This window comes from Podarcis filfolensis, assembly GCF_964270895.1.
Source record: "Podarcis filfolensis genome assembly, chromosome: 7".
NCBI lineage: Eukaryota > Metazoa > Chordata > Lepidosauria > Squamata > Lacertidae > Podarcis > Podarcis filfolensis.
The window spans coordinates 79,029,623-79,317,980 of record NC_139603.1 but is presented as its reverse complement, the minus strand read 5'-3'; the positions used below and the strand labels follow the sequence as shown (position 1 = coordinate 79,317,980).

At 46.9% G+C, this 288,358-nt stretch overlaps 1 protein-coding gene and 1 long non-coding RNA gene across 6 annotated transcripts; both read right to left on the bottom strand.

Moving 5' to 3' along the window:
- Positions 1-89,613: 89,613 nt before the first annotated feature.
- Positions 89,614-232,798, bottom strand: LOC310766306. Of its 4 annotated transcripts, XR_014550043.1 has the most exons (4): positions 232,469-232,734; positions 193,916-194,288; positions 110,661-111,073; positions 89,614-89,643 (listed from the first exon to the last, which is right to left on the bottom strand). It is a non-coding gene; the product is annotated as an uncharacterized lncRNA (long non-coding RNA). The 4 variants fall into 4 exon arrangements; XR_014550042.1 differs by lacking the exon at positions 89,614-89,643 and having other exon boundaries at positions 108,594-111,073; positions 232,469-232,798; XR_014550044.1 differs by lacking the exons at positions 89,614-89,643; positions 110,661-111,073 and adding an exon at positions 142,584-143,414.
- A 25,339-nt stretch (positions 232,799-258,137) lies between these two features.
- MYC (MYC proto-oncogene, bHLH transcription factor) lies at positions 258,138-265,629 on the bottom strand. Of its 2 annotated transcripts, XM_083622176.1 has the most exons (4): positions 265,565-265,629; positions 264,000-265,428; positions 261,774-262,512; positions 258,138-259,341 (listed from the first exon to the last, which is right to left on the bottom strand). In XM_083622176.1, exons 3-4 carry the CDS (start codon positions 262,492-262,494, stop codon positions 258,782-258,784), a joined length of 1,281 nt encoding a protein of 426 aa, XP_083478302.1. In that variant the 5' UTR covers positions 262,495-262,512; positions 264,000-265,428; positions 265,565-265,629; the 3' UTR covers positions 258,138-258,781. The 2 variants fall into 2 exon arrangements, with proteins under 2 accessions (XP_083478302.1, XP_083478303.1); XM_083622177.1 differs by lacking the exons at positions 264,000-265,428; positions 265,565-265,629 and adding an exon at positions 262,732-263,356.
- Positions 265,630-288,358: the final 22,729 nt, after the last annotated feature.

Genomic DNA, 288,358 nt, shown 5'->3' with positions numbered 1-288,358 from the left:
GCAGGGCTGCTGCTCTGCTTAGGCTAGCAGGGGGGGAGCAAACCTTTTAAATAATGTACAGTGGTACCTTGGGACACGGGTGGCGCTGTGGGTTAAACCACAGAGCCTAGGACTTGCCGGTCAGAAGGTCGGCGGTTCGAATCCCCATGACGGGGTGAGCTCCTATTGCTTGGTCCCTGCTCCTGCCAACCTAGCAGTTCAAAAGCACATCAAAGTGCAAGTAGATCAATAGGTACCGCTCCGGCGGGAAGGTAAACGGCGTTTCCGTGCCCTCCTCTGGTTCGCCAGAAGCAGCTTAGTCATGCTGGCCACATGACCTGGAAGCTGTACGCTGGCTCCCTCGGCCAATAAAGTGAGATGAGCACCACAACCCCAGAGTCGTCTGCGACTGGACCTAATGGTCAGGGGTCCCTTTACCTTTACCTTTACCTTTACAGTGGCACCTTGGTACTCAAACAGCTTGGCTCCTGAACAAATCAGCTCCTGAATGCCGCAAACCCGGAAGTAAGTGTACCGGTTTGCAAATGTTTTTTGGAAACTGGATGTCCAATGCAGCTTCTGCTTGAGTGCAGGAAGCTCTTGCAGCAAATCAGAAGCTGCGCCTTGGTTTTCCAAAGGTTTTGGGAGTCAAACAGACTCCCAGAACAGATGAAGCTCGAGAACCAAGGTATGACTGAACTATGTTGGGTTGCTGGGTTAGGTAACCAAGCTGAACAGGCCTAGGATCCAACCTAATTCCCCACTCTCTGGTCCCACAGCACCCTTGCCATATCCCTTTTGGGGGACTTAGAATCATAGAAACATAGAATAGTAGAGTGGGAGGGACCCCAAGGGTCATCTAGTCCATCCCCCTGCAATGCAGGAATTTCAACTAAAGCATCCATGGTCGATGGCCTTCCAACCTTTGCTTAAAAAGCCTTGAAGGAAGGAGAGCCCACCACCTCTCGTGGGCAGTAGCGTAGCATGGGTGGAGCCCCTGGGGTGGTTGCCCTGGGTGCAAAATTCTTGGTGGCACTCGCCATTCCAGAAGAAGAAGAATCCTGGCCTTGTTGCTAATGCTTTGGGAACAGTACAATGCTACTATAATAGGTTTTTATGTTATTTTATTTTGCATTGATTTCTGTTTTGTACATCGCTTTGCGGTTCTTCTGAATATAAAGCAATTCAGATTTCTTTTGGAATAAAACAAACAAACAGGACGTAATCTAATTTTTTAGCTTTTCATTGCAGGCCACCATCTTCCCCCGCAACTCTCTCTCTCTCTCTCTCTCTCTCTCTCTCTCTCTAAAACAAAAAGTAAGATAACCATAATGTTGTTTGATTCCGCATTGGATATCTGATTCCATATGTCTATGGTGCTCCATAGCTGTGTACAATAACGGTCCACATCTTTTCGATGCTGATGACCAAACTTAGACCACAATCCTAAACCCATTTTGGAGGGGGGGTTATGTTCTGAGTAGATATGTCTAGGATTGGTGGCTGGTTCCAGCTGGGCAGCCAAAACTACTCCCCCCCCCCCCCAGTAACTAAACCAATCCCTCTCCTATCTGTATAGCCACATTGTGGGTTCTGTTTTCTTGATTATGCTGAAGTGTGAAGGAATGTTGGAGGAGTGGCGAAGAATGCCGGGAGAGGCCTTTTCATGTGTATAGCTCACTTTCCTAGCATGACATCATACTTTCCTAAAACTTCTCATTTCTGGATATTAACGGTATTAATCTTTCCCCCTTCATTCCTCCTTGCAGGGCTGTGTGAGTCACTCCTTCTAAAGGGTGGACACTTTCTAATAGCTTGAGTTATCTTTCATTACTCAGCCGTGGTCAAGAAAGTTCGCCTTCTGTTGCTTCACAGAAGCCCATTCTCCTCCCGGGCTTCTCTCTCCACAGAAGCCAGAGATGCAATTTGAAGAGAACTTCCAACAAAGTTTTGCAACTAAGCATAGAGACATCACCTGAGCTTTGGAAACCACACCTTCCTTTCCCACAAAATATGAACGGATATTCATTCTGGCCAACTGCAGGTAGCATTGCTAACTGCTTATCACAGGAAATGGAAGAGGGTTTGTTCTTGTTTAAGTCACTGGCTTGACTGCAGAAATAATACAGTGGAACTGACAGATAATCCTATTTATGACAAGGCAACTTGAGTGGTGTTAGCATTTAAGAAAATAATCATCACAATTGCCATGGTTTAGGAAATGCCTGGTGGTCATGGAGGGAAGGAGGAATAAGGGACAACACTGTTCTGTTGTAATAATATGGAAACTCTAATAAACTACAGATTAAAAAATGAAAACTGACATCACCCATTCATATATCCTAATTAGACTAGCCACCTGGAGCAGTTAAAAAAAGAGATCAGGATCAGGCCAAAACCCTACAGCAGGGTTTCCCAAACTTGGGTTTCCAGGCTGCTTTTGGACTACAGTTCGTATCATCCCTGACCACTGGTCCTGCTAGCTAGGGATGATGGGAGTTGTAGTCCAAAAACTGCTGGAGACCCAAGTTTGGGAAGCCCTGATCTACATGAATTTCAAGGGTGGTAACCAAGTAAAGTGTCCTATCAGCCCATCATTTTGGCTTGTGAAATGGGATTTCCCCGTTCTCCTCCCCAATTCTGCACTGGGGGGTTGGGGAAAACCATTCAATGCATTTAGGGGGTGCATGGGGGGAAGACGGGGGAAGTCCCATTGTACAAGTGGAAACCTTGCAGTAATGGGACTGTAACTTAGGCTGCATTCACATAGCTTATTCCATTTCTATCATGTTTCCCTAACAGTTAATTTCCATATTTTGTTTGAGGTTTCACATGATGTAAAAGCCATTTCTGGAACCGTAGTGGAATATTCCATATTATCTGCAATTTTTCTCTGGAAGCAAATAACTTGGACATAAGCCTTGAAGTTGCCCTATATTCTACACAGATTCCAGAAGCAACTTCTATGTTGCGTGAAAGCTCAAATACTCTGTTGTTCTGGCATCTGTCTGTCTCAAAAGACAACGGAGTGCGCCTCTGGAGGTGACCCTGGGGGTCTCTTCCAACTCTGCAATTCTCTGATTCTTCCCAGCTGTAATGGTACAAAAGAATATGAAAAAATAGTTCTTTTTTCTTTCTATATAAGTAGAAGTATAAGTTACACTTATACTGCGCAATGTTTGCCATCTTGCCAAAGGTTGCAGGCAGCTTTACCTGCAGCAATTGCATGTTGATTGCCCTCTTAAAAGACAAAGTCCAGCAACTGGAGGAACGTGTAGCTACGCTCCAAAGAATTAGAGAGCTGGAGCTCTTCTTGGAAGCAACAGAGCACACCGTCTCCACCAAGGAGGAGACAGGGGACTCCCCTAAGAAGGAGGCTAGTTCACCAACACAGGAGCCAGATATATGGAGAAACGTGACTCAAAGAAGTAGGAGGCCCAGGGTTCGCTCTGATTGTTTAGAAATACGCAATCGCTTTGAGGTCCTTTCCCCTAGCATGGAAGACGAAGAGCAGACTCCATTTGAGGATCTCTCCCTCATTACAGTCGATCAGGTATATGAAGACGAGCAGCAAAGGCAGTCCTCAGGGAATGTGCAGGCGACCTTGGAACGGACAGCTCACGGAAGAACCCCGACCAGACCTAAGAGGAGGTGTGTAGTGGTGATAGGGGATTCCCTACTGAGGGGAACAGAAGCAGTGATCTGTGGGCCTGACAAGATGTCTCGGGAAGTGTGCTGTCTCCCCGGGGCTAAGATCCAAGATGTAACTGAACGACTGCAAGGAATCATAAAACCCACTGACAAATACCCCTTCCTCTTGGTTCATGTGGGAACCAATGACACTGCAAGCAATAGCCTCCAGAAGATCAAAAGAGATTACGAGGCTCTGGGCAGGAAATTGAAGCAATTAAATGCACAAATTGTCATCTCATCTGTCCTCCCAGTTGAACGACGTGGCCCAGGGAGAGAGGGAAAAATAGTGGAAGTGAACAACTGGCTTCGCAAATGGTGTAAACAGGAACGGTTTGGATTCTTAGATCACGGAATGCAGTTTCTTGAAGATGGACTTCTGGCAAGCGATGGGCTGCACCTCACAACGGTTGGGAGGAATGTTTTTGCAAAAAATCTCAGAAACCTCATCAGGAGGGCTTTAAACTGACTAATGTGGGGGAGGGAGACAGTGCTCCTGAAGGTAGGAGTCTATCAATTGATGAAGATGATCATCCAAATGTCATAGACCGAATGGAGCAAACAGCACGCAGACCTAGTGGTGGGAGGAAAAAATCCTTAAATAAGAGACACGGGGGAATGATTAATGGACTTCAATGTCTGTACACTAATGCGCAAAGTATGGGAAATAAACAAGATGAGCTTGAGCTCTTGGTACAGCAAACTAAATATGACATAATAGGAATCACTGAAACCTGGTGGGATAAGTCCCATGATTGGAATGTAATAATGGAGGGATACAATCTATTTCAGAGAAACAGACCAGACAAGAAAGGAGGAGGAGTGGCGTTATATGTCAGGGATGTGTATACCTGTGAAGAGATCCAAGATTTAGAACCTCAAAGCCAAAGTGAGAGCATTTGGGTCAAAATTAAGGGAGAGAAGAATAACAGTGACCTCATTGTGGGAGTTTACTATAGATCCCCAAGCCAAACGGAGGACATAGATGATGCCTTCCTGGAACAGATGGCCAAGCATGCAAAAGGAAGGGAGATAGTAGTAATGGGGGACTTCAATTACCCGGATATTTGTTGGATGTCAAACTCAGCCAAGAGCATAAGGTCAAACAGATTCCTCACTGGCCTTGCAGACAACTTCATTGTCCAGAAAGTGGGAGAAGCAACAAGAGGAACAGCCATTTTAGATCTGGTCCTAACCAATGTTGATGACCTAGTTAGTGGGGTAGAAGTGGAAGGATCATTAGGCGCGAGTGATCATGCTCTTCTGAAGTTTACTATACAGCGGAAAGGAGCAGCCAAGCATACTAGGACTCAATTTCTCGACTTTAAGAAAGCCGACTTCATAAAACTTAGGGAAGTGCTTGGTGAGATCCCATGGACAGTAATACTAAAAGGAAAGGGAGTTCATGATGGCTGGGAGTTTGTTAAGAGGGAGATAGTAAAAGCACAACTTCAGGCAATACCAATGAGACGGAAACATGGAAGGTGCCTAAAGAAGCCAGGGTGGCTATCTAAAGAACTTTTAACTGAGTTAAGATTAAAAAAGGATGTGTACAAAAAATGGAAAAGGGGGGAAACCACCAAAGAGGAATTCAAACAAATAGCCAGCACGTGTAGACACAAAGTCAGAAAAGCTAAAGCACAGAATGAACTCAGGCTTGCTAGAGAGGTTAAAAGCAACAAAAAAGGCTTTTATGGGTATGTTCGTAGCAAAAGGAAGAACAAAGAAACAGTGGGGTCACTCAGAGGAGAAGATGGTGAAATGCAAACAGGGGACACAGAAAGGGCTGAACTCCTCAATGCCTTCTTTGCCTCAGTCTTCTCCGATAAAGAAAACAATGCCCGACCTGAAGAATTTGGAGCAAATGATTCAGCAGAGGAAACACAGCCCAGAATAACTAAGGAGATAGTACAAGAATACTTGGCTAGTCTAGATGTATTCAAGTCTCCAGGGCCAGATGAACTGCATCCAAGAGTATTAAAAGAACTGGCAGATGTGATCTCAGAACCACTGGCAGTCATCTTTGAGAATTCCTGGAGAACAGGCGAAGTCCCGGCAGACTGGAGGAGGGCAAATGTTGTCCCTATTTTCAAAAAGGGGAAAAGAGAGGACCCAAATAATTACCGCCCAGTCAGTCTGACATCAATACCAGGGAAGATTCTGGAGCAGATCATTAAGCAAACAGTCTGTGAGCACCTAGAAAGGAATGCTGTGATCACCAATAGTCAGCATGGATTTCTGAAAAATAAGTCATGTCAGACTAACCTGATCTCGTTTTTTGACAGAATTACAAGCCTGGTAGATGAAGGGAATGCAGTGGATGTAGCCTACCTTGATTTCAGCAAGGCATTTGACAAGGTGCCCCATGATATTCTTGTAAAGAAGCTGGTAAAATGCGGTCTTGACTATGCTACCACTCAGTGGATTTGTAACTGGCTGACTGACCGAACCCAAAGGGTGCTCATCAATGGTTCCTCTTCATCCTGGAGAAGAGTGACTAGTGGGGTGCCACAGGGTTCTGTCTTGGGCCCGGTCTTATTCAACATCTTTATCAACGACTTGGATGATGGACTCAAGGGCATCCTGATCAAATTTGCAGATGACACCAAACTGGGAGGGGTGGCTAACACCCCAGAGGACAGGATCACACTTCAAAACGACCTTGACAGATTAGAGAACTGGGCCAAAACAAACAAGATGAATTTTAACAGGGAGAAATGTAAAGTATTGCACTTGGGCAAAAAAAATGAGAGGCACAAATACAAGATGGGTGACACCTGGCTTGAGAGCACTACATGTGAAAAGGATCTAGGAGTCTTGGTTGACCACAAACTTGACATGAGCCAACAGTGTGACGCGGCAGCTAAAAAAGCCAATGCAATTCTGGGCTGCATCAATAGGAGTATAGCATCTAGATCAAGGGAAGTAATAGTGCCACTGTATTCTGCTCTGGTCAGACCTCACCTGGAGTACTGTGTCCAGTTCTGGGCACCATAGTTCAAGAAGGACATTGACAAACTGGAACGTGTCCAGAGGAGGGCAACCAAAATGGTCAAAGGCCTGGAAACGATGCCTTATGAGGAACGGCTAAGGGAGCTGGGCATGTTTAGCCTGGAGAAGAGGAGGTTAAGGGGTGATATGATAGCCATGTTCAAATATATAAAAGGATGTCACATAGAGGAGGGAGAAAGGTTGTTTTCTGCTGCTCCAGAGAAGCGGACACGGAGCAATGGATCCAAACTACAAGAAAGAAGATTCCACCTAAACATTAGGAAGAACTTCCTGACAGTAAGAGCTGTTCGACAGTGGAATTTGCTGCCAAGGAGTGTGGTGGAGTCTCCTTCTTTGGAGGTCTTTAAGCAGAGGCTTGACAACCATATGTCAGGAGTGCTCTGATGGTGTTTCCTGCTTGGCAGGGGGTTGGACTCGATGGCCCTTGTGGTCTCTTCCAACTCTATGATTCTATGATTCTATGATTCTACAATAATTTAAGAAGATGGATAGAAAATAAGGTTTTTAGCTGTAATGCTATGAGATACGGATTTGCTGGAGGAACAATTTGAACTGGAATACAAGAAGGGGAGGCATGAGGAGGTCAGGGAAATATGTTATTGAAAAATAAGTTATGAAATTTATGTGTTTTTAATATTTTTTCTTTTTAATTTCTTTCTTTCTTTCTTTGTATAAAATGGAAAACCCTAATAAATATCTTTTTTAAAAAAATATTATCTGATTCTTCCCCAGAAGGAGCATGACATGTCCCCCCACCAGAGGTACTACCCTCCAGTTGTAATATTTCTAATCTTGGGGAGCTGTGCTGGTGCGATTTTGTGACTCAGTGCCGAAACAATGCGATCAGCCTTGTGCCCAGGCATGCATGTTGACTTGGGGTGGTGGCGCCATTACATGTTCTGTTTCAGGTAGCAACATGCCTTGGGGCGGCCCAGCCTCTGCTGCGGGTCAGGTACGGGGAATAATCTGGGGACAGCTTTTCTTCCATTTCATGCTACGCAACGCTGGACGACTTCAAAATATCACCTTCCTGCCAGCCAGGAGCGAAAGAGGGATGTGTCTCGGTAACTCTGCAAAGCTCCCTTGGAGATGTAAAGTTTACTTAGCTGTTTGGAAGATGGATTAGCATGCGGAGAATGTAATGAGAGGGCTGGGGAGTGTAACTAGATTGTGCTGTGTAGCTGGAGCCTGTCTTTTTAAGCTTCCACTGTACCAGCCTGCGACTTAATTATATATGAGGCTTCTGCATGCCTGTCTATTTCTTGCTGTGGATTTTTATGGCAGGAGGAGTGGGTTGGCTCGGGGATGCAGGTCTGAAAATAGCAACAGCGGCGCTCCGACTGCCTTCTAGGAACTGAATGAAGGGTTGGTTTAAAATCAGAAGCTGCCTTCTACTCAGTCAGGCCATTGGTCTGTCTGGCTCTGGGTTCCCTGCGCAGGCTGGCAACAGCGCTCTGAGAGTTCGGGACCCGGTCCTTCCCGAAGAGGTGTGATGGGCACTGTGGCATTTGCCCTCCTAGGTGTGTGACATCATACCGGGTTCATAAGGAAAGGGTTAAGTGATTGTAAAATGACTAACCAATGGGAACCCAAGGGGAGGAGTTAACTGTGTATAAGGTTTAAGCACAGAGGGTTTTTTGGAGGAGTTAGGATGGTTGAGAAGACAGTCTGGAGTTAGAAGAGACAGAGAAGATACGTCTGTGGGTTGGGCTAGGCTGGCGTGAGAGAGTGAGAGAATTTGTTAAGAGGAGTCAGTCAAACAGTTGAGATAATCAGTCAGAAGGTATTAGGAAGGTACAGTGGTACCTTGGGTTACATACGCTTCAGGTTACAGACTCCGCTAACCCAGAAATAGTACCTCGGGTTAAGAACTTTACTTCAGGATGAGAACAGAAATCGTGCTCCGGCAGCGTGGCAGCGGGAGGCCCCATTAGCTAAAGTGGTGCTTCAGGTTAAGAACAGTTTCAGGTTAAGTTACGGACCTCTGGAATGAATTAAGTACTTAACCCAAGGTACCACTGTAACTGAAGTTAAGATATTGACAGGAATATTATTTGAGAAACCATAAAACTGTTAATGTTTGTAAAATAAACTTGTGGGTTTTTTGGTTCACTTTTAACAACTGTCTGGACTCAGTGTTTTACCAGAGAGTAGCGGGTTGGTGGCAGCGGGGAAGCGAGCACAGTGGTGGCACAAGGGGCAATAGACCGTTAAACGTCCGGGGACCCTGTGTGATCGCCACAGGCACTAATTTGAATGGCTTTAAAATGGGATGAGCCATATCCATACAGGATGAGACTGGGTTCTCCCTCCAGTGTCTGAGGCAGCGATGCTTCTGAATATCAGTTACTGGGAATAGGAAGCAAGAAGGGTGCTGTTGCACTGAGATCTTGCACTCCGACTTCCTATCTCACTTGGCCACTGTGAGAACAGGAAGATGTACTCAAAGTAGACTGCATTGGCATGGAAGCTCTTTCTGCATTTATATTTGAAGGGCAAGTGAGGCTCATCCACCTGGGAAGGTAGCCCATTTAGGAGAAGGAAACTCTGATCCTAAATCTCTGCAGCCTTGTGTGGCAAGTCCCCCCCCCCCCGTGGAATTAAAGACACATGACAAAATTATTAAGGTTAATGGGCTAAATAAGGCCACAACCTTATTGGTTACAGGTGATGAGCGGTATTGGCTTAGACATTGGTCCTAACAGACTATATCCGACTTCAGCCCGTTTGCTCAAAGTCCAGGAAGGGTTAACCACCAGTAGGGGGAGTCCTGCTGATGCACATCAACTAGGAACTCCCTCGGGGTCACCGCTAGGGGGCGTGCCTTGGGTCCTAACCTCCTTAGGCTTCGGACAGGGCCACGCCCCCCAGAATCCTTTAACGGACTACCCTTCAATATGTGGGGCAAGTGATGACGCTACCTTCCCTCTTCCATTTACAGAGCAATACCAATGCCTAACTGCCAAAACCCAGAAAGTTGTGACGATTTGCTACGAGGTAGGCGAAAACCAACTGGCCGGTGCCAATTTGCCAAGTGGAAAAATTCCTACCAGGCCCCTCAACGGCAACCAACCAAGGTCCATAGCAAGGTCAAAGAACGGAAACCTTAAAGGGCAATAGGGTGGGAAGCAGAAACAGCTGGTAGGCGGGAAAAGAGGGAGATCCCCAGCCATGCCTGTGTTAAACAGGGCAGACCACGGGGGTGACGTGGCCAAGGATTCCCCCAATTGCGTGGGGGCTGGGCTCCAGCTGCTGCGCACATGGTGGGGGCGTGAAACCCGCAACCCCACCTCCTCTGCAGGGCAGAAGTGGCTTTGCGGGGCATCTTCAGGAAAAGAAAAGTCTCAGGAGGAAACCCTACACAAATCTGAAGTGGAGTCCCTAAGACAGTTGGGTGGCACCTTGTACGCCTCCTTCCGGCAACTTCTGCAGCCAAGCTGGTGCCAAACCTATTGCTCTGCTTTCCTTTGGACCACATCAGTGAGGCCGAGAGGGGAGTCTTGTCAGTGGCGTAGCGTGGGTTGTCAGCACCCGGGGCAAGGCAAGTAATTTGCGCCCCCTAACCCGTGGATTTGCGCCCCCTAACCCGTGGATTTGCCCTAACCCCCAGATGTTGCGCCTGGTGCGGCCGGGCCCCCCTGCACCCCCCCACGCTACGCCACTGGGTCTTGTAATCTTGGCAGCCCAGGACCTTCTTACATACTGTCCAGTCTTGTGCCCCAATGAGATCACTTCGGTGCAGCAAAAATAACCTGGTACACAGCAGTTATGAGTTACCGGTCTCTGTAGCCACAGCAGGCGCTGTGATTCTCCAGTGGTTTGACTTCACCCCCGGAGGCGCACTCCATTGTCTCTCGAGGCTGATGGAAGCCAACAGCCACAATGTGTAGGAAGCAGCCTGTTGCCTGAAGGTCACAATTAGATTTGCAGCTCTGCTCATTTTTGCCGCTGGCCTTGTTCACTGTTGACATCCCCCTCCCTGCTTCTGCATCAGTCGAGGGCTCTGCATAGGCACATACCCAAATACCATTGATGGATTGGACCCAGCTTTGTGGAGTTTGACCCCTGGAGGTGCACTCCATTGTCTTTCGAGACAGACAGACGCCAACAGCAACGTTTAGAAAGTGACAACGTGCTGCCCTTTCACGATGCCCAAATCCAACTGCCCGGGCTGCGGAGGTGGTTGGGATTGCACAATAAGGACTAGAACATTGGCCGTACCAAATGGCTTTGTGCCTCATCGTTCTCTCAGCTTGTGCTGGGCTGCCCAGCACGGCAAAAGCATGGTGCCAGCTGCAGAAAGCCAACTTGTCAAGATGGGAAAACGTTAACACTCTTAAAAGCAGTAACATAGCTCATAGGCTGACTCATCCTGTATAGGCGACCCCCTTTGATCCCATGCAGGGAGACCGGCAGAGAAAGGCGAGAGACCCAAAACATGATGTGGAGCTTTCCTTTGCATGCTCTTTCCACAGCAAATCTCTGCAGGGGATGTGACCCTCGCTAATTGGAAATGGCATCCCACAGTGTATTTATTTCTTTGCTGTTATTCAAGCATTTTGTTAATTATTGATAAATGGCACCGATAATGGCACAGCAGGAAGAGCTGGGAGGGTGGAAGATGTGCTGGGTGTCGTTTGGAAGCTCATGCTTGCTCAGAAGTCGTGCCCGGGGGGCTTGAGGGCATCCACCAGGGATGGGCAATCTGTTTCATGAGAGCTCCATATGGCCCTTAGCTTAGCTCCATGTAACTCTAAGCCAAATTTCATGTGGGTGGCAAGGAGGGGGAAAGCCAGGGAGAGGTTGTGGCAGAGATTATAGAGCTGGAAGGGATCCAAGGGTCATCTAGTCCAACCCCCTGCAATGCAGGAATCTTTTGCCCAATGTGGGGCTCGCACAAGACAAGGGAGGTGGCAGAAAGTGAGAGAGACACCCAAATATGTCACAGAATTGTAGAGTTGGAAGGGTCGTCTCTATGGCATAGCATGGGTTGCCAGTGCCCAGGGCCACACGGAGGGGGGTGAGGGACACGGACAGAGTACGCATGCACATTCAACTGCCTAATAGTGTCTGCATCACCCAGGAGATTGCAGTCATAGTCTCTAGTTTGTTAAAGGGTGCCGAGAGGAGACCGACCCTCCCACAGAGCTACAATTCCCAAATAAACTAAATAAACAAATGTGGTTAATGTTGCTGTTTCTTAGAGCTATAGAACTACCCATGGGAGGGTAACATCCGAAACAAAGACAGGCCTCTGCTCCAAAGAGATTAGGTAAAAAGGTGAAGGTGAAGGACCCCTGGACAGTTAAGTCCAGTCAAAGGCAACTATGGGGTTGTGGCGCTCATCTCGCTTTCAGGCCGAGGGAGCCGGTGTTTGTCCACAGACAGCTTTCCGCGTCATGTGGCCAGCAGGACTAAACCGCTTCTGGTGCAATGGGACACTGTGACGGAAGCCAGAGCGCACGGAAACGCCGTTTACCTTCCTGCCACAGTGGTACCTATTTATCTACTTGCACTGGCGTGCTTTTGAACTGCTAGGTTGGCAGAAGCTGGGGCAGAGTAACGGGAGCTCACCCTGTCATGTGGATTCGAACCGCCAACCTTCTGATCGGCAAGCCCAAGAGGCTCAGTGGTTTAGACCACAGCGCTACCCATTCCCATCCCAAAGAGATCACAGAGTAAGCAGCAGCAGAGGAAGAAAGCCAGATCACAGTGGAGAGGTATGAGCAAATACAGGTACACACTTTTTGGTTCAGTTTAGGAGTTATGTCCGGTTTAATTAATGCATGTTTTGCAAAATCTTCAGCACTCTTCCCCCCTCCCCCCCCCCACAGATGCGCCCAAGCCTACACACAGCCTAAGCCATTAGTCAAACAAGGGTCCCGGTTGTCTGCAGCCAATGTTCTTGTATGTAAAACTGGGCCAGTTTTTACAAGGCTTTGTGATAAATTACTTATGAAAGGCACCGGTAGCTAATTTGTCAGGATTGGAATTGGCTTAGCCGAGCTTAGGTGGCTGGCATGAATAATGAATTGAAATAACACTGAACCGCCTCGCAAGACACCTTGGCACAAAGTCTTGCTGGCGGTTCTTGCATTCTGGCGGGGTGGGGGGTGTCTGTGGGTGTTCAGAGACCATATTGGTGCAGCCCTGGACTATTCAAAAAGGTGAGGATGAGGTCATAGATGCCCCATATAATTTAATCACCCTCCCAGTGTCCCTATTTTTCAGAGACAATCCCGGAATTACAAAAGCCACCCCTCCAGATATTGGGGGAGAGTGGGTGGTACCAACCCCTGGGGGGGGGTTACTTAGTGGGGTACTAAGAGGCGGGGGCAGTGGAAGGGGGCTTGGAGTTGCAAATAACTATCAGACTTTGGAAAGCCGGCATTGCTGAATCAAGTGCATCAGTTTTGTTGAATTAAACTGAATAGTTTTAATGGGATTTTTTTTTGGGGGGGTGTTATTGCTTGCTATTTGTTTGACATGTTATTGTGCTATTATTGTATCTGTGGGTCATGCAAACCGCTTTTCAGAATAGGGCAGTGGGAATGAGTTTATGGAACCAAGGAGGTGGTGTTCCAAAAGTGTTTGGGATCCACTGGTCTAAGTGATCTTACAGGTCTACACATGGGCAGGCACTCCTATCTTTAAGTCAGATTCGGACCAGACAGCCTTCAAACTGAGGACCATCCTCTGACAGCAATTCCACATGCTGGCTCCCCAAGCTTCACTAAATAACCAAAGGACAGACACCCAGGCCTGCATTTCTGGAAAAGGTTGATTTTTCTGTTACAGCGATGACAGAACGGGGAAATCGCCCTGGTCATACAATGCAAATGCCAAAGCCTGCAGTCTAGACTGCGCTGAGAATAACTGAACTTTTCAACTGCTCCTTGAGTGGCTTGTCTCATTATGCTTATTCAACCCCACCTAATTCCGCTCTCCACCCCCCGCAAATCCCTGAAGATATCATAACATCTTTCTGAAGAGCCTTTAAGGAGGACGGAGTCAGCTGCCTTCACAATGCTGAATCAACAGGAAAGTTGAGAAGAGACCAGCTGCCTGAGGAAAACACAAAACCTGGACTGGTGATGGTCGTCGTCAAGCTCTAAGGCAGCGGTTCTCAACCTGTGTGTCCCCAGATGTTGTTGGACTACAACTCCCATCATCCCTAGCTAGCAAGGCCAGAGTTCAGGGATGATGGGAGTTGTAGTCCAACAACATCTGGGGACCCACAGGTTGAGAACTGCTACTCTAAGGCAGGCATCCCCAAACTCGGCCCTCCAGATGTTTTGGGACTACAATTCCCATCATCCCTGACCACTGGTCCTGTTAGCTAGGGATGATGGGAGTTGTAGTCCCAAAACATCTAGAGGGCTGAGTTTGGGGATGCCTGCTCTAAGGTCACATCCACACACCATACATTGAAAGACCACTTTAATAATCATGTCTTCCCCAAAGGACCCTGGGAAATGGAGTCTACCTCCTCACAGAGCTGCAATTCCTAGAACCCTTAACAAACTACAACCCCCAAAATTCTTTGGGGGAAACCATGTGCTTCAAACGTACGGTGTGTGTGTGACATTTTGCATGTTCGCAGTTTCCTGGAAGTGTTGAGTAGTTTCTTGGGTGGCAATACCCAAGTCTGATTTCCTTGGGCTGGTTTTCTTTAGCATTGGCTTGACTTGCATCTATGGAACCAGAGCACGTCACATTCTAAATGTTCTTGGACTCCAGGTCCCATAATGCCCCAGCCAGCATGGCCAATGGCCAAGGATGATGGGAGCTGTAGTCCAACACTGCCCAAGCATAAGCAAATAGGATGTGTGCTCCATCAAGGGAGCAGATCCACCAAAACAGAGTAGATTCTCCAAGAGAGGCCCTACTTATCTACTCATTCTGGTATGATTCCAAACTGCTAGGTAGGCAGGAGCTGGGACAGAGCAACGGGAGCTCACCCTGTCGTGGGGATTCGAACCGCCAACCTTACGATCGATAAGCCAAATAGGCTCGGTGGTTTAGACCACAGCGCCACGCAATCTGAGGCCGCATTCATGCCATGCATTTAAATCTCTTTGATACCATTTCTTGCCAATAATAATGAGAGCTGTAGTGCATTAAAGGTGTTGAAAAATGTTAGGAAGCTCCTATTCCCTGCTGAAGGGACGCGGGTGGCGCTGTGGGTTAAACCACAGAGCCCAGGACTTGCCAATCAGAAGGTCGGCGGTTCAAATCCCCACGATGGGGTGAGCTCCCGTTGCTCGGTCCCTGCTCCTGCCAACCTAGCAGTTCGAAAGCACGTCAAAGTGCAAGTAGATAAATAGGCACCGCTCTGGCGGGAAGGTAAACGACGTTTCCGTGCACTGCTCTGGTTCGCCAGAAGCAGCTTATTCCTGCTGGCCACATGACCTGGAGGCTGTATGCCGGCTCCCTCGGCCAGTAAAGCGAGATGAGTGCCACAACCCCAGAGTCGGCCACGACTGGACCTAATGGTCAGGGGTCCCTTTACCTTTTTTATTCCCTGCCAAGAGCTACAGTTTCCAGAGTGATTTAACATCCAGCTCTCTTCCCAAGGAACTCTGGGAGCTGCAGCTGTGTGACATCTCTAGCTAAAGGTCCCAATGCGGTACAGATTCTGGGGATTGACGTATTCTAACCTGGCAATTACATGCTGTCCAACGATCCATTTCGTGAGCCGAGCAGGATGAGTTGGACCTGCAGGGGTATATTGTCCTTCCTTCCTTCCTTCCTTCCTTCCTTCCTTCCTTCCTTCCTTCCTTCCTTGAAAGATTTATGGGAAAGGTAGCTTGACATTTCAATGCAAAGGTTGTCCCTCCCCCATTCCCTTTCTCCTCCCCGCCCTCACATCTTCTAGCACCAAGGGGAAAGTTCCCTGTCTGGGATCAGAGTGATGCCAGGCCAATGGCCACTCTATGCCAAGGGAAGACAAATAACTCAATTCGCTCTCTGTCACAGTGGCAAATACATACCGTATTTTTTGCTCTATAAGACTCGCTTTTTTCCTCCTAAAAAGTAAGGGGAAATGTGTGTGCGTCTTATGGAGCGAATGCAGGCTGCGCAGCTATCCCAGAAGCCAGAACAGCAAGAGGGATCGCTGCTTTCACTGCGCAGCAATCCCTCTTGCTGTTCTGGCTTCTAAGATTCAGAATATTTTTTTTCTTGTTTTCCTCCTCCAAAAACTAGGTGCGTCTTATGGTCTGGTGCGTCTTATAGAGCGAAAAATACGGTAATTTACCAATCATGTGAAATTCACTGTGGCCTGGTGGGATTTTATGAGAAAACATGGAAATCGCACTATGGCTTCTGAGGTATGAATGATCCATAACAATTTGGAACAGGTAGCAACTCTGTTGGTGCAAATGAGGAAAGGGTAGAATTGTGGTTTTGCTTCATTCTATTTTCCGGCAACATGAATGCGCACAGACTTTCCCAGCCACCAGCAGACAATGAGCTTCATAAGGAAGGTGGTCCATGTGGCACGCCCGTGGCGTTGTGGTTGAAGACAGGAGACGACGCTTCCATTGCCTTAAATGTCCATATTGATTTTTAATTGCATTCTTATCGCTCCTTTTATTCCTTATGTACTGCATCTGATTGCATTGCGGTTTGAGTGCTATGGAATTCCAATTGCAATGCAATAAAACGCAATGCACGAGAAATAAAAGAAGCAATAAAAATGCAGTTAAAAATCAAACAGCGTCTTGCAGGGTGTGCCTACAGCAGGCAGAAAAAGATCGTAAGTTGTCCACGAGAACCCATGTTCTGGATTTCCTAGACTCTGAAAAAAGGTCCAGCTCCATCCTTTCGCACTCCTTGTTCCACACACCATCTCCTAATTAGCTGAGCCTTTGAAAAGCTGGCTGCCTACGTATGCATTGTGGCCTGAGGTGTTCCTTGGTCAGGGGTTCTGATTCTGGCTCATGCTCCGAGGCTGCTGGCTGTGACAGGGCTGCTTGGTCTGGCACAACTGGCCCGCTCAGTCACAGCTCTGGTTCCAGTGTCCTTTCAGCCTCAGGTGTCCCCTCTGTATTTACTAATTCTGCCTCCCCTGCCCACCCCTCCTGCATTGCCCCCCCCCCCCGTTAGCACCTTGTACGACATGGGACCAGTCACCCTGATGACTGTGGCAAGTACCCATGCCAGGCCTGCCCCCAAATTATTTGCATACACTGGGTCCTGGGCCATGAAGTTCCAGGGGTTCCTGCCTTTCCCCACCACTACCTCATCCTGAGCTCTGTCAGGGTGAAGGCAGTCCAGTCTAGTTGCAAGGTGCCAGCCCATTAGTAGTTCAGCTGTGCTCTGGTCAGTCGTTGAGCTGGGGGTGCTGTACTGTGCTAGAAGGAATGCAGTGAAGCAGTACTCCCAGTCCCCTTGCGTCGCGCGGCAGAGGGTGTCCTTGGTGGTCCGCACCATGAGCTCTGCTTGGCCATTGGTGGCAGGATGGAATGGTGCCGAGCGGATGTGGCGGATGGCGTTCTGCGCTGTGAAGGTCTGGAATTCTTCTGACGTAAATGCAGTTCTGTTGTCCGAGATGAGGGTGTCAGGGAGCCCATGGGTTGCAAACAGTCTACATAGTACCCAGATGGCGACAGCTGTAGAAGTGGATGGTACATTTGGTGTAGGAGTCCACCACTATGAAGAATGTTATTCCCTAGAAGGGGCCAGCGAAGTCCATGTGCAGGCGTGACCTTGGTGCTCAGGCAGACTCCCAAGACTGGACTGGGGCCCTTGGGGGATCCAGGCAGGATTCTTGGCAGGTCTGGCAGTGTTTGACCCAGGCCTCTATCTCTCCGTTGATCCCCGGCCACCACACATAACTCCTGGCAAGGGCCTTCATTCTCACTATCCCTGGGTGTGTCTCGTGTAGGGCTGTGAGGACCCTTTTGCGGAGGGGCTGGGGAACAACGACCCTGGTTCCCCATAACAGGCACTCCTTGTGGGCCAACAGTTCATGTTTGTGGGTTGTGTAGCCAGCAAATTCTGGCCCGGGGCTGATGCTGGGCCATCCCCTCCACACCCAGTCCAGGACCCGGGAGATGACCCTATCTTTCATGGAATGGTGCGCAACTTCTTGTGCCTGAATGGGGTGGTTGGGAAGCAGCTCCAGGCTCATAACCTCTTGTGCAGGTGCTGGGTCGGGGCCTGTTTCTGGTAGTGGTAGCCTGCTGAGGGCGTCCGCGTGGCCCATCACCTTCCCGGGGTGGAGGATCAGTGCATACTGGTAGCCAGTTACAAAAGTTGGGGGCCTGCAGCAATCTCTGCCAAGCTGTGGCAAGAGCCCATGAGGTCCCAAGCACTCACAGAGTGTCTGTGTTCCTTTCGAAAATTGAACTCCTCTGGGAAAGTCCGTAGAGAAAAGGGTAGTCCCTCAGATATTTGGGGGCAAAGTTGTTCTGTTGGCTCGAGCCCTCCCCCCAAAAAAACTTCTGGGCCTTCCACCTAAGGCTTTGCTCTTTGTATCCCCAGCGGGCCCCTCTGAATCTGGGCAAGGAAAGCGAGACAATGCCTCTCTGTGTGGCATTCCTCCCTCTTGCCTTTTCTTAAAGCGGAGAACATGCGGCGATGTCGCAGGGGTCTGTCGCATGGGAGGGGGGAAGCGGGTTGGTTGGTGGGGAGAAGACTTAGGCCTCTTGAAAGAGAACATGGGAGTGACACTTGGGAAAGCAAGGCTTAATTAAGGATATCTAATATGGTTGCAGGGAAAGGAAAAGCATGGCTCATTAGCTCGCTGGAATCCTTTGAGGATGTAGCTGCCAGAAGAGACAAAGGGGGTGCATTGTGGGCGGCACTCGGGGTGGATTCTGCAAGCCAGAAGTCAAAGCCCGGGAAGCGGGGACGCTGGAGAATTCAACGAGAAACACAAGCTGTGGCAAAGGGCAGCAGGGATATTTCACACAGCAGTGGTTATTTCAAGCTTTCTGCTTCCAGGACACCCTTGTTAGTGGTGAAAGAGGCAAACATTGGGGCTTCTGGGTTTGCATTAAAAGGAACCCACCTGAAAAAATTACTTAATAGATGTCGCACACATCCATTGTTTGCTAAGGAGCCCATTGGGCTGTCCTATCCCCAGGACCACTGTGCATTGTGGATCCCAGAGAATTTTTCAGGGCGCATAGGCAGTTCATATGGAGTGATGGGGAGATTTTTTTATTATTTTTATTATTATTATTATTATTATTATTATTATTTATTATTATTATTATTATTATTATTATTATATTATTATTATTATTATTATTTAATACTACTGCTACTAATTTTGTATACTGTCTTTCACATACATTTCTCCCAACATTTCTCCAAAGAAAATAGGGACGTCCAATTCCATAATGATAATTTTAATATTTATATCCTACTCATCTTTCCCCAGTCACTCTGGGCAGCTTCCAACATGTATAAAAACATAATAAGAACATTAAACATTTGAAAAAACCTTCCCTATAAAGGATTGCCTTCAGATGGCTTGGAAGGTCAGATAATTCCATACCCTCCAACATTTCCCCGATGAAAATACGGACATCCTAAGGAAAAGTGGGACATTCCAGGGTCAAATCAGAAACCGGGATGGCTTCTCTAAGTCTGGGACTGTCCCTGGAAAATAGGGACACTTGGAGGGTCTGCTTTCATCTAAACATCTCATCTCAGGGTGGTTTCACAGCATAAAAATACAAAATAAAAAACACAAAATGTATAACAAAACAGGAATGAAATGCTGGATAGCTCAGTTGGTTAGAGCATGGTCCTGATAATGCCAAGGTTGCAAATTTGATCCCCGTATGGAACAGTGGCATATTCCTGTATTGCAGGGGTTGGACTAGGTCAGGGGTTAAATAATAATAATAATAATAATTTATTATTTGTACCCCGCCCATCTGGCTGGGTTTCCCCAGCCACTCTGGGCGGCTTCCATAGAAAACCAACAATACACTAAAATATCACAGATTAAAAACTTCCCTGAACAGGGCTGCCTTAAGATGTCTTCTGAATGTCAGGTAGTTATTTATCGCTTTGACATCCAATGGGAGGGCGTTCCACAGGGCAGGCGCCACTACCGAGAAGGCCCTCTGCCTGGTTCCCTGTAGCTTTGCTTCTCGCAATGAGGGAACCGCCAGAAGGCCCTCGGCGCTGGACCTCAGCGTCCGGGCAGAACGATGGGGGTGGAGACGCTCCTTCAGGTATACTGGGCTGAGGCCGTTTAGGGCTTTAAAGGTCAACACCAGCACTTTGAATTGTGCTCGGAAACGTACTGGGAGCCAATGTAGGTCTTTCAAGACCGGTGTTATGTGGTCTCGGCGGCCGCCCCCAGTCACCAGTCTAGCTGCCGCATTCTGGATTAGTTGTAGTTTCCGAGTCACCTTCAAAGGTAGCCCCACGTAGAGCGCATTGCAGTAGTCCAAGCGGGAGATAACCAGAGCATGCACCACTCTGGCGAGACAGTCCGCGGGCAGGTAGGGTCTCAGCCTGCGTACCAGGTGGAGTTGGTAGACAGCTGCCCTGGACACAGAATTGACCTGCGCCTCCATGGGCAGCTGTGAGTCCAAAATGACTCCCAGGCTGCGCACCTGGTCCTTCAGGGGCACAGTTACCCTATTCAGGACCAGGGAGTCCTCCACACCAGCCCGCCCCCTGTCCCCCAAAAACAGTACTTCTGTTAAAGCTATGGTTTTCCCAGTAGTGATGTATGGAAGTGACAGCTGCACCATAAAGAAGGCTGATCGCCAAAGAATTGATGCTTTTGAATTATGGTGCTGGAGGAGACTCTTGAGAGTCCCATGGACTGCAAGAAGATCAAACCTATCCATTCTGAAGGAAATCAGCCCTGAGTGCTCACTGGAAGGACAGATCCTGAAGCTGAGGCTCCAATACTTTGGCCACCTCATGAGAAGAGAAGACTCCCTGGAAAAGACCCTGATGTTGGGAAAGATAGAGGGCACAAGGAGAAGGGGATGACAGAGGACAAGATGGTTGGACAGTGTTCTCGAAGCTACAAACATGAGTCTGACCAAACTGCGGAAGGCAGTGGAAGACAGGAGTGCCTGGAGTGCTCTGGTCCATGGGGTCACGAAGAGTTGGACACGACTAAATGACTAAACAACAACAACAACAAGGCAACCTAAGGCCCATGGGCCACAAGCAGCCTACTGGAGTCATTTAACCGGCCCATGAGCCACCCCCGAACTGAGCCACCCACTCAGCAAGTCCCTGTGCACTACACTAAACCAGCACAGCACAGCGCGGGGACCCGCTTCTGCAGTGCCGGAAATCGCATCTGTGCATGCTCAGACGCCGAAAATCACGTCTGCGCAGATGCTGGAAATTGCAGCCCTGCACGCAATCCGGCCCACGGAGGGATCTCCGCTGGAGTGAACCGGCCCAGGCTAGGAAAACCTTGCCGACCCCTGGACTAGGTAATCTCTTCTTGTGTTGCCACCGTTTGGACCTCATATGGATGAGGCACAAGGAGAAGGGCCTCAGAGTATGATCTCAGGGTACAGGCTGGTTCATATGGAAGAAGGCGGTCCTTGAGGTTTTGCGGTCTTGGGCCATTTAAGGCTTTATAGGTCAAAACCAGCACTTTGAATTGGGCCTGGAAGCGAATTGACACTGGCCAGGTGGCCTTGGCCCAGGATACCTGAAGGAGCGTCTCCACCCCCATCGTTCTGCCCAGACGCTGAAATCCAGCTCCGAGGGCCTTCTAGCTGTTCCCTCGCTACGAGAAGCAAAGCTACAGGGAACCGGGCAGAGGGCCTTCTCGGTAGTGGCGCCTGCCCTGTGGAATGCCCTCCGATCAGATGTCAAGGAGATAAACAACTACCTGACTTTTAGAAGACATCTGAAGGCAGCCCTGTTTAGGGAAGTTTTTAATATTTGAAGTTTTATCGGTTTTTAATATTGTGTTGGGAGCCGCCCAGAGTGGCTGGGGAAACCCAACCAGATGGGCAGGGTATAAATAATAAATTATTATTACTATTATGAATAGTAATAAATAATAAATTATTATTACTATTACTATTATTTCCAGCAAGTTCTAGTTCTTTCCTGTTTAATTTTGTTTTTACCAATTTTATCCTCTTCACCCCAGTGGGAGGGTTGTTCTGAACCAGACCCTCCTCCACTTCTGCAGGCTTTCCTCCCACAATCAGTTTAAAAGCTGCTATGCCACCTTCTTGATTCTAAACACTGACAACCTGGTTCCATCCTGGCTCAAGTGGAACGCGTCCCTTTGAGGGCATGTCCCAAAAGGTTCTCTAGTGCCTAGTGAACCCAACACCACCCCCCTGTAACACCATTATGTCATCCACACATTAAGACCGCAAAGCTGTGCCTGTCTAGCTGTGGGTTCCCTGTGTATCAAACTGGTAGCATTTCAGAGAAAGCTACCTTAGAAGTCTTGGCTTTCAACACCTTAGGTAAAGGTAAAGGGACCCCTGATGACTCTGGGGTTGCGGCGCTCATCTTGCTTTACTGGCCGGTATACAGCTTCTGGGTCATGTGGCCAGCATGACTAAGCCACTTCTGGCGAACCAGAGCAGCGCACGGAAACGCCGTTTACCTTCCCGCCGGAGCGGTACCTACTTATCTACTTGCACTTTGATGTGCTTTCGAACTGCTAGGTTGGCAGGAGCAGGGACCGAGCAATGGGAGCTCACCCCGTCATGGGATTCGAACCGCCGACCTTCTGATCGGCAAGCCCTAGGCTCTGTGGTTTAACTCGCAGCTCCACCCGCATCCCTTTCGGCACCTTACCTATTAGCTTAAAGTTTGCTTCCAACAACACACGACTACATTTCTTCATTTCACTGGTGCCAATGTGTACCAGAACCACAGACTTTTCCCCAGCGCTATCTACAGCTGTTTTCAGACTACAATTTTTGCCATCCCTGACTGCTGGGCAGCTAGCTAGGGATGATGGTAGTTGTAGTCCAAGTTTGGGAAGCCCTGATCTAGATGATGGGTGAATTGCCTGCCTGGCACAAAGGCAGAAGTTGCCCACCACAGACCCAGCTTTCTATGTTCCTTAATGGCCAAATCACCCATGATCAGGATCTCTCCACCCACTGGAGAGGTGTCCTCAGCACGAGAGTATAGCTGACTTTGATAGTTCCTTGCAGCCAAATTCCCAAAAGTAAGAATTTACAAAGGGGGATAGAGTCGCATCATCAGGATTAATTCCTTGGGGAAGAGAACTTTCTTCCTTAGAGAGTGTCCTTCCTTCCTTCCTTCCTTCCTTCCTTCCTTCTTTCCTCCCTCCCTCCCTCCCTCCCTCCTTCCCTTTCTTTCCCAAACCTGACAAGTTTGCTGTCTGTGGAAGTTGCAGTGTTTTGGAAATGGACTTGAATGAGCAGGATCTTCTTAGCACAGAGTTTAATTCCTCATATGTGACGTTTGCAGCTACAATTCTTTATGCAAAACAATGGAGACAAAGCAAAATTCATTCATTCATTCATGAAGGAGTGAACTAGGAAAGAGTTAAGGAAAGTAGACAAAGAATTGGTTTTCTAAAAAAAAAAACAACGAGAAAAATACATCCTTCTGTTAAGTTCTGAAAAGATCGGAATTGAAGTATTATAAATGCGATAAATTGCTTTCCTTTATTGTAATGCTGCTTTGATTTCCTACTTTTGTCGTGAATTGCCAGGCTTTAAGGGAAATTATGAATAAATAAAAACCCACAAATGTGGGGAGAAAAAGAAAATCAAAATGTGTTCCAGTAATTTGATGAACCCTGAATATTTGGATGAGAGGAAGATTAAATCATGTGAGGGTTGTTGTTGCTTAAAAAAGAGAGAGAGAGATTATTTTTATATAACTTTGTGAGAATCACAGCCAGTAAATAATAACACTGCTTATAATCAGGGTTCTGGGACGTGAAGCACAGCCCTGCTAGATCAGGCTGAAATTCAGTAGATGCTGTACTGTGTTCTGTTTCCAATGAGGGTCAGCCAGATGTCCAGCAGGACATGAAGGTGATGCCCATCATAGAATTGTAGAGTTGAAAGGGACCCCAAGGGTCATCTAGTCCAACCCCCTGCAATGCAGGAATATGCAGCTGTCCCATGTAGAGATTGAACTTGCGACCTTGGTGTTATCAGCACTATGCTCTAACCAGCTGAGCTATCCAGTAGTGGCGTGATGATAATAATAATAATAATAATAATAATAATAATAATAATAATAATTTATTATTTATACCCCGCCCATCTGGCTGGGCTTCCCAGCCACTCTGGGTAGCTTCCAACAAAATATTAAAATACAGTAATGCATCAAACATTAAAAGCTTCCCTAAACAGGGCTGCCTTCAGATGTCTTCTAAAAGTCTGGTAGTTGTTTTTCTCTTTGACATCTGATGGGAGGGCGTTCCACAGGGTGGGTGCCACTACCGAGAAGGCCCTCTGCCTGGTTCCCTGTAACCTGGCTTCTCGCAGCGAGGGAACCACCAGAAGGCCCTTGGCGCTGGACCTCAATATCTGGGCAGAATGATGGGGATGGAGACGCTCCTTCAGGTATACTGGACCGAGGCCGTTTAGGGCTTTAAAGGTCAGCACCAACACTTTGAATTGTGCTCGGAAACGTACTGGGAGCCAGTGTAGGTCTTTCAAGACTGGTGTTATGTGGTCTCGGCAGCCTCTCCCAGTCACCAGTCTAGCTGCCTCATTCTGGATTAGTTGTAGTTTCCGGGTCACCTTCAAAGGTAGCCCCACATAGAGCACATTGCAGTAGTCCAAGTGAGAGATAACCAGTGCATGCACCACTCTGATGAGACAGTCTGCGGGCAGGTAGGGTCTCAGCCTGTATGCCAGATGGAGCTGGTAAACAGCCGCCCTGGACACAGAATTGACCTGCGCCTCCATGGACAGCTATGAGTCCAAAATGACTCCCAGGCTGTGCACCTGGTCCTTCAGGGGCACAGTTACCCCATTCAGGACCAGGGAGTCCTCCACACCCTCCCGCCTCCTCTCCCCCCAGAACAGTACTTCTGTCTTGTCAGGATTCAGCCTCAATCTGTTAGCTGCCATCCATCCTCCAATTGCCTCCAGACACTCACACAGGACATTCACCGCCTTCACTGGTTCTGATTTGAAAGAGAAGTAGAGCTGGGTATCATCCGCATATTGATGGACACCCAACCCAAACCCCCTGATGATCTCTCCCAGCGGCTGCATGTAGATGTTGAAAAGCATGGGGGAGAGGACAGAACCCTGAGGCACCCACAAGCGAGAGCCCAGAGGTCTGAACACTCATCCCCCACCACCACCACTTTCTGGACACGGCCATAAGGAAAGGTTGCCTGGTGGATCAGGCCCATGGCCCAGTCATTCTAGCATGCTGTTCTCAGAATGGTCAACCAGATGCCTATGGGAAGTATTCAAGGAAGAGAGCACTCTCCCTACTTGTGACTCCCGAGAAATATGTGGCCCCCAAACAGCGGAGGAAGAACATAGGCACCAACAAGGCCATCGATAGCCTTATTATCATCCATTAATTATTTCATCCCACCAGTTGTTGGTTCCTGCAATAGCAGCAGCAGGAGTATTGCATAGCTCTAATATATACAAACATTCTCTTGATTCCTTGATGACTTTGGCATCTGTTGCTTAAATGATTCCTTGTTCGTACAACAACCAACTAATCCTTCCTCTCTCTTTGTAGTTATGTTATTTCTGTTGGCCTTTATTGTTTTTGCTTTCTAATACAGCACAAAGGTTGGGGGGGGGTTTGGGGGGGGAGCCCCATTAGCCAATTTACCTCCAGGCCTGCCAATGCAAAGCAACCTTCCATCCAAATAATATTGGTTGGAAGCAGAGCTTTGCATAAGTGGTTTGGACAATTGCTCCGTTTTCCTAATTACTTTTAGGATTAATAATTAAACAGGAAGGCCATTCTCCCCCGGACAGCAATTTTCTGGAATCGCGTACGGAACGGGCGGTAAATTAATAAATAATATCTCCTTGGCTCGTAGAGCTCCAATCGTGGCTGAGTGCTTGAAAAAGAAAAGGGAAAGAACTGTTGGCATCTGCAAATGACAATTCAATATTTTAATAATAATAAAATGCTATTAGTACGAATGATCCCGCAAAAGTTGTTTTTCCAGGGGAAAACCCCAGCATGGAACCATGAGTCCAATTTAATAGAAAATGTTAATGCTACCGTCATTAATAGAATCCTATGCATATTTAGAAGCAAGCCCCACTGTGTTCAATTATGCTTCCTCCCAACTAAGTGTCTCTCAGATTGCTGCCTCCGGGTGAGGGTGGGGGAAGGGGTTGGCCACATCCATGCCGTACATTTAAAGCACCGTTGTGCTCCTTTAACAGTCACGGCTCCCCCCCCCCAAGAATCATGGGAACTGTAGTTTGCCAAGGGTACTGACCTCACAGACCTAGAGTTCCTGGCACCTTTAACAAACTGCAGTTCCCAGGGGTCTCCCAGGCTGCTGAAAGAGTGCTTTAAGGATTTCAGAGAGGGGGGTGTGCAGAAAGAGAGAGAAAGAGATAGCCCCATTATTTGGGGGATCTGACCCAGCTCGCTGCTAGACTGTATCTTCTGAGAGATTACCCCTAAATGCACACAGCCTTTGATGGAAGAAAAGCTTCTCTGCTCCCACTCGAGAGAGAATGGTGCTACATTCAGAATATATAGCTAGGCCTTTATTTCACTGCAAATTAAATCAGCTCACCTTCCCTCTTTTGTTATTGTACCTCCCAGGGGCATAGTGTGCCCCCCCCCAGGGCTGCATCTCCTGCTGCTGGTGTGTGTGTGTGTGTGTGTGTGTGTGTGTGTGTGTGTGTCTGGGCCCCAGATGCAGAACTGGCCTTGCTGCCGTGTCCCTGGTCCCCTTACTGAATAATAATAATAATAATAATAATAATAATAATAATAATAATATAATTTATTATTTGTACCCTGCCCATCTGGCTGGGTTTCCCCAGCCACTCTCGGCAGCTTCCAACAAAGATTTAAAATGCATTAAAATGTCACGCATTAAAAACTACCCTAAACAGCGCTGCCTTCAGATGTCTTCTAAATGTCAAGTAGTTGTTTGTCTCTTTGACATCTGATGGGAGGGTGTTCCACAGGGTGGGCGCTACTGCCGAGAAGGCCCTCTGCCTGGTTCCCTGTAGCTTGCTTCTTGCTGCGAGGGAACAGCCAGAAGGCCCTCGGAGCTGGATCTCAGCGCCTGGGCAGAACGATGGGGGTGGAGAAGCTCCTTCAGGTATCCTGGGCCGAGGCCACCTGCAACCTCACTTCTCGCAGGTAGATAACCACCAGAATAAGGTTACCAGATGTCCCCGTTTCCCAGGGACAGTCCCCAGATTTACAAATCAGTCCCCACACAAAATCCATTGAAGTTGAAAAGTGTTCCCAAATTCATTGAAAAAAATCTGGTAACCTTACGCCAGAAGGCCCTCGGAGCTGGACCTCAGTGTCCGGGCTGAACGATGGGGGTGGAGATGCTCCTTCAAGTATACTGGGCCGAGGCCGTTACTTTTACCTTTACTTTTCTAATGTTCTTATGTTATATTCTTTAAAATGAAGATATTTGTGAAAATAACATGCAGAAATGCATTGCGCTAGGGGAAATTGCTTGCCCAAAATGTGCGTATTAGGGGAAAATGTGCACTAAAGTGCCGATGAATTTTCATGAGAACTTTTTTACATATTAAAAAAAGCATTGCAAACTGATGCAGGAATATGGGGAACTGAACTTAAGATGAGAAAAAACGAGAAACGTATATTGACAGGTTCCACCATCCCTTGTTCCTGAGACCACAATTAAGCTGCAAAATGCTTTCTGGTGTATTTCCCCGCAAAGTGAGCGGGGACTCTGATGGGCAAACTCAAGCCAAGAGGGTAGCATAACCAGCTACAATTAGCATTTTATTTTCATCTCCTACCAAGCAAACTTTCCTGCACCTTCCCACAAAGCGAGCCACAAAAAGCTAAATCGATCAGAACGAGTAATGGTTTAGCTCACAGGCAGGCCTATAATGAAGTCTAGGAACATTATCCCTTTCCTCTGCATGTTTGCTCAAAGGATGGATCCTATCACTAGGGGACAAGGTTGTGTAAGGGGGGTGGGTATCTCTTTTTCACTCCAAATGGGTGATAAAAGCTTATCACCTCCAAGGGGAATGCTGGCCCAGGCTCTGGTGTGTGTGTTGGGGGGTGAGGATTCTATCTCAGCCTTCCAGATGTTGCTTCCCTTTGCCTTGAAGTAAATGGAATATAAATAAAGCAGCCAACATGTGGATATCACATTATGTAAATGGCAGAGAGGAGGCCCCGAAAAATACATCACCAAGTGAGCTTTCAGCTGAGACCTGAATTAATCAGCTCAGAATCACCACTGCATCAGAGCCCTTGCTGCTTTCTGCTTACAGGGGCTTAGTTATGATAGACGTTTATATATCTATGAAACTGCCTTATACCAAGCGAGATGATCGGTCCGTCTAGCTGAGAACTGTCAAACACGGTTTGGCATCCGTCTGTCTGGGGAGATGAGGGAGGAGGGCGCCTTTGGGGATGATGTCAAACTGTTGGGAGGTTGCAGCGCCTGCTGTGGCTGTAGAAACTGATACAGGAGAGACATGTTTTGTTGCAGCTGGGGCAGATGAAGGTGTCCAGTTGTGGTCTGCAGATGTGCTACCACGTTTCTTCTCTCTGTGCTCCTCCCAGAAGTCATTCCTCCTCTGGTCACTGGCTGTCTGTCTCCAGGCAGTGCAGGGTTGATGTCACCAGCCTTCATGTCATGTCTGCAGAGTTGCTGGCTGAGGCTGATGGGAGTTGGAGTCTGAGAACATCTTGAGGACCACAAATTCCCCACCCCTGCCTTACATGCTAAGCACTGAACAAAGAGCTCGACATCCCCCAGCCACTTCCTTTCTTGCCCAGAGGAACTACGTTTTTTGAACCGGCTACAGTTAAAGATGATTTCCTTTCATGTCAATTGTAAGAATGAAAAATTAGTGGTTAGACTGACTGCTTCCTCTGCAAAAAAAAATAAAAAAATGAGTGCTTTATTCAACAGTATTCTACCACCCCTTTAATGATTATACTTACTTTCCCCCAGCTCAGAGAAGAACTTTCGTTGTTAATGAAAGACCTCAAATGGTCTTAAAGTATCATAACACATCTTAAAAGCTAGAGGGGATTTTAAGGTGCAAAAACACCTGCTTTTCTTCTGAGGGGGAAATGGACAGAACAATATGAGCAATACTCCTTGTATTTTCCAATCACACTATATATATATATATATATATATATATATATATATATATATATATGTATGTATCTATCTACTGTTTTTATTAATGTGACGCAAAGAAGCCTGCCGTGAGTTGCTAAATTAGTATTTTGTCAAACCGAACAAACTTTCGAGTTTTATCACAGCTCTGCAGAACTTGGCAGACAGAACTTCAGCTCCTATAACAACCTGCAATGGTTTCATCGTCTATGGCGTGGCTGAGAGTGTCATCCATGCCATTGAGAAGATGTATAAGCAACACGCAGACCAGTATACTAGATAGCACTGTAATTATTATTGCATAATATACATGATTTGGTACAACAAAAGCAAAATGTGTGCACTTGTAAATTCTCTAAAATATTTGAAATCAATTGAGCACACGTCTGTCAATCTTTGAAGGTCCGAAGAAGTATAATAAGTCTATGGTTGAAATAAAGTAATAGATGCTATCCTGTGGGCTAAGCGGTAAAACTTTTTTAGGCGTTCATGGTGCCAAAGTAGTAAGTGAATAACAACGGACAGTGATGGCGGATAATCTGACTGTTTCGCTTGAATCTTCTTCAGCACAACTACAAAAGAATTCAAGTATGAAACAATGACCTGGCTACAGTGGTACCTCGGGTTACATACGCTTCAGGTTACATACGCTTCAGGTTACAGCCTCCCCTAACCCAGAAATAGTGCTTCAGGTTAAGAACTTTGCTTCAGGATGAGAACAGAAATTGTGCTCCTGCGGTGCGGTAGCAGCAAGAGGCCCCATTAGCTAAAGTGGTGCTTCAGGTTAAGAACAGTTTCAGGTTAAGTACGGACCACCGGAACGAATGAAGTACTTAACCCGAGGTACCACTATACATGAAAACTATATAAACTTTACACATTACAATCCATATGCTACAACTACAATAAGAACAACAAAGGTACATACCCCATAGGTTAGAAAAATGCACAAGGAGCAGTGGTCGTGAGGATATGTGTAAAGTTTATATAGTTTTCATGTACACAGGTCATTGTTTCATACGATCCGGGATCCCTATCTAGTATACCGGTCTGCGTGTTGCTTGTATTGTTTGTTGTGTTAAGTTTGCAACACAGGGGTTTGTTGTTCTGTACTGAGAAGATGTATAGCAAAGCTGGCACAAGCGCATGAGGAACCCTCAGGGAGGACTATAGCTCAATGCTAGGACACATGCTCTGCATGCAGAAGGTCCCAGATTTGGTTCCCAACCTTGATGGCATCCGCCTGTCTCAAAAGGCAAGAGAGTGCACCTCTGGAGGTGAAGTCAAACCGTTGGAGAATCCCAGAGCCTGCTGTGGCTACGGAGACAAGTAACTCGTAACTGCTTGTTCCGTGTTGTTTTTGCTGTGTTAGAAGCACTGAAGTGACCTCCTCTGGGGCGCATAGGAGCCAGCTCCTAGGGGGCGAGGTCCCTTCGGCCTCCCCACTAAAATATTTGAGGGGGCCAGCCCCCCTCCCAAACTGATGGGCCTTGCCACTGAAATGGTGTGGGTGGGTGTGCTTTGTCATAAGATGGATTATATGGAGTGGGGCTTTCCTAGGCTCCCCAATGTTTTATTCAAGTTGGCGCCGCTGCCGGAGAGCAAGCCTGGGCAGTGTGTACAGTTGAACCTCGGGTTAAGTACTTAATTCGTTCCGGAGGTCCATTCTTAACCTGAAACTGTTCTGAACCTGAAGCACCACTTTAGCTAATGGGGCCTCCTGCTGCTGCCGAACCGCCGGAGCACGATTTCTGTTCTCATCCTGAAGCAAAGTTCTTAACCTGAAGCACTATTTCTGGGTTAGCGGAGTCTGTAACCTGAAGCGTCTGTAACCTGAAGCATCTGTAACCCAAGGGACCACTGTATGGAGGTCCTGGGCTGCCCAGAGCAAGATACCACACACACACACACACACACACACACACACACAAACACACACATTGGCCTCACTGGTGTGGTCCAAAGGAAAGCAGAGCAATACGTTTAGCACCAGCTTTGCTGCAGAAGTTTCCAGAAGGAAGGCACCATCCAACTGTCTTAGGGACTCCACACCAGATTTGTGGAGGGTTTACTCCTAAGCATTTTCTTCTCCCAAAGATATCCCACAAGGCAGCAGAGGATTACCACCAAAGTTTTCCTTCTCCTAGCTGTATTACTACAAAGGAATTTCAGAAATAGACTGGAAAGAGAAGCTGCTGAATTGCAACTCATTACCAAACTTAAAACCATGGAGAGACCTGGTCTGAACAAAGACATTGGATTCTTATCTCATTATACATGACAAAGCCATTTTTCACCTTCTCACCCCTTGCTTTTTCCTGTAAGACCTATTGCAGTCGTTAAGAGTCGTCAACAGGCTCATCACAGCTATCTGCCAATCACCCATTCCCACCACCCTTCTGAGTAATACCCCTCCCCACCTTCTCACTATATAGAAGGATCTGGCAACTTCTGTTTCAGTGTATCTGAAGAAGTGTGCATGCACACGAAAGCTCATACCAAGAACTAACTTAGTTGGTCTTTAAGGTGCTACTGGAAGGAAAAAAATTTATTTTTTTGTTTTGACTATGGCAGACCAACACGGCTACCTATCTGTTCCTTCTCCTTGATAGGCTACTTTCCCAGGCGGATGAGCCCCATCTGCCCCTCGCTTCCCTCCGCAACACATGCAGAAATTGCTTTCTTGACCGTTGGACCAATATGGTCTCATCCAGTCAATCCACCATAGTCTGTCTTCACATGGAGGGGAGGCCCCTAACTCACCCAGGGGTTGAGACCCATTGGCTACCCTTACCTGGTTTAGAGAACAAATTGAAGCTGTGTCCGGAGTGTGGCCACTGTCACATGCTCACATCTTCCAAGAGCCACAGGCTTCTAGACTCTGATAATCTGATCAGAGATCAACTCTGATCATCTTTGGCATGGTGGCCATGATAGCTAGGAATTTGAAGGCCCACCCAACATTGAAGGCCACCACATTGACTTCCCTTGGTCTACACTATGAGTGGATCTCCATGATTTCAGGCAGAGGATGCCGGGAATCAAACTAGGGACCTTCTGCATGCTGTAGTAGAGCTGCAATCCTTCATCATGTGTCTTAATTCCTTTGGAGGATGGATGGCGGTTGGAGGATGGATGGCGGCTAACAGATTGAGGTTGAATCCTGACAAGACAGAAGTACTGTTTTTGGGGGACAGGAGGCGGGCAGGTGTGGAGGATTCCCTGGTCCTGAATGGGGTACTGTGCCCCTGAAGGACCAGGTGCGCAGCCTGGGAGTCATTTTGGACTCACAGCTGTCCATGGAGGCACAGGTCAAATCTGTGTCCAGGGCAGTTGTTTACCAGCTCCATCTGGTACGTAGGCTGAGACCCTATCTGCCTGCGGACTGTATCGCCAGAGTGGTGCATGCTCTGGTTATCTCCCGCTTGGACTACTGCAATGCACTCTACGTGGGGCTACCTTTGAAGGTGATTCGGAAACTACAACTAATCCAGAATGCGGCAGCTAGACTGGTGACTGGGGGCGGCCGCCGAGACCATATAACACCGGTCTTGAAAGACCTACATTGGCTCCCAGTACGTTTCCGAGCACAATTCAAAGTGTTGGTGCTGACCTTTGAAGCCCTAAACGGCCTCGGTCCAGTATACCTGAAGGAGCGTCTCCACCCCCATCGTTCTGCCCGGACGCTGAGGTCCAGCGCCGAGGGCCTTCTGGCGGTTCCCTCATTGCGAGAAGCAAAGCTACAGGGAACCAGGCAGAGGGCCTTCTCGGTAGTGGCGCCCGCCCTGTGGAACGCCCTTCCAGCAGATGTCAAAGCGATAAACAACTACCTGACATTCAGAAGACATCTTAAGGCAGCCCTGTTCAGGGAAGTTTTTAACGTGTGATATTTTACTGTATTTTTGGTTTCTATGGAAGCCGCCCAGAGTGGCTGGGGAGGCCCAGCCAGATGGGCGGGGTATAAATAATAAATTATTATTATTATTATTATTATTATTATTATTATTATTATGTATCCACAACTCGCTTTCTTTCAGTCCCTTCTCCTTGGTAGGCTGATCCTCCTCTTTAAGGCCTTTGGCTGACCTCAACTTTATTCTTTTATCCACTAACCTAATCTTTTTCCTGCAAGCTACCGGGTCCCGTGTGTGTTTCCCCTCCTTTCCTCACTTCAAACAGAGGTTCTTTATTACATGTGCATTCCCTCCCCCCTCACTTCCCTTGAACCAGGTCAGCAAGGAGGTTCCCTGTGATGTCATCTTGCCTACATCTAGTTCCTTGCATTTTTCATCCGTTGACAGGGAAACACAGTTCCGCAACTTCCTTTTGTCAGGAGAGATAAGGACCTGAGGGCTAGGCAGCCGTTGCTCTCTGCAAATATTTGACTGCCCTCTCTTTTGGGAAGGGGTGCTGGCTGCATGCCCAGATCAGTTTCGTAAGCCTCACGAAACAAAACAATAAACATGCACTTGCAGAGCTCACAAACAAAGGTGAAAGCTGCTGGTTTTAGGAACGGACTTACCATTCTCGCCATCAATTCACAGGTTAGTCACATTCATTCATTAGCTTTGAGGCCCACTGTGGTTTGGCAAAGATCCAAGCCTTTGGATGAAGGCCAAGCTGGAAGTTAGATAGATAGCTGAGAGATGTCTACAGCCATACTACCCTGAACACGCCCAATCTCGTCTGATCTCGGAAGCTGAGCAAGGTCAGGCCTGGTTTGTACTTTGATGGGAGACAGTCAAGAGATAGTATTTATTTATTTCCTCTCTGAAATGCTTCCTGTGGAACATCCCCAAGCAATTTTGCAATACAGTCGTATCTTGGAAGTCGAACAGAATCTGTTCCAGAAGTGCATTCGACTTCCAAAACATTTGGTAACCAATGCAGGAAGCTCCTGCAGCCACTCATTTTTGGCTTCCAAAAATCGTTCGGAAACCGTAATACTCACTTCCAGGTTTCAATTGTTCAGGAGCCGATTTGTTCGGGAGCCGCGGCGTTTGAGATCCAAGGTACAACTGTACAATAAAGATTGTACCTAAAACAATTGCCTATATTGTATAAGACAGTGCTTGAATCTCTTTGAAGAGAACTGCCCTTCAAGATGGGGTTTCTTTTCTGATCCCCTTCCAGCCAGGGCTTTCCGGTCTTCTTCAACACGCCTCCTCCGAGTTTGCTCAGCGTGCAAGCGGTCATCTCCTCCTCCATCCGCTCAGTTTCTCATTAACCCTGAAGGGAGTTTCATGAATGGGGAGGGGATCACAGTGGAGAGTTAGGGCGGTGCTGCGGAGTGGAGTCAATTGTTAACAGAAGATAAACCGAAAGCCTAAGCCCACTTGCGATGAGATTTTAGTCACTCCAGCAGCATCACCTTTGAACAAGGGTTAACCGCTGGGAAACATGTGGTTTTGGTCATTAGCTTCACACTTTGCACTCTGATTCTATGAATGAATGAATGAAACCTTCCACAGTCATTCTGCCAGCATGACTTATTCAGCCCCAAATGAGTAGAAGAGAGCTTAATCCTTCCTCCCCCCTTTTTTTAACCTCTCATCAGGTGTGTGGCCAGGTGAGGAGCTGAGATGTGGCCATGTTGCACTGAGCCCCAGATCTCTTGCCCCCTCCTCTCTATTTTAATTCGTTTTGTTTATTAGATCTTCAGTCGTGCAATAAAGAGGAGAGCAACCTATCTAGCAGATAAAGGAAATCACACAAATGTAATCCCCCTTTTAAATGTACTTCCATGTTTGCATCCTGCAAAGCACAGTGAGTCAGTCGCTCTCTGCATTTGTCCAGAGTTCTAGCTTTGTGCCTGCATATAAATACGTTTACATGTGCAAATGTTAGGGTATTAGAACTGGAAAATATATAAAATGCAGTGACATAAAGGTTAGTTTTGAAAGCCAAGAGGCAGGAGGGAAGGAAGTTGACAGGCTCTAAGGAGCCAAAGAAGTGGATAATAATGATGTGGTTGTATACGCTTAAATAGAAAATTAATAAAAATAATTTTTAAAAAAACTAAAACAAAATGAGGGGTGGATCGGGCAGTGGTAGAGCTATGGGTCCAGCCAATGGATGGCATTCAAATTAAGTTTCACTGGCAATTGCCCCACTGAAATGAAGGAACATAGAAAAGTTTGGTCCCTTGATTTCGGCAAGCCTTCCCTGTGTGTTTGGGGTGAGTACAGTGGTGCCCCGCAAGACGAATGCCTCGCAAGACGGAAAACTCACTAGATGAAAGGGTTTTCCATTTTATGAGCTGCTTCACAAGACGAATTTCCCTATGGGCTTGCTTCGCAAGACGAAAACGTCTTGCAAGTTTGTTTCCTTTTTCTTAACACCGTTAATACAGTTGCAACTTGACTTCGAGGAGCAACTCATAGAACGCAGTGTACATAGTAGCCTTTTTTGAGGTTTTTAAAGACTTTGGTGATTTTTGAAACTTTTCCAAAACTTCTTTTGCAGCCATTTGGTAAGTTAAGCTTTTAAAACTTTTTTTGGGGGGGTTGGATTTTGGGTTGGGGTGTTTGGAATTCAAGGACTTGGTGTTGGGGAGGGGTTTGCAAGAATCTGGAAGCTTGTGTGTGTGTTTTTCTGCATTTTTATGATTTTCTGTGACCATTGGGGCACTCTGCTGTTTTTTAAAAAAAATTCTGGATTTGAATTTCTGTGTGCTGGGTGACTGGGGGAACAGTTGGGGAGGGGTTTGCAAGAATCTGGAAGCTTGTGGTTTTTTTCTGCATTTTTATGATTTTCTGTGACCATTGGGGCACTCTCCTGTTTTTTAAAAAAAATTCTGGGTTTGAATTTTGAAATGCTCTTTACAGTATGTGTGACTTTAAAGAGCACTTAATAAACTCTTGTTGTACCAAATTTGGCTTTGTTTGGACTTTTTTTTACCATAGGAACCCATTAATCGATTTTCAATGCATTCCTATGGGATTTCGTGCTTCGCAAGACGAAAAATTCGCTAGACGAAAAAATTCACAGAACGAATTAATTTCGTCTTGCGAGGCACCACTGTAGTGTTAGGGGTGGGTAACATAGTTTGGAATACTTGAAGTATACATTTTAACCTTTCAAATTGCTGTAAGGTAAAGGTAAAGGGACCCCTGACCATTAGGTCCAGTCGTGACCGACTCTGGGGTTGCAGCGCTCATCTCGCTTTACTGGCTGAGGGAGCCGGCATACAGCTTCTGGGTCATGTGGCCAGCATGACAAAGCCGCTTCTGGCGAACCAGAGCAGCGCACGGAAACACCGTTTACCTTCCCGCTGGAGCGGTACCTATTTATCTACTTGCACTTGACGTGCTTTCGAACTGCTAGGTTGGCAGGAGCAGGGACCAAGCAACAGGAGCTCACCCCGTCGTGGGGATTCGAACCGCTGACGTTCTGATCAGCAAGTCCTAGGCTCTGTGGTTTAACCCACAGCGCCACCCATGTCCCTTCAAATTGCTGTAGATACAATGTATTCCTTCCTTTTAATGAGGTTGGAGCACATTATGTGTTATTTTACCATTTTTAAGATTATGCAAATGTTTGAAATATACACTGTGGCAAATAAACAATTTCTAAATACAGAAAAAGAAAAGTCTTCCCTGTGTGAAACTTAGCTGAATACCACCCAGAAGCCTTCTTATCTCAAAACAAACGAATTTGTCCCGGGTTCCTGCAGTTTCCATTTCCATTTCCCATTGGAGGCGAGGTGCCTTTTTAATGCCATTATGGGCGAGCTGATCATCTCTGTCAATCTCATTAAATATGTTTGTCATGATCCATAATTAAAAGGAAGTCCATTTCCCTCCCCGACCCCCCAGCCCTGCTTCCCGGCTCAGCTCCTTAAGGGCCCCTCTGCAGCGCTGGATGGAAATTAGAGAGCAAAGCTTTTCCTCCGGGTAACAGCAAGCCACAGAGATTGATGGCTTCCCATTTGCTCTTCCTCTGCGTTTTGCTATTACAAGAGCCTGAAAGTGAAAGGACTTGCTTTCTGTCCCTGGAACCAGATGCGCCCTTGGTGGGTGTGACTGTTTACAAGTCCAAGGAGCAGATGGGATGTCAGATGCCTCTAGGTCTTCTCTCTCTCTCTCTCTCTCTCTCTCTCTCTCTCTCTCTCTCTCTCTCTCTACATTTGCTTTCCCAGCTCCTTCTGCAGCTCCTACTCTTTCTTCCTCGCTCCCTTTCCTACGATCAGATGCTGATTGACCTAAATGTTTGCAGAATTCAAAACTCTCCCTCGAACAGCCCTGGAGGGAGCGCAGAAGGAAAAATCCCGATAGGCTGGTTCAAAAACTGGTTAGGTCACAAGCAGAGGGCCTCTTTGCATGCTGTAAAAATTCCCTGTGCAGAAGAAAAGAAATAGGGACGTGCAAGTGGTGTGTGAACCATTGCACATAGCAAGGGCACATGGCAGGTTTTGAATTCTTCCTACACTTTCTCAAGAGCCGTCACTAGCAAGAAGAAAAATCTCCCCAGGTGTTTAGTAGGTGAGGCAGCCACTGGGGTACCTTCTAGATGCTGTTGGGCTACCTCTCCCATCTTTCTTGACTGTTTATCTTGCTGGCGTGGGTTGATGGCAGTAGGAGTCTGACAGCATCATCATCATCATCATCATAATTTATTTATACCCCACCCTCCCCAGTCAAGATTGGGCTCAGGGCAGCTAACACCAGGTATAAAAACAATTGATTAAAATAAAACAAGATTAAAATACAACATTAAAATGCAGCCTCATTTTAGTAGAAACTCAAATCAAAAACTTTTGGGGGATGAAAATGTCAAATCTTCACCAAGGCCAACTATGCAGACTGGTCCTACATGGGCCAGAAAAAAGCCAGGGAAGTCCCCAAATAGGAGTTCCATCACAGAAAAAGAAAGGAAAAAGGAAAGGGGGGGATCAAGTTGATTCCAAGCCAAAGGCCAGGCGGAACAACTCTGTCTTACAGGCCCTGCGGAAAGAAATCACATCCTGCAGGGCCCTGGTCTCATGAGACAGAGCGTTCCACCAGGCCGGAGCCAGTGTTGAAAAGGCCCTGGCTCTGGTTGAGGCTAATCTGACTTCCTTAGGGCCGGGGGCCCTTGCTATTTATGGACCTTAAGGTCCTCTGCGGGGCATATCGGAAGAGGCGCTCCCATAGGTACGAGGGTCCTAGGCCGTGAAGGGCTTTAAAGGTCAAAACCAGCACCTTAAATCTGACCCTGTACTCCACCGGGAGCCAGTGCAGCTGGTAAAGCACTGGGTGAATATGCACCCATGGCAGAGACCCTGTGAGGAGCCTTGCTGCAGCATTCTGCACCTGCTGGAATTTCTGGGACAGCTCCAAGGGCAGCCCTGTGTAGAGCGAATTACAGTAGTCAAGCCTGGAGGTGAGCATTGCATGGATCACTGTGGCCAGGTTGGAGCGGGAAAGGTAAGGGACCAACTGCTTGATGTGGCGAAGGTGGAAAAATGTCGCCTTGGCTGTTGCTGTAACCTGCGCCTCCATGGAAAGGGAGGTGTCAAGGATTACACCCAAACTCTTAACGGAAGGCAATGGCACTAATCTGGCTACCCTTGGGGTAGAGCATGATCCCAAACTCAGTGGAAATCACAGGCACCATCTTCTCTTTGCCAGACCTACTGGAGATATGTGGGTTTGAACGTGAGACCTTCTGCATGTGACGCACTGAGCTAGGGCAGTTCACCATTATCGTTCCCATGCTATCTGTGCTATCTGTTTGAAAACACAGCTTGCAGGGAGTGATTTGGGGGGCAACCCCAGATTGGGCAGCTTCCTCTCTCCATCTCTGTACGCTTCCTCCACTCAGGCTCACAGCCTGTAGATCTTTGCCTTCTTCTCCCTGTGGGTGAAACAGCATCTTGGGGAGGGTGGTTTTGAGTTCGAAAACAACCAGAGGAGAAAGAGTGATGTGGCTAGTCAGCCTCCCCATGGAATCACAGCTGTATTATCCTACAATGATTTGGTATACAGTGGTACCTCGGGTTAAGTACTTAATTCGTTCTGGAGGTCTGTTCTTAACCTGAAACTGTTCTTAACCTGAAGCACCACTTTAGCTAATGGGGCCTCCTGCTGCTGCTGCACCACCACTGCACAATTTCTGTTCTCATCCTGAAGCAAAGTTCTTAACCCGAGGTACTATTTCTGGGTTAGCGGAGTCTGTAATCTGAAGCGTCTGTAACCTGAAGCGTATGTAACCCGAGGTACCACTGTATAGGCAAATCTGCCCATTTCACTCTGAAAATTTGAGGTTTCTCTACCAGTTCTTCGCAGTTCCGCATCAGTTTGCGATTTTTGTAAATTAAAAAAAGTCCTCACGAAAATGCACCAGTGTTTTAGTGATCATTGATGTATACACGTTTGTGTGCAACCATGCCTGCTGCGGACAATTTTGCAAAGTATTCCCCGCCCCAAAATTAATAGATTTTTATATGATATGCATCTCTGGGCATAATTTACCCCACTATGTACATCATTGTACGCATTATTGGGCTGGAGAACTGTGCTGGAAAATGCAGAAAAGTGCCAGTTTCGAAGTATGGCTCTCCCACCCGTACCCACAAGTGAAAAGGGTTGCAGCTCAGTGGTGGGGCATCTGCTTTGCATACAGAAGGTTCCAGGTTCAAATCCTGGCATCTCCAGGTCAGGCTGGGAGAGACCCATATCTCAAACCTGTAGAGCCATTCCTGGTCAATGTAGACAATACTGAGCTCGATGGACCAACCATCTCACTCAGCAAAAGGTGACATCTTCTTATGTTCCTCTGCTCTGACCCTCAGCCTGAGCAGGCTGCTTTGGGTCATAGAACTCCATATAATGTTCAGCTTGAGCCTCAAACACAGTTAGGGGCAGGAGGAAGAAAGATGAAGCAATGAGCTCTCAACTCAACTGGCAATCACTCAAGGTTTCATCAGCACTTGACACTATAAGTCAGGCCAAGAATAAGAAACTGGAATTGGGGCAGCCTTGAGCCAGCGATTCCTGTAAAATGTTCATTTTGTGTCACAAAAATAAAATGCACTGAACTGACTCCCCTTTTCTTCTTCTGAAAAAATACTTGTGTCCTTTTTACCAGGAATCTACCCGTCTCTCTTGTTTCAAAAGCAACAAGAGATGAAATGAGTTATCTGTACATTTTCAGTATGAATTTCGCCTGACTTGCATGCGTCGCTCAAGGTGGGTGAGAGTTGCAACGGGTGCTGTCCCCTCTTATAGGCTTCCCTGTTATCAGTCAATCTGCCATGCTTTTCATGCAAACCGCCTTGCACATGCAAGCACCAGAGAACATGGATTTATTGCTCATGCCCTTTCTCAACAGGGAGAGGGGAGAGGTTGTGGAGGAGGAGAGAGGCAAAGAAATTTTGGTCAGAACCTTCCCTGTGAAATTAAGCTATGAGCTCTCTTAATTGGGCCAGAGAGACAAAGTGTCAACCAATCTCCCCCTTTCTTTGCGACATGGGGCGGCGACGCTTAGCATTCCCCAGCCTCCAAGCTAAACCCCTAGCACAGCTACTATACGGGGCTCAGATTTGGACTGGTAACCACATTAGCACTTTGGAAGCTGTTCAATCAAAGTTTCTAAGGCAGATTTTTTCTGTACCACCTTGCGTCCCAAGCGCATCATTGAGACTGGAGGCAAGTTCAGTAGAAGTACGGACTTGGCAAAGATCTCTTAACTTCTGGCTCCGCCTAAACTCAAATAACCCCGGTTTACTATCCCTAGTACTTCAAGACTCCCATAAAAGTGCCTGGCTTAAAACCGTCTATCAAAAACTTCACTCTTGTGGCCTATCCCCACAACACCTACTCACTATGGGCCCCACTAAAGCAAACAGTCTAATTGCTCAACGTCTAAAAGATATCGAGCATCAGAACAACCTGGCCACTATAAGGAAATTCTGCCCTTGGTATGTTCAGTTTCCACCTCTCCATTTTGATTCTATGGCCCCATATCTGCACCAACTTAACATCCCAAAATACAGACGTGCTTTTACGCTTGCAAGACTGGATGTTTTCCATCTGCAGTACTTGAGGGTCGATTCCAAAAGATCCCGCCTGAGAAACGTCTTTGCCCCTGTGGAGATGGTAGCACCGAAACAGCGGCACACGTCCTCCTGTCCTGTACTCTCTACAAAGACCTGAGGAATGAGATCATCACCCCACTCGTACTAACCATCCCAGGGCGCTCAACCACTGCCACAATGTCCTTTCTTCTATCAGATCAAAATGAGCAGATAACAGCAAAGGTTGCTAGGTTCATAGCCGGGCAATCAGAATAAGGGCCACTAACTGACTGCAGATTCAGGACTTTAAATTGTGCTCTTATATCAAATTTCCTTTTCTGCGTATAGTGTAATGTTTTACGGTTGCTATGGCCATTGGCTAATGCGAATGAAGTTTATCTATCTTAGCATCCCCCAGCCTTATGATTTGTTGGTTGTCGTTCCTGGGAGCCAATGAGGTTATACTAGCATGTCCGAATATTCTGCTTTCCTCCCAAGAGTTTTAATACCCCTGGATGTGTATCCACAGGGCAGGAGGCAGTTCCCCCTCCCAACGAACCATAATCTCCATATTCCCAGCTTTCATGTTTTTAGAAAAGTTCCCAACATTTGCAGAACCTGAGAAATGAAGCTAAATATACAGTCAGGCATTATTCTCATTTTGGGCTGAGAGAGAAACTAACCAGTTTGACCGTTCAGTGTTTTATTCCCACCCTGGAAAAAAAATACTGTGGACACCCATGCTTATTTTATTTATTTCATAAAAATTATACATTGCTTGATTGTAACCTGGGGGGGGGGGCGGGGAGCCAACTTCAAAGCTCTGTACATAAAAGATATAACAATAACATTTCCAACAGGAACAATTAACAATAATTTTTAAGTCTTTCAGAAGGCTTTTAAAGAATGAACTGAAGACAGGTTAAAACTTGCATCAACTTTCCAAACATCTGCCTTCACTTGCCTAAACAAAAATGTTTTTAGCCGGCACCAAAGAAGAGTACGGTGAAAGCGCCTGGCTGACATCCATCTGCAGTGAGTTCCAATGTGCAAGTTTTTGCAAATTCAGAACAGGTATTATGTGGGAGCTGCAACAGTGCCCGTTCTGATCAAAGCTGTCACGTGGGCATAAATGGGGTTAGGCAATCTTGGGTTTTACACTGTTGGGAAGTCAACACAGTGCCAAGAGGTTTGTTCGATCAGCGCAAGAATATCTGCTTGCCCGGCAGAATGATCTTTCCTCTCTTACACCTACATGATGTCGCAGGGGTTCTCCTGAACCTCTAGACCAGCTTTGAGGGAGGCACAAGAAGGCATAGGGCAAAGTGAGTAGGGGGAAAGTCCCCACTGTGTGAGAGTCTTTCCAGCGGCTTCTGCTTCCCACTTAATTGAATCTGGTGCAAGATATTTTTAGTAGGGCTAAGTGGGCTGCTTCTTCTTTTTCCCGAAAGGGCCTCAAAGTTGCTTAGAGGAATGTACAGCACTGAACCAGGGCCTCATGTGCCGTTCCACACAGTCATCTGGGGCTCTGTAGACTTTTGCTTCTCCAAATCACAACCTCTTCACTGCGTATGATAAACAGCTTTTGAAACTCAGAGGAAATGAAAAAGCAGGTTGTCAAAGAAATAATAGTTTTCAGCTGAGACGATCATGTTTCCAGAGTCCTGTTTAAGGGGAAAACCCCGCCTTCCAGAACAGGTCTCTCTTACTTTAATCTCCTGTGACAGATAAAGTTAAATCCCCATGTAGCTTTATTTGTTTATCTATATACTATAGGTGTGCTGTTTCATAGCCAAACTGTGCCATTCTGATTCAATCCGTTATTTGAATCTGATCTTTCACCTCCTTTGACGATAATGGAGAATCTCAAAATGGCTGTAAGGGTGTGTGTGTTTTCCCCCTTCCCCTTTTCACATAAGTGGATGAAATTTGCAGGCAAAGTTGCTCCTCCAGTGCGGATCAAGCCAGGTCCATCCATTGGTTTTCATGCAGGGAACATTCAACTTTTATAGAATGGAAGAGTGGTTCTGCTCCAAGTAAACCCACTGGAATGAATGAACACGACAAAGTTTCAGTCTACTCTGAACACCATGCTGCCAGGATTGGGGGCAAACTGCAGACACCTAGTCCCTTCTAAGGCGACGGAGCCAGCACCTTTCAAAAATGTAAATGCAGCAATTCTTTGCAAAGGTCGAAGTTTACCATTTTGAGATGGGAAAATAGAAACCGCTTTGCCCCTCTTATTTGTTTTGAACTACAGTGGTACCTTGGGTTATATACGCTTCAGGTTACATACACTTCAGGTTATATACGCTTCAGGTTACAGACTCCGCTAACCCATAAATATTACCTCAGGTTAAGAACTTGGCTTCAGGATGAGAACAGAAATCGTGCAGCAGCGGCGCAGTGGCAGCAGGAGGCCCCATTAGCTAAAGTGGTGCTTCAGGTTAAGAACAGTTTCAGGTTAAGAACAGACCTCCTGAACGAATTAAGTTCTTAACCCGAGGTACTACTGTATCAGTTTGAAGACTGGGACAGTCTGGACAAATAGGTCATTTGTTTTATATGTAAAAACATCAACAGTTGGTGCTTACCAAACTTCTCTCTCTCTCTCTCTCTCTCTCTCTCTCTCTCTCTCTCTCTCTGTGTGTGTGTGTGTGTGTGTGTGTGTGTATGTCTCTATCTATCTGTCTCTATCTATCTGTCTATCTATCATCTATCTATCTATCTATCTATCTATCTATCTATCATCTATCTATCTAAATATATATTTTTAAAGCCTGTGAGATTCTGCTGCTGGCCATCACCACATCTGGGTGGGTTCTACAAAGAAGACCTGGAGGTGTAGCACATGAGTATGCAAACTAAGGCCTGCAGGCCAGATCAAGCCCAATTGCCTTCTGGATCCGGCCCACGGACAGTCCAGGAATTGCCGTATGGATTGCCAGCGCGTTCAATCTTTCCCTCTCCCTCACACGGCGGCAGTGCCTCCTCCCTGCCTCCCTCCTCCTGGCTTCTCCCCGCCCTGCCTAGAGGAGGAAGGCGGCTGGGCTTTGTTGGTGCCAGCAGCAGCAGCGCTTGAGCGGCCGCCATTTTAAGCAGCCCCTCTCCAGAGCCCTTTCACGCACCGCTCATTGTTCCTCCACCTCCGCCACCAACCCCTGCCACTCACATGACACAGGCAAGCAGCCACTGGGGCTCGTGGTACTCTTGCATCTTTCCTTCTTTTTCAAAATATAGTCCAGTCCCCCACAAGGCCTAAGGGACAGTGGACCAGCCCCCTGCTGAAAAAGTTTGCTGCCACTTGGTGTAGCACAATAGTGACAGAGAGTTTTTGAATGTGACAGCCGTGAATTCCAGGACAACAAATCATGCATGTCCACAGGGTTGCCATATTTCAAAAAGTGGAAATAAGTTGTTGAGCTTCAAATGGAAAAATTGAATTTTTTCATTATTATTTTTAAAGATTTTGTCAAAAAACGACACCGGGTTGCCATACATCCAGATTTTCCTGGATGTTTCAGTGATTTCCGCCCGGACACAACTTACGAGGGCCGTTTGCCAGCTATGTCCGGGAAATTCTAGATGTATGGCAACCCTACCCGTGCGTAACTTAAACCCTCTGCTCTTCCAATCCCAGAAAGGTAACACCAAAGAAGACTATTTTTTCAGTGGTTATCTGGGGTCCATGAAGGAAGAGGAGGACAGGGGTCAAGGACTCCGAAATGCACAATCAGAATGCTCCCACACCCCCAGCGATCTGTCTCGGGAAGACTGATGTCTTTGTCAAATGCACTTCATTCCCCAGATAATTGGGGGAATGTTTGTTTGGGGAGTAGGTGTGCTGGATTCATGACCTGTTTGCTGAAGCAACAAAGGCTTTTGGGGGAAAAAAACCCAAATGGAAAGCTTAAGTTAACATTTCTGATGGGCCCAGGCTTTCAGCAAACACCAGTGTTGGAAATTGGCAAATAAAGCAGGTCCCTGGCTTTGAACAGTTTATAGTGTTTGCCTGCAGCTGCCACATTTTAATCGCCCTAGTTTTTATTTCCTAGAGCTCCTTCCTTGGCCAGAGTTAATTTGAAAGGCATGGATTGAAGGGCAATTTCGGTAGGCATCCTATGGCACACACACTGGGTAGATGCTGAAAAGCAAAAAACTTTCTTCGGAGTAGGACAGTCACTTGCCGTGCATCACCAGAAAAGAGGAAATGTGTCTGTTAAGTACTGAGTTGAATAGGATCCAAAATGCAGCAGTCTGATTGGTCCTAGAACAATAGGATTCAGAATGCAGCAGTCTGATTGGTCCTAGAACAATAGGATTCAGAATGCAGCAGTCTGATTGGTCCAAGAACAATAGGACCCAGAATGCAGCAGTCTGATGGGTCCACAGGAGCCACCCAATCCAGCTCCAGGTGGAAGTGAATCCACAACCTGATTGGCCCTGAGGTGAATCCTGGAATTAGCCGATCACGTGGTGCCCACTGTGTAAATAATGTATATAAAGCAGACATTCTGGGGGAACTTCCATTCCTCCTCACTACTCTGAGAGGAATAAAGAGCATGAAATCCACTCTTGACTCCAAGTATATTTCAGTGTCACTGAAAGGAAAGAGGAGGATGCAAATTAGCATGGAATGTGCATGCGCTAACTCGTATGTATAGATTCAAATGCAGAATTAATTGTTGCATGTCGAGACCCCGAAACCACCCCCTCAATGATGAATAAGACACAAGGACATGGATATTAGATTAATGTTATTGGGCAAATTTGGGCCACAAATTTATTGGTTACAGAATGTGAGCTGTATTGGCTTAGGCACTGGAATTGACCCGACTATATCTGACTCCTGCCTGTCACACAGGAAGTCCAGTAAGGGTCAACCACTGATAGGGGGAGCCCCGTTGATGCAAACCAACTCAAGCTCCCCCAGGGTCACCGACATGGTTGTGGCATGGCCCTAGCCCCGCCCCGGGCTTCGGACAAGAGCCACACCCCCGGATTCCTTTAACGCAGCCTTTCTCAACCTGTGGGTCCCCAAATGTTGTTGGACTACAATTCCCATTACCCCTATCTACCAAGGCCAGAGCCCAGGGATGATGGGAGTTGTAGTCCAACAACATCTGGGGACCCACAAGTTGAGAACCGCTGCTTTAATGGAATACCCTTAAGCTTGGAGGGACAGGTGAGGGCCACACCTCACCTCCCCCATCACATGATCAACCAATGCCTAACCACCAAACCTTACAAAAGTTGTGACGATTGCTACGAGGTAGGCGAAAACCAAATGGCCCTTGCCAATTTGCCAAGTGGAAAAATTCCTACCAGGCCCCTCAATGGCGACCGACCAAGGACCATAGCAAGGCCAATATCGAAACCTGCGAATTAGGGAGGATGGGTGAGAGATTGAGGAAGCGAGCTGAGAGGAAGCTCTCCTGCTCACGCCTCAGTTTAAATGGGGCCTGGCCACGCCTCCCCAGCCAGTGCATTGGCTGGTTGGATGATGTGGCCAGAAAACTCCGGGTGATGCAGGACTCCGTTTAGTACTATGGAAATGTAATTAATTGCCTAACTTTCGCTGTTGGTGCTCATTTTACTGCTGCTTTTGATATATTTAAAAAGTCGTTCAGCTGTTATGTTGCAGGGTGGGGGTTATTTCAGATTTATAGTGTGGGTGGGTGAACTACTTTCAACCTTTTATGTAGAAAACTGGGATGAAAACACTTTTAAGAAAGAAATCAGATTAATAAATAAACAAACAAGTGAGGATATTCTAGAGGATTAGTCACCAACTGATTAAGTACTCAAATGAAAATGAATAGGCTTGACATAAAAACCTCAGCTATTAGAGATATTGAAGCGAGGGCAAGGCAGTATATTAAGCAAAAGCTACCACTCTTCATTGGAAGGAAAGCTCACATATTTACTAATCAAGACATGTATAATAATTACTATTATTTCATTTATGAATCACTTCCATTGAGGCATCTCAATGCAAACTCCAGTATAATATATAAAAACAGTTAAAGTTATGAGAACAATTAAAAACAATTCCATATAAATGCATATATGTTTTGAGGGGGAACTATAGATATAAAAACAGTGTAAAACAACAAACATGCATAAAATCTACTGAGATCCAGGACATATTCCAACTGGGATAAAGATTTTTGAAGAACAGAACATGTTTAAGTAGGTGATGAAAAGCAGTTAGAGAAGGGGACTGCCTGATATGTAACTGCAGAGAGTTTGAAAGGGTTTGCTGCCGCTGCAGTAAAAATGTGATTTTCAATATGATTTCAAAATTGTGTGGAATGGATTTCCTGATGGGATTGTATCTACTTCTGAAGAATGCAGTGGGCTGTTGGGTTTGTAGAGAACAAGACAATCTTTTAGGTATGCTGGCCCCAAACCACTCTGTGGTTTTTATATTGTAATTTTATGTTATGAACCACCATGAGATCTACGGGTGAAGAGTGGTATACAAAATAATAATAATAATAATAATAATAATAATAATAATAATAGCACTTGGTTCACCAATACTAGCACCTTAGCCCAGTAAGAGAAACCAAGTAAATGGTTTCCACAGCCACTCTGGGCAGCTTCCGATAAAAGATTTAAAATACATTAAAACATCTGTCATTAAAAACTTCCCCAAACAGGGCTGCCTTCAGATGTCTTCTAAATGTCAGATAGTCGTTTATTTCTTTGACATCTGGTGGGTGGGCGTTCCCCAGGGCGGGTGCCACTACCGAGAAGGCCCTCTGCCTGGTTCCGTGTAACTTCGCTTCAGCACTGAAATAACTTTACCTTCAGCACTGGAATAATGTGACAGTAATATTCTGCCACGGGACGCGGGTGGCACTGTGGGTTAAACCCCAGAGCCTTGGACTTGCCAATGAGAAGGTCAGCTGTTTGAATCCCCACCACGAGATGAGCTCCCGTTGCTCGGTTCCTGCTCCTGCCAACCTAGCAGTTCGGAAGCACATCAAAGTGCAAGTAGATAAATAGGTACCACTACAGCGGGAAGGTAAACGGCATTTCCGTGCACTGCTCTGGTTCGCCAAAAGTGACTTAGTCATGCTGGCCACATGACCCAGAAGCTGTACACTGGCTCCCTCGGCCAATAAAGCGAGATGAGCGCTGCAACCCCAGAGTCGTCCACGACTGGACCTAATGGTCAGGGGTCCCTTTACCTAAGACAGGAGTGCCTGGCGTGCTCTGGTCCATGGGGTCACGAAGAGTCGGACACGACTAAACGACAACAATATTCTGCCACAGTGCGCAGTCGTTCCCATCTTGCACTAGTTCCCAGGTCAGGCTTCACACCGGGTAATCCATACCCAACGTTTCTCTGATGAAAATAGGGATGTCCAATTCCATCATCATCACCATCATCATCTTCATTTTATTATTTATACCACCCACATCTGACCGGGGTGCCCGTCCATCTGCTCCCCAGGCCGTTCCTCTGCCCAGTGGCGTAGCGTGGGTTGTCAGCACCCGGGGCAAGGCAAGTAATTTGCGCCCCCTAACCCGTGGATTTGCGCCCCCTAACCCTAACCCCCAGATGTTGCGCCCGGTGCGGCCGGCCCCCCCTGCACCCCCCCACGCTATGCCACTGCCTCTGCCAAACTCTGAGCCGCCAGGCAAGGTGCAGTGGAGCCTAGGTACACCTCCAGTCCTAACAGCTTCATGTGGATGTTAAATAGCATTGGGAACAGGGTGGTCCCCACAGCACAACTGCCAGGGGGCCGAGAGATAATTGCCCAATGCTCTTCTCGGAAATCAGCTCTGCAGATAAGGCCAGAAGTCCTGCAAAATCAGCACACACACACACACACACACCCATCTCACAGTATATCTTGCTGTTCATTTCGAAAGCATGGGGAGTCTTTGGTTCCAGCGCTGATTAGATCAGGGCCTCTTTGCTTCCCTGAAGGTATATTGGATTAGGGATTCCCAGTCCCAAGCCTGTCGCTGGGCCCACTGAAAACAAGGCGATGGGCCCAGAGCACAGAGCTGAGCCACTGAAGCTGGCGCAGAACCGTTTGCCTCCAGATTTCCGGTGTCACTTTCCATCTTCCCAAAATAATTTCAGGAAAGGAGCTACAGAGCAATGGGAATGAAAGTGACACTTGGGGAGGGGAGCCTGGCAGGGAAACTCTTGTCCGATTTTGGATCCGAGCCCAAATAAACAACCCAGTAGTTTTTACGCCTGGGGATTGTTTGAAGTGATTTCTCCTTCCTTGCACAGTTGATTCTGACTTAATTAGTAAAGATCTTCAAAGGCCACTGTCTGCTCAGACATGCTGTGCAAACAGCCCTACACTTCAGCCAGAGAGCAAATAAGGAATGTGCTGCACATTCAAAGACTATCGGAAACCCCACACTTTCAGGGAGTTTTGGAGTTTCCAGCAATTGAGGAGGACTGGAGAGCATTGCCTCAAACCTGGGATGAAACTGATCCTTTTCACCTTGAAAGCAGCGTATCTCTCACAAGGCGCAATCCCATCAAATAGAAACACTTCGGCCCCATTGATTGCATTCCCAAGAGGTCCTTCAAGGGCTTGTAGGAACGCAAAAAGCTCCAGTGTGGGGTGTTTACAAGGTTCAGAAAAGGGAAAGGGGAATGAGCAACGGGACAGAGCCGCTCCCTTATGGAAGAAAGGTTGCAGTGTTTGGGATGTCTTAATTCAGAGAAAAAGCGAGAGAGAAGAAGGCACGTTAGAAGCTTATGAAATTATGTTTGGCATGGAGAAAGCAGATAAAGAAATGTGTTGTTTACTTCTCCCTCTCTCATAGAACTTAGGCTTCCAGTGACGTGGAATGTTTGGGACAGATAAAAAACGGTGTTTCATGCAGTTAAACTACGGAACTCACTTCTGCAGGAGGCAGCGATGGCCAACAACTTGAACAGCTTTTAAAGAGAATTAGACAAAGTCGGGAGGAGGAGACCATCAATGGTGACTAACACTGGTGGCTATGGTCTACTACCTCCACGGTTGGAGGCAGCAATGCTCCTGAACGCCATTTGCTGGAAAACGCAAGAGAGTTGCTGTTTTTGCTCAGGTCCTGCTTGTGGATTTTCCAAAGACATCTGGTTGGCCACTGTGGATTGTATGTTAATGTAGAAGGGGTTTGTGCATGCAGAGAAAAAGAACGAAGCAAAGGTTAAGTCAGCCCTCCCTGTGGAATACCCTCTTATCAGATGTCAGGTAGAAAAATAACGACTCAACTTTCAGAAGGCATCTGAAGGCAGCCCTGTATCGGGAAGGTTTTAATGTTTGATGCTATATTATGTTTTTATATGTGCTGGAAGCCGCCCAGAGTGGCTGGGGCAACCCAGCCAGATGCGCAAGGTAATAATAATAATAATAGATGATGTTGATGTGTGGTTATTTTGGGGTATGTATGTCTTGTAACTGCAGCTGGTTAAGCATGTGAGAGTGACTCAGCACAATCTGAAGTATAAATACACTTGGGTTTGAAGCAAGTTTGCTGTTTGTTCCTTCCCTTGCCCAGAGCCTAGTCTGTGTTGGAACACTGCTAGGAGACTATACGTTGCTGGAATGACAGTATGCTAGAACCACATGTAACCACTAAGCCGTAGAACTACGTAAGTATTATGCTGTCAGTAAAGGAACTGACCAGTGCCGGATTTACATATAAGCTAAACAAGCTATCGGGATGCAGGTGGTGCTGTGGTCTAAACCACTTAGCGGTCTAAACCACTGAGGCCCATTCTCATCTTGCCACCCTCCGGACCTCTCGTGGAGAAGGCACAGGACTCAGAAGATGTTTTTGGGGTCCTATGGAGAGAGGAGGTCCTTGAGGAATTGCAGTCCTGAGCCGCACTCAGCCAACACTTGGGAAAGTAGAATGGAGTGCATCGTTCACCCCCATCATTCTGCTCAGACACTGAGGTCCAGCTCTGAGGACTTTCTGGAGGTTCCCTCCCTGCGAGAAGTGAGGTTGCAGGGAACCAGGCAGAGGGCCTTCTTGGTGGTGGCGCCTGCCCTGTGGAACGCCCTCCCATCAGATGTCAAGGAAATCAACAACTATCTGACTTTTAGAAGACATCTGAAGGCAGCCCTGTTTAGGGAAGTTTTTAATGTTTGATGTTTTATTGTGTTTTTAATTTTGTTGGGAGCCGCCCAGGGTGGCTGGGGAAACCCAGCCAGCTGGGCGGGGTATAAAAAACAAATTATTATTAGAGGAATCTTTGGAGCTACACCCTGCTCAAGTCAAGAGTGCCCCCCCACCTCTCTCTCTCCGGCCTTTTCTCACAGTTTACAGGCTTCATTTGCCGTGGAGGTAGAGCGAAGGAGTTTCCTGCTGAAACTTTCTCTGCCTTTGAAAGTCAGCACTGAGGTTTTATCAGCTCACCGGCCAGTGAAAAGGAGGAGGGAAGGGCAGAGGATGGGATTTATTCAAAGCTTTTCCCGGAGAGTTAACCCAGGCCACTGGCGCTAATAAACAAACATTGCCAGACATCAAACGGGAGGCAGTCAATCTAGCAACAGTTCCTCCGAACAATGGATGGGCAAACCAAACTGTGTGGGGAGGGGGGCGGGGGGGGGTAGCAGTAGCTGCCCTGCCAGTCACTCTGAGAGGTTAACCCTTTGCAGTGCAAGGAAGGTTTGTGCTTGGGGTTGCAGGCAAGATCCACACAGGTTTGGCAAATCTTTTCATTTTTTAAAAAAAGATCGCTAATCAAAGCAAATTAAATTAAAACAAATTTAACATGACATCCACACAGTTCTGATTTGATTTGATTTAACATTTGTACCCAGTAGTGATGTATGGAAGTGAGAGCTGGACCATCAAGAAGGCTGATCGCTGAAGAATTGATGCTTTTGAATTATGGTGCTGGAGGAGACTCTTGAGAGTCCCATGGACTACAAGAAGATCAAACCTCTCCATTCTGAAGGAAATCAGCCCTGAGTACTCACTGGAAGGGCAGATCCTGAAGCATCAATTCTTCGGCGATCAGCCTTCTTTATGGTCCAGCTCTCATTTCCATACATCACTACTGGGAAAACCATAGCTTTAACTATATGGACCTTTGTTGGCAAGGTGATGTCTCTGCTTTGTAAATACCTTTAAAGCCCTATATGGCCTAGGACCCTCGTACCTACGGGACCGCCTCTCCTGGTATGTCCCCAGGAGGACCTTACGGTCTTCAAACAAAAACATCTTGGAGGTCCCAGGCCACAGGGAGGTTAGGCTGGCCTCAACCAGAGCCAGGGCTTTTTCAGCTGTGGCCCCGATCTGGTGGAACACTCTGTCACAAGAGGCTAGGGCCCTGTGGGACTTGACATCTTTCCGCAGGGCCTGCAAGACGGAGCTGTTCCACCAGGCCTTTGGCCAGGGCACAGTCTGACCCCCTCCTTCTGTAATCCTCATAGAACTCTAGCCCAATGGTTGCCATTAATCTGATCCTGAATTGATTTTAGAATGAATTGATTTTAGAATGTATTTCAATTCATTGATCGTGATTTTATGTAAATTGTGTTATTTTTACTGTTGTTAGCCGCTATGAGCCTGGCTTCGGCTGGGAAGGGTGGGATATAAATAAATTATTATTATTATTATTATTATTATTATTATTATTATTATTACATTCAATTACGACTAAATGCCCACTTGAACCACGGAAAGCATAAAGAGAGCTCGCTGCTGTAAGAACCATGAACCGTGGTTCATCGGCATCCTCTCAGTTGCACAGACGTCATGCTCAGAAATAAACTGACAGCTGTATATGACCCAGATATTTGTTGTTTTGGTCTTCCTTCGTTCTTGGAAGTGAAGAAAAGTCCCCCTCCTTTGCTTCATTCGCGTCTCTCCACATCCCATACACTCCGTTGTCAAGCAAAGGTAGCATGTTGACAGGATGAGGTGGAGTGCCTTTCATCCAAGCTTTGTATCTGCCTGTCACGTCCGATAAAGACTATCCACCTTGAGTGGTTCTCAGGGAAGCCGAGACGAAAAACTCCGTCTCAGACGAGAAGCAACTCATGCAAAAGGAGGAAGACATCTCCAAGTGGCTTTCGTGTGTGTGTGTGTGCGCGCGCGCAAATTTTTTTATTGGTTTTACATAATTTTATACATATATTTTCCCAGTAGTGATGTATGGAAGTGAGAGCTGGACCATAAAGAAGGCTGATCGCCGAAGAATGATGCTTTTGAATTCTGGTGCTGGAGGAGACTCTCGAGAGTCCCATGGACTGCAAGAAGATCAAACCTCTCCATTCTGAAGGAATTCAGCCCTGAGTGCTCACTGGAAGGACAGATCCTGAAGCTGAGGCTCCAATACTTTGGCTGCCTCATGAGAAGAGAAGACTCCCTGGAAAAGACCCTGATGTTGGGAAAGATGGAGGGCACAAGGAGAAGGGGACGACCGAGGATGAGATGGTTGGACAGTGTTCTCGAAGCTACCAGCATGAGTTTGACCAAACTGCGGGAGGCAGTGGAAGACAGGAGTGCCTGGCGTGCTCTGGTCCATGGGGTCACGAAGAGTCGGACACGACTAAATGACTAAACAACAACAATTTAATACATTTTAACTTTAACCATTTCAAACATTAAAATAAAAGGTTCCTTTGAACCCTTGGACCTCCTTACCTCCCTCCATGGTTTCCATATTTAAAATAAAGTTTTCTTCATCTTTTACCATTATCCATCTGTCTCCACCCCCATCATTCTGCCTGGACACTGAGGTCCAGCACCGAGGGTCTTCTGGCAGTTCCCTCGCTGCAAGAAGTGAGGTTACAGGGAACCAGGCAGAGGGCCTTCTCAGTAGTGGCACCTGCCCTGTGGAACGCCCTCACACCAGATGTCAAGGAAATCAACAACTATTTCACTTTTAAAAGACAACTGAAGGCGGCCCTGTTTAGGGAAGCTTTTAATGTCTGACGGTGTATTGTTTTTAATATTTGGTTGGAAGCCACCCAGAGTGGCTGGGGAAACCCAGCCAGACGGGTGGGGTATAAATGATATATTATTATTATTATTATTATTATTAAATATCCAGAGTTACCATAGTTAGTTCCACATTACAAGTGGCATTGCATCCCTGCCAATGATTTTAACTGTTTACAGTGGTCTTTTGAGTATCTCTTCACCTATTATACCTAACAGAAAAGCTTCTGCTTTTTTAACAAATGTATTTTTAAACATTTTATTTAATTCATTATATATCATTTCCCAGAAAGCTTTTACCAGTGTACATGTCCACCACATATGGTGAAAAGTACCCTTACCAAGTGGCTTTCTTAAAATACCATCCAATATTCATTGCTCCTTACCTGGTTTGGAGTGTTGGTGGACACGGCAAAGCCACAGCCGTTTTGGAAAGGGAGGTTCCCCATGAGACATGGCAGCAGGGTCAGCTGCTGGGATGAGTTTCCAAGATTTGGGGAATGTCAAGGAGGAAGCCTGTCTTCTTATTGGCCACATTCTGCAATGCATGCTGGGAGTGGAAGCATAAAAAGGAAGGGATCAGGGCCTAACAGGATGCTGAAGAGGGGGGCTGGAGTCTGAAGCGGGAGAGAGGGGCAGTGATTTGTGGGGAACTGTTCCAGCCAGGAGGCAAGAGTAAGAGGCAGGGGAAGCTTCAGACCTGGAGGAAGAGGCAGGCAAGGCAAGTGAAGGACTGGATGCTTCCCCACCATCTCCTGCACCACTGTCTCCCAGAACCAGGAGAGGGCTGAAAAGGGATGAGCAGAGGCAGCTTTCGCTCAGGCACAGTCTCCAGCTGTGTGTGTATGTGCAGCCCATCAGGGGAAGGTTCATAAACTGGTGGAGAGGTCCCCTCTTGCTGCAACTGTTCCATAGAGGACAGTCCTGGGAACAGCTGCCTAGACTGGTGTGCATAGATATCCAGAGCCGTAGAATTCCTTTGGCTGGGAATCGCCCCTAAAAGAAGGTAGAGAGAAGGAAGGAGCAGTCTTCCCTGTGAAAAAAGGTTGCAACATTTGAGCTTTGTACTTTGGGGGGAGGGAGCGAGTAATGGGAAGAGGGTGGTAGAGTGAAGAAAGTGGGTAGATTTAATTTTTTTCTCCCTCTGTCCTAATGCTGGAACTCGTGGACTTCCAAGGAAGCTGAATGTTGGAAGATCCAGAGCAGCCATCAGAAAGTATTTATTTGCAGAGCACATGGTTAAACTATGGCACTCACTGACACAAGAGGCTGTGACGGCCACCAATTTAGATAGCTTTAAAAGAGGGTGGGAGAAATTCCTGGAGGATAAAAGCTATCAGTGGCCATTCGCCATGATGGTTATGTGCTACCTTGACTGTTGGAGGCCAAATGGCTTGCCGAAATATCGGGAGAAAGGCGCATTAAGATACTGAGCAAATTTTTGCGAGGACTTAAAAATAAATAAATCCACAAACTGATCCAGGAAGGCAGCAAATTGGTCATAAGATGGAAAAAACCACAAAATGAAATGGACGGATATGTCCATCCTTAGTGGCAACTGTGCTTTTGGGACATGCGGCAAGACATGTGAACCCCTCTCTGGGGCAGTCGAATTCACAGCCACTAGGTGCACATCTGCCCCTTTCAAAACCCCACAAGGAAACCCCAGAATATCCATCTTCTAATGTTAAGTACAACCCCCGTGTTTGATGTATCATTTTCTCTGCTTGTGGGGCACAGCAAAATGCAGGGTTTTGGCTGCAAAATGCTGCAGAAAAACCTGCAAAGCCTTGACACAGGTTTGCAGAGAATCCCAAATTTTGGGGTCTGTCGTTAATGGGCCCCATCTCCTGGTTCCTGGCCCCAACAATTGCTGAGGACAGCAGAAACGTATGGCTCATTCCGACAAAGTGGTATTTCTGTATTTGTTACACAGCATGCACAATCTCAACACTGACTCATATATGACTGGTCACTCACTAAAAACCCCTTCCCTATAGTCTTCATATTATCCTATATCCGCCCAACCCCTTCCCATTTCCTCTTCCTCCTCCTCTTCTTCTCCTTCTCCTTCTTCTTTTTTTAAAAATAAATTAAGACAGACTGGTGAGCCTATTTAAAGGCTCTGGAAAATAACCGTTGGCTTTGTAACAAACTTTCATAGAATGTCACAATGATAAAGATGGAAGGAACCGCAATAGCCACATGGGCCAGTCTCCTTCTGAGAGCTGGGTTTTCTGTAAGTTAAGGTGTTCATCTTCCCTTAAAACCCTTCAGGATTTGGATTTGGGCTTTTAAACAGGGACACTCCAAGAAATGGAAACAAGAAGAAATTCTGACCAAATAAGAATGGCAGACGAAATTAATGGACTATGCAGAATTGGACAAAATGACAGGAAAGATTCGAAACCTGCGGGACCAGAGATTTACAGAAGATTGGAAGAAGTATATGAATTATTTGAAGAGCAACTGTAATCAACAAATTACGCTAGTTTTGTAAGGAGAAATATACGAAGTGTTGCAAAGCAGAAAAAGATAGAGCTATTGGTTATGAGTTTGAAATGTAATAGGGAAGATAAGAAATGGGGTCACGAAGAGTCGGATATGACTAAACGACTAAACAACAACAACTATACCCTCCAACATTTCTTAAATATGGACATCCTAAGGAAAAGCGGGACATTCCAGGATCAAATCAGAAACCTTGATGGCTTCTGTAAACCCAGGAGTGTCCCTGGAAAAGAGGGACACTTGCAGTGTCTGCGAAAGTCTTTGAGGTCTTGATCCTGGAGACCTGGTCTTGCTCCCTCTTGCTGAAGGATCTTGTGGCTTCTGCGATACAAAGCCGCCTTCCTGGACCATCCCTTTCTGAGCCCTCGCTTCTCCTTTGCCCTGCGCAGCGTATTTTTCATCACTCCAGGAGAAGCTTGATGGAGACATTTCAGAGAGAGAGAGAGAGAGAGAGAGAGAGAGAGAGAGAGAGAGAGAGAGAGAGGCGCCAATTAAGGGCTGGCTCAGCCTGCCATTTATCATCGGGGGAAGTGTTTACGAATTAGCTTCCACACACAACCGGCTTATTTAGAGATATAAATCCGAGCCTTGCTAAGCGTGAACAGGCCCTTTCATTTCGAGCCATTTGCCCTGCCAGATGGAGCGAAGGCTTGCGGGGAAAGTGGTGATAAAATGTCTCGCACAGACAGCGCACCAAACACTCAGAGGTATGCAGAAGGGGCGGGCAGCGCCGTCGGGAGCTGGGGGTGGGCAGAATGTGCCACTGGACAGCAGCCACTTTTTGCCCAGCCAAATGAGGAATTATAAGACTCTTCCCCCCCCCCCCCACATTCAATAAACCCACACCTAAACATGAAAATGTGTCACAGCACAGAGGAATGAAATAAAAGTCATATTTCGGCAGCAGGGAGCAGTGCATTTCTTTCCATGAGCATTTTCCGACTGGGCCGTGAGCAAGAGATACGTCCCGCTCAAGTCTTACCTTTATGGGTTTGTCATAATAATAATAATAATAATAATTTATTATTTATACCCCGCTCATCTGGCTGGGCTTCCCCAGCCACTCTGGGCGGCTTCCAACAAAATATTAAAATACAGTAATGCATCAAACATTAAAAGCTTCCCTAAACAGGGCTGCCTTCAGATGTATTCTAAAAGTCTGGTAGTTGTTTTTCTCTTTGACATCTGGTGGGAGGGCGTTCCACAGGGCGGGTGCCACCACTGAGAAGGCCCTCTGCCTGGTTCCCTGTAACTTGGCTTCTCGCAGCGAGGGAACCGCCAGAAGGCCCTCGGCGCTGGACCTCAGTGTCTGAGTAGAACGATGGGGTGGAGATGTTCCTTCAGGTATACTGAGCCGAGGCCGTTTAGGGCTTTAAAGGTTAGGGCCAACACTTTGAAATGTGCTCGGAAACGTACTGGGAGCCAATGTAGGTCTTTCAAGGCCGGTGTTATGTGGTCTCAGTGGCCACTTCCAGTCACCAGTCTAGCTGCCGCATTCTGGATTAGTTGTAGTTTCCAGGTCACCTTCAAATGTAGCCCCACGTAGAGCGTGTTGCAGTAGTCCAAGCGGGAGATAACCAGAGCATGCACCACTCTGGCAAGGCATTCCACAGGCAGATAGGGTCTGCAAAGAATAAATGCCACGGTGGCGATTAGGTTTTGCTATCTACCTTCACAACTTAGGGCCAGTTTACCTGCAAGATTGCCTTGCCGCACATATTCCCACTCAACATGCACAACTGGCATTGTTAGAAGGGCCACATAACACCTGTTCCACATTTGTAAGAATTTAGCGTGGCAGTGCCTAACCTTTGGAACTCCCTGCCTGTTGATGTCAGGCAGCTGCCTTCACTGTACTCTTTTTGGCACCTGCTAAAAACATTTTTCGTTTAGACAAGTCTACCTGGATGTTCAAGGGAATTGATGCGAGTTTAAATCTGTTTTTAGACTTCTGTTATTTTAACTTTTTGGAAGTTTTAAATTGTTATTAATTCTTCCTATTGATCATTTTATTTTTTTCATCCACGGCATTGGTTGTGTGTGTGTGTGTTGTGTCTACATCTACTGACATTCATGCATTGAGTGGAAACGTCTGATGGGTGAGAATCTTCATGCATTCAGCTGAATTTGGTTAGAAGTCTTGACATGCATAGGAATCGTATTCCCTATTGGCTCTCCAGCACCTGCTAAAGACATTCCTCTTTCAACAAGCCTTCTGAAATCTTTACCCCAGTTGGCATCTGTCTTGGATCTGAACTAATTTTATGCATGTGTGGTCATTTTAAACCATTTTTAAAAATGTATTTCTAGTTGTTGCTTTTAAAATTGATTCGGTTTCTCTATATATAACTGTTTTATATGTGTCATTATGCTGCAATTCACTTTGAGGTGCTACATGGGAAGCAATTCATGAATTAGATTAAATACTACTGCTGCTAATGATATTAATAATAATAAATAACACATGCCATTTGTATTCAGATCTGTGTCCTCTCTTGCCCTGCTTTTTGGTGGCTTCCTTCCTTTTGGGGGCCAAAGTCTTGGTGGTCACCCCAGTACCTGCCCACCTCTTGCATTGCGGTGGTGTTTTCTCCCTGGCTCAGCGGACTACAAAGAAAGCAAACTTATGGGATGGAGGCAGCAGGCTGCGCATTTGCTGAACTGCAAACTGGAAAGGCACTGTCTCTTATTTTAAACTCATCGCACCATTGCCAAAAAGGCTGGCCACCGCCGAGCTATGGAGAGATGATCCCATCCTGTTTATCCTCGACTGTCAGCAGCCAGAGATTTTGGGGTTGTGGTTTTTTTGTATTTGCATTTCTGGTTTGTTTGTTTTTAATGTTGGTTGCACATTGAAATTAAAATGTATACCTGGAACGGAGCAGGGATCTAGGAAGTTGTCTTATGCCAGGTGAAACTAATTGCCACTCCAGCCTGCATCCTTCCAGAGGACTATTCTCTCACCTGGTCATTTTAACCAGAGAGGAGGGGTCTTCAAGACCACCAACCTCTCTGATAAACTCCTATCTTGGACCTTTCCCTCAAGCCTCAGTCTCTACCAATGCTTCACATTTCGGTCTCCACTTCCCATTGTGAGAGGCAAGGTCTAGATTTTGATCAGAGAGTTTTGCCCTTTGTGGCTTTCCCCATCTGTATCTGCCTTGCGATTGGACCAGCGGTGGTATGTATGGCTGATTTTCACAAGCTGGTTTGGACTTCACAGCCTGGCTGCTGGTTTGTAGCTTTAAGGGCTGTGGAATGGGAAGGGTTGGCTGAGGAGCGGTTCCTCCAGTTTGAAGGGAGGAAAAGCAAAGCGCTCGAAAGTGTCCATTTGTAAGATTCAGGTCATTCCCATCCTCCCAGAGATGGACGTCTCAAAAGTCTTGGTGAACATGCTGCTGAATCGGAAGACAAGAAGGAATGGAGCGCAATGGAAAGCACCAGAGTCTCCAGTTATAAGCAGTGTTATGCAACATGCCACACAATAAAGCAAACCTATGAATCACAGCTGCAAAGAGTCATTCTCCATGTCTGGACGTTTGTGAATCAGTTCATCCACAACAATGATGAATGAAGGGATCACTAGATCATATCCCCTTGGAAATACTGTTAGCAAGAACTTTTATTGCTCAACTGTGGATTAATCCCCACTGTTCAGTGTCTCAAAGTCGTTTCCCAAATCCCTTCTTACTGACCAAGCTGCACACTTCACAGTGAATGCCATGGGTTGGTATGCAGTGTTTTCGATAAATTTTAATTATTACTTAATATTTCATGAAGACTCACTGATGCTCTGGGGGGAAGGCCTGACTTTTGAAGTGCAATTTAGCAATTCTGAAGAAAGGGTGGAGCTCTACTTATCAGCAGTGACTTTTCATGAGAAGTAGTCAAATTCTGGGCGTCCTAAGAGCATAAGAACAGAGTATGAGATCAGTCCAATGGCAGCATCCTGTACCCACAGAAGTCAACCAGATGCCTGTGAGAAACCTCCAGACAGGACCCAAACACAAGAGGACTCTCCCCACCTGAGGGCAGGCTTAAGTTGGTGGTCCAATGCTTCATTAGCCTAATGGACTAACCTCCTCATCAAACTTAGTAGAGGCCAGAGGCTTCCTTGCCTCACCCCCAAAGAGAATGTTTTTGCAGGGGTGGCAGTCCACACATTCTCAAGATTGCTACCCACCCAAAAACAACTCAATGGCAGAGCAATGGAGCATTTGCACGTCAATATTTGTGGGGAGTGCTTTCTGGGGTTAAAATTAAGTTTCCAGTACTCATATCTTTACAAAAGTGCCAGGGACATGAGCAGAAAACTGGTGCCTTGGGCAGCAAAAGAATCAGGTAAAGGTAAAGGGACCCCTGACCTTTAGGTCCAGTCGTGGCCGACTCTGGGGTTGCGGCGCTCATCTCGCTTTATTGGCCAAGGGAGTCGGCGTACAGCTTCCGGGTCATGTGGCCAGCATGACTAAGCCGCTTCTGGCAAACCAGAGCAGCGCACGGAAATGCTGTTTACCTTCCCGCTGGAGTGGTACTATTTATCTACTTGCACTTTGACGTGCTTTTGAACTGCTAGGTTGGCAGGAGCAGGGACAGAACAACGGGAGCTCACCCATCTCGGGGATTCGAACTGTCGACCTTCTGATCGGCAAGTCCTAGGTTCTGTGATCTGCAAATATTTAAATGCTACCTTACTAGGGAAACTGCTTGAAAGCGTGACCAGAATGCCACCAGCCTGTTTGGATCAGCATTTGCCCATGGCAGAACTACAACCGCCAACCCAAATTCCTCCATCACAACCCCCTGCAAAGTTCAGCAGCTGGTTCAATGCTTAGTGGCAGTGGCTCTCTGGGCTTTTAAACAGGGATACTCCAAGCTAGAGAAAGATGCTCTGCCATGGCACTACAGCCTTTTCTCCCTGCATTTGCCAGCATAGCCAAAGGTCAGGGCTAAAGGGGTCTGTCACCCAGCAACATCTGGTACCATGCTTGAAACATCTGGACAGGAAGGCAATCAGAAGCTAAATTGGATATATTTTGCACCTTAAAATATGTTCATTGAGATGATCCAAAAATTCACCTCGTCTGGTCCCCAGCAGGATCTACTGGACTTGAAGACACTTGAAAGACATCACCCACCTAACCTAGATTATCACACGCAGAAATGATAATTGAGCAAAGCCATAGATCAGTGGTAGAGCATTTTCCCAGCATGCCAGAAGGGTAAAAAGGCAGATGAAGAGAAGAGTTTGGATTTGATATCCTGCTTTATCACTACCCTAAGGAGTCTCAAAGTGGCTAACATTCTCCTTTCCCTTCCCACAACAAACACTCTGTGAGGTGAGTGAGGCTGAGAGACTTCAGAGAAACAGGGCTAGCCCAAGGTCACCCAGCAGCTGCATGTGGAAGAGCGGGGAAGCGAACCCGGTTCCCCAGATTATGAGTCCACTGCTCTTAACCACTACACCACACTGGTAACAGATCCCTGGACGGTTAAGTCCAGTCAATGGCGACTATGGGGTTGCAGCACTCATCTTGTTTTCAGGCCGAGGGAGCTGGTGTTTGTCCACAGACAGCTTCCAGGTCATGTGGCCAGCAGGACTAAACTGCTTCTGGTGCAATGGAACACCATGACGGAAACCTGAAAAGCCATTTACCTTCTGCCACAGTGGTACCTATTTATCTACTTGCACTGGCATGCTTTTGAACTGCTAGATTGGCAGGAGCTGGGACAGAGCAATGGGAGCTCACACTGTCATGGGGAATCGAACCGCTGACCTTCTGATCGGCAAGCCCAAGAGGCTCAGTGGTTTAGACCACAGCGCCACCCGCATGCAGAAGGTTCCCAGTTCAATCCCAGTGGCATCTCTAGGTAGGACTGGGAGAAACACCTCTCGAAAACACTGCCTGCAAGTCAGTGTAAATAGTATTGTGCTAGATGGGCCAATAGTCTTACTCAGTATCAGGCAGGTTTGTAAGTTCTTCCCTTCCCCTAATGCTTGGTCAAACAGAAAACTGCTTTAACCCTGCTGGCCGAAGGGAAGGAGGATGGTAGTTTTGGGTGAACAGGTGAATGGGTTCTTAGCCATCGTTTGGCACCTGGCCTTTCAAACTGGAAACTGAAATGGTCTGCAGGCAAAGTCTGTGCTGTTCAGCTGATTTCCCTCTCTGCATTGCATGCAATGCAAGCTACGACCAAGAAATCATCGACCCCTCGAATACGACGATAGGAGAAACCAGCAGCCGCGATGCAAAAATATGCCACCGCATGCCATTCGCCATCCCAGCCAAGGTTTACAGTTGAATCTTATTGATGGTTGGCGGGGGAGCGGGGAGCCTGTCAGGTGAAATGGCAGCGTCTCTGCTTTCTTTTCTTTTTCAATACACCGCGAGCAATTTTCTGCACTTCAAAGCCGGGGCAACGTGCCCAGGAACACACCGACCTTTGGCACAGTTATTTCTCTTTTCCCTGAAGTTAAAAGCACTTGACTGAAAATGGAGAGAGAGAGAGGGAGGGAGAGAAACCTGACATTTGCTTGCCATTGCCTTTCGACGGGTTTTCTAAGGAGGGCTGTTGCTCTCGCCTGGCACAGAGGTGACTGAATTCCTCTACAAAGTGGCACGGGAAGCCGCCTCGTTCCAGGTCAGAGCACTGAGCCTGGGGCGGCCTGCTCCAACTTGCTGTGGCCTCTCTGGGATCTCAGACTTGGTTCTTTCCCAGCTCTGTTTCCTGCAGTCCTTCGGTGCAGGGTTGGGAAACCTGTTGCCTTCTCGATGTCTCAACCAGCATGGCCAACGGACATTGATAATCTGAGCTGCGGTCCAAGAGCTTCTGATGGCCACAGGCTTCCCAGCCCTGGTCCGAATGTTGAGGAGGAACAAGCACACCATATATCTCTCCCAAGCCAGAATGTCCACCTATGGACATAGCTATAAACTCCTGGTTGTTATCTGTGGCTTCTCCTGAAATTCTCCTGTAGGGCTGTCTTCCCTCGTACGAACCTGCCCAGTTTCTGAGATCTTCTGTGGAGGCCCTAGTCCTACCAGTCTAGGGTTTCCATATTTTGAAGAGCAAGAAAAGAGGATGCTATGAGGGACTCTCATTTTAAATACCCCTACTGTATGTAGGCTATAGAAGCTGTGATATACTGCTGGGGAGGGAGGGCAGGAGAATAAAAGAAGAAAGCAAGTCTTTTACCCCTGAAAAAGAGGACGTGTCCTGGGAAAAGAGGACACATGGCAACCCTACCTACCACTCTCACAGGCACAGTTGTGATGTTAGTGTACCACTCTGGAATTTGTCACCTTAGCAATCATAGAGATGTGATAAATTTGAACTACCAGCGGGTTCCATATTTGGGGGCTGAAACTCACATTTTTTATTATTATTATTATTATTATTATTATTATTATTATTATTATTATTATTTCATGAAATTTATAAACTGCTTGATTGGAAAGGGGGAACCCATAAAGCAAATTGCAAACGATGACAGCATTTATGTTTGCAAATTAATCCCCCTCCCCAAAAAAATACCCTGAAATTAAGCTCCACAACAGAACAGAAGAGTGTAACATTTAAATATTCTCAAGTTGAGATTCTCAATATGCACATTTAAATATTCTCAAGTTGAGATTCGTGGGGTTTTAAAATTATCTGTACGCAATGGTTAATGCAAATTTATGCAGGCAAATTTGAACGAAATTCCCCTCCCCCTCAAAAAAAAACCCCTGAAACCCATTTTTTTCAAGTTCTAGGATGATTGCCAGATGCTGGGGATGGACCAGAAAGTGGAAATTCCCATCATGCCCTGCTTCTGAACCCCTTCTCCCCTTCCAGAAACAAGTGGGTGAGCATTGTTGGTAGGCAGCTCAGAAGGACTCTAGTTCTGTTGCAGAAAAGGACAATGGTCATTCCAGCCACGTTGGCTGGGGCTATTTTCCAAAACATTTGGAGGGCACCAGGTTTGGGACATTCGTTCGTTCATTCATTCATTCAAATAATCATTTGTATGGCTCAGAGAAATGAGCCAAGTCACCAGCACACACGTCTCAGAAGCGCACGGCAGCCAAACAAAACAAGTAAACAAAACGAGCTCCACGACCTTTCTGTTTGAACAAAGCAGGCGTTCGCATGACCTTGCCATCTTTTGCAAACCCCATTCATGAAAATCTGCCTTCCTTTTCGGCGTACGGAACAGGAACTCCCAAGTGACTAATTTGAGCTGGCTGTTGGCTGAAAATATGTGTGAGGAGGCGTTTCAAAAATAGCCTAGTTCCCCCTTAAAAGAGGGGGGTAAACGGGGGAGAAGAAACCATTGCTATTCTCCGTCTAGATTCTGCAGATGTTTCACTGAAACTCAGAGGGGCAATCAACACCCCCAGGACGCGTTATCTATGGCGCATGAGTGCGCCAAGTCGGGTGGCGCGGGCATTGTGCTGCAGCCTTGGTTCTCTGCCCATGCCAATCTTAGCTATTGTAAATTTCACCAGTTAACCGATCCTTTGAACTGCTTGTGTCCTTCCACCCTGCTCCAAACTGAGTGTTCAGCGCTGCTTGGGTACAAAGAGAGGCAGGATCGCCAATACAACTAACCGTTGGAGAGTGCATATTATGAACTCCAGCTGGCTGTTCTAGCAAAAGGGCCTTGAGATAGTCCTTCTCGGGAACATTTTGTGCTCCTCACCCACTTAACCTTATACAAAGTCAGCCCACCAAGGAAAGGCCATAGCTCAGCATCTGTGTTCCATGCAGGAAAACTGCAGATTTGATATCCAGCATCTTCAGGTAAGACTGGGAAAGACTCCCTGTCTGAAATACCTGAACAGCCAGTCAGTTTAGATTAAGAGTGGGCAACATTTCTCCTTCCAGGTGTTCATTGGGAGTGCAACTTCCATATAATAATAATAATTTATTATTTATACCCTGCCCATCTGGCTGGGTTTCCAACAGAATACTAAAATACAATAATCTATTAAACATTAAAAGCTTCCCTAAACAGGGCTGCCTTCAGATGTCTTCTAAAAGTCTGGTAGTTGTTTTTCTCTTTGACATCTGGTGGGAGGGCGTTCCACAGGGTGGGTGCCACTACCGAGAAGACCCTCTGCCTGGTTCCCTGTAACTTGGCTTCTCGCAGTGAGGGAACTGCCAGAAGGCCCTCAGAGCTAGATCTCAGAGTCCGGGTAGAACGATGGGGGTGGAGACGCTCCTTCAGGTATACTGGACCGAGGCCGTTTAGGGCTTTACAGGTCAGCACCAACACGTTGAATTGTGCTCGGAAACATAGTGGGAGCCAGTGTAGGTCTTTCAAGACCGGTGTTATGTGGTCTCGGCGGCCGCTCCCAGTCACCAGTCAAGCTGCCGCATTCTGGATTAGTTGTAGTTTCTGGGTCACCTTCAAAGGCACATAGAGCACATTGCAGTAGTCCAAGCAAGAGATAACTAGAGCATGCACCACTCTGGCGAGACAGTCCGCAGGCAGGTAGGGTCTCAGCCTGCGTACCAGATGGAGCTGGTAAACAGCTTCCCTGAACACAGAATTGACCTGCGCCTCCATGGACAGCTATGAGTCCAAAATGACTCCCAGGCTGCGCACCTGGTCCTTCAGGGGCACAGTTACCCCATTCAGGACCAGGGAGTCCTCCACACCTGCCCGCCCCCTGTCCCCCAAAAACAGTACTTCTGTCTTGTCAGGATTCAACCTCAATCTGTTAGCCACCATCCATCCTTGCTGGCCGGTGACTACAATTTTTGTTTTGTTTTAATATTTGTTCTGTGCCTTATCTTTATTCTGATTGGCAACAGAATTTAAGAAGGATGTTGACAAGCTGGAACGTGTGCAGAAGAGGGTGGCCAAGATGATCAAAGGTCTGGAAACCAAGCCTGATGAGGAACAGTTCAAGGAGTTGGGTCTGTTTAGACTGGAGAAGTGGAGGCTGAGAGGAGATGGGATAGCCATCTTCAAATATCTCAAGGGCTGTCACATGGAAGGTGAAGGAACCTTATTTTCTCCTGCTCTGGAGGGTGAGACTTGAACCAATGACTTCAAGTTACAAGAAAGGAGATTCCAACAAACCACCAGGAAGAACTTTCTGAGAGTAAGAGAGCTGTTCGAGAGTGGAACAGACTCCCTCAGAAGACGATAGACTTGCGTTAACTGTTGTCACATGCCAACGGCAGAGAGGTGGGGAGTGTAGCTTTAGTTAAAACTGTGCAGTTTTAGCCGTGAATCTGGAACAGGAAATGCTCCTCCTTATACACAAGAAACTTAATCCAGTTCTCAAACTAATTGAATTGTACTCGCTACAAGCCAAGAAACCCTAGGAACTTGTTTTGTGGAACCAAACGACAAACTTTGCTGCAGTGCCTTTCCTTGAGAAGTTGGAATGTTTATGTAGATTCCATGCCGCCACATGAGCTCAGTCAGTCGGTTTGGGAGACTTCACTACTTCAAGGGAAGTACAGTATAACATTGATACCTATCATAGTGTCCAACCCTTACTTGCATTCCAGGCTCAACTTATTTTACAGATTTCCTGTATTTATCTCCTCCTTTCGTTTCCATTCGGGGACATCTGCAGCCCACACAAATGCTGTGTTGTTTCTGCCTCTCGTTCCCAGTAACACACAGGAGGGAAGTGGAGGTCTTTCTGAAGCAACAAAACAAGACAAGGCCGTGTCAGGCAGGCGGATGAGAGCGTCATTTTGTTCTATTCCTGTCATCAAAATCCAGCATTAAAATGCAATCCAAGGTCTCCGCTCCTTGTGCCACGTTAGATAAAAATGCGCGAAATATCATCTCGTTTAGAAGCAGCGAGATTCTCCCTGAAGGAGAACATTTTTGTGTTGCTACCAGCAGACCTCAAAAGTGCAACATGCTTTAACAATGATAAACACTCCCGGCCTAGACACTGCAAGGTCAGAACTGGGGCTGGTTTCAAATACTTTTGACACACCTCATCCTTACAGGAAAGAGGGGCCTGATTTACACAAGGCATCTGCAGGGGTGATCTCTGTAGAATTTACCTGTACATGCACCCCAGGTGTGTCCAGTCCAGCTCACCTTGGGGACTACTGCACTGATGTGCGACCCTAGCACACCCAAAGACACAGAAGGTTAGCTAACCAAAATACAGTGGTGCTACCGATTTGGGGGGGAAGGGGCCCCCCAACCCTAGAAATTAATAAATGGTAGAGTTTTGGTTATCTGGAGTACTGAAGGGAAGGCTGCAGACCAGTGGGGAAATACAGGCTAAGCTTCTTTTCCAAGCCAGGGCCTCATCTGGGATAGAAGTGTTAACATGACTAAAGGCTTGGCTGTAGGAATCGCCAGGAGGTGCACAAGGCACCTTCCAATCATATAATAATAATAATAATAATAATAATAATAATAATTTATACCCCGCCCATCTGGCTGGGTTTCCCCAGCCACTCTGGGCAGCTTTCAACAAAGTATTAATATACAGTGATCTGTTAAACATTAAAAGCTTCCCTAAACATCTTAGAGGGACGCGGGTGGCGCTGTGGGTTAAACCACAGAGCCTAGGACTTGCCGATCAGAAGGTTGGCGGTTCGAATCCCCGCAACAGAGTGAGCTCCCGTTGCTTGGTCCCTGCTCCTGCCAACCTAGCAGTTCGAAAGCACGTCAAAGTGCAAGTAGGTAAATAGGTACCGCTCCGGCGGGAAGGTAAATGGTGTTTCTGTGCGCTGCTCTGGTTCGCCAGAAGTGGCTTAGTCATGCTGGCCACGTGACCCGGAAGCTGTACGCCGGCTCCCTCAGCCAATAAAGTGAGATGGGTGCCGCAACCCCAGAGTTGGTCACGACTGGACCTAATGGTCAGGGGTCCCTTTACCTTTACCTTTTAAACATCTTAGGGGCTCCTTCAGATTTCTGCAGGGTTTCTTCCTTAGCCTTTTCTTTGCCTGAATATACCCCACAATACAGCCAAGTTTTCCTTCTCCTAGATAGGCTACCAGGTTGATCAGCCCCATCTGCCCCTCATTTCCCTCTACAACACATGCAGAAACCACCTTCTTGACCACTGGTCAACTGGATCGCCTCCAAGGGCCTGTTGACACTCTGGAATAACTCACATAGGTTAGTGAGAAAGATTTACCCTCGCAGAAGCCATGCTGGTTCTGCTTCAGCAAGGCTTGTTCTTCGATGCTTGGAAGTTCTATATTGAGCAATGTTTTGCACCAGTTTTCAAGGAGCAGCTGTTATACCACATTGGCATCCGTCTGTCTCGAGAGACAATGGAAGAGTGCGCCATCATGGGTAAAGTCAAACGGATCCCTTTTAAAAAATTAGAGACAAAGGGTTTATTTATTTAAAAAACCAGAATTCTCACTTTTAAGTTCCTTGAAAATTCTTGGGAAAGTGCCACACAGACAAAAGTATTGCTGATTCACTCCATCCAGGAGCCTGATTGGCTGCTCCTGAAGGCCAATCAGGTCGCTGATTCACTTCCACCTGGAACTGGATTGGGTGGCTCCAGCAGACCAATCAGACTGCTGCATTCTGGATCCTATTGTATTGATCTAGAACTTCACCTCTGACCACAACTGTCTGCCTCAGTTCCTTGGACTTTCTTCCTGATGATCTGCATCGTCTGCTGTGAAGACAGATGTCAAGAATTCATTCAGTTTTTCTGAACCCTCCTCCTTTGCGGGGCTCTTTTGCTGTCCCTATTCACTTGTTACTGTAATTGCTTTAAAAAACCAAGGAACTTTAATTACCCGCTTTTGGCAGTAGAAACACAATTTTGTTCCATTGCGTCTCTAGCCCTGAGCTTGATGGATGCTGCAAATCTACAGGAGCACAGAAAAAGCTACAGGTACATGTGGTGCTTGGTGCGAGTCCAGCTGCTTAAGAACCTCAGCTTTAAAAGCTAAGTTTCTAGCCCCTGTGGCTGAAAGCTGCAAAAGCTCAGAAGCCAAACTGAATTTTCCATTTTTCAGGGGGTGCAGTGCCAATGCCCTGAATCATCATTTCTCTCTTTTGATGTCTCAGTTATGGAGAATAATTTATGCAGAGTAAGAAATCATGCACTGAGGTGCCCTTAGCGGTTCTGCAAAAACGGAGCGTTGCATTTCCGTCAAAATTATGCGATTAGCTGGACCAGAGAAGGACAGTAAGCGAACAACAGCCAGCTAAGAGGGTGGAACAAGTTTGTCCAATTTTTCAAAACTGCGGCAGCATTCTGTGGCTGAAAAAGCATCTACACAAATAGCATCACATGCGGAAGGCAAAGGCAAATAGTCCAACCAGAAGAGGGCAATTGTTCATGGACGAGAGAGCTATCAATGGCTGCTAGAGCCATGATGGCTATCCTCTGCCTCCACATTTGAAGGCAATGAAGCTTCCATATACCAGTTCCTGTCAATCCCAGGAGGGGAGAATGCTCTTGCATCCAATCTGCCACTGTGAGAACAGGATGAGGGAACATTTGGGCTGTGGGTCTAGGAAAGCCTGCTCCTGGCCTTGCACACTTTTCCCCACCTGATTTGGGAGGCTGCAGCCCCAACTCCCTCCAGCTGCAGAAGCTGCTACACAAACTCTTGGGCTGGAGGGTTTGTTGTGGGATGATGGTGCTGTTGATTTTCTGTATCTTTAGATCTTGCTGTGATTTGTGTGGCAATACTTGTGCACTTTTTAATGTTCTTTGTTGTTTCTTGTGGCGTTGTGGTTTAAACCACAGAGCCTAGGGCTTGCTGATCGGAAGGTCCGCGGTTCGAATCCCCGCGACGGGGTGAGCTCCCGTTGCTTGGTCCCAGCTCCTGCCCACCTAGCAGTTTGAAAGCACATCAAAGTGCAAGTAGATAAATAGGTACTGCTCCGGCGGGAAGGTAAACGGTGTTTCCGTGTGCTGCTCTGGTACGCCAGAAGCGGCTTAGTCATGCTAGCCACATGACCCGGAAGCTGTACGCCGGCTCCCTCGGCCAATAAAGCGAGATGAGCGCCACAACCCCAGAGTCGTCTGCAACTGGACCTAATGGTCAGTGGTCCCTTTACCTTTACCTTTAGTCAATGCATTTCTTTCATGTTGTAACCTGCCTTGGACATGGTTTGAACTGTGCATGGATGGCGTGTAAATAAAATTAGGTATGTATATAACAAGTGGGCCTTTGGCCTGATCCAGCAGGCTCTCTTTATGTTTTCAGTATGGAATTTATACTTACCTTAACACAGATACACAAGAAAACTAGATGCTTGCAGGCGAGAGAGAAAGGGCATGCAAGCTAAACCTTGCTTCTTTATCTGCACTGTCCTCTTCAAAAACCCATCGGCAAATACATGAAAAGTAAAACTTAGAAGCTCGAGATGTCCTCTGATCCACTTTCAAAGGATGAAGGATCAAGCATAATTTTCTTCCCTGTGGTGAGCAAAATCACCCTGGTTAGGGACAGAGGTAGTAACAGCTCCAAGCCGTAATGAATGTTATCTTAATGTTCTGAACCTCCCAGCACCGATGTTCTGCCATTCCTCCACCGCTAATCCGATTTCCCCAACTGTGGTCCGGCTTCCTAGACGAGGTGCAGACAGCCCTACCTTTGTGACTGGCAGGCCTCCACCCCACATGTTCCCCTGAGTTGAGAGCCAGCCGGCGATACTTTATAGCGCGGTCTGAAAGAAGGTGAAGGATGTTTTGTGTCTGGGCAAGCAGCTGACCCGAGTGTGCAATTACCCGAGCGGCACCGAGTTACAATATGTTAATTCACAGGGCCCATCTGAAACGACGCATCATGCAGCCCCGTGGGAAGCAAAGGGGGAAAGGGAAAGCTGTGTGAGGAGCATCAGAGAAGCTCTTGTGCAAGTCTGGTCCTCGGAGCCAAAATAAGGACAAGCCATTTGCAAAGACATCGTGGGTTTTAGAACATAATTAACACCCAGCTCCCTCTAGTTTCCTTCCTTTGGGTGTATACTGGGCAACACAAGTGTTTAGACCAGGGGGTAGGCAACCTAAGGCCCGCGGGCCGGATGAGGCCCAATAGCCTTCTCAATCCGGCCCACGGACGGTCCAGGAATCAGCGTGTTTTTACATGAGTAGAATGTGTCCTTTTATTTAAAATGCATCTCTGGGTTATTTGTGGGCCCTGCCTGGTGTTTTTACATGAGTAGAATGTGTGCTTTTATTTAAAATGCACCTCTGGGTTATTTGTGGGGCATAGGAATTCATTCACTCCCCCCCCCAAAAAAAACCCAATATACAGTGGTACCTCGGGTTACATACGCTTCAGGTTACATACGCTTCAGGTTACAGACTCCGCTAACCCCGAAATAGTGCTTCAGGTTAAGAACTTTGCTTCAGGATGAGAACAGAAATCGTGCTCCGGCGACACGGCGGCAGTGGGAGGCCCCATTAGCTAAAGTGGTGCTTCAGGTTAAGAACAGTTTCAGGTTAAGTACGGACCTCCGGAACGAATTAAGTACTTAACCCGAGGTACCACTGTAGTCAGGCCCACCACATGGTCTGAAGGACGGTGGACCGGCCCGCAGCTGAAAAAGGTTGCTGACCCCTGGTTTAGACGCAAGGGAGGCTATTCAAGGAGCTAAGGTATGAAGGTTTTCATTGGGCCTCAGTTAAAGTAGTGCATATACCCAGTTACTGCAATAGATATTATAACTCACACAATACAAAGGGCCCAACAAAACATGCAAAGGGAACCTAACTTTGTATTTATTTGGGTTTAAAAATAAAATAAAATTGTGTTTTGCACACAATGCAAGGACATGACGTCGCCTGTATTCCGACAAAGGGATATAGTTGCTCTCTCTCTAACAGCAAATTCAGGTGGCAAGTGCCGGCAGGATCGTAACCAAACTGGGTCTACTAACAAAAAAGTGTGAGGTCTTAGTATGCTTGGGTGAATCTTGAGGTTTGCAGGTTTTGTTTGTTTACTTATTACCTAGCTGCTGCCAAACATATTACTCTGCTTTCCTCATAGCTGCTTTCCTAGCTATGAAGGCTGATCGCCAAAGAATTGATGCTTTTGAATTATGGTGTTGGAGACTCTTGAGAGTCCCATGGACTGCAAGAAGATCAAACCTATTCATCCTGAAGGAAATAAGCCCTGAGTGCTCACTGGAAGGACAGATCCTGAAGCTGAGGCTCCAATACTTTAGCCACTTCATGAGAAGAGAAGACTCCCTGGAAAAGACCCTGATGTTGGGAAAGATGAAGGGCACAAGGAGAAGGGGAGAACAGAGGACGAGATGGTTGGACAGTGTTCTCAAAGCTACCAACATGCGTTTGACCAAACTGTGGGAGACAGTGGAAGACAGGAGTGTCTGGCGTGCTCTGGTCCATGGGGTCACGAAGAGTCGGACACGACTAAACGACTAAACAACAACAATATTAAATTATATTATATATTAATATGATTTTTATTATTCATTATTATTTAGCAAACTTGCCCTGTCTCTTCCATTTCTACACCCATTGCTCTCCACAAGTTGGGAGTGTGTCTACTATTTCTATCCCATCTGATTGTTATAAGAACTGGTGCCTGAGCTTGCTTTTTTCCTCCTCCCTCCCCATTCCCTTTTCCTTTTGTGTCATGTTGCTTAGAACATGAGCCTGAGGGCAGCGACTGCCTTGTTTCCTTTTGGCCTGCAAGCTGCCAAGAGAGCTTCTTCCTTTGAGGAGAAGGATAGGAAGAAACCTTAAATAATAATAAAAAATACCTAGCACTATGAGAAATGCTGTGTGCAGTTTGCACTGAGGTAAAGTCACAGATAGGTAAAGGCTGGGTGTATGCCATGATTTCACATTGTCACAGAAAATGTGAGGAATGTGGTTTCAGACCCACAAACCACCTTCCGGAGAATCTGTTCCCGAGTTCCCAGCTTTATGAGCTATATGAAGTTATGCGTGGAATGTGTGTGGGATGAAGTTTCAAGAAGACAGAGCGGTGGCTCATGATTCTGAGTGGCTTCATAGCAACTTGGCCCTCCCCATAAAAAAAAAGAAATCAGCATCAACCAGGGAAGGCCTGTAACTCAGTGGTTGTGCGATGCTCTGCGCATAACACCCTCAAAATTCAATCCTTGGCATCTCCAGCTATGGTGAGGCTGAGAAAGAGACATTGTCAGTCAGTGTAGACCAGCGGTTCTCAACCTGTGGGTCCCCAGATGTTGTTGGACTACAACTCCCATCATCCCTGAACTCTGGCCTTGCTAGCTATGGATGATGGGAGTTGTAGTCCAACAACATCTGGGGACCCACAGGTTGAAAACCGCTGGTGTAGACCATGGGTAGGCAAACTAAGGTCCGGGGGGCTGGATCCGGCCCAATCGCCATCTAAAACCGGCCCACGGACGGTCCAGGAATCAGCATGTTTTTACATGAGTAGAATGTGTCCTTTTATTTAAAATGCACCTCTGGGTTATTTGTGGGGCATAGGAATTCGTTCATATTTTTTTTCAAAATATAGTGCGGCCCTGCACAAGGTCTGTGGGACAGTGGACCGGCCCCCTGCTGAAAAAGTTTGCTGACCCCTGGTGTAGACCAACAGTCTTCTTCTGATCCTAGGCCTAGGACCCACGTACATACGGGACTGCCTCTCCTGGTATGCCCCGCGGAGGACCTTAAGGTCCACAAATGACAACATTTTGGAGGTCCCAGGTCGCAAGGTGGTTAGATTGGTCTCAACTAGGGCCAGGGCCTTTTCAGTACTGGCCCCGACTTGGCGGAATGCTCTGTCACAAGAGACTAGGGCCCTGCGGGACTTGACATCTTTCTGCAGGGCCTGCAAGACAGAGCTGTTCCGCCTGGCTTTGGACTCAGTCTGACCCTTATGTTTCCCTCCCTTTGTGGTTTTGATCTATGGGCTACTATTAAAATGAGGCTGCATTTTAAATTGTCTTTTTAACCTGTATTTTAAATTGTGTCCACCCCTCATTATGTTTTTATTGTAATTTTACTGGTGTAAGCTGCCCTGAGGCCTGGCTCTGGCTGGGGAGGGTGGGGTATAAATAACATTATTATTATTATTATTATTATTATTATTATTATTATTATTATTATTATCCAAGACGCACCTTTAACCCCAACATGCACTGTGGGACCCGTTTCTTAACCCTTTGTAGGAGGGCACAGCTGCTGCTGCAATCTGCCTTAAGTCAGGCCCTAACTCAGTGGAGAGTCCCACCCCAACAGCTGAAGACCCACAACCCAGACAATTCTGAGCTAGATGGAGAGCAAAGGCCTGGGCTCTACATAGGCAACTTCCAATGCTCCAATGCAAAATTTGCTTGGTTTATAGCGTTTTCGGCCTTCTTAGAATATGGATTACTTGGGCACCCCGTTTTATCTTATTTTCAATTTTTTATTAATTTTTTGTTACGTGAACAAACATATAGACCAAACCCGCCAACATTTCTCCAATAAAAATAGGGACATCTTATTCAATAATCTTAGTCATAATACCCCACCTATCTGACTGGGTTGCCCCAATCACTCTGGGCAGCTTCCAACATATAATAACAATAACAATAATAACAATAAAACAATAACAATAACAATAACTATTATTATTAATAATAATACCCTGTCCATCTGGGAATCATTCACTACCACACGGAGCCCATCACCCAGCTCTTTCTGGGGTTTTTTATGAGCCAGGATGGGCAAGGATCAAGGAGACAGGTGGTCGGTTTCACTTGTCTAAGCAGCCTTGTCCACATATATAAAAGCATAAGAAAACATTAAACATTAAAAGAAACCTCCCTGTATAGTGGTACCTTGGGTTAAGAACCGAATTCGTTCTGGAGGTTCATTCTTAACCTGAAATTGTTCTTAACCTGAGGTACCACTTTAGCTAATGGGGCCTTCCGCTGCCACCACGCCGCCGGAGCACGATTTCTGTTCTCATCCAGAGGTAAAGTTCTTAACCCGAGGTACTATTTCTGGGTTAGCGGAGTCTGTAACCTGAAGCGTCTGTAACCCGAGGTACCACTGTACAGGGCTGCCTTCAGATGTCATCTAAAGGTTGTATAGTTACTTATCTCCTTGGCTTGGGGATCGCATAACTCTGTACCCTCCAAAATTTCTCCGATGAAAATAGAGGTGTCCTAAGGAAAAGCGGGACGTTCTGGGATCAAATCAGAAACCGGGACAGCTTCTGTGAGTCAGGAACTGTCCCTGGAAAAGAGGGACATTTGGAGGGTCTGATAAGACATTGAATAAAGCAGGCAAGTAGCAAAGCAAAAGAAAGAAAAAGTAATGCGTATTTGCAGCAAACCAGTGTGACACTTCACTGAATATCAAGTGGTATCTAAATACCCCAGTCATAACGAAGAATGAAAAGCCAGAGGCGTATGGGAATACCTCTCCTGGTTGACATGTTCAAAGAAGATAAACCAATCGGCACTGAAATTTTCAGATTTTGCCTCCCCCCAAACCACCCTCCTGTGTGTAGTAAAGCACTCTCTGCAGAGACCCATATGGAAACAGAGCATTCTCATGGAAACTGGCTTCTCATGCCTCAGGGCTTTTGGAAAGTCCTGGGCATGCATACAACCTCTCTTCTTTCGCTCTGGGGATCTTGTAGGCCAGTGGTGTCCGGTCTTTTTAACTTCCAAGGAATCCTTTTGATAAAGACTTGCCTATCACAGAACTCCTGCATATTCTGGGAATCGTTCCAGGACACACACAGAGTTCCATGGATGAGCCGGGAGTCCGACCTCAGAGCACATTCGCTGCCGCTAACTGCGCACAAGCTGTCTTTTGGAGAGAGAAAACTTGCCTGCGATTACTCATCTTCTCCGTGAGGAATCCCTGATAAGCTTCTTCAGAAACCCCCAGGCTTCTCTGAAACACAAAAAAGTGTGTATGTCGGGGTCATATTAGGCATACAGTGGTACCTCGGATTAAGAACTTAATTCGTTCTGGAGGTCCGTTCTTAACCTAAAACTGTTCTTAACCTGAGGTACCACTTTAGCTAATGGGGCCTCCCGCTGCCACTGCACGATTTCTGTTCTCATCCTGAAGCAAAGTTCTTAACCCGAGGTACTATTTCTGGGTAAGCGGAGTCTGTAACCTGAAGTGTCTGTAACCTGAAGCACCTGTAACCCGAGGTACCACTGTATATGGTGGGGTTCTCTCTCTCTCTCTCTCTCTCTCTCCTCTCCACATATCTCATGAAATAAAAACTTTGGTGAAACTGGGTGGCAGTCGATTTAGGGCAGGTGGCACATCCTTTATCTGTGGAACTTGCTGGCACAGTTTACTCCTTAGTCTTTTCTTCTCCCGAAGATATCCTACAAAGCAGAATTGTTGTCCTTCTAGAGAGGGGCTACTTTTGCAAGCTGACGGGCCCCATCTGCCTCTCATTCCCCTCTACTGTATGTGCATAAACTGCCTTCTTGACCGTTTGACCCACTATTCGTCTTTTCTGCTCAATCTGTTGGAGTGGGTCTTCACATGCAGGGGAAATCCCTAACTCACCAAGGGTCTGAGACCCATCGGCTACCCTCACCTGGTTTAGCTGGCCACTTCCCAGGGTATGGCTGCTGTCACATGCTGACCCAGTATACCTGAAGGAGCGTCTCCACCCCCATCATTCTGCCCGGACACTGAGGTCCAGCGCTGAGGGCCTTCTGGCGGTTCCCTCACAGCGAGAAGCTAAGCTACAGGGAACCAGGCAGAGGGCCTTCTTGGTAGTGGCACCCACCCTGTGGAACACCCTCCCACCAGATGTCAAAGTGGAGAACAACTACCTGACATTTAGAAGACATTTGAAGGCAGCCCTGTTCAGGGAAGTTTTTAATGTGTGACGTTTTAATGTATTTTTAATCTTTGTTGGAAGCCGCCCAGAGTGGCTGGGGAAACTCAGCCAGATGGGCGGGGTATAAATAATAAATTACTATTACTGTTACTGTTACTATTACTATTACTAGGAGCTACAGGTGAGAGCTGAGCGCAGGGTGGGGACCAAAGGTGGACAAACTACTCCAGAAGGAGCATGATGTGTCACCCACCAGAGGCAGAGGTACTCCCCTAATACCCCATATACCTGATTATCATCTTCTAAAGCCACTGCTCTATTCCGAACTTAAAAATGGAATGTGTAATGCTGTTGGTCAACAAAAGAGGTTTAAAGACAATCTTTAACAAAAACTAGTATAAACACCAACAACTGGGAAACACTAGCCTGTGAGCATTGCAACTGAAGAACAGCCTTTACCAAAGGTGTCATGGGCTTTGAAGATGCTCAAACTCAGGACGAAAGGGAGAAACGCGCTAAGAGGAAGGCATGCTTGGCAAACCCTCACCGTGATCAACTCCCACCCAGAAACCGATGTCCCCACTGTGGAAGGACGTGTGGATCCAGAACTGGCCTCCACAGTCACTTACGGACTTACTGTTAAGACCATTTTCGTGGGAGACAATCTTACTCGGCTACGAGTGATCGCCAAAGACAGCGGTTCTCAACCTGTGGGTCCCCAGATGTTGTTGGACTACAACTCCCATCATCCCTGAGCTCTGGCCTTGCTAGCTAGGGGTGATGGGAGTTGTAGTTCAACAACATCTGGGGACGCACAGGTTTAGAAAGGCTGGCCAAAGAAGAATAAGATACTCCAGGGCTCTATGTATACCTGTAATGCTACCACAAGGTACAACTCGGGTCGGCCCTGGTTTAGACATTTGCAACTATGCAATTTCTGTGACCCTTTGCGGCCAGAGAAATCCCGCTCAGAATCAGCTCAGCTACCCTGCACACAGAGAGCGCCTGAGCTCTCAATGCAACCCCCTGACTCGCCAAGGTGCTCTGTGCGCCCGCGCATGCGGGCAGCTCCACATGGGGGAACCTCGCTTGCATTTGATGATCAGAGGTGGATTTTCTGGTTTAGCCTCAGGCAGCGGGGGGAGATTAAAAGCAGAGAAAGCTGCATGTGCATGAGAGAGAGCCAGACAGACAGAGAACAGAGGAGGGAGAGGGAGAGTCGGAGCTTAGTGTCTATCCAAGAAGAGCTTTAAAAGGCGATCCCTTCAGATTTGATGAAAGTAGGTCAATTTTTCTGCTTTGCTGGGTCTTTTGGCAGGTCAGCGCCCGCGCTCCACCGATGCTTGCAACTCCTAATTTGTGCTTCATGGCCGACGCGTCATTTGCAGAGGGGAGGTGGGGAGTTAATGAATTCAATGCAGCTAATTAAATCAGCCTTGGCAACCATTCAAAAGATGTCTCGCGCCTCACCCCAGCCTGCCTTCGCTCTCCTCCCAACTGCCACCTCTGCTACATGAGCAATAACTGGGAGGGGGTTTGGGAAAGAGACAGACAGCAAAGACACAAAACAAAACAAAAAACCCACCCAGAGTTCCCCTCAACAACTGCCCCCCCCCCCTTTCCACCAACCCCTAGCTTTCATCTTTCTTTCTTTCTGTCAGATTTTCGCCCCGGCAGACACTCTCTCCTTTCATGAAGGAATGTGACAGGCCCGTGCGGTCACACTGTTTATGAGCCTGCCTTGCCCCAACCGCGGCCTTCAGGAAAACGACCTTTTGTGCCCTCCAAGGACTTGGTAAACAGAGTTAAATGCCAGTCAACAGGCCTTTGAATTCTTGCCTTGACGCTTTTCACGAGAAGAGGGATTGCAGAGAAGCCTCTGGGGGGGAAAGCAGACGTGCCATGCGCAAGCGCTGCTAACAGCATGCAAGCTTCCTTTTGCGCAGCGTATTCACGCAACTGGTCCTTGGCTGGTGTTGCCGTCCCACGTGGCAGCATGGGGGGGGGGGGTCGCAGGCAGCCGGAGGGGCATATGTCATGCCTTGATGCCCTGGTAGCATGTCAGATTCAGGAATGAGTCGGCTTGCTGGTCTCCAGAGCTGTGCTGCGTGCCCAGGGCAGAGAGCTTGCGCAGCAGGGGTCAGCAACCTTTTTCAGCCATGGGCAGGTCCACCATCCCTCAGACAATGTGGTGGGCCGGACTATAAGACGCACTTTCCCCCTCCTAAAAAGGGAAAATGTGTGTGCGTCTTATGGAGCGAATGCAGGCTGCGCAGCTATCGCTGAAGCCGGAAGAGCTCTTCTGGCTTTGGGGATAGCCATGCAAAGCCTCTTGAGCACAGCTGGAGCGCTCCTGCCTCTTCGCTCAAAAGGCTTTGCGTTGCTTTCTTGTTTCTTGTTTCCCTCCTCTAGAAACTAGGTGCGTCTTATGGTCAGGTTCGTCTTATGGAGCAAGAAAATACGGTGATAAACTACTACTACTACTGTTCTTGGGACACGGGTGGCGCTGTGGGTTAGTTAAACCACAGAGCCTAGGACTTGCCGATCAGAAGGTTGGCGGTTCGAATCCCCGCAACGAGGTGAGCTCCCGTTGCTCGGTCCCTGCTCCTGCCAACCTAGCAGTTCGAAAGCATGTCAAAGTGCAAGTAGATAAATAGGTACCGCTCCGGAGGGAAGGTAAATGGTGTTTCCGTGCGCTTCTCTGGTTCGCCAGAAGCGGCTTAGTCATGCTGGCCACATGACCTGGAAGCTGTACGCCAGCTCCCTCGGCCAGTAAAGTGAGATGAGGGGCCGCAACCCCAGAGTCAGTCACGACTGGACCTAAAGGTCAGGGGTCCCTTTCCCTTTACTACTGTTGTTGTTGTTGACTGGGGGTTGTTGCAAGCTAAGTTTCCTCAGGTAATGAATGTGAAGATCTTTGAACAGTATAAAACACTTCATAGAGTTGGAAGGGAACCACGAGGAACATCTAGTCTAATCTCCGGCAATGCAGAAATAGGCAGCTGTCCCGTAGAGGGATCAAACCTGCGACCTTGGCATTATCAGCACCATGCAATAACCAACTGAGCTATCCGGTGCTAAATAATATTATTTGTCAGGGTAGGATTTCGTTACATCCTTCCCGTGGGCCCAGAAATTAAGTTATCCAATGTCCTGGGCCCTCAGGACATGCAGACTCCCATTGTCATAACTTTATATTTACAAGACCATCAATATTTCCCCTACAGAGCAATGCCACAAAGCCCTGATGGCTTGGTTGTGTGGGGAATAAATTTAGCACAGCCTCCCCTCTCACTTTGATCCACAGGCCAAGATTTGCTTGGGGTTTTTCTTTAACTTATATAAAAACGTTTCGCTGTCTTCGCCCGCCAGCTCATGCTGGGATTTGCATCTCGCAAGGCCACCATTTTACCACAAGGACTTCCAGCCTGGCAGACCCAGCTTGGCTTCCTGGCAAGCGTTCCAGAATCCAGTGGCTTTTTTCTTCATAAAGAGCCAACGGCGAAATATGGGATGGAAATGGAGAGGCGTTTTACGCCGCTTTCAATCGAACAAACTTGCAGTGCACAACCGCAACCCAGGCGTATTGAAATTCTAGGGCACACCCCCTCCACTGCGTTCAGGGGAATGAAGCCAGAATACTGACCTTCAAATACTTTGGATTAACTGAGGCATGGAGCTGGCTTTTAATAAGCGGACATTATGGACCTCACTGTGGACTGCGCATGCAATGAGGCAATGGGCTTCTGTTGTAGGCCGCTAGGTAGGTGGAAGAAACTACTCATTTCTCCCTTTCCTGCAATTCCATGACGTTACTCTGTTAACAGAAGCAGCCAATGTGGTTTCCTCCAGCTACAGTTGTCCACCTACAACTCCCATCAGCCCCAGCAAGCATGGACAATGGCCAGGGGTGGTGGGAATTGTAGTGGACAATGTCTGGAGGGTGCCATATTGGTTTCTGCTCCTCTCTGATCCAGCTCCCCAAATGATATGAAAAATGGTGGCAAATTTGAATACACGCCCAATGGACATCGATCGACCTCAGAATTCTCTTGGAGGAGCCTATGTTTCAAAATAAATAAAATAAAACAATTATTGTTATTACTACGTTGTTGTTGTTGTTGTTATTTCTTACCTGTCTTTCATCATAGTAGTAGTAGTAATATATTATAATTATTTATACCCGGCCCATCTGGGTGGCCCCCAACAAAATATTACAAACACGATAAAACCATCATATATACCCCTGGTATTGAACACAATTATAAATCTTATAGAGAATAAATTTAAAACTGACTTCCAATTAATGAATATGATGATACTTATATTAATCTTCTTATATCTTATAGTGTAAAAAGGGACGTGGGTGGCGCTGTGGGTGAAACCACAGAGCCTAGGACTTGCTGATCAGAAGGTTGACGGTTCGAATCCCCACGACGGGGTGAACTCCTGTTGCTTGGTCCCTGCTCCTGCCAACCTAGCAGTTCAAAAGCACATCACAGTGCAAGTAGATAAATAGGTACCACTCCGGCGGGAAGGTAAACGGTGTTTCCGTGCACTGCTCTGGTTCGCCAGAAGCGGCTTAGTCATGCTGGCCACATGACCCGGAAGGTGTATGCCAGCTCCCTCGGCCAATAAAGTGAGATGAGCGCCACAACCCCCGAGTCGGTAACAACTGGACCTAAAGGTCAGGGGTCCCTTTATCTTATAGTGTGGTGGTTTGTTTGATTCTTCTGTTATTTGTTTGTTTGTTTGATTGTATGTTTGCTTACTTGTATGTACATCTGTTTTTTTCATAAATGTATTTATTTTAAATTAATAAAGATATATTAAAAAATAAAACAGGAGGGCAAAAAGAAAGGAGAAATGGCAATACATGGTGTTGGACTCCTAAAGGAAGGAGGAGGCAGTCAAAAACGCCTCAGAAAACAACACGCCTCAATGGGAGGAAGGCAAATTCCAAAGCAGAGCGGCTAACTGTTAAAAGCTGTGCTTCTGGCATGTTATTTTTACGTTCCCCACGGTGGTCTGTCAGAATTGCACCAAGCCAGGAATATCAGTCAGGGAGGAGGAAAGCAGCCTGGTCAGCTGGTGGCTGTGTCTGAGGATTCCCTCAAAAATCCAGGAAGCCTGAGCTGTCGAAATGGTGGAAGAGAGAGAAACAGCAGCTGGGGGTTTGTTTAGGCCCTAAACTTTAGGAAGGAGTTTCCCTCTCTCTCTCTTTTTTTTTTGAAAAGTTTTTATTGTTAAAATAATTCAGCATTTTTTTAAATAAATATTTATTCAATTTTCCAATTTTATACAAACACAAAAAGAAAAAGAAAAAGAAAAATATTAAAAACAAATCAATTTCCATATCAATTTTTCAATAACATGTTTCTTTGACTTCCTCATACCTCCCCTTTTTGTTTTCTAGTTCAAATTGTTAATCCAGCAAATCCTAATCTCTTAACATTCCTTTTAACTAACACCTTTTTTTCCAATCAACTTTTTAAATTTTATAACTTAAACAATACTAATCCTAGTTCTTTTTATCATAACAGCTAGAGACCACATAAGTTCAATCCAGCATCTTTCAAAGTTCATTAATTTTGCAATATTTCTGTAAATAGTCCTTAAATTTCTTCCAATCCTCTTCTGCCGACTCTTCTCCCTGGTCGCGGATTCTGCCGGTCATTTCTGCCAATCCCATACAGTCAATCAACTTCATCTGCCATTCTTCCAGAGTGGGTAGATCTTGCGTCTTCCAGTGCTTTGCTATAAGTAGTCTTGCTGCCGTTGTAGCATACATAAAGAAAGTTCTGTCCTTCTTTGGCACCAAATGGCCAACTATGCCCAAGAGAAAAGCCTCTGGTTTCTTCAAGAAGGTATACTTAAATACCTTTTTCATTTCATTATAAATCATTTCCCAGAAAGCCAAAACAATTCAGCATTAATACAAACATATTGCAAATATACAAATATACAAACATACAATTTCATACAATCCTTTAAAATGTTCAAACATACCTACACTCAATCCCCCAGATAATTCCTTTTCCCATCACCATCCACCACCCCTCACCCCACCTTTGTGTTAGACTTCCAATCTACTCAACTGCAATTTCTTTCCACTTCTATTGCTTTCTTTCACACACCTTTAACCTAATTTCATGCTTCTTTTTCTATTACACATTGTTATCCATCTTATTTAGTATTCCAGTATTTAAAACGGAACTTGTTTATTCTAATAGGAGTTCTGATTTTTCAATATGGTTTTGCAAGTATAGGAAAGATTTTCTCAAAGTGTGTGATGGGAGCCTTGGAGCATTTTCGGGTGGCGCTCAGCGCCCCGGTACACCCCCCAAACATGCCGCCACCTTTGGGATCAGAGCAATGCTAGCAGCAGCTCGCCACAGGTCTAGGGCCCGTTTCTGGGTGGAAACAGGTGGTGTTCAAAGGGTAAGGGAGGAAGAGAGAGGGGGGAAAGTGAGGAAATGGAGCACGTAGGCAGCTGGCGTGTGAGGGAAGGAAGATGCAGTAGTAAAAAAACATGCAGTTTCCAGAATTCGCCCTTGCACCCAGCTGCTAAAAAGGCATGCAAGGCCTTTTGCACAACTAACAGCGCCAGTCATTAGAAGTGTGTGCTTCTCAGCTGCTTTTCCTCGAGGGACCCTGCACTCTGCAATCAGAAAAGTGCAGGAATTGGAACGGAACTCAAAAATCGAAAGGATTTTGTATTCATTTCTCTCCCCCAAACGGGGGACAGCAAGCTTCTAGTACAAAGATGGGTGGGAAGGCCTAATGAACAATCAGAAGTGTGTCAAAGGAGGATTACAAGGGGCAAACCTTCAACGCAAAGCAATTCGCCCCTCTCCTATTTGCAATAATAATAAAAAGGGCACGTATAAATGTGCTTTGATCGCATAATTTATGCAGGTCTCAGAATTCACACCTTGTGCAGAATTTAGGGGGAAGCAACTGCGGTTCAGCCCGTGTGCTACATGCAAAACCTGCCATATTCAATTTGCGGCGTTTCCATGTGGGGCTCGGAAATACCTCTGCCTCAACCCCTAGAGAGCTGCTGCCTGACTGTGTAGACAATACTGCGCTGGATGGACCAATGATTTGACTCGTCTCAGGCAGCTCCCTGTGTCCCTTGCATACTTTTTTATTTTTAGGTCGTATATTGCCTTATGATTATTTTATACGGAAATGCGGCTTACAAGTATTCCAAATAAATAAATATTCTTTTCCTTTCTTTCTTTCCTTTCTTTTTAAAAAACCTTAAGCCCACTTACTAGGGAGTAAGCCTCAACTGTGAAAACTGAGCAATTAGTCCTGAGCAAGCATGCACCAGACAGCGCTGCCAGCGAACGGTTTGCTTGATTCTACCATTCCAGCCGAACCGCCGCAAACCGCAGACCGCGAAGTGCTTTGAGAATCGAGACGATGCACCGCAACCCCCAAGCTCTCCTTTAAACCCCTTTGAAGAGCATCGTGGAAAAGGGGCGAGGGCGAGAGACTTTGTTTCTTTGCTCTCTATAAGAGGTCCAAGCCGAAGAACATTTGATCACCTGAGCAATTTTTTATTTTTTAAAAAAAGTCTTGTGTTTTCAATCACGCTTGGGGAAGTTTGCTACGCTTCTCAGAAACCAACCTGCAAAGGATGCCTCTCTATTCTGCCGCCCCCCCCCCCGCCCTTTTCTTACAAGCAAGGTTGCTAACCCACGAGGTATCTATTTAAATGCTGGTTTACTAAGATCAGCCCATGCGGCTGGAAACTCCCTTTAAAGGGAGCCCGCAAATTTGCAACAGGGTGAGAAAACCTGTTGGCAGATTTGAATATCTGAACCTCCTGAGAGTGCAGAGGGGGAAGTACCTATCAATGGGCTCTGCGATGCCCCTGAGAAGGGTGGAAAAGGCCAGAAGCAGACTTTCCTTTCCACTGTTCAGACCGAGGACCAAATGACTAAGAGGCTCCCACACATCATATCTGCATCATTACTATGACTATGACAACTGATAACACTCTCATGTCAACTGTGTTAACTGGGGACGGGGAGCGGGAGGCCACAGGTCTCTCGTGGTAGAGCACCTCTTTTGCATGAAAAAAAGTACCGGTTTCAATTCTGAGCATCGTCAGGTTAGGAACTGAGAAGCTGCCCTCTGTGAAACCCTGGAGGAACATTGCCAGCCAGTGCTAAGTGATTCGAGCTGGATGGCTCGATAGTCTGACTCACCACTTTTCTCTCTAAATGAAAAAGACCCAAATACTGCGAGTTTTCTTCATAAGGGAGCTACCCTTCATCATTTTTGTGATCTGAACCTTTTCCAACTCTGCATTATCCTTTTGGAGCCGAGGTCACCAGAACTGCAAACATCACCATCAACATTATCACTTTTAATTTGTATACCGTCTTTCTATCTTACAATACCCAAGGCGCTTTACAAGCTGAAGAAACAAAGAATAAGAAGAGGCAGGAACCAAGATATTGGAGATACACTTCGGAGGTCCAGACAATGGGGAGCCCCGAAAATAAAAAAGAAAATAGAATTTGGACTGTAATTTGGTCTTTCTTATTTTATTGTTTTTAATTGGATTATGATATGGATATGCATTGGCTGTTTTTATTGGAAAATCAATAAAAATGATTTTAAAAAAGAAACAAAGAATGCACACCTTATAAGAATCTAATGCAATACAAAAATGTGATAATAAAACATAACTTTGAAATAAGCAACCTACATCAAATGAAGTAACTTTCAACAATCATTAGAACAGTATAGAATAATAATATCAGCAGATAGAAATTAAACAGAAATCCACACTTAACAATTACAATAAATAATTTCTAAACTACAATCAACAAAACAACAGCAAGCCACAGTACATAAAATAATACAATGCAAATTGAGAAGCAGAAACTGGAGGGTGGGGCAAGGCAGGATGAAGAAGGCCTTGCCTGATGAAGTCTCTCCCCTCACAGTTCTTCCTCCAGTACTCCAAAAAAACTGCTGAACTACAGTTCCCATCATTGCCAGACACTGGAGGGTCTAAGGCAGGCATAAGCAAATTCTGGCCCTCCAGATGTTCGGGGCTACAATTCCCATCATCCCTGACCACTGGTCCTGTTAGCTAGGGATCATGGGAGTTGTAGTCCCAAACATCTGGAGGACCGGCGTTTGCCTATGCCTGGTCTAAGGGGCGTTTCTCAACCTTGGGTCCCCAGCTGGTTTTGGACTACAACTCCCATCATCCTTGACCACTGGTCCTGCTAGCTACAGATGATGGGAATTGTAGCCCCAAAGCAGCTGGGAACCCAAGTTTGAGAAACTCAGGAAAGCAGCTTCCTAGGTTCCCATGAATTAGGTTAGGGTGGGTAACCTTAAGGCAAATGCGGCCCTCTGTGCCACTCTATTTGGCCCTTGACATTCAGGGCTGCCATCATTACTTGGCGTCCTCAAACAGCTGGCAGGACTGTGCATCTTCTTGAAATTTAGAACTGCAATGAATTAACTACATTTTTCTATGAATTTATTGGGTGCACACAACCCACTCTGCTTCTTCTAAAATGAGGAAGCATGTTCATATGAGCTTTCCCTGCAGCTTCTGGCATTGCATCGAAAGGGTATCAGCCTTCTAAGCCGCCTTTTGCCAACCTGGTACCCGCCAGAAGTTTCAGATTACGATTTCCACTGGCACCAACCCAAGCAGTCCGGGCTGGAGTGTTTCTATTTTTACAAAAGTTATTTTGAAACATCCTTTTCAATTCATCGTATATCATTTCCCAGTAAGCCAAATAGGGCTGGGAAACATCTGGTTTTCAACATTGTTCAACATTCGCTTCTGGCAAACCAGAGCAGCGCACGGAAACGCCGTTTGCCTTCCCGCTGGAGCGGTACCTATTTATCTACTTGCACTTTGACATGCTTTTGAACTGCTAGGTTGGCAGGAGCTGGGACTAAGCAACAGGAGCTCACCCCGTCGTGGGGATTCAAACCACTGACCTTCTGATCAGCAAGTCACAGGCTCTGTGGTTTAACCCACAGCGCCACCCGCATCCCCCTCTTTTACAGTAGTCAACTGGAAAAGTTTTGGCAGGGGGTTATTGCTGCCCTCTGCGTCAAAGGCTGGGCAGGTGTGTGCTGGAAAGACAGCCACTCTGTTGCTTCGCTCAAGAATCGAAAGAACAAGTCAATAAGCATTTCTTCCCCAAACAGTTTGAAAACCTTAAGCGTTAAGCTAATTGCAGCATTCGTTTTTCTTGGGTCTTGGTTACTTTTTCTGCGCTCGCTGCTTCAAGAAGACGGATTGAGGTTCTGTAAGAGCTGGAAAATGCTTTCAAGCAGGTGTGACATGGAAACATTTGAAGCTCCTTCTTCTCTGACCATGGGGCCCTGCCATCTGAGCTGCGAATCCACTGTGGGAAAATGCTGAAAGCCAAAAAAATATATATATCCTCTACTATCAGCAGAAGGCTGTCATGAGATCTATGAATGCCACTAGGAATTGCGCCAGCTGCCAACTGAGCTAAGTTGAAAGTGCCGATACTGGTGTCCAAAGCTCTATAAGGCTAGGGGTTGTTTGCAGTGTATGAAAACAGTGCAAAAAGAAATTATCAGGGAATCGCTTGGGGAAATTTAACGGGCAGCGATTAGCAGAAAGAGAAAGGGGCGATGTTTGGATGGGAGAGGGACATGTCTGGGTGGGAAGGTGCACATTTCAGCGTTGCCCCTCGCTTGTGGCCTGCTGTTCCACAGGCCCAAGGATTTTTAGGAACCGCTTTTCAGATTGCTATCAAGCTCAGCTCAGAAACCTCAGCTGATTAATCATGCTGCATTTTCGTTAAACGGTTCCGTTAAATTTGCATACATCTGGATATGAGTCAAAAAACGGCTCTGAAGCAAAAGAAGCAGAAGCCTACTTTTGTGTGTGTGTGTGTGTGTGTGTGTGTGCGCGCGCGCGCGCACATATACATACTGCACTGCATTTAAACCTCACCTTTTTCTACAAGGAGTTCCAAGTGGTGAATGGGATTCTCCTTTCCCCTGTTTTATCCTCTTAACAATCCTGTGAGGTAGGTTAGGCAAAGAGACAGTGACTGACTCCAAGGTCACCCAGCACGCTTCGATGTCCAAGTGGAGATTTGAAGCCTGGTCTCCCACATCCCAGTCTGACACTCTAACCACTAAGCCACACTGCCTCTCATACAGGGGGTTGGACTCGATGGCCCTTGTGGTCTCTTCCAACTCTATGATTCTATGATTCTATGTGTGGGTTGAAGCAGCCGTTGCTGTAGGACAGGGTGGGGAACTTGTGGCTCCTCCAGGTGTTGTGGGATACAGGCTCCCATCAGGCCCGGAAAGTGTTGCCAATGGTTAGCTACTCTGGAAGTGGTTGCCAAGCAACATAAGGAGGGGTCACAGGGCCCTCATCCCTCTGTAGGAAAATCATTCTCTCTTGTGTGAGAACTATGAGGTAATAATAATAATAATAATAATAATAATAATAATAATAATATACCTTGTCCATCTGGCTGGGTTGCCCATGCCACCCTGGGCGGCTTCCAACACATAATGAAACGTTTTTTTAAAACCCAAACACCTTCCTAAAATAATAATGATGATGATGATGGTTCAGTAATTCAGTAACACTGAAGAGGGTGCCCGCAATGCAGGTTTTACTGATTTATTTACCACATTTGTATCCTGCAATACCTTTAAAAAGCTCGGTGAGACGTAGATGATTCCTCCCTGGTCTATTTTATCCTCACAACAATCTATGAGATAAGACTAGTCTTCAAGATTGTGACTGGACTGAGGTCACCCAGACAACTTAGTGGGTGGGTGAGAATTTGAATTTAGGCTTTCCTAGTCTTAAGTCTGCCACTTCAACCAGTATACGGCCCTGGGTTTAAGAATATATCATCTATCATCCATCTATCTATCTATCTATCTATCTATCTATCTATCTATCTATCTATCTATCATCATCTATCTATCTATCTATCTATCTATCTATCTATCTATCTATCTATCTATATCTATCATCTATCTTCTGCCTGGTTAACCAGGGCACATTCGCAGTAGGTCATCTTTGTTTTTTAACTGATGACTCCGACCCAGAAGTAGCCAAGATCTGGTGGCCTCTAGTAGTTGTTGAGCTACAATTCTAGCCAAGCTGGCATGGACTTCTGGGACTTGGAGTCCAGTGACACCTGGATGGAACTAGGTTGACTCACCTTGATTTAACCGATTAATTGGATAAAACATTGTATTTCTGCTGCCAACCACCTCTAATCTCCTCAAATCGAACTTCAGCAGAAGAAGTTGGTAGCCCGCTACTGAAAAACAAAGAAAAATAGAGGAAAGCCACTAACTGCATAGATAAGAAGCACCCACAACATTCTTCTTTGAAACCCAGAAGTTGGAAATAAAACAGAAATAAAACCATTTTATACCCGCCTGAATCACCCCAGAGTAAACGGCTTGTAATACTTATCTAATAGATGCCATTCCATCACCCAGTTCTGTTCCTCTCAGAGATCTGTTAAAAGCAAAAAAGGGGGGTTTTATTGTAAAAGCATCAACAGGCAGCCTGAGCTCAAGGCTGCTGCTTAGCAGTTATTCCTTTCTCTTCAGATCAACACTCCCAACCTTTCCCCACTAAACTCCTTTTTAAGGTCACAGCCTCCTTTTCTTTCCTCTCGGGCCAAAGGCAGGTGAGAGAACTTCTCCACTAAACCTGTAACTGCATGGAAAAGATGAGTACCACGAAAACCACGGCACACACGAACACAGATAAAAGGGAACATTCCACCACTCACATTCCCTCAGTATCTCTGAATATCTCTGTGGCTATCAATGTTTCTTGGGTTTCCCCTCTCTTTAACGCAAGGCTGGAGGTCCAAATGATAGAATATCTACAGATGGCCATGATGACAGGGAGAATTAGAGGGTATCCAAAACAGAAAGTACAGAAAGAATGGAAAATCTTTAATGAGTATTTGGAAAAGTATTGCAATAACAAGTATCTCCTGGCAGAAATAGAATGATCCTTGTAAAACAAACAAATATAATGTTTTTTGATATCTGACGAGAACAAAGAAATACAATAATTTGGAACTGTGTGTGGGGAAAAATGTAGAAATAATAATACAATGAGTCTAATCGGATATGTTAAGAAAAAGATAAAGAGATAAAAGTGTAATATGAAAACCTCAGTAAGTTAAAAGTGATGTTGTGTAATTTCTTTATTAGTATTTATATATTGTTTAAATTGGTTAATTGTAATGATTTGATGTAGCAACTACTGTGGTTTTTTTCCTTTGTTATTGTTTAACTCTAAAATAAAGTTTTATTCTGGGTTTTTTAAAAAAGGAATTAATTGAAAGCATGCCAGCAAAAGTTACCTGTTAAATACCATGAGCATTGCATAATGTAAACATACTCTATATTGATTGTGTGCTCAAATTAAAGTGTCTACTTTGTGGCAATAAAGAACAGTTAAAAGTAAAGGTAAAGGGACCCTGACCAAAATGGGGGGAAAAACAAGGATGATATGTTTTTGGATAATATGTCTTGTTATAATTTTGAATAAAAATTTTTTTTTTTTAAAGAAACCACATTCTTGACCTTTGGACCCGCCATGATTCTTGTACCTTCCAACTGCCAGAGCCCTTCTTTGCATGCAGATGGAGGTTGTGAGACCCCTATGTCATTGAATACCAATCATATTAAGAGACGCTTTGGGCCTTTCCTAGCAAGCATACATTGCCCACAAACGTAGCATTCTGCTGACGGCCAGAGGGTCTGTTACAGAGCTGGCTGAAGTGGCACCTGTAACAAAAGAACAGGCCTGGCTTCTGCTTTCCTGGCAGGGAAACCGCTTGGCCCAGTTCCTTTGATTAACGAGCTATTGTTCTTCAGGAAGCCGGACGCAAACGGCCGCTCAGGTAGCTCTCGGCACTGTGTGAGTGTCTGGAGGCGGTTGGAGGATGGATGGCGGCTAACAGATTGAGGCTGAATCCTGACAAGACAGAAGTACTATTTTTTAGGGACAGGTGGCAGGCAGGTGTGGGGGACTCCCTGGTCCTGAATGGGGTAACTGTGCCCCTGAAGGACCAGGTGCACAGCCTGGGAGTCATTTTGGACTCACAGCTTTCCATGGAGGCTCAGGTCAATTCTGTGTCCAGGGCAGCTGTTTACCAGCTCCATCTGGTACACAGGCTGAGACCCTACCTGCCTGCGGACTGTCTCGCCAGAGTGGTGCATGCTCTAGTTATCTCTCGCTTGGACTACTGCAATGCTCTGTACGTGGGGCTACCTTTGAAGGTGACCCGGAAACTACAACTAATCCAGAATGCGGCAGCTAGATTGGTGACTGGGGGCGGCCACCGAGACCACATAACACCAGTCTTGAAAGATCTACATTGGCTCCCAGTACGTTTCCGAGCACAATTCAAAGTGTTGGTGCTGACCTTTAAAGCCCTAAACGGCCTCGGCCCAGTATACCTGAAGGAGCATCTCCACCCCCATCACTCAGCCCAGACACTGAGGTCCAGTTCCGAGGGCCTTCTGGTGGTTCCCTCCCTGCAAGAAGCGAGGTTACAGGGAACCAGGCAGAGGGCCTTCTTGGTAGTGGTGCCTGCCCTGTGGAACGCCCTCCCATCAGACGTCAAGGAAATCAACAACTATCTGACTTCTAGAAGACATCGGAAGGCAGCCTTGTTTAGGGAAGATTTTAATGTTTGGAGTTTTATCGTATTTTTAATATTCTGTTGGGAGCCGACCAGAGTGGCTGGGGAAACCCAGCCAGATGGGAAGGGTATAAATAATAAATTATCGTAATATTATTATTATAAAGGCAGCAAACAGCCGTGCGGTGTTTTGGTGCGCCGTGGCGCACTGCTCAATTGCTACAGAGAGAGGTGCCAGAGTGCAAGTGCACACTTCGGCAACATTTACACTATGCATCTAAAGCACTCTGGGTGCTACTTTAGGAATTGGCTCCTTGGGAACTGCAGTTTGCTAATGGTGCTGCTTTAAATAATAATAATAATTTATTATTTATAGCCTGCCCATCTGGCTGAGTTCCCCCAGCCACTCTGGGCGGCTTAGTATTATTATTATTATTAAATGTATAGTGCAGCTGGGCCTTCCAAGCCATCTTAAAATATGCAGGGTATTTTTAGCTGATTTTTTTTTTTAAGGAGGGTGGTGAATCCCCTTAATAATATAATATTTTTCAAGCTCACACCCCCAGGAAAGTGAAACTTTCAGTTCACTGGTCTCCTGCAACTTCCAATAAACCGTGGGTGGGTTTGGGCACGTGTGGGTTTTTTAAAAGCATGACCTCTGAAAAAAGAAAACCTCGCCTCAGGTGTTATCTGTGAGACGAGGGCATCCCCAAGGAGTTCCCCAGAGGAGCGAGTTCACACGATGCTGGCCTCCCCCTCTTAAGTTCTCACACAAGAGCACTGCTCATATTTCCACCTCAATCGTCACCTCCACCCCAGGAACAGCAAGATCAAAAAGCAACCCACTACACTTCTGAAAGTCCAGGGGGGCGGAAATGCTTTTTTAAAATAAATAAAAAACCCCACCAAAAACTACATAGCAATCGTATCGGCTGGATTTTCCTGTACTACTACTCTGTTTCCCCTTAATTTTTTTTTTAAAAAAAGCTTTCACTGAGAGTTTACTGAACCATTTCTTGAAAGCTAAATCAAAAGCGCAGAACCACCCCCACAATAACCTTAACTGGCTGAAGGCATACGAGGTAGATTTTCTATGCAGTCGTTGCGTTTTCCTCCCCTGAAAGACTGCTGCATCCATTATTTCTCTCCCCAGAGGAAGCCATGCATGTAGAGGAATCAATGTGTCTAAAACTACCACACAGACACACACAGAGAGAGACACACATTGGGGGGGGTGAAGTAATAATTTTTGTGTCGGCACTGTTTGCTACAGTCGTACAATTACAGAAACCTGTGTCAGGTTCAGAAATTTGACACCCAGGGAAAGGTAATTTTTGATTTTATTTTAAAAAGAACAGGTTTCTGGTCCTCAAGGGACTGGAAATAAATTGAATGCCTGGTGAACAGCTGAGGGGGAAAAGCGGAAGGAGGTACAAGCAAAATTTCAGGGAGTGGAACTCCAGCATAATTTTGTTGCTCTACCCATAACCAGCATAATTCATCATAACTTCCTATATAAATATACACTGAACGTGTGTTTTTGGAGGCGGGGGACAGCAGGACACATGGCCACAAACTCTGCCCCAACCTACCCACGAACCTTACTCAAATTGCAAGTGTAACATCTGTATAAGGCTGACGTTTGATTAAATTGAATGACTATTCTTTGAAATGTTGTGAGCTGCTTTGGGTAGAAAAGGGTGTAAATAAATAGATGATGATTCACTATGGCTTTTACATTCCCTATGCTTATTTCCGCAATCTCTGTGCATAGTACACCTTTTGTACGATTCCCCAAGACAACGTGTGCAAATAATTTTAAGCTGTTTTTAATATGGCGCCTCTAAATTTCAATTACTTCCCTAGGTTTGTATTGTAAAGGGCAAGCAAAAAAAAAATTCAATTAAGTAAACAAATGATGGCGTTGGTGATAAAACCACATGGATTTACTGCCTCTAATCCTGCCTCCCTTTGCAATGAGGACCATTTGAAAAGTGCTATGTTCTCTATAGCTGGGATGGGGAACTCCAGGTTTTGTTGGACTTCAATTCCCATTAGCCCGGCCAATGGTCAGGATCATGGAGGTTGCAGTCCAAAATGGAGGCCGCCATGTTTGGGATGCCGAATTTATGGTCTGTCATATTTTTTTACATATTATGCACTGTAAACAACGGGATTTCCTTTGCTGGTAATAAGGATGGGTCTTTATGACTCTGAAAAGTCAAGTTCCATATCTGAAACTGTATCGACTGCTGTTCGTTTTGCACGTTTAAAATATCTGTGAAACCAGAGTCTCTCAAACTTGGGTCTCCAGCTGGTTTTGGACTACAACTCCCATCATCCCTAGCTAGCACGACCAGCAGTCAGAGATGATGGGAATTGTAGTCCAAAAACAGCTGGAGATTCAAGTTTGGGAAACCCTGTGTTAAACAGTACAACAGGCTCCAATGAGAGGTGGTGAACTCTCCTTCTTTGGAGGTTTTTAAGCAGAGACTGGATGGCCATCTGTTATTTATGATCTAGTTGAGATTCTTACATTGCAGGGGGTTGGACTTAGAAGACGCTTGGGATCCTGTCCAACTTACAATTCTATGTTGTTGTTGTTGTTGTTGTTGTTGTTGTTTAGTCATTTAGTTGTGTCCGACTTTTTGTGACCCCATGGACCAGAGCACGCCAGGCATTCCTGTCTTCCACTGCCGCGCGCTGTTTGGTCAAACTCATCCTGGTAGCTTTGAGAACACTGTCCAACCATCTCGTCCTCTGTCGTCCCCTTCTCCTTGTGCCCTCAATTTTTCCCAACATCAGGGTCTTTTCCAGGGAGTCTTCTCTTCTCATGAGGTGGCCGAAACAGCAAAATTAACTGGGAAGCTCAGAAATCAAGAAGACAAGAGCTTTAAAAAAAAAAGAATGGGAAAAAGTTTATAATTTATATACAAGATCATTGTAAGCAAGTTAAAACATTGGCAGGATTTTAATCACACTTGTAATGTAAAGGAATGTATGGATAATTTTTTAGAAAGAGAAAAATTGGAGAAGTATTGATATGCAGTTGGAAATATTATCAATAGGACCCATGGAAGGGATGGGGAAGGGGAAGTCAGGAGATTCAGAGTAATCTCGATATTTGGATTCTGAATTGGTTTTTGTTGTATGTTTGTATTTTTGAAAATCAAATAAAAAATTACAAAAAAAGAGAGAATAAAAATGAAGTTGGAAATGTAAAAAGCTAAATAACTTGTTAATCTGTTAACAGTCATCAACAGGTTTACCATACCCATTGAGTCAATCACCCATCTCCTACTATCCTTCTGAGAAAAACCCCACCCCACCCTCCCACTATATATAAGACTTCTGTTTCAGTGTATCTGAAGAAGTGTGCATGCACACGAAAGCTTATACCCGGAATAAACTTAGTTGGTCTCTAAGGTGCTACTGGACTTTTTTTTATTTATTTATCTCGACTGCGTCAGACCAAGACAGCTACCTACTTGAAGCTAAATAACCGTTAAGCATACACAGAAATAGATGCACTGTATGAGTCAGCGCACCAAAATTCAGCCGAACTCCAATTCTTGTACCCTGAGCTGCTTATGCAGCTCAAGAATGTTCAGGCACCCATGCTTAAACGGACATAAAAACCCCAGCCACAGAATTTGAGTCTTCAGGGCTACAGTTTGTGCCTGCACTCTGTCGGTGACTGGTTGCTTTCCCCCTTGCACACATCAGAGTTGTGAAGTAGTTTCTAAACCTGCTGCGCTAACAGTGTAAATATAGCTCTCACCCAGAAGTTTGCAGCCATTTATTAATTTCCGCCTTTGGTTAATGAGAGATGCTTATCTCCCAGTCAGCAGCCTTGATTCAGCAAAGGCGCAACGTGCCTGTCGCTCAATTTCTTCGAAGGTCGACAAGGGAGCGTCCCGGAAAACCTTCCGTGTTTGGAGAGCTTAGCGTGGGTAACTGAAGCGCTGAAGCACTGAGCGGCTTCTTCACGAGAGAGAGTCTCGCGAGGACAAATATCCTCTGCCGGACCGCAAAAGGCAGCCGCCGAAATGCACAGAAACTCACACAGATGAGATATTTGCCAGACAGCCCCTGAAACCTGGGCTAGAGGTGCCACAACAGAATATCTAGTCTCAAGATGTCCCCCATTTCCCCCCCCCCACCAAAAAAAATTTGGTCGCATTTTCTATTTGTTTTTTCGAAACACATGAACTAATGCAAAATTCACATCAGTGACACACGGCTAAAGTCACGTTTTAAGTAGCAGTTCTTAACGGGACACCACAAACATAAAAGGCCCTGCAATAGTGGCCAAATCCATAAGTCATTTGAATAATTATTATTTACAAATGCAGTGGACGCTCGGGTTGCGAACGTGATCCGTGCGGGATGCACGTTCGCAACCCGCAGCATTCGTAACCCGCGTCTGCGCACACGCAGGTTGTGATTCGGCGCTTCTGCGCATGCGCAAAGTGCGATTTAGTGCTTCTGCTTATGTGCGACTCCCGAAACCCAGAAGTAACCCGTTCCAGTACTTCCGGGTTTCGGCTGACAGCAACCTGAAGCGGACGCAACATGAAGTATGACTGTACCAGCATGTATGTAGAGAGATCAAGATCGAGACAGATAAGCACATGGAAGGTCAGCAGCCAGCAATCTCATTTTGGGGGCGCTTGGGGAGGCAGTCCTCCTCCTGGGGGGAAGCAACACTTGGCAACAGACATCTCACTTTGGGGTCAGGGGGAGAGGTGTTTTCATCTCGAGTCTCCGTCGCCATATGCAGAGACAGGACCTCTCGAATCGCTCGCAATGGTATCGCCCCCATTGCAAAATGCAACTGACAGCCGGCGAGTTTTGAATGCTAGTAGGTTGTCAGTGGCTGAAATCGGGGCGAACCACCTGTGGTCCTCTAGATACTGTTGCACTCCAACGCCCATCAGCCCCAGTCTGAATGGATGACGGTCAGGGGTGATGGGAGTTGTAGTCCACCTGGAGGTCAATCGGCTGTTTTGGACCACAACTCCCAGCTGGTAGAAGCTGCAGTCCAACGCATCTGGAGGGCACCAGGTTGGGGAATTCTGGGCTAGAAGGATCAAGGCTCTTACTCTGCATAAGGCAGCTTCGCATGACTGGAGGAAATTCTAAACTCGGTTTCCATTTGCATTAAGTTTTCCTCACACACACACACACACACAGACACACACCCCGAGTGTACGCAACATGCCGCCCACAGTCAAAATCAGCAAATAGAAACCAGCAGGAGGTCGCGGTTTGAAAGGTGCAGAGTGTTTTTGTCCTGCGCTTCTTGCGGAAATGATAAAAAATTTACTTGTGCAACCGCCAGCCCAGCCCGGTTAAGTTAGATGTATTATGCAAAGGTGTGAGGGCAGAATAATACTTTCATTTTATGCTGGGTGGTGTAACGCCCAACCCAAGTACCAAACTGAGTCATGTTTTTGTCAGATGAATTGCCGTGCAACTTTAACGGCTGCTGGGGCAGCTAAAACCCGAAAAAGCATAAAGAAGAGCAGCCTAAGAGCCAATAACCTAAGACAGTGGCTTTCAACCAGTTTGCCGTGGCACCCTGGGGTGCCTTGAAGGATGGTCGGGGTGCCGCTGGCAACACTTTCCTTCCCGCCCTCCCCTGATGACCTCTCACATCTCTGCCTCCCAAAGGCTTGCACAGCTGTTTGTTGCAGCAGCCCCAACTACAAGCTCCCCAGGCGAATGGTGCCTCTGGAAGGGTCCCATTTTAGGGACAGAGGGGGGAAGCTCAGAGACGGCGGCAGCAGTTGCCTGGAGGACTCCCAAGGGGAGAGGAGAGGAGGCTGAGGGGACACTTCCCAAGGGAGGGTGTTCAAAAAAGGGTGAGGCTGTCATCTCTGCAGGCAACGGGTGACATAACTTGGCTCCTGAGCCCCACAGGGGTGCCGCAGAAAGAATGCAGTTGGGTCAAGGGAGCTGTGGACTTAAAAAGGTTGACAACCTCTGGACTAAGAAGCAAAGAAGCAGTCCTATTCTTCCATCCTGGCTTCTTCTGTCTTCTCGTTACATAACCTTGAATACAATTGTAGACGATGACACAGGAAGTGAAGGCAATGCAATTGAATAAGTGAACTGCAAGGAGTTTGTGTCGAGGAGAGACCCGCTCCTAAACAGCAGCCGTTCAGCACTGCCAGAAAAGTTTGCAAAAGGCAGGGGGTTGGATGGACTGGACTCAGCTGGATAGCTCAGTTGGTTAGCGCATAGTGCTAATAATACTACAGTTGCAAGTTCAGTCCCCATATGGGACAGCTGCATATTCCTGCATTGAAGGGGTTGGACCAGATGATCCACAGGATCTCCCTGATTCTATACTCTCTACAAACTAACTGCCTACCTTCTGGCACACAGCCAATGCTCAAGAGCGCATTTCATAAGGTGCCCAACCAGTTATAACTCTCAAATGGAGCAAGGGATAAGCACAGGGTCATAGAACTGTAGAACTGGAAGGGACCACAGGGGTCATCGAGTCTCAAGCGCCTGCAATGCAGGAATCTTTTGCCCAAGGCAGGGCTCAAACCCACAACCCTGCGATTAAGAGTCTCATGCTCTACCGACTGAGCTTGCGAAGTCTCAAAGTGAGCAATTGACGCAGAAATCCCATCAAGTGCTTAGTGTACACATAAGAGAGAGAGACAAACAGACTGCACACTCTGGTAATGTCTCCCTGCAACACAGGGAGGGACTGATGCTGGCCACACCCCCACGGCCACCATATGCATTCCACGTAAATGGGGAAGGAGCAAGCTGTTGTTAGGATACTGATGTTCCGTTCCACCTAAACAGATGTGTGGAGCTGTTGTATGTCACATGTCTGTTTACATTCCAGCACAGCTTGCTGGGAACTTCCATTTGTGAATTGCTTTTGCTTTGTGCTTCCTGCTGCTTGGACACGAAGGGGAGCAGACATGTTTTTCCTTTGCCCTGATGCTGAATAAACTGCTTGTAAATACGCTTTACATATGCCTCTGTCCGCCGCTTCTGTTGCGTGAGATTCACTCTGCTGCTTAAGGCCTGCTCAAGTTTCTAAAGGCTTCTGAAGCTGTGTGCCGCTGTTTTGATGCTCTTCCAAGGGAGACCGGAGTTCGCCCGGCTGCCGGCCGGTGGGCTAGAGCCAGCTGGGGGACTGCCTGATGCCCCCGTTCCCTTGGACACATGCCAACAGCTGTACATGCTGAGCTTAGCTGGCCAGCGTGGTGAGGGCACAGGCAGCGGGCACAGAGGCAGTGGAGTGTGTGAGCAGTGGGTATGACCTCATTCTCCCCTTGTGTGCATGAGGGGCTTCATCTGTGAAAGACCCCATGGGCTCCATCATCAGAAACCTCCATCCCTCCCAAAGGGCGGCCGGTGAGCAAAACGACGTCCTCCCTAATTAATACTCCACAGCCTTTTAAATATGTTTATGGGGGTGTTTACTGTTTTGTTGTTTTTTGCTTAAACTATTTGTGCTTTTATCTTGGGAACCGCCCAGAGATCTTTTGATGAAGGGCGGTATATAAAACCAACCAACCAATAATTTAAAAACATTTTCCAGGAGTGCCGTCAAACAAGGAACAGCAAACCCCTTCCAGCCTGCAAAATAAAGGATGCAACTGCAATTCTCTGTGCTTGTTTATTGTGCTGTAGGGGGAGCCTGCCTCCTTTGGGCCCCCCGATTCTCGCCTCTGATGTTCATCTGTTTTCACCTTTCCGTGCAAGGTCAACAGGAAGGTCAGAAAGTTAAGGTTTCTCCCCCCCCCCCCAACCCGATCTGCTTGCCCTTTTGCCTAGGCCCACGCTTGCTGGATCCTTCATTCGGAAGCGGAGAGTACTCCCCATCTTGGAAAACCCTGACCCCAACTTCTCAACACCTCAGTGGCTTGCTGCAGATCGCACAAGGGGAAGAACGCACTCAGAGAAAGGAAGCGTGACTCACTCGCTCCTCTGACGCTTTATCATTTCTATTAAAAAAAGAAAGAAAGCATAAACCCTTGTGGTTTCTATCTTCTCGATCCAGTTCAGAAATGCATGTTTGTTTCAAATGCTTCTACGCACGCCTCTTACAGATGCTCAAAGATCTCTGTGCGTCTCTGGAGAAGAGACCTGTGAGTTGCACAGATCCTGAGAATGAGCAATGCAGTCAGTGTGTGAGCAGGCACTTTTCCTGACCCATCATGTGGGGTAAGCTGCCAGGGCCCCTTCACACACACCTGCAATGTTGTGGTTTGTGGATGAATGCCACTAGCAGCTGAGCAGGGCTGACCTGTGGCCTTGCAGAAGCACCTCAGACAATCCCTGCAGAATCAGGCCAGTGGCCCATTGAGTCCAGCATCCTGCTACACACAGTGGCCAACAAATGCCACTCGGAAGCCCGAAAGCAGGACCTGAGCTTGACAGAACTCTACAGGGAACCAGGCAGAGGGCCTTCTCGGTAGTGGTGCCCGCCCCGTGGAACGCCTACCCATCAGATGTCAAAGAGATAAACAATTACAGTGGTACCTCGGGTTACATACGCTTCAGGTTACATACACTTCAAGTTACAGACTCCGCTAACCCAGAAATAGTACCTCAGGTTAAGAACTTTGCTTCAGGATGAGAACAGAAATCGTGCTCCAGCAGCGCAGCGGCAGCAGGAGGCCCCATTAGCTAAAGTGGTGCTTCAGGTTAAGAACAGTTTCAGGTTAAGAATGGACCTCAGGAACAAATTAAGTACTTAACCTGAGGTACCACTGCACCTAACATTCAGAGGACATCTGAAGGCAGCCCTGTTCAGGGAAGTTTTTAATGTGTGACATTTTAGTGTATTTTTGGTCTTTGTTGGAAGCAACTGGCATATAGGCACACGCTCCCTCCAACATTATCCTGCTCCCTGTAGCACAACGACCAAGACTGAACTGTGATTTTAAAAATCCATTGCTGCAGTGCCTCAGGATAACTCAGGCGGTAGAGCCAGAGGCTCTTAATCTCAGGGCTGTTGGTCCCCCACGTCAGACAAAAGATTCCCAGAGAACAGACATCATCTGTAGGGCATCTCAGCCTCCCTGCGGAGATCCGCAGTGATCTGGATCTGCTAAGGCTGTGAGCTCAGGGGCAACTGTGACCGACTGTAAATAACAAACAGAACAGTGTCCACTCATTGCTTTTAACAGAATGCAAGCACAGGATGTAAACCTCCACCCAATTTGGAATGAGAAGGTGAAATATCACAGACAAACACGTTTTCTAATTTTGCCCTGTATTGTGTCATATATATTCCTTTCTGAGTGACTCCAACAGCCAACTTTTGATACCCAAGTTGGGGAAGATTCTACCACTATTTCCTATTAATTGGGAATCAGTAACTCAGGAATTGGGATGCGGGTGGCGCTGTGGGTTAAACCACAGAGCCTAGGACTTGCCAATCAGAAGGTCGGCGGTTCAAATCCCCGCGACAGGGTGAGCTCCCATTGCTCGGTCCCGGCTCCTGCCAACCTAGCAGTTCAAAAGCATGTCAAAGTGCAAGTAGATAAATAGGTACCACTCTGGCGGGAAGATAAATGGCGTTTCCGTGCGCTGCTCTGGTTCGCCAAAAGCGGCTTAGTCATGCTGGCCACATGACCTGGAAGCTGTACGCCGGCTCCCTCGGCCAATAAAGTGAGATGAGCGCTGCAACCCCAGAGTCGGCCACGACTGGACCTAATGGTCAGGGGTCCCTTTACCTTTAACTCAGGAATTAATGGCTCAGCGGTGGAGCCCTTGTAGAAGGTCCCAGATTCAAATCCCCAGCATCTCCAGGTAAGGCTGGGGGCGTCACCTGCCGGCAGCCCTGGAGAGCCACTACCAGCCAGAGCAGGCACTATTGAGTGAGATGCAGCAACAGCCTGACTCAGCTTAAGGCAGCTTTCCAATGTTTGCCCGCCCAGTTTTAATTGAGGCCTACGGTTTTAACATTGTAGGTAAACGGCTTTATTGGCCCTTTATGGATGGGAAAGGGCTCTGCTACAGATGGTCATAAATGCAAGGATTCACATCCATGCATCCCTTAAAAATTTAAGAGGAAAGGCCCATGCGTGGCTTAGTGGCAGAGAATCTGCTTTGCATGATTTCTGAAACCCTGGAGAGTCATTGCCACTTAGTGTAAATAGCAATATTGAGCTGGATGGTCGGATTCTGCATAAGGCAGTTTCCCAAGTTACTGGCAAAATGACTCTTCTCTTTGGCGATCACTTGTAGCCGAGTAAGATTGTCTCCCATGAACAGTGTGCCATTCTCCCACAAAAGAGTCCACAATGGGTTCTCTAATTTTTGCTGCTAGCTTTGCCAATTCCGCAACTCTTCTTTGGTGGGAACTTCTTCCTTCCTTCCTTCTTTGTGCACAGAGAATCCTAGCTGCTGTCGGAACGTATCCCCTTGTTTGCATTTTGTGGCTACAACCAGGCACGTTTGCCCAACGAACTCTTGAATCGGAAGCTCTGCCACTCTGAAAGGGCAAGGTCCTTTTGGCAGCACAACTTCCTGAAAATGGGCACCAGTTTCCAACACACACACACACACACACACACACAGCCCTACACCACTTCTGTCTGATTCAGCAAAGCCCTTGATAAGAAATGTCATCCTTCGTTGGGTAATTTTAGCCCTGGAAGATAAGCATCTCTCTCAGGCTCAAACATATGGCAGGCTGCAGGAAAACTTGCAGCAAAGGAGCAACGTAATTCATTTGCTGAAGCTAAACGTACCTGGGGAACAGGGCAGGGGGGAGGGAAAGGTGTGTGTGTGTGTGTGCGCGCGCGCGTGCGTGCACCCCCCCCCAATTTGATGCAATACCAAGTGCCACACTATCCGTCATGGGGAGGAGAGGCACAAACTGAAAACTCAAACGAGGTTCAAGCCAAACTGTTTCACCAAGATTTTAACACCACCGAAACAAGATTCCACAGCCTTGAAATCCTAGCTAGTCCAACCCCATGCAATGCAGGAATCTTTGGCCCGATGTGGGGTTCGAACCCGCAACTCTGGGATTAAGAGTCCCATGCTCTTGTTGTTTAGTCGTGTCCGACTCTTCGTGACGCCCTGGACCAGAGCACGCCAGGCACTCCTGTCTTCCACTGCCTCCCGCAGTTTGGTCAGACTCATGTTGGTAGCTTTGAGAACACTGTCCAACCATCTCATCCTCTGTCATCCCCTTCTCCTTGTGCCCTCCATCTTTCCCAACATCAGGGTCTTTTCCAGGGAGTCTTCTTTTCTCATGAGGTGGCCAAAGTACTGGGGTCTCAGCTTCAGGATCTGTCCTTCCAGTGAGCACTCAGGGCTGGTTTTCTTCTGAATGGATAGGTTTGATCTTTTTGCAGTCCATGGGACTCTCAAGAGTCTCCTCCAGCACCATAATTCAAAAGCATCAATACTGACTGAGTTATCCAGCCTCACATAAATCAGCAGGGTTTAAAGGGTTTTTGACTTCTGGAGGCGGCGCCATCAATAATGGCGGATTCCCTCCAGCTGTGAGGGAATAACTCCACGGAAATCGGGTCTAACCGCGACGGCGACGCGGGGACCCTTTAGGAAACTACAGGCGGGAGAAGCCTCTGTTCGTAGGACTCAGCGGGCACCTTTAGCACCCCCCCTAACTGCGAGGGAACCCCGTAAGGGGTCCCGGAGCGAAGCGGGGAGACAGGCGCGGTGCTGAGAGCCAACTGCTTCTTCCGTGGAGCGAAGCCGCACAGCCGTTGCCGGAGAGCGCTGACCTTTTTCCTGGGACAATTCGGCTAACAGACAACTACCCGTGAGTAGGTAAAGTTCAAAGACCGGGGGATTCAAGAAAAAGAGGATTAATTTGGCACTGAAACGGGAAGGCGGAAACAGGAAGTCCGCCTTCCTTTCTGTATATAGATCAAAGCAAAGACTGATTAAGCTAACGCTGGAGAGTTGGGTTTAAAAGGACTTAAATCCTAACGTCAAATTAAAAGATTTCCCTCCTTGAATTGCAGGAGAGGGGAGGGAAGAGGAGAAAATATATTTTGCCTGAAGGAAAAGTGGAGGAAAAAGGAGTAAAAGACCACCACTTAATCCTTGGGAACGGACTGCCAGATTAATAAAATTGCTGTACTGAGAATCGCACTATTTATGGACAATGTAACTTTGTGACAGCTAACTCTGCAAGTGAGACACTTTTACTCTGAGGGTTACTTTGAATTTGGAACTGCTGCTTTTCTCCTTTGTAAAAGGGGGACTTTGGAAAATCGGAAAAGAGACTTTATTGTAACACCATTGATCGCTACTGTGTCCCCCTAGAGGAACTTTGAAATTGTTGCAACTAGCCAGGGGATTTTCCACTCTCGACTGGCCTGGGATACTTCCGTAGCAAAACAAGTTTCGACTGTGGGATTGACCTTGACTTTCAGATTCCTAGATAAAGTGGCATGGCAGACTTGCTTCAGGAAAAGACAACAAGATCGGGAAAGGTTAGACAGCAGCAGACTAGCGTAACGCAGCAGCGTAGAGCATCCGTATCTGCCTCTGCATCTGTATCTGCCCCTTCTGCATCACAAGGAAAAGACTCTGCACAAGGGAAAGATCCTGCACAAGTTGGGCCTAAAGGAATGGCTACTGAAGAGGGATTCACTTCAGTATTAAATAAAATTTTTGAAAGTTTGGAAAAACTAAGTAACCAAGTCACTGAAGCGACTACCAAAATTGATCAAAATACTATTAGCATCAACAATTTGGGGCAGAAGGTGAACTCAAATACAGAAGCTATCGAAAGACTGTTGCAAGAATCCGCTTCAAACCAAAAGGCAGTTGAGGAAGCAAAGGAAAAAGTGCTGGCTGTAGAGGAAAAGATTCCACCTATATGCAAAGAGCTAAAGGACCACCGGTCGCTTCTGTCTATGATCGAACTTAAGGAAAAACAGATTAATCTGAGAATCAGGGCGGTCCCTGAATTGGAAAAAGACAGTTTGACTGACTTTCTTACGAAGGAATTTGCAGAATTTTGGAATTTGGATGCTAAGCAAGACTTCAAGATAGTAAGTGCTTTTAGACTTGGAAGAGGAGGGAGAAAGAACAGAGCGAGAGACTGTTTGGTTACCCTCCGAACGAAAGAAGAGAGAGATAAAATATTGAGTCTGCACTTCCAGAAGACCTTGGAAATAAACGATTCAAGAGTGGAGATATTCAAGGATATTCCGAAATACTTATTGGATCTTAGAACTAACTACGGAGATTTGGTGGCCTTGTTGAGAAGTAACAGAATTGCTTTCAGGTATGGAATTGGCGGAAATGACTGGCAGAATCCGAGACCTGGGAGAAGAGTTGGTGGAAGAAGATTGGAAGAAATTTAAAGATTATTTGCAGAAACACTGTAAAATTAATGAATGTTAAAATGATGCTGGATTGGAAATAAGTGGTATTAGCAACAAAGTTAATAAGAATATGCAAAAATGAATTGTTAATGGATGAAAATACAGAGTTATAAAATGTTAAGATATAGAGCTAAGATAAATGAAAGAGGGTAAGGATTTGCTGATTTGATTATTTAAATGGGAATACAAGAAGGGGAGGTGTGAGGAGGTCAAAGAAACAAGCAAATGAGTTTTAAGTTATGAAAAATGGAATTGTTTTTAATTTTTCTTATTTTTTCTGTGCTTTTATCTTTATTTTTTCTTTTATTATATGTTTTTGTATTTATGTTTTTGTAAAACTTCAATAAATATTTCTTTAAAAAAAATAAAAATAAAGTGAATTCATCATTACTGCATGCAGGTAGTTCAAATTCGAGGCCTTGTGGGCAAAAAACCACAACTTAACTTTTTGCATTTACCTTTGCTTTGCATGATTTATTCCAGTTTTTGCTCGTGCCGACAAACTGAATCTACGTCAAAGAGCACACAGAGAGTAATAGAGCAATGGATTTAATGAAGAAGCTGTGCTTCCCACCTGACATCACTTTGTTCGGGTCACTGCAATATACTGGGACAGAGAGAAGGAAGAGGAAGGCAGCAGTGAGGTCAACACAGTGTGAATGAGCTGGCATGAATGCTGCATTGGCTCCGCCGGTGCGTTTGCATGGCACCAACAGCACCCCTTCCCCTCCCCATCTTGGTCTGCTGCAGTGACCCAGCCGGAAGGAGGTCCAGTGACTCTCAAAGCACCACCCGGCCAGCCGCTCCTAGAATAATAGCTACAAAGAGAGTAGGGTTATCTCCCGCTTGGACTACTGCAATGCGTTCTACGTGGGGCTACCTTTGAAGGTGACCCGGAAACTACAACTAATCCAGAATGCGGCAGCTAGACTGGTGATTGGGAGCAGCCGCCGAGACCATATAACACCGGTCTTGAAAGACCTACATTGGCTCCCAGTACGTTTCTGAGCACAATTCAAAGTGTTGGTGTTGACCTTTAAAGCCCTAAATGGCCTTGGCCCAGTACACCTGAAGGAGCGTCTCCACCCCCATCATCCAGCCCAGACACTGAGGTCCAGCTCCGAGGGCCTTCTGGCGGTTCCCTCACTGCGAGAAGCCAAGTTACAGGGAACCAGGCAGAGGGCCTTCTCGGTAGTGGCACCCGCCCTGTGGAACGCCCTCCCACCAGATGTCAAAGAGAACAACAACTACCAGACTTTTAGAAGACATCTGAAGGCAGCCTTGTTTAGGGAAGCTTTTAATGTTTGATGTATTGCAGTATTTGTTTTTTGGAAGCCGCCCAGAGTGGCTGGGTAAGCCCAGCCAGATGGGCGGGGTATAAATAATATAAATTATTATATTATTATTATTATAGGTGCTTGAAGCTCAGAGTGTCTCTCTCTGTCCTCTGGTCATTGAGAAGCCTCCCCTTCCTGCCCTTGGCTGCTCTCAGAGCTATACCAAGCACTGCCCATGGGTTCCCAAGTTTTCCTCTGTAAAAATAACAGCAATAACCAGAGGGCTAGAAACTTGGGCTTCAATTCTATTACCCGTTCACCTGTGAGCAGGCCGAATTGAATTCAATGGGACTTACTTCTAGTAGCCAAGTATAGGACTGCACTGTTGCTTTAAAATCACGCGGAGAAAGATGTCAGCAAGTTCAAATTCTGGGACATGATGCCAGGTTCTGTGCAGGAGGTGAAAAACCCCCAGACACTGAAAGTTTGCACAGAACCACGGTGACGTTCCCCAGGTGTATCTAGATTGTTAGAAATTTCCCTGTATTTGATTACTATAAGCCCTCTTGAGGGCTATTTGTCACACTCCAAATTACTTTCTAACTGCACATTACATTTAAAACGCAGGTGGCGCTGTGGTCTAAACCACTGAGCCTAGGGCGGTTTGAATCCCCACGACGGGATGAGCTCCCGTTGCTCGGTTCCAGCTCCTGCCAACCCAGCAGTTTGAAAGCACATCAAAGTGCAAGTAGATAAATAGGTACCATTCCAGCGGGAAAGCTAAATGGCGTTTCCATGCGCTGCTCTGGTTGCGCCAGAAGCGGCTTAGTCATGCTGGCCACATGACCCAGAAAAACTGTCTGTGGACAAACGTCAGCTCCCTCGGCCAGTAAAGCGAGATGAGCGCCGCAACGCCAGAGTCGTTCGCAACAGGACTTAACTGTCAGGGGTCCTTTACCTTTTACATTTAAAACACTCTGCTTTTTAAGGGCTCAACCTTGTAGCATTAAAAAGCAAACAATAGACTCAATACAAAAAAAAAAATTCTTCCAGTAGCACCTTAAAGACCAACTAAGTTAGTTCTTGGTATGAGCTTTCGTGTGCATGCACACGAAAGCTCATACCAAGAACTAACTTAGTTGGTCTTTAAGGTGCTACTGGAAGAAAAAAAATTTTTTTGTTTTGACTATGGCAGACCAACACGGCTACCTATCTGTAAATAGACTCAACAAATGCATTTGGTTTAAGACAATCAATAATGGTCTACTCCATTGTTAAAACTGTTGTATTTTCATTATATTCACACAGAGTGGACAGAGTCTAATCTTTCCTTCAAAAGCAGGCTATGGCGTCCAGGGTCAATGGAAGGCTTGCATTCCATCAGTGATTCCCCATCCAAACCCAACAACAGCCTTTGTTCTGTATCCTAATTAGAATCACGGGAGGCGGCAGGATGTGTGTGAGAATTTTGGGAGCCTCACCTCAATTAACTTGAAGAGCCCATTTGTTTCCTCCTGAAACTCTATTAGTTGAAGGTGTTTATAACTTCCCGCCTCCCAGAATTTGCACAAGCAACCCATTCTCACGTCATCAAGTCGGTTTTATCTAAGGAAAACATAGGCCGCCACCAGTGCTGGATTTATGTATAAGCTAAACAAGCTATAGCTTAGGGTCCCACTCTCTTGGGGCCCCCCAAAAAATATACTTCTTCTTAATTGCATTTCACTATTAATATAGAGTGGTACCTCGAGTTAAGAACTTAATTCGTTCTGGAGGTCTGTTCTTAACCTGAAACTGTTCTTAACCTGAGGTACCACTTTAGCTAATGGGGCCTCCTGCTGCCGCCACGCGATTGCTGTTCTCATCCTGAAGCAAAGTTCTTAACCCAAGGTACTATTTCTGGGTTAGTGGAGTCTGTAACCTGAAGTGTCTGTAACCCGAGGTACCACTGTACTACTTCTTAATTGTATTTCAGCTCAACAATTACTTTGATAAAATACATATTTTGTTATGTGCAAATGGCTTTAGATACCCATTAGGTCCATAAATTACCATATAGCATATATTCAACACAAAACAACCGCGACAATTTGTTGTTGACAGAGGACAGCTGGACATATAAAGGGCCCCATTACCTTCGGTAGCTTAGGGCCTCATCAAACCTAAATCCGGCCCTGGCCACCACACACATAAATACTCACACACACACAAAACCCACCTACCCATAATTTCCCAACAGGTCAAAGACAAAGCAATGCAGAGGGTATATACAAAAATACAGAGTCACATCACTGGGTCCATCTAAGTTTGTCCACAATGACTTGCAGCAGGTCGCCAGGGTTTCAGGCAAGCAGTTTTTATGCTCACAACAACCTTGTGAGGTAGGTTAGGCTGAGAAGTGGTGACTGGCCCAAGATTTCCCCCAGTGAAATTTATGGCTGAGTGAGGATTCAAACCCTTGTCTCCCAGGTCCTAAGTCCAACACTCTAACCATTACGCCACACTGGCCAGAGACTGGACCTGGGACCTTCTGCCTTCAAAGTAGGTCCTCTACAACTGAGCCACAGTCCTTGGCAGACACTGCGGAGGAACGGTCAAAAGCCAGAAGTGATTAGGGTGCAAAGTTTCAAAGCAATTCTGCCTCAGGACGGATATTAATGATGCCAGCGTAATTAAACTTTCAGTTATTTCCTGCCATTCTCTAAGTTGTTTTAAACTCCTTTTAATATTGTGTTTCAATTAATGTAACACGCCCTGGGACCTTAGGGGGAAGGGAGGAAATAATTATAATAATAATAATAATAATAATAATAATAATAATAATAATAATGGTCTACAGTTGAGAGTGCAGGGAGCAGGTGTGGGGTCCTTAATCAAGAAATATTCCCCACTCGCATTTTCACTCTGCATCCAACCTGTGGGGGAAAGGGAATGTACACACAGCCTTAAATTGGTAGATCTGTTGGGCGCAGGGGGGTCTCTGCCCTCTTCCTACCAAATCGGTACTTTCTCCTTGCCTGCTTCCTTTGGAACATCTCACCCAGTAAGCCTTGCTCATGTCTCCAGCACATGCTTTCTGCATTCGCCGAAAGCTGCTAAGTTGCTCGCTGGCTTCATCGCAGAACAATCTGCTGCGATCAGCTGTGAAGGGTCGTTTGCTGGGCAGCAAGTGAACCGGTTAACCTCTGAGCTATATAAACTATCCTTTATAAACATCTGAGCTATATAAACTACCCTTGAAACGTTGCAGGATTCTCCCCCCCCCCCCCCCAAAAAAAAAACTTTCTTGCAAAATGCTTCTGGAAGACACGGCAGCCTTAAAATTGTGAGCGGCGGCTGTGCAAAGCTGCAGCTACGCTGTTCAGCCCCAAACAGGAGACGAAGGGTGTGTTATCTATCAATGCTACTTTTTCGAAAGACCCCAGGCCCGTTCCAAATTTGCCTTACCAAGGGAACGTTTTTGCACGCTCCAGGCATCTCTAGTGGCCTTATTTATTTGTTTGGTTGTAAGAATTCTAAACAAGAATGGGAGAATGATCGCGGCTGTGTACATTAAGGTGAGGCGTTGATGGGGGCAGGGGGCTATTTATTTGAAAAACACAGAGAGGATAAAATGAGTGTGAAGGATATGTCTGATGCCTTAAGCATCTGGGCAAAAGGGGCAAACAAACAACGTTAACAGAGGCAGCACTACAATCTGACAAAAGGTATATGGTCCTATGTGGCCTAGGACCCACGTACCTACGGGACCGCCTCTCCTGGTATGCTCCGCGGAGGAACTTAAGGTCCACAAATGACAACATTTTGGAGGTCCCAAATCGCAAGGTGGTTAGATTGGTCTCAGCTAGGGCCAGGGCCTTTTCAGTACTGGCCCCGATTTGGTGGAACGCTCTGTCACAAGATACTAGGGCCCTGCGGGACTTGACATCTTTCCGCAGGGCCTGCAAGACAGAGCTGTTCCGCCTGGCCTTTGGTTTGGACTCAGTTTGACCCTTATGTTTCCCTCCCCTTATGGTCTTGATCTATTGGCTACTTTTAAAATGAGGCTGCATTTTAAATTGCATTTTAACCTGTATTTTAAATTGGTCCCCCCTTATGTTTTTTACTGTGATTTTATTGGTGAGCCTGGCTCTGGCCAGGGAGAGCAGGTATAAATAATTTTTATCATCATCATCTAGCGCCGTATAAATTTGGGAGGAACTAGGATTGGGGTTCAGATTCTGTTACCTGCTAGGATAATCTTCACTTGCTGGTTCGTCAAGGGCCTCCAAATTCACACAGGTGCTTCTGAGTCCTCTGTCATTTCTGTTACATGCACTTTTCCACTTTCCCTTTCACCGCCCTTGATAAGTTTTTCCGATTTCTCCTTTGGATGGGTTTTCAAGAGTTTCCTTCTTTGCCTTCTTGACGCCTCCAACCAGCAGCTCACTGCGATGCCTTTGGGGGCCCACTTCTTTTATCAAATAATGACCATGTATAATATATTTTCTTGAAGAAAACCACCACAGCCACCAAACCCTGAAGATGCACACCCATGCAAAATTCTTCTCGTCTCCAGGGACAACCGATGAACATCTCCAAGGCTCCAGAAATACTTTCCTCAATGGAAGGCGCTGCTAGGTTCGCCTTGGCCACCACACCTGTGAAGAAGGGAGAGGACACACTTACTGAAGGGGAAACAAAACCAAAGGCTTGTACACTGGATTAAGCAGCTTCACACAACCAGCCCTATTCAGCCATTACAGCAATCTGGAAGCAGGACAGAGGAGTGGGGCTGAGAACGCAGGATCCAACCAACATCCCGCCCCAGTCGAAGACAGCTCTCTGAAGCAGACAGCTGGCTTCTACTTGCGTAAGCTTCCCACACGATGTAGACCACATCCACACCATAAACTTAAAGCACTATCATGCCACTTTAAACAGCCCTGGCTTCTGCCCAAAGAATTCTGGGAATTGTAGTCTGTTAAGGGTTCTTAGGAGACATCCATTCCCCGCCCTGAGCTACAATTCATGGAGGGAACCATCAATCCTTCTTCAAAAGGAATTCTGGAGTTGTAGTTCTGCGAGGGTAATGGGTATCTCCTAAGAAATCTTGTGTGCCCTCTACAAACTACAGCTCCCAGAATTCTTTGGGGGAAGCCATGGCTGATTAGGTTCCACCTTATTAAGTTCCCTCAAGGTGGAACTTAAATGCAATTAATAATAATTATTATAATAATAATAACAATAATTGTGCTAAGGGGCCTCCGCAGATATAGTCTCACAGGGGCACTAACTGGCGAAATCTCAGAAGCCAGACGGCAGCTGAACATGAGCTTCCCCATAGATGCTATGAGGCTCCAGTGACATGCATTATTTTTGCCCCGTGAGACGCATGCTAATTGATGCAAAACATGGTGGGGCGTGCCAATTAATCTGCATAATTTATGCATGCTGATGCACGTGCTGGATCTACTGCTTGCAACGGGCATGTCTGCAGTTATTTGCAGGTAAAAACACACAGCATGTGATAGCAGGGTTTAGAACCGCCACTCGCAGAAGCTATGGGCAAGGGTTACTGTTTGCAAGCTGCTTGGCCAGAGCTCCTAATCCCAGAGTGCGGAACGTGCTCAGCATGTAGCACGCTGGCCACGGTTCAGGTTACCTGCCCTCTACACCCCCATCCGCGATCACTCAATGGCAAATGAGGAACCTAAGGTCTCACGCTGGGTCTCCATATTTTTCTCATGTAAGGAAATCGCCACTGTGGGGCCCACCCAGGCTCTTTCGATCGGAATAGGGAATCTTACCACCTGGATCAAATTTAAGAGCCACGACCCTCACGCAATACCCCTGGGAATGGTGACGGTGACGTTTCGGAGGAGGTGGGGGTGAGCAATTTATCCAGGCCATGTTACACGGGGAGCAGGAAAAAAACCAAACACGTCCCACTGGATCTTACACAGAGAGACGTAAGAAGACATAACAGGAGGAGCTGCTTGCGAAATCCTTGAAATGACAGCATTATTGGGGGCATAGCTTGGGGTGGGGCACCCATTCTGCATGCAGAAGGGCCTTGGCTCCATCCCCAGAACCTTCAGGTTAAGGCTGGGAAAGAATCCCTGTTTGGAAAGCACAGAGAGATGCTCCCGGATTGCTACGGACGATGCTGAACCAGGTGGACCAATGGTCTGATTCAGTATAAGCCCCTGTTTCTGCCCAAGTTAAGCATCTCTGAAACTTGACTCACGGGTTGGAGCCAGTCAGGCAAAAACTATCAAGTTGATTGAGAAGCAGAGACTGGAGGGGGTGGGGCTTGGGCAGGGGGTGGGGCCTGGGGAGATAAACAAGAGCCAGATGGAGAGGTTTGGAGGGTGACTTTTGGGCCACCGAGTCTGAGGTCCCCCACCCGACTAATAATAATAATTTATTATTTATACCCCGCCCATCTGGCTGGGTTTCCCCAACCACTCTGGGCGGCTTCCAACAGAACACTAAAATACAATAACCTCTTAAACGTTAAAAGCTTCCCTAAACAGGGCTGCCTTCAGATGTCTTCTAAAAGTCTGGCAGTTGTTTTTGTCTTTGACATCTGGTGGGAGGGCGTTCCACAGGGTAGGTGCCACTACTGAGAAGGCCCTCTGCCTGGTTCCCTGTAACTTGGCTTCTCGCAGCGAGGGAACCGCCAGAAGGCCCTCGGGACTGGACCTCAGTGTTCCGGGCAGAACGATGGAGGTGGAGATGCTCCTTCAGGTATACTGGGCTGAGGCCCCAACAGTTCTTAAACTATGAATTGTGTCAGAATATGAAGATACGGTTTGGTTGGTTTACAGAGCCATCGTTTCCTGGTTTGGATGTAACAGGAAACGAAGGTTAACTACGGCTTCCTGGCATGGTCAGTCACCTGTTGGCTTACAGAGGCTGCTTTGTTTGGAAAGTATTCACTGTGGTTTCCTGGTTTGGATGTAACAGGAAATGGTGGTTGGGGCAGCTTCATGGCGTGGCTGATCACTTGTACGAAGGGGGAATTTGACTGTGTGAAGGCAAGCGGTAAAAGGGGTGCCATATTTTCCAGAGACACCCTTCTACACCTCCTGCACGAAGCCTCACCTTTTTCCATTTTGCAGATACAAAACTACGATGTGCTTTTGTTAAGATCCACTCCCTCCCACCCCCACTTCGCCCCTTTTCTCTGAATCACAGAACGGACGTAAACCCATTTAGCAGCTACCTGCATTCAGACACGACGACGTCAGGATTAAAAGCTTTGGTGCCGAAAATAGAACCAGGGTTGTAAGCACAGAAAGGTATAAATAGGGGGGGGGGGGAATATATATCAAGGAAATGACTCAGGGATCGAAGGTTCAAATGAATAATGTATTTGTTTTTCCTGCCGCGGTGTTTTCCTCAGAGCTATCTCTGTGCAAATAGAAGCCTGTGGACACTCATATTATTCCCGTGCTGGTTTTCTGAGAACTGCAACGTTATGAGGAGCGCAGGCCGGGTGAAGCGTACTGCGGAGGGCAGAAAAACACTGGAACTGTGATTCCCCATGAGCAGCAGAGTCTGTCAAGTGCATGAGTGCTCAAAACACCTTGCACATTTGCGTCACACGCTGGACACATGGTGAGCTCCCCAAGCTCTCTGGCAGTGTGAGAAAGTCAAATATATAAGCTAATCACCAATTGGCACCTTAAGCCTAGGCTGCAGTTGTCTATACACTGTAGTCTAGCCAAGGTTGGGGAAGATCAATAGCTCAGAGCCACAGTTCCTGCATTGCAAGGGGTTGGGCTAGATGGCCTTTGGGGTCCCCCTTCCAACTCTACAATTCTGTGGTTCCGTGACTCTAACGGGGATGAGCCCATATGCATCCGAGACGAAGCTCCAGGGCAAAGGATGAGGCTGCTGGGCAGCTTTTATCCAAGAAACCAGAATGCCTGGGAAGAAGAGGAACTCAGAGCTGATATGACACGTCCGCAGAGGCAGTCAGGCCTAAGAGTTGCTTTTCGGTGAATTGAAAGTTCCCTGATCAGAACTGCCTATCAAATCAAGACACATCCTTGCCACACGACACCATCCACTGTAACAAGTTGTCTCTGGGGTACTGCAATACAGTGGTACCTCCGTTTACGAACTTAAGCTGTTCTGGAATTCCGTTCTTAAACTGAAACCGTTCTGAAACCGGGGCGTGCTTTCCTTAATGAGGCCTCCCGCTGCCGGTGCCCTTCCACTGTTCAGATTCCGTTCTTAGACTGAAGTAAAGTTCACAAACTGGGACACTACTTCCGGTTTTGCGGAGTTTGTAAACCGAATCGTTGGTAAACAGGACTGTTCTTAACCGAAGTAAAGGTAAAGGTTGCGGCGCTCATCTCGCTTTATTGGCTGAGGGAGCCGGCGTACAGCTTTCAGGTCATGTGGCCAGCATGACTAAGCCGCTTCTGGCAAACCAGAGCAGTGCATGGAAACGCCATTTACCTTCCCGCCAGAGCGGTACTTGGACGTGCTTTCGAACTGCTAGGTTGGCAGGAGCAGGGACTGAGCAACGGGAGCTCACCCCGTCATGGGGATTCAAACCGCTGACTTTCTGATTGGCAAGTCCTAGGCTCTGTGGTTTAACCCACAGCGCCACCCGCGTCCCTATAACCGAGGTACCACTGTAATAATAATAAAAACCACACAAAATGATTAATTCTGGAAAAGATCTGCATAAAACCAAGGGCGACAGTAGCCTTGTCAAGAAGGTATGTGCACATGCATTCAAACACACACACACAAACACACACACACACACACCTGTAATTCCTGGTGGTGAAGCTCAGTTGTGCTGGGCACAGCCTTGCAAAGAGGCAGTTTCTCGCAGACAACTCAACTCACAGAAACTTGCTTTAATTAGAGTTCTGGGTCTGCAGGGCACCGGCCTCCGGGAAAATTCAAGGAGAAGGCGATGGTGCTTATAAAACTCCAGGCCGATCGGCGCACATATAAACCACATTACAGGCCGTAATCAAAAGAGGATCATGTGGGTGGGGGAACCATCACAGAAAACTCTCCTCCGCTCTGCTACGGAGGATCAAAGAGCAGAAACAAGTTTTTGGGTCCTCCCAAAGATTCTGCCTTTGGGGAGGTGACGGGGTTGGGAAGGCTGCAGTTCAATTGCTTCCATTCACCACTTTTCGAGCCAAAGGCACTCCCAACCCTCCTGTCTTCTCCTCCTCTGCTTGCAAAAGCACTTCCCCAGCAGAGAGAATTAGCAAGGCATGCGAATGACTTCATAGCTGCTCCTGCAATAGGAACCGGGGTGTGTGCCCCTGCGAAAGGCCTGGAACGGCTGTCGAGGGAGCAGCCATGTTGGGGGCAGGGCGTACGGGCAGTCAGGACTATTTCCCAAACCCGCGGCATTTCTGACGCTGCTCATCTCCAGCCGACACCAGTCACCCAAGGACAGAAAACGGACAGAGGGATTACTGAGAATTACAACTCGGCTAATCGCACACCCAAGTCCCGGGCAAGGAAGGTCACGGGAATCTAGGTCATGCACGCCAGAGTGTGACACTTCCAAGTCGGCGCTTGATGCTACCTAACCCATTTACGCGGGGTATGTAGGAACACAAAGCTATGGTTTTCCCAGTAGTGATGTATGGAAGTGAGAGCTGGACCATAAAGAAAGCTGATCGCCAAAGAATTGATGCTTTTGAATTATGGTGCTGGAGGAAACTCTTGAGAGTTCCATGGACTGCAAGAAGATCAAACCTATCCATTCTGAAGGAAATCAGCCCTGAGTGCTCACTGGAAGGTCAAATCCTGAAGCTGAGACTCCAATACTTTGGCACCTCATGAGAAGAGAAGACTCCCTGGAAAAGACCCTGATGTTGGGAAAGAAGGAGAAGGGGACGACAGAGGACGAGATGGTTGGACAGTCTTCTCGAAGCTACCAGCATGAGCTTGACCAAATTGCGGGAGGCAGTGGAAGACAGGAGTGCCTGGCGTGCTCTGGTTCATGGGATCATGAAGAGTCGGACATGACTAAATGACTAAACAACAACAACAACATGTAGGAACACCAGAACCTAGGAAGATACCTTGCTACAGATGCTTGATTTGAGATTCCGGGCATTTGACTAGATGACACTCGGGGGTTCCAATACTACGGGGTTCTATGATTCTATGTTGAGACCACCCGCCTCCTTTGCTCAGCGGTGTCTGACTACCAGTGGCTCCCCAGGGTTTCACAACAGTATGAAATTAAACACAAACAGAAAAATGAAATCGCTGGACAGCACAGCAGTTAAGAAACAAATGAGTTTGCAGCCAAAACAAACATATAAATCAATAAACTCAAAACAGTCAATGGCATTCAAAATAGATAAAGCTATTGTTGCCTAGATGACACACACACACCCCACCATCCCTGCCCTCTCTGTGATGAAAGTTACAGCTACAGCGGTACCTCGGTTGTCAAACTTAATCCATTCTGGGAGTCCACTTAACTCCCGGAACAGTTCGAAAACCAAAGCACAGCTTTCGATTGGCTGCAGGAGCGTCCTGCACTCAATCGGACGCCACGGAACCCATGTCGGATGTTTGGCTTCCGAAAAACTCACTTCCAAGTTTTTGGCATTCGGGAGCCGATTTGTTTGGGAGCTAAGCCATTCGACAACTAAGGTACCACTGTGATTGTTCATTTACCCAACATGGCTGCCCTGCTCACAGCTGTGAAGAATATTCTTACATTATGTCACCACTAGGAAAAAGAGCATAGAACAGGTCGATACAGTGGTACCTTGGGTTACAGACGCTTCAGGTTACAGACTCCACTAACCCAGAAATAGTACCTTGGGTTAAGAACTTTGCTTCAGGATGAGAACAGAAATCGCGCGGCGGTGGCACAGTGGCAGCGGGAGGCCCCATTAGCTAAAGTGGTACCTCAGATGAAGAACAGTTTCAGGTTAAGAACGGACCTCCGGAACGAATTAAGTTCTTAACCCGAGGTACCACTGTATATAGGTGGGCTGCCCCAGAATCAGCTGACTTTTCTTCTTTAAGTTAACCCAGATCAAGGCTGTCAGATGTTTAACTGATCATCAATCACGGTCAGTCCTTCATTTATTTTTCAGCAGAGCGCCTCGACCAAAAATGGCAACTAGACGTTCCATTTTGGCGACTGCAACCTTAGTTTAAGGAACCATTTGGCGCCTGGTTTCTATATCGGAGTTCCTAACACTGGGCACATGTCTTGCACACTACTCTGCTGTGATGTGCAGGACACAGAGTGGCTGTGACCGGACCCCAAACACCCAGTTGAGCCCGGGGGGCAGAGTTAAGGACTTGGAGATATTCTCTCTCCCCTAAAGGCTCAGCGCAGATTCCACCACCATTAGGGAGGAGAGATTGGCTAATCCGTCAGCCCGTTGAAAGACAGCAAACTGGCAAATAAGGGCAGCGAAAGACCCGCCCAGGGTTCCAAAGGATGCTCTCCTTTGAGAAGGCAGACACGCCTGAATCCATTAATGCTCTTTAATAGGCGAGCGAACGCCCTGCCAATAAAGCTGTCTGAGTTAACTAGCTGCCTACTCTGACAAGTCACTCCAGGTGAAAGGGCCAGGGGAAGGAGAGGACAGGAAGATGGGAGGCTGTCATTTGCTCCCGGGAGTTGCAAGGCTGATGATGACGGCTCGGGAGAAATCCCCAACTCAGCGGCACGCCTCTCTGGTAGCAAAGCAAGCAGCATTTCCAAAACAGAAAAATAAAAAGAGGTGGGCGTGTGTGCAAAGGCCAGAACTTGCTCGCCAGGGGTGGCGCAGTGGTTAGATGTCAGACTAGGACCTGGGAGACAAGGGTTCGAATCCCCACTCAGCCACTCCGGGTGACTCATTACAAGCTACAAGAAAGTAAGAGCTGCTCGACTGCTCAACCTCGGGAGGTTGTGGACTCTCCTTCCTTGGAGGTTTTTAAGCAAACAGCCATCTGTCAGGGATGCTTTAGCAGAAATTCCTGCATTGTAAGGGGGGCTGGACTAGATGACCCTTGGTGTCCCTTTCCAACTCTACAATTCTATCCGTAAATGTCAGAAAAGAAAATACAGGAGGACCTTGGTTTGATTCCTGACATATTAGATAGGCTAGGGAGAGACTCCTGTCAGAATTCCTGGACAGCTGCTGCCACTCCGTGTAGACAATGCTGGCTACAAAGGTCACCCGTTTCTGGAAAACACAGGAGTGCTCTTGTGTTCGAATCCTGATTGTGGGTTTCTCACAGGGTTGCCCACTGTAAGAACAGGGTGCTGGACCGGATGAGTCCCTGGCCGGATCCTGCAGGCTCCCCTTGTGTTCCCAGAAGCTCAGTGGCAATATTTTCCTATCGCTTTCAGGAGTAGCGGAATGAATGAATGATTTTATTATTTCGGTTACAGACCAGTTCCAGCCCACATAAAATATAGAATCATAGAATCATAGAGTTGGAAGAGACCACAAGGGCCATCGAGTCCAACCCCCTGCCAAGGAAGTCATAAAACACGATAGGGATAGATTTGAGTTTGCAATTAGGTATAACAGGGACAATACAGATATAGCAACAGTTAATATATATATATAAATTAAAACTTAGTCACTAACATATAACCTAAAATTATCATTTAAAACCTTAATCATTACGATAGCAGAGCTTGTTCCCTAAGTTTTATGGCAATCGCACAGAATTTGACCACCCTTAACGTGATCTCAGGATCCTTGTCTTCTACCAGGGATTTTAGACACTGAAGTTCGGATTCATTTGGAGATTTTTGCATAGCAGGGCTAATAAATACCAAGGATATATCCCCGTAGAAACGGCAGCGTAACAAGGCATGAGAGACAGTTTCTACCTTCATCTAGCCGCAGGGGCACAGAGGAATGAAATAAAGAACACAGAACTTAGCAGGAGGAGAAATGACCCAAATGAGTGTCACGCCGGGCCAAACTAAAGGAAAGGCATCACTTTGTGTGCGATAAGGAACTGTGCTGAGCAGGTAAAGGCTGGGGTGTTATCAAATGGAACAGGCCGACACCGAAGGACACTGTGCGTGTAAAAACAACATCAGCCAATAGCAAGGCAGATTAGCGGCAAAAAAAGAGGAATGAGCAGCTGGGTATATGGCCCTGAGAGTTCACACAGCCTTACTCATATGCTAGCACAGGTGCCCAAAGCAACTGGCGGTAAAAGGAAATTATGCTATGTCTTGTTTATTTCTTTGAACGGAACAATATCTGAAAGCAACAGCCAAGAGAGAAGCGTTGTTGTACGTTTCTGCACCCCTGAGAAGGCCATCTTTGCTTCTTCTAATAAAGAGTTAACTTCACATACTCCGTGTGATTTATTGCAGGCTGGCTCCCCTGAAACCACTGCAGTCTCCTCCAGCAACAGATTTCTTTCCGCAGGGCCTGTAAGACAGTTATCCTTGGTGAAGACTTGACGTTTTCATCCCCTAAAAAGTTTTTGAGTTTCTGCTGAAATGAGGCTGCATGTTGTATTTTAATCTTGTTTTTTTTTAAGTTGTATTTCAATCAATTGTTTTATATCTGGTGTTAGGTGCCCTGAGCCTGGTCTTGGCTGGGTATAAATAATTTTTATTATTATTATTACTACTGCACCTGTTCCTTCACAGGGAGGAGAACCCCATCCAGAACACACAATTTACCGAATTCCTGACCTGGGGACCACCAACCACTCTGGGTTTCCAGGTTGTTGCGATTTAAGCTTCAGCTCACCGGCCTTCATCCAGCCCACCGATGTCTCTGTGTGTGTTGGTCTACGACTTGGTTGGGATGCAAGGGAGAAGCAAAGCTGGGTGTCTTCTGCGTACTGACGAAATGGCACTCCAAACCCCCTAACCACCGCCTCCAGCAGCTTCGCAAAGATGTCAAACAGTGCCGGGGTCAACGTGGGAGCCTGTGTGAAGTCAGCCAAAGGCGCTCTCTGAAGCCGGGCCTGCAGGTAGGAGTGGAAAGGCTGCAGGGCAGCCCACCTAGTAAGTTCAGTTATAGACAGCAGGGGCGACAGACCTCCGTCCTTTCCATCTGGAAAAGAGAAAAGTTCTTCTCCCTCTCCCGCAACACTTGTGGACATCCAAGGAAGCTGAATGATTCAGGACAGGCAAAGGACTTCTTCACACAGTTAACCTATGGAACTCACCGCCACAGGAGGCAGGGATGGCCACCGACTATGGTGGCTTAGAAAGAGGATCAGACAAATTCATAGAGGAGAGGGCCGTCAATGGCTACTAGCCACAATGGTTGGCCCTGCCTCCAACTGTAGAGTATCAACTAGAGAGTATCATCTAGTCCAGGGGGTTCCCAACCTGTGGCCCACAGAGGCCGTTCAACCGGCCCATGAGCCACCCCTGAACCAAGCTGCCTGGCGAATCCCCATGCGCTGCACTAAACAGGTGCAGCACAGCGTGGGGACTCTCTTCCGCAGCTCCGGAAATTGCTTCTGCGCGTGCCCAGATGCCAGAAATCGCGTCTGCACATGTCCGCGGTGTCAGAAATAGCTTCTGTGCATGCCCAGACGCCGAAAATCACTTCTGCACAGGCACGAATTTCAGCGTCTGGGCATGCACAGAAGCGATTTCCGGCGCCGCGGACAAGCAGAGACGCAATTTCCGGCATGGTGCTGCACCGGTCCGGCCCACAGAGGATCTCTGTGGGAGTGATCTGGTCCACGTCCAGTAAGCCTTGCTGACCCCTGATCTAGTCCAACTCTCTGCAATGCAGGAATATGCAGCTGTCCTATACGGGGATCAAACCTTGGCATCTGTTGGGCCACAGGATGCTGAACCAGATAGGCCATTGGCTTGATCCAGAAGGCTCTTAGGTTCCTATGTTCCTATGCTCCACGCTATCTGGGGCTGATGGGAACTGTAGTCCCTTCTTTCTCTTTCATTTGATTCCTTTCCTATTCCTTCTTTATCTCTCGCACTTTCTTTTTCTCTCCTCTTTCACTTTTTTGCCTGTATTTTTCTGATGCGGATATGGACTTTCAAGAGAAAATTCTGAGCGCCCTCATAAAGCTAACATTCTCAGGTTTCCTTGGGTGGTTTTTTTATTTTTGGGGGGATAGTTAAACTGATATACATAGCTGTCAACCGTCCCTTATTTGGCGGGGCAGTCCCTTATCCCAGCGCCGTGTCCCGCTGCTGTCCCTTATTGATGATGTCCCTTAAATTTCCTGGGTTTCAAAGGAAGCAGCTCCTCTCCCTCCCTCCCTGCCGGCCAGGGAGGAGGGAGGCTCCAGCTGTGTTGCTTGGCTGCTTTGCTCACCCAATAAGGAGTCTAAGAACGCCCGAGGGGTGGAGCTTGCATGCCTTGTGCCGATCAAATCGGCCGCGTTGCCTGGGGACTCGCCTTTGCTCAGCGCTTCCCAGCAAAGGTGATGGTGGTTTTCCTTGCTGCATCCCCTTTGCCGGGTTGCTGCGCTGTGGGAACCACCGCCTGAGGCTTTGTTTGGCTGCTGGCTGGGCTTTCTGCCTTTGGCTCGGAGGGGCTCAGAAGCTGAACATACCTGTGCCCGGAAAATCCCTTATTTTGGCTGCTGATCCCTTGTTTTTGAGACTGCTGGTCCCTTATTTTCAAATCTGTAAGTTGACAGCTATGCTGATGTAAGATTGCTGCACACTGCAATGCAGATTATCCCAAATGGACCTCACAGTTAACTCCCCCAACTTTACCCAACGCAATGATATTTGCATCCTGCCTTCTCCATCGGCTTCATTCTGAAGATGATATTCCACAGTGACATGCCAGAGGTAACAACCATCAATCCCTGTTTTCCTGCATTTCCATTACAACGTTGAGAGCCGGCATAAGTGGCCCTCTCCAGCGCTGTGGATCAAATTAATGATTAATTCAATCAAGATCCTGGCCTTTGTTCTCAGAACTACCTCATTTGGACATGTAAAAGCTTATTCTAACTCTATATTCTGATTCCAATTCGATTACTAACCTTGGCTTATGTAGCCAAAGCAGCTATAGCGGCGCAGCTGTTTTTATTATTTTGCTTGTAAATTGTTTTGCCTTGACACACATGCAAAATACAATTAAGAACAAAAGAGCTACGCTGGTTCAGGCCAATGGCCCATCTGGTTCACCACCCTGTTCTCACAGTGACCAACCAGATGCTGGTGGAAATTCTATTATCATCATTATTATTAATCATTATCATTAGTAGTAATAAAGGTAAAGTACCCCTGACAGTTAAGTCCAGTCATGGGGTTGTGGCGCTCATCTCTCAGGCCAAGGGAGCCGACGTTTGTCCGCAGTTTTTCCAGGTGATGTGGCCAGCATAACTAAGCCGCTTCTGGTGAAACCAGAACAGCGCACGGAAACGCCATTTACCTTTCCACCGGAGCGGTACCTATTTATCTACTTGCACTTTTTGGCGTGCTGTCGAACTGCTAGGTTGGCAGGAGCAGGGACTGAGCAACGGGGGCTCACTCCATCACGGGGATTCAAACCGCCGACCTTCCGATCGGCAAGCCCAAGAGGCTCAGTGGTTTTGACCACAGCGCCACCCGAGTAATAGTGGTATATAAAATTGTGTGTGTGTTTGTGTGTGTTTGAATACTAACACTCACACACACACACAAAACAACCAAACCACCCCACCCTTGCCATATTTTGAAGAGCAAAAAAGGGGACACATTTGCCGACTCCTACTTTTATCTACGGATCACTATGACGACTCTCATTTTAAATACCCCTAACTATACGTAGGCTATAGAACATGGGTAGGCAAACTAAGGCCCTGGGGCCGGATGCGGCCCAATCGCCTTCTAAATCCGGCCCACAGATGGTCTGGGAATCAGCATGTTTTTAAATGAGTAGAATGTGCAATTTTATTCAAAAAGCATCTCTGGGTTATTTGTGGGGCATAGGAATTTGTCCATACCCCCCCTAAAAAAAATTAGTCTGGCCCCCCACAAGGTCTGAAGGACAGTGGACCGGCCCCCTGCTGAAAAAGTTTGCTGACCCCTGCTATAGAAGCTGTAATACACTGCTAGTAGCTGTTCTTAACTTTCAACAATAAAATAATAATGATAATAGATATTGCTCCCTCACCTGCTACACGAAAGTATTGGGGCTCGTGCCCACATCTTTGTGAACATCAGTGTGGACAGAACAATTTAATTAAACTGTTTAAAATGTACATATGGACTCTCCTTAAGGACAGGGGGGATGTTAACTCTCGCCCTCCCAGACTCCTTCTCCAAAATTTTTGTAGCTGAGCCAGAGTCCTTTGAGTTCGGCCACAAGAGAAGGGATTTCTATGTGATGTAGATAGCTTAAGATGCTGCTCTGTTGTGATTCTCTGCTTAGCTGGGTGCCTTACATCTGAGTGTCATGCACTAGAATTTTTTTCTTGGGTTACTGTAAACAAATAAAAAAACCCCCAGACATTTTGCCAAATTTTGAAAATATAGCTGGACAGAAACTTTGATCCTGAAAAAGAAGATGTGTCCTGGAAAAAGAGGACTCATGGCAACCCTGCATAAGCAGCCATACTTAGATGCCTGGTGTCTGGGACTTGGCAAATGACATGGCTATCTGTCTGTGGATCAGGCCAGGCCTGTCTCTCCCTGTCTTCATGCAAACCTCACAACCCTTTTCCAGACTCAAGGTATCCTGGTACCTGGGGAAAAGGGAGACCTGCCCAAAGTTTTGCCTTGCAAATCAGTGCTGGTGTGAAAAGAGCATTACACCTAATTAGCTGTGATGGTTAGCTGTGCTCTGCAGTTAAATCCTTTCATCTGAAGTGATACAAGATGAAGAGGCATTTTAAAAGGCCTCCGTAGATGCAATCAGCATCCCTCAGCTCCACTTTTCATGAAAGAAATAATTCTGATGTTATCTTCAGATACGTGCTTTGCAGACCACGCAAACATTTAGAGGATATTAAGAAAGTTTGCCTCGTTGAAAAAACCCCAAGATTCACCAAGGGCTTTGTTCTCACAAACAGTTACTCCGGCTTTCAAAGGACTTTCACTGTGGTTTGGACTCCTCAGAAGGAATTTAGGGAGGAAACAAACAGGATCATCGTGAGAAAGGAGAATGCACCCCTATTTCTAAAGTGCTTGTGGGGAGACAAGGGAATCCTCAATGCATTCGGGGGGGGGAGGAAACGGGGCTCACTATCCTATATAATAAAGGCATTTTATCCTACGAACTCGTACCAGTTTTATACCGGATTTGCCAGTGCTTCCCACCAAATAAGGCTGGGAATTAGTCTGGTGAGGGTGATCTGAATTCTCTGTTAGAATTCCTTGTCAACTTCCACTCGGATTTCCTGGCAGATGTGCATCTTGGGATAGCCACTTGCAGATGGAAACCATCTGGAGCAAATTGTTCGGCTAAACTCTTTGCCCCTGCAGGTATCTCACTGGCGTGGGCTCGTGCTGCTTGCTCCAGATCTCTGCCTATGTTGGAAACAGGACGCATTTAACTGTAAGGGGTTAACTTTCGGTATAGGGTACAATAAGGTAAAGGTGAAGGGACCCCTGACCATTAGGTCCAATCGTGACCGACTCTGGGGCTGCGGCACTCATCTCGCTTTATTGGCCGAGGGAGACGGCGTACAGCTTCCGGGTCATGTGGCCAGCATAACTAAGCCGCTTCTGGGGAACCAGAGCAGCGCACGGAAATGCTGTTTACCTTCCCGCCGAGCGGTACCTATTTATCTACTTGCACTTTGATGTGCTTTCGAACTGCTAGGTGGGCAGGAGCTGGGACCGAGCAACGGGAGCTCACCCTGTCGTGGGGATTCGAACCGCTGACCTTCTGATCAGCAAGTCCTAGGCTCTGTGGTTTAACGCACAGTGCCACCCACGTCCCATATAGGGTACAATATCTCCCCCCAAAACACACACACACTATGTCAACAGATTGCCCTTGCGTTCTCAAATAATATAACTTCGATCTGTGATCAATAATGCAACTTCCCTGCCAACCGCACTTATTTAGCAGACAAAATACAAGCCGTTCTGAATGGCACACAGGTGAAAACACAGGACCTTGGTGCGAATTCTGTGCATTGCTCTTAACGCAGAAACAGGTTCCCACAACTTTGTGTAGGTTTGAAGTTCTGAATGTTTCACAGCACAGTCTGCTCAGAGGTAAATCTGACCGACTAGACTGCTGCTAGTTGGGTGTACTCAGAATTGCAATTTTAAGAGTGCGCCTTAGGAGTGTGCATTAACAACAGCATGCAAAGCGCAGGACATGTTAATGAGAAGGTGCTTTCCTGCATTGTCTGGGAACGTATTTTGTCTTCCTCCAATCCGCCTCTGGGGAGTCATCTTTCCTTGGAGGAAGACGGTGCTGGAGATTATTGTAAATAATCAAATTGCTCATCCTGAGTTGAGCAGGGTTACAGAAGCAAGCACACAGGGGTCAGGCAAGTGCTAGCATTCACAGGGACGTCACTCGCTCTGACTCTGACAGGCAGCCACTTCTTGTTTTTAACCGGGCATACAAGGAAAAGAAGGGACACGGGTGGCGCTGTGGGTTAAACCACAGAGCCTAGGCCTTGCCGATCAGAAGGTCGGTGGTTCGAATCCCCGCAACGGGGTGAGCTCCCATTGCTCGGTCCCAGCTCCTGCCAACCTAGCAGTTCGAAAGCACACCAGTGCAAGTAGATAAATAGGTACTACTCCGGCGGGAAGGTAAACGGCGTTTCCGTGCGCTGCTCTGGTTCACCAGAAGCGGCTTAGTCATGCTCGCCACATGACCCGGAAGCTGTACGCTGGCTCCCTCGGCCAATAAAGCGAGATGGACGCCGCAACCCCAGAGTCGGTCACGGCTGGACCTAATGGTCAGGGGTTCCTTTACCTTACCAGGAACAGAATCCGGGACATTCTGCATCTGAGGAGCACCTCCTCAAGCACCAGAAATCCTGCACAATCTGGGGCCCTCCTGATGTTGTTAGACTCCAGCTCCCATCAGCCCCAGCCAGCAGCGTCAACAGCCAGGGATGGTGGGAGTTGTAGTCCAACCAACTTCTGGTTGGCTGGGGAAGGCGGCACTAAGCATTTATGGAGTAAAGCTGAAGCCGCTGGTCTTTTATCTGTACGCTGCCTGCAAAACTTCAACTCCTCTGCAAGGAAAACAGGCGAAATTATGCTTTCCCAACCATGCACTAAACTTTTGGCACACCTCTCCGAGTCCCAATATCCTACTGTAACTAAGCCAAAGTACATTTAATTGAAATTAATGATCTAGCCTTTCCCTGTTCGCCCTGCCTTTCTCTTCAGCCTCCCTCATGTCTATTTCTAGATTGCAACCCCCCTAAGGACCTACCCTCTCGCCCTTTGATACGTGTCATGGACAGGACTGGATCTGCATTAACGACAATGGAGGCCATGTGGGATAAAATGTCGGACATCATAGAAATGTAGAGTTGGAAGGGACCACAAGGGTCATCTAGCCCAACCCCTGCAAGGGAGAAATCTACCCAATGTGGGGTTTGAACCCATGACCCTGAAACTAAGAGCCTCGTGATCTACCAACTGAGCTATCTAATGTGAGAGATGCATAACTCGGAACACACCTTAACTCGGAATTCACCTTATACTGAGTCAGACCACTAGACCATCTAGCTTGGTATGGTCTACACTGACTGGCAGCAGCTCTCCAGGGTTTGGGGCTGGGGACCTCTCCCAGTCTTCCTGAAGATGCTGGTAATTCGAGCAAAGCAGCTTCTCCATCTCTAAGTGATTGCAGGTAAATGTGCGCCCACTGGGTCGTCATTGTCAAGTTTCCATCTTCCAGCTTAGCTTAGCTCACAGAACTGATCAGTCAGTGGCCAAGTCAAGGGAAGGGGTGCAAGCTCAGTGGGAGAGGACATCCATTGCATGCAAAAGGTCAAAGGTTCATCCCATTGCATCTTCATTATCGATGAAGGGTTTGAGACAACTATGAAACTGAATGCCAGGATTTCGAGTCCAGTATTCCATGCCCAGGGATGTGGGTGGCGCTGTGGTCTAAACCACAGAGCCTATGACTTGCCGATCAGAAGGTTGGTGGTTCGAATCCCCGCGACGGGGTGAGCTCCCGTTGCTCGGTCTCTGCTCCTGCCAACCTAGCAGTTCGAAAGCACGTCAAAGTGCAAGTAGATAAACAGGTACTGCTCCAGCAGGAAGGTAAACGGCATTTCGGTGCGCTGCTCTGGTTTGCTAGAAGTGGCTTGGTCATGCTGGCCACATGACCCGGAAGCTGTACGCCAGCTCCCTTGGCCAATAAAGCGAGATGAGCACTGCAACCCCGAAGTCGGCCACGACTGGACCTAATGGTCAGGGGTCCATTCCATGCCCAGAGTGGCTGAACAGATGCCTAAGGGAAGGCAGAAGTTGGGCATGAATGAAATAGCTTATAAAATCCTGGCATTCAGTGGCATAGTTGTCTCAAACCCTCGGTGAGTCAGGGATTTTCCCTACATGCGAAGACAGGCTCCGGTGGATTGGGCAGAAGAGACCAACAGTGAGTCCAACGGTCAAGAAGGTGGCTTTCTAAGTCTCCCAACATTTGATTCCTGCATTACATGGGGTTGGACTCACGAAATGACCCATGGGATCCCTTCCAACACTACCATTCTCTGATTCAATTCAGCTTCATCAGATGACTCCCAGACCTAGTATGATGAGGAATGGAGGAAAAACCTCTTTCTGTTCAGGATCCTCTGTTAAACTCTGCTGCTGACCCAACAGCCTGACTCTGAATTAGGCAGCATCCAATCTTCTGAAGCACATGCAGATGGAGCCCTGATCCCTCGGCCTCCAGGGAGGGAGAGCAAAAGTGCTGCTTCTCACGCTCTTGTCCGTGTAGACGCCACCTCGAATGCGGAGTGACTTCTGGCAGCAGATCAGGATTCTCCCAGCAGAGCCAGAAACCCGCCTCTACTGAGCAAGCGGGAAAGCTGTCATGTCACAGTGTTTGCGGCCAAAAGTCATTTCCGTGGAAAGGGAGAGGGAACCAGAAGGCAAGACTCCTCCTTTTTTCCCTGGAAGGATGCGTCTGGGAAGTTAAGAGCACACAGCTCCCGTCTGGCTTCTCAAAGCACCCCAAAGGCAGATAAAAGCCTGGGAACGTGGGCGTATCCCAAGCAGACTCTTCTCTAACCTTAGCCAAACTACAGTCCCTTAACCTTAATCTACTTACAGCCAGGTTAGTCAACACAGTGGCCACCTGCCCTTTTCTAGACTACAACTTTCATCATCCCTGGCCACTGCTTGATAGAAACCGTGATCCAACAAACGACTTCGCTACCCCCTGACTTACAGGATTTCCCCCGTGGTAAAAAAACCCATAAAAGCTCTTTGTATGGGAAAAGGACATCAACATGATACTAACAGCAGACTCATTCTCAGAGTATAGATTTTAATATAGCAAAAGGTGCTGTCACCCGCCCACTTGAGAGCAAGAAAGAGGTGCATGCATGCTTGAGGGAACTTCAAGATTTGCAAATGCAATAATAAAAATTTTTTTGGGGGAAGGGAAATGATGGGGCGTGTTTGAGTGGGCCAGGAAAGCTCAAAGTGAACTGAGCCTGCTCAGCAGGCAAGGAGGCATTTGGGGAGATGGGGGAATGGAACAAAGTTTCCCGGGAGACTACACGGCTGGCTGCCAACCTGAGAAAAGTTCACCCCGATCCCGAACACCCCCTGCCGTCACAAGTCCACCTTCAATAACAAAATGTGGTAGCCCTATGGCAAGCAATTTAAGAAGTGGAATGGTGCAAAGAGGCATAACTTGGAGGACACAACCCACGCCCAAGATACACACACACACACACACATATATATATATATATAATCTCCTTTTAAAAACAAAAGAATACCCTGCAGACAACATCTACATGTGTGACAGATTCCTTTCATGGGAACGGACCATTAAAAGCGTGAGAGAATGGGTCCAAGGAACAGAAAGGAAGAGGAAGCTGCCTTAGATCGGATTTTAATATATGCCAGAAACTGATCCTTGCTTATCATCTCTTCCTTGGTTCTTTTTAATAAGGGATGGCAGGGATTGAATTTGGGACCTTCTGCAGGAAAAGCATGTGTTTAACCAACTCGGCTCCAATCTACCCTCTGTTTCTTTGCCTCCCCCTACCTGTGGGGTGGTGCAGGAAGATCAAACCGATCCATTCTGAAGGAAATCACCCCTGAGTGCTCACTGGAAGGACAGATCCTGAAGCTGAGGCTCCAGTACTTTGGCCACCTCATGAGAAGAGAAGACTCCCTGGAAAAGACCCTGATGTTGGGGATGACAGAGGATGAGATGGTTGGACAGTGTTCTCGAAGCTACCGGCATGAGTTTGACCAAACTGCGGGAAGCAGTGGAAGACAGAAGTGCCTGGCGTGCTCTGGTCCATGGGTCACGAAGAGTCGGACACGACTAAATGACTAAACAACAACAGCACCTGTGGGGTGGGGGGAATGATGCTACTACTGTGGGCAACCCAGGGAGGAGGTGGCACAATTCTTTCCATGCACTCGACTCTCAAACTTTCTCCTGTACACCCAGCCATTAACTCTCTGATGCAGCACAGAGGTGGGGGGTTAATGCCCCCATCTTTCCACAGAGCACCCACTAACCCACCACTCAGCTCCCTGTAACAACCATCAGGTTTCTGGGACACCGAGAAAAGTGAGCACCTCAATCAACACACACACACACTTTTGGCCACCCAAATCGCCACCTTTCCCGCCCCTCCTTTAGGACCCTCCCCGAGTCCTCGCACTTCACTAATTTCAAAAAGTCCCAAGATGAGCTTTTCTTTGAGGGCATGACTGATTCAGAAAGTTTAGAAGCAAGCCGGTAATAGCAGGGTGCAAGTTCAAAACTGTTCCCAACTGTGACTAACGCCGGTGCTATGCGTCTGTTCAAAGTGGTTCACACACTCTATCTTGGCAATCTGTAAGACTAACCCTGTTGTTCGGCAGGTCAGCGTTATCCCCATACTGCAGGCGGGGGCACTGAGGCCAAGAGATTATAATGACTTATCTAAGAAACCACCCTGGGAATTCACAGCTGAAAGAAGATTTGAATCAGGGGATTTCCCACTGCGCAGCACACATGCTCTCTTGGCTGAGACAGCCCTCCCCACAGCCTATTGCCCTCCAGGCCTTTTGGACTACAAATCCCATCAGCACAGCTGCATTAGCTGGGGCTGATGGGAGTTGTAGTCCAAGGCACCGAATTGGGGAAGAATGGACTGGACCGTGTCTTCTGCATCTTCTGCACAGGGTGCCTTGCTTACAAGCTGGGGCAGGGCAGGTTACGCAGCAGCTCTTGAACCCAGATCCAGGGAAAAGCACAGGCCTACAATCGCATCCCGGTTCCCTGGATCAGCCACAGCTGTGGTCGTTCACAAACCGCAGGCCCCGATCTTTCTGCATGATGCTTCCACGTGTTATGCTTCCGCTACATGGGAGACCATTTCGCCCTGGTTATCAGAAAGCACCAGATTAATTGCTAATAATGGATATTATCTGCAAAGCAGCACCTACTTGCATGGCGCTTGGCAAACTCGCAGTAAAAGGACAAATCTTGTGCCCAGTGAATTCGATCCGGGAGGAGGATACAGAGAGATGGGGAGGGAGGTGAAGGTGAGGATGAATTGCTGACTATGCCTTTAGCCTAGCAATGCACGTGTATACCTGAAGGAGCGTCTCCACCCCCATCGCTCAGCCCAGACGCTGAGGTCCAGCTCCAAGGGCCTTCTGGTGGGTCCCTTACTGTGAGAACTGAGGTTGCAGGGAACCAGGCAGAGGGCCTTCTCGGTGGTGGCTCTCGCCCTGTGGAACACCCTCCCATCAGATGTCAAAGAAATAAAGAACCATCTGACTTTTAGAAGACATCCGAAGGCAGCCCTGTTTAGGGGAGTTTTTAATGTTTGATGCTTTATTGTGTTTTTAATATTCTGTTGGGAGCCGCCCAGAGTGGCTGGGGAAACCCAGCCAGATGGGCGGTGCGTAAATATTAAATTATTATTATTATTATTATTATTATTATTATTATTATTATTATTATTATTATTATCTGAAACTGAGAGCCTTTGGTAGCGCATCTCCCATCCCGTTGATTTGTAAAGGCCAAAAGTATGTGTCTGCTTGTTTGTTTATGAATTCCCCTTCCTCTGAAATACGAAGCACATCAAACACTGATGGGAAGCATGTACAAACTAAATATTAAACAACAAACTCATTATTATTATTTTTAAAAAAATGATTGATGGGTTTCCCTTATTTATTTAACCTGGGACAATTTCTTCTCTCCCTCCTCTAATGGCTATTGCCATTCACCCTCTCTCCTGAAGACCAGTTAGCAAAGCACACCCGGATTCGAATTCGCTCCCCCAGGCAGGCAGGGACACCCACCAACTCAGATGGCTTTAAAATAAGATTAGAGAAATGATAGGAGTAAAAGCCTACCGATGGCCGTGGTTGTCTATATGCATCTGGTTGGCCACTATGCTGCACTAGATGGGCCACTGACCTGACCCAGCCAGGGGTCTACTAATGTTCTTAAGCAATCACATACATGCGCACACCGGCGCACAATGCCTCCCGCACCTCAAAGAAACCTCAGTACGTAGTCAGCGCACTGCAACAAAGGAGAAGCTTTTGCAACTTCACAACAAGAAGCTGACACCTGAACAAGATTGCAGAAGAGCGGCAGCTGTTCGCCTGCCAAAGCCAGAAAGGTATGATGAAATGGACTCTTGTGTTTGGGAATTCATGCTGCGATAAATCTGCCTTTAATGTGCCTGATTTCCCTCTGCCTTTTTCACGTCTAAAGATTAATTGAGACCAAAGAGGCGGGGTGGGGGTGGGGGAAAGAGAAACTTGCTTTTTCTTTCTACTTATTATGGCACGCTTGGGTTCCGAGACTGCTTCACCAATCTCTCACTCCTTAAGAGATCATCAAGCACCTTTCCAGCTTCATGCAACCCAGTCACATGGGCAGGGTACAAATAATAAAGTTGTTATTAAAATATTATGCAAATCAGTTGCTCTACAGCTGATCTATAGCCCTCCCTTACACCTCCAGAGGGGGACGCGGGTGGTGCTGTGGGTTAAACCACAGAGCCTAGGACTTGCCGATCAGAAGCTCGGCGGATTGAATCCCTGTGATGGGGTGAGCGCCCGTTGCTCTGTCCCAGCTCCTGCCAACCTAGCAGTTCAAAAGCACGTCAAAGTGCAAGTAGATAAATAGGTACCACTCCGGTGGGAAGGTAAACGGCGTTTCCATGCGCTGCTCTGGTTCGCCAGAAGCGGCTTAGTCATGCTGGCCACATGACCCGGAAGCTGTACGCCGGCTCCCTCGGCCAGTAAAGCGAGATGAGCGCCGCAACCCTGGAGTCGGTCATGACTGGACCTAATGGTCAGGGGTCCCTTTACCTTTACCCCTCCAGATGTTGCTGAACTACAACTCCCATCATTCCTGACCACTTGCTATGCAGGCAAGGGCTGATGGGAACTGTAGTCCAACATCTGGAGTACCACAGGTCATTCGTCACTTGTGATCTCATGTCTGCTCTCTAAAACAAGAGGTGCAAATAAATCCTTTGCAATGTATGAATCTCAGTTGGATATACAATTCTGAAAAGGGGCAGGTGGGCAGTGGGTGTAAACAATAAGCAGTTCAAACTTTAGTTTTCTGAAAAAATCTGAGCTTGGGAACAAGTTCCCAGCCTGGTTGCTGGGCTTCTAAAATCCAAAGTTTTAAAATGGGAGCTGTAACTGCTCGTGCAAGAAAATGTCTGCTCTTGAACATAGGAATTATTTTCACTTGCCATGCTTAACAACGCAAACTGCTACAGCAGCACACCCAAACATAATCATCTCGGGAACAAACATTGCTGAATGTTATCAGTCCATCTCAGCGCGACTGGAGTTTGCTGCCTATTCAGCACCTGTGAGGAATGTTAGGATCAGACACAAAGTTCAGCATTATGAGGGTGTCAGCCGCCTAGATTGCTTGCTTTTCATAAACAGGTTTCTAGCCCTTATAACAATGGCATGGGGTATGCCTGAATAGGTATGGCAACATCCCAGAAACCAAGTTGTGTTTAAGGCCTCAGAGTTCCCTGGGAAGAGGGGTTGATGCTTTAACCACTCTGGGAACTGTGGCTCTGTGAGGGGAGCAGGGGTCTCCTAACAGCTCACAGCACCCTGAGCAAACTACAGTTCCCAGAATTCCTTGGGGGAGAACCACGGCAGTTTGAAGTGGTACGATGCTGTTTTAAAAGAATGGTGCAGACTGTGCCTAACAGGGACCAGAAATTATCCCTTTTTGCCCTGAGGTGCTCTTTGTTCTTCAGCTATGGCTAGCAGAACAAATCGTGCAAAACATGTGAATGTAAACAAACTTAAACTTTTAGGCTGCATGCTTTTAAAAATAAATAAATAAAAGGATCAAAAATCAGATACTTCTAGAGACAGAATGTGCACAGGTGATTTTTCTCCATTTCTTCTGAAATAACATTGGAAGTATATTTCATTCCTACACCTGAGTTTATTTTACACTACGGAAGAGTAATCTCTCTTGTGTCTCCATGTGAGTTTGTGATTAGGAGGTCAGGGCGTTGACTCATAAAGAGAAGCAACAGGCAGCCTCCCCTGAAAGCTCTGTTGGGAATGCTTTAATACTGAAATTACAACCAGTGCAGAGGTGGGGATAGAATCACCTGCCTCCAGTGAGGACAGACTGATTCACTGATTCAGCCTTGCTTCCTTCCAGGAAGTCATACACAGAGACCACAGGCAACCTCTTCTGTGATTACGAACTTCCACGGGATATTTGTGCTTATTTTAGGGTTGCCATATGTCCGGAATTTCCTGGACATATTTGGAATACAGCAGTGTCCGGGCAGAAATCAGCAAAAATGTGCAGGAAAATCCGGGCATATGACATCCCAATTTTGGCCAAAAGCTCAACAAGTTTGGGCAAAACTAAAAAAAATATGTTTGAAAATACTGTTTGAAATATGGCAACCCTAACTTATTTATTTGCGTGCACACGCTAACCTCTCCTCCATGATTTCAAGGCATCATGCATTGCTTGCCCTCGCATCATTTACCCTGCAAGGCTGAGCCAAGATTTGAACCTGAGTTTCCACAATCCTAGCCTACAAGCCAACCTGGTGCTCTCCAGATATTCTGGACTACATCTCCCATCATCCTCAGCTGCTCTAACCACTACACCATGCTGTCTCCTCCTTTGGGTCTGTTTCCCAGTGTTATGTACTGAGTTGAATAGGATCCAAAATGCAGCAGTCTGATTGGTCCTAGAACAATAGGATCCAAAATGCAGCAGTCTGATTGGTCTTAGAACAATAGGATTGAGAATGCAGCAGTCTGATTGGTCCTAGAACGATGCAGCAGTATGATTGGTCTGCAGGAGCCACCCAATCCAGCTCCAGATGGAAGTGAATCCACAACCTGATTGGCCTACAGGAGAATCCCGGAATTAGCCAATCACGTGCAGCCCATTGTGTAAATAATGTATATAAAGCAGATATTGTGGGGGAACTTCCATTCCTCCTCACCACTATGAGCTGAATAAAGAGCATGAAATCCACTCTCGACTCCGAGTATATTTCACCCAGGCACAACAGCAAACCTTCTGGAAGCGCTCAAATGCCCAGATCGAAGCACGATTCCTCCCCTTATCCCTGACCTGGTCGGCTCGCGTTATCTGCAGAAGCGCTGAGCAGAGGTTTCAGTCAATAAACCCAGGGCCGTCACACCTGTGCCTATGGAGAGGCCCAGCCATTCATCTCTTTCTGTTACGTGCGCTCAACACCCGCAACGGCTTTCTCCTGCATCTTCCTGGGCGACGGCCCTGCCATTTATCGCGGTGAGTCATGCAAGCCTCACGTAACCTTCCGCCGGCCTCTTTGATCCGAGGCTTTTCTGAAGGGCGAAAGGAAGGCGCCGTCCCCTATCAGGGCGATAAGAGAGGCTCCACTTCATTTAATAAACACAAACCTTTGCTTTCTGTGAAATGACTATATTGCTCTTGAAAAAAGAAACCGCGCGCACACCTATCTCGTGGAAGCGTGTGGTGTGCCGTGCTAATTTGCAGGCACTGGGAACAGAACAACCGAGGCAGATAAAAGCCCACTGACGAGATGACACCTTTGAGACGGAAATGGCACTCGATTAACGCAATGAGTCTGTTGGGCTTCTGCCAGCCATGGAAACCCAACTCTGCCTTCTCTGACTCAGTCCACCCTAGAAGCCCTTTGACTACCGTGATTGAGAAGTACAGAGAAAGGAGGGTGGGTAAAAATCAATGGCTTTTAAAAAGTAAAAATAGGATTATTATTTTTTTAAAAAAATATCAGATTATTATTTTCTTAAATTTAAATCAGATTTTTAAAATAAAATGCTTTTGGAGGAAAACTCTTTCTAAAGATAGTTTTCTGTTTAAGTTACATTATAGTCCAAAGGCTATTCCATCAGGAAATAGATGTAACAGGGCTTAGTGCGCTGGGAGAGTCTGTGGCTGAGAGAAGTCCAGAATAGGCTGGAGAAGCTGAAGCAGGAGAGAAGGGAGGCCAAGAGGAAAGGATGAGTCTGGCTGGTGAAGAGTCAAGGGTCTCGGCCGCTGCTGCTGTGACAAGCTCCCCTCCCCCTTGACTCCCAGAACCAAAAGAGGCATGAAAAGGGCGGAGGGGAAGCTGTCTGCATGCAGGCACAGTCTCCGATTTTTGGGGGGAAAGCCCTGGTAAGGAGGTTGGGGGTTTTCAGTCTCAGCAACTGATTTCCATGGAGGAAGACCATCGGAAACAGGCTGATCATTACACCTGATGCTCAACCAAGTCTGTGGAGGTTGTGTTTTTGCAAACACTCCCGTCTTTGAACTGTGTGATTACTGACCGGCGCACTCCTGTAACACTGGCTGAGAATGAAGGTGTCTGCTTGGGCAATGCTTTTTATCCACCTAGATCAACCCTGTCTTTTCTGATTGACAGGGTTTCTCCAGGACCTCAAGAAGAGAACCTTCTACATCCCGCTCATTTTCCGAGTGGGACATACGTGAAGCTGTTTCAGACAGAATTATAATCACTCGTCTATTTGTCCCATTACATTCCACTGACTGGAAATGTTGGGCACCAGAACTACCGTATTTATCGCTGTATAGGACGCACCGGACCATAGGACGCACTGGACCATAGAAGGGGGAGAACAGGGGGAAAAAATTCTCCCCCTCTCTGCTCAGCGCCCCTTCAGTGAAGCGGCAGGAGAAACGGAGCCCCTTCCATTTCTCCTCCCGCTTCGCTGAAGGGGCACTGTGCAGCTCTCCGTCTCTGCTGAAGCCAGGAGAGTCTTGCTCTCCCGGCTTCAGCAAAAGGAACCCAAAGTCTCTGGAGCGCAGCGTGAGGTCCCACTGCACTCCAAAGGCTTCAGGCGGCTATCCCTGAAGCCTGGAGAGTGAGAGGGGTCGGTGCGCACCGACCCCTCTTGCTCTCCAGGCTTCAGCGAAAGCAACGCAAAGTCTCCGGAGCGCGGAGGGAGCGCTCCCTCTGCACTTCGGAGGCTTCGCGTTGCTATCGCTGAAGCCAAGGAGCCTGCATTCGCTCCATAGGACGCACACACATTTCCCCTTAATTTTTGGAGAGGAAAAAGTGTGTCCTATAGAGCGAAAAATACAGTATTTAAGCCTCTGTGAGCAGGCAATGAGCAGGATTCTTTTTTAAAAAAAAAAATCCAAAATATGAGCTCCAATCGCGCTATCTCCCAGGAACGATCAATACCCAAGACCGGGGGCATCCATCATCATTGAAGCCATATGAGAACAAACGTCTCCCTGGTGCGAGAGATTGATTGCTCTGGGGGAAGGCAAGCAGAATGCGGCCACTTCCATTTCAAAAGATGGATCCAACATCCTTTTGCTTACAAGAGGCCTTCTGGCGAAAGGAGGAGGGCCTAAGAAGGCGCAGTGCGGGTTTCGCGGTCCGCACAGAACCTCGGAAGCCAGCCCAAAGATGCATAACAGCATGGACTCTGCTGAAGGGGCCAACTAGGAAGCTTTCAAGGAGATGCTGCACAAAACTGGTGCCAGAGTTGGCATCATAGGGCACTTGCCAAGACCCAATCCCCAGCCAGGGTCCCTCCGTTGATGTCACAAGAAAGTCAGCAATAAATCACATGTCATAAATGAAGTTAACTCTTCATTCAAGGAACCAAGATCTGCTCATAAGGCCAGGCCTAGTGAGCACAGCAACTTGTCCCAGTAGAGCTTGCCCCTATGAGGCAGTTGTGAGGGTCTCCTCCTCCCTATGGCCCTTCCTAAGCAATCTGAGTGTGCTGGTCCAGGGGGGAGGTTACCGTGGGGCGAGGTCCAGGACCTGAGTCGAGGGTCGGCAGACCCTCCACGGGTGAAGTGGGGTCCACAGTGAGGAGCCGGGCAAGGACAGGAACTCTGGGGGAACCGGACTGGGTGCTGGCTGAAACAGCTCTTCAACGACGTTGCTCCCGCAACCTGGGACCGGGCTGACTGGCCTTCATCTTCTCTGAGGCCAGGGGCGGTCCCGGCCCCCAGGAGACCCAGCTCTCCTGGCCTTAAGGCGAGCACTCCTCCTGGGAGAAACCAGTTCCCTCCGCCTCTCTGCCCTGAGCCTCTGCAGTTCAGGAGAGGCTGGAGGGTTACTGGACCCAGGGGGAGACTCACCTGTAGGCACTGAGTCCTCAACCACCTCCGGAGCCAGAGTGGATTCACCTGGTGCCTGCTCCTGAGGATCCGGCACAGGTGCAGGCGCTTCAGAATCAAGGCCCTGCCCCAGTTCAGCCGGCCCTGGAGGCGGGGACTCCTGTGCAGGCTGGGATTCCTCCGGTTCAGCCTCTGAATTGGATTCCCAGGCCATCACACTGAGACTACATCATCGTACCTGTCTTTGCTCCTCCCTCTTCATACCTCTTCTGGTTCTGGTCACAGCAGGAGGGGGAGACACCCTGGCTTCTTCAGCAGCCTAGATCCTCTCTGCCTCTTGATCTCACTTCTCCCCAGCCTCTGCTTCTCCTACTTCTGGACTGCCCTCTGCCACAGACTCTTCCTGCTCACTAAACCCGGTTACCTTTTCAGCTTCCGACACCTCCTCCCACTCCCAGTCTTCTCCCTCTTTTCCCTCAGGCCACTCACCGTCGTCCCACCACCACTCCCCAGGCTCTGAGCCCTCGTCTCCTGGGGGGGGGGGGTTCCCCAGCTAGTACCTCCCACCGTTCCTCTGCATCCAGCCAGTCCATGGCATCCGATTCCCCAGACCCCTTCTGGCCCTCCTCCCTGTTCTTGCTGCCTTTCCCCCCCACATGCCCTATTCTGGCCTAGGACTCACATACCTAAGGGACCGCCTCTCCTGGTAGGCCCCACGGAGGACCTTAAGGACCACAAATGACAACATTTTGGAGGTCCCAAGTCACAAGGTGGTTAGGTTGGTCTCAACTAGGGCCAGGGCCTTTTCAGTACTGGCCCCAACTTTGTGGAATGCTCTGTCACAAGAGACTAGGGCCCTGCGGGACTTGACATCTTTCCGCAGGGCCTGCAAGACAGAGCTGTTCCGCCTGGCCTTTGGTTTGGACTCAGTCTGACCCTTATGTTTCCCGCCCCTTATGGTTTTGATCTATGGGCTACTTTTAAAATGAGGCTGCATTTTAAATTGCATTTTAACCTGTATTTTAAATTAGGTTTTTTTTCTATTATGTTTTTACTGTAATTTTACTGGTGTTAGCCGCCCTGAGGCCGACTCTGGCTGGGTATAAATAAAAAAATTTATTAATATTATTTATTATTATTCCATCCCGTAGAAAGGCGGACAGCAGCAAGGAGCAACCCTCACCACTGGACGATCACCCCGAGGGAAATGCAGCCCCCCCAGGCTGGAAAAAGACACTCCCCAACCTTAAAACTCATGGAGCAATAAAACACCTCCATAATTTGCAGAAATGTATTCCGGATGCAACATTTGTGGACTAATATGGCAATGGGTGGGGGACGTCTTCGCAGCAGAAAAACAGACATAGGATAAAAATGGAAGAACCACAGACAATGGGCATGAAAGGGGGTCCTGCATGTGTTTATGGATGGGTGCTTATAGTGCTCCTGAGCATACACAGAGGTCTTATTTGTGAACATCAGTATGAGCACAGAGCCCCTTCTCCCATGCGCCAAACAGCATGGCGATGGAGCAAGCCGGCAACCCTCCTCTCACGTTTTTTTAATGCATGGAGAATCTGCGCACCCCTGCAATGAGAGGTGTGATTTTCTCACCACGAAGGTGGGACTTTCTGTAGCCGCGATCACAGAGCTCCTTCCATCAAATAACAGAGATGCCTAAAGGGTGGGGGCGTTTCACAGGAACTGGCGCAGGTAAAAACTGCGGGAAGCTGCGATAAAGAATCTTCTGCGTTCTTTTTATTTTTATTTTTCAAAGTGCACGATACAAAACCAACGCCGTTCCCTCCCGCCGCGAAATTTGCATGGAGCCCACATCAAAAGGCGACAGGGAAAGGGCTTCAAAAGCTCAACAATGCGCCCCACTCTGAACAAAGTAGAAGCTACACCCCTGGGTCCTGTCCCCGCAGCCAGGAGGAGCTCGCTTCAAGCGGGGCTGCCTTGTTAACGCCGCAGAGCAAACAGAGGAGAACTTTTGAACTCCAGAAAAAGAAAGAACCGCAAGCTGCGTTGCAAGGTGTTCCCATTCTTTGGGTTCTGACAAACTGAGCCTGGAGCTTGCCACTAAACCCAAAAGAACAGGCTGCCTTAGCAGATGCGACAGAAGGATAAGACGATTGTCGTGGATTAAGAACTGACAGTTCGCGGGGCACATCTTTCTTGGAAGAGGAAAAGCCAAGAGAGGGGCGAGCTTCAACCCCAGACTCTGACCTAGTTGTCCCTAGGGACTAGTGTCTTCCAAACTTGTACAGTCGTACCTCGGATCTTAAATGACTTGTGAGTCAAATGTTTTGGGGTCCTGAACGCTGCAAACCAGGAAGTGATTGTTCCGGTTTGAGAACGTTATTTGGAACCCAAACGTCCGTCGCGGCTTCCGATTGGCTGCAAAAGCTTCCTGCAGCCAATCAGAAGCTGTGCCTTGGTTTCTGAACCGTTTTGGAAGTCAAACGGACTTCTGGAACGGATTCCGTCTGACTTCCAAGGTACGACTGTATTGGGGGTTGTATGCTCCTCCCCACAACACCCCGCCCCTTCTTACAGAGAGAACTGTCACCCCAGTTGTTATCAATCTATCATCTATCTATCTTATTTCATTTATTTTATTTTAGAGTAGGATTTCTCATACTTGGGTCTCCAGCCGTTTTTGGACTACGGTTCCCATCATCCCTGACCACTGGTCCTGCTAGCTAGGGATGATGGGAGTTGTAGTCCAAACATAGATGGAGACTGAGAAACCCTGATTGAGGAAACCTGAGTGGGGGAGATTACGTGGGACGGAACACTGGAGTTATAAATGACTATATGACTTTGAAAAGCTGGTGTTACAAGACTAAGTTCATCAATTCCACTCAACTTGATTAGTTTCAAGTGAATTTTGAATGTATGTGTCCCTTGTTGTTACTGACCACTGTAAGAACAGGTTGCTGGACTGAATGCGAGACTGACCTGAAACAGCAGCGTTCTCCTTGTGATCCTAATAAAAGCAAGTTATCGGAATATTCATAAGAAAATGCTGATAAAATCAGCAGACGGTAGAAACAAGTAGGCACCAAATTCTTTTTAGCATGTCTGGGGAGACATGTCTAAACAAAACGTTTTCAGCAGGGATCAGAAACAGAACAACAAAGGAGCCTGCCGATTATCAATAGACGGCGAGTTCTGGAGGAAAGGTGTTGCCATGTTAGTACAGTGGTACCTCGGGTTAAGAACTTAATTCGTTCTGGAGGTCCGTTCTTAACCTGAAACTGCTCTTAGCCTGAGGTACCACTTTAGCTAATGGGGCCACCCGCTGCCGCCGCACCACAATTTCTGTTCTCATCCTGAAGCAAAGTTCTTAACCCGAGGTACTATTTCTGGGTTAGCGGAGTCTGTAACCTGAAGCATCTGTAACCTGAAGCGTCTGTAACCCGAGGTACCACTGTACCATCAATTGCCTACACTCCTGTTTAGAGGAAGAGGAAGGTATTAACATCTTGAAAGAAGGAAACTCTTGAGGACTAATTTGGAAAGAGCAGCCAATGACCCAAAAGTGTGGTGCTACCTTTGACTGACCAAGCCCTTCATATTTCCCTTTGCATTCTTTCCCGAGGCCAAGAACACTTCATTTACCTACTTAATAGCTGCCCCATAGCAGAAGGACTCTAGGAAGCCAGTGTGGTGTAGTGGTTAAAGTGTCAGACCAGGACCTGGGAGATCTGGGTTCAAATTCCCCACTCAGTCATGAAACGTACTGGGTTTCATTGAAATCAGTCACAGCCTCTTCGCCTACCTCGCAGAGTCATTGTACAGATTAACGGTGGTGGTGGGGAACCATGTACTCCCTGGAGAAAAAAGTGTGATATAGATGCAACAGATAAGCTTCTCTGCTTACCTGCGTAAGAAAGAAAGTCAGGGGTCATCTCCAAAGGTGTTAATCCAGGGAGAAAAAGAAGTCCAAGCAAAATCTCCACATATGCACAGTCCGCCTTGGGCCTCATTTGGGAGGAAGGACAAGATAAAATTTTAATAACTGCAAATAAAGTAAGATCGCTGTAGGAACAACCATTGACTTTGCACGTGTGGCTCAGCCAACACAGATAGACCGTGTGTCACTTCAAACAGTGCAATTCTTTCAGAGTCGTGAAGCAACAGGGGCTGTTTAAATGATGCATTTGTAGGGAAGAACTAGGCTTGCATTGATGCATCTAGAGATTTTGGGTTGCTCAGTTTCTCTGGACCTCATCAGACAAACTCTCCAAGCAAAACTTTGCAAATTTGCCCTAGTCACTGGCACAAGTGCAAACGATGGAGGTCTTTTAGGACTTCCGAAAGATGCAGAAGCAAGTCTGAAAGGGAAGGAGCTCCACAGCCATCAAGAAGCTCTCTCTGCAGCTCTCTCTGCAGAGGTAAAGGTAAAGGGACCCCTGACGATTAGGTCCAGTTGTGGCTGACTCTGGGGTTGCGGCGCTCATCTCACTTTACTGGCCGAAGGAGCTGGCGTACAGCTTCCGGGTCATGTGGCCAGCATGACTAAGCCGCTTCTGGCGAACCAGAGCAGCGCACGGAAACACCATTTACCTTCCCGCCAGAGTGGTACCTATTTATCTACTTGCACTTTGACATGCTTTCGAACTGCTAGGTTGGCAGGAGCAGGGACTGAGCAACAGGAGCTCAGCCCGTCACGGGGATTCGAACCGCCGACCTTCTGATTGGCAAGCCCTAGGCTCTGTGGTTTAACCCACAGCGCCACCCGCGTCCCTCTGCAGAGGTACACAGCGCAAGTAGCACACCAAGAAAAGATGCTTTGCAGTTTGTCGTTCACCTGGAAGGGAAACTCCTTCTGAGCAAGGAGCCGAGTGGCCGGCAGAGGAGCTCCATGCAAAGGCAGCTGTATCACTCCATCCTTTTCCCCTAGCTTGAAGGACAGAAAGAGGGGCAGGTCAGGTAGGGTCTCTTCTTGGAATGGGCAGCGGCATGCATGCAAGCCCCGTCCATCCCCAAAGACCCCCACACCCAGCCCCACCCACCAACTCCACTTCAGACCTTCCCATGCTGAAATTGGGGTGTAAGGAAGTCATTGGGACCCTCCTCTCGACTGGGACTCCTGATAATGTCCAGTTCCCAAGCATGGAGATTTCCAGTAAGTTCAGTGGGATGACAGGCCTTGCATTCATGCTCCTCCCCACATATCCTTTGCGGCAAATGCCAGAATCTGTTTAAAGTCTCAACATCCCTTAGCAAAACTGGGTGTTCCAGGCGACAGGCTGCTGCTGTTGACGATGGTTTCTTTGTGAACGTAATTAGTGATGCCATCATACCGCTTTGGGGAAGGAAAAGAAAAAAGATGTTGTGACTTGTGTTATGTTATTTATTTTGCAAACTGCCTCGAGTGAGATTTCTATCGCGAGGCAAGCAGGGTGCAGACACCCAAATAAAACTAAAAACAAAGAATAAAGGCACATGATGCCATTGTTGCCTTTGTATCCCCGTGACTCGCCTCTTTGATTTATGCCTGCAAAAGTGAAGGACCTTAAAAGGAGATAGGATAAAATCTTGCTGTTCGCCTCTATAAAATGAGGAGAAAACCTTCAAAGTTAGAAATAAAGGGAGATGATGGACAGCAAACAAGTAATTTCCGATCGCCAAGCCCCTCTAAGGCCACCGGCCTCCTCCGAAAGCGAAGACTCCTCATTTTTTCCCAGGGCTGCATCCCACATTCCTGACTTCATTATTCTGCCCCTTCTCTTCTCCAGCATCTCAGGCACACAGCCAGACTTCCATCCTTCCCTTGACCCCAAGTCTATTTGAAATCTTTATTCATGTCTTAATCACTTCCTGTCTGGACTGCGATTTCTGCTTTTTTGAAATAAAAAAAATAGAAAACACACAACCGGTATTTAAAAACATCAGGGGGTCCTGTACAAAAGACTTCCTTCCTCCAAGGAAAAGGGGGAAACACAGCTTCCTGGTGACTGTATCACTTCAACAAATGGAAAGCTTAAAAAAAAAAAGGAGGGGGGTTTACTCCGCTTCTCTTTCTCTCTCACAATCTTTATCCATTTAGATGATGCTGCCCTGGCCGCTCCTTCTGAGCTTTACATGGTTTGTGTACTGTTAAGTTGTGGGTGAACATATCAGACGATACAGCGATTCTTCAAACAGCTCTTGTTTATTCACAGACCCAGAACAGAACTGAACTGAAGGGTTCAGCCAGCCTGCTTATATAGAGCTCCAACACAACTGTAACCACTTTCTGTTACAACGCAACTGTAACCACTTTCTGTAACTATCCAATCACTGAACATCACTTTCAATCCCCTATTTGCATATGTGGACCTGAGTGAAAACTATCTACAGTATCCACCTGCTGGCCCAGGGTGAGAACTTCAGTACATAACAGGTACCATGCAAAATCCAGATGCCGTGCTAACACATCCTACACGTGAGACACCTCTAGGCCTGGGCGACACATTGCTCCCAGGACTGGTTTGAGGGCCAGAGTACGATGGTGCCTTCATCTGGCGATATATCTGGGGTTGGTAATGCAGTACCTTGGTTCTTGAACGCCTGGTGACTCAAACATTTTGGCTCCCGGATGCTGCAAACCTGGAAGTGAGTGTTCCAGTTTTTGAACGTTCCTTGGAATCCAAACATCTTACATGGCTTCCAATTGGCTGCAGGAAGCTCCTGCAGCCAGTCAAAAGCTGCACCTTGGTTTTCAAACGTTTTCGGAAGTCAAATGGACTTCCGGAACGGATTCCATTTGAGAACCAAGGTATGACTGTACATCACAATGTTGAAAAGCTGACATCGCCCAGCCCTGGAGACCTCCCTAGGGAGCTGGGAATTGCTTGCAAGTTGATGCCTTTCCAGGTGTAACCGGAACAGCCAAAGAGCCGTATAGGTAAGGAAGGTATCTTGTAGCTGCATAAACAAGCGACAGCCAGACCACTTCATTCTAAGACAGAAAAGAACCAATAGAGGAAGCAAAACCTCAAATTTATACTGGTTTTTTTTATTTATTTAATAACTTCACTCCATTGGTTAATCGTCATGTACAACACCATGAGATCCATGGAGAAAGAAGTGGGATATAAGAGACATAAGAGACATATATTTTGAGGCTTGAAGGAGCTGAGATTCCTGCACTGCAGGGGGTTGGACTAGATGACCCACAGGGTCCCTTAAAACTCTACAATTCTAGGTCCTCGCCACCCTTGTTACACGTGGACGTATTTCGCATGAACATCAGCCTTGTTTGAGCACCTCTTTGGAAATCTGGAAGGCTTATACAGACATAGATGTTCCTGAATCCTTCATGTGAGCTATATAGAAAGCTGGACAGTCAGGCTGAGCGTTCGGCAAGGAAAAGCGAAGGGACCAAGCTGAAAATTTGCCCGAACTGTAGGCAGGAAGTCGGTCCATTGTCTGCAGCAGTTGAAATGTCCCAATGTTCCCCATTCTGGGTACCGAACTGAAAGCAGAAAGTTCTTCCTGGCCAAAGGCACCAAAAACCAACCAATGGGCTTTTGAACTTGGCCTGGGAGGAAGACATCCCATCCCCATCGCCCTTGGGCAACCTGACCGCCCACATGGAGAGGCTCTTCTCTTCCTTCCCTACTTCAGATGAGCTTGCAGAACGAGGTGCTGGAGACAGCAGACGAGGAAGTGGAAAGAGTTCGTTCCCTCTCCAACTTCTCCATGCAGGGAGGCCCTTTGGGTGCATGCTGTTGACAATGCCTCAATTACGACAGCCAAACAAGGCGCCTGCTTTTTGCATGAGAAGGCACCGCGTAAAACATGTACCAACAGGAGCTGCCCTGCCTATCTTGCAAGCGAACCTACAGAGACAAGGACCTTCCCGGTCCCAGGAAGATGCAAAGAGGGTGTATTCTGGAAGCCGCACATGGTTCGTACGAGGGGACAACTCTTGAGGGAGCCTGGACACTGAGGTCCAGCTCTGAGGGACTTCTTCTGGTGGTACGCTCACTGCAAAAGTGAGGTTACAGGGAACCAGGCAGAGGGCCTTCTCCTGCCATGTGGAATGCCCTCCCAGCAGATGTCAAGGAAACAAATACAGTGGTACCTCGGGTTAAGAACTTAATTCGTTCCGGAGGTTGGTTCTTAACCTGAAACTGTTCTTAACCTGAAGCACCACTTTAGCTAATGGGGCCTCCTGCTGCTGCTGTGCCGCCACCACGCGATTTCTGTTCTCATCCTGAAGCAAAGTTCTTAACCCGAGGTACTATTTCTGGGTTAGCGGAGTCTGTAACTAAGTGTCTGTAACCCAAGGTACCACTGTATCTGATTTTTAGAAGACATCTGGAGGCAGCCCTGTAATGTTTGATGTTTCATTGTGTTTTTATATCTGTTGGAAGCCGCCCGTTGCATGGACGGGCAAAAAATAGAAGAAGAAGAAGAAGAAGAAGAAGAAGAAGAAGAAGAAGAAGAAGAAGAAGAAGAATTAAGGGTGAGGAGATGATGGCATGTTTTTAGGACCTTATACTGAGTCAGACCATTTGTCCATCCAGCTCAATGCTGTCTGCAGCAGCATTCCGGGGTTTCAGAGATGCCTTAAAGGTAAAGGTAAAGGGACCCCTGACCATTAGGTCCAGTCGCGGGCGACTCCGGGGTTGCGGCGCTCATCTCGCTTTATTGGCCGAGGGAGCCGGCGTACAGCTTCCGGGTCATGTGGCCAGCATGACTAAGCCACTTCTGGCGAACCAGAGCAGCGCATGGAAACGCCGTTTACCTTCCCACCGGAGTGGTACCTATTTATCTACTTGCACTTTTTGGCGTGCTTTCAAACTGCTAGGTTGGCAGAAGCAGGGACCGAGCACCCCAATGCAGGGATTCGAACCACCTACCTTCTAATCAGGAAGCCCTAGGCTCTGTGGTTTAACCCACAGTGCCATCCGCGTCCCTTCAGAGATGCCTTAACTGTTGTTAAAGAGAACCATTATTCAAGCATTCCTGCTACATCAGTTTTACTTAAATTGGTGGGAAACACAGTGAGGGGAGAGAATATGCCATGCTGAACTGGAACTCTTGTTGTGAGAGCATCTAGCAGCCTGGATAACTCAGCTGGTTGGAGTGTGGTGCTGATAATGCCAAGGTTGCAGGTTCGATCCCTGTATGGGGCAGCTGCCTATTCCTGCATTGCAGGGGGTTGGACTAGATGATCCTCAGGGTCTCTTCCAACTCTACAGTTCTATGACTCTATGGCCTTTAAAAATGGAAGGTGCAGTAAAGTCTTCCCATCCTATGTACTGGAAATCTTTGATTTTCAGTTTCAAGACTCCGGCTTCTATTTTCTTTGGAGACCTGAAAACTTGAATGCAAGTCAACAACAACAACAACAACAACAACAACAACAACAACAACAATAATAATAATAATAATTTATTTATATCCCGCCCTCCCCAGCTGAAGCCGGGCTCAGAGTCAAGAGGCAAGTTTAGCCTTTCAGAGAAAAAATAAAGTATCCGGAGTCCTGCCTTACCTTATTACCAGTTTGTTTGGAAAACCAGTACAAGGAGCGATTTAGTTACACAAAAACACAATGCAACTAGGTGGCCTCACCTAACACAAATGCCTTAGTGGCAGCTTCAAACAGGGTTTTAGCCTCGGTTATTTTATCCTCTTCACTTTTTTTTTTTTTTTAACTAACTTCTCCCGGAGATTTCAATTTCAGCCCAACTTTGAACGCTACTTTCAGGTTTGCTGGTGGAGCATCTGGAATAAATAAAAAAATGCAGTGATATTACTAATTTGGAAGTCCAGTTGCCACTGTGTCCTTGGCTGAATGGTTCAAACTTGCTAACACTCAAAGAGGAGCTTTTCATCAAATGTACCAAATCAGGTTCTGCAAAGTGGGGCAATTTGAATGAGAAAAAATCCAGTTTGCATCTGAGATTTTTCTGATGCATGTGTATTTTACTCGCGTTTAGTGAACAAAGTGAAACACTTCAAAACTGCCATATTTGATTAGCATTTTATTTGCAACTGGCGTCCATTCTTGCTTATTAATGAATTTATAAATTGGGGAAAATTCCCACCCAACCTCACTGGTGAAATTTAGGTACAATACGATGCATGCATCTTTGAGACTAAAATCCTAGGCACATTGACCTGGCAATGAACAACCTACCTGGCCACTTTTTTTTTTCTTTCTTCGCTTTATTTTCAAAATAAAACGAAACAAACTTTTACAGTCCCACAACTCACCTTCAACCCAAACACATGTGGAGATCCTTTATTTCTTTTAATTCCCCCACATCTACTTCTTTGGTAGCAGTCTTGCTGTCCTAACCTACCTAAGATCAGGCTACAGCTCAGTAGCTAAGATGTGAAGAACCTTTGGACCTCCAGATGTTGTGGGACAACAAATCCAATCAGCCCTAGTAAGCATGACCAATGGGAGTTGTAGTTTGGCAAACATCTGGAGAGTCGCCAAGACCATAGAACACTGGTCCTGAAAGACTTACATTCGCTCCCAGTACATTTCCGAGCACAATTCAAAGTGTTGGTGCTGATCTTTAAAGCCCTAAACGGCCTCAGTCCAGTATACCTGAAGGAGCGTCTCCACCCCCATCGTTCAGCCCGGACACTGAGATCCAGTGCCGAGGGCCTTCTGGTGGTTCCCTCACTGCTAGAAGTGAGGTTACAGGGAACCAGGCAGAGGGCCTTCTCGGTGGTGGCGCCCACCCTGTGGAACGCCCTCTCATCAGATGTCAAGGAAATAAAGAACCATCTGACTTTTAGAAGACATCTGAAGGCTATGTTTTTAGTGTGTGATGTTTTATTGTGCTTTTAATTCTGTTGGGAGCTGCCCAGAGTGGCTGGGGAAACTCAGCCAGATGGGCTGGGTATAAATTATTATTATTGTTATTATTATTATTATTATTATTATTATTATTAATATTTCCCTGTGTTTTGTAGCAGTGCATCATGACACATCATTTGAAGACCAATGGTCTACACCAAACTTCCTCAACCTTCAGTCCCCGGACGTCCTTGAACCACAACTCCCATAATCTCTAACCACTGGCCATGCTGGTTAGGAATGATGGGAGTTGTAGTCCAGCAGCATCTAGGCTCCAGAGGTTGAGGGGGGCTTTCTGGCATCAGCGGACAGCAGCTGTCTGGGATTTTCAGACGTGTCTTCCACAGCCTGACACCTGGAAATGCCAAAGATTGCAGCTGGCTCCTTCTCCAACACAGGTGATTTCTCGTAGTACGCCATCCCATGTTTCCACCTGTTTCAGAAGTATAGCATAAAATCCCCAAACTTCCAAGTTGTCATTATGGCTTTTCCCCAAGCACAGGGAGAGAAATACGTGTAAATAGGAACACTGGCATTGCACAATCTCACGGCTGGCTCGCTCGGCTGGAAAAGAAAACCACTGGCCACTTGGAGCAGCTGCACCTCAATGTGTTTTCTTCCACCTCACGGTTCCTTCTAACTGCCCTTGCCTCGTGCAGAGAGGGGCATTGTATCCGTTCCTCTTTGATATCCGATCGCTTTCTTTGCCAGCCTCTTTGAGCAAGAATCCTCGCCCGTGGGTCTCTTCCAAGCAAGCTGGGCTGGCTGCCTCCTTCTTCAGCTGGCACTGAACCTGCCCACGCCCCGGCCGATGATTACAAAAGGAGCCGGCAATTATTACGCAAGGTTATTAACAGCGCATGGCTTATTCCCCCTCCAGGCCAGATCTCAGATCCAGCAAGCTGCACACCTTCAATGCACCAATGCAACAAAACAAAGCAACAACTATTAGAATCCTGTTTCTCGTGAGAAGATAAAACACAGAAGTGTGGCCAACGTATTAAATCAATCCTCTTTTGAGTGAGATAGAATATAACAGGGATGTCCAACTCCCAATAAACTGCAATCTACACACAGTATAAAAAAAACTAGCAGCGATCTACCCATTGTTGTTGCATGGACCAAAGTTGTTGAGCTTCTTTTAGGAAGGCAGAGTTGTTGTTTTCACCTTTTTGGGGGGGAGGGGAGATCACTGAGCGGCAAGAGATCTACCAGGAACACCCCATGATCAACCAGTGGATCACGATCTACCTGTTGGACATGCCTGGAATATAAGAAGCTGTCTTAGAGCCACAGAATCATAGAACTGTACATTGGAACCTGAGGATCACAGAGTCCAAGCCCCCAAAATTCAGGAATATGCAGTCCCATATGGGGCTCGAACCTGCAACCTTGGTGTTGTATCAGCACCTTCTTCTTCTTCTTTGGCGATCACTCATAGCCGAGTAATATTGCTCCCTATCCATCTCTATTTTAGAGATAAGAAATTGAAACTCAAAAGTTGTTCCCTATCACTGTGGTAACGCACGATCTCTTCACGACCTCTCTTCTCAATCTGTATCACACACACACACACACACACACACACACACACACTTTATTTTATTTTTTGTCTACCAAAGGGACTAGAAACCTACATTTTCAAAGAAAATTCTCACATTCTTAGTTTTCCACCAAATACCACGTCGCTTCCTGAAGAGTCATGGGATCATACACACAGCACGGATTATTATACATATAGCGGTGATTATTTGGAAGGCAGGAAAAGCGAACGTAGAACCAGGAGATGGTTGAAGAGGTCGCTGAAATGTGGATGGAACTATTACAGCTGCAACAAGGAACAGCAAGGCAGCTATAATAAGCTATGCCCAAGACTTAGAAGCGGCAACTGCCTAGTAAAATGGCTGTGCAACTCTTTAGAAGTTCGTTTTCAACTGACTCGAAAGCACACACATGCACCTTCCAAAATAATTGTCTGTCCGATACATAAACTCACGAGCTATATCGTGTTTCCGGCCCCTACTTCCTTATTTTGCTAAAGTCAAACTACAAGTGTGTTCATGCCATTTTAAAAGGGGCAAGGACTGCAGCTGGCTGGGTCCTTGTGGCGACTCCTCTGCCCATGCCGGCACCGGGGTGCAAACAATTCCACTTGTTGGAATTGCTGACTGAGCACAGGGAGAACCTTTGTTTACTATGGGAGGAGTCGGAAACTGAAGACCAAGGGCCCAATCTGGCCCTTGAGACTCTCCCCAGGCTACACACCCTCCCGAGCCAAAACTCACCAGCACAAAATCACATCCTCCTTGAGTGTTTCTCCCGGTCCAGAAATGTGTCATAGACTCAAAGAGTTGGAAGGCACCATGAGGGTTATCCAGTCCAACCCCCTGCAAGGCAGGAATGTTTTGCCCAACATGAGACTCGAACTCACGACCCTGAGAAAGAGTCTCATGCTCTACCGACTGAGCTATCCGGCACTTGAACTCTGATGATGCTTCTTAAATGCCCAGACCAGCCTTTCTCAACCTGTGGGTCCCCAGATGTTGTTGAACTACAACTCCCATCAGCCTTAGCTAGCAAGGCCAGAGCTCAGGGATGGTGGGAATTGTAGTCCAACAACATCTGGGGACCCACAGGTTGAGAACCACTGGCCTAAAAGGCGAAAGATTTATACGATCTGAGGTGAAACCACCCTACTGCATAAATGGTGAAATTCGCATTTGTGACTCTGCCTCCTTTCACCTCTGGCCCTTTGGTCCACAGTCCCTTCACCGGAAGAGACAGGGACAAACAGCTTAAAAATGGTTACTTGTTTCCTGATCTAGGTCTTATTTTGAGGGATAATCTCAGGAGAAGGCATAGCTAAGTTCTGGGCCACATCGGTATAAAAACATGCAGATCAGAGCAACGTGTGGTCATCTGGATTCTGCTGGACTACAACTCCCATCATCCATGCAGGCTGCGTCTGATGGGAGTTGTAGTTCGAAGCATCCGGAGGGCAACAGACTCCCCGCCCAATATAAATTTTGAGGGCAAGGGGTGAAGGGGAGCTCAGATGCTCGAAGAACAGGTTAAGTGTTTGCAGCAACCACAGAGCGGGAACAAACTTTAATCCGGTGGTTCTCAACCTGTGGGTCCCCAGATGTTGTTGGACTACAGCTCCCATCATCCCTGAGCTCTGGCCTTGCTAGCTAGGGGGTGATGGGAGTTGTAGTCCACTCAACAGGTTGAGAACTGCTGCTTTAATTGCTTTCACCAGATGAATGCTACAAACACGTTGTCACTCGCCACAGCGACTGGGAGTAGCTATCATGCTGCTGGCCTGATCATTCTGGAGCCTTTCCGGTTAATTTGGCTGGAAATCATCTCCTTGTGGCTTTCCGTGCAAGCATCTTGCACAGTTCCCACATCACCCCCCCACACTCTCCCCGCCCTGGAAATGATCAACAGGTGGTCCGGTGGGTCGCGGCCAAAGCATCGTTGGCAGAGCGCCGATATGAGAAAAGGATCGGCTGGAGGCTTGGGTCGGAAGAGGGGTCCCCAAAGACGGCAAGAACAGCCCAGGTGTACCTGAGAAAGAGAGGTGAGCCGTTTTACGGCAGGCGTGGAAAACCTCAGGCCCAGGATGTAGGACATGTGTTCCTCCAAGTCTTGTTATGTGGCTTTCAGGACCCTCCAGAGGCCACATTTCTCTTTCTCTGCAAACCACAGCCCTCACCTCAAACATTTCCGCCTGCCCTTGAGCTCTTGTTTGCCAGCTTAGAGAGCAGAGAGGGCTGTGTGAGCCTGCACAGCTCACAAAAGTAAAAATGACAGTCATTGCTTCGTCCCTAGCCCCATCCGCCATGGGCATGTGGCTCTCGGAATGTGGCCTCTGGTCTGAAAGACATCCCTCCCAGGTTACAGAAAACTCAGAACCAAGTTTGGGATGAGATCGTGTGGATAACGTACGTTGCCACTGAAGGAACAGCGTTCCCACAGACAGTTTTCTCTCCCTCTGTCCCCTCTGGAACATCCTGAGTTTTCCTGCCTCGTCCCCAGCAGGAGAGAGAGAGATAAAACTTTATTTGCAACAGTTCAAAAGCACGTCAAAGTGCAAGTAGATAAATAGGTACCATTCTGGCAGGAAGGTAAATGGCGTTTCCGTGCGCTGCTCTGGTTCGCCAGAAGCGGCTTAGTTATGCTGGCCACATGACCCGGAAGCTGTATGCCGGCTCCCTCGGCCAATAAAGTGAGATGAGCGCCGCAACCCCAGAGTCGGTCACGACTGGACCTAATGGTCAGGAGTCCCTTTACCTTTTATGCAAACTGTATCTTATAGCAGCCCCTCCTACCCTGTCCAAAACATTACAGTATACGCAGAAAAGGAAATTTGATATAAGAGCACAATTTAAAGTCCTGAATCAGCAGTCAGTTAGTGGCCCTTATTCTGATTGCCCGGCTATGAACCTAGCAACCTTTGCTGTTATCTGCTCATTTTGATCTGATAGAAGAAAGGACATTGTGGCAGTGGTTGAGCGCCCTGGGATGGTTAGTACGAGTGGGGTGATGATCTCATTCCTCAGGTCTTTGTAGAGAGTACAGGACAGGAGGACGTGTGCCGCTGTTTCGGCGCTACCATCTCCACAGGGGCAAAGACGTTTCTCAGGCGGGATCTTCTGGAATCGGCCCTCAAGTACTGCAGATGGCAAAACATCCAGTCTTGCAAGCGTAAAAGCACGTCTGTATTTTGGGATAAGAAGTTTGTGCAGATATGGGGCCAGAGAATCAAAATGGAGCGGTGGAAAATGAACATACCAAGGGCAGAATTTCCTTATAGTGGCCAGGTTGTTCTGATGCTCGATATCTTTTAGACGTTGAGCAATTAGACTGTTTGCTTTAGTGGGGCCCATAGTGAGTAGGTGTTATAGGGAGTGAAGTTTTTGATAGACGGTTTTCCCCGGCAGGAGACATGGGCCGGACAAGAGAGGTGGGGGACAACTAGACAAAGGGATGTTATTTTCCTCAGCCGTCCAATCACCTTCCATTTTGTGCAGAGGAGAGAGACCAAGAGGAGGAGCAGTTGAAGGAGATGGGTATGTTTCGCCTGGAAAAAGAGGAGACTGAGAGGAGATATGATAGCCACCTTCAACTATCTCAAGGGCTGCCACCTAGAAGATGGAGCAAGCTTGTTTTCCCTTGCTCTGGAGGGTAGGACTCGAACCCATGACTTCAAGTTACAAAAAAGGAGATTCCGACTAAACATCAGGAATAACTTTCGGGTGGTAAGGGTTGTTTGGCAGTGGAACAGTCTCCCACCAGAGTCTGTGACTCTCCTTCCCTGGAGGTTTTTAAGCAGAGGCCGGATGGCCATGTGTCATGGATGCTTTAGCTGAGATTCCTGCATTGCAGCGGGTTGGACTGGATGACCCCTGGGTCCCTTCCAACTCTACAGTTCTATGATTCTATGATCCACAATCCCAGGGAACAACAAGAAGAAAATAGAAACCCAAGTTTCTAGTCCTTAAGGGCAGCAATTATGAAAATACTTTGGCGATTCCAGAGCGCACACTCACTAAGCACTGTGGTGCTAAAGGGACAGGTACACCGAACATGTAGCCTCATTCCTTCTGTCGCGACTTGGAAATAGAGGATGCGCTACATAAAAAAGGGTGAGTATATGCCAAGGTTCTTGATATGCCGAGGTTCTTCTTAGCAGAGGGTTTCACAGCGAGTTTGGTGCAGAGCATATAGAGTCCTGATGGGCTCTACGGGGGTCTGGCACTCGGCACCTTTGTAAAACGAAACTGAATAACGACCCTAAAAGAATATGCAGAAAAGAAGAACCTTCTCATTTTCTACTCCGAGGGGAGAGAAAGAGAGGCAAGAAGGAGCCCCTATTCTCCCAACAGTTCAGAGAGTGCTGCCAAAATGAAATGCCTACTAGAAAGAAAGAAAGAAAGAAAGAAAGAAAGAAAGAAAGAAAGAAAGGGAATTCTGTTGTGTTTTCCCTACACACACACTTGGCATTCAGCTCTGCATCTGCCGTTCGGCTTCTTTTATTTCACTGCGTCAGATCTGGTTCCAAATGCAGGCCGCCGGTTCTGCAAAAGCCCCCGTAAATAAATAAAACAATTCACACTTTAGAAACCCAGCAATCGCCTGTCACAAAAGGCGGCACAGGTGCACAAGAAGGCCATTATAGTGAAAGGAACCTAAGGCAGAGATTCGAGCAAGGAAGTTCAATGCACTCCAGACGTCAGTAGGTGAATTATTATCCACAGACCCCCCTGGTCAGCCTTCTTAGCAGAGTCCTGGTTAGTTGCTCGGGAACAAGAGAGATGTCCCTTTTCATTACGTTTTACTTGTGGAGCGAAGCCCATTGCAAATACGTTTCCTGCAATGCTTCCGTCGTCTGGGGTCGGTCTAGCACAGGGGTAGGCAACCTAAGGCCCTTGGGCCGGATATGGCCCAATCACCTTCTCAATCCGGCCCACGGATGGTCTGGGAAGAAGCGTGTTTTTACATGAGTAAAATGTGTCCTTTTATTTAAAATGCATCTCTGGGTTATTTGTGGAGCATAGGAATTCGTTCATTTCCCCCAAAAAATATAGTCTGGTCCACAACATGCTCTGAGGGACAGTGGACCAGCCCATGGCTGAAAAAGGTTGCTGACCCCTGGGTTAGAACATACTGTTTCTCTTTCCCCTCTCTCTGTCCCGTTCTATCAAACACTCTGGTTCAAGGGCTAGAAAGTACAGTGGTACCTTGGGTTACATACGCTTCAGGTTACAGATGCTTCAGGTTACAGACTCCACTAACCCAGAAATATTACCTCGGGTTAAGAACTTTGCTTCAGGATGAGAACAGAAATCGTGCAGCGGTGGTACTGCGGCAGCAAGAGGCCCCATTAGCTAAAGTGGTGCTTCAGGTTAAGGACAGTTTCAGGTTAAGAACGGACCTCCAGAACAAATTAAGTTCTTAACCCGAGGTACCACTGTACTCGAAGCAGGTTAAGGGGCAACAAAGGGTCTGGAAACCAAGCCTTATGAGGAACGGTTGAAGGAGCTGGGTACGTTTAGCCTGGAAAAGAGGAGACTGAGAGGAGATATGATAGCCTTCTTCAAATATCTCAAAAGCTGTCACACGGAAGAGGGAACAAGCAGTTCAATTCCCCACAATGGAGTGAGCTCCCGTTGCTCGGTCCCAGCTCCTGCCAACCTAGCAGTTCGAAAGCATGCGAGTGCAAGTAGATAAACAGGTACCGCTGCAGCGGGAAGGTAAACAGCATTTCCATGCGCTCTGGTTTCTGTCACGGGGTTCCGTTGCACCAGAAGCGGTTTAGTCATGCTGGCCACATGACCCGGAAAGCTGTCTGTGGCCTGAAAGCGAGATGAGTACTGCAACCCCATAGTCGCCTTTGAGTGGACTTGATCGTCCAGGTGTCCTTTACCTTTTTTACCTAGTTCGGCACTCCAACCACTATGCAACGCTGTCTCTCCAGTTTGCCAACAGCAGATGTCAAGAAAGAGCTGTTTCCTTCCTTCTCCTGCTTGCCTGCATCCCTGTGGCACCTGGCTGGCTGCTGCTGCAACTGTTGGCCTGATCCGGTTTTTGCAAGCAGGGCTCAGCACCTACAAGGATCCAGTTACAAGGGTTCGTGAAGCCGAAAGTCCCCAGATGCATGCCGGCATTGCAAGCGCTCTGAGGGAAGAAAGACGGGCAAGAGCCAAGCCTAATATCTTCCAAATATCACATGCCGCCACACGACCCAATTACACAAAGCGATTTCTCAAGCATAGGCTGGGATAGCCCAGTGTGGAGCTGCCAGTGGAAATCCCCTGCTTAAATTAATTTATATAATAATAGTAATTTATTATTAAATACCCTGCCCATCTGGCTGAGCCTCCCCAGCCACACTGGGCGGCTCCCAATTGAGTGTTAAAAACAATACAGCATTAAATATTAAAAACTTCTCTAAACAGGGCTGCCTTCAGATGTCTTTTAAAAATAAGATAGCTGCTTACTTCCTTGACATCTGATGGGAGGGCGTTCCACAGGGTGGGTGCCACTACCAAGAAGGCCCTCTGCCTGGTTCCCTGTTACCTCACTTCTCGCAGTGAAGGAACCGCCAGAAGGCCCTCGGCGCTGGATCTCGGTGTCCATGCTGAACGATGAGGGTGGAGACGCTCCTTCAGGTCCAAAGCCATTTAGGGCTTCAAAAGTCAGCACCAACACTTTGAATTGTACTCGGAAACGTACTGGGGGCCAATGCAGATCTCTCAGGACTGGTGTTATGTGGTCCCGGCAGCCACTCCCAGTCACTAGTCTAGCTGCCGCATTCTGGATTAATTGCAGTTTCCGGGTCACCTTCAAAGGTAGCCCCCATGTAGAACGCATTGCAGTAGTCCAAGTGGGATATAACCAGAGCATACACCACTCCGGCAAGATGGTCTGCGGGCAGGTAGGGTCTCAGCCTGCGTACCAGATGGAGCTGGTAGACAGCCGCCCTGGGCACAGAATTGACCTGCGCCTCCATGGACAGCTATGAGTCCAGAATGACTCCCAGGCTGTGCACCTGGTCCTTCAGGGGCACAGTTACCCCATTCAGGACCAGGGAGTCCCCCACACCCGCCCCCTGTCCCCCCAAAACAATACAGTGGTACCTCGGGTTACATACGCTTCAGGTTACAGATGCTTCAGGTTACAGATGCTTCAGGTTACAGACTCTGCTAACCCAGAATTATTACCTCAGGTTAAGAACTTTGCTTCAGGATGAGAACAGAAATCGTGCTTCGGCGGCGCGGCAGCAGCAGGAGGCCCCATTAGTTAAAGTGGTGCTTCAGGTTAAGAACAGTTTCAGGTTAAGAACGGACCTCCAGAACGAATTAGGTTCTTAACCCAAGGTACCACTATACTTCTGTCTTGTCAGGATTCAACCTCAATCTGTTAACCGCCATCCATCCTCCAACCGCCTCCAGGCACTCACACAAGACCTTCACTGCCTTCACTGGTTTAATTGTGCAGATGGCATCACGGGCCAATTCAGGGGGAGGATGGAAACACCTTTGCCAAGGCATTCCAAGGCCGGCGACTGGCATAGCCTGCACAAATGGAATGGAGAACAGCGCCAGAGGCTGCTTCCCCATCGCTCAGGGCCCGTGGTGTATACCTTGCTGCAGAGAACCACCTCAGCAGCAAACGCATTTGAATAAGCCCATCGCAGAGGAGGCAAACAAACAGCACCCCTGCCGAGTCAAGCAAGTAACAAGGTGCCCAGGGCCGCTGACCCATTTAGCTGAGCTCCCGAGCTGCCGGGGCTCCAACAGCCCAGCAGGCTCCTCAAAAAAGGCCGGCAGCATCAGCAAAGAACAGCTTGAGAGCTGCCCAAAATAGCAGGCATATCGCTGCAACGGCGGCCGACAGCTCTTTCAGCAGCACCTGTGTCGTTCTCATTGCTATCTAGGAAGAATGCATCCTTCTACAGAGTCTAGGGATATTTGCAGGGTTAGAAACTCAGGTGTATAAGTTAGATGCCAAACGGCATCATAAACCAAGGCTGCAGTTGCCACAACCAGTGTTAGAAACTCAGATTTATAAGTCAGGCTCCAAATGGCTCCTTAAACCATGGTTGCAGTTGCCAAAATAGAATACAGTGGTACCTCTGGATGTGAACGGGATCCGTTCTGGAGCCCCGTTCGCATCCTGAAGCGAATACAACCCACGTCTGCACGTGCGTGGGTCGCAATTTGCCATATCTGCACATGCACGTGACGTCATTTTGAGCGTCTGCACATGCGCGAGCGGCAAAACCCGGAAGTAACGCGTTCCATTACTTCCGGGTCGCCACGGAGCGCAACTTGAAAACGCTCAACCCGAAGCTGCTTTAACCCGAGGTATGACTGTACAGTGTAACCTCGGTTCTCGGCTCCATTCCCGAATGTTTCAGCTCCCGAACATCGAAGACCTGGAAGTAAGTGTTCCAGTTTTCGAACAGTCCTCGGAACCCGAACGTCTGACACAACTTCCGATCTGCAAAAGGCCTAGCTGTCAGCCAATTGGTGTAAGCCACGCCTCGGAATTCGAACGCTTTGGAAGTCGAACGTTCTTCCAGAACTGATTACTTTCGACTTCCGAGGTTCCACTGTATCTAGTTGCCATTTGGGGGCAAGATGGCTCTAGTCTCATTTTTAATAATAATAATATTAACAATATTTTATTTATATCCCTCCCTCCCTAGCCAAAGCTGGGCTCAGAGCGGCTAACAACAATAAAAGTAACACAGCATTCTAAAATCAATTCATTCTAAAATCAATTCAAAATCAAATTCATGGCAACCATTGGGCTAGAGTTCTGTGAGGATTACCAAAGGAGGGAGTCAGACTGTGCCTTGGCCAAAGCCCTGGTGGAACAGCTCTGTCTTGCAGGCCCTGCGGAAAGATGTCAAGTCCTGCAGGACCCTAGTCTCTTGTGACAGAGTGTTCCACCAGATTGGGGCCACAGCCAAAAAAGCCCTGGCCCTTTTCAAATGGTGGACTGACTGTGACTGATTCTCAGCTAACATCTGGCTAGTTCAAATGACAACCCGGAGCTAGGTTAAGAACTTTGAGAACTTAAAAGAAGAAAAACCACTTTATCCAGAGAAAGTCTGCATATATATTGGCATATATAGGATGCGTTGCTAGTGTGTGAAAACATTCGAGGATCTCCAGGCATGCATCTCCAGATGGTAGAGATGTTAGGGTCCATCCTGACGCCTAGGCATCCCCACCTTGGTCGCAAATAGCTGAGAGCCAGGTGCAAAATGCCACTGGCTAATTTCGAACGGTGGTTGCAAAGGGCCGATAGCCAGCTGCACAATGGGCCTGGCGAATTTTCGAATTCGCCACGACTCCCACAATCCCCACGACTGACCACGACTCCCACAATCCCCAGCCAAATCAGTCAATCATCAGGGTTGATGGGAGTTGTAGTCCAAGTACATCTGGGAACCCCAGATGGAAGGCTGAAGGCTGACTTTGGGGGTCCAAAGCACCCACCCCTATCCCTGCCACAAGAAACACCCCATTTGGGGGCTTGAAGGTCAGGCAGAGGACCAGCCCATCAGCGGTATTAATCCTTCAAGCCGGTGGCGTGGCAACTGTGCTGTATCATAACACACAGAAACCCACCAGCTTTCAGCATCTGCGTGTGTGTTATGACTGTAGCCTCAGCCTCATGTTTTTAAGTAAACATTGGTCTTTAATGCAAGTTACTACTGCTGAAAAACGAGAGAATTAAACCTCCCAGGATTTATGAGCAGTCGTCAAGTCTGATTCCATTTTAAAAACAAAGCAATTGCTGAATGGTTGTGCTGGTTAAGCATGGGCCTCTAGAGCTGAATATAAGTTCTTGCAAGAGGTAACTTGTTAAATCGTATAGGTTTAGAATTTACCGCTGCGGTGGATGGAAGTTTGCTCTGCAGTTTGATAAACTTCAGTTGTCGGAATCAGACGCTCAGGGTTTTCAATCGCCCCTCTCATTAAAGACTGACATTCCGATGCCCACATCCCATCACAATATCTTCAGGTCTGCAACTACCTGTGAGTGAGCCTTGGTAAAGTTTTGAAGTGGCACAATTTAAAGAGGAAACCAAGTGGGGACTGCATCCCCAGAAAATGTGGAGATGCCAGAATCATTCTACATGGTCACAGACAGTTCAAAATCACCACTGGAGGTGAAGCCTTGAGATTTGGACCTTTGGCTGCACAATAAAAAGTTGATTTTTAAAAAACAAAAAAAAATTAAAATGCATGCAAGCTGAATTTATTTTCACAGCTTGCAGAATTCCCTTCGACTGATCAGAGGCTCTCTTGCAGGACGAGAAAAATCTGGGGGGGATTCCCCCATGGGTAGTTTCCAGCCACAGGGACTGCCCAGCTTCAAGAAAAAGAGTCAAATGTCTCTTTATAGAGGAGGGCCTGAAATGCTGACAGACTCATCATGCAAATAAGATGGAGAGAGAAATGAAATTGTGGCAGATGCAGATCTGACCTACCAGAAGGATGGAAAATGTGGTTGTTTATTTAAAACACACACACACACAATGCCAGCAGCATATCAAGAGTCTTTTAAGTCAAGGCAACCATCAATTCCTGGAAGGCGTAAAGAGAGATTTGCCGCCAACCATCTAATATACTCCAAGCTGGTCCCAGCTTTGTGGGAAACTGGGGACTTTCAAAGCACGAAATCCAAGCTGTCCTGCTGTCGTTTCGCCCCAGAACAGCTGCAAATGAAAAGACATGGAGGCCCAATGGGAACCCAACAATTCTTTAAGACGTGTGAAACAAACCCAAGCCGGTACCCTCCAGTGATTGAGCCTACACATCTTTTGCCACACCAATGCATCTTCCATTTCTTGCTTCTATGGCTGCTTCTCAGACCCTAGCCAGGTGGGCCGAGCACAGTTGTGCAAGCACATAATGCACAAGTCCCTAGCCCTGCATAAGAACCTAGGAAGACGATGCCTTATGCAGAGCTGGAGCACTGGGTCCATCAGAGCTGTCTGCACTGACTGGCAGCAGCCCTCCAGGATTCTGGGCAGGGGTTTCTCCCAGCCCTACCTTGAATTATTGGGGATCGAACCTGCCGGCCTTCGATATGCAAGATAGATGCTCTGAGCTACAGTATTTCTCTCTGGGCAAATAGGCTAGTAACTTGCTCGCCAGGCCAATATTTAGTACAGATGCCAATTTATTGCATTCATTCCAGTGACAAAATGTGGAAAGGGGGAAATCTCTCCCCACTTAAGGGAACAACTGGAATTAATTCTGGGGTAGCCCAGTGGGTAGAGTGGGAGACTCTATAACCGCAGGGTCGTGGGTTTGAACCCCACGTTGGGCACGGGGTTGGACTAGATCGTGGTCTTTCCAACTTGACAATTCTATGATAATTGAGGCGATGCTTCTGCAGCCTATTACAATCAAAGAGACGCAACACAGGAGTAGCGTTGTTATTCCGGGAGGATTGCTGTTTCAGAGCTCTGCCATCACCGGCGATCTCCGGCATTGAATGTGTTGGTCTCGTGTGGGGCACCAAGGAGAGCTTGGCTGTCTGGCTGGTGTACCGACCACCCAGCACACCTGCAGCCACCCTGTCAGACCTGCTGGAGGGCTGGGCCTTGGAGTTCCCAAACCTACTGGTTTTGGGAGACTTCAACGTCCATGCCGATGCCGCTCCCTCCTCACAGGCTCTGGACCTAGTGACTTCCATGGCAACACTAGGGCTCTCCCAGTTTGTTTTGGGCCCCACTCATCAAGCAGGCCACACGCGGGATCTGATCTTTGGGGCTGGCATAGATGTGATCATGCTCCCTGCTGTGGAGGTGCCATGGTCTGATCACTACGCTCTGAAAGCCAAGATTGACTTCCCGCTCCTCCCCGGCTCGGGTGGCGAACCTATTTGGGCTCGTCCGCGAAAACTGATGGATCATGATAGATTCCGACAAGCCTTGCGGAACCCTGTTCCTCCTGGTGACTCATTAGATGACCTTGTTGAGGACTGGAATAACCGGCTCTTGGCAGCCATTGATGACATCGCGCCTAAGCGCCCTCTGCAACCCCGTCGAAACCGGGCACCTTGGTTTACTGAGGAGCTCCGGAAAATGAAGCGGGATCTCAGACGGCTAGAGCGAGTATGGCGACGGACTCTTGACGGAGCCTCAAGAACATCTTATAGGACACTTATGAAAGCCTATGAAAGCTGCTAAGAAATCTTACTTTGCAGCTTCCATTGCATCCGCTAGCTCTCGCCCGGCACAACTTTTTAGAATAATTAGGTCAATAACATCCTTAGGAGGACAACCAAATTTAAGCACAAATTCGACCCACAGCTGTGAGGCATTCGCGAGCTTTTTTGCGGAGAAAGTCCTGTTGCTCCGCCGTGACCTCCCTGCCAATTTAGATACAGTGACTGAACTGGAGGCCCCTCGACTGACTTCAGGTCCAGTGTTGGACCATTTTGATCGGATACTCCCTACTGATGTGGATAGATTCCTCCAAGTTGGTAGACCCACCACCTGCCTCATTGATCCGTGCCCATCTTGGCTGATTAGGGAGTGTCCAGATGTTGCGCAGACCGCCCTGGTTGAAATTATCAATTTGTCCCTTGACACGGGGACATTCCCAGGGGAACTGAAGGAAGCAATGGTGTGTCCACTCTTAAAGAAAACTTCATTAGATCCCTTAGACCTATCCAATTACTGCCCAGTTTCAAATCTTCCATACCTGGGTAAGGTAATTGAGAGAGCGGTTGCTGAACAGCTTGGTAGGTTTCTGGAGGAAACATCGGCATTAGATCCATTTCAGTCCGGTTTCCGTCCTGGTTTTGGGACGGAGACGGCTCTGGTTGCCCTAACAGATGATCTCCGTAGACAACTGGATCGAGGTGGGTCAGGACTGCTGATCCTTTTAGATTTGTCAGCAGCCTTTGACATGGTCGATCATGATCTTCTGGACCACCGCCTCGCAGACGTGGGGATACAGGGCATAGCCCGTAACTGGTTGTGCTCTTTTATCTCTGGTCGGGGACAGAGGGTGGCACTAGGGAGGGAAATGTCGTCGCGCCACTCCTTGGTGTGTGGAGTGCCGCAGGGCGCAATTCTCTCCCCGATGCTTTTTAACATCTTTATGCGCCCCCTTGCCCAGACTATCCGGAGCTTTGGGCTGGGCTGTCACCAATATGCTGATGACACTCAGCTCTATCTGCTGATGGATGGCCACACCGACTCGGCCCCAGACACACTGACCAGATGCTTGGAAGCTGTGGCTGGATGGTTTTGTGGGAGCCGACTGAAACTAAATCCTTCGAAGACAGAGGTCCTATGGCTAGGTCGGGATGGCATGGGGATGAGGGACCAACTCCTTTCTCTTGCGGGGGCCCAATTAGTGCCATTGCCTTCCGTTAAGAGTTTGGGTGTAATCCTTGACACCTCCCTTTCCATGGAGGCGCAAGTTACAGCAACAGCCAAGGCGACATTTTTCCACCTTCGCCGCATCAAGCAGTTGGGCCCTTACCTTTCCCGCCCCGACCTGGCCACAGTGATCCATGCAACGGTCATCTCCAGGCTTGACTACTGTAATTCGCTCTACGTGGGGCTGCTCTTGAAGCTGTCCCAGAAACTCCAGCGGGTGCAGAATGCTGCAGCGAGGCTCCTCACGGGGTCTCTGCCATGGGAGCATATTCACCCAGTGCTTTTCAAGCTGCACTGGCTCCTAGTGGAGTACAGGGTCAGATTTAAGGTGCTGCTTTTGACCTTTAAAGCCCTTCACGGCCTAGGACCCTCGTACCTACGGGACCGCCTCTCCTGGTATGCCCCACGGAGAGCCTCAAGGTCCATAAATAGCAACCACCTAGTGGTCCTGGGCCCTAAGGAAGTTAGATTGGCTTCAACCAGAGCCAGGGCCTTTTCAACTCTGGCTCCGTCCTGGTGGAACGCTCTGCCTCATGAGACCAGGGCCCTGCAGGATCTGATTTCTTTCCGCAGGGCCTGTAAGACAGAGTTGTTCCGCCTGGCCTTTGGCTTGGAGCCAATTTGATTCCCTCCCTCCCTCTCTTTCTTTTTCCTTTTCCTTCTCCTCCTGCGATGAGGCTACATTTTAATATTTTAATGTTCCATTATTTTAATGTTGTATTTTATTTTTGTTTTTAAGTTGTAATCATTCATCTTGTTTTTATTATTGCTTGTAAGCCGCTCTGAGCCCGGCCTTGGCTGGGGAGGGCGGGGTATAAATAAAAAATTATTATTATTATTATTATTACTCCCTTGTGGGGAGTTTTTTCCCCAGGTACAGCCTTGACAGAAATGACTGGGACTGCACGTTTATCTGGAAATGCAAGCGGCTGAATCAGATGCTGTGTACTGTCAAAATAAAGGGTCTAGATGCAGGATTCTGCTTCCCTTCTCCTTCTGAAGAATATTTGGCAAATATCTATTTTAAGGCTCGCCATGAGGCTCACTGACCCCTTATATTAACAATAGCTCACGTTCTATTTCTGGCCGGAGTCTGAGATATAACAGGGAGAGGACATATCCTTTCTGGATGGCTGCCGAATTGCAAGAGGCTTCTATATGCTTCCAGAGCTGAGACAGAGGCAGGTGATCAACTGACCCTTTTAAAAACCGCTTAATTAATTAATTAACTCAATTAACTAATTTCTTAATTAAACAATTAATCTAAATTAAAGGTGGGTAACCAGCTTACCTTTGCCATCCCCAGCCACTCTGGGCGGCTTCCAACAAAGTATTAAAATACAGTGGTTTGTTAAACATTAAAAGCTTCCCTAAACAGGGCTGCCTTCAGATGTCTTCTAAAAGTCTGGTAGTTGTTGTTCTCTTTGACATCTGGTGGGAGGGTGTTCCACAGGGCGGGTGCCACTACCGAGAAGGCCCTCTGCCTGGTTCCCTGTAATTTGGCTTCTCGCAGAACGGCCTCGGCCCAGTATACCTGAAGGAGCATCTCCACCCCCATTGTTCAGCCCAGAAACTGAGGTCCAGCTCCGAGGGCCTTCTGGAGGTTCCCTCACTGCGAGGTTACAGGGAACCGGGTAGAGGGCCTTCTCGGTGGTGGCGCCCGCGCTGTGGAATGCCCTTCCATCAGATGACAAGGAAATAAAGAACTACCTGACTTTTAGAAGACATCTGAAGGCAGCCCCTGTATCAGAATGTTTTTTGATGTTTAAGGCTTTGTTATGTTTTTATATATGCTGTAAGCTGCTCAGAGTGTCTGGGGAAACCCAGCCAGATGGGTGGGGTATTAATAATAAATAATAATAATAAATTATTATTATTATTATTATTATTATTATTATTATTAACAACAACAACAACAACAACAACAACACTGTCCTGCGGCACACCCTTTTCTGGACTATGACTTCATCAGATCACATCGCAATGTTTTTGCTCTTCGCTGAGCAGGCTGGAAGCAAATGAAAGGCAAGATTACATAAGAGCAATCTCTTGCCATTCGCACTAAGACAACACACTGCATTTCCTTGAGAGACCACATTTCCCAAACGGCGAAAGGGGAAGAAATCCGAGTGACGCAGCAGCAGCAGCAGCAGCAGCAACAGCCGGTTTGCCAGTTCCCCATGGGGAAAAAAGAGAGAGTTTGGAGCCTTGGAAGGGATTCAGGATGATGAGGAGATTTTTTACCGTAAGTGCTTAGTAACTCTAGAAGCAGAACAGCCCAGCCCCTCTCCCATCTCTCCAGGGGCATGACACATCCTAACTTTCAGCCGTGTTTCGTTGCAAATTTAAAAAGCAAGTTGCTGTATTATTGCTTTGTGGTTACACAGAGAGAGGGGAGAGAGCCGTAGCAAGATTTTTCTCTACTTTGCTGATTCACCCCACTCAGGGAGGTATCAAAACAATGAGGTTATTTCTCTCCACGAACCACAGCCCTGGAATGAGCTAGGGAGATGAGCCCAGCACAAAACGAATGGAAACGTCTGAGGGAGAGTCATTTAAAAAGAGGACCTGAATTCCGATGTGGTTACAGTTCTTCCCGGCTACTCAGAAGTACAAAGCAATCGCACTTTGGTACATATCTGGCATTCTTTTTTTCACATTTGTACCCCACCTTTCCACTTCCAAGGAGCTCAAGGTGCTTCCCACAATTCTCTGCCCCCCTCCATATTATCCTCAAAACAACCCTGTAAGGTAGGTTAGGCTGAGAGTAAATGACTGGCCGGGGTCAAATCAAGTGGCCAAGTGGCGATTTGAACCCTGGTCTCCCAGGTCCTAAACCATGGGTAGGCAAACTAAGGCCCGAAGCCGAATCCAGCCCAATCGCCTTCTAAATCCGGGAATCAGCATGTTTTTACATGAGCAGAATGTGTGCTTTTATTTAAAATGCACCTCTGGGTTATTTGTGGGGCACAGGAATTTGTTCATTCCCCCCCCAAAAAAAAAATATATAGGCTGCCCCCCACAAGGTCTGAGGGACAGTGGACCGGCCCCCTGCTGAAAAAGTTTGCTGACCCCTGTCCTAGGCTGACACTCTAACCACTAGGCCACACAGTGGTGACTTCAACAGCCTCCGCCCCACTAAAAAAAAAGCAGAAAAATATGACAAACAAGGATCTGAAACTCAGAGCTTGGAGTTTACTGCACAAGAGAGAACATTCCCAAGCAACCATTCTGTCTATCATCTATCTATCTATCTATCTATCTATCTATCTATCTCTCTATCTATCTATCTATCATCTTTTTATTTCGCATTCCACCTCCCCCCCCCGAGGAGCTGAAGGTGGCAGACAAGGGTCTCCCCCTCCCCATTTTCTCCTTACAACAACCCTGTGAAGTAGGATAGGCTAGGAGACAGCAATTGGCTCAAGGACACCCAGTGAGATTCCTACATTGCGGGGGTTGGACTAGATGACCCCAGTAGTCCCTTCCAACTCTACAATTCCATGGCTGACCGGGAGATTTGAACCCCAGACCTCCAAGTCCCAGCCCACCACCATAACCATCACACGGCACTGGTTCCCTTGAAAGGAAGTGAGCTGCAACAGGCCCTTGTAGGTACAGAGACAGCTGCTTTATGCAGAGTCCAACTAGTCTAGAAATGTCCATACTGACTGATAGAGCATCTCTCCAGGGCTTCAGGCAGGTTGTCCCCATCCCTACCTGTGGAGATGCCCAGGGCAGCACCTGTGTCCTTCTGGATGCAAAGCAGGTGCTCTAACCCTGAGCTCATTCAGGTGAAAGGATGGAGAGACCCTCTGCTTGTCTCCCTAGGCAACCAGCCATCAGTCAAAAATGGACCATCCTGGGCTAGGAAGAATGTAGGGAAGCCTTTTAACGCGTTAATGTTTTATTATGTCTTAATAATAATAATAAATTTTTATTTATACCCCACCCTTCCAGATTCAGAAAATCGGGCTCAGGGCGGCTAATAACAAATTTAAAACATTTAATTGATGCAACAAAACAGCATAAAATACAGTATAGAACATGAATAACAATAAATTCAGAATTCAAAAATCAATTTAGAGGGAAAATCCATCCAATAAACATTAGGTAATCACCAGGGCTAGCTGGCTAAATTAGTCCTATCTGGGCCAGCGAGGAGACCAGCAGAGAATTAGCTGTGGGATCCCAGAGTGGGTAATCTTCATAAAAAGGGGAGGAAGAGGGAAGGAAGGGGAATAAAAGATCAGGTTAGGTTCAAATCGAAAGCCAGGAGGAATAGCTCTGTCTTACAGTTCCTGTGGAAGGAAGTTAAATCCTGCAGGGCCCTGGTCTCATGGGACAGAGCATTCCACCAGGTCGGAGCCATCACTGAGAAGGCCCTGGCCGCAGTGGAGGATAATCTGACTTCCCTAGGGCCCAGGACCTCTAAACTATGATTATTCATGGACCTTAAGGTCCTCTGTGGGGCATACCAGGAGAGGCGGTCCCATAAATTTATATATGTTGGAAGCTTCCCAGAGTGGCTGGAGCAACCCAGTCAAGTGGGCAGGGTACTTCTTCTTCTTCTTCTTCTATTATTATTATTATTATTATTATTATTATTATTATTATCATTATCATTATTATTATTATTATCATTATCATTATTATTATTATTATTATTATTATTAAGCTACGGTCCCACATGGCAAGGCAAGCAGCCTCCAGATTTTTAGGGGTATTGGAGAAACGCAACATAGCACATAGGAAGCTGCCTCATACTTATACTGAGTCAGACTGCTGGTACCCATCAAGCTTAAGGACTGCCTACACTGACCGGCAGCAGCTGTCCAGATTTTCCAGACAAAAGTCGCAGAGGAGTGTGCAAACTTCCCGTAATCTCCGAGCAAAGAGAAATAATAAATCCATTTGAATTTCTCCTCCCACCATTGCGCAGACAGAACTCAGCTTTATGGTTTAAAAGTCTCAAGTTGCCCTTTCCAGCCTGTGTGTGTGTGTGTGTGTGTGTGTGTGTGTGTGTGTGCCTAGCTCTCAGCTCCGGGATGTCAGCCAAAGTCGATTACAGGCGACTTAAAGGGATGGAGAAAGGGGGGAAAGCAGGGAAAAGACTCAAGAGCGGGCGGGAATCAATTCGCAGCTGTAGCGAGACTGGCAAGGTCTCGGCAGCCAAAAAATATGAGGCTAAATTTACAGGTCCGGGGTAAGGCAGGAGTAGCAAACTGATCTTGAACGGGGAGAAAACAGACAACAGCTCTCTCTCCCCTCGCACAAATACTGACAGAGCTAGGTCATCTTGCTTGTTATTGAGAAACCGGGGCAGAGAGCACGAGGGCTGACGCACAAAGGCTTGTCAAGTGTTTACTGGCAAAGGTACTTTGCCACTTTCCCTGCTGCTGCGAACGCACCACCGGAGCTGTGTAATTTCTCACGCCGCACAGATAAGCAGGTGGAGGGAAATGGAACAGAAGTAGCCAGGGGCGAGGCACTAAGCTCCTCCGGCGCATCCACCTGTCACCGTGGGTTCTCGGTTTGGGGAGGAGGTGATGCCCTATGACTCAGCTACCTTTGCGTCAAGCTAAGCTAATCCCTTTTCTCTGATCTCCTGCCGCAGCTGCAGGAAGAACGTTCAGCTTCAACCTGACGGCTAGACATTCGCTTCCCAAACTTTCGATTGCCGGAACAGGGATTTCTTCCTCTCCGCATTGAAGCGGGAGATACAATTCGTGCCACGTTGGTTGTCATGTCTAGCCACGGTTTAGGGTTGCAAGAGCAAGGCTCTGGCTGCAAGGAGGGAATAAGACTTCCGCTTCAGGTTAACCACAGTTTAGTGGGTCGGCAGAAACCTAAGCCATGACCCATCTCAATTCTGGTTAGCTGAAAGAAGGCAGCTCCATGAACCACAGGTGAAAGATAGGTTTGTTCGTCTTCTCAATAGATCATAGGTTGAATCCTGACAAGACAAAAGTACTGTTTTGAGGGGACAGGAGGCGGGCAGGTGCGGAGGACTCCCTGGTCCTGAATGGGGTAACTGTGCCCCTGAAGGACCAGGTGCGCAAGCCTGGGAATCATTCTGGACTCACAGCTGTCCATGGAGGCACAGGTCAATTCTGTGTCCAGGGCAGCTGTCTACCAGCTCCATTTGGTATGCAGGCTGAGACCCTACCTGCCTGCGGACTGCCTTGCCAGAGTGGTGCATGCTCTGGTTATCTCCCACTTGGACTACTGCAATGCGCTCTACGTGGGGCTACCTTTGAAGGTGACCCGGAAACTGTGATTAATCCAGAACGCAGCAGCTAGACTGGTGACTAGGAGTGGCCGCTGAGACCACATAACACCAGTCTTGAAAGACCTACACTGGCTCCCAGTACGTTTCCGAGCACAATTCAGTGTTGGTGCTGACCTTTAAAGCCCTAAACAGCCTCGGTCCAGTATATCTGAAGGAGTGTCTCCACCCCCATCATTCTACCTGAGGTCCAGCACTGAGGGCCTTCTGGTGGTTCCCTCCCTGCGAGAAGCCAAGTTACAGGGAACCAGGCAGAGGGCCTTCTCAGTAGTGGCACCCACCCTGTGGAACGCCCTCCCACCAGATGTCAAAGAAAACAACAACTACCAGACTTTTAGAAGACATCTGAAGGCAGCCCTGTTTAGGGAAGCTTTTAATGTTTGCTGTATTACGGTATTTTAATATTTTGTTGGAAGCCACCCAAAGTGGCTGGGGAAGCCCAGCCAGATGGGCAGGGTATAAATAATAAACTATTATTATATTATTATTATATGTAGGATTAACAACAATTTGGAAGGATTTGACAACACAGCAACTTCTGTAAAGCAACCACGGCCAACTGTCATGGATGTTTTAGCTGAGATTCCTGCATGGAAGGGGTTAGACTAGATGACTCTTGGGGTCCCTTGAAATTCTACAATTCTATGCTCTATGATAGATGTACAATTTCACAAAAAGATTCACCAATACTTGCATAATATAACAGGTCAGTGCTATGCAAGTGATTTAAGTATTGTGCAAAGAAAAGGGAAGGGGGAGAGAGAAGCAAGCTGCGTTCTGGCCTCAGTTTTTTCAACACACTGGCTTTTCCCTGCAGGCATCCTGTTGCTACAAAAGGCCAGATAAACAGGGCCATTTTATTGCCGAATTAAAAAAGGAAAACAGCCCGCAACAATAGCAACATCGGGGAAAGGAACAGCGAACTTAAATCATCAAGTTGTCCAAGCCAGAAATTTCCTAGAGCCACAGCAATGCTGCCACTCAGCAGAGCAAAAGGATCATGGGATATTCTGAGAACAATTAGATGGTGGGCATGGTCATTTAGAGATGGATGAGCCCCTCCTGTTCAATTTCAATGCAACACCACCTGAGGATCCAGAATGTGGAGGAACTTGGGACTTCACCCAGCAAAACTACACAATATCTGAAGACTCAATAAAAGTCCAGAATTTAATTGCCACCACGGTGGAAGTCAACAAAGGCACACCCTCATAGAGGCTGGGAAGAGCGTGCAATGAGTTTTGAAATGTACGTAGGAATCCACCTTCCGATGAACCAGACCATTAGTTCATCTAGCGCCGTATTGTCTAAAGTGACTAACACCAGAGTTTTCAGACACGGGAACATTCCCAGCCCTACCTGGGACCTTCCTGCATAGTAACAAAAACTGATAACCTTATTATTTATATCCCACCCATCTGCAAAGGAAGGACTCTCTGCCAGTGTGTTCCTCAACCTACACAGCAAACACATGTGGTTTGGGGGGTGGAATCCACAGCACACCAGGGAGTCAGCGCAAATTGTGCCACATTAACTTAAGACAGCATCCAGGAGTACCCCAAATTCTTGGGTGGATGCACTTTGCAGGAGAAGACAGACGAACAGCGTTTCGAGCTTGCTCGTGGCGACTGACCATCTCGTGGAGGAACTGCAAAGCTCCCGCAGAAGACAGCTTTCAAGACCACTGTCATCGTGGTTCGCACTCAGTTCCCCCACTACTTCCTGCGGCTGCAAGCGGAACTTTGATCTCCCCTAAAGGATGCAGAACAGAGGAGTGGCTTAAATGGTCCGTCCAATATTGTTGGACTGCAACTCCCATGATGCTCAACCATTGCCCATGCTGGCTGCAGCTGGGGAGAGCTGTAGTCCAACGTGATGCGGCTAGGATAGCTCAGATGGTAGAGCATGAGTCGTGAGTTCGAGTCTCATGTTAGGCAAAAGATTCGTGCATTGCAAAGGTTAGATTAGGTGTCTCTCATGATCCCTTCCAACTCCACAATTCTAGGATTATGAGACCTGGGGTACCTCAGTTGGTAGAGCACAAGACTCTTGTTAATCTCAGTCCCACATTGGGCCAAAGATTTCTGCACTGCAGGGGCTTGGACTAGATCAGGCTTCCTCAGACTTGGCCCTCCAGATGTTTCTGGCCTACAACTCCCATGATCCCTAGCTAGCAGGACCAGTGGTCAGGGATGATGGGAATTGTAGTCTCAAAACATCTGGGGGGCCGAGTTTGAGGAAGCCTGGACTAGATGACCCTCAAAGAACCTTAAGGTCCATGAATAACCATAGTTTAGAGGTCCCGGGCCCTATGGAAGTCAGACTATGCTCCACCAGGGCCAGGGCCTTTTCAGTGATGGCCCCGACCTGGTGGAATGCTCTGTCCCATGAGACTAGGGCCCTTCAGGATTTAACCTCCTTCCGTCGGGCCTGTAAGACAGAGCTATTGCGCCTGGCCTTTAATTTGAATTCAGCCTGATCTTTTATTTCTCTTCTCTTCCCTCCCCCTCCCCTTTTATGAAGATTACCCGCTCTGAGACCCCACAGCTAATTCTCCTCGCTGGCCCAAGTAGGACCAATTCAGCCAGCTAGCCCTGGGGATTATCTAATTGATTTTTGATTTTTATTGTTATTCATGTTTTCATACTGTATTTTATGCTGCTTTTATAATTAAGTGTTTTAAATTTGTTGTTAGCCACCCTGAGCCCAGTTTTTGAACCGGGAAGGATGGGGTATAAATAAAAAATTCTTAGTATAATTATTATGGTCCCTTCGAACTCAACAATTCTACGATTGGGAGGGCACAATATTTACTACCCCTGCTGAGCAAAGTCTCCCACACCCTATTATTCCTAGAAACTCAGGTGGGAAGATTCCTGACCTCCCCTTTGCAAATGTCTCTTTCCTTTCGAAAGGTTCTCTGAGTACATCTGAATGATGTGATTTAAAAAAACAAAACCATGTTGGTGTTAAGGAGCATATGCAAAGGAAGAAAATAAAAAGGGCTGCTGCTTTCAGCTGCAAAAGGTTCCTTTCATGGCCAGTGGCAATGAAGTCTGGCCTCTTCCCAGAGAATCCTATCAGGGAATGACAGAATGGGAAAAAAACGTGATTCTCTGGGGCTTCTGATAAGGAAAGAAGGACACTGATATTCCTCCACGGGGAGGAGTAAATCCAGTTTTTTTAGAAGGGAGAAAGTTCAATCAACATGCCAGGGATGCCTCAGGTTGACACAACTCTCTCTGATGTTCCAGCTACAGCCATGAGTCACCTAATCAAACATTTCCTGACATCAGATAGCTGCAAGTCCTATGTAACTGCAGAAACTTGGGGGGGGGGCAGAAAACAGCTACCATCAGAGAGCCTGTAGCCTGAGCTGAGAATGGTTTAAGGTTAGGAGATCTCCAGCAACTCACGTGCACGAAAAGAGCGATTCAAACAAATAAAGGAGGCATGATTTAGGCAAGAATCATTATAACAAAAAATAAATAAATAAGGAAGCAGGGAGAGAAACTCAAGAGCAGCACCACTTCTCCAAAACTTTTAGAGACACTTTCCAGAGGAAATGAGTAACCCTCTTGTTATTAAGTGATAAATCGCAGCCAAGAGGAAGTGCCATTGTCTCCTATTTATTTTTAATCTCCAAACACCCATGTAGCTGGCACCACGTTCCTAACGCACACCGATAAGCCGGGGCTGTTTGAAGGAGACAGAGGCTCCTGGGATGGAAGAATGAGATTCCAGTTTCAGTCCCAGTTTTGGCACTCAGTCAGGAACCGGGGAAAAGCGCAGAGGAGGCTGGAGAGGCATCTCTGCCAGAGAGCAAAATCGGCCTGTTTGCTCCGCTATTGGGTTTTATTATTCCCAAAGGGCAACAATGCATCTGTAATTGATGAGGTCTGGCATGCTGGGTTTCAGGGGAAGATAGGACTGTTCCTCTCCGGGAGAGAGCGGCCAAAATGGAAAGCGAGTTATGTAACTCCTCGAGAGGAGGCCGCTGTCCTCAGATTACACCCAACACACCCTCCATCCCTCAACAAATTATCCCGAGACATTTTGCTGATCGCCATCAGCTCGCTGTCGTCTCTGTTTCATTATAGAACTGGGAAAATCATCCTTCAGAGAGGATAGGAAGTCCCCGGTACTTTATTATTATTATTATTATTATTATTATTATTATTATTATTATTATTATTATTAAAGATTTTCTTGATTTACAGAAGTATGTGTAATGTCTCTCGTATTTTTTCCATGTAACATTTTTACAAATCAGTTTCATTTGTTGAGACATTAGGAAGAAAAGGGGGGAGGGGGGAGATGGGTGGGGTCGGGTGGCGATGTTTCTATTTTGCTTAATGTATGTAGGGTTTGGTGTCAGCGTTACTCGTGCCGGTTCTCTGCTGTTCACTTGTGTTCCTTTGGTGGTGAGAGAGGTTGGGGTTGGCCTAGGGTGTGGTTGTTCATTTGGGGTTGGCTGTGGTGATCTTTGTTTTTGTGTGTGAGTGGGGTGGGTGGGTGTTTTGGATCAGGTTAGCCATATTGATTAATATGCTGTTGGTGGATTATTGTCATTGTCTTGTTGGGCTGTGTATGTGCTAAAGGGGAACCATACCGGGGTGAAGGCGTCTTCTTCTGTTTGTCCCCGTGTCAGTTTCAGTTTATTGGTTAATTTTTCTAGTAGGCCTGTTTCCCATACTATTTGGTACCATTGGTCCATGCTTACTCCTGGCAGGTCTCTCCAGTGTCTGGTTATGGTGTTTCTGGCTGCTGAAAGTAGGTGAGTTATGAGTTCTTTGTGGTGTAAGTGGGCATTGTTGTCTTGGAAGATGTTTAGTAGGGCCAGTTCTGGGGTGATGTAATACTTGCTTAGTTATTTTACATATTTCTCGTATGGCTGTTGTCCAGAATAGTTGAATTTTGGGGCACTCCCACCACATGTGGAGGTATGCGCCTGTGGAGGTGCACTCTCTCCAGCATTTTGGTGAGGTTCCTGGGCGTATTAGTGCTAGTTTTAGGATAGGAAGTCCCTGGTACTGTTTGCAAATTATTTACCGCAGAGAGAGAGAGAGAGCTAGGGAGCCAGGAATGACATTTTTGCTAGGCCAATTGTGCAATCCATGCGAATGCAGAAGCTGGACTCGGCTAACCCAAGTTCAGTATTGCTTCCACTCCACGTTCTCGGGTGGGCGGGGGCAAGTTGCTCTCTCCCAGCCTCAGTTCCCCATCGGCAACCCTTGAATGCACAAATTCAAGAGTGACCGGCCTCGCAAGGTTATTCTGATTGCAAAACAGAAACCATGCAATGTGAAGCATTTCGTTTTCAAAGGATGGAATGGCAAAATGAGGCTCTGCGTGGAACAAAGCCTTTCCCAACCAGATGCCCTGCAGATGTTTCGGACTATGAGAATCCGCCCCCAGCCAGCACAGCTGTATGGAAAGAGGGAGTTTGACGGAAACAGGGTCTCCGTCTAAATAATAATAATAATAATAATTTATTATTTATACACCACCCATCTGGCTGGGCTTCCCCAGCCACTCTGGGCGGCTTCCAGCAGAATATTAAAATACAATGATTCATCAAATATTAAAAGCTTCCCGAAATAATAATAATAAAGCACATGTGGTCTATATCTGACAGGCAAGAGTTGCCAAAGGGGGGTGGGGCAGGGCGTAGAGACCACAATTGATGGTGTCTAGTTGTGGATGTAAGGGTGGCGCTGTGGTCTAAACCACTGAGCCTAGGGCTTGCCGATCAGAAGGTTGGCGGTTCGGGGGTGAGCTCCCGTTGCTCGGTCCCAGCTCCTGCCCACCTAGCAGTTCGAAAGCACGTCAAAGTGCAAGTAGATAAATAGGTACCGCTCCGGAGGGAAGGTAAACAGCGTTTCTGTGCGCTGCTCTGGTTCGCCAGAAGCGGCTTAGTCATGCTGGCTACATGACCCGGAAGCTGTATGCCGGCTCCCTCGGCCAATAAAGCGAGATGAGCGCCGCAACCCCAGAGTCGGCCGCGACTGGACCTAATGGTCAGGGGTCCCTTTATGAGCATCCTACCAGAATAGGGAATAGAGGAATCTGCCTTATACAGAGCCAGACCATTGGTCCAGTCAGTGTTTCCTACACTGACTGGCAGGAGCGGTCCAGGATTCCCAGCCCAGGACCTTCCCAGCCCTACCTGGAAATGCCATTGGGGATTAAACCTTCTGCATGCAGCGCAGATGTCCTACCGGTGGGAAAATGCCTCTTCCTCTAAGAAACCTTTGACAGTGATCTGATAGGTGGAACTGCACAAATCTAGAAAAAAACAAGCCAGCAAGGGGGGAAGGGCAAGATCTCGTCATTCAGGGTCAGCATTCCTGAAAGGGACAGACATTTGGGAGATAATCTCTGCATTCTGAAGCATGTTGCAACCAAGCGAACTACAATCCGGAGCTGGGGGGTTCAGATTGCCCGTGATGCAAACTCAAGAGGAACAAGTGAAGTTCGGGTTTCTCCTAGCAGCTTGTGCAACACCCAACCTTGGAATGGAGAAGAGACCTCTGTCAACTCTGAGGTCACCTGATACAACCCACCTAAAGGACTGGGAAGAGGATTCTTCCATCACAGGTCAAGCTAATCTAGTCTAAGGGAACTTCACTGGGAGAGCCCTTTGATATGCATCTCACGACTGCAAATCCAATCTGGACGCTTTGACTTGTAGATACCATAGGCAGAATAAGTCTCTGACGGCAAGTCAACCCACCCCTTATGCAAGTCAGACTGCTTGCCTTGTAGCTTTATAAATCTATGCACATGCTACCTTTTCTATCAAGGCATTCCAGGAGGCGTAGCTGGGATGTGGTGGAAGTTGGTAACTGTCCCAAAATCACCCAGTGAGCTTCCATCTCACCTGCCCAGGGCCTCTGACACTGTTAGAAACTCAGATTTATAAGCTAGGCTCCAAATGGCTCCTTAAACCAAGGTTGAGGTCACCAAAACAGAATGCCTAGTTGCCATTTTGGGGGCAAAGTCTTGTTTTTCAAACGACTGCAACTGATTCTGGGTTAAACATCTAGCTAGATCAGATGACAACCAATACGGTGGTACCTCGGGCTACATATGCGTCAGGCTACAGACGCTTCAGGTTACAGACTCCGCTAACCCAGAAATAGTACCTCGGGTTAAGAACTTTGCTTCAGGATGAGAACAGAAATCGTGCTCCGGCGGCACAGCGGCAGCAGGAGGCCCCATTAGCTAAAGTGGTGCTTCAGGTTAAGAACAGTTTCAGGTTAAGAACGGACCTCCGGAACGAATTAAGAGGTACCACTGTGTGTGTGTACACATACACACACACACACACACACACACACACACAGTCATACCTCTTGTTGCGTTCACTCAATGTTGCAGATTTTCGGGTTGTGAATGCAGCAAACCTGGAAGTGTATACTTCCGGGTTTTGCCCCGCGCACATGCGCAGAAGCATTCTGCACGCTTTGTGCATGTGCAGAAGCGCTCTATCATGCTCCGCGCTTGCGCAGAAGCACCGCTCTAGTTGCAGACTTTTCAGGGTGCGAACGGCACCCCGGAACGGATCGTGTCCACAACTAGAGGTACCACTGTATGTATGTATGTGTGTGTGTGTGTGTGTTTGTGTTTTCTTAATGGTGACTGCTCCTGCTCAAAAAAGCATTTTTGTTCCGGAAATTCATTCCGATGGTGCAGATAAAATAGAACTGACAGAATTCTACATGTTGTGGAATTAAGTGTGTGAAAACAGCCCAGATCCAAGGTTCTCCAGGCATGCATCTTCCAGATGGTGGAGGAGTCAAACGCCATCCTGGAGTCCAGGCATCCTCACTTGGTCACAAGTGGCCGATAGCCTGGCTAATTTCAAACGTTGCCTCTGCCACCTGCACCAGCTCAAACTCAGCTTTTGTCAGAATACTGGGGACAAGGTGCTGCTGTCCCTATCAGGCCAGAGCAGGTTGAACATCCTTGATGTACGCTACTTCAATGCCACCAATGAGGGGATTGGGCACCTTCTGCATTGCAGACCAGATCCTCAGCCCCAGAACGATGGTCCTTCTCTGGGGATGGGGGTCAGAGAATATGCTGATCTGTCCAGCCTGAGACCCACTGAGGGGGTGTGACATACAGAGGGGCCTTCATCATAGAGAGCACTTCATATATAAGTGGTTCATAAGGTAAAAGGACCCTGACCATTAGGTCCAGTCGTGGCCAACTCTGGGGTTGCGGCGCTCATCTCGCTTTATTGGGCGAGGGAGCTGGCGTACAGCTTCTGAGTCATGTGCGAACCAGAGCAGCGCATGGAAATGCCGTTTACCTTCCCGCCAGAGCGGTACCTATTTATCTACTTGCACTTTGAGGTGCTTTCGAGCTGCTAGGTTGGCAGGAGCAAGGACTGAGCAAGGGGAGCTCACCCCGTCGCGGGGATTCGAACTGCCGACCTTCTAATCACCAAGTCCTAGGCTCTGTGGTTTAACGCGCCACCCGCGTCCCATAAGTGGTTCACAGCAGGCATTTTTTTTAAAAGACAACAAGAAAAAGAAGCAATGCTTGGCCCAAGCGAGACCTTTGGCTCATAAAGTACAAGATAACGACAGCAACTGCTCGGACAAGGCGTTGCGTTTCACTTTCAAGCGCCTTGTTATTTTGCAATTCAGCTCCTCGGCTTTGCTTTCACGGGACTGAGGTCAACAGACTGGAATCATCCTGCTGGTCAGCCCAGTCTGGCAGCATTCCCACAGTCAAGAGGATGACGGAGAAGTCCTGTGCAAAGCTAGAGGCATGCATCTTCAAAATAATATGTATATTATGTTTATTTTACACGTACATGTGTGTGCGCGCACACAGCTGCATTCAACTAAGGTGTATTCTGAGAGAAGAGCCACTGAAATCAATTGACCTGAATTGATCACATCCATTATTTTCAATAGGTCAACTCTGAGTAAGATTAAAAACACCCCCCAAAACGCTTGGGGGTTGATGCTGTTATTTTTCTTTACAATCAAGCAATGCATGAATTTTATGAAATCAGTACTGTTTTGTGGTTTTGAAAACCCATTTATAAAATTATTATTATTAATAATAATAATAATAATAATAATAATAATAATAATAATAAATTATTTATACCCCGCCCATCCGGCTGGGTTTCCCCAGCCACTCTGGGCGGCTTCCAACAAAATACTAAAATGCAATAGTCTGTCAAGCATTAAAAGCTTCCCTAAACAGGGACATTTTGCATCCAGCAACTGTGTGAAAAGAGTTTTTCAGGGTGGGCCTCTCCATCCCACACTATTAACGGGCCAAGCGCACTTGTGTGACATTATGCAACCGAGCATGCATACTCTTTATTAAACCATGCCCCCCCCCCGAAGCACAACATTTAAACCAATGTTTCGACCATGGGGCAGAAAAATCTCCAAGAGCCAAGGGACAGGCAGATGGGGGGACAAAAATCCCACCCTTTCCAAAGCCATTTTTAATCCCAGTTACGGTAATCTTGGGAACAGTGGCATTCCAATTTATAGCTGGCGCTAGTGGAGATGTCTGGATGTCAGGTTGGTGATTGACATCTCCCCACCTGGCTGGCCCCTCCAGCTTTCTTAAGCAGGTAAGCGTAAGAGCTCATCTACTGCATTACTACTATTACTACTACAGGTACGTGGGTGGCGCTGTGGGTTAAACCACAGAGCCCAGGACTTCCCGATCAGAAGGCCGGCGGTTTGAATCCCCACGACAGGGTGAGCTCCCGTTGCTCGGTCCCAGCTCCTGCCAACCTAGCAGTTCGAAAGCACGTCAAAACGCAAGTAGATAAATAGGTACCGCTCCAGCGGGAAGGTAAACGGCGTTTCCGTGCACTGCTCTGGTTCGCCAGAAGCGGCTTAGTCATGCTGGCCACATGCTGTATGCCGGCTCCCTTGGCCAATAAAGCGAGATGAGCGCCACAACCCCAGAGTCGGCCACGACTGGACTTAATGGTCAGGGGTCCCTTTACCTTTACTGCATTCATATCCACCTTTTCCTACAAGGAGTACCATACATGATTCACCTCTCTCCTCAGTTAATCCCTACGACGACCCTGTGAAGTAGGTTAAGAAGCTGCGATTGACTCCAAGGTCACCCCATGAGCTTCATGACCAAGTGGGGATTTGAACCCCAATCTCCCAGGTCCTAGTCCAACACTCTAACCACTACAGCACCCTGGCTTCCTAGAGTATTTATGCTATGGGTCAGCTCTACAATTTAAGTAGTTACATACGAGGAAAGCAAAATGCCCCTTAGATAAGGACCTGTAATATTTTCCTTGAAGCTTAAATTTGTCTTCTTCTGGATTGTTTTATTTGATGTTTTAATGTGCCGCAAACCTCTTTGAGACCTTTCCTTTAAAATATAAAGCAGTATACAGTCATACCTCATGTTACGTTTGCTTCAGGTTACGTTCTTTCAGGTTACATCCCGCGGCGACCCAGAAGTACTGGAAAGGGTTAATTCTGGGTTTTGCCGCTCGTGCATGCGCAGAAGCGCCAAATTGCAACCCGCACATGCGCAGACGCGCTGCTGCAGGTTGCACTCATTTCATGTTGCAAATGGACCTCCGGAACAGATCCTGTTTGCAACCAGAGGTACCATTGTACAAATGAAATGGATAATAATAGTAATCAAAAATAAGATTCACTGGCGTCGTTGTGGTGACCATAACCTAGGATTAAGGTGCCATTTGGCAATTCACTTATATATCTGAGTTTCTAACACTGTTAAGTCGGTCCTCAGCTAAACCTCCTGTCAGAGACCCCCACCTCCATCGCTTCTGGGTCTTCGGGAACTAGGGTTCGATAAGGCTGCACAGAAATCTCTGGAGGAGATCTACTCCACCACCTTCCAGTCACTGAATAGAAGCAAGGACGTGTAAAACCAGTTTAAAATTCATAGTGTGGATGCAGAGACTTAAGTGACCATCGGGTGAGGCTTCGATAGCTGAATTCTTGATTTTTATGAAGAGGAATTAGCATGACAAATGCAAGAGTCCCCTGTCCCAAGCGGAACAAATTGTGCGGAACAAAATGCATTCTTAATCACCATTTGTTGAGATGATCAATCAATCCATCTCCTTTATTGGCATGAAATGATTGAGATGATATAGGAAGTGGTGGCGATGACTCAGGGAGCGGCCTGGGCTGAGTCAGTGAAAAGAGTTGCTCACCAGCTGGGATAAGGCTCTGTGTTGCTTTTTCTAACAACTGGCAAGGATGCCCTGCAACCCAGAGACTGGGCAGCTGCAAAATTACATTGTGAGCACACACAAGTCAACATTCCAGCCCGTTTCCATTCTGCACAAACCACACGCGACCCTAAATGCCATTTACAGTCACTGAGCAGAAAGCATGCGAGCGCCTTCTGCTCAAAAAGGACAAAACCACAACTCTGCCTTCCAAAAAAAGAAAAGGAAATACCAGATCCTCTTTAGCACCCTTGATTTCCAAAAACCCTCATTGTTTCAGAGAGGGGTTGTGAAAATGCTTCAGATTCCTTAATTGTTAGAAAGCAGCATATGAATAAAGGATTGCCAATGGGGATTTTTTATTATTATTATTATCAAGAAAAAGTTCTCCAAGGCTTTCAACACAGAAACCGCTTGGTTAAAATAAACAGCTTCCTGCAGTTAATGCAGAATTTTGTAGCTCGCAGCAGACTCCACCCCAGAACCAGAGAATTGTAAAGTTGGAAGGGACCCCAAGAGTCATCTAGCTCAACCCGCTGCGATGCAGGAATAAAGGCGAGCTTTTCCCCAACAAAGAAGTTCAGCGCAAATCCTGGACAGACTGAAGGAGAGCAAGGGCCAGTCGAGGAAGTCAACACAGCGCTGCCCTGTACTGATCAAGGTGTAGCACTAAGCCACACAGATGCACTTGCCTTTAAGGTTCAACTCAACCTCTAGACCAGGGGTGGCCAACTCCCAAGAGACTGCAATCTACTCACAGAGTTAAAGACTAGAAGTGATCTACCCCCTTTTTGGGGGGTTTCAGGTCAAAGTTTTTGAGCTTTTTTAAGGAAGGAAAGCCCTGTTATGGAGGGTTCAGGTCAAATTTTTTGAGCTTCTTTTAGGGAGGAGGGAAGGCCCGTTTTTGGGGGGTGAAGGGCCAAAATGTTGAGCTTGTTTTAGGGGAGCCAAAGTTGTTCAGTTTCTTTGGGGGAAGCCACTGATCTACTAGTGATCTACCACAGACGTCCAGTGATCTACCGGTAGATCACAATCTACCTGTTGGACATGCCTGCTCTAGACGAAGGAAGCAAGATCCATGTGCAGCGCTAAAGCACGGTGCAAGCCTGGGGCCAACCTTCCGACTGGCAAGCCCAAGAGGCTCGCTGGTTTAGACCACAGCGCCACCCACATCCCTTGAATTTGCATAATTGTACCCAGAAGTCATATTTAACACCAGTCCTCCTTCCATTAGCAAAAATGCTCTGCGGTCTTCAGCTACAGGGCAACGAGGAGGAGAAGATAAAACTCTGCAAATCTCCAATCAGAAACATTTTTTTGCAGAGGCAAGCATGCAAGGAATTCTGAACTACGTAATTTTTATTTCCCTCCCACCCTCTCTCTCTCCCCAGCTCTTAACACCTGGGTTTTTTACGCACGCAAACAAGTCTCGCATTCTTTAGCGCATGTAAATGCAGGGAAACAGGAGGCGAGATGGTCAGAATGACCTTTTCTAAAATTGCAAGCTCTCAGCAAAGCCTTAAAAAAAAAATTACAATCAATCCTTTCATAGCTTGAATATTTGACAAGGCGAGTGGTGAGTGTCACGACCTTCAGGGGAAACTGCAAAGAGCCTGGGGGTTCAAGGAAGAACTTATTTACCATCATTGCACAACACGTCAGATTATCAAAGTTCCTGGCGATAAAGATGCCATTAGGACTCTGAAGACGAGAATTCTAACCCACGGAACCAGGCAATTGTGATGGACCGGGAGATATTATCTAAAACAGCGAAAACCTTTTCTTCTTCTTCTTTCTCTTAAAATGGAAGAGAGAAAGGGAAAAGGTTACATTTCTAGCTTTTATTGCACGTGTGGGGTAGGGTTCAAAAAACAACTCCTGAAGCAGGAATGGGAAAACCAGTGGTTCTCCAGATAGTTATTGGACTACAACTCCTGCCAGCCTCTGCTAGGCATGTCCAATGGGTGTCAGACTAGACCACTGGTTCCCCAGCCCTGGCACAGGAACAAGGTCCCATTCAATTCAATGGAGCTTGCATGGGGAAAACGTCCCACCGGACTGTCTCCAAAATGGGGAGTGAGTCCCCTTCTTTGCTGCTGCCAGAGAGCATTTCAAGCAGTGGCTCGTCTTATTCTCAATTTTCATCCTACTCTTTTGATTTTCTTTTCTCTTCTATACACAGTGGTACCTCGGGTTAAGTACTTAATTCGTTCTGGAGGTCCGTTCTTAACCTGAAACTGTTCTTAACCTGAAGCACCACTTTAGCTAATGGGGCCTCCTGCTGCTGCCGCGCCGCCGGAGCACGATTTCTATTCTCATCCTGAAGCAAAATTCTTAACTTGAAGCACTATTTCTGGGTTAGCAGAGTCTGTAACCTGAAGCATATGTAACCCGAGGTACCACTGTATAATGTTTATCAAATTTTCTATTTTACAATTTAAAGTACTCATTTTTACATCCTTAAGATATCAGTGACTTCCCTTCTTCTCTTTCCATAGTTCATTTTACATATCACAAATCCCTGCATATTTTACAAAAACTATACCATTCAGTTTTCCATTATTCCATCCATCAAAACTTGTTTACACTGTTGAATTTATCTTAATGCTGCCAGTGTTTTCAGCTGTGCACAATTATTTCCCATATATTCAATAAACGTTTTCCAGTCTTCTCTAAACATATGTTCTTCTTGTTCTCCTATTCTATGCGTTAAGTCTGCAAGTTGTGCATATTCTGTCAACTTAAGTTGCCATTCTTCTTTGTTTGGAACCTCGCTCAATTCCCATTTTGAGGCTAAGAAAACACAGGCTTCAGTAGTAGCATACATAAATAACCTTTCTTGACACCTGGGAATTTCAGTCTGAATTATCCCCAACAGAAAGGACTCGGGGGGGGGGGGTTGGGGGGAGTACTTTTAAACAATTTTTTTCAATTCATTACAGATCATTTCCCTTTTTTTTCTTTTTGGACTGTTGCACTTATCCCTTGAGGTGAAGGCTGCTATGATTGGTTATATTTGCATAGCTCAGTTGGTAGAGCATGAGATTCTTAATCTCGTCAGGAAAGATTAGACAGGAAAGATTAGATATTTAAGAGACCAAAAGTTCATCGAGGACTGCGGGAAATTTGTGGAATATCTGGAATATATAAGTTACAGATAGGTAGCTGTGTTGGTCTGCCATAGTCAAAGCAAAAAAAAATTTTTCCTTCCAGTAGCACCTTTTTTTTTTTGCTTGGAATATATAAGTGATGGACAGATAACGCTAAGGGGATTTAAAGAAGCACTGTGAAAAATTAAGAAATATTGTCTAAAGGGAATAGAAAGAAAGATATAAATAATGTCAATATAAAACTAAGAAATGCGTAATCCAAATAATAACTACGGATGATTTACGGAAAAGCTGAAGGAAGTCTTGAAAAGGAATAAGCTGTGAAATATTTGATGTGAAACTAATTTGTTGTTTTTTTTGTTTTTTGATGTAAATTAATAAAAACTTATTTATAAAAAAAAAAGAGATTCTTAATCTCAGGGTGTGGGTTCAAGTCCCACTTGGGCAAAATATTCCTGCCTTGCAGGGGGTGGGACTAGATATGGTCCCTTGCAACTCTAAAATTTTACAATTCTATTCAATCTTCTCATCCAGAAGTTCAGAGACATACTGTAGACTCACAATAACCCTGCGAGGTAGGGAAAGGTCTCAGTCTCACACACAAATGAGCAGAGATTTGAATCCCGTTTATCCTGAAACAATAGCCAACATTTGGCCAATGAGTCACACAGTGACTTCTGGTTAACACAGAGCACCTAAACAAATGTCACTAAGATTCCCAGATCAAGAAGACTTATCACTAGTGTTCCCTTATCTGAGTAAGCACTGGGTGTAAAACTACTGCTCTGTTCTTCATGCAAGATTGAAACTGGGACATCACTTCGTAATGGCCTGTGAGCTGGCCCAATTCAATTAGCTTTGATTATCTGGCAAAAATATTGCCTCATATTATTGACAACAAAGAATTCTATACAACCCATCAACGTGATTTATAAAACTGCTGTTGGCAATTTATGTTCATCATCTCTAAAGTCCCTTCTCAAATCTGAGTTTCCCAGAAAATTCTGAGTTGATTGCTTTTTTCCTGGAAAACAAAAATCAATTTGTAGCATAGCGATCCAACTAAGCATGTTCATTTTATCTGTGCTTCATAAGCAAGCGAAGAGCTTCGAAACATCAAGAACCATATTCCAGAATTTGTTGTTGTTGCTGTTTAGTCATTTAGTCGTGTCCGACACTTCGTGACCCCATGGACCAGAGCACGCCAGGCATTCCTGTCTTCCACTGCCTCCCGCAGTTTGGTCAAACTCAGGCTGGTAGCTTCGAGAACACTGTCCAACCATGATACCACCCGAAATTTCATCACATGAAATTACAACTTAAAACTCCCTACAATTTCCCAAGTAATGATTTAAGGAATGCATTTAAGCAATTTAAGGAATGCATCAACAAGCTGGAACGTGCAAAGAGGAGGGCGACCAAGGTAACCAAGGGTCTGGAAACCAAGCCTAATGAGGAATGGTTGAAGGAGCTGGGTATGTTTAGCCTGGAAAAGAGAAGACCAAGGGGAGACATGATTTGTTTGTTGTTGTTTAGTCATTTAGTTGTGTCCGACACTTCGTGACCCCATGGACCAGAGCACGCCAGGCCCTCCTGTCTTCCACTGCCTCCCACAGTTTGGTCAAACTCATGCTGGTAGCTTCGAGAACACTGTCCAACCATCTCATCCTCTGTCATCCCCTTCTCCTTGTGCCCTCCATCTTTCCCAGCATCAGGGTCTTTTCCAGGGAGTCTTCTCTTCTCATGTGGTGGCCAAAGTATTGGAGCCTCAGCTTCACGATCTGTCCTTCCAGTGAGCACTCAGGGCTGATTTCCTTCAGAATGGATAGGTTTGATCATCTTGCAGTCCATGGGACTCTCAAGAGTCTCCTCCAGCTCCATAATTCAAAAGCATCAATTCTTCGGCAATCAGCCTTCTTTATGGTCCAGGTCTCACTTCCATACATCACTACTGGGAAAACCATGGCTTTAAGGGAGACATGATAGCCATCTTCAAATATCTCAAGGGCCATCCCATGTAAGAGGGAACAAGCTCATTTTCTCCTGCTCTTGAAGGTAGGACTTAAACCAAGGACTTGAAGTTACAAGAAAGGAGATTCCGACTAAACACCAGGAAGAACTTTCTGACAGTAAGTGCTGTTTGACAGTGGAACGGACTCTCTCAGAAGATGGTGGACTCTCCTTCCTTGGTGGATTTTAAGCAGAGGTTGGACGGCCATCTGTCATAGATGCTTTAGCTGAGATTCCTGCATTACAGGGGGCTAGACTAGATCCTATGATTCTAAGCACTAATTATCCACAAGGTTTCCAGAAGTGGCTCTTACACCGTGTGAAAGATCACAAAAAAAACCCCAGAAATCATCTGGCAAGGAAACATCAGTAAAACAGAATAAGTCCCAAACCTGTCACAGCCAGCCTGCGATTCCGAGCCAAGCCAGAAGACAAACCAATCAGTCATGAAATTTCACTTTGCTTCTTAAAACAGTGGGTACCAAACATTTACAGGAGGGTGGCTCTGCCTGTTTAATTTCCTCTACGTTAGCCTGCAAAGCTCAACAGGGAAGAGTCGTGAAATGACAAGCGATTATGGCACTCAGCAGGTGAGACGCGGGAGATGACAGGCCCCTGCAGTTGCCAAAATTCTTCCAGCCGGGTCACTCCTTCTGCAACTTGCATTGTGTTACTTCTCCGTGATGCCTTCCTGCTAGGCAAATCTATTCGCAGATGTTTCGTCTTCAAGCAGATGTGTTTCCCCAAGTATAGCTGGGGCAGAGGCTCTCCTCACTCCCTTTCCCGCTTTTGGGAAAAGCTACGACGGGCTGGGAAAACTTTTTCAACCCAAGGGACACGGAGCCCAGTGCTAGAAACTCAGATATAGAAGCTAGGCACCAAAGGGTTGCAATCACCAAAACGTAATGTTTAGGGAAGCTTTTAATGTTTAATAGGTTATTGTATTTTAATATTCTGTTGGAAGCTGCCCAGAGTGGCTGGGGAAACCCAGCCAGTTTCGTGGGGTATAAAAAATAAATATGATGATGATGATGATGATGTCTAGTTGCTATTTGGGGGCACAAGACAGCTCTCTGAAGACTTGTTTTTCAAGTGATGCACTGACTGTGATTGATTCGCAGTTACACATCTGGCTAGTTCAGGTGACAACCTTCAACTAGGTCTATAAGGAAGGTGTCAGGTAAGCCTCCCTGGGGAGAGCACCCTACAGAGGTCACAGACCACAGCCGCTGCACAGAATCATAGAGTTGGAAGGGATCACCAAAGGTCATCTAGTCCAACCCCCTGCAATGCAGGAATCTCAACTAAAGCATCCATGACTGATGGCCATCCAACCTCTGCTTAAAAACCCCCAATCAAATCTCCAATCTGAGAAGGTCATTTTGAATTCTGCTTCTGTCTTCTGCAGCGTGAGCTACTCCTCCCATCTGCAAATTTGATGAGTATCCCCTCTATTCCTTCTTCCAAGTCGTTTGTAAAGACATTGAAAAACAGAACCCTGCAGCCTCACTAGGGCAGAAGAACCACAGTGGATGTCCAGGCAGAGTCTGGAGGTCAATTGTGTGTGAGAACTGAGCACAGGTGTGAGCCCATTACCTTGACAGTGCCATGGGAGCCACATTCGTTCCGAGATGACTGATGTTCCCAGGCACAGCTGGTCCGGGATCTGCCACGGAAGCAGCGGGATGAGCGGCAGGGATGTTTTCTAGCCAAGAAATCTCTCTGTTCAAGTAACTGTGCGAACGTGGATTCCGTACGTCGAGAGGAATGCTGACTGGGACAGAGTTAATACTGTACTGGTGGGTTAAGTGTTGAGAAGAGGTCAGCAGCGCAGTCACACACTTCTGGTTAAGGCTGTCTTTTGGCAGCCCTCCGTTCCAGACGGTGGCTGGTTTTCAAAGCCCAGCTGTCTGCTCCTGGGGCTCCGGCCAGGGCAGCTTTCATCCTGCTGCATTCTATTACTCAGCAGACTTTGGGCAGAGCATCACTGTGCTCAATTATGTCTTTGGGTTTTTGTGTATATAGGCCAAAGATACTCTTGTTTCCCAAAAACAGTTCTTTTTTCCCCCCCTTGCTTTTTAAAAATCCACCCACTTATCCCTAGAGAGCCGGAGAAATCAAACGTTTTGAAAGAGCTGACTTCTACTATGTCTGTGCGAGTCAGATTAGGGTGTGTCTTTTTGTGTGTGTGTGTTTTGTGGGATTGGGGAGGAACAGAAAGAGCATTCCTGCAATAAGTGGCTTTTGCTCTACTGCAGATCAGAGGCTCTGTGTGTCGTGGGCAATCATGGTTTCACTGATGAAAGCTGCTGTCATGATTGCCAGCATCCGATGTGGTTTAGCATTCTCTTTAATCTCGTCCTAGCAGTACTGTTCGGCTCTGTGTGTGTGTGTGTGTGTGTGTTTGGGTGAAATTTGCATGCTAGCATGGGTATGTCTGTGCCAGATTTATGTATTAGCGAAGCAAGCTATAGCTTAGGGCCCCACTCTCTTGGGGGCTCAAAAAAAAGGGGGGGACAACAACTGAATGTACATTTCCAAAATATAAGATAAAAAACAAATAAAATAAAACCTACACACAGAAGCAGTGTTTTGTGTTGCGTAGGCTCCTGTGATGTAAGTAACGGGCCCCGCCTGCCAGCCTGCTCCCTAAAATATCACTGGTTTGCTCATTTCTATATATAGGGTGCCTACATTCTGCAGGGACTGGTTGCATGACAACAGGGGCAAATGGCTTTAGGTACCTACAGTGGACGCTCAGGTTGCAAATGTGATCCGTGCAGGAGGCACGTTCACAACCTGCAGCGCCACGTCTGCGCACACGCGGGTTGCAATTCGTCACTTCTGCGCATGCGCAAAGCGCAATTTAGCAATTCTGCGCATGCGTGAGCACCAAAACCCAGAAGTAACCCATTCCGGTACTTCCAGGTTCAGCACAGTGCACAACCCGAAAACACACAAACTGAAGCATCTGTAACCCGAGGTATGACTGTATTAGGGCCACAAATTACCATATAGCATATATTCAGCACAAAAAAGCAGTAATTTGTTGTTGACAAAGGAGAGCTGGACATATAAAAGGCCCCATTACCTTCATTAAACCTAAATCCGGCCCTGGTCTGTGCATAAAATTATAGTCAAAAGGGACCACAAGGGACATCTAGTCTAACCTTCTGCAATGCAGGAATCTTTTGGCCAACGTTGGGCTCGAACCCTCGACCTTGAGATTAAGAGTCTCACGTTCCACCAACTGAGCTAAGTAAGAAGGTCTTCTACATAGCTCTTGCATAGCTCTTCTACAATTGCACCCAGAAATCCTGCTTATGCGTGACTCTTTCCCTCCCCCCTCCCCCCCTCACCAGTTAGCCAAAAGTATTGGAAGTGAAGGGACACGGGTGGCGCTGTGGGTTAAACTACAGAGCCTAGGACTTGCCAATCAAAAGCTCGGCGGTTCAAATCCCTGCGACGGGTTGAGCTCCTGTTCCTCGGTCCCTGCTCCTGCCCACCTAGCAATTTGAAAGCACGCCAGTGCAAGTAGATAAGTAGGTACCACTCCAGCAGGAAGGTAAACGGCATTTCTGTGCGCTGCTCTGGTTCTCCAGAAGCGGCTTAGTCATGCTGGCCACATGACCCAGAAGCTGAACACCGGCTCCCTCGGCCAATAAAGCGAGATGAGCGCCGCAACCCCAGAGTCGTCTGCGACTGGACCTAATGGTCAGGTGTCCCTTTACCTTTACCTAGTTGGAAGTGATGCCCAGGGTCAGGCAGGAGATCAGTAAAGCACACTAACAGAATGATCACCCCTGTGCATATTTACTCAGAAATATTTCTCCCACTGAATTCCACAGAGATTACTCTCAGGTAGTCGTACACAGGGCTGCAGCCGTAAAGTCACATAGCATCTGCTTTGAGTTCAATTCCCAGCTTCTCCAGCCAGGGCTGCCCAAAACGGAGGAGAGCTGCTGCCAGTCCGTGTAAGCAATGTTGGGTTAGAATGGCCACCTTCTGACTCAGCGTAAAGCAGTTCCCGATTATTCCTGGTGCCCTTTAAAAACAGCTGCAAACAGCTCACCATGAGTCGGCAAAGGCAGAGCTGCATCAACAGTGAAAAATCTGAGGGCTTCCTCACCCAGAGAGCAAATTCCACAGGCTGCGGTCCCGGGGCTGAACAATGAGAGCTAAAATTCCAAAACAGAGGAAGTGATAAAGTTACAGCGATAAAAAAAAAAAGAAATTCCAGCGGATGTACAGTAGCATCCTAAGCAAAATGGAATTTCCTTGCCAGCCGTGTAATAACAGAGTCAGTTCGCCAACAGAGATTGCTCCAAATGACCGGTGGAGGGGGGAGGCGGATGCCTCTCCCAAAGCTTTTAAACCAACATTTTCCTGATTTTTCGGTGGAGAAAGAAAGCACAAAAAAACAAACAAAAACCCAACGTTTCGTCCTGAGCACATTATCCACATCTCCCTACAGCACAGGAAAAGAACCTCACAAGGAATGAATGGATGGATTCACCCACAGAAAGATGTAGATGAAAGAGAGAAAAATTAAATACTACCCTTAAGCTTTCAGACAGCAAATCACAGCGTTGTTTTTTATTTTAAATGCTTCTATTGCTAACGTTTCTCTCCTTTTGCCTTCTTTATTTCTCTCTCTCTTCCCTCTCTTCATCTCTGTTTTGCCTGTCTTTTCTTTCTCTTCGTTTTGCAACTTTGGCAGCTGGGATTTTTACGAAGGAGGTGACCGCAGGCATCCTCACGAAGCCCCTACCCAAAGAAACGTTTCCAGAACCTTCGTGTCAAGCTGGGACTCTGGGTGGTTGAATAAAATCTATGCATATAAATGTTATGTTGTATTGTCTGAGAAGGGCTATGTGGAATGTGTTATCACTAGAGCAGTCAAGTACAACATTTTCCTGTTTCCTAGAATGGACACACAGGGGAACGTGGCTCCAGACAGGGACGACTTCCTGCCATACCTGCTTTGGAGCTTTCTCCCCCTGTGTGTGGCCAGGTAGATGGGCATGACCCTAGCTGACCAGATAAAAGGGCTGGCCATGAAACCGTCTCTCTCTTGGTCTCTCACTCTCCTGGCTCTTAGCCAGCGCATGACTCAACCTTCACATAGGATGGAGACCCCAAGCAGAAAGTCAGCACGAGATCTCAGACTTCTTTTCACTGTAACCACAAGAGAAAGCCTGCCTTCAGATTACTGCTGCGAACCGAATATGAGTAAAACTTTATTCTTACTTTCGAAGAAGGCTGTGTTGTGTTGTTGTTGTTATTTTAAGAGGGAAATACAGTAATACCTCCACGAACGTCCGCCTTGTCTAGCGTCCATTCCGGTGAACGTCCGCAGCAAACCCGGAAGTACCGGAACAGGTTACTTCCAGGTTTGCCAATCGCGCTTTGCGCATGCGCAGAAGCACAAACCACTCTGTGTGTGTGAATGCACAGATGCGGCGCTTTGTCCTGCGTCTTTTTCGGACGGATCCTGGCCGCAAAACGAGGTACGACTGTAAAGGGGAAACTTCCCAGGAACAATCCAGACTGGATTGCTTAATTAAAGGATTCTAACGAATCATCAACTTGCTTCCAATCAGTTGCAAAGGGAATGCGCTCTGATGTTTACTCACTAGCGTGAGCAGGGGGAGGGAAATGTCAAAGCAATATACCCTCTCCTACGTTCCTTAACATTCGCACAGTTCAGGTGGGTGGTGAAAACTCGTCTTCTCATTTTTCCCCATCCCCCAGTCTCACAAAATTAGCTCCAAAATATTAGGGGAGCCTCCAGGAAGATTTTGGGGGAGTTCAGAGGGAGGTGTGTAAATGGAAACACTCCTTTGCCTGCAGAACTTCGCTTGTGGAGCACAGGATACAACCCAGAGTTTGTTATACCTTACTATACAGTGGTACCTCGCATTACAAACACCTCAGGTTACAAACGCTTCAGGTTACAAACTCCGCTAACCCGGAAGAGTTACCTCGAGTTGAGAACTTTGCCCGAGGATGAGAATAGAAATTGCATGTGAATTAGTGAAAGCACGCCTCCAGTTAAGAACAGTTTCAGGTTAAGAACGGACCTCCAGAACGAATTAAGTTCGTAACTAGAGGTACCACTGTATTAGCACATCCTTTCAAAGAGGCCGATTCCATCCATTTGCTGCTAAACCACCACCAACCTAAGCTTGCTTAGTCAGATCTGAGTCTCACAAAGGTCAACGGACTCCCCAGGAAGTCTGCATCAGATTGCAACCCTAAGGAGAATCTGGGAGCTCCCACAAAACTTGCAATTTTCGTGCTTGCCTGTGCTGGGTACTGGCAGAACTCCACCTTCGCTCCAAGCAAGCTATTGCTATTAATCACCACAACATTTCTGTCTCCTGCCAACATTCCCTCCTCCCCGTGCAATGGTGCGATATACTGACCTCAGCATGCACCAAGCTTCCTACAGCACTCCCGTAATCCTAAAAAAAGGATCAATCACGCATCTTTGAATCCAGCAAAGACGAAGCGTGCTCAGAGTGCAATTCAGCTTCTGCCATCCACAGTAAGGCGTCTTCATCACAGAGAACAGCAACAAGAAAACCAAATCTCTGGGAAACAAACTCTCAATATCCAAGCACACACGAACCAGAAAGCTATATGGTCCCTGAAAGTGTGATCACAGTATCCTAAGAGAATATGGCAGCCAGGCATCGTGACCAGCATGTTTTGCAGAACAGTGGAACCTTGGTTCTCGAACGGCTTAGCTGCTGAACAAATAAGCTCCCGAATGCCGGAAACCTAAGTGTTCCGGTTTTCAAACGTTTTCCGGAAGCTGAACGTCCAACACGGCTCCTGCAGCCAACTGGAAGTCGCGCCTTGGTTTTCGAATGGTTTCAGGAGTTGAACAGACTTCCAGAACGGATTAAGTTCGAGAACCAAGGTTCCACTGTATTAGAAGGAAAATTTCTGCAGGCTGCGCATGACAACACACCAGCCTGGTTCACACTTCATTTTAGTTAAATTTAGCTTAAAAGTGTGAGTGCAGGGCTAAAATCTCAGGTGCTTTGCTTCTCCCTCACTCCTGCCACACTGCCAGGAGCTAAACTATGGTCTGCCTTAGCAGCACGCCCAAATCCAGACTCATGGTTTGTTTCTTCCCAAACCACCCACACGCAGCAATCCGAGAACAAACATTTACAAACACTCTTGGTTTGTTTGGGTCCTGACGCAACGCTAAGGCTAGCCATGGTTTAGCTATGATTAGCGTGGCGGCGCCAGGAGCAAGGGAGAAAGCATGTTTTCTCATGTTCAACTCCTTTCACTGTGCTTAAAAGATCAGTTGTGATATGTCCATGCTGGGGGCATACAGAGAAAGAGAGAGAGAATGAATTCACCGCAAACTTTGAGAAACTTAAAACTTATCTGTATATCAGGTAATCACAGACGTACCTGGGTAGCACACTTGTCCCAATGGGAAACAGTAGGGCAGGGAGTCTCATGTTCAGACTACTGGCGGCGCTTTTCCCCCAGCATCCACACACACAAAATTAACCACAAAAAAATGCACATTCCATTGATAGCGGGGAAAATAATCCATCTTCGGCAATGTTATCTTGGTATGAACATCCAGAATGAGGGGAGGGGGACCAGCCAAAATCTTTCATCCCTCCCCACGCACATATTTCATCCGCAGCTGGCATTCTCCGGAGTCTTTGGGCAGCTCGAGAAAGTCCCACGGCCTTGGGCGTCCTTGAACGAAAGGAACAAGATGTTGGAGGAGCTGCTGTGTCTATTGGATCGCTCCAGAAATCAAGACTGAGACCTTGGGAAGAGGAAACAAAACAAGGAGAAACTGTTACATGGAGCAGACAGGGCATGAGACAGGGAGCTGGGGGTGGGAGAGTAGACTGGAAATTGTTCCACTTGCATGATAAATCTAAACTTTCCCTTTTTCTTGCAAATGGCTGTCAGAACGGTGTGGGGGAAAGAGAGAGAAAGGAAGCCTGATCTCTCAGTAAGCAGTCACCAAGTTTTCAGCATCTTGGTTTGTAGGATGGAGGGCAAGGTCAATTCAAGGACAAAGGGCCTCCCTTGTCTGAGATAGCCATCAAAAATTAGGTGGGGAGAGAGACAAAGAGAGGAAGAAGAATTAAAGGCTGCGAGTGAGAAATTTAGCAAACACTGTTGGCCTTCTTTCATTCGATTCAAAGGAAGCATACAGGTCTTCCCCCCCCCCCACCACCAATAAACGTGGGTCAGATTTAAACCGGAAAGCCGGGCAAGTGCAAAGTTTAAACGGGGTCTCTTTGCTGGTGTTTGGATCACCAGCACTCCAGAGGAAGCAATGGCCTAACTCACAGAGGCATCCAAGCAGAGGAGACACCCCTAAGGTTTGGGAATCCCGGTCCCAACTGGAGGGCTTTGCTGACATGTCTCAGAGAAAGGATCCAATCTTGTCTCCACCCCACACAAGGTGACTTTAAACTGAGCTCCTCCCGGGCCTTAGCCCTGTAAAACAGGGCAATGCTGTCCAACTTACAGATGCTGCCACAATTTAAGACCTCCAAAAAGTCCACAAAAAAAATTTAGGCCCAGGACAAGCGACAGGAAGAACCTCTTCACGAAACTCCCAAATAAACTTGTGGAACTCGCAGCCACTTGATGTGGAGGGGACCCAAACAGAACTTCCAGGTTCAAAGACAGAAGATCTCCAAATGCCTTGCCCTATTCTGCCAGGGCTCTTTTTTTATATCCTTTAAAATTATTATTATTCAACCTGGAAACCGTAATCAAAAGATACCCGTTATGGATGCAGGCTGTTCAGACTGCATGGGCTGAAACCAATGCACAAGCCGTTTCCTAATTGGGGAGGATGTGTGAGGTGGATGTGGCAAACATGAAGCATTCCACAGTGAATATGGTTTATCGCTGGAGGCCGTCCAAGCACTGCGTGTGTTTGTGTGTGCGGTTAAGGCGGCTGTGTTTGTACAAGCAAGTCAAGGGAGGGAAGGGAAAGTGATTTATTTCGCGGTACCCAAGCGCTGTTGTCACTCCCCAAAGCAACGCCGCATTTTGTTTTTTGCTCAACGCACGCGTCATCCTCGGCAATTCATCAGCATGTGCCAGCTGCGTGGGAAAAAAAGAGGAGCTCCCACTCTTGCGAGAGACGCTTAAAATGCAATTTTTAATCTTAGGCACCTGCACTGCAATGGCACCAGGGCCAGATTTAGGTTTGATGAGGCCCTAAGCTACTGAAGGCAATGGGGCCTTTATATGTCCAGCTGTCCTTTGCCAACAACAAATTGTCCATTTGACCATTAGGTCCAGTGTGGCCATTAGGTCCAGTGTGGCCGACTCTGGGGTTGCGGCGCTCATCTCGCTTTATTGGCCAAGGGAGCCGGCGTACAGCATGCCTAAGCCGCTTCTGGCGAACCAGAACAGCGCACGGAAACGCCATTTACCTTCCCACCGGAGCGGTACCTATTTGTCTACTTGCACTTTGACATGCTTTCAAACTGCTAGGTTGGCAGGAGCAGGGACTGAGCAACGGGAGCTCACCCCGTCGTGGGGATTCGAACCGCTGACCTTCTGATCGGCAAGCCCCAGGCTCTGTGGTTTAACCCACAGCGCCACCCACGTCCCATATGTGTAAACCAAAACGTTGCTTCAATTGTTTTAAGCTCCCCTCTTGCTTGTCCTTTGTTGCAGTTATCTACCACCCCCTTTCCAAAATTCAAACGTTAAAGGTGGTCTCTCGCCTGACCCAAATGAAAAGAAATGACAGGGAGATTATGCCTGTGTCTCCTATCTCAGACCATAATCACGGTGATGCAATTCTGCCAAGAACCTTTCAAGTGGGTGGGGTGGGCTGGGCTCGAAGGGGGCTTTGTTTGCTTTTGTGGGTTAAGTGGGTTATCTTAGGGAGATAAGTTCTCTTTTCCTTTCCCCCTCTTCTGCTTCCTCCAACACAGAGCATTCAGAGTCATAAGAAGCAAGTTGCAGCAACTCTTATAGCTACTTAAAACAATACTCCCCATACTCTCCCCCCCCCCCAGACACCTTCTTCTGGCTCCAAAACTACCCATGCATCAAACGGACATGCACAATAGGCTCCCCCGTAGGTCATCGCTTCACGTCAAACTGAACCACTGCAATCACCGCTGGCCCAGCAAAACCGACCCTAACGAAACTCAGATTTTTATTTGCAACCGGAAGTTCCAGCACAGCTTGCTTCCACATAAAAGGGGAGCCTGGTTGGCTTTCCATCCCCCCAAAAAACATTTGCATTTCAAACCCCTGAAAAACTGACTTGCCAATCCCAAGCCCTAAATGCATGGACAAAGACACACACCTGAGAGCTGGATAACTTTAATTCAAACTATTTTCCCACAAAGCCAAATTGGCTGCTAATAGTTTTTGTTGTTTTTTTTTAAAATAAATGTATTTTTATTAAAGATTTTCTCTGCTATTCACTTGTGTTCCTTTGGTGGTAAGAGAGAATTGGCTGCTAATTGTGAAACAGCTCGACTGCTCTGCTATAAAGACACTGCCTTGCTTATGTGTCCCCTCCCATGGGCTAATGGTCTCTCAATGGGGGGGGGGACACTCAAAGAGATTAGGGAAAGATGAGCAACTCTTAAGCCTCTTGGTATTATGTCCTGGCTAAGTGCTGCATCCATCACAAGCCAAAGGTTCGCCCCCACATCCCAAGATTCCAGCAAGGCAAAATATATTCCCCAAGGGTAGACTAGTCCACTGGTATATAGAGATGGTGGTGGTGGGTCTTTTTACTTCCTTACAGGGCTTAATTGCATTTAAAAAGGAGAAAAGGAGCCAGTGAATGAGAGCAAACTCAATTTACGAGTCTGATGCAGACAGAGCCAACTGAATTTAGAAGCAATTTGACAACTGGAGGTCAGCAGTAGATTGCCCCGCTCAAAAGCCAGACGGACAGCAAGCCAATTCCCACGCTGCTGGCTTTAATTAAGGGAAAGGAGCTTACAAACCAAGATCTAAGAATGTAAGGAGAGAGGCCCGGCTGGACCCAGGACCATCAACTCCAGTGTCCAGTTTAGCACAATGACCAACTACTTGGGAATAAGCTGTTGTTTGGCAGTGGAATAAACTCCCATGAGAGGTGATGGACTCTCCTTCTTTTGAGGTTTTGAAAGCTGAGATTGGAAGACTGTCTTGGATGCTTTAGCTCAAGATTCCTGCATTGCAGGGGGTTGGCCTAGATCAGGCATAGGCAAACTCGGCGCTCCAGATGTTTTGGGACTACAACTCCCATCATCCCTAGCTAACAGGGCCAGTGGTCAGGGATGATGGGAACTGTAATCCCAAAACATCTGGAGGGCCAAGTTTGCCTATGCCTGGACTAGATCTGTTTCCCAAACTGGGATCTCCAATTGTTTTTGGAATACAACCCCCATCATCCTTAGCTAGCAAAGGTGATGGGAATCGTAGTCCAGTTTGGGACTGGACAGGTTGATAAAGGAATGACACAACTTTTAGAAGACATCTGAAGGCAGCCCTGTATCGGGAAGTTTTTGATGCTTGATGTTTTATGTTTTTATATATGCTGTAAGCCGCCCAGAGTGGCTGGGGACCCGCCCATCTGGCTGGGTATAAATAATAATAATAATAATAATAATAATTATTATTATTATTATTATTATTATCATTATCATTATCATTATCATCATCATCATCATCATCATCATCATCATCATCATCATCATCATCCTCAGGGTCCCATAAGCAGAATGCGGGCACAATTGTCCTCTCCAGCTGTTGTCAACTGCCCTACGAGGGAACACTGCAGCACTTGGGGATTTTTATCTTAGAGAAAATGCAATTAAGAGGTGACATGAGAGAAGTTCATAATAGAGGAAGTGGATAGAGAAAAGCGAGGACAGCATGTTATTCTTAGAAGGAGGACCACCTGAAAATGATTCACAGATGGTATTTAACTCTGAGGAGGCTTGCTAAGATGTAGAAGACTGAATAAGATAAGTGCTGGAGAGGCAAAGACGTGATGGGAACGTTCTTTCATAGGTGGTGGACTTAAAAATGGGTAAGAGTATTCGGAAATGATTCATAATGAATTGGGGGGGAAATGTTTAAAAGTACTTTCAAAAAACAAAACAGAGTCCTTTCTGTTGGGGATAATTCCGACTGAAATTCCCAGGTGTCAAAAAAGGTTATTTATGTATGCCATTACTGTGGCCCATGTTTTGTTAGCCCACAAATAGAGGTCCCAACCAAAGAAGAATGCCAACTTAAGTTGACAGAATATGCACAAGTGGCAGACGTAGCATACAGAATAAGAGAACAAGAAGAACATACGTTTAAAACGTTTATTGAATACAGTGGTACCTTGGTTTGCAACCATAATCCGTTCCGGAGGTCCGTTTGTAAACCAAAACAGATTGTAACCCAAGGCGCACTTTCGCCAATGGGGCCTCCAAACAAATGTTGTTCATAATCCAAAAACACATGGGTTGTAATCCAAAAAAAGCTTGCAAACCGGGACATGCACTTCCGGGTTTGATGTGTTTGTAATCCAAAACATATGCAAACCAAGACGTATGCAAACCAAGGTACCACTGTATATGGGAAATAACTGTGTACAGCTGAAAACTCTGGCAGCATTAAGACGAATTGAACAGCGTAAATAAGTTTTGATGGATGCAATATGGAATACTGATTGGTACAGTTTCTGTAAAACATGCAGGGATTTAAGATGGGTAAAATGAACCATGGAAAGAAAAGAAGGGAAGTCGCTGGTATCTTAAGGATGTAAAGTGAGTGTTTTAAATTGTGTAACAGAAAAATTAATAAAATGAGGACAGGAGGTTGCCCTTGATGGGTCTGATTCAGAAGCATCCCCCAGCACTTAGCATTCAGAGGCAAGATGCCGGAGGTTTATCCTCCCTGAATTGCAGGATTTAAGTGTCAGCTTAAACTCCCCCAACCATCCAGGACCACCCCACCCTGCTCCCAAGCCTCAATTTGCAAACTATTTATAAACATCCCTAGTTTTAAGCAATGCAAATCACCGCATCTTGAAAGCAAATTAAGAGCTATCAGAGCCTTTCACGCCAGGGGTCCATCGATGCAAATCAGATAAGGGCAAGAGGACGCAGGGCTGCCTTCTCTTTTGTTTCATCACTAGCCCCCGTTCTGAGCCACCCAGCACAACAGGATTGCATATCTCTTGCGCATACAAGCTCAAAGTGCAAAAAGAGTCTTCCGCCTTTTAAACTTGCCACTAAATAAGGAGGATTGGCAATTAAAAGCGATACAATATGCAGAATTAGTAGGTCTAACGAAAGTAAAATAAAGGAGCAAGGAGATGGAGTATGCAAAGAGGAGGATTGGGGATATTTTGTGAGGTATTTGGAAAATAACTGGAAACGCTAGCGGGATTAAAGGTAAATTCAACAGTATAATATATAATAAAGGAGAGAAAATAAGGGGAGAAAGTGAACCAAATATAATAATATGCAGAAATGGTGGGAAAATCAAAGGAACCAGGGGAAGGGGAAGAAGGGAAGTCGTCAAATGTTCTGTTCCGGAGCCCCGTTCGCATCTAGAAGCAAAAGTAAACCGTGTCCGCGCGTCTGCGTGGGTCACGTTTCGGCGCTTCTGCACATGCACGTGACGTCATTTTGAGCGTCTGCGCATGCTCAAGCGGCAAAACCCAGAAGTAACGCGCTCCGTTACTTCCGGGCTGCCGCGGAGCACAACTCGAACGCGCTCATCTTGAAGCACATTCAACCCGAGGTACGACTGTATATTTCAATGTGAATTCGATTTTGGAAATGGTAATAATAGAAATTATATTTTTTTAAAAAATAATGCAAGAAAATAAATAAATAAACCTGCCACTATAAGGATTCTCCGAGTTAAGCCAAAGAATAGTCTAACAGGGTTGCACTTGAGAGTTCAGGCGGGTTTCACAACTTTGAGCTCATCCACACTCATTTTCCTCCCCGCTTTTCCAGTCCGTGTCTGAGCGCCTTTTTTTTTGCCGCGCTACTGTCTCCACAAAAACCCGCTTTTTAATGCTCTGGGAAAGAATGCGTTCCCAATTTCCAATATTGTTACCACTGGCCATACTGGAACCAACGGTGTGATGCAACAGCAGCAAAAAAAAAAAAAAAAAAGCTAACGTTATACTAGGCTGCATCAACAGAATACTGTGTCCAATTCTGGACAATTTAAGAAGGATATGTTGACAAGCTGGAAGGTGTGCAAAGGGGGCGGCCAAGATGATCAAGGGTCTGGAAGCTAAGCCTGGTGAGGAATGGTAGGAGCTGGGTATGTTTAGCCTGGAAAAGAGGAGACAGAGAGGAGATAGGATAGGCATCTTCAAATATCCCAAGGGAACAAGCTTGTTTTCTTGTGCTCCAGAGGGCAGCACTCGAACCCGTGGCTTCAAGTTACAAGAAAGGGGATTCCGACTAAACATATGGGAAAACCTTCTGACAGTAAGAGCTGTTTGACATTGGAACAGACTCCCATGAGAGGTGATGGACTCTCTTATCTTGGAAGTTTTAAAGCAGAGGTTGGATGGCCATCTATCATGGATGTTTTAGTAGTAGTAATAATAATAATAATAATAATAATAATAATAATAATTTATTATTTATACTCCGCCCATCTGGCTGGGTTTCCCCAGCCACTCTGGGCGGCTTCTAACAAAAGACTAAAATACAATAACCTATTAAACATTAAAAGCTTCCCTAAACAGGGCTGCCTGTTTAGCTAAGATTCCTGCATTTCAGGGGGTTGGACTAGATGACCCTTGCTTGCCCCTTCCAACTCTAAGATTCTGTGATTAAGGGTGATGGGAGCTGCAGTCCCCTGAAGTATCTGAAGGACACAGCATTGACGACGCTTGGATCGTATCCTACAGGTGAGACACACCTTCATGTACAAATCGTTCGTTTCTGCAATTTGCTGCCGCGCAACCCAAAGCCTTCTCCGTAAGCCACCTCAGAAAACATGATTCGCCTTGCTTCCTCCCCCGCCCCCAAGAATAACGAAGCGCTACTTCAAAGGGCAAGCTTTCCAGACAAGGTGTGCTTTTATGTTTGGAGCAGAGGTCTGCTGCTAGGCTTGGGAGATGCAATGCTACTCAGTCCAAACCTGTGATCATAGCTAAATGGGGAGCTGGGAATCATAAAAGCATGGCAAGGGTGGATAGCTTGGGCGGATAGGTTTCACGCAGCTCTTTATAAAGCGGCCTTGTAAATAACTGAGCTGGGAGAGGTGTCTTCCCCAGAGCAAGAGAGTGGGTGCTGCCACACTAAAAGATCAACTTCTCACAAATGTGAGTACGGTGCTACCTTGGTTCTCAAACATCTTGGTTCTCAAACAATTTGGAACACAAACACTGCAAACCAGGAAGTGTTCCCGTTTGCAAACATTTTCCGGAAGCCGAACGTGCTCCGTCTTTAATAATAATAAAATAATAATTATACCCTGCCCTCCCCGGCCAGAGCCGGGCTCAGGGTGGCTAACACCAGTAAAATTACAGTAAAAACATAATGGGGGGGCAATTTAAAATACAGGTTAAAATGCAATTTAAAATGCAGCCTCATTTTAAAAGCAGCCCATAAATCAAAACCATAAGAGGAGGGAAACATAAGGGTCAGACTGAGTCCAAACCAAAGGCCTGGTGGAACAGCTCTGTCTTGCAGGCCCTGAGGAAAGATGTCAAGTCCCGCAGCGCCCTAGTCTCTTGTGACAGAGCGTTCCAAATATCTGGAGGCGGGCCACCTCTGGTTTTATTTTTTTAAGAGCTTTGCAGAATCAGATGCTTTCTTCACTCTGGAATGACCAGCCAAAACTCCCTCTGCCATGCAGTTTTTATTCACGTTGCAACCCTCTCCTCCTTTGAACCTGAGCAGCCTTATATTATGTTCAAGCCGCTGTTACGGAATCTATGCGTAGCCACAGGTGAAAACCCTGACACACTCTCAGAGCCGAACCTCACGCCATTCGGGGGAAGAGATGTCTCTTCCCATGGCAGCCCCAGCTGTCAGCAATTCACTGCTGCAACACTCCCAAGCCTGTCTAAGCGACTCCCATTTGAGCCTGAGAAAAGCGCCCAGATAAGAGTGTTTGCGCTTGGCACACAGTTTGTTGCTGCCCCTTCTTGTCTGAAGGATGTTATCAGCCACAGGTGCTTCTGATCTGCACACAGCTGCTGCTGCTGCACGGGAGCATCAAAAGAGGCTTATGGCTCCCACCCTCCCCTCCAGAGATACTTAAATGATTAGCTCCATGGCAATTGATATTGCATCTCACAGGCACCACCCAAGCATCTGAAAACCAAAAGAAAAAAGGGGGAAAGGAGGCTGATTCAGCATGCAGGAGTGTCTGCTTGAGAATAGCAGCACTGACCCACTTTTTTGAAGTGTTTGCCATAGTTGAAACTATGGAACTCCCTGCCACAAGGGAGTGCAATGGCCACCAAACGAGATGGTTTCAAAAGAGGATTAGACAAATTTGTGGAGGAAAAAGCTACTGAGGCTGCAATGCTTCTGAATACGTTGCTGGAAGCCACAGGAGGTGGGGAGTAGCTCTGGCCTCGACTCCTGTTTGCAGGTTTCCCACAATGTTTTCCCACAACTTAGAGAATTTCCCACAGCTTAGAGAAGGATCTGAAACATTTCCCCTGAAGCCTGGAATTTGTTTTATTGAATTCTTGAATTTTTCTTGAGTTTATTGAATTCTTAAATTAAGAAACCAATCATTCTCTTGAATTCTTGAAGAGTTTGGATTTGATATCCCGCCTTTCACTCCCCTTCAGGAGTCTCAAAGCGGCTAACATTCTCCTTTCCCTTCCTCCCCCACAACAAACACTCTGTGAGGTGAGTGGGGCTGAGAGACTTCAGAGAAGTGTGACTGGCCCAAGGTCACCCAGCAGCTGCATGTGGAGGAGCGGAGACGCGAACCCGGTTCCCCAGATTACGAGACTACCGCTCTTAACCACTACACCACACGGGCTCTTGGGGTTTTTAAAAAATGTTTTCACGTGTTGGAAAGCACATTGAGATTTTTTCCCCTTTAAAATATGAAACGGTGTGGAAATCATCATCACCATCATCATCCTCAAACCACAAAAAATGGTGCTTAGCGATTCCGCTGGGGCAACTTTAACCTAGGCTTAAAGTACCAATTGGCGATTTGCTTTTACAATCAAACCTCTTCTTACGTTCCGTGCAGCGTGGCACGGGGACTCTCTTCCGCAGCTGCGGAAATCACTTCTGCGCATGCCCAGAGGCCGGAAATTGCGTCGGTCTGGCCCACGGAGGATCTCTGTGGGAGTGATCTGGCCCATGCCTGGTAAGCCTTGCTGACCCCTGTCCTAGTCCAACACTCTAGCCACTGCCCCACACTGGCTCCCCACTCTGTTGTTGTTGTTGTTGTTTAGTCGTTTAGTCGTGTCCGACTCTTTGGACCAGAGCACGCCAGGCACTCCTGTCTTCCACTGCCTCCCGCAGTTTGGTCAAACTCATGCTGGTAGCTTCGAGAACACTGTTCCACCATCTCGTCCTCCGTCGTCCCCTTCTCCTTGTGCCCTCCATCTTTCCCAACATCAGGGTCTTTTCCAGGGAGTCTTCTCTTCTCATGAGGTGGCCAAAGTAATGGAGCCTCAGCTTCAGGATCTGTCCTTCCAGTGAGCACTCAGGGCCGATTTCCTTCAGAATGGAGAGGTTTGATCTTCTTGCAGTCCATGGGACTCTCAAGAGTCTCCTCCAGCACCATAATTCAAAAGCATCAATTCTTCGGCAATCAGCCTTCTTTATGGTCCAGCTCTCACTTCCATATATCACTACGGGGAAAACCATAGCTTTAACTATATGGACCTTTGTTGGCAAGGTGATGTCTCTGCTTTTTACGATGCTGTCTAGGTTTGTCATTGCTTTTCTCCCGGCTCCCCACTCTACACCACTATACCGTATTTTTCCCTCTATAACACGCAGATTTTTTCTCCTAAAAAGGAAGGGGAAATGTGTGTGCGTGTTATTGAGCGAATGTGTGGTCCCTGGAGCCGAAAAATCAGGCAAAAATCAAATCGCGCTTCACGGAGAAGGGAAATATGAAAAGAGGAAGTGGCTGCTTTCCTGCATTCTGCCTCAGGGTCTTACTGCCCACCCTCCTCTGTTTCCTTGCTGTGTTTGCTGAAACGGAACAAAGAGCAGGGAAAGCCCCTCCCCTCCAGGCAAGCAGAGAGGAAAGCAGACTGTGTTCCTTCTATTTCCTCTCTGTGCTCCGGTGCTGCTGGGGGAGAGGGAGGGAGGGAGAGGGAGAGGGAGAGGGAGAGGGAGAGGGAGAGGAGAGAGAGAGAGAGAGAGAGAGAGAGAGAGAGAGAGAGAGAGAAAGAAAGAAAGAAAGAAAGAAAGAAATGGCTGGGGTGGGGGGAAACGTTTGCCTTTCTTTTCTCCCTCCCGTTAAATCCCTCTCCTGCATTCTTAGCCAGCTGCTTCTCTGCACACCACCTCATGTCCCTTCTTTGTTTTTCCTTCGCTCTCCATTTAAAATGTGGTTACAAAGCATGGATCCTCAGGATCTTTGCATTGGGTCACCCCAAATTCACCATCAGATCACATAGCATGTCCATGGCTACAGCCTGCACCAAAAAAACCACGCACCCACTGTTGCCTGGGGCTGCAATGGTGCAAAAATGTGGTTACAAAGCATGGATCCACAGGGATCCTCAGGATCTTTGCATTCGGTCACCCCAAATTCACCATCAGATCACATAGCATGTCCATGGCTACAGCCTGCACCAGAAAAATCACGCACCCACTGTTGCCTGGGGCTGCAATGGTGCAAAAACGTGGTTACAAAGCATGGATCCACAGGGATCCTCAGGATCTTTGCATTCGGTCACCCCAAATTCACCATCAGATCACATAGCATGTCCATGGCTACAGCCTGCACCAGAAAAATCACGCACCCACTGTTGCCTGGGGCTGCAATGGTGCAAAAACGTGGTTACAAAGCATGGATCCACAGGAATTCTCAGGATTTTTGCATTGGGTCACCCCAAATTCACCATCAGATCACATGTCTGTGGCCACAGCATGAAGCACAAAAATGATACATCCACTGTTTCATTCAGAATGTTTTTTCCCTTGTTTTCCTCCTCTAAAAACGATGTGCGTGTTATGGTCAGGTGCGTGTTATAGAGCGAAAAATACGGTAAATCTCCTCCTCTCTTTGCAAGGAGTGGAGCATTTCAGGAAGCAAATGAACACGCAGTCAGGAGCCAGGCTCGGCGTGCTCCAAAGCAACATCTTTCTGGAACCTTGTGCAATACAGGTGCTTTAGCAGCCAGCTGCAAGCACATCCTTAATCTGTGGATGTGTTTGAAGCCAGCCAAGAAGAGGACATGGTGAGAGCATCAACAGGGGGCAGATTTGAAAGGAGGGATTTCCTCCATTGTTTTTCTAATTGGAGATGCCGGGAATGGCCCTGGAGCCTTCCTGGATGCAAAGCAAGTGATCTCCCAGAGAGTTGCCCTTCCTTCCCCTCAGGCAATTGAATCATTATCCAGTGTCTGATCTGATGGCAACAAAGAAAGGGCAACATCAGCTGCGCTGCATCACCTTGAACAAACCTCCCAGATGCAATTGGTCCTGGTAGTACAACTGTTTGGGCCTAGGAACCTTGGAAGCTGCCTTGTACTGAGCCAAACCATTGATCTCCATACTGTCAACTTTGACTGGCAGCTGCTCTCTCTAGCCTTTCAGGCAAAGGTACCTGACAGCATCTTAAAAAGCAGAGACATCACCTTGCTGACAAAGGTCCGTATACTTAAAGCTATGGTTTTCCCTGTAGTGATGTATGGAAGTGAGAGCTGGACCATAAAGAAGGCTGATTGCCGAAGAATTGATGCTTTTGAATTATGGAGCTGGAGGAGACTCTTGAGAGTCCCATGGACTGCAAGAAGATAAAACTTATCCATTCTGAAGGAAATCAGCCCTGAGTGCTCACTGGAAGGACAGATCGTGAAGCTGAGACTCCAATACTTTGGCCACCTCATGAGAAGAGAGGACTCCCTGGAAAAGACCCTGATGTTGGGAAAGATGGAGGGCACAAGGAGAAGGGGACAACAGAGGATGAGATGGTTGGACAGTGTTCTTGAAGCTACCAGCATGAGTTTGACCAAACTGTGGGAGGCAGTGGAAGACAGGAGTGCCTGGCATGCTCTGGTCCATGGGGTCACGAAGAGTCAGACACAACTAAATGACTAAACAACAACAACACCTGGAGATGCCAAGACTGAACATGGGAGCCTGAAGCTCTGTGCTATGGCCCTTGCTCCAGCATAAAATTGCCAACTGAAGACAACTAAAAATTGTCTTGGGTCGCTTGGAAGCTGGCTCACATGTCCAGGATACCTCTAGAAATGGGGTTGGGGGTGGAATGGACATCCACTGCAGGGGTGCAAATGCTTTCATATCTAAAAGGTCAAGAGGCCAGGGTGGATAAAAATCAATGGTGTTTTTTAAAAAAATATATCATATTTTTTATTTAAATCAGATTTTTTTTTAAATCAGATTTTTAAAATAAAATGCTTTTGGGGAAAATATTTCTAAAGATAGTTTTCTATTTAAGTTACACTAAAGTCAAAAGGCTATTCATCAGGAAATAAGGATTTGCTTTAAGTTTTTCACGTGTGCTAAAACTCAGTCTAAGTTTTTAAAACAAAAGCAAAAAACAATGTTTAGCCACATCAGTTAACAAACATGGATACGCATGCTATCATGTTATTGCTCCAGTTAAATAAATTGTTTAAATTGTTATTAAGGAAATGATTATTTTTCTCCTTCCAATAAAGTACAGCAGAAAAGTTGTCCAAATACAAACAGTTTACTTATTAAACCTCACAATAATTTCATAACTGTCTATGTATTTCTAATAGTATAACCAAATCAGTAATTTCTGATACAACTGTAAAAACTACTCTGAAAATTTATGATTCCAAAAATGAAACCTTCATCTGGTTGTAAATATTAAGATTATACCAGCAAGAATGAGTCTTTCTGTAAAAAAAAAAAAGATTTAAATCAAGTCTTACTGACTAGTGATTTAAATCGTGATTTAAATCGAATCCACCCTGCGGGAGGCCAAGACAAAGAGGAAGATCTCGATAATCTAGAGACTCTATTAGCCAGGAGGAAAACTAAGATTGGTTGTTTTATTATATTTCTCTGCCACTTTTCATTCAAATGAACCCCAAAGCAGCTTACAAACAATAAATAACAATAACACGACAGAACATAATAGAACACCACAAATGAGCATTAGTCACACTGAAGTATTAACAATTCATTGGCGAAACAGTTACAATCTGTAAAGCACTGCTAGCAAAGCAGCCACTATATAAGCTAAAAATCACCATTAAAGCAAATGTCATATTCTACGATTAACAGATCAATGCAGCATTCATACTCTATTAAGCAATATTGACAGCATTTAACGAAACAGCAACCGAAAGATGAACTAAGCACTGCTGAGTTCATCCACACCCCCATGACTCCTGATATTTTGCTCTGTTCAGCTCATTAAAACACACATGTGCAGATAATGGGAATGAACGCCAAAATGGAAGGCAAACAAGCAAGTGGGGAATCAGGGCTGGGTTATTGCAGAAGAGAAAAGAAGAGGAGGAGGGAACAGGAAAGCAAACAAGGCAGGATGTTGGAGATAAGGCAGGCCTCACAGCTGCAGATGCCCCACACAGTCATCAAACCATCAGACTGCTTCATCTTTGCTTTCTCAGGACATTGTAAGACTCAGGGATGGTTCAGATGTCAACACACCAAGCCCTGCCCACTACCCTGCAAAGTAATTTCCTACCTACCTCTCCCAGGTGGAGGCAAACCATAATTTAACCATTCTTCTGTGCACGAGGCTGCGCACTTGCACTCCAAATTGGTGTGATTTGGGGGGTGGGGGTGGAGGAGAACACACACACATAGCAAATTACGCTTTCCTTCTTTTTTTAAAAAAAGAGATCTTCCGCATAGCTGTCAACCTTCCCTTTTTTTGTGGGAAATTCCCTTATTCCAGTGCCATTTCCTGCTGCTATCCCGGAGATATCCCATGGCCTGTCCCCGGGACAGGTGAGGCTGCTGATCCCTTATTTTCGAGGCTGCTGATCCCTTATTTTCAAATCTGAAAGTTGACAGCTATGATCTTCCGCCTTGAAAACCTGGGTCCTTGTCACCCGCGACAAGGCATGCATGAGCAAGGCCACCCGTACTCCGTGCCAGAGAGAACTCGCCTCCTCAGCTGAGGAAAAATAAGCCCTGCACTCAGAGGGTTCCTTTTAAACAAGATTAGATCCCCGAGGTAGCAAGGAGAAAGAACAGGTTGCCTTGTTCCAAACTGCCTTCATTCCAAAATCCTTCTGTTCTTCCTGCAGAGACGCTTTCAGTCCCCCATGCATTTTGCTGTTTCTTGCAGGCAAATTGCCAGATGTGTCAACAGCTTTCTCCAGAACACTTGCATCAGGGCTGTCCAAACTTAAGGAGAGGCCACCCCCTAAAAATGTTGTTATGAAAGATATTGCCTGTCTGCCTGTCACACAGAAAGCTTGTCCATTTTGGGGGCTCAATCCGGCCCGCCAGTCAGTTTAATCTGGCCCCTGTGGCAGTTTATTTCCTGGGGTAAAATCAAAATCAACCCTAAAAAAAGCTCAACAACTTCAATCCTTAAAAAAAAAAAGTTAGGACACCACTGGCATAGAGGAATGACTCTGTGAGGCTCCAAGACGTGTATTTAAAAAGGCTTAATCCAGCCTAGTCCCCAAACCGCCAATTACCACAGCACACCAAGTTATATTTTATTAGATTTTCAAAATAGCATATGCATTCCAATACGTAATAATTTTTTTCCTTTTTGCCAACTTCCCACTCCATTTTCCATGGTGTTTTTTATTTCTCCCCCTTTGCTGCGCCGCATCTTCTCTCTCTAATGCCGTAACAACAATGCAACCGTCTCTCATTCCTTCTGCTGCTCGGAGTTCAAATCCTGCTCACGAGTTCATCGCAGCACACCAATCATCCCTATACCCCAACGCCTCAAAATTTCTCTGAGCTCCTTGAGAATGAAGATTAAAAATGTGGGTCAGTGGGGAAAGATGGCCAAATACAAACACAGTGGTACCTCGGGTTACATACGCTTCAGGTTACAGACTCCACTAACCCAGAAATAGTACCTCGGGTTAAGAACTTTGCTTCAGGATGAGAACAGAAATCGTGGCAGCAGCGGGAGGCCCCATTAGCTAAAGTGGTGCTTCAGGTTAAGAACAGTTTCAGGTTAAGAACGGACCTCCAGAACGAATTAAGTACTTAACCCAAGGTACCACTTTAAAGTCACTGGTGGGGGAGGGGGGGTGGAGAGAGGGGGGGAAGAGCGGGGGGGGGGAGGTAAGAAAGTCACATTTTTTTTCAGCCAAGGAAAGCGCCTGGTGCTCATCTTGCATGAGTAAGCAGGGAACAGAGAGTGCAAAGAACAACTGTGCATTTCAGGATTATGACTCAGAGATTTCTCTTCCATACACAAAGCACGCCTTTCCCTCGCTGTGATTCACTTTGGAGAATTGGATTAGGGTTCCTCTCCGCCCCAGCAGCCATGGCCCGGATCCATCAGGATGCAGCCTGTATAATCTTTTCAAGTTTCCTCCAGAAACGGAAGGCCGTTTCACAGAGTTGCCCTCCAATGAAGACTGGAGCCTGCCAGGAATTAACTTATACAAACACAGCTTTCTCATTCTCTCCCCCTCTCTCTGGTCAGCCATCCACAAACAAACCGTCATGAGGCTGTCCATCCTCAGTCTACAAAAATAGTAGGAAAACCCCGTGAGATCCATGTGACTGACCTTTGGGGCAGCAGCAAAAAAGGCAAACACATGCTCCCCCCCCCCTTTAAAAAAAAAAGAAAAGGCAGAAACGCCAACATCTCCAGCGAGTGAGATCATGCTCACAGGAATAGAAGACTATTAATAGCGTAGGGGAGGCTAGCAATTATTTCATGCAAAATCAGGCGCTGAGAGAAAGTGATCACAAGCCAGGCATGGGTGCTGATTTATCAGAAATGCGAGAAATACTTCCTGGCCAAGCTGAATGGGAGCTTTTTTCCCCCAGCAGGGAATAGCAGAGGCTGACAAGCAAGCTGGCTGTCTTCGTCATCTTGCAAAGTCCACTGTACCTGCAATCATCTGCTCCATACACAGGCTGGGAAGCAGTACCTGTCTGGTCGCCTGCAGGGGAGCAAAAATCGCCTCCAGGCGACCAGGGGCACAGCTGAGCCAAGAGCTTTCTCTGTGCCAGAGAGGTCCAGCTCTGAGGGCCTTCCGTCAGTTCCCTCACTGCGAGAAGTGAAGCTACAGGGAACCAGGCAGAGGGCCTTCTCGGTGGTGGCGCCTGCCCTCTGGAAAGCCCTACCACCAGATGTCAAGGAAATCAACAACTCTCTAACTTTTAGAAGACATCTGAAGGCAACCCTGTTTAGGGAAGTTTATAATGTTTGATGTTTTATCGCTTTTTTATTATTATTACAGTGGTACCTCGGGATGTGAACGAGATCCGTTCTGGAGCCCCGTTCACATCCTGAATAGCATGTAAGATGCGACGGTGCGTCTGCGCATGCGTGGGTCACATTTTGCCACTTCCGTGCATGCGTGTGATGTCATTTTGAGCGTCTGCGCATGCACAAGCAGCAAAACCCGGAAGTAACACACTCCATTACTTCCAGGTTGCGTTACTTCCAGGTTGCCGTGGAGCGCAACCCGAAAGCGCTCAACCTGAAGCACATTCAACCCGAGGTATGACAGTATTAATATTCTGTTGGGAGCCACCCAGAGTGGCTGGGGAAACCCAGCCAGATGGGTGGGGTATAAATAATAAATTACCGTATTATTATTATTATTATTATTATTATTATTATTACTCCAACTCCTATCATCTCTGATCACCAGCTCTGCTCGCTGCGGCTGATGCATTTCAGCGACATGAGGACCACAGGTTCTATGCAGAGGACAAAACTGGGGTTCAAGATGACCTTAACAGATTGGAGAACCAGGTCCCAAACTAACAGAATGAATTTCAACAGGGACAAATGTCAGGTTCCACACTTAGACAGGAAGAACCAGCTGCATAAAGATGAGGGGGACACCTGGATTGCCAGAATCGCACCATGGTCCTCCTTAAAAAAGGTAAAGGGACCCCTGACCATTAGGTCCAGTCGTGGCCGACTCTGGGGTTGCAGTGCTCATCTCAATTTATTGGCCAAGGGAGCCGGCGTACAGCTTCCAGGTCATGTGGCCAGCATGACTAAGCCGCTTCTGGCGAACCAGAGCAGCGCACGGAAACGACGTTTACCTTCCCGCCGGAGCTGTACCTATTTATGTACTTGCACTTGGATGTGCTTTCGAACTGCTAGGTTGGCAGGAGCAGGGACTGAGCAACAGGAGCTCAGCCCGTCACGGGGATTCGAACCGCCGACCTTCTGATCGGCAAGTCCTAGGCTCTGTGGTTTAACCCACAGCACCACCCGCGTCCCTTATGGTCCTCCTTCCTTTTCTTCAAACAGTGGTTTTGCCTTATTTCTTTTGCACAGACACCACACACAAACACACCCTCTGGCTATGAAGTGGAGAAGGGGAGGAAAATAAAATATATATTTGCCAAAGCAGCTCCTCACTCCTACTCGCAACATTCCCCAAAAGATCCCTTATAAAGAGCAACCGGCTTAACTGTTTAGTTCCCATGGCAGCATACCACCAGGATACTGACAAGCCTAAAGGCTCTGGCCAGCTATGCTTCAGGCAACTTGCCGTTATCACAGAAATCTGAAAAGAAATGATCCCCAAAACCAATTGCTGGAAACCATGGGAAAGAAGAGTGTTGCTGTTTCATGTTCTCCACCCTGGTCTGCCAACGGGAGATTAGGATGCTGGCCTAGATGGGCCCCTGGCCTGATCCTGCAAGCACTTCTTAAAGGGGCCCCTGACCATTAGGTCCAGTCGTGGACAACTCTGGGGTTGCGGCACTCATCTCGCTTTATTGGCTGAGGGAGCCGGCGTACAGCTTCCGGGTCATGTGGCCAGCAGGACTAAGCCGCTTCTGGCAAACCAGAGCAGCGCACGCAAACGCCGTTTACCTTCCCGCCAGAGTGATACCTATTTATCTACTTGCACTTGGATGTGCTTTCAAACTGCTAGGTTGGCAGGAGCTGGGACTGAGCAACAGGAGCTCACCCCATCGCGGCGATTCGAACCGCCGACCTTCTGATCGGCAAGTCCTAGGCTCTGTGGTTTAACCCACAGCGCCACCCGCGTCCCGCAAACACTTCTTATGTTCCCAGTATTACTCAGAAGAGCAAAATCGCAGCACGTGCCAAAGTGTTGTCGGGATCTGGAGAGGGCCAGGACAAAAGCTTTTTGCCACCGAGATCATTGTTTGCAGGGCTTCCGTGTCTTGTCCCTCCCTTTGGGAAGTTCTCTTCGGCATCACGGTGCTATTTTAAGCTGCGCCACCTAATTCATTTATTTTTTAAGAGACGAGGCAGGAATGCACGCCAGTTTACTGGAACCTCCGCTACCAGGGAAGACTTCTCTACGTGAGCAAAGATTAGAAAACCAAGCACGCAAAACTGCTTTTACGAGGGGAGGAGGGTTCATTATCAGGAGGACCAGAAATATCCTCCCCAAAGACATGTGTGCTTTGTTTTCTGGCTCTATAGGAAAGACAGTACAAGATTTTCAGTTCAATAAGCTGCATGAGAGCAGGCTTTGCTTCCCAAGTCCGGCAAGGCGGCTGTTTACTGTAAAAATAATCAACTGGCAGCCAAATCAATCCGCCTGCTGATAGTAATTAGGGGTTGGTGCATTTGGAACTGCATTTACACAGTTTTTCCGCAGCTCCAAGGAACATGCAATATGAGAATTTGGCAATTATTAGTAATACAGAAATAGCAAAAAATAAAAACAAGCGAGGCTGGACCGAGGCAGCAGGAGCCAAATTCAAGCCAAATCACTGCCAAGGGGAATAAAAGAAAAATTTGAGATTCCTGCATTTCAGGGGGTTGGTCTAGATGACCGCTTGGGATCCCTTTCCAACTCCACAATTTTGTGATTCTATGATCCGAGGCCTGTACGGATGTCTTAAGACATTGTCAGAGGCTCCAGAGATTCACATAAAGGAAGAACAAAATAGCTACTGTGGGCACATCTGCAAACCACCCATTTAAAAGCGCTTTTAACAGCTGCGCCTTCCCCCACTATAATTCCCAGAGTGGTTTAATGATCGATCCCTCTTCCCATGGAACTCTGGGAATTGTAGATCTGCGAAGGTAACTGGGGCTTCCTAGCAACTCTTCAGTATACTTAAAACTGCATTGCTCAGGATTCTTTAGGGGGGAGGCCATGACTGTTAAAAGCAGTACAACAGGGCTTTAAATATACCGTGTGGATCTGGCCTGTAATTGGAAATGTAAGATCTAGGTTAGATTACTGCAATGCATCATACGTGGGGCTGCCTCTGGAGACAGTTCAGAAACTTCAACTGGTGCAGAATTGAACAGCCAGCTTACTCGCTAGGGGAAGACAGTTTGAGCGTATAGCACCAATCCTGGCCCGACTGCACTGGCTGCCAATTAGTTTCTGGGCCCAGTTCAAAGTGCTGGTTTTGACTTATAAAGCCTTAAAGGGCTCAGGACCGCAATACCTCATGGACCGCCCTCTTTCCATATGAACCTACCCGGACCCTGAGATAATCTTCTGAGACCCTTCTTCGTTTGCCTCCTCGAGAGAGATCCAGAGGGTGGCAACATGAGGCAGGGACTTTTCCGGGGTGGCTCCCCATTTGTGAAATGCTCTCCCCAGGGAGTCTCGCCTGGCTCCTTCATTGCATACCTTTAAGGCACCAGGTGAAAACGCTTCTCTATAGCCAGGCCTTGTGCTGATTGAACATTATACGGCTTTTCCAATGTGTTTCGGGACTTTGTGGATATTTAAGTTATAATTAGAAAAATCTTAATAATTATTATTCATAAACAGTTTATAAGAAGTAAATAAGGAGGCCAGATACAGGATAAAGGAAGTCTTTTATTTGGTTGTTTGTGTTGTTGTACATTATGCTCACTGTATGTTCACATTTAATGAGGGTAGATTTGTGTATTGGGGGGTGGGGGGGTTATGTTATGTTGTAAATAAAATTCCAATATTTTATTTTTTAAAAAAAATGGGTTTATGGGATACAGTTTATTGGTTTGTTTTTGTTCTTGCTTTATTAGTTATTTCTCAGTTTGTATTTTCATGTCGTGAACCATGCTGGGATCTTCAGATGAAGGGTGACAAAGAAATTTAAAATAATAATAATAATAATAATAATAATAATAATAATAATAATAATACATAAGAAGGTAGCCCTATATAGGGAAGTTTTTAAATGCTTCTAGTTTACTGTGTTTGATGTTTGTGTTTGCTGGAAGCCATCCAGAATGGCTGGGGCAACCCAGTGAGATGGGTGGAATATTATTATTATTAGTGTTTTTGGATTGGCCAGGGGTTGTTTTGTGTGTGTGTGTGTGTGTGTGTGTGTGTGTGTGTGTGTGTATAAATACTGGTTGGTGCTTTGAGTCGCCTGCCATGCAGAGATTACTGCAAAACCCATGAGAAACCCTTGGAAGCAAAAGCCGCTCTACCAAAACCAAAGCCAAATATAGATATTGGTGTTTTTCTCCCCCCCCCCCCCGAGGGAGACGGGCAGTGGAAGGGGCGCAGCATAAAATCTGCCAACTTCTGGCCCTGGAATTGAGCGCTTCTTGTTGCTAGGCCAAAGGGGACGGCGCGGCAACCCAAACTAACCGCAGCTGGATCTGCACACTCTGCAATAATTATTCAGCTAAATCACAAGGCCCTCTTCTGTGCTTCGCAACCCAACATTTGGCTGCCTCGTCTTTTCCGCACACACTCAGCTGCCAGGCAAGAGAGATAGAAGACAAGCCCACCCCACCCCCGCCAGCCCAGCAATTGGGGTGGGGGGGGGGTGGAGAGAGGAAAGCTGCAACAGAAGCCAGAGAATGGCAGCCTAGCATGTAATTACTTTGAACAGGAAAAATAACCTCCCTCTCAGTAGGCTTTCCAGTTTAAGAACAAAATCACGACGAAAGCGGGGGGGGGGGGGGCAAAACCACAAAATTCCCTGGGTCCTCTTTTTACTTCAGTAGTCTATAATGTTTAAACGCAGCAGAGGGCTTTTAAAAATCAAATCAACAGTGCTAACAGCGTTGGTTTTGTCCTGAAGTTTCTGCAGGAAATAGCAGCCCTCTCAGCCCCTGTCACAATACAAGCCCAGGGAGCTGCAAGTTACCAGTTTGGATTATTGATCCATCTAGTTTAGTACTGTCTGCACGGATTGGCGGCAGCGCTCCACGCAGGGGTCTCTCCCCCTGCAACCTGGGCCTGTCAGGGGATTGAGCCCGGGGGTTTCTGTGTTCAAAGCAAGACCCTTCCTCAGACACTCAAGAACTGCCGTAAGGGCAGTAGCTAAAAGAGCAAGGAAGAAGCGCAACTTCTGGTTTCCTGGAAGACGGACCCAGAAAACTCTCTTGGGTTCCTGTTGCGTAAAAAGAGAGACTCTGTCCAGTCTCTTTCAACGCAACAAGCATTTGAAAGGCTATTGACTTACTTTACAGCACAACTGGGAGGTGTATTAAAAGGTAAAGGGACCCCTGACCATTAGGTCCAGTTGTGGCCGACTCTGGGGTTGCAGCACTCATCTCGCTTTATCGGCCAAGGGAGTCGGCGTACAGCTTCCGGGTCATGCGGCCAGCATGACTAAGCCACTTCTGGCGAACCAGAGCAGCGCACGGAAACGCTGTTTACCTTCCTGCTGGAGCGGTACCTATTTATCTACTTGCACTTTGACGTGCTTTCGAACTGCTAGGTTGGCAGGAGCTGGGACCGAGCAACGGGAGCTCACCCCGTTTTGAACTGCTGACCTTCTGATCGGCAAGTCCTAGGCTCTGTAGTTTAACCCACAGCGCCACCCGCGTCCCTGGGAGGAGCATTAAGCCATGCCTAATCTGTTATGGCAACCTCTTCCAATTGGTAGAGCATGAGATTAGTAACACCAGGGTCGTGGGTTCGAGTCCTACCCTGGGCAAAATATTCCCGCGCTGCAAGGGGGTTGGACTAGATGACCCCTGGAATGATTCTATGATTCCAAGCATGCTTAAGAACGTAAGAAGTTGTTTTATGCAGAGTCAGACCATTGGTCCACAATAATGTTGACACTGGTCGGCAGGCAGCAGCTGGTCAGCTTTTCAAGCAGGGGACATTCCCAGCCCTACCTGGGACGCTGGGGGTTAAACCTAGGAATTATCGAATTTTAGAGTCTGAAGGGACCCCAAGGGTCATCTAGTCCAACCCCCTGCAATGCAGGAATCTCAGCTAAAGCATCTATGACAGATGGACACCCAACCTCTGCTTCAAAACCTCCAAAGGAGGAAAGTCCACCACTTCCCGAGGGAGTTCCTTGATTTCAAAATCAGTTTATTTCAAACCTTTCTCTTTTGCCTCTCAATCACAAGGTTGTCTGAACTGGCTAATGATGGTGATGAAATTTTGCCAAATCTCTAGCTTTTTAGGTTTCAGCATTTATTGCTCCCACGCTCTCAAGTCACAACCGTATTGTCTCGAACAGACACAGGCAAACTCGGCCCGCCAGATGTTTTGGGACTACAACTCCCATCATCCCTAGCCAACAGGACCAGTGGACAGGGATGATGGGAGTTGTAGTCCCAAAACATCTGGGGGGCCGAGTTTGCCTATGCCTGGTCTAGAAACTTGAGGCACTAAAAATAAAAAGTGATTTCCGAATGCTGTGTCCCTGAGCTGCAGCCCTTCCTTTTAGCACCTGGGCTAGGAATTCAGCCTAACTCAAACGCCGAACAGGCATTTGGACACTGCCCTTGAGAAGTACTAGCAGCAGCAGGAGTCAAAGAAACATTTCAAGCAATTGGCAGGCAAATGAAGGACCGGCTGGTGCACAGCCTAAAGTTGCCAGATAACCCCTAATTTTAAGGCGACATCCCCATTATTCACAGAAGCTGTGCGTAACAGAACAGACCTTTCTTTCAGAACATCCCAGCCCCGTAGCAATCAAAGAAACAGGCACCAGCGCCAGTGTGTCCCTTCTCCTGGAACCTCTGGCTCGGAAATCCCATTTACTGGCATTTAAACATGACAATAAAAGGTCTTGGCACCTGAAATGCCAGGTGGGGAGAATACATCCAGTCCATCATTCTAAGAACAGAGGCTTCGAGCAACTGTGAGAGAAATGGTTCCATTTGCACTTAACATAAGCAGGGGAAATAATAGTTTCCCTTTTCTCTTTAGGAAGAAGATCTGGGTGGTGGTTGTTTTCTCATGCCCATCACCCTTTAAACAGCAAAGAAGCAAAACCTTCAGAAGGGCCAAAGCCATTTAAAAAAGCAAAAAGCAAAAAGCGAAGCATGCAATTTATTCGGCGTTCAACTTAGATGACCTGGAAGATTCATGGTCTGAGGGAGGCAGGAGCAGAGCTCATTTCGCGCCAAACATCGGTGGACGCAGCTGCCAGCGCCGTCAACTTGGAATAAGCACTCTTCCCCGACATGGAAATAGCCTCAGTGGGCACCAGTTTCCTGGAAAAATGCTGTTTGGCTGAAGCGAGCCAAGAGTTTAGCTCGCTCGCTCTCTCCCTCTCTCTCTCTCCATCCTGCAAAGCTCGCAGAGAAAGCCGCTGCCTGCTACATAACAAATGCTGGAGAATCCATCTTCAGGTTTGCACCCTAAAAACGCCTCCTACGATCTTCAGTGCCACAAGGAAGCAGCCACGTTTGTGCAAAACGAATAAGCCCCGTAGCCTGCAGATCCCTGCAGAAGCTAGCAGGCCTTCTGCAAAGTCTTTATAAAGGGCCTGGCCCAAGGTGACTTCAGAGACCGTCTCCATTTCAAGCAGGGAGCCAAGACACGGGAAGGCGTTTGGACCATCGTCCCATCGCTAAGATCCTCTACCTCCCCAAAGATGCACCAAGGCTGCTATTAAACACACTTGCGAGATGCCCGTTGAGAGAAGCAACATGGCTGAAAATGTGGTGCTTTGCCCCAATTTCCTTGAACTCACTGGCACCTCTAATGAGGACCTCTCCATTGATAGCTCAGGCAGCAGAGAATGAGATTCTTAATCTCAGTAGCGTGGGTTCAAGCCCCCACTTTGGGTGAAAGATAATAATAATAATAATAAAATTTTTTATTTATACCCCGCCCTCCCCAGCCAAGACCGGGCTCAGGGCAGCTAACACCAAATATAAAAACAATTGATTGAAATACAGCTTAAAAAAACAAGATTAAAACACAACATTAAAACATTAAAATGCAGCCTCATTTCAGGGGAAACTCAATCAAAAACTTTTTTGGGGATGAAAACGTCAAGTCTTCACCAAGGCTAACTATCCAGACTGGTCCTACATGGGCCAGAAAAAAGCCAGGGAAGTCCCCAAATAGGAGTTCCAACACAGAAGGAGAAAGGAGTTGGCCTCTTGCTCCCTTCCAACTCAACAAGTCTGTGATTCCAATGTTGTGTTTTTCCCCAGCTGTAACCCCATCCCTGTGGCCACCACTATGACAACAAGGAGATCCTCAAGGTCGTTGTAATATCAACAGCTTTCATTATACTCAACCCCTGCCTTTATACCATTATGAAACTCAAACTGGTCTACAGGAGGGTCTCAGGTAATCATGAAGGATGGGTCATTATTCATCTGTGGCAGAGTAAACTCCTAGCTACTTTTCTTAGGTCTGAGGTGAGGGTGGGTATCTGCAACACCCAGCCAGCCACAGAAACCACAGCGCAGTGTCTATACAGAAGAGACATGCAGTTCTCTCCAACAGGCAAAAATGTGGGGCTCATTTAGACACAGCTGTTAGGCAGTAGCTCTTCCTGAAAAGTGAGCAAAGCAATCTGAGATGGGCTGGTAGTGAGGATCGCAGGCAGGGCTGTGGAACTCCTAATTTAAAAGCCAGGGTTTCTTGCCGAATTAAAAATAGTTGAATCGACCCTTCGGCCCAAATTCAAAGTGCTCCCTTTCTGAAGCAATTCCATTGGCACTTGTACATCTCAAGAGACAACGGAATGCGCATCAAAGAAGCACCAAAGTGACCTCCGCAGGGAGCAAGCCTGGGCAATGCATATGAAGGTCCTGTCCTGTCCTGCCCAGATGACAAGACTCGCCGATGTGGTCCAAGGAAAGCAGAGCAATACGTTTGGCACCAGCTTGGCTCATAGCTGCCAACCTTCCCATTTTTTTGCGGGAAATTCCCTTATCCCTGCGCCGTTTCCCGCTGCTTCCCGCTGCTATCCCGGATTGTTAGATATCCCATAGACTGTCCCTGGGACAGGTGAGGCTGCTGATCCCTTATTTTCAAATCTGAAAGTTGACAGCTATGGCTTGGCTGCAGGTGTTGCTGGAAGGAGGCATACAAGGCTCCATGCGAGCACCTTAGCGACTCCGCTGTGTAGGGTTTACTCCTGAGCCTTTTCTTTCCTCAAAGATATCCCTCAAGGCATAAGAGGTTTAAGATAGCCCACATCTTACTGTTCTCTCACACCACTTACACAGTAAATCTGTGCCAACCGGATGTTGTTAGGTTTCAGCTTAATTCTAAACCAGCTTGGGACCACTTTACAGCAAGGTGGGACACAAATACAGTGGTACTTCGGGTTACAGACACTTCAGGTTACAGACGCTTCGGGTTACAGACTCTGCTAACCCAGAAATAGTACCGCGGATTAAGAACTTTGCTTCAGGATGAGAACAGAAATCGCGTGGTGGCAGCAGGAGGCCCCATTAGCTAAAGTGGTACCTCAGGTTAATAACAGTTTCAGGTTAAGAACGGACCTCCAAAACGAATTAAGTTCTTAACCCGAGGTACCACTGTATACCACAAAGGAAACAAACAAGCATTGCCCCAAAAGGAAAGCAAACAAATACCGATATGCATGGCATTGAGAGGTAAGGAGATCAAATTTCCTCTCTGCCCAGAGAGACAGAATTGAGGGGCGTCACTCTGGCGCATGTCAACGACCCTTCCCTCCCCACCCTCAGTGGCCTGAAGCAGAGTGTTCTTCGAGCCCGGGGAAAAAGTTATGGCCTGCAATTACATTAATGACATAATTACTTACAATTACACACCAGAAAGAACACACTAATTATCTATATCGCCTTCGTGGCTCATGCTGTACTCCCAACTCTCGCTCTCTGCAAAGGACGAGAGGTTCACAGCTCCCAAAAAGAGAATGGCCTCATTAGAGACCCAAAGGACTCCTCTTCGCTGGAGTGGCTCATTTCTTTAACATCGGAAATGTTGATCTGGCTCTTAAGCTAGCAATAACAGGCGGTAGGCAGGAGAGGCAGATATCTCTGGCTTCTCTTTGTCCAAGGACCTAAGAGACATGGATGTTGATTTCTAAAGCAGGACTGGGCAGCACTGCCCTGTCATCAGTCTCCAAAAAGCCATATACCAGAGGCAAAGCGCATGGAACAACGATTATTGGTTTTTTACCTCTGTACAGCAAGCTAGCTTCTGCGCAGACTTATGCAACCTTCTCCATGCCCCACTCAGAGAAGCAAGACACAGTGTTCGAAATTTGTCAGGCGCACTTTGCACTTGGCTATCGGCCACTTGCGACCAAGTGAAGATGCGCTAGGATGGCGCCTGACGTCACCACCATCTGGAGGTGCATGCCTAGGGAATCATGGGACAGTTTTCACACTAACAACATATCTCATAGCAATCCACCTGGGATATTTTATCTGCACAATCAGAACGAACCGGATAGGTGGACTGTCCCTGGATTGAATGACATTTCTTCTTTCAGTTCTCAAAGTTCTTAACTCTAGCTAAAGGTTGTCTTCTCAACGAGCCAGACGTTTAACTGAAAATCAGTCACAGTCTGCCCGTCATTTGAAAAATAACTTTTTGAGATGTCTGGGCCCCCAAATGGCGAGTAATAGGCATTCTCTTTTGGCAACTGTCACACCCTGGTTTAAGTAGCCATTTGGCACCTAGCTTATACAGTGGTACCTCAGGTTAAGTACTTAATTTGTTCCGGAGGTCTGTTCTTAACCTGAAACTGTTCTGAATGTGAAGCACCACTTTAGCTAATGGGGCCTCCTGCTGCCGCTGTGCCGCCGGAGCCTGATTTCTGTTCTCATCCTGAAGCAAAGTTCTTAACCTGAAGCACTATTTCGGGGTTAGCGGAGTCTGTAACCTGAAGCATATGTAACCTGAAGCGTATGTAACCTGAGGTACCACTGTACAGTCATACCTTAGATCCCAAATGATTGTTCCAGTTTGCGAACGTTCTTTCGGAACCCGAACGTCCGACGGGGCTTCCGCAGCTGCTGATTGGCTGCAGGAGCTTCCCGCAGCCAATCAGAAGCCGTGATTTAGTTTTTGAACGTTTTGGAACATTTTGAACGGATTTTCGGAACAGATTCCGTTCAACTTCCAAGTTGAGACTGTATATCTGAGTTTCTAACACTGAGCAAGAGGCATATTGTTAATTGTTTCCCTCAGTTTCTAATAATAAAAAGAGCAGGACTGCAACCACCATGGCAGATTTCTTGGGGGGTGGGTCCTTATTTAATCTTCCAGGAGATTGAGAGAGAGTTGTGTTTAAATGCGAGACAACTCTGGGCAAAGGTGAAGGAGGCTCTGTGACTGAGGTCCTGCTATGACTCCTCAGCAGCATGTTACACAAACATCTCCCTTTCCTTGCCAAGCCAGATTTCAACACAAGTCAGAGATTCACATGCTTCTTTCTGTCAGGGGAATGGGCCAGCACAGCTTTGGCTGCCGTCTTCTGTGTCCTCATTCACCTTCCTCACGCTGCCCAGGCGAGAAGGAGGGAATTCAGCACACAAAAATGCTGGGGAAATAAAATTTAAAAATCCCTTTAATATCCAAACATCTACCCTTGTGGTCCATTCCATCAAACAGCTGGGCGTCTGTGAACCTTCTGCGGATCCATTTCGACAAGCCACTATTCTGGCAAGCGGACGGGAGCTCCGCTGCGGATCTGAAACTCATGGCTCTTCCACAAGCCAGCCCTGTGTTGCCGCTGTAAATAAAGCACACAGCATGGAACAGAGAGAAGCAGCGGGACAACTGGGTGAGGCAAAAGAGGAGAGCTGGCTTGCCTTTGGCGTCTTGCGCCAGTCAAGGACTGACAACCTGCGGGCACATTTACAAAGAAGACCAGTCTTAGAAATACCCCAGGGGCCAGGCGCATTTTGTGACTGAGGCAAGTCCAACTGCAACCACATGGAGATCTTTGGAATGCCAGGGTGGTGACTGACATCTCCATCTGGCTGGCCCCTCCAGCTTTCTTCAGCAGATAAGCCTGTTTACTGAATTTATATCCACCTTTTCCTGCAAGGAGTACAGTGGTACCTCGGGTTAAGAACTTAATTCGTTCTGGAGGTCTGTTCTTAACCTGAAACTGTTCTTAACCTGAGGTACCTCTTTGGCTAATGGGGCCTCCTGCTGCTGCCACACGATTTCTGTTCTCATCCTGAAGCAAAGTTCTTAACCTAAGGTAATATTTCTGGGTTAGAAGAGTCTGTAACCTGAAGTGTATGTAACCCGAGGGTATCACTGTACATGATTCACCCATCTCCTCAGTTAATCCCTACAACAACCTTGTGAGGTACGTTAAGAAACTTGTGATTGACCCAATGAACTTAATGACCGAGTGGGGATTTGAACCCGGATCTCCCAGATCCTAGTCCGACACTCTAACCACTACAGTGGTACCTCGGGTTAAGAACTTAATTCGTTCCAGAGGTCTGTTCTTAACCTGAAACTGTGTAAGCGGTGTGAGAGAACAGTAAGATGTGGGCTATCTTAAACCTCTTATGCCTTGAGGGATATCTTTGGAGAAAGAAAAGGCTCAGGAGTAAACCCTACACAGCGGAGTCGCTAAGGTGTTCGCATGGAGCCTTGTATGCCTCCTTCCAGCAACACCTGCAGCCAAGCCATAGCTGTCAACTTTCAGATTTGAAAATAAGGGATCCCTTGAGAGTCCCATGGACTACAAGAAGATCAAACCTCTCCATTCTGAAGGAAATCAACCCTGAGTGCTCACTGGAAGGACGGATCCTGAAGCTGAGGCTCCAATACTTTGGCCACCTCATGAGAAGAGAAGACTCCCTGGAAAAGACCCTGATGTTGGGAAAGATGGAGGGCACAAGGAGAAGGGGACGACAGAGGACAAGATGGATGGACAGTGTTCTCGAAGCTACAAACATGAGCCTGACCAAACTGCGGGAGGCAGTGGAAGACAAGAGTGCCTGGTGTGCTCTGGTCCATGGGGTCACGAAGAGTCGGACATGACTAAACGACTAAACAACAAACCACACTGAGATGTTTTCTTTAAAGTATAAGGAAGTGATATGGAAAAAATCATAACAATAATAAATCTCATGGGGGGAATGATGCCTAGATATTTTGTTGCGATGCCATTTGGCGATTTGTTTATTTTCCTGAGTTTCTAACATTGAGTGCATTTCACAATCAAAACAATGCCAGAGCGACTTCCGCATAACATCCTAAGACAACAACAACACAATAGCACACTGCAAAAGGCAACATTTCAGCTCTATAAATGTAACATGTTTACATCATACCTTCTGGCAAAAGGAAAAATAACAAGGCAGGCTAATCGTTTCAGCTTTAACACCTCTCCCAAGCTATTGCTCACAGTCCCTTTCCTCCAGCACTTTCTTATAAGGCTTCTAAAGACAGGGGGTTTGGTAGATGGAAACAACAGCCCCCCCCCCAAATGGTGCAGCTTACAGTCCCTCTCCTGCACGGAAGGGTTTAGCTACAGGGGTGCCCAAACTTTGAAAGTGACTCAGAAACTACAACTAATCCAGAATGTGGCAGCTAGACTGGTGACTGGGAGCGGCCGCCGAGACCACATAACACCGGTCTTGAAAGACCTACACTGGCTCCCAGTACGTTTCCGAGCACAATTCAAAGTGTTGGTGTTGACCTTTAAAGCCCTAAACGGCCTCGGTCCAGTATACCTGAAGGAGCGTCTCCACCCCCATCGTTCTACCCGGACTCTGAGATATAGCTCTGAGGGCCTTCTGGCCGTTCCCTCCCTGCGAGAAGCCAAGTTACAGGGAACCAGGCAGAGGGCCTTCTCGGTAGTGGCACCCACCCTGTGGAACACCCTCCCACCAGACGTCAAAGAGAACAACAACTACCAGACTTTTAGAAGACGTCTTAAGGCAGCCCTGTTTAGGGAAGCTTTTAATGTTTGATGCATTACTGTATTTTAGTATTTTGTTGGAAGCTGCCCAGAGTGGCTGGGGAAACCCAGCCAGATGGGCAAGGTATAAATAATAAATTATTATTACTATTATTATTAGTGTTGTTGATGTTTTTGTTCAAAGAGGGCCAGATTTGATGAAGTGAACATGCGTGAGGGCCAACCAAAATTGTTGATTTTTTTTTTTTTAGGGTTGAAGTTTACCCAAAAGTTGTTGAGCATTTTTTTTTTTTTAGGATTTAACCCCAGAGTTGTTGAGCTATTTTTTTAGGATTGAAGCTGCTGAGCTTTTTTTTTAGGGTTTTGCCCCAGGACATATACCGCCACGGGGACCAGATTGAATCGACTGGCGGGCCAGATTAGGCCCCCGAAACAGACTTTGGACATGCCTGGTCTGACACATCTAAAGCCCCATTCTCACACTGGCAACCCCAATGCATGGAGAGCATGAGCAGAATCCCACTTGCCATGCATGCATTCACAGAATCATAAGAGCTAGAAGGGACCCGAGGGTCATCTAGTCCAACCCCCTGCAATGCAGCCATCTCAGCTAAACAACACACACAACGTGGCAGGCTGTATGTAACTACAGTCATACCTCGGGTTACAGACGCTTCAGGTTGCGTTTTTTCGGGTTACGGACCACCGAAACCCGGAGGTACCGGAACAGGTTACTTCCGGGTTCGGGCAGTTGCACATGCACAGTAGCACTAAATTGCGCTTTGCACATGCGCAGAATTGCAACCCGCGCATGCACAGACACAGGTTGCAAACGTGCATCCCACACAGATCACGTTCGCAACCCAAGCGTCCACTATATATAAACTCTTTTATAAAATTCTTTTAAAATTCTTTTAAAAATACAATTCAACATACCATATCAAAATATGTGGTTCTGTAGAACGACTTATCTCAGCTAAAGCATCCCTGACAGATGGCCATTTTGCCATAGGATCGCCGTCATAGGCATAACAAGCATTTTGGGGGGAAACCCAACGGAATGGTTTCAGAAAGAGAGCACTTTGGATTTGGGCTGAAGGATAGATGCGACCATTTTTAATGCAGCGGCTCTGGCCTTTAAATAAAGTTGGTGGTTTGAGACGGGTGTGGGCAAGATTCCTACATTGCAGGGGGTTGCACTAGATGATCTTTGGGTTCCCTTCCAACTCTACAATTCTATGGTTCTATTATTCTGCTAGGTTTGCATAGTCTACTTTTTACCCAATCCAAACAAATTATTAACAGAGGCTGTGGCCAGATTTCTCTTTCTGGCTGCAAAACTACGCAAGCAAATATCACCCAGGTTAAACTTATCCTGTCTGGCCGCCGTTCTCATACATCACAATTTTAATCTGTTTATGTCATTTATGTTTTTCCAACTCACTCTTCACAGCCACATTTTAAGGTTTCATGTTGTGCACCTTATTTCAGATACCCCTGGTAATTTTGTATCGTTTATGTATTACAACTGAATTTAATGTATCTTCCACGTTGTGATTTTACTTACACAGTTTCATTTTGTCTATGACTACATAACAAACCATCTGTAATCTGTACTAGGCTTATAAATAACCACTCACACAGGAAGAGCAGGAATCGTCTACAGGGATGCTGGACTTTAAACTGGGTCAAAATGGGTCATTGCTTTTATTTCAATCCATTGTTGTGACTTCTCCGGAAGGCTGATTAATCTGCCGAGCATCATCAACATTTGACCTTTATGTAGTCAGAGACGGCCTTCTCAGTGATGGCACCTGGACTCTGGAATTCTCTATGCTAGGAAGTGAACCACTTCTGGAGAGTGAAAACTGCCTTGTTTCTTCTGTTAGCCTTTCAACACTGAATTATATTATTTCCTTTCATCTATCCTTTCTTTAAAAAAAAAAATGTTGATGCTGGCTGTCTTACATTTTCCTTATTTTGGTATGATTTTTTTCTTTAAAAAAGGAGGGGCTGTACGTATTTGCCCTGCAAACTGCTCTGGTAGAGTTTTTAACCAAATCCCACCACATACAATATTAAGAAATGAAGCAAAAAAAAAAAAAGACAACCCATAAATCAGTAAAGGTCAAGGGACCCCTGACCATTAGCTCCAGTCGTGGCCGACTCTAGGGCTGCGGCGCTCATCTCACTTTACTGGCCGAGGGAGCCGGCGTACAGCTTCCGGGTCATGTGGCCAGCATGACTAAGCTGCTTCTGGTGAACCAGAGCAGCGCACGGAAACGCCATTTACCTTCCCACCAGAGCAGCACCTATTTATCTACTTGCACTTTGATGTGCTTTCGAACTGCTAGGTTGGCAGGAGCAGGGACCAAGCAACAGGAACTCACCCTGTCACGGGGAATTGAACCGCCGACCTTCTGATCAGCAAGTCCTAACCTCTGTGGTTTAACCCACAGCGCCACCCACGTCCCTCCATAAATCAGTAGAGATCACCAAATCCTGACTGGCCTTTGTACACAGCCCAAACTGGTTCTCACCATGACCCTATATTCAATGCTGAATCCAGGTATGCCCTGCATGGGGGTTTGGGGGAGGATGGAAGAGGGGTACAAGCAAAGACCCTTAGACAGTCCCCTCTTCCACCTCTCCAAAGCCCTGCTGCCAACGTGCTTGCCTTTCCCCCCTGTGCTCAAACTGGCAGAGGTGTAGTGGTTAAAGGTGCCAGACTAGTTCCTGCGAGACACCGGGGCTCAAACCTTACTCAGTCAAAATGTTCACTGGAGCCACTCACTTGTCTCTTAGCCTACCTCACAGGGTTGTTGTGTAGAGAAAACGGAGAGGCTGAGAAGCAGGCAAAGCTTGAGCTCCTTGGGAGAAAAGATGGAATATAAATGTAATAATTAAGAGCAAAAAATGCCCAGGGGGAGATCATGCATGGTGGGCGGGGGCAGCCTGAAGGAGCGACTCCACCCCAATCGTTCTGCCCGGACACTGAGATCCACTGCCAAGGGCCTTCTGGCGGTTCCCTCGCTGCGAGAAACCAAGTTACAGGAAACCAGGCAGAGGGCCTTCTCGGTAGTGGCACCCGCCCTGTGGAACGCCCTCCCACCAGATGTCAAGGAGAACAATTACCATACTTTTAGAAGACATCTGAAGGCAGCCCCGTTTAGGGAAGCTTTCAATGTTTAATAGACTATTGTATTTTAATATTTTGTCAGAAGCTGCCCAGAGTGGCTGGGGAAACCCAGCCAGATGGGTGGGGTATAAATAATAAATTATTATAATAATATTATTATCCATGGGAAGGAACACCAACAAGAAGGACCATGATGAGTGTGGCAGTGGGCTCCCTTGCAGAGGTGTGGGCCTCAGAAGTTGCCCAAATATTCCTGCCCCCCTTATGGAACTCTCCATCCCTGAATTAAGCAGGACGGCCCAATCTGCTTTTGCTCCAAAGCCATCCTGCAGGATTCACAGAACAGGCATCTTATGGTTGCTAGGAAACCAGAGGATGCAATTTCCAACCACCTTTAGACTGTGCTCTATTCCCCAGGATGGTCAACATTACACAGCCAGGCCTGGAGGTACCAGCAGCACCTGTCACAAATGGACAGGTAAGAGAATGGACAGGGCAGGAGGGGCTGCTATAAGATACGGTTTGCATTAAAGGTAAAGGGACCCCTGACCATTAGGTCCAGTCGTAACCAACTCTGGGGTTGCGACGCTCATCTCGCTTTATTGGCCGAGGGAGCCGGTGTACAGCTTCCAGGCCATGTGGCCAGCATGACTAAGCCGCTTCTGGTGAACCAGAGCAGCGCCCGGAAACACCGTTTACCTTCCCGCCAGAGCGGTACCTATTTATCTACTTGCACTTAGATAAATGCTTTCAAACTGCTAGGTTGGCAGGAGACGGTTTGCATTACAACCCTGCAAAATCCTGACAGACAGTGGTACCTCGGGATGTGAACGGGATCCGTTCTGCAGCCCCGTTCGCATCCCGAACAGAACGCAAGACACGATGGCGCGTCTGCGCGTGTCGCCGCTAGCGCGCGTGACGTCATTTTGAGCGCCTGCGCATGCGCGAGCAGTGAAACCCGGAAGTAACATGCTCCGTTACTTCCAGGTTCCCGCGGAGCGCAACTCGAACGCGCTCAACCCGAAGCGCATTCAACTCGAGGTATGACTGTAGTAGAAGGAAGAGAGCCTCAGGAGCACTCACAAATTAGGGGAGGAATGGACTGAAGACAAGGAAACAAACATGAATTTGGCATTTTGATTCACAGAGACGCCACCTTTGCAGGAGGACATCAAATCATGGTTCCGTATCACAACCAGGAAGAGAAAGCAACACAATTTGGAAATTAAAATTGCCAGTCGGGCAAGGAAGGAGGAGCTGGATTAAGCTGGCCTTGTTTACGTACTCAATTCACATCAGGCCAGAAAAAGCGTTTTCGACACAAACGAGGTAGGATTTTTTATATATATATGAGCTTGCAAAGCAGAGAAGGCCACTGGAATAGGGTTAAATGACAGCTAGTGACACAGCCCAGCGCTCAGGTCTACACAAACTCAAAACCTAGGTTTTACTGGTAGAAACTTAACGTAAGAGAGACCAAGATTCAAATCCCTATGAAATTATGAAGCTCCATGGGAGGCAAATCATGATTTGACCTCACAAGGCTGCTGCAAGCATAAAATACATATACTAGCATCCTGGACTTTCAGGGGAAAATGTGGGAACATGCCACTGCTACACAAGAGAAGATCAGAAAACAAATCGGAAAAGAAAGCTTTGCATGAGACCGGAGGAAAATACTCAGGATGTCTGTTGCCATTTTGGTCACAGAGCACAATTTGGTGTGAGGAGGATGGGGCAAATCTTCCATTTTGTATTACGACAATCAGAGAACATAATCGACAAAACCACAAGACTTTGACATCCGATTTCAGAGAGATGTAGGAATTCAAAACGTTCATATTTTAAAAGATTGTACTCCCCTCCTCAAAGTGTGCCAGAGCAATAGAACTACTTTGAAATCCTTCCCTCCAAATATATAGAGACAACTTCTACGGAAATATGGCAACTTTAAAAAAATGCAGATCCTGCACCTTTACGTGTGTGTGTATGTATATATATATATATATAGTGCGGTTCCATTCTGCAGAGAGCTCATAAAGGTGCAAAAGCTGGATTTTTAAAAGTGATATATATATATATATATATATATATATATATATATATATATAATGTATATTTTTATGCAAAACAAAATTATTACAAAACAATTTGCTGCTTCCTTCCAATTGACGCCAGTTGCGATTAAAAGTTTAAAGCAGAGATTTCACGTAAAAGACACATATTTTTACAGCGCAACCCTATTCCCCGAATACAAAGGGGGCTTACTCCTAAGGTAAGTTATATTTGCAGTAAATAAAATTAGTGCTTAAAAAGTACCGTATTTTTCGCTCTATAAGATGCACCAGACCATGAGACGCACCTAGTTTTTGGAGGAGGAAAACAAGAACAAAAATATTCTGAATCTCAGAGCCAGAACAGCAAGAGGGATTGCTGCGCAGTGAAAGCAGCAATCCCTCTTACTGTTCTGGCTTCTGGGATAGCTGCGCAGCCTGCATTCGCTCCATAAGACGCACACACATTTCCCCTTACCTTTTAGGAGGGAAAAAGTGAGTCTTATAGAGCAAAAAATACGGTAAGTGCATACAGGATGGCAGCCGTAAAATGATTACAAAAAAAGGAAATGCTTCTGTCACAGAAGTTGCTGAATGACTAATTCTGTGGCTAATAAATTTGGGCCAGCCTAAACATGTCCCAACTTGTCAATTTGAAGTAGTTTTTAGAGGTGTCACTGCAGACAAAATCATCATAATCCTTTCCCTACCTTAATTATCAAGGGTTTCCCTCCGATGCCATTTTGAGTTCAATCTTCAACTATGCTTTTGTCTTTTAATGTTTGGTTTAAAAAACAACCAACAACACAGAAATGTCAAAATAAAAATTGAAAATGTGACCTATTGTTTGCACAGGCAAGATTTTCCTTTCCTTTTCGTTTTTACTTCTGGTTCTTAAGGATGGAAGACTACCCAGGGTACATGCCTACCAATGTCTGTCTAACCAGATTGGATCCAGAAGTCATTGATTTTAACCGGAGTGGAGTTAGCCACAACTAATTTATTGGATTACTTTCAACGGGACCTGAAGTGTAGCAAACTTAGCCTGGATCCAGACCATAGCGTTCAATGGAGTTTGGTCCGAGGAAATCAGGCTTTGGATTGCAGCCTAAGGAAAACAAAAAAAATTAACTGTTTGCTTTATTCTCGAGCGATTTTGGGTCAAACAAAATGCCCAGGCATTTTAAAAAATGGTTATTTACGGCCTCTCGAATTCTGCCTGATATAGCTGCTGCATTATTTGGTATGGACATGTGTAATTTTTAATACGTATTTATATACAGTAAGACTCTGTTCCTGGAAAGTGTACAGTCGAAAGAGGTTTGCAGATATTTTAATTAAATAAAAATAATAAATACGCAAATCTCCTTGCAGTAAAGATGCAGCTCATTGGACGAGGAGGGGATGAGCTAGATGACTTTAAGGCCTATGTCAGAAGGAGAAAATCCTTGTATTGTGTCTTTGGGGTTCTATTTTTTTGGGGGGGGGTCTCGATTCAAGGTGGGGAGGCAGAGAGAGGAGAGGAAGGAAAGCATCACAGCCAACAAAGGTGTCTGCACGATGGAAGCCCTAGAAACATCTCCCAAGATTGCATCCGAAACTGTACTTTGGACCAAGGCAGAAGTGTTTGTTCCTATGGACGTGCGCGCGTGCACATCGGAAAAAAAGATGACGGCCCCGATCCTGCTGGAGGCAAAAACCCGTCCGAGTTTCCCCTACGGTATAGGGTGGGCTACAGACAGAGGGAGAAAGAGAGAGGAGAAGGAGATCCAAGTACACAGTAAAGTTGCCCGATTCCAAAAGTAAAACAAAACAAAAAAACGAGTTTTCCGGGCATCTCGCTAGCGCATATATATATATATATATATATATATGGAAAAGGGGGAGAATAGCCATTATGTGCACAAGGCCAGGAGCCGGAGATCTATATGTTGGGGGGGGGAGGAATGGAGGGGGGATGGGCAAAGAAAGCAAGACGTGCCATTTCCCCATCCCTCCTCGAGGGTCCCCGATTTCTTTATTGATTTCGCCAGCACGGCTCTTTTCTTTGCGCGCTTCCAGCCATCGTGGCCGCGGGTCTGCATCCCTGTCCCTTTCTTCTAAACGTGCCATTTAAAACACACACACATATAGTTAGCTAAAGAGCTTTGGAGGAGAGAAGGGGGCGGGGGGGGGCAAATACAGGAGAGAGATATAAATATAGCACGGAGCAAGACCTCTCCCCCCCCCCTCACCCTTCTTGCACGCACAAAAAAAGCACGCGGCGCGATTGCCAGACGCGGCCACCTGCAAACTTCTCGCTCGGTTTGTTTAGAAAGCAAAGCCCCATTAAATGACAAGGAAAGGGGGAGGGGAGCCTTTCACTCTTTCTCCCCCCCCCCACCACCACCCCCACCCCGCATGCATCTGCAGCAACCTCCCCTCCCCCACCGCAAGCTTGACTTACCACGCATCTTTTTTTCCCCCCAGGCCACGCAAGTCTCCTTTCCTCCCCAAACAAATCCTCAAAGCGTTTTGCAAAGTTGCTGGCCGTTTCCGGCCCGAGGCTGCCCCTTTCCTTAGATGTGCATGTGTGTTTCCAAAAAATAGAATATAAATCCGATGCACATATAAAATGCAAAAAAATCAAGAGCCGATCGGGGAGGGGGGGGGAGCAGCAGCGCAGGCCGCTGCCGCTCCGAGCTCAGCGGCTTGCTAACCCATGTGCTCGACGGAGCACGCGCTCCGCGCTCGCCTGAATGGAACGTTGTGCAGGCAGGAGGACCTGTGACGTCACGGCCCCCAGCAGCTGATCCAGCCCCGTTGGCTGCGCTGCTGCTGCTGCTGCTGCTGCTGCTGCTGCGCTTCGACAGACGCTTTGCAAGGGAGCTTGGGTTGCTTTTAGCGCTAGCAGAGCTTTGCATTCGCCTATATACGTTGCGTAATGGAAATCGGAGAGAGGGAGAGACCAGCACGCGCGCAAGCATCTGCAGTTGCTTACTTTTATTTATTTATTTATAATACTGGCTGACTTCTTTTCCGTTACCCACTCGTAACCAGAGCTGGATTTAGGTTGGATAAGACCCTAAGCTACTGAAGGTAGTGGGGCCCTTTATATGTCCAACTGTCCGTTGTCAACAACAAATTGTCCCTGTTTTTGTGTTGAATATATGGTATATGGTAATTTATGGACCTAATAGGTATCTAAAGCCATTTGCACATGTTGCCATACAACCATTCCATGCAGAATGTAGGCACCCTATACAGTGGTACCTCTGGATGCGAACGGGATCCATTCCGGAGCCCCGTTCGCATCCTGAAGCGAATGTAAGATTCGTCTGCGCGTGTGCGGGTCGCGTTTCGTCGCTTCCACGCATGCGCATGACGTCATTTTGAGCGTCTGCACGAGCGGCGAAACCCAGAAGTTGCTCCGTTACTTCCAGGTCACCGCGGAGCGCAACCCAAAAATATTTAAGCTGAAGCATATTCATCCTGAGGTGTGACTGTATATAGAAATGAGCAAACCAGTGATATTTTAGGGAGCAGGCTAGCAGGCGGGGCCCATTACATCATAGGAGCCTCCACAAAACACAAAACACTGTTGCCCATACGTAGGTTTTATTTTATTTGTTTTTTATCTTATATTTTGGAAATGTACATTCAGATTGTTTTTTCCTTTAATTTTTTTGGGGCCCCCAAGAGAGTGGGGCCCTAAGGTATAGCTTGTTTAGCTTATACGTAAATCCGGCACTGTTCAGAGGTACAGTATACTGCTTTGGAACATGTGGGGGTCCATTGAAACCCCCAAAGGCTCACTCCTCCATCCTCTCCCGAGACAGATGTATGCCAGCCTGATGACCCACCACTGCACAAACCATGCTGTCTCGAAGGGTGCAAGAGCAGTCTGCTGCATTTGGTCTGGCCACTTGGCTCCAAGCTTTCCTATTTTATTCCCTGGGCCTGTCTCAGTTTTCTGGTGATTGACCAGAACTGTCTCCAGGGAGAAGGAAGGGACATCAGGCCCAGGAGCCTACTGCAAGTCCTCCAGATCCTCTTATCTTTCCCCAGTGCAAGATCCTCTTATCTTTCTCACTACAGTGGTACCTCGGGTTACATACGCTTCAGGTTACAGACTCCGCTAACCCAGAAATAGTACCTCGGGCTAAGAACTTTACCTCAGGATGAGAACAGAAATCGTGCTCCAGCGGCACGGCAGCAGCGGGAGGCCCCATTAGCTAAAATGGTGCTTCAGGTTAAGAACAGTTTCAGGTAAAGAACGGACCTCTGGGACTAATTAAGTACTTAACCCAAGGTACCACTTTAGTGATGTTTCGCACCCTAAATATCTTCCCCTAGCTAGGCTTTGCCCTACAACTCTTATCATTCCGTCTGCTTGCCTGGATGGAAGACAGAGAGGCATGTGTGAGTCTGCATAGAAACAAATCTACTGTACAAAGGTATTATTTGCATATGTTGCTGCACCTTCTTTATCCTCTAAGGCATGCGGGTGGCGCTGTGGTCTAAACCACTGAGCCTCTTGGGCTTGCCAGTCAGAAGGTCAACGGTTTGAATCCCCGTGATGGGGTGAGCTCCCGTTGCTCGGTCCCTGCTCCCGCTAACCTAGCAGTTCGAAAGCACACCAGTGCAAATAGATAAATAGGTACCACTGTGGCGGGAAGGTTAACAGCATTTCTGGCTTCTGTCATGTTGCTCTGTTGTGCCAGAAGTGGTTTAGTCCTGCTGGCCACATGACCCAGAAAGCTGTCTGTGGACAAACGCCGGCTCCCTCGGCCTGAAAGCAAGATGAGCGCCGCCACCCCATAATCGCCCTAGACTGGACTTCACTGTCCAGGGATTCTTTACCTTTTACCTTTATCCTCTGACTCCGCCCACCACTGACATGTGGCCCTCAAACTGAAAATGTTTTCGTGTCCCTGCACTATCTCTGTACGTGTCTTTGCTCTTTGCAGAGATTTTGAGGAGGGGTGGCCTTTCATTGTTTTGGAAAAAGTAAAAGCAGGTTTCTAACATTTGCAGAACTCAAGAAACTGCTAGGCAATACATTCAAGCACTATTCTCCCTTGTTTCTGTGGGAATCTAGCCTACTTCCTCCTCTTCTTGAGGTTTGTAGCCAGCAGTGCAGCAATAAAACAGCTGCCATATTTGCAAAGCTAAGCAGGATCTGGTCTGGTTTCAGAATGGATGGGAGATTGAATGCTGTGATTCCGGCGTTGGGCTAGATGACTCTCAGGATTCCCTTCCAACTCGACAGTGCTATGATTTCATGTTTTCACCCCATGGAAGACAGTCTGGAGGATCAGACTTAACACTTGAAGTCACATTAACGGCTAACCTTGAGGAAAGCAGGTCTCGCCAATTGAAACAGAAAAGAACAAAAAAGACTAGAGTGAAACTTCTGTTGTCTAGACCTCACGGTTTGTTTTTAAGTCCTTTTATGCTCAGCTTCCCTGATAGTGAAGTGATTGCTGCCCATAGAAACCAATTCAGCTGCAGTCCTGTGCCAACTCAAACACAAAAGATAAGGACCACAGTGTTTGTTATCTTTCTAAATCAGTGCTTGTTTGATTTTTAATTGGAAAGAAATCCCCCCCTACATTTTCGTAAACATTTTTACAATATTATTATTATTATTATTATTATTATTATTATTACTCACCCTTCACCCTAAAGTCCCAGGCAAGGTTGCAACAATAATTACTCTGCCAATGCAGGTAAAATCCACCATTATAATATCCGTAGTGCAGCTGGTAGGATTTGGGGCTGAAAGTGGGTGGGTTATACCAGCCCTTCAAGCCTTTCTTTCCCACGAAGGAGCTCAAGGTGGCATATATGGCTTTCTGTGAATGGCAGAAGAATATATTCCCATTTAAGTTATATGCAGTTGGGCTTTTTTTTTTTTTTTTTTTTTTTTCACATTTAATTTTTTATTACTTGCATCAAGAAAAAGATTAAACAAAAGAATTATCTACACACACATAAGCTAATAAAAATAGAAATCATACACAATCATACACCACTAAAGAGAAAAAAAGTAAGAACAGAAGAAATATAAAAAAAAAAAAAAAAAAAAACTTAATTTTCACATTTACTCCTTCTTAAATTAACACTTTCGGGACTTCCTTTAGCTTTCCCGACAATCATTCGAAATAATACTTTAAGCTACGCATTTCTTAGTAAATATTGTCATTATACTTTTTTATATTTATTTCTTAATATATACTATTCATTATTCGTTATACATTATTTGTACTCCTATTATCTTCAAACAATAACTCATATTCACTTACAGTGCATCTCTAAATCCCCTTAGCGTTATTTTCCCTTGACTAATAAGTTCCAGATAATCCACATACTTTCCCCAATCCTTGGTAAATTTTTGGTCTCTTATGTATCTTACTTTACCTGCAAGTCTATCCATTTCCATGTAATCTAGTAGTTTAGATCTCCACTCCTCTACCGTTGGTGTTTCCTGTCTTTTCCACATCTGAGCAAGCATTACTCTTGCTGCTGTAACTGCATAGTACACTAGTTTACAATCTTTTTTCTTTATCTCATGGCCTAACATGCCTAATAAGAAAAGTTCTGCTTTCTTTGAGAACGTATATTTTAAGATCTTCTTTAATTCTATATAAATTTTTTCCCAGAACTGCTTCACTATTCCACACTCCCACCACATATGGTAGAAGGAACCCTCACTAACCCTGCATTTCCAGCATTTATTATCCACCTTATACATCTTTGATAATTTCATGGGTGTTAGATACCATCTATAAAACATCTTCAATACGTTCTCCTTTATCATTGTACAGGCCGTAAAATTTAATCCTTCATTCCAAAGTCTTTCCCAATCTTCAAATAGTATACTATGTCCTACGTCCTGTGCCCAGCGAATCATCACACATTTAACTTCCTCATCTCCTAAACTCCAGTCTAACAGTATCCTATACATTTTCGAAACAGTTTTCTCTTCTTTATTTATAATCTCCATCTGAAACTTGGATTCCTTCTCTCCATAGCCTCTCTCTTTAAGATCTTTCTTAAACATCTGATTCACCTGGAGATGGTGTAGCCAATCGAAAACATACTCTTTGACCTGATCGTATGGTCGGACCTTCCATTTACCGTCTTCTTTAATTATTAGCTGATTATATCTTGCCCAGTTACTTCTCATATTAATAGCCTTTACGCACATTACTTCCAGAGGTGAAAGCCAATGTGGCGTTTTTGGTTCCAGCAAGTTTTTATATTTTTCCCAAATTTCAATTAGTGGTCCTCTAAAAATATGATTTCCAAACCCCCTGTGTATCCTCCATTTTTCCCGCCATAAATAGGCGTGCCAGCCGAAGTTGTTGTCATGACCCTCCAAATCCAATAACTCCCTATTCTCCAACTTTACCCAGTCCTTAACCCAACATAGGCAAACCGCCTCATAGTATAACTTCACATCCGGCAATGCGAAACCTCCCCTTTCTTTTATATCTGTCAATAATTTAAACTGAATCCGCGGCTTCTTTCCCTGCCAGATGTATCTCGAGAGCGTTCGTTGCCACTCTTTAAAAATTCGGCTTCCTTTAATTATTGGGATAGTTTGAAACAGAAACATCAACCTGGGTAATACATTCATCTTAATTGTGTTAATCCTGCCCCAAAATGACAGTTTTAACCTCCCCCATATTTCCAAGTCTTTTTTTATTTCCCTCCACGTCGGTTCATAATTATTTTTAAATAAATCTATGTTCTTAGGTGTTATCCAAATACCGAGATATTTCACTTTTTTGACTACCTCTATTTGTGTTTGCTGTTGAATTATTTCTGTGGTTTTCTGATCTAAGTTTTTGCTTATTATTTTGGTTTTACTCTTATTTAATTTGAACCCTGCCACCTCTCCAAATTGCTCTAATTCTTTCAATATTTCTTCCATTGCAGTTGTTGGTTCCTCTGACATTATTACAACATCATCCGCATATGCTCTGATCTTGTATACATTCTGTCCGACCCACACTCCTTTTATTTTTTGGTTCTGCCGTATAGAATTTAATAGGACTTCCAATGTCATTATGAACAGAAGCGGGGAGAGCGGGCAGCCCTGTCTCGTTCCTTTTTGTATCTTTATCTCTTCTGTCACTATGTTATTAATGATCAATTTGGCTTTCTGGTCTGTATATATAGCTTTTACTCCATTAAAGAAATCTTCCCCCACCTCCATATATTCTAAATTTTTCAGCATAAAGTCCCAAATGACATTGTCAAATGCCTTTTCGGCGTCTACAAACATTATTATAGCTTGTTTGTTAATCCTAACAGATAAGTACTCCAACATATTGATTATATTCCTTGTGTTGTCTCTCATCTGCCGACCTGGCAGGAATCCTGCTTGATCTCTGTGAATATTTTCTGATAACAACCTCCTCAACCTTCTCGCTAGGATCCCTGCAAAAATTTTATAATCTATATTCAGCAGTGAGATCGGTCTATAATTTTTAACCTGGGTTAAATCCGCGTCCTGTTTAGGAATGAACGTAATAAATGCCTCCCTCCAAGTCTCTGGGAGTTCTCCTTTCCTTAGAATATTATCCATAATTTCTTTCATAGGTCCCATCAATACAGTTTTCATCTCCTTATAATAACCTGCAGTAAATCCGTCTGGACCTGGGGCTTTTCCTCTCTTTAGCTCTTTTATTACATCTTCTATTTCATCACTTCCTATTGGGGTATTTAGTCGTTGTTTTCCCTCCATTGAGATTTTCTGCACCCCTTTGTCCCTCAGAAATCTTTCTATTCTCCTTAAATTAGTTCTCTCCCTGTTAGAGTATAGTCTTCTATAGTAGTCATGAAACTCTCTCCTAATTTCTTTGGGGTCTGTTTTCTCTTCCTCTCCTACCTTTATTTTATTTATTGTACTCCGTTCCTTCCTCTTTTTTATTTGCCAGGCAAGCCATTTGCCTGATTTATTTGCAAACTCAAAGTTTTTTTGTCTTAATTTTTTGATATTCCACTCCACCTCTCTGTTTATTATTATGGCAAATTGGGCTTGTAATATTTTTATTCTTTCTTTTGCTTTCTGACAGTTGGGTTTTTGGGCTAATTTTTGTTCATTTACCATTATCTGCCTCAAAATTTCCTCCCTCCCTTTCTCTCTATTCTTATTTTTAATTGCATTTTGCTGGATAAAGTAGCCTCTTATTACTGCCTTGCTTGCGTCCCACACCACATTAGCTTTTGTTCCTTTACCACTGTTTTCCTTAAAGTATTGCTTTAGTCTTTCCTGCGCCGTCTCAACAATTTTTTGGTCTTCCAGAAGATAATCCTTCAATCTCCATCTAAAACTTCTTGGCTCCAGGCTTTTTATTTCTAACTCTATCGGGTTATGATCTGAAATTACCCTCGGTCTTATTTCTATTAGTTTAATTCTTAGGCATAATTCACTTGAGGTCCATATCTGGTCGATCCGTGACATAGACTGATTGGGTTCCGAGTGGAAGGTGAATTGTTTATCTAGTGGGTGTTTGAGACGCCAAATATCTATCAAATTACTATTATCCACCATTGAAAAAAAAGATTTTGGTAGTTTCCCGTTCCTACTTCCTCCTTCTCTATACCTATCCACTTCTAGAGAAACCACCCCGTTCAGATCACCCATTAGAACAATTTTCTGATCTACATATTCACATATTTTCTCTTCCAATTTATTAAAGAATTCCGACTTATTGTCATTTGGGGCATACACCCCTATTAACACCAAATTTTCTCCTTGCCAATTAATACGGACCCCTATTATCCTACCCTCTTCATCCTTAAATATTGTTCTAGCTTCAATCTTATTTTTAATATATAGTACCACTCCTCTTTTCTTCTCTTTATCCAATGATTCAAATTCCTTCCCCAATCTCTTGTTAATTAATATTTTCCTGTGCCTTCTGGCTATATGCGTTTCCTGGAGACAAATAACATCCAAATTTTTCTTTTTCAAATATTGCTCGATTTTATTCCTCTTTTTTTTCTCATTCATCCCATTGATGTTCCAACTCCAAATTTTTAACCCCATAATTTCTAACTCTCCCTAACTCTCCCGTGAATTTTCCTTTTCTTTATGGATTCTCTGGGTCCCCCTCTTCTACTTCGCCCTCTGTTTCTTCGTCTGGTCCACTCCCCCCTCCCTCCTCTTCCTCTTTCGATTCTGATTCTCCTGAAGCTCCTCCCTCCGCTCCCCCCCTTCCATTCATCTGTGCTCTTAACTCTTTATATTTTCTCAGGAATTTCCCGGTTTCCTCCTGATTTAATAACTTGTGTTTTTTGCCTCTGTATGCAAAAGATAACCCCTCCGGGAATTCCCACCTGAATTCAATTTTATTTTTCTTCAGTGCCTGCACCAATGGTTTATAAGAGTCTCTTCGTTTGAGTAGTCTGATTGGGATGTCTTTAAAAATAATGATGTAATTCCCCTCAATATTCAACCTCTTTTCCCTATTCTTTTGAAGAATCTTGTTCCTTATATCTTTATCTTTAAATGTAATCAGGCAGTCGCCTGTATATCTCTTTGTTCTTGTTGAGCTAACCCGCATTCTAAATGCACTCTGCACATTTTTGGCCATTTCTTCCACTGATATACCCATCCATTCCGCTAGCTCCATTACTAATTTCTCCTTAATATTTTCATTTTGTGCCTCTGGCACTGCCCTCAGCCTTAGATTCACCTCCCTCTGTCTCAATTCATTCATTGCTATAATGTCCTTCATCTCTTCCTGTGCCTTGTTTAAATCCATCACTTCTGCTTTCACCTTTTCCTTTTCTCTTTTTATATCCTTTAACTCCAATCTAGTCTTTTTTAATCCTTCTTCATTGAGCTGCGTTCTCCTAAATATTTCCTTTATTTGGCCTTTAAGTTCACTCACTGTTTCATCCATCTTTTTGTCCATTCTCCCAATCCTGTTATCTACTTGTTCTAATTTATATTCTACATTATTTTGACTCTGTTTAATTTCAGCAAGCACCTTCAAAATATCAGTCTTAAAATCCACTTCTTGTTTAGATCCCCTTCTATCACTAGGTACTCCCCCATTCGTACCCTTCTTTCCCGTATGCGACATCCTTCAGATTTTTCTTTTCCCCACCTCCCAGAAAGTATCTTCCTCCCTTATTTCTTTCTTGTGTTCTAATTGTATATTTTTCACCTCCTCCCTTTCGCTATATTGACTTTTCGTCCTTACCCCCCTCCTGGGCTACCAGACCTTTATACAGATCTTTCTATTACACTTATAGTCAGTATAGCGTTTTCCCAATTAGTCCCACAAGTTCACTTCTCTCCGATCTGGTTATCTCTCAGCCAGCTGTTCTTCTCGCCTCCAAACAGGCTAATCCGCGCAATTGAGCAGGGACTCAGGTACAGTTAGTAGCAGTATCGCATAACAGCAAAGGGAGGGGAGAAAAAGGGGGAGGAAAGATAAACAATAAAAATAACAAATAGGGGAGGTAGGGGGGATAGGGAGAGGTAGGAGGGATAGGGAGAGGAAGGAGGAAGAGGAACCAGCCGAAAAAAATTAAGCAATCTCCATCCCAACGCTGGGCGACATCAAGTTCTTAAATAAACATTAATTTTCTGATATCTCAGTTCTACCTCAAAGACAACTAGCAATCCAAGTCTCTTTCTGAAGTATATCTGTATCTTTTCTGAAGATATAACTTAGATCACCAAATCTTAGTTCGTCAAGTCTTAGTTACTCATATGAGTCAGCATTTAGCATTTTCGTCTCCAATTGAAAGAGAAAAGAAGTCAAACGCCTCACAGGGAAAAAGGGAGACACCTACAGTGGGGTGGTGTCCACGCTAACTTACTTCGCCTTCTCCTCTTTTTTCCCTTTCTTCTTTCACCGTTTTCACACTGAGGCGGTTTCTAATGGCGACGGGGCTTCTCTTCCGGCTCGAAATCCTTTGCGTTCTTTCATGCAAAACCGAGAAGCACCTCCCCTCTTCTCCTCCCCTCCGTTTCGCCAAGGACCTTTTAATCCAACAAGTTTTTCTCTGGCCCCTCTTCTTCTCTCCTATTGCAACAATATTACTTCCCTTAGAAAGATTCTCTCTCGTCCTGAGAGAGCAGCCGAAGGGCAGTGTTTTATCCGCCAGGGCAGCTCACTTTCACTTTCCCCCTGCACTGACGTTGCGCTGCGTCTGCGTTGATTTCGGGATTCAGCTAAACTCCGTTTACTCCTTTTATTCCTCCGAGACTTCCTTGTTAGTATTTGGGCTCTTGGCCACCAAATTCAAGTATTTTCCTTTTTTTTTTGTGTCGGAGTTCTTGGTTTTGAGAGCGGACCGCTGTTCTCTGCAAGCTCAGGGCTTCGCTAATTGGAGGTGGATAATGGCGTCCCTCGACCTGCAAGATCTCTCCGCCACTCTCTTCACCTCTCTCGAGGCTACCTGGCAGCCGGGTTGATCTTTTTCTGGTCACGCTGGGAACCGGACCTTCTGAACACCCTCCAGAAGTATTTTTGGGGGGTCTCCGCGCCCTGGAGTTGCCCCCTCCCTCCAAAATAGCTCAGGCTCTCACTCCCGGTAAGAACCTTGCTTGCGTCGAGCTCGCGGCACACCGGAAGTCCTCCCTATATGCAGTTGGGCTTGGGTAGACTAGAGCGTGGAACAGGGAGCCTGTGGCCCTCTAAATGTGATTGGACATCAGCTTCTGTCAGACCCATCTAGCATAGCCAATAGCAAAGCATCGGGGACACGGGTGGTGCTGTGGGTTAAACCACAGAGCCTAGGACTTGCCGATCAGAAGGTCGGCAGTTCGAATCCCCGCGACGGGGTGAGCTCCTGTTGCTCGGTCCCTGCTCCTGCCAACCTAGCAGTTTGAAGGCACGTCAAAGTGCAAGTAGATGAATAGGTACCGCTCCGGCGGGAAGGTAAACTGTGTTTCCGTGCACTGTTCTGGTTTGCCAGAAGCGGCTTAGTCCTGCTGGCCACATGACCCGGAAGCTGTACGCCGGCTCCCTCTGCCAATAAAGCGAGATGAGCCCTGCAACTCCAGAGTCGTCTGCGACTGGACCTAATGGTCAAGGTTCCCTTTACCTTTATGGGAGCTGTAGTCCAGCAACATTTGGATGTTTGCAAGTGCCCCACTGACTTTAAGGATGGGCGCAAATACAGTGGTACCTCAGGTTAATAACTTATTTCGATCCAGAGGTCCGTTCTTAACCTGAAACTGTTCTTAACCTGAAGCACCACTTTAGCTAATGGGACCTCCCACTGCCGCTGCACCGCCGGAGCAGGATTTCTGTTCTCATCCTGAAGCAAAGTTCTTAATCCGAGGTACTATTTCTGGGTTAGCAGAGTCTTTAACCCGAAGCGCCTGTAACCCGAGGTACCACTGTACTGCAATAAAAATAGCATAAATGACTGCACAGTTTGTGCCGGTATTAGCTTCCCCAGCTGACTTCTGCGTGTCAGACTCTTGCTAAAGACACAAGAGCGGCCTGGAGTATTTTTCCTGGTTATTTGGCACCCTTGCCTCCATATAACATTTGACAGCACCTGTGAGCCTTCTGAACAGAAGCTTAACACCAAAAGCCAAACAGGTGACTATAATCAGCTAAAACTGCATGAAATGCACCCATCCGTGTTTGCCAAACCAAACAGAACTATTTTGCTGGAAATCTGGAAAGATCCAAAAGCTGTAGGGTGACTGTTTGCACCATGCATATGCTAGAGATTTTTTACGTTGCTTTTAAATGAAGATCTCTCAAGACATGGATTGGGAAGGATGGAACAGAGTAGCACAATTATCCTTTATTAATGACAGGAGGTTTTTGTGGGTTTGCCCTAAGGCAGAGTGACTAAGATGCTTCAGGCTGCTGATTTTGGGTGCCATGAAACAGCAAGTACTTGTTAGTTACTTAGGAATATAAGAAGAGCCTGCAGGATCAGGCCAGTCAGTGGCTCATCCCATTCAGCAGCCTGCTCTCACAGCAGTCAATCAGATTCTCATGAGAAGCACATAAGCATGTGCTGAGTGTTTTCCTGCAGCTGCTATTCAGAAGCTTACAGCCTTTGATAGTGGAGGTGGAGCATAGCCAATCAATTTTTTAAAAAATTAAAGGTTTTATTTGGTGTCAAAATTACGTGCATTGTCTCTTTCTTCAGGTTGTAGAGCAGGCATAGGAAACTCGGCGCTCCAGATGTTTTGGGACTACAACTCCCATCATCCCTAGCTAACAGGATCAGTGGTCAGGGATGATGGGAGTTGTAGTCCCAAAACATCTGGAGGGCCAAGTTTGCCTATGCCTGTTGTAGAGTCTTTTCTCTGGGTGGCTATAAAAAAATTAATTAAACATTAAACATCTAAAAAGAACAACTTTCCTATGCAGGGCTTCCTTCAGATGCCTTCTAAAGGTTGTGTACTTAACTTATCTCCTTGGCTCAGGGGGTCCCATAATTCCACAACCCTCTGACATTTCTCCCATGAAAATAGGGACGTCCTATGGGAAAGCGGGACGTTCCAGGATCAAATCAGAAACCAGTGCAGCTTCTGTAAATCTGGGACTGTCCTTGGAAAATAGGGACACTTGGAGGGTCTGCAGGACAGGAGACCATTGGCAGTTAGCAGGGGAGGGAATGTGGCCTGAAAATGAACTAATATAGTGGAGAAAGGGGGGGGGGCGAAAAGGTCCCTGGGACAATAACACCGAAAGAGCAGCTTTTCTATCCTTTTAAGCAGGGGTCAGCAAACGTTTTCAGCATGGGGCCGGTCCACTGTCCCTCAGACCTTGTGTGGGGCCAGACTATATTTTGGAAGGAAAAAAATGAACGAATTCCTATGCCTCACAGATAACCCAGAGATGCATTTTAAATAAAAGCACACATTCTCCTCATGTGAAAACACCAGGCAGGCCCCACAAATAACCCAGACATGCACTTTAAATAAAAGCACACATTCTACTCATGTAAAAACATGCTGATTCCCGGACCGTCCGCGGGCCGGATTTAGAAGGCGATTGGGCCGGATCCAGCCCCCCGGGCCTTAGTTTGCCTACCCGTGCTTTCCAGCATTCTTAAATCCACTGGGAACAATAAACGCGCTTTCTATGAACCCGACTTCTGACTCACTCTCTTTAATTGCGGTTTGCAAGGACAACACATCCTGCTAACATTGAAAAAACAAAACAAAAAACGGCGCTGAGCAAACATTGCCCCAGAATAAACCATGGTGGATTTTGTTTGTTTGCTCGCTTCCCTCCTGCCTCTCCCCCCGCCACTCCTCCCGGCCCCCCGCCCCCCCCCAGTGCCACTGCGAAGCGTGTCCCCCTGCCACACCGCAGAATTGGGAAGGAAGTGTCAGCTGGGCCTTGATGACAGGCTGTGGGTGCCTCGTTCTGCGATTAGACGCCTGCATGCATTAGCGCCGTGTGTAATTCGCCTCAAATGAAAGAGGCTTCCAGGAGGAAATTAAAAGGAAAGCCAAAGACCCGGCGGTTTGCCTCCATTTAATTTTGCATGATCAAAGCATAACATGCCTCCCGGGCCCAGCCAGGTTTTGTCGTTTATTTATTTCTTTCCCTGGTGCGCGAGGCTGAGGAGGGCCGTGCGCCATGCAAACTAATAAGAAGGAAATGCAAATGCGACGTGAGCCCTCTTCCCCATCGTGCTTCTGTATACAGTGGTACGTCGGATTAAGAACTTAATTCGTTCTGGAGCATAGCTGTCAACCTTCCCTTTTTGGGCGGGAAATTCCCTTACTTCAGCGCCGTTTCCCACTGCTATCCTAGATTGTTAGATATCCCGTAGACCTGTCTCCAGGACAGGTGAGGCTGCTGATCCAAAAGTCGACAGCTATGTTGCTGACCCCTTATTTTCAAGGCTGCTGATCCCTTATTTTCAAATCTGAAAGTTAACAGCTATGTTCTGGAGGTCCGTTCTTAACCTGAAACCGTTCCTAACCTGTCCCATTATGGGATTGGCAGAATTGACTGGCAGAATCCGTGACCAGGGAGAAGAATCGGCAGAAGAAGAATGGAAGAAATTCAAAGACTATTTGCAAAAATACTGTAATATTAAGGAATATTGAGTGATGTTGGATTGAAATTAAGGGGTTATTAGCTGTAATGGTACAAAAGAATATGAAAAAATAGTTCTTTTTTTGTATATAAGTAAAAGTATAAGTTACAATAATTTAAGAAGGATAGAAAATAAGGGGTTTTTAGCTGTAATGCTATGAGATAAGGATTTGCTGGATGAACAATTTGAACTGGAATACAAGAAGGGGAGGCATGAGGAGGTCAGGGAAATATGTTATTGAAAAATAAGTTATGAAATTTATGTGTTTTTAATATTTTTTCTTTTCAACTTTTTTCTTTTTTTCTTTGTTTGTATAAAATGGAAAACCCTAATAAATATCTTTTTTAAAAAAAAGAAAAGAAACCGTTCCTAACCTGAGGTACCACTTTAGCTAAAGGGGCCTCCTGCTGCCGCCACACGATTTCTGTTCTCATCCTGAAGCAAAGTTCTTAACCTGAGGTACTATTTCTGGGTTAGCGGAGTCTGTAACCTGAAGCGTCTGTAACCTGAGGTACCACTGTATTACACCAGCGTAGCCTCTGCAGGAACTTAGGAAAGTGCAGTCAAACCTATGCTCCCATCTAGTTCAATATCGTCTGCACTGATCGGCAGCGGATCTCCAGGTTTAAAGGCAGGAGGCATTCCAAGGCCTGCGGGAGACTCAGTCAGGGGACCTTCTGATGGATTGATCAAGGCTCTGACGGACGGATTGATAACTGACCTGCCACGGACACCTTGCTTGTTCTCTTAAAATGGCAGTAGCATCTACCTGAGAGGTGCCTGAACTAAGTTCCGCTGAGTTCCAGCTGAAAAAAAAGCCCTGTTTATATCCCTCCCAGGTGGCATACCTGGTTCTTCCTCTCCCCATTTGATCCTCACAACAAACCTGCGAGGTAGGTTAGGCTGAGAGACGGAGCTGGCCCAAGCCCCTTACAAGTCTTATGGCTGAGTAGATGCTAGACGCAGGGGACAGCATTTTTTTTCAGAAGGGGCCGGTCCACTGTCCCTCAGACCTTGTGGGGGGCTGGACTATATTTTGAGGGGGGAAATGAACGAATTCCTGTGCCCCACAAATAACCTAGAGATGCATTTTAATTAAAAGGACACATTCTACTCATGTAAACACACCAGACAGGCCCCACAAATAACCCAGAGATGCATTTTAAATACAGTGGTACCTCTGGTTACATACACTTCAGGTTACATACACTTCAGGTTACAGACTCCACTAACCCAGAAATAGTGCTTCAGGTTAAGAACTTTGCTTCAGGATGCGAACAAAAATCGTGCTCCGGCGGTGCGGCAGCAGCAGCAGGCCCCCATTAGCTAAAGTGGTGCTTCAGGTTAAGAACAGTTTCAGGTTAAGAACGGACCTCCGGAATGAATTAAGTACTTAACCAGAGGTACCACTGTAAAAGGACACATTCTACTCATGTAAAAACACACTGATTCCCAGACCGTCCGCGGGCCAGATTTGGAAGGCGATTGGGCAGGATCCTGCCCCCCGGGCCTTAGTTTGCCTACCCTACCCATGTGCTAGAGCAGCGGTTCTCAACCTGTGGGTCCCCAGATGTTGCTGGACTACAACTCCCATCATCCCTGAGCTCTGGTCTTGCAAGCTAGGGGTGATGGGAGTTGTAGTTCAACAACATCTGGGTACCCACAGGTTGAGAAAGGCTGTTCTAGAGCCTTGGGTGCACCAGGTTTTCGTCCAACACTGTAACCACTACCCAACACTGCCCTTTCCTTACTAGACACCTGACATTATTCTACAGTTTAGGGTACGTATGACTTGTCTAAAGCTGTGCAGAGTACATTCCCTTAATGCTTTTTTTCCTCTTCCTGTGCTATTCCTGTCTTCCATACTCATGCGAATACGAAGGAAGTTAAAAGGGCTAATTAGCTGAGCAGGTTTACTTTCATCCCTTGAGACTCCTTAATAAAAGATCCAGACACAGCTAGTTTTCAACCGTCGAAGACTAGGGGTTTTTTTTAATCTCTTAATTCTCTGCATCTAAATATATTTTCCCTGCCCCACCTCTTCATCCTACAGGGAAATCAATATGGCACATCACTTGCAAAGAAAATTCCATGTGACCCTGGGTGAGAGTTGAGTGACACAAATACAAATAATGTTGTTTTAGGATTGCCAACCCATCTGGGGAAGTGGGGTGGAATCACTGGGCTGTGTTTTATCGATCCCCCAAGACCAGGCGTCGGCAACCTAAGGCCCATCGGCCACAAGCAGCCCACGGGGGTAGTTTAACCGGCCCACAAGCCACCCCCAAACCAAGTTGCCCGTTCTGCAAGTCCCCGTGCGCTGCGCTAAAGTAGTGCAGCGCAATGCGGGGACTTGCTTCTGCGGCCCCGGAAATTGCGTCTGCGCAGACGCAGATGCCGAAAATTGTGTCTACACAGACACTGGAAATCACGGGTGCATGCGCAATCCAGCCCAGGGAGGGATCTCCGCTTGAGTGAGCTGGCCCAGGCGAGGTAAACCTTGCCAACCGCTGCCCCAAACCCACCTTCTTAGGTTGGAAGATTTGGGACAGACAAAAGAATTTCTTCACATATTGCACAAACTAGTCACTCCCATAAGAGGCAGGGGCCGCCCAAGCTGGGTGGCTTTGAAAGAGGATTAGGCAAATTTATGGAGATTGCGATCTATGGCTAGTAGCCACAATGGCTAGTAACCACAATAGGTAGTAGCCACAATGGCTAGTAGCCACAATAGCTAGTAGCCACAATGGCTAGTAGCCACAATGACTGTGTTCTACCTCCACTGTTGGAGCAGCAATGCTCCGGAATACCAGTTGCTGAAGTTGGGAGCACCCTTGAATTTTGGCTAGATTGTTAAGGGTGGCAAGAGTTGTTTGGAAGCCCTCATTCTGTTTACAGAGGTACATTCTCAAAGCGGTTTAGCAATACAGACCTTTCCAAGTGACCCTATTTTCCAGGGACAGTCTTGGATTTACAGTCAGAAGCTATTCCTTGGGACACCTCTATGTCATCAGAGAAATGTTGGAGGGTATGGTAGGATGTCCTTATTTTCGTTGGAGGGTATGGAGTTATGCGATCCGCAAGCCAAGGAGATAAGTAACTATGCAACCTTAAGAAGGCAGCCCCGTATTGGGAGGTGTGTTTTTTTAAAAAAATGTTTAATATTTTATTATGTTTCTATATATGCTGGAAGCTACCCAGAGTAGCTAGGGCAATCCATCAGATGAGTGAGGTATAAGTAATAAAATTGTTGTTGTTGAATAAAAGGTAAAGGGTAAAGGGACCCCTGACCATTAGGTCCAGTCGTGGCCGACTCTGGGGTTGCAGCGCTCATCTCGCTTTATTAGCCAAGGGAGCCGGCGTACAGCTTCCGGGTCATGTGGCCAGCATGACCAAACCGTTTCTGGCGAACCAGAGGAGCACACGGAAATGCCGTTTACCTTCCCGCCGGAGCAGTACCTATTTATCTACTTGCACTTTGACGTGCTTTCGAACTGCTAGGTTGGCAGGAGCAAGGACTGAGCAACAGGAGCTCACCCCATCGCGGGGCTTTGAACCGCCGGCCTTCTGATCGGCAGGTCCTAGGCTCTGTGGTTTAACCCACAGCACCACCCGCGTTGTTGAATAGGACGTCCCTGTTTTCATTGGAGAAATGTTGGAGGGTATGCAATCAATCCCTCTTTCCAATGAACTCTGGGAATTGTAGCTCTGGGAGGGGAATAGGGGTTTTCTAGCAATTTTCAGCACCCCTAAGAAACGACAGTTCAGGTCCTGTATATGTATGCGACGACAGCAGCAAGAATGATATATGCCCAGGATTGGAAGGAAGAGAGAACCCCATCAAAAGAAGAATGGATATCGAAATTGATGGGCTATGCAGAAATGGCAAAATTGACCGGGAAGATTAGACACCAAGAAGAATTTTTTTTAAAAAATGAATAGGTTAATTTTATAGAATATACGAAAGAGCATTGCAAATATTTAAAAACACTAGCAGGCTTAGATTAGCATTTGTAACATAATTGGCAGAGTGTATTGAAAAAGGAGATTTAAAAGATTAGATAGAAGTATAAAGTTGCAGAAAAGATGAAAGATAAAGGATAGAAACCAGGGAAGGGGTGGAGGGAAGTTGGGGGGTTGGAAGAACCCCTACATAAATAATAATATTGTTATGGATTAATGCAAGTAATATTGTATGCAAAAATCTTTAAAAACTTTTTTAAAAAAAGAAACGACTGTTTCTGGGATTATTTGGGAGAACCCAAGACTGTTCAAAGTGGTCAAATGTTTAGTTCAGATGGGGCCAAACTGAATATGGAACCAAATCTTGGCTGGCAGCTGGTGAGTGTGGTCTCCCTACTGAAAGCCCACTGAAAGCTCCCTACTGAAAGCCCACTGTTATATTTAGGTACAGTGGTACCTTGGTTCTTGAATGGCTTGGCTCCCAGACAAATCGGCTCCTGAATGCCGCAAACCCAGAAGTAAGTGTTCCGGTTTGCAAACGTTTATCGGAAGCCGAACGTCCGACGCGGCTTCCGATTGAGTGCAGGAAGCTCCTGAAGCCAATCGGAAGCCGTGCCTTGGTTTTCCAACGGTTCTGGGAATTGAACGGACTCACGGAACGGATTAAGTTTGAGAACCAAGATACCACTGTTTTGGCATCACGTATTCTTATGTGCAAGGCCAGCGCTAACGTAAGACCTTGAGTTTTATGCCGTTTTATGCAGATGAGCTTTGGTTGCATCTTATAAATTTTTGACAATGTTTCTCTTTTTTACTTTCATTTTTTCTCTGCAGGACATCTGTCTTTGAACACTGGAGTTAGCAATATTTTGTTTGTTTTTTGGAGGAGTGCAAGTACTTAGTAAGGAAATCAGCCCTGAGTGCTCACTGGAAGGACAGATCCTGAAGCTGAGGCTCCAATACTTTGGCCACCTCATGAGAAGAGAAGACTCCCTGGAAAAGACCCTGATGTTGGGAAAGATGGAGGGCACAAGGAGAAGGGGACGACAGAGGACGAGATGGTTGGACAGTGTTCTTGAAGCTGCAGGAGGCAGTGGAAGACAGGAGTGCCTGGCGTGCTCTGGTCCACGGGGTCTCGAAGAGTCGGACACAACTAAACAAGAACAAACTACAAGTACTTAGCCTCGTCTAGGGCACAAAATGGCCTGCCACCCCTTATTTGTTTCTCTCTGTGATGGGAAAGATATCTTTTTGAGGCTCCGAAAAACAGCGCCAAGCCCTCCCTTCCCGATTAGCCCTCTCTATAGCAGCAGATGCTATTAAATTCATCATAACACACACCAAACTCTGTGCTGGCTATTATATATTATAATTAAATTAATAATATTCTATATTCAAAGCCCATGTGCTGCCACTAATCTATGGTGCCCCTTCCCCATAATTTATTACTTGCTTTCCCACCTTACTTCCTTTACAAGTTTTTATGTGTTTGGGGGCAGGGGTGTCTTGGGATCCTGTACCTGTGAGTGCAGAATGCTTGAGAGCAAGCTTGCCAAACCAGTCCCTTTGCCTAGGGCAGAGGTTTTCAACCTTTTTGGGTCCACGGCTCCCTTGACCAACTACATACCTGAAGAAGCATCTCCACCCCCACTGTTCAGCCCACACCTGGGCCAAGAGCTCTCTCTGTGCCAGAGAGGTCCAGCTCCGAGGGTCTTCTGGTGGTTCCCTCACTGCGAGAAGTGAGGTTACAGAGAACCAGGCAGAGGGCCTTCTCAGTAGTGGCGCCTGCCCTGTGGAATGCCCTCCCAGCAGATGTCAAGGAAATCAACAACTATCTAACTTTTAGAAGACATCTGAAAGCAGCCCTGTTTCGGGAAGTTTTTAATGTTTGATGTTTTATCGCTTTTTATTATTATTAGTATTCTGTTGGGAGCCGCCCAGGGTGGCTGGGGAAACCCAGCCAGATGGGCGGGGTATTATTATTATTATTATTTGTTGTTGTTATTATTATTATTTTGCATTCTTTCTGCGGTACCCCTGTGAGGCTCAAGAGGCCAGTTATGTCACCCAGCAGCTCCTCACCCCTTTTTGAACACCCACCCTTGTGGAGTTTTCGCTCAGCCTCCTCTCATCTCCCCTGTCCTCTGGGCAGCCACTGCTGCCGCCCCTGGTCTCTGAGCTCCTTCTTTGTAACTTGAAGCCATGGGTTCAAGTCCTAGCCTCCAGAGCAGGAGAAATTTAAAGCGCTCTCTCTCTCTCTCTGTGTGTGTGTGTGTGAATGCATGCATATATTTATCATTGCAAAAGCCCTAGATTTACTTTGACTACCTTTTTTCAAACATTCCTTTCCTCTCCTGGAATCCTTGCTTATCTTTTCGCCCGTTCGCAACACCAACTTCTCCATTCTGCCTTGTGAATTGTTTCCCGGTTATCTTTGCAATTCTAGAAAAAAAGGAAGGACGTTTAGCCTGGAGCCTAAATTCCTCCCATTGTCAGGGAGTGACATCACATCAGCATCCCCATCTGGAAATTAAGGAATACCAGATCTAATGTCTGTGCGTGGCATGTATACAATACCTTCCTGCACTTTCCCCAAGCCGAAGGCAACCTGAGTCCCACTTATTGTCTGTACATTTTGAAGTCAGCTCCCTTCGTCTTTGTGTGCATGATTTTTCTTTATTTCCTGACTAATGCAGTGGTTAACTGCAGCAGTTGAAGGCTGCCCTTCTAGCATTCAGTTGCAAGAATTGCAAATCCCTGCACAATAATCTTCCTGGCGATTCAGTTCTTGGGGATGGGTGTCTCTTGGCCAGGCCAAGAATGCACATATGATCAGTGTTTGGGAGGTAGGCAGCAGTTGAGAGAGCCAGTGTGGTGTAGTGGTTAAGAGCGGTAGTCTTGTAATCTGGGGAACCGGGTTCGCATCTCTGCTCCTCCACATGCAGCTGCTGGGTGACCTTGGGCCGTCCCGTTGCCCCACTCACCTCACAGAGTGTTTCTTGTGGGGGAGGAAGGGAAAGGAGAATGTTAGCCGCTTTGAGACTCCTGAAGGGGAGTGAAAGGCGGGATATCAAATCCAAACTCCTCTTCTTCTTCTTCTTGCTAACTGTGAAGGGGCAACGGGACGGCTGGCGCAGTGCGATTGCACCAGCAGGAACATAGGATTATCTCTGCCAGTGCATTTGCACTATGCTGACCATCCCACAAGCTCCCCTCTCCTCACTGCAATGAGCAACAGCAGCCCACCTTCTGGGAAGCTAGCATAGCAGCTCTGCCTAACCCTCTTCCCTTCTGTCCATCCTTTGCCACAGCCCTACTCAGCTTCCATTTAATCCTCACATCAACCCTGAGAGGTAGGCGAGACTGAGAGATTATAGCAGGCCCAGGGTTACCTACCAAGTTTATGGCTGGCTGGTTGTAGATTTGAAATGAGATCTCCCACTGTCCTAATCCAATGTGCGGTGAGATCTTACCGCATGTTATTAGTGTTTCTCAAACTGTGGGAGGCAGTGGAAGACAGGAGTGCCTGGCGTGCTCTGATCCATGGGGTCATGAAGAGTCGGACACGACTAAACGACTAAACAACAACACACTAATAATCATGGTGATGACGATAATAATAGTGATTATTATTATTTATTATTTATACCCCACCCATCTGGCTGGGTTTCCCCAGCCACTCTGGGCGGCTTCCAACAGAATATTAAAAACGCAATAAAACATCAAACATTAAAAACTTCCGTAAACAGGGCTGCCTTCAGATGTCTTCTAAAAGTCAGATAGTTGTTTATTTTCTTGACATCTGGTGGGAGGGCGTTCCACAGGGCAGGCGCCACTACTGAGAAGACCCTCTGCCTGGTTCCCTGTAACCTCACTTCTCGCAGGGAGGGAACCTCCAGAAGGCCCTCGGAGCTGCACCTCAGTGTCCAGGCAAAACGATGGGGGTGGAAATGCTCCTTCAGGTATACTGGACCAAGGCCGTTTAGGGCATGGGTAGGCAAACTAAGGCCCGGGGGCCGGATCCGAATCGCCTTCTAAATCCTGCCCGAAGATGGTCCGGCAATCAGCGTGTTTTTACATGAGTAGAATGTGTCCTTTTATTTAAAATAAATCTCTGGGTTATTTGTGGGGCATAGGAATTTGTTCATATTTTTTTCCTTCAAAATATAGTCTGGTCCCCCGCAAGGTCCGAGGGACAGTGGACCAGCCCCCTGCTGAAAAAGCTTGCTGACCCCTGATCTTAACGCATGAAACAGATTGAATCCCATCTGTGCTAAACATTTAAAGCAGCGTCATGCCATTTTAAACAGTTATGGCACCCCCAAAACAATCCTGGGTAGTTTCTTAAGGGTGCTGGGAGTTGTTAGGGGACCCCTATTTCCCAGAGTTCCCCAGGGAGGGGAATTGACCCTTAAACCCCTTTGAGAATTGTAACTAGTGTGGGGGTGCCTCTTACCATTCTTAAGGTAAAGGTAAAGGGACCCCTGACCATTAGGTCCAGTCATGACCGACTCTTGGGTTGCAGCGCTCATCTCGCTTTACTGGCCAAGGGAGCCGGTGTACAGCTTCCGGGTCATGTGGCCAGCATGACTAAGCCGCTTCTGGCGAACCAGAGCAGCGCATGGAAACGCCGTTTACCTTCCCGCCGGAGTGGTACCTATTTATCTACTTGCACTTGGACGTGCTTTCGAACTGCTAGGTTGGCAGGAGCTGGGACTGAGCAACGGGAGCTCACCCCATCACAGGGATTTGAACCGCCGACCTTCTGATCGGCAAGCCCTAGGCTCTGTGGTTTAACCCACAGTGCCACCCTCAAAAAACTGTAGTTCCCAGGATTATTTGGGGGAAGCCCTGTTTGAAGCGGTATGATACTGCTTTAAATGTATAGTGCAGATGGGCCCCTTTTCTTTTTTGCGTTGTCGGTTCTGGTTTCTGGTTTTTCTGGGTTCTTGGGATAGCAGTCAGATCTTTGCTCCATCCAGCTCAATATTACTGGCAGCTGCTCTCCAAGTTTTTAGACATTTCCAAATTGGCAACAGCATTCTTCTGTCCATGCAATTGATTCAGTTGGTTTCACGACATTTTATCCAACTTCCCCTGGCCTGTTTATGTTTTAATACGCTCCTCACTGCTTTGAAGGCCTTTGGGCTGAAAAGCAGTATTTATAAATAAACCATCTCCGCACCTCTAAGTTTCTTCCCACCTTTTCTGTGCGCATTAATCAGAACACACAGTTCCCCCTTGAAGCAGAGAACAAATGGAAAGAAAATAAAAGGTGCCTCTCTTTATATTAGCAAAGCTGGGGATCTGATTCAGGTGGGAGATTAGAATAAAGCAGCAAATAATGGCTATTAACCAGATTCTGCAACTACATTCTGCTTCCATTGCTGCAGGCAGGAGCCCCCTCTGTATGAGAGGCAGTGTGGCATAATGGTTAGAGCAGGCTTCCTCAACCTCAGCCCTACAGATGTTTTTGGCCTACAACTCCCATGATCCCTAGCTAGCAGGACCAGTGGTCAGGGATGCTGGGAATTGTAGTCTCAAAACATCTGGAGGGCCGAGGTTGAGGAAGCCTGGCTTAGAGTGCTGGACTGTGACCTGGGAGACTAAGGTTCGAATCCCCACTCAGCCATGAAGCTCAGTCAACCCTGGAGTCCGTCACCATCTCTTAGCTTAACCTACCTCACAGGGCTGTTGTGAGGAACGTCCAAATATTTGCAAGGTGCTGATCTTTTAATGTGGCAGCAGTTGTGCTTTGGAACTCTCTGCCACTTGACAACAGGGTGGCCCATTTTATCTATATCGCTTTAGATGTATGGTGATTTATTTATTTTAAAAATTTCAGCGAGCCTAGACACATTATCAACCCATATTCACTTTTAACAGCGAATATAGTTTAATAATAAAACTCATTTAGATAAGACTTTTAGCTGTCTTATCTACCATTTTATTTACACTTAGGGAGAGCTTTGCGACTAAGCAGTTTAGACATCGAAAGAAAGAAACAAGCGTGCAAAACTCTGTAGAATGACTGCCATGGAAACAGTTTGTATTTTTTTTACCCTACAGCACACGCAGATGCAGTTCAATCGCCTAAAAAGCAGCAGCAGCATTCTCTCATTTGAAGTACATGAGAATTAAATTGATTTACTGGGGTGACTCAGGCCACCTGAACCAGCTGAACAGGTTAGTCCTCCCAAACTGTTCATTTATTTGGGATTCCTAATGTCCCTTCCTTCAGACGGGTAGAAACGCTATTATACCAAGAGAGATCCCTCTCTGCAGCAGATCAAAAAGGCTGAAATGAAGAAGGGAAACTTACTGGGGGAGTTTCAGCCCCATCCGAAGCACGCTTGCTGTAACATCTACTGCATTTCGTGGGACTCCCTTGTAAGTATGCATGCCTGGTACTAACTGCTTACTCCTAAAGAAGTTGCTAGACTACAACTCCCATCATCCCTGACTATTGGCAACATGGGCTGGGAGTTCAGCAAGAGCTGGAGAGAGACACATTCTACATCCATGTACACAATTTGAACCCGGGTCCCGGGCTTCATCACACAGTGCATTTCCTCTGCCAGAGTTTAATGGTTTCTCCCATCACCTTTTAACTTGTTGGAAGCCACCCAGGGTAGCTGGGGGGTAACCCAGTCAGAGGGGGCGGCATATAAATATTATTATTATTCCTGGAATCAAAAGAACACACAGCAGGAACTGGCAGTCGCTTTCTGTTGCAGTTTGCAGTTCAGCCAGGCCCTGAATCCTCCTCCTTTTGTTTTAAAGTCTGTTTATTATTATTAAAAGGGTATATTATACCTTTTTATGGGAACCACCATATAGCAAGATGCATCGGGATGATTAGGATCTGTGGCTGAGTGAGGAATTTCCTGTGCCAGCTTAAAATTCCCAGCATCCTCGGCTCAGTCAGAGATGCAACGGTCACGTAGCACTTTCATCGTCTCAAGTCTGGTAAAAATCATGTATTGCAAGTTCCCCTCTACAGGTGCCATTTTTCTAAGCTGGGTGTGTGTGTGTGTCGCGGTGTGGTTTAGCAGCCTATCCCTCTTCTCTAAACATTTGGCAGTTGGTGCCCTCTCCCCAAAAATACACGACAGTCCACTAGGGATAAAGAACACACATTGTATGTGAGGTTCTGGTTTGCATAACAGCAGACAGGATAATAACTTCCTGCTATTTATCTTTTTTAATTGGAAGCGTGCTGGAAATGGCATGCAAATGATGTGTAAATACAGGCACACACACTGCCTCGTCTTGCAGAAACCATTGTTTACGTCAGTGGTGTCCAAACTTTTTTCAAAGAGGGCCACATTTGATGAAGTGAAGGGCCGTGAGGGCCGACCAAAGCTGTTGACCTTTTTTTCAGGCTTTTACCGAACAGAGGGCCAGATTAGGCTACCCAAAAGGACTTTGGCCATGCCTGGTTTACGTAAAACTGGGAAGGGCTTATTGTCTGATGCTGCAGAGACACGCAGGCAGTGTAACCCAGGGGTGGGAAATCTAGACAGAGGATCCCAATTCCTACCAGCCCAAGCCAATATGGCCGTTGGTCAGGGATGATGGGCGTTGTGGTTCAGAAAGATCTGGAGAGGGGGTCCGCAAGGCTCTCCAACTTGTGAGCCGAGAATAGTGAGCTGGTTGGAGCCATGTTTTAAGGAAGCTATTACCACTGATCCGGTGTTCAGCCATGCAATATTAGGGCACTGCTTTCAGCCACATGGAATCATAGAAATGTAGAGTTGAAAAGGACCCTGAGAATCACCTGGCTCAGCCCCTGCAATGCAGGAATCGAACCTGCAACCTTAGTGTTATTCAGCTCCACGCTGCAACCAACTGAGCTATCCAGGTTTAAATTACTTCCATTGCTTAAACCAGAGTTTCCATTGCTTAAACCTGGATCCCCAGCTGTTTTTGGACTACAACTCCCATCATCCTTAGCCGGCCAGGGATGTTGGGAACTGTAGTCCAAAAACAGCTGGAGCCCCAAGTTTGGGAAACCCTGGCTTTAAAAAACCACTCGTTGCTGCACTTCCTGGAAATTATACCTTTAGAAATCCATCGGCCAAGGAAAACGTGCAAGCCACAGCTGCTTACAATTTAGGGCAAATATTTTATTTATCTAGAAACACAAAATAAAATCATTTTCTTTCTTTTTTTTAAAAAAATGACAAAAAGATACTTAAATAAAAACGACCAAAAGTTTCTGTGAAATGTTATGGCACGAAAAGGTTCAAGACAATTATAAATTCAGTTGCCACAACCAACTAAGCATTGCAGGATTTTCTTTAAATTTTTCTATAAAGATTTTTTTTTAATAAAGATATGTACAGGTCATTAGGCTGCGTAAATATATTTACAGATGCGGTGACGAACTCTGCGTCACCTGTAAATCACCTTAAGAAAGGAAGGAGGGGGATGGGACGCTTTAAATACAAAAAGAAAAAGGTTAAGAGGAAATGTTCATCCCCCAAAAGCATGAAGAAGATTCCTGCCCAAAGTTTTATCAGTTCAGAGGCAGTTTTGAGGTTCAGGCCAGCCCCGCACCAAGGGCAGGCCAAGGTTGTGTAGTTGTCGAGCATGCAATTGCAACAATTCCGCTTTTCACACATTGTTGAGTCCATCAGTACATAGTTTTTGTTTTTTAAAAAAGCACAAAAGTTCTTATACGTTTTTCCCCCCCGATCGATGTCCATCCCAATCTACACGATGTCTCCCCTTTTTTCCATTTTTGTTTTCAAACACAAGAGTTCCTGAGCTGCTGGAGTTTGCTTTTCAACTGCTCTTGCCTCCTCCTCAGTTGTTCCTTTTCGGCTAACAGTCTGTGCTCGTCCGACTGGATGGACAAGACGTACTCCGTGGCCTTCTTGAGGATGACGACTTTCGGGGCCTTTTCGTTGTTGGCCACTTCGGGGATCTGGTCTCGCAGGGCAAAGAAGCTCAGCTTGAGCTCGTTCCGCCGCTGGCGCTCCAAGACGTTGTGCGTCCTCCTCTTGTCGTTCTCTTCGGAGTCCGAGGTGCGCGGACTCGAGCATTTGCGGTTGTTGCTGATCTGTTTGAGGACTCGGCCACTGTCCAACTTTAGCCGCTTGGCAGATGGGTATTCAACTCGGGTGGACGGAGAAGCAGCGTAGTTGTGCTGGTGGATGGGAACGTGACACCGCTTGAGGACCAGGGGACTGTGGTGGGGCTTCCTGTGCGTACCGGACTCCGATTTCCTCGATGCGGGCTGCCTTTTCTCTACTGTAACCACATCGATTTCTTCCTCCTCTTCCTCTTCTTGCTCTTCTTCCTCTTCTGGGGGAAAAGAAAAACACAAGGAAAAAACAAGGTAAGTTTTTTTAAAACAACAACAGCCTATTTACAGTTATACGAGTTAAACCAGGGTATCCTAAACTTGATTTTACAGCTGTTTTCGGACTACAGTTCCCATCATGCAGGACCACTGGTCCTGCTAGCTAGAGATGATGGGAGTTGTAGTCCAAAAACAGCTGTAAAATCAAGTTTGGGAAACCCCGATTTAAGCAACAGAAGTATCCACTCAATATTGCATGGCTTATCCCCAGAACAGTGGTAACAACCTCGTTCCACCCAGCTCAATATTCCTGACTCACAGGTTGGAGAGTTGCTGAACTACAACTCCCATCATCCCTGACCATTGGCCATATTGGCTTGGACTGATGGGAGTTCGCCTTAAACCAGGAGTTTCCCAGCTGTTTTTGGACTACAATTCCCATCATCCATGACCACTGCTCCTGCTAGCTAGGGATGATGGGAGTTGTAGTCCAAAAACAGCTGAGGAAACCCTGCCTTAAACCAAGCAGAAAAAAAAAAATATTGCTCTGCTTTCAGGAGCAAGTCTGCATTCTCCCCTTCTTGCTGGGAACTGTAATTTTGTTATGCAACGAAAGAAAGATGGTTGTTTAGATTCAGATCTCCCTATGTTGAAATTGCAGAATTGCACAACTCTGGAACAGCAGTTCACCAAAGACAGGAGGCGAGTGTTTGGTTCAGCATTTTGCCCACGGAAGGAAACCCCCTTAGCTTGCCTCCACGAACAGATCTTAAGAACCCCATTAGGGCTGGCAGGAATTCCTGGCAAAGCACCCCAAAACGGCTGCCGGCCATGCCCCCAACGGCCCTGTTCACACATGACGTGTCAAGCCTGGTACCTACAGGAGGTCAGGACTGCTTGTGTTGGGAAAAGATGCACTGTGAGAATTGGGACAGGTTGATGCAAGTGCTCAAAGGCAGGAGAGTGACAGCATTGAAGGTGATGCAGGCACACCCTTAAAAGCTTACACAACACGCAGGCTGGGATTCTTCGGAGCACCTTGAAAACTTTCTCCTACTCCACCCCAGAAATTTCTCTGCACCTGTTGAACTGCGCTCCCTAACTCTCAGTTTACTCTCCACCACCACGTGGGAAATACAAGTAGGAGATATATTTGATTACAGGGTAGCCCGTGGGTTTAAAATTCCCGCTCCAACGACCTGCCCTGACCCCATTATGAAATCTAAGCAGCACGGGCTGCCTCCTTTCCCCCATTCCTCCCTGGTCGACTTTCTCCAGGAAATTCAATTCCTGGGAAGCCCAGCCATGTGTGTTGCTAACGTGGCATTTTTTTTAAAAGGAAGGAGAAAAAGAGATGAGAACACACACATATGCTAGAAGGGGGAGGAACTTGAAATTATTATTTTTTAAAATTGGAAGGGAGGGGGGGAGAAGGAAAGACGAAGGGATTCCTATCAGCCAGTGCGTGGCGTAAAATAAATACAACACATTCCATTAGGATTTAAGTTATCTCAAAGGTTAAACAGAAGTTCCAGTGTGAACAAACCCAGAAAAAAAAGTGTTTTCACAGAACAAGAGTTTGTTCCTCTCTCCTCCACAGTTTATTAAGCCTGGATAGGATGCAGTTATGACTTTTAACAGTCGTATCCCTAGGTTTCAAATCCTTCCAAGTCTTAGGGCTTAAGCATAAATTCCCGCTCAGGATCAGTGTTCCCATCTGCACAATGGGAACATTCATTCACAAACACGCAACCCTCCAATAGGAGGGGCCAGGAATGGTGAATGGCTGGAATGAGGACTGCATTGCACCTTTTTTTCCCTGCGAAAAGGCAGCTGACCACTTCATATGCCCTGGGTGAAGTTGGCTGGAGACGGGATTGGAGGAGGGCCAGGAGGAGGTAACAGATAACTTTGGTCCTGCAGATGCTTTTGCAGGGAGATTTGCAGTGCACACCTTTGATCAGTGTGGCTTACTCCCAGGTAAGCAGACGGGGTGTGTGTGTGTGTGTGGTGGTGGTGGTGGAACAGCCTGAGGGTGGAATGCAGCTAGGTCCCTCCTCAAAGCAGACCCCATGAAATCAATGGAACCAAGTCAGCCACCTCCATTCATCTCAATGGGTCTACTCTGAGGAGGGCCAGCACTGGCTGCAACCTTCAGTCTGCATGAAAGGAAAGTAGCTTCACCCCCCTTTCCAATTCCCCTAACCGCTGGGAAACTGGCAAACACCCAATATTTCATGCCTTTCTAATCCTTACCAACTGTAAGTGCAGCCTTGCTCTCCCCCCCTGACACCCCCAAATTGCTTAGCCCTCCTCCCCAACTCTGGACCCCCCACATGCATATTTAGGGTCACTGCAGTCAATGCACTAACCTCTCCCCCCCCCCCGAAAAAAAGAAAGGATGTCCAGAGGGGGCAGTATCGCTGCTACTCACCAGAGTCGCTGCTGCTGCTGGTGGTGGGCGGTGTGTCCTGAACCAGCAACGGAGCCGGGCTAGGCTCCGGGGAGGCGGCCTCGACTTTGGGGGGCTTCTCACTCAACGGGTACGGAAAGACGACGGACGGGTCGATGCACTCGGCAGCCGTGGCGCCCAGGTCTTGCAGGTAGGCGCTGCTGGGAGACGCGGCGGCGGAAGAGGCAGCGGACGAGGAAGCCGAGGAGGAGGCGGAGGCGGCGGGCGCCGTCGGGGAAGGCTGCGGGAGGCTGCCGCTGCGCGCCGCGGCCGCGCCGTCCCTCCGGGCGGCCTGGTAGGAGGCGAGCTTCTCGGAGACTACCTGCTGGAGCTTGGCGGCGGTGGAGCCTCCGCTCCACATGCAGTCCTGGATGATGATGGACTTGACGAAGGCGTCGTCGCCCGGGTCGCAGATGAAGCTCTGGTTGACCACGTCGCTGCCCAGCAGCTCCGTCACCATCTCCAGCTGGTCGGCGCTGGACGGGAAGCAGCTCGAGCGGCGGCTGGGCGACAGAGGCGGCGTGGGAAGCAGCTCGAACTTCTTCCAGATGTCCTCCGACGGCGCGGGCGGCTGCAGCTCGCAACCGCGGTGGTGCCCCGTCAGGTAGAAGTTCTCCTCCTCGTCTTCGAAGTAGAAGTACGGCTGCACCGAGTCATAGTCGTAATCGTATGCCCGGCTGAAGCTGGGCACCGTCAGAGGCATGGTGGCTGGGGACAGTGCCTAAAAGGGGCGGGGAGAAGACGGGGAACCGGTTAGCTGTGGGCTGCTGCGGGGCCTCGATCCCATGCATGCCCCTCTCCGAAGGACTCCACAAAACCCTACTCTACACACACAAAACAGCGGGGTAAAGTAACCCAGACTAACTACCCCGCGTCTGCATGCACAACCGTCGAGGCGCATGAGAACGCCTGGAAATGGAGGGCGGGGAGTACGAGTTACCTAAGAGAGCAGTCAGGAAGGCAGCGCCCCCCAAAGTTAACGAGGGTCATCCCGGCTGGGAGAGCCGGGGCGCACGGCGACACCCTCGGCCAGGTTTCCCCGCTCGGTTCAATGCAACGCGCCCTCCGCTTCCGACGCTGATAAGGCGGCTTCGTTTTGTTCCCTGCTACCAATCGGCTAAACCGCCTTCGACGTGAGGAGGAGGAACGGGCTCGCCAGAGTCCGGCTCCCGCCTCCTTTCCGAAGCAAAACGCCCCCACCGTCAGCGCGCACCGAAAATCGCAATGCGCGGGGAGAGCCGTCCGGAACGCACAATGCATTGCGAGCCTATACCTCGGACACAGGGGGGTGGGGAGAAGGATCCGGTATCTAGTGTCACCCACGCCAAGCGAGGCCCCGTCAGGCACCCCCCACCCCCGACGAGACACGCATAAATTTGCTCTGTGAATGAGTATCAGGGCTCAATCCGAGAGTCCCCGGGATTCGAACCGGCGCCACCTTAAAAAAAAAAATCCACTTGGGATTCACTCCCATCTCCTGCCGCCCCCACGAGCCTGCGGCTCTCCGGCTCCCCGCCCCTTTGGAGTACAAGCGCCCCGAGGTACCGTCGTACCTCTCCCCCGCCTGCCCCGCTGGAGTATATCCGGGGGTATTAACCCAGGCGGCGCCCTGGCGAAGGATCCCGCGTCCGCCAAGAGGAATGTTTCCTCTTAAGGTCTCCCTTTTCCTTCCTCCCAAAACGGGTTGGAAGCAACCTTTTTGCAAGAGTACTCTTAGGACCGCGCAACACATGAACCTCCCCTCCTCTCCACCCCGGGGCGGGCAGGCAGATTAAGAGAGACCCCCCCCAATTTTCCTGAAACTGGGTCCCCACCCCAACCTCTCCACGCGCGAAGCGCATGAACAAATTACCAGCAGCTTGCAAATGCAATTTCAGTGCAAAGCTTCGACAGGAGAGGAAGCGGTATATCTAGGCGCTCCCCCCGAGAAATCTAGGTCCACTACGGTCCTAACAATGCAAAATTAGCTCCTCATCAAAATCCCCCTTTCAAAGCTCGCTGGGAGCCCGCCTCCTTTGAAAGAGGAATAAATAAAATGCGTGCCGGGCTGCTTCACTCGGACACGCTGGAGACAACCGATCACTTTCGCCTAAGCGAAATTCAGATATCCCGCCTCTCAAACAAAAATCCACACACGCACCAAGAAAGAGCAAGCCAGAGAGATCCCGGCAGAATAATAATAATAAAAATTAAAAAGGCCGGACTTACCGGTTCCTCCCAGGTCCCGGCTAAAAAAGACAGCGGGTCGATTATTTGGGACGTTGCGGATATATCTATGAGAAAAGGGGAGCCAACGAACGCAGGTTTAAAAAGAAAAAAGCCACCAAGTGGGGGACGGCAATCTGCTCGGGCCCCCCTTTCCTTGTAAATCCCTCAAAAAGCAAAAAGAAAAAAAAAAGCAAAAGCAGTCCGTCAAAAGATCTCGGTTGTAAATCCCAGGGAGCGATGCAGCAAGCCGGGTTCGAAGAGTTCTTCAAGAGTCCAAAAAATAAGCCTTTAATTATATAAAAAAAGGAGCAGCGCCTTGGGATGTAAGAGAAGGAATAGGTAAGGGGGGCGCGCCGAGGCGCGCGCAGCGGGGTGACGGCGGACAGGCGCGCGCCCTCGGTGGGGTATTTATTTATTTATTTCTTCCCCGCAAAGGCGGCGGCAGCGGCGGCAACAGTAGTAAGATTGTAGTAGTAGCGGCAGCAGCGGCGGCGGCGGCGCCTTTCCCAAGCCGAGCCGGACCCTCCCCTCGGCTCTGCGAAAGCAAAGTAGTGATGACTCCGGCGCGCCAGGCCTTTTATAGGTTTGCAGGGCTAAGCGCTCCGCCTCCTTTTTCCCGCCAACTGTGGAGCCGAGCTTTGCATACGGGCTGCAACAAGGAGCTGGGTGGAGACGAGGAGAAGGAGGAAACGCGCGCCTTGGAGAGGGGAGGGGGGTGCCGCCTTCCCCGCTCGCTCCCTCGCTCCACCCGGGGGTAGCGGCGGGGAAATGCTCGGAAACCGGCGGCCAGAAGTGGGGGGCCGATTGGGGAAGGGGTCTCGGGCTGGCAAAAAGCAATGGGGAGAGAAAGAAGGGGGGTTCCTTTTGCAAGAGGCGCGCCCGCAGCCTGCGCTTGGAGAGCTCGCTCGCTCGCGCTCTGCACTGCGTTAAAGGCGGGGAGGAGGGGCGGTAACGGCAGCAGCTGACGCTGGGCCGGTTTAATTCAGCCCGGCCGCCTCTTTCTTTACGTTACGCGCGCCCGCCGCACGGGGCCGGCGGAAGTAAACATAGTAAAAGTCGGGAGTTGTAGTGGCGAGCGAGCCGCGCGCCCTGCAGAGGTGCTGGGTTGTGTATATGTGTGTATATTGCGTGCGCACGCACCCCTGCACTTTCCCGGGGAAGAAGCGCTGGCTTGCTTTTCCGCGCGCCTTAGCCGGCGTCTGCAAGGCCGGTGCGCAAGCTTGCAACCCCTTTGGAATCAGTGGGGCTTACTTGCGAGTAAGGCGTGCAAGGGATCGGGGCCCCGCGCTGCCGTCTAGTCGGTGGCCGTTGGCTGATGTTTACACACACACACACACACACACACACACACACCCCCCTGCACACAAACTCTGTCCTCTTGGGGTGTGTGGGAGCGTTTTGTTCAGGATCTGCCCCGGTTTCTTCCGCACTGCAAAAAAAAAAGAAAGAAGAAAAAGCAGCTACTTGGGGGATATAATCCGTCTAGAGAGCTCACTGCTGGCGGTCTGCCGCTTGTGTGGATAATTTGACGAACATGCAATGCTTTCCATTGCACACTTCTTTACCTGGGAGTAAAGCCCCGTCGAGTTTTAACGGGGCTCACTTCCGACTAGGGAGTGCAAGCCAAAAGACTTCGCAGATCCGTTTCGGAAGCGACGCCTTCGCAGTGCAAACACCGCCCCTCGCCCCAATTTGCTGCAAATTCTGGTGGGGCGTGTGCATGGAATAACGCTTCCCCGCAAGCCGTTTTGCACTTAAGTCGGTTGGGTTCCCTGGAGAGATTTGGACGGGATCCTAAACCTCCTTTGCATGTTTGCTGCGAAGCAAGTGCGGTGGGTTTTTTTTTACTCCCGAGTAAAAACGCCGGATTTGCAGCGCACAACCGCAGCCCGCTAGTTTAAGGAGGACTGAGGATCTCAGCGTGTATTTAAAAAGCACGAGAGTTTGCAGGGCCAGGAGGCAGTGAAGAAAGAAGATGTCACGAGACTCGGGAATCTGGCGTCGCTCCCGGGCGCTGACTTGGGGCGATGCGAGGAGAGGGAGGTGAAGGTTACTGAGTTCAGCAACGCTTACCTGTGTATGTAAGAGTTGGTAGAAGGAGGGGAGCACGGCCCGTTTGTATCTAGACTCTCAAAAGTTGTTCGGATGCCCAAAGAATTCGGATTAAAAATTAGCTCGGGGGATTATTGCTCCACTATTTCATCAGGGGAAATAAGCAGCACACCTCGCAGCCCGCTCCAAAAAAAGATCCGCATGCGTTTTGGCGGATGGGGGCGCAGGTTGCAGGTTCACAACATTCTTTTAAATCTCCGTTTAATGTTCACTCAAGAACGCTTTCAACTAACCCAACAGCCCAGGCTGCAACCCTTCTTTTGTTAAACAGACATTTTAAATCGGTTTAAACTGCGCACTAACCTAGCAGCAACACCTCCCCTCCAAAAACTGGGCATTGTGGGGTTTACTTCCGAGTAAACATACACAGGAGTCCAGTGTCATTTTAGTGGAGGACTGTGTATTAAACTCAATCGAGTGCTTTCATTGGCATGATTAAATTTGCTTGAGGCCCAGTAACCGATTTAAGTGCAAATAATCCGGTTTGGAAGATTTGTCTCATGCTAATGAAGGCGAGGCCCTGATCAGATTAGTTTTCCGGAGAGAGCCCCCAAGCGACGACTCGGGTTAGATTAAATCGGGTTTCAAGTGTAAACACGCCATTGTTAAATGACTCTGACTGCATCAAATGCTCCCTTAAAAAAGACTTGCAATTCTAATTCTGTTATCTCCTCAACCCTTTCAGCTGAATAGGGCTGTTAAAGGAAGCCGGACCACAACCCCTGGCCAAGCCCTTTCTGCTGGAGAAAACTCAGATTAGCAAAAGGGTGGGTTTTTGAGAAATTGACAGCAGGGTTTTAAGCATGCGGCGTTTAACTGGAAGCAAGCCCCTTTGAAACTGGCGCGGCTTCCTTCCGAGTAAACGGGCATAGGGCAAGCGGGGCTGCAGAAGCAGCAATAATGCAGATCTAAAGGCCCGCCCTGTTCCAGAATCTTGCAAGAAACTTTAAGAAAAGATCCAGCCCTAATAATGATTTGCATCCTCCGTTCCTTTGCAAAGCATAGACCATTCAGCCCAGAGGCTTTGCAGGCTGGCTGGGAAGAAATGCACATCCTTAAAAGGAGGCAGGAAGGAGCACTTGTTACATTGCACGCTCAAACGTGTTTGCACAAGTATTGTCAAACTTGGCTCTCTCTGCACAGCCGGCTATAAACCGTGCCAGCCCGCCGGCTAAAGTAAAGTAATCCCGCCCTCTAGTGGCGAAGAAGTCAAAGGCTGAAGGGAGGGGCGGGGCTCCTGGGGAAGTTCGTGACTCAGATTACTGTTATTAATATTATTAGTTAAGTAATAAATGGCAGGTTCCTTATGACTGCTCTCAACCTCTCTTTTACTGCTTGCAACCGCACAAGGAGCTGCTGCTCCCAGAATAAAGGTTTGTCTTGAGTCGCTTTAAAAGAGAAGTTTCCCTGCATTTTTGAGTTTCTTTTGCCTGCAAGAGAGTTGCCAACTGACTACGATAAAAGAGGGCTGTCTTGCTTTTGTGCCTTAGCAGCAGCTGTCGATCTCGAGGGATCAACAGCTGACAATCATTTTTCAGCAGATGACTAGGGACATTTCTACCTTCTGGTTCTCACAGGTGATCAGCCTTTCTGTTAAAGCCACAGGGGCTTCTCCAAACAGTTTTTTCTTAGTGGTTTTGCTCCTGTGCTGCTAACTACATCTTGATGTGCAAAAAATGGTTTATCACGCTACTTTCGTGTGTGCGTACTGTTTCCTGGCCTTAATTTCTCTAGCACAAAATTATGTGGCTTTTTCAGGGATTAGGCAGAATTAAGGCAGGGATTAGTACGGATAAATGTACGTTTCAATGGACCCCGCATGTTCCAAAGCATTATACAGTGGTACCTCGGGTTACATACGCTTCAGGTTACATACGCTTCAGGTTACAGACTCCGTTACCCCAGAAATATTACCTCGGGTTAAGAACTTGGCTTCAGGATAAGTACAGAAATTGTGCTCTGGTGGCGCGGTGGCAGCAGGAGGTCCCATTAGCTAACGTGGTGCTTCAGGTTAAGAACAGTTTCAGGTTAAGAACAGACCTCCAGAACGAATTAAGTTCTTAACCCGAGGTACCACTGTACCTCTGAACAGTGCCGGATTTATGTATAAGCTAAACAAGCTATACAGCGTCAGACATTAAAAACTTCCCTATACAGGGCCGCCTTCAGTTGTCTTTTAAAAGTAAAATAGTTGTTTATTGCCTTGACATCTGGTGGGAGGGCGTTCCACAGGACAGGCGCCACTACCAATAAGGCCCTCTGCCTGGTTCCCTGTAACCTCACTTCTCGCAGGGAGGGAACGGCCAGAAGGCCCTCGGCGCTGGACCTCAGTGTCTGGGCAGAACGATGGGGGTGGAGATGCTCCTTCAGGTATACTGGGCCGAGTGGGCCGAGGCCGTTTAGGGCTTTAAAGGTCAGCACCAACACTTTGAATTGTGCTCTAAAACGTACTGGGAGCCAATGAAGATCTTTCAGGACCAGTGTTACATGGTCTCAGCAGCTACTCCCAGTCTAGCTGCTGCATTCTGGATTAATTGCAGTCACCTTCAAAGGTAGCCCCACGTCGAGTGCATTGCAGTAGTTCAAGCGGGAGATAACTAGGGCATAGCTTGTTGACAAAGGACCGCTGGACATATAAAGGTTGCTCAGCAAATGCTAAGTCCCCAACCCTTCATGTTGATGAAGCCCCCAACCCTTCATGTTGAGCGCGTTCGAGTTGCGCTCCGCGGCAACCCAGAAGTAATGGAGCGCGTTACTTCCGGGTTTTGCCGCTCGTGCATGCGCATGCGTTCAAAATGACGTCATGCGCAGAAGCGGCAAAAAGCGACGCGTGCGCAGACGTGCTGTCGCTAGTTACGTTTGCTTCTGGATGTGAACGGAGCTCCGGAACGGATCCCGTTCGCACCACTGTATTGGGTTTAAACAAAACAAAATAAATAAAATTAAAATAAATTCCTTCCAGTAGCACCTTAGAGACCAACTAAGTTAGTTACTGGTATGAGCTCTTGTGTGCATGCACACTTCTTCAGATGTATTGGGTTTGTATGTGCAGTAGCTGCCCCAGCCCCATTTGGCAGTCTAGCATACCTGCACATTAGATCACAGGTGTGGTTGGCTAGCTGATGTCCTTGAGATCTAACTTACTGCCCTGGCAATGAACTCCGAGACTTGAATCTCCGCGACAAAGACAAACACAATGCCACTGTGAAAACAGACCTCGCCCCGCCCCCCAGGATGTCAAAAGTAATTTCTCAGTTTTCTGCGATAAAAAAGCTTTATATTCCTAGCAGTTCTTCATACATCCATTTCCCTTGCATTTTTATTTTTGTGTTTGTGTGCATGACTTTCAACGTAATTTAATCTGCGAGCAATTGGAACACGTTCAGAACCATTTAGCGGCCTTTCAATGGGACTTCTCCAAAGTCCATTGTCGCCTCTTGGCTAGGCCTGCTGTGTACTGAAAAACAGGCATAATTGATTGGTGGGCATTTCCTGCCATGTTGGATTTGAGCACAAAAGGCAGCTGTGAGGAGCCACAATGAAATGACGCTGTCACCCTGATAATTCAATTTGTTCTTGGTTGAGCTTGGTTGCCTCTCATCAGAGCAGAGGTGTGTTCATCGGGCAGATATTGAGTACCAATACAGTATCTTCTGAGTGCTGGGCTGGGAAGCCTTCATATGAAATGGAAAATCTCGGAATGCATGTCTTCCATCTTTTAAGAAAAGCTCTGAGGAACTCTAAAGTTTGCAAGGTCCAGCAGCCTGGGCAGATGGGACCACCAAGCTCAGCCCATCTCCACCTGCTACACGGTTACTTACAACCAATCAAGGGGTTGTATCCTCCGTATCCTCCTAAGGTTGGTCTCCCTGACTTCTGCCCTAACAGTCCAAAAGTACTCTGGACACCACTCGACACCCACATTTTAACCACAAGGCAACCTGTGTGATCTCTCTTTCATCACACAGCAACCCTTACATGGCAGGTAGGGCTGGGTGATGTCTGGTTTTCAGCATCGCGATATATCACCAGCCAAACATTGCAATATACCAATATATCATGATGTCTGGAATAAGGATGGAACTTTGTAGAGGTAAACAATAGGGCTGTGCGATATCTGGTTTCCAACTTCGTGATAAATCAACAGCTAAACATTGCGATATACTGATATATCACAATGTCTGAAATAAGGATGGAGCTATGTAGAGGGCATTGGCTGGCTTCACAATTTTTCCCACATTGTGATTGTTGCATAGCACACACACACACACACACACACACACACACACACACACACATCACTATTCGCAATATTTTGCCAGATAAAAATTATGAAACTAATATCACGATATGGACTTCGAACTGGTTTTGGATGATATATTGATATATCACCCAGCCCTAATGGTAGGTCTTTCTTGCACACCGCCTGCAGGGGTGGGGTGCCTAGCATGGGCGGCGGGGGGGGCCAGCCGCGATGGCACCCTGGGGGGCGTGCTGCTGGGGGCAGGGTGCTCGCCCCGCACTCCTCTTCCTCTGCCAGTGGTCGGAATCTCCTTTGCTGTAACTTGAAGTCATGGGTTCGAGTCCTACCTGCCCCCCCCCCCGAGCAGGAGAAAACAAGCTTGCTCCATCTTCCATGTGGCAGCCCTTGAGATATTTGATTCCCCCCCCAATTTTTTTTAATTGGTTTTCACAACATTATAAACAAACAAACACATAAGACAAACAAACATAAATCATAGCCTTGTTGTAAATTTCTCCTATTAACATTGTTAAGTGACTTCCTCGCTTCCCCTTGGTTGAATTTCATTGCATATCCTTTTAACGGTTTTCCAAATCGCAGTTCTTTGTAAAATTTAACTTAAACATTAACATCCTTAGATCTCCACATTATGAAATTAAACATATGAATTCATCACTTAACATAAATAAAATCCTAAGCCAATTAAGTATCTGCAAGCTGTTTTCAGTTAATTTAACTTAACATATTTAATTAAATAATCATTAAATTTAATCCACTCTTCCGGATACTCCTCCTCCTTCTGGTCGCGGACTCTTCCGGTTAGGTCGGCTAGCTCCGAAAAATCCATCATCTTCATCTGCCATTCTTCTATCGTTGGTAATTCTTGGGTTTTCCGCTTTTTACCTAACAAAACACGAGCAACAGTTGTGGCATACAAAAATAATTTAACATCTGCCCTTGAGATATTTGAAGATGGCTATTGTATCTCCTCTCAGTCTCCTATTTTCCAGGCTGAACATACCCAGCTCCAACAGTTCCTGGTTTCCAGACCCTTAATCATCTTGGCTGCCCTCCTCTGCACACATTACAGCTTGTCTTCTTAAACTGTGGTACCCAAAATTGCTTGTGGAACATTCTCTGCAGTGAAACTCACCTGGCACCATCATCAACATCCTTTTGGTGCCTTGTGTTAACTTTTCATAGGCGTTTGATGGGCCCGTGATGATTTTGCTGCCTATTGGTGGTCTGTTTCCTCAGCCCTTTTATTGAGCCTCTTTTATTCTTATCTTCCTTTTTCTTGCTTATTCCCCATGGCGATAATGCGGTAATGTTGCAGAACAACCAATAAAACAGAACGGTGTGTCAACGGTCCAGTATAAACTCACCAAGAATGCACCGTTGTTTACTTATTTCATAAAATTTACATGCCGCACGGTTGTAGAAAACTGCAGAGCTGTTTACAAAAACAAAACAAAACAGCAAGATTTTTAGTATGAGTTGAAAGCAACTGAAATTAATATTGCGTCAATGTTGCGAAAAATACACCTGCCAAATCCCCCTCCGTCTGAAATGGTCCTTAGCTGTCCTTATTTACAGAGATCATTTCATTGTACAGTGGTACCTCGAGTTAAGTACTTAATTCGTTCCGGAGGTCTGTTCTTAACCTGAAACTGTTCTTAACCTGAAGCACCACTTTAGCTAATGGGGCCTCCCGCTGCTGCTGCGCCGCCGGAGCACGGTTTCTGTTCTCATCCTGAAGCAAAGTTCTTAACCCGAGGTAATATTTCTGGGTTAGTGGAGTCTGTAACCTGAAGCGTATGTAACCCGAGGTACCACTGTATAGCTTGTTGGGGTGCAGCAGGTAATTGGCTCTGCGCCATTTTGCAACCTCCATTTCCCACTTGACTTTCGGATCCTGCAAGCTTTAATTCTGCTCGCACCTGATGTGTGGGCAGCACTGGTGGACCAAAGCTACTTCATCTCCATGGAAGGAAATTCCTTGGCTCTGTTCCAGCATCTGTTTTCTTGGCAGTGAGAATGGAATCATTCCGTTCTACTCTGCCCACATTCAGAGGGTGATGGTAGAATCTCACTGGGAGCACATTCACTGAGGCACTCCTGTTGCTCTCCTGGACCCTGGACTCGCATGCCTCAGCTGGTCTCTGATCAAAACACCACCCCTTCGTTATGCTGGAGGTCAGAGGTGAGAGGCCTTTAATTGGTTTTGGATCCCACTGGTTTCCATTCTGAAAAATGCTTTGGCTAAAGCCTTTCAATTTGCAAAATTGATTAAGTGGAGAATAATACTTGAAGGGGGGGGGGAATACATGTGTACACACACACACACACACACACACACACACCCCATCCTCTAAATGGGGCTAACTTTGAAGGTGACTCGGAAAGTACATATAGGGTTGCCATATTTCAAGAAATAAAAATCCAGACACAAAAGTTGTTGCAGCCAACCAATCCAGAATGTGACTGGGAGTGGATTTACATTGGCTCCCAGTATGGGAATGTTGGTGTTGACCTTTAAAGCCTTGGTCCTGTATATCTGAAGGAGCGTCTCCACCCCCATCGTTCATCCCGGACACTTGGGTCTAGCTCCAAAGGCATTCTGGCGGTTCCCTCTCTGTGAGAAGTGAGGTTATAGGGAACCAGGCACAGGGCCTTCTCAGTAGTGGCACCCTCCCTGTGGAACACCCTCCCATCAGATGTCAAGGAGATAAACAGCTATGTGATTTTTAAAAGACATCAAGGAAGTTTTTAGCATTTGATGTAGGTTTGTGTTTTTACTAATTTTTGTTGTGTGCCACCCAGAGTGGTTGGGGGGCAACCCAGCCAGATGAGTGGGTTATAAAAAATAAAATTATTATTATCATCAGCGTCATCCTATAACACAATTCTGCATGCGCTTAGCTGAATTTTGCCCTCTCTTCTATATATTTTCCAAATGAAAAAAAGTCCTTGTTCTTTTCGGTCAAGTCACCATGTCGAGGTCTTTTGCTAGCTTCTCCAATCAGTACAACAGTCCCTGACGCTCTTTTGTAAATGTTTGGAACTTTGTAGATAAGGTTCCCCAACCATTCTGCCTGTTTTATCATTTCCTCATCCCCTGTCCAGTGATCCCTTCATTTTTTCCACAGCACTCTTATCTTTCCTGCTTGCATTTCAGGCCTCACGATAAGGTCCTGCATGGAAATTCCGCATTTGGACAAGGATATCTGCAATCAGTTGCATCGTTGCCCCCGCTCCTTCCAAGAGAAAATGCAAGGGAATCCTATTGGCTGAGAGCTTAGAAAGTATTTATTTATTTCATAAAAAGTATATACAGCTTGATTGTGAAACAACAACAGCACAGCAATTTACGAAAAAGAATAAAGCAATGAAAGTGATAGTAGAAACAAGCAGAACATTCAAAGAAAAGACCAGAAATAAACTGGAAACACTCTAGATGTTCTAGAGGAGATATGATAGCCATCTTCAAATATCTCAAGAGCTGACACATGGAGGATGAAGCAAGCTTTGGTCCAGAATACCTGAAGGAGCGTCTCCACCCCCATTGTTCTGCCTGGACGCTGAAGTCCAGCGCCGAGGGCTTTCTGGCAGTTCCCTCACTGCGAGAAGCAAAGCTACAGGGAACCAGGCAGAGGGCCTTCTCGGTAGTGGCGCCCGCCCTGTGGAACGCCCTCCCATCAGATGTCAAAGAGATAAACAACTACCTGACATTCAGAAGACATCTTAAGGCAGCCCTGTTCAGGGAAGTTTTTAATGTGTGACATCTTAGTGTATTTTTGGTCTTTGTGGAAGCTGCCCAGAGTGGCTGGGGAAACCCAGCCAGATGGGCGGGGAACAAATTAATAATAATAATAATAATAATAATAATAATAATAATAATAATAATAATATTATCTCCTGCTCTGAAGGGCAGGACTCGAACCAATGGCTTCAAGTTACAAGTAAGGAGATTCTGACTAAACATCAGGGACAACTTTCTGACTGCAAGGGCTGTTCGATGGCAGAATGGTTTCCCTCAGGAGGTTCTGGACTCTCCCTCCTTGGAGGTTTTTCAGCAGAGGTTGGATGGCCATCTGTCATGGATGCTTTAGCTGAGATTCCTGCATCTCAGGGGGTTGGACTAGATGACCTGTGGGGTCCCTTCCAACTCTACAATTGTCAGAAACATTTTTTTATTTTTTTAGGTGCCGAAAAGAGCACAGCGAAAGCGCCTGCCCTGATATCAACAGGCAAGGAGTTCCAAAGTGCCACCACATTAAAAGATCAATTTCTGGATTTTCTGGATTTTTGGATATACTATCGACAAATATGGAAAATGAATAACAATACAGTGGTACCTCAGGTTACATATGCTTCAGGTTACATACGCTTCAGGTTACAGACTCCGCTAATCCAGAAATAGTGTTTCAGGTTAAGAACTTTGCTTCAGGATGAGAACAGAAATCGTGCTCCGGCGGCGCGGCGGCAGCAGGAGCCCCATTAGCTAAAGTGGTGCTTCAGGTCAAGAACAGTTTCAGGTTAAGAACGGACCTCCGGAACGATTTAAGTACTTAACCTGAGGTACCACTGTATACAAAATGGATGAAAATAATGCGATAAAATTATATGTGATATAAAAAAACAGAAGACGGAAGGAGGGAAGTCAGCGCTTAGGAGCAAGTATAAATGTAAAATGCAACACATTATGTGTATATAACTGAAAAACTAATAAAGATTATTGGGGGGGGAGGAAAAAAAAGATCAATTTCTGATATGACTGGTAAAGAGCATTTTAGGTCGGGCTGGCAATGTGTCCCCCTGCCACTGCTTTCTGGCAGGGCTCTTGTGTCCGGTGTAGAAATTTGGGACAGATGTCCAAGCCCTGCTCAGGCGAATGAGCCGAAGGGCCTCAGTTGCGCCTTGCCTGGTGCCCATTGGCACTGATAGGGCAGTAGACAGGCAGGTAGGCCCTTCCTGAGGGCAGGCTGAAGTTTGTGGGGCAGTGTTCCCTTGTCCCTAACAGACCAGCCTGCGCTGATTATTAGTAAGGCGGGTTTATTTATTTAACCACTACAATAACTCTCATAAAATTCTCTGTTGGCAAGCATCTCTCTGTACTGTACAGTGGTACCTCTGGTTACATACTTAATTCGTTCCGGAGGTCCGTTCTTAACCTGAAACTGTTCTTAACCTGAAGCACCACCTTAGCTAATGGGGCCTCCTACTGCTGCCGTGCCGCCAGAGCACAATTTCTGTTCTCATCCTGAAGCAAAGTTCTTAAGCCAAGGTACTATTTCTGGGTTAGCGGAGTCTGTAACCTGAAGCGTATGTAACCTGAAGCGTATGTAACACGAGGTACCACTGTACTGGGTTGTGACTGATCCTGAGATGCCGCCGAAACTAGCCAGCCTTAGAGGTGCTGCTCACCTGCTGCATCTCTGAGTGGGTCTTGGGGGGTATCTTGGAGGCTGAATGCATTCTTACTCTTTGAGAGTCAAGTATGCAAGTGAAGAGGGTCTTCCATTATAATTCAGACCAAGTAACAGACCAGCCTGCACTGCAGCTGGGCTGGCTTGCTAAGTCTTGCGGTAAGGGAAGTCACACATATTTCCATCTAAACTGGTGGCAAGAAGACCATTAACGTTCTGAGACTAAGATTAGCTGAACGCTCTCCTTCCAGTGTGGTGCAGTGGTTAAGAGCGGTAGTCTCGTAATCTAGTGAACCGGGTTCGCTTCCCCGCTCCTCCACATGCAGCTGCTGGGTGACCTTGGGCCAGTCACACTTCTCTGAAGTCTCTCAGCCCCACTCACCTCACAGAGTGTTTGTTGTGGGGGAGGAAGGGAAAGGAGAATGTGGGCTGCTTTGAGAATCCCTCGGGTAGTGATAAAGTAGGATATCAAATCCAAACTCTTCTTCTTTATCTTCTTCCTGTTTCTCAAACTGCAGAGCGCCCCGTCCCTGGCTGAATCTAGACACATCAAAAAAGTGTTTGCAGGAAAACACATTGCAAGCTTCATACACTGGTACCTCAGGTTACAAACACCTCAGGTTACAAACACTTCAGGTTACGGACTCCGCTAACTTGGAAGTAGTACCTTGGGTTAAGAACTTTGCTTCAGGATGAGAACAGAAATCGCGTGCCGGCGGTGCGAGACCCCATTAGCTAAAGCGGTACCTCAGGTTAAGAACAGTTTCAGGTTAAGAACGGACCTCCAGAATGAGCCCTCTGGTGTCACAGAGTTATAACGCGTATAAAGTGCTTTTTCTTTACTAAGGTAGCTGAGTCCCCGGAATTTAGTAGATGAAGCATATCCAGGAAAGCCATTTTTACTCATTTACGCAGAACGAAAGATAGCACTGTGATGGCAGCAGCCATGGCCGCGATGTGTCATGCATATGCAGATAACATGTTATTTCCTACCCCTCCCTTTTATGAAGGTTGCTGAAGGTTGTTAGGAGACCCCTGTTTCCCTCTCAAAGCCGTTGAACTACCAGCCCTGCTTCCCAGGGAACTCTGTAGCTCCTGGAGGATGACAGGGGGTCGCCTCACAACTCGCAGCGCCCTGGACATGCTACAGTTCCCAGAATTCTCTGGGGGAAGCCATAACTGCTTAAAGCAGCCTAATGGCGCTTCGGATTAATGGTGCGGACTTAGCCTCATTCCTTCTATCAGTGGGGGCCTCCCCTGTTCTTCCAATTACGACCTTTTGCTCCTTCCCTACCTTCCTATTAAAAAAACATTTAAAACCCAAAACGATCATTGCTACTAAGCAGAGAGGAAATAAACCCAGCGAAGCTGACTGAAATGGTGAGAAATCCTTTTTTTTTCCCTTTTCTTTTTTTTTGGCCTAACTTTTGACGGTTAAACCCCAGTTCCACTCGGTAACCGAAATTGCCTCATTTCGTCCAGCCTCCCCTTTTCAGTCGTATAAAGAGCTGTAAAGAAAGGCAAGGGCGGAATAACCTCTAAATAAAAGATGAGGTAATTTTGGAGGCACTTTAGTGTTTTATGTCTATTATGGCTTCATGGTTCCTCCCTCCCTGCGCCCCCTCCCCCATATACACACACACACACACACACACACACACACACATATAGGCCCACGGAGGGCGGCCATGTCTCCAATCTGGGAGCTGTCACCCGGCATTTTCCGCTTTATGGCAACTCTCATAAACTGCAAGTGTTTGAGATGCAAATGGCAAAGCAGGACGGCCATCCCGAACGCTGCAAGCTTGGGAAATGAGGTACCGAGAGAAGGAAAAGAGGAAGATTTTTTTTGGGAGGGGGGAGAGAGGAGAAAATAAGGGTGAGGACAGGTTGTTTCTGGAGCAGTCGTGCTCCTCACCGGTGCAACATTTTGGGTGGGTGTTTTTTTTTTTATTGCACTGAAAAAATGCACGTTGGATAAAGATTTGCGGGCAGGGGTGGGGAGGGGGGAAAATGATAATTAAAGAAGCGCTCGGTCTCTTTTGCCTTAGGAAAGATGTGTCAAGATGCCACTGCTGCATCGTAAGGGGAATGGTGGAAACTGTTATGGTTAAAATCACCACCACCACCACCACCATCATCTCTGGAGTTGGACAATAGAACATAAGACGAGTCCTGCTGGATCAAGCCAATGATCTATCAAGCCAATGGCCTATCTAGTATCTAGCCCAGCATCTTGTTCTCACAGTAGCCAGCCATAAAATAGTTTTATTTTTGAGAGGGTCATAGAATCAAAGATTTGTAGAGTTGGAAGGGACTGCAAGGGACTCCTCGTCCTGCAATGCAGGACCCTTTTGCCCAACAAGGGCAGGTTGTGGACTCTCCTTCCTTGGAGGTTTTTAAGCAGAGGTTTGATGGCCATCTGTCATGGATGCTTTAACTGAGATTCCTGCATTGCAGGGGGTTGGACTAGATGGCCCCTGGGGTCCCTTCCAACACTACAATTCTATGATTTTATGACTCTGTAGCACAAGGAGAAGGATTTCAGGTTGACTTTCTCTGCTCACATAGATTTAAAAAGGTCTTTAAAAGATGCTATTCACCTGGAGCCTCAGGTAACTTCTCCACCGAAGGTACAAGAGGGTATCAACAGCAGGTTTGAGGGAATGCCAAGGTTTACAGAGGTATAAAAATATTTAGGGGGAAAGCTAGGGGAGCATCCCCACAACAAATTTGCAGGAGTGGGCCCGTGGGTCCTTGGGAGGGGAAGAAAGAAGCCACTGCTGTTAGAGAGACTCACCTCTGAGAAACTGTGGGATAACTTTGCAGAAATTCACTGGAACAGTCCCCTCACCCTGCCCTGGTTTCTCTGAACAATTCTGAGAGGCTATTTACACACGGCTCCTGAGATTAGGAGTCTCATACTGTACCATCTGAGCTTAGGCTTTTGTTTCAATAAATCAACACCTATTCTTTTTTATGTATTTAATTGTTAGTAAATAAATACTAGTAGAAAAGCTTCTTTTCTGTGTATTTATTTGTTAGTAGGGTGGATTTATTTGTTTAATCCCCACAATAACTCTCGTAAGATTCTCTGTTGGCAAGCATCTCTCTGTCCTGGGCTGTGAATGATTGATCCTGAGATGCAGCCCAAACTAGCCGGTCGTAGAGACATTTCTCCCCTGCTGCATCTCTGATTGGGTCTAATAGGGGTGTATCTTGGAGCCTGAATGCATTCTTACTGTTGGATAGTCACGTATGCAAATGAAGCAGGTGAACTAATACCAGTGTACTGGAAGAAGCAAAGATCACCAGTGTGGAAGCAATGATTCTTCAACATCAACTTCATTGGACTGGTCATGTTGTGCGGATGCCTGATTATCGTCTTCCAAAGCAACTACTCTATTCCAAACTTAAAAATGGAAAACGTAATGCTGGTGGTCAACAAAAGAGTTTCAAAGACTCTCTCAAGGCAAATTTTTAAAAATGTAGTATAAACACCAACAACTGGGAAACACTGGCCTGCAAGTGCTCCAGTTGGAGAACAGCCTTTATCAAAGGTGTCATGGGCTTTGAAGATACTGGAACTCAGGACACAAGGGAGAAACATGCTAAGAGGAAGGCACGCTTGGCAAATCCACACCGTGATCAACTCCCGCCTGGAAACCAATGTCCCAACTGTGGAAGTACGTGTGGACCCAGAATTGGCCTCCACAGTCACTTACAGACTCATTGTTAAAACCGTGTTTATGGAAGACAATCTTACTTGGCTACGAGTGATCGCCAAAGAAGAATATGCAAATGAAGCAAGTCTTCCATTTGAATTCAGACCAAGTGAACTTCCTTTATCAGATTGGAACTAACAGTAGATGTATTTAAAGAGACCAGCTCCATTTCATTGGGCATTCTGACACTTACCACCCCTCCCTCCCCACTTGGCCGGCTGTTTTTTGTGTCCAAATTACTCACGGAAAAGCAGTGCAATTAATAATGGTAAATCTCATCAAGGGAGCAGGGCTGTTCATGTACTTAGCAACATGGTTCATTGATCTTATCACTGGGAGGCTGCATTTTGGGAGATAAGAGGACAAAAGGCACTGGTAAGCTGTGCTTATAAACATGCAAGCCGCATCAAGGCGTGCGGCAATTAAGAGTGCTATTTGAAAAGGCAAAATCTATGTGACGATTAGTAGGACTCGTGAAATCTTCAGCATCAGAGAGGGTGCTTTGCTGGCAAACCTGACAGCTGAAGGTATTTATTCATAAGGCAAAGTTTCTGATGCGGGAATAAAATCTGGGTGGGCCTCTCCAGAGCGAAAGCAGGATTCCCACCCACGTAGGTCTGGGGAAGAAAGTAGCCATAACACAAGTCCATGTGACTGATAACGTAACTAGGAGGAAAGGAGCAGATTGCAGGAGTATAGAAGGCTTGCTATCAGGACCTTAACCCCGCAATCGAATCCTGCAGAATGCTAACCACTTCATGGAAGATTGCAGGAGACTCTGGCAACAGCTGCTACGATGATACTTCAAACAGCCATGGCTTTCCCCAAATAATTATGGGAGTTTGTTAAGGGTGCTGTGAACAGTTAGAAGACCCCTATTCCCTCCCCAGAGTTGCAGATCCCACCGTGGTTCAGCAACCAATCTCTCTTCCCAGGGGATGCTCGGAATTGTAGCACTGGGAAGGGGGAATAGGGGGCTAACCACTCTCAGCACTTTTATCAAACGACAGTTCCCAGTTTTCTTGTGGGGGAAGCCTGGACCCCTTAACGTGACATCATAGTGTTTTAAATACATGGTGTGACTCCGACTTCATTCATTACTGAGTTGCAGGTGTTGCTGGATTGGGAGTGTGGGAGCAACCGTGAGATAGCAGCAAGCAGTCTGTGCAGCCAATGCAAACAGGTCATAAAGGTGGCCTGACCCCATGATGTCCAATGAGAACTGGTTAATTTTCATCCTCTCCAGACATTCTCACCCTTCAGCTGAACTCAGCTGCAAGCAAGGCAGTGCAATTGCAGCAGGTTGCAATTTTCCCTCCTCTTTTCTCAGTCAGCCTTGATTGCAACAGCTGTCCTTTCTTTCTTTCTTTCTTTCTTGCTTGCTTGCGTGCTTGCTTGCTTGGCTTGATCTTCCAGGGGTTTAGCTCCATGCTTAGTCTTTGTTATTGTTTAGTCGTTTAGTCGTGTCCGACTCTTCATGACCCCATGGACCAGAGCATGCCAGGCACTCCTGTCTTCTACTGTCTCCTGCAGTTTGGTCAAACTCATGCTGGTAGCTTCGAGAACACTGTCCAACCACCTCGTCCTCTGTCGTCCCCTTCTCCTTGTGCCCTCATCAGGGTATTTTCCAAGGAGTCTTCTCTTCTCATGAGGTGGCCAAAGTATTGGAGCCTCGGCTTCAGGATCTGTCCTTCCAGTGAGCACTCAGGGCTGATTTCCTTCAGAATGGATAGGTTTGATCTTCTTGCAGTCCATGGGACTCTCAACCTCCAGCACCATAATTCAAAAGCATCCATTCTTCAGCGATCAGCCTTCTTTATGGTCCAGCTCTCACTTCCATACATCACTACTGGGAAAACCATAGCTTTAACTATACAGACCTTTGTTGGCAAGGTGATGTCTCTGCTTTTTAAGATGCTGTCTAGGTTAGTCTTAGGGGTCTCCAAACCCTTCTGACCCCATCCCCACTTTATAGAGTGCCTGAGTACATATAGGAGTAGGGTTTGGTTTTACGTCTTGTGTGTTGTTGTGCATGAGGATGCACGCCTGTCAACGTGGGTGAGAACGACATCACCACTTGCCTGGCTCATCAACATCTTTCAAGGTAGATCTACCAAGTGCAGTTATTGTCAGCTTGTTGCAGATGGTTCACAAGGAATAAATAAATCCTCTGCTCTCCTTTCTTGCTTCCCAGTTTGAATAAGGGGAGGGGAGAGCATTGGCTTGGTAGGCTTTTCATAGTTGCTAGGAGACTAGAGGAGCAGAAATGGAAACCCAAAATACAGCCAACAGTGGAATACAGCGAGGTTGTCAGCTGTTGAAAGAATCTAGTTACTGTTGGATGGGGGGGGGGAGTGCAAACCACAAAGCCCACATCTTTTTGTGATAAGTTTTAAAGGATAGCTGTGGTGCATTTGCATTCTTAGCCGTTGATTGCATTATCTCCTTACAACAACCTTGCAAAGCAGGCCAGGTTTGTCACCTGCTGCTGTGAGTTGGGGCAGGGCAGGGGGAGGTTAAGCTTGTATGCCCGAGTCCCTTCCAGTTCCTGGACCCAACAAGGAAACAATTGCTGAAATAACCAGGCCAGCTTCCTGGTGAAGTAATGGGTTGTTAAGGGAACAAAGGAAGTGGCTCTGTGCCAGAGGACAAATGAGTGAAACCCCCCCCCAATCTGCTCGCAGTTAGAAAGACAAAAGCCTGAGCTGAGGTGTGTGTGAATTAAAAAGCAGGCTGCAGGCTGGGCAGCAGAGAGGCAGAACCATGGCTGATTTCCCTGGCCTAGAGGCTGAGATGTGAGTTGGGGAGACAGCTGACTTCCCTCTGTTGATATTATGACAAAAGGTTGGTACCGTTTTTGCTGAGCGGTAGCAAAATTCCAGGCAGTCCCATGTACTCACCCAGGTCTGTGCTCCTTTGCAGATTTGAAGACGCAGCGGAGACTGTCGTAGCTTTAAAGAAATATGATTTATTCACCTATTTACACCTTCAGTCCTCATGGAGGGACTCCAGATCTTACAGCACAGTCATCTCAAGCAGGGCTTGTCCCTCACAGCAGTGCAGCCCTAGAGTCCAAGGCATCTACTTCAGCCAACCTGCCCAAGATGGATCCCAGTCTTTGCACACACATGCGTGTGCGCGCTCTCTCCTCCTCCTCCTCCTCCTCCTCCTCCTCCTCCTCCTCTCTTCTTCTTCTTCTTCTTCTTCTTCTTCTTCTTCTTCTTCTTCTTCTTCTCCTCCTCCTCCTCCTCCTCCTCCTCCTCCTCCTCCTCCTCCTTCTTCTTCTTCCCAGCACACCTTGCTCTAGAAGCTCTCTTTTCCTGACACCTCAAACACATACCCCATTGCCATGGCAAGTTCTGTCTGCCCAGGCCCTAGATTCCTCTTAGATGGGCCACCAACCCCTTTTGGCATGCTAATGCCTTTATCCCAGGTGAGGCCCTGGCTTCGAAAGGAAGCTTAGCCTGTATTTTACCACTGGCTTCCAATCTTCCCTTGATTATTCCAAATAATCGAAACCCTACGATATATTGATTTCTAGGGTTTAGGTCCCAGTCCCCCACATTCTATAAAAGCATGAAATAACCAGCTTGGAAATAACTGACTCAATCTTGAGGACTGCTGTTCTTCAATCTGAAGTTTTCCTCAGATGCACAGCTGGCTTGGATTATGTGAGGAATGGGGTTTCATCGCCTGTCTTCACTTAGATATCACAACGCCGGGTGTGCAAGAGAGGTTAAGGAGCTTCGATTGATGACTATTAGGGACCTCTCACTAGAGAAGCATGCTCGAGAGCACGACACACCTCGCTCTGATGCACAGCAGCGAAAAGCCCTCTCCCCAAAGAGGGCGAGGGGGTGATGATGGAGTGGGTGCTCGACGTTACCCACAGTCAAATAAATCTCTCTATGGGAGCCAGATGTTTGCCCAGCCACTCGGGCAATCTCGAAGCAGATCTGGAATCTTGTCAGGCAACACATAGCTGGCGGTCTCCTCCCTCCCTTGATGAATTTACATCTCTCTCGTGTCAAGGAGTATGCGCCCCCAACATACTAAAAAGAATGGAGGGGCTTTCTGCAATGGAAAAATATTCATCTTCTAATTTTTTGCGGGTGGGGGGAATTGATGACTTTTTGGACTCAGATACATAGGTCTAGGAGAATCCACTCAGAACCACAGGCCCTAATCCATCTATCCTTCTCTTCCTGCCCTCCAGATGTTTTCATAGAAGCGTAGAGTTGGAAGGGACCCCGAGGGTCATCTAGTCCAACCCTCCATGCAAGGCAGGTTGGAGGCAGCAGTACTTCTGAATACCGGTTCCAGGAAAATAAGTTCTAGCTGATGTGCTATGGGAAGACCTTCCTAGTCTGAATTTGTCCGTTCCTTAAGGTGAAACGGATTACCTCAATTGTTTTGACTGGTTTTACGGATTTATATTTGCACATGGTTGTAAAACGGCTTAAGAGTCAACTTGGCTATTAGGAAAAGCATCTTTTCATGGAGGCGCAGGTTACAGCAACAGCAAGGTGACATTTTTCCACCTTCAGGCAGTTGGTCCCTTACCTTTCCTGCCCCAACCTGGCCACAGTGATCCATGCGACGGTCACCTCCAGGCTTGACTACTGTAATTCGCTCTACGCAGGGCTGCCCTTGGAGCTGTCCCAGAAACTCCAGCGGGTGCAGAATGCTGCAGCGAGGCTCCTCACGGGGTCTCTGCCATGGGAGCATATTCACCCAGTGCTTTTCTAGCTGCACTGGCTCCCGGTGGAGTACAGGGTCAGATTTAAGGTGTTGATTTTGACCTTTAAAGCCCTTCATGGCCTAGGACCCTTGTACCTACGGGACCGCCTCTCCTGGTATGCCCCTTAAGGTCCATAAATAGCAAGGGTCCCGAGCCCTAAGGAAGTCAGATTAGCCTCAACCAGAGCCAGGGCCTTTTCAGCACTGGCTCTGGCCTGGTGGAACGCTCTGTCTCATGAGACCAGGGCCCTGCGGGATCTGATTTCTTTCCACAGGGCCTGTAAGACAAGAGTTGTTCCACCTGGCCTTTGGCTTGGAATCAATTTGATTCCCTCCCCCTCTTCTTTTATCCTTTCTCCTCCTGTGATGAACCTCCTATTTGGGGACTTCCCTGGCTTTTTTCTGGCGCATGTAGGACCAGTCTGGATAGTTAGACTTAGTGAAGACTTGACGTTTTCATCTCCCCAACAATAGCAGCAGCAGCAGCAGCAACAACAACAACAGTACTTTCACCTCACAAGGAAATGTGTGAAAGCTTGTCATCGGAGCTTCCTGGGTCTTGGGGAGGTGGGGAGCACACAACCATCACTGTGAGATGCTTTCCAGACGGTTTTTATTTTTGGGTGGAATTCAGTCGCACACTGACAAATCCAGGTTGCATAATTACAGATGATAGAGAGGTCTTTCTCAACAAACCCTCTTTTTGCCAGACTTTCTGCAATAAGGAAAGCAATGGGAAAGATGCACTGGTTGGTTATTATCAAACAAAATGGTGGAAGGGCATTACAAGAAAACTGATTTTATTCAGCCTTTCTCCTGAGTATCTTTTTAAGTCTAGAAACGGAAAGGGCTAGAAGTACGATTAAAGAACAAATCTGGGCTATAGAATACCAAAATGATTTTAACTGATCCTCTAGAATTTATAAATCCTTACACAAACTTCAAAGATCACACCCAGCAAATTACTGAAGTGCACTGTTGTTGTTGTTTAGTCGTTTAGTCGTGTCCGACTCTTCGTGACCCCATGGACCAGAGCACGCCAGGCACTCCTGTCTTCCACTGCCTCCCGCAGTTTGGTCAAACTCATGCTGGTAGTTTCGAGAACACTGTCCAACCATCTCGTTCTCTGTCGTCCCCTTCTCCTTGTGCCCTCCATCTTTCCCAACATCAGGGTCTTTTCCAGGGAGTCTTCTCTTCTCATGAGGTGGCCAAAGTCTTGGAGCCTCAGCTTCAGGATCTGTCCTTCCAGTGAGCACTCAGGGCTGATTTCCTTAAGAATGGATAGGTTTGATCTTCTTGCAGTCCATGGGACTCTGAAGAGTTTCCTCCAGCACCATAATTCAAAACCATCAATTCTTCGGCGATCAGCCTTCTTTATGGTCCAGCTCTCACTTCCATACATCTGGGAAAACCATAGTTTTAACTATATGGACCTTTGTTGGCAAGGTGATGTCTCTGCTTTTTGGGCAACCCTAAACATCGTTGGCCATTTTCCAGAGCCTGTTTTTTTATGTTCTCCCTCCAGCACTATTAGAAGGCAGATATCATGATATCCCAGTTGAACAGAGATTATGCCCATGCAACTCTGATGAGACTGAATCCATTGGGCATGTTCTTCTATACTGCCCTTTGTATTGTGATATCCAAAGAGAGCTAATCCAAGTATTATTAAGGAAATTACCTCACTGCCCAGAGGAAACCTATGTTAAATACCTTCTTGCCGACAATGATCTGAAAATCAGCAGGCCCTCACATAATCCGATGATAATACAGGCTGTGGTGATTATGATGGCTGATGAATGAGCACTGATTTTAAACTTTGGAGCCATTTACACCCACCCACCCCTTTTCCAAGGGATGCGAGTGGCACTGTGGGTTAAACCACAGAGCCTAGGGCTTGCCGATCAGAAGGTCGGCGGTTCGAATCCCCGCAACAGGGTAAGCTCCCGTTGCTCAGTCCCTGCTCCTGCCAACCTAGCAGTTCGAAAGCACATCAAAGTGCAAGTATATAAATAGGTACCACTCCGGCGGGAAGCTAAACGGCGTTTCCGTGCGCTGCTCTGGTTCGCCAGAAGCGGCTCAGTCATGCTGGCCACATGACCCGGAAGCTGTACGCCGGCTCCCTCGGCTAGTAAAGCGAGATGAGTGCCGCAACCCCAGAGTCGTCTGCGACTGGACCTAATGGTCAGGGGTCTCTTTACCTTTACCCCTTTTCCAACAAGTTCAGGGTTAATCACACTGTGAAGCAAATGAGATGAAAAGGCGCCTCCTTTCATGTATGTTTGTCAGTAAATATAGGTGCAGTTAGGAAGTTAGTACGGCCTTACAATCAAAGTCGTCTTCCATTGATGATAACTTGGGTTCCTCCTCCTCCCTTTTAATTTTCCAAAGGGTTATGTAGCTGGTGCCCCCCTGTTAATCTGTTATGTTTTAAATGTAACAACATACAAGTGAGGGGAGGCAATTAAAGCCTGGGGTAATGATCAACTCTGGGAAATGATTGACATGGATTAAAGAGAATTTAAAGAGTAATTGCTTCAAAACCAGCTGCACTGCCCTGAATCTTAAATGCAGGAAGGACCTGGGAATCTGTTTGAATATATAAGCGCATACACGTGCATGCAAACACACAATCATTTAAATATGGGCACATTTTCCTCAGGAAAAATAGTACCTTTCTCAACCAAGTTATGCTGTTTAGGATCATTTCAGTGTTCTCTCCCCCCCCCCTTTTTCTTTTTGCAGTTTTTTCCAAAAAAAAAAAGCTTGCAGCCAACGTTTCGTTATCTTTCCATTGCTGGTAGCCATGGCAATAAAGAGCAGCATGCAATGTTCCGGCGACAAATCTGCTTTTTGCCGCCTTTAAGAGGTGTGTCATGTAGACAGAGGAGGGAGAGGCTTCTCAGAAAACGTTCTGGCATTACTACGCCGAGATTTTGAAAACAAACAAAACACAGACCCAGCACAATGTCTGCAACACAGCACTGAGTGTGCACTGAAGTCTGTTGCTTTCATTGGCTAGTGGTGAATGCATGCCAAAAAGGAAAAGGGAAAAGGAAATAAATCGAAGTTCAGATTTGGGTTAGTTCAGGAGGCTGGCAGAACAGCAGACTTGGCACCTGCCCAGGTCTTCTTCCACCCAGCTGGGTCTCGTTCTTCCTTCATGCTGCATGACTCTGTCAGGTGTTAAAAAAACAACTCCATTATTTCTGTTGGTTGGCAGCACCCAGGGTTCGAAATTAGCAGGAAGCCAGGCGCGTTTTGCGCCTAAAGATTCTCCATTTGCGAGCACCTCAGAAAGTCTGGGTGCCATTATTTTTTTTGCCTGGCTAACACTCAAGGATTACCAAAATGTACATACTTTGAAGCCTTGAAGTATATGTTAAGGGCAGACAATATGTTCAGGAGTTTCACAATAAAGAATAGAGTGTTTTGAAAACTCTAGTACCGATATTTTTATTGTAAACGCCAAATTAAACATGAATTAATAATTTCTGCTAAAAACGTGATATTAACAATGTGTCACGTGAATTGCGTATTAGTTCATGCTTATCAAAATAAAAAATATAAAATGCTGCCAACACACACAACTAGACATTCTGTTTTGGCGTCCACAACCCAGGTCCCAGAAGCCATTTGGCTCCTAGCTTTTCTATCCCAGTTTCTAACACTGACCCAGGGCTTTTTTCTCTTCAGGGGGAACTCGCAGGAACTCAGTTGCGGCACCTCTCAGGTGGGCACCATTGTCATTTTAAGAGAACGAGGACGGTGTTCATGGTGAGTTCCAGAACCAAGGTACCACTTTAATAGTAGTGGAATAGTGTTGCCCTATATATTTTGGATGTTAATTTGTTTAAAAGATTCTTGAAATGTAATAGAATTAATTGGCAAAAAAGAAAAAAGACAAGACAAGACAAGACAGAAGGAGACGGGCGATTTGCCAAAAGTCTTGTAGGTGATGATTGCACTCCCCTGGTTATCTCATTATCTGCTGCTACTGTTTTGTGCTTTTACAAACACTCACCCACCCTTAGTTGGCAAGAAGGAATGCAAGCCAATTCGACCCCCTTAAGAACCCACAAGGAAGATAGATATATAACAGTATAATTT

Bases quoted from the DNA above. Each gene is read 5' to 3' on its own strand.
- MYC (XM_083622176.1), bottom strand. From the start codon at position 262,494: ATGCCTCTGACGGTGCCCAGCTTCAGCCGGGCATACGATTACGACTAT. The intron at 259,342-261,773 runs GTGAGTAGCAGC...CTTTTCCCCCAG, and splicing joins CAGCAGCAGCAGCGACTCTG to AAGAGGAAGAAGAGCAAGAA.